The following is a 288,358-nucleotide window of genomic DNA, read 5'->3' as shown; positions in this document are numbered from 1 at the left end:
ACATTACACCAAGTTAAACATTAGGTCTTAAATTAAAGTAAATAAAGGTGATGGTTTTAGTTGTTGTTAATGACTGCTCTTCATGTGGATGAAGATGTCTACGTATCTAGTATGTGTATTAGAGATAGTAGTGAGGTGTGAATCAGTAACCCGGGTTGGGAATCAATAATCAGATTGGAATCAAGCCACACGTAGTTCTTAAGGGTGGTTTTTATAGGCATTGAGAGTGTGCATCGGACGCAACACATGTACTGATGAGTACGGGGGGGTACATGGCTAGTAGATGTAGGCCGGTATTGTTTAAGTTGACATAGAGCGTAATGATAGTGAGCTCTCTGTAATGATGGTGAGTGGCTATAATGGTTTGTGTATTACGGCGGGAATGAGACATAAAAATAATATTGGTAATGATGATAGTAACAATTGATAATGCCACGAGATAGGGCCGAGTGGCGAGTCGCTGGTGCTGTTGTCGCTGGTGCTGTTGTATATGCGAGTCTTTAGATATGGCGAGTACCTGAGTCGTCTTCGAGATAAGTCTGGGGTAAAGTTATGCTGAAGGAATCGTTGCTTGTGGGTCTTGTGTATATCATATGCCTGGTAGGATGTCAATTACGGATTCATAATATAGTCCATTTTGATTTTTAATATGTGGACTAACAGCATCACCAACGGAACTTGATTACTGATTTATATAACAAACAAATGGCTAATGTCTTTTTTCTCTGCTAAACAATCTAATGGAGTAATGGGTAATGGACTAATGGGCTATTGCCTATTGGCTAAGATCACTTTGTAATGTTGGATTTGGCCTTGATATAATATTACGGTCAAATGTCCGTCTAGGTTTATGAGTACACGATCCATTCTTTGTTATTACGGTCAAATGTATATATGGTTAAGTACAAGAACCACTAACATCAGGAAGTAGTATAATTCGGAAAAAGTTTGGTGGAAATCAAACCTAAATTGAGATCTAAAATGCCAAAACTTAGGTAATAATATGTACTAACTTCAATCAGGCTGACATTCCTATATTGTCCACCAATCCAGTTTGGATGCCACATTTGAACCAAAATCAATGAAATCATGCAATGGTTGGTTGCCCAACGAACGTATTCAAGTGAAATATGTCCAAGTTTTTGATTTTTTGTTTGCGTAGAGCTATGGGTAATCGGTACTTTCACTCACAGATTATTGCAATAATTTTATAATCAGATTATTGCAATAATTTTATAATCATAATCTTATAAGACTCATGAAAAAAAAAATTGGAAGGGAGAATATGAAGATTAGTTTTGATGAAACATGAATAGCAATATAGGCTAAGTCCAATAGTTTGGTGCGCCATCCCACCAAACTACAATAGTATAGTGTATAGAGTTATCGGGTTATTGTTTCCAAAGTCAATGGTTTATTTTACAGCCGTCGGTACCAATGGTGTATATGATTTTTTTTTTGGACTCACTGCCATTCTCAAAGGCGTGTGGGAAAAAAAAAAAAAAAAAAAAAAAAAAAAATCTAGCCACCACACAGTGTGGCGTGTGGCTTAGATTTTTCCTACTTGCCACTCATACGTACTGGTGTATAGACTTGACGCTATCTTGTTAAAATTGACACTATAGATAAATAAACTTATACCAATAGCGTTGGCGGATAGCATTTTGACGCACTATTAGATCAGAATCTCAGTGACGCTATCTAATGGTTTTGTCGCACCATTAGACTTAGCCTAAATGTCTAAATTTATCATTTTAGATTATTAAGACATTACACCAAGTTAAACATTAGCTCTTAAATTAAAGTGAATAAAGCTAATGGTTTTGGCTGTTGTTAATGACTGTTCTTCATGTGGATGAAGATGCATACGTATCTAGTCTGTGTATTGCAGATAGTAGTGAGGTGTGAATCAGTAACCCGGTTTGGGAATCAATAATCAGATTGGAATCAAGCCACACGTAGTTCTTGAAGGTGGTTTTTATAGGAATTGAGAATATATATTGGACGCGACATGTGTACTGATGAGTACATATTTGCGGTCGAAATGTGTGGTACATTTCCACAAGAGAGGGGGGTAGATGTAGGCCGGTATTGTTTGTTTGGCATAGCATAATGATAGTGAATGATAAATTGTAATAATGGTGAGTGGTTGTAATGGTTTGTGTATTACGGCGGGAAAGAGACATAAAGATAATGTTGGTAATGATGAGAATAACAGGTGATGATACCATGAGGTAGGACCGAGTGGCGAGTCACTGGTGCTGGTGCTGTTGTATATGCGAGTCTTTAGATTTTGATATGGCGAGTGCTTGAATTGTCTTCGAGTGTGATGGGTATCTATAAGTATGGGGTCAAGTTATGCTCAAGGAGTCGTTGCTTGTGACCTTGTGTACATCATGTGCCTGGTAGGATGTCCCTTACATATTCATAATATAGTCTATTTTGATTTTTAATATGTGGAGTAACAACATCACCAACGGAACTTGATTACTGATTTATATAACAAACAAATGGCTAATGGCTAAACAATCTAATGGAGTAATGGGTAATGGACTAATGGGCTATTGGCTAAGGTCACATGAGTACACGATCCCTTCTTTGTTATTTTAGTTTTTATTTTTCAAATGGAACTTTATTTTCTATATAGGAATAATAGGATATTTGTATATGGTTAAGTACAAAAACCACTAACATCAGGATTCAGGAAGTAGTATAATTTGGAAAAAGTTTGGTGGAAATCAAACCTAAATTGAGATCTAAAGTGCCAAAACTTAGGTAATAATATGTACTAACTTTAATCAGGCTGACATTCCTATATTGTCCACCAATCCAGTTTGGATGCCACATTTGAAGCAAATCAATGAAATCATGCAAGGGTTGGTTGCCCAACGAATGTATTTATACAAGTGAAATATGTCCAAGTTTTTGACTTTTTGCTTGCGCAGAGCTCTGGGTAATCGGTACTTTCACTCCCAAAGTATTGCAATAATCTTATAATCATAATCTTATGATTCTTATCATAGCCAACATTGAATAGCAGATGTTCAAGGATATTTTCTTAGGGTGCAAATCCCTTCAACAGGCTCAAATATAATATTCATCTTTGAACAATCCTTGTAACAGGAGGTTGAATGCGCCATTGGGAGGGATTATAGTCCATACAATCAAACAAGAAAATTATAAAACAATAAATAATAAATATCATCATCAAACAAAAGGGTAATAATTTAATGTTCACAAGTAACAGCGAAGAAAACGATAAATCCTTTAGCATGACTTGGAACAGCAATCAATAGAGGTGGGCGAGGATAATGTGCTCGAAGCCTCGAACCCCTACTTCGGTTGGTTTTATATTACAAAAAGAAGCATGGCATCATATCAGGCACGATTGCATATTGAGTGTTCATTGTTGATGTGAAAGAGGAAGCTACCTTGACCTTGCAGGTAATGGTATACTTTGTCCATCGAACTCTTTGCACCGCCTTTGGGGTGGGAAGGTCAGGCCCATACAGCCTCGTAAGCTACAGGCGTTCCACGACTTCACGAGTTGCTTGCCCCTGACCTTCACAGTGTTCATGGCTTCATGCTTTTCTTGGTCTGGAATCCACACAATTGAAAGCTGCCTAGATTAACTTTAAAATGCATGTCTGCTTGAAGTTTCGAACCTAGACTAATTTATTGGTTGTGCATATTTAGTTTGCAAATTTGTAGGATTTTGCTGTTGGAGTTTTAACTAAACATGAGGACATGGATCATCCAAGGACTTGGACACTTGGTAGGAGTTTTCATCTGTCCACTAGTCCCTGCTATGCAAATTAGCATAAAGTTTAGCATTTATGCAAATTAATTTGGGAGATATTATTGGATTGAGGTGGTTATTGGAGTATGATAAAAACTTAAATTAGTTATGGAGCACAGGAGTGTTTTTATGGGTGTGTCCAAGATCATCCCTTATAGAATTCAGTAAACTTTTGAATGGATTTCACCATGCCCCCTTTGGCAGGAATTTTGGTGGCAGAATCACCTAATCATCCCTTTAATCACTACTGCTCGTCTGCTCCAGCTCAAATTTCGCCCCTTGGAAACTTTTGTAAATTTGTAGAGTAAATAAAAACAACTTTCGAAGTAAGTCTGCCGTTCACTGCAAGCGTAAATTTTCACCAACGCTTATATGGCTTCTGTTACACCTTCATAAACCTGTTTTGGTTACAAAAGCGAAGGAAACAAACTAATAAAGAACATATGGTCGTGTCTTAATGTCAGTTTTCATTAACAAGCAGCTTAGTTCTTCAGCCACATCATATCTATCAACATCTTGGTAAGGAATCGTTTTCTGGACCCTGTACTCTTAAGATATATGTAGGTTTGGTAAACTGGTGTTGACCTTGCTTATAGTAACATTATTCCTTGCGCAAGCAAACACCTAACATGGTTGTCCTCTTGCATGGTGGTTATACAAGCAAATTAAAGAAAACACAATTCGTAGCATCGTCACTTGGATACTCACTTTATTAAAGGACTTAAGGACTAATGACCACACTTACATGAAGAATAACAGAGATGGGAGGAGCATGGGTCGTCTTCGGTATATTTTGTTTCAGTTACTTCCACATCCTTGTTGATGCTTGGAGAGCCACTTGCCATAACCCTTATTATGGAAACTGTTATGGGATCTCTCACAACTGTCCTCCTGGTTGTCCCAGACTATGTGAAGTAGACTGCAGACTTTGCAAACCTTATTGTGGTAAGCTCTTCATTTGTTTTTCTCTTATCCAAAATCTTTTGGCTGTATGAGGATATAAAATTCCCTTCTGATTTTGAATACTCCAAAATTTGATTCTAGAGCATTATACTGACAAGTAACCGATAATCCTTTTTGTTGTAGAACAGCTTGTGATAGACCAGGAGCTGTGTGTCAAGACCCTCGTTTCATTGGAGGCGATGGTATCATGTTCTACTTCCATGGCAAGAAGGACAAAGACTTCTGCTTGGTCACAGATTCAAACATCCACATAAATGCTCACTTCATCGGCAAGAGAAGCAAAAAAGGGAGAGACTTCACATGGGTTCAGGCTATCGGCCTCTTGTTCGGATCTCATCAGCTGCACTTGGGTGCACTACAAGTTGCGAAGTGGCAGGAAGTCACCGAAAATATGTTAATTAAATTGGATGGAGAGAACATACTGGTACCAGCTGGCGAGGGCAAAACATGGAGGTCACCAGGTGCAGGGTTGAGGATCCAACGGCATGCTGAAGCAAATCTTGTGACAGTGGAAGTGGCAGGATTGTTCAAGATATTGGCACGAGTTGTTCCTATTACTCCACATGAATCCAAGGTCCACGGGTATGATGTGACACAAGAAGATTGTTTCGCACATTTAGAGCTGAACTTCAAGTTTTACTCGCTAAGCTCAAAGGTAAATGGGGTGCTAGGACAGACTTACAGACCGACTTATCGCAGTCGAGTCAAGATGGCAGCACCAATGCCAATCATGGGGGCTGCAGAGTTGTTCACCTGTCCACATCTATTTGCTATAGACTGTGCAGTCTCCAATTTTAATAAAAAAATTGACGAAGAGAAGGGTGGCGAGCCTCTTAACGTGGCATGTGGAGGTGGCAGTGGTGCGAAAGGAATGGTGTGCAGAAGATAGGCAGAAAGATGATCAGAAACAAAAAGGTCTTACATGTATTTACCAATATTACCCCCACTAGATGAGCCAATTAGGATTTCTATCCTACAATTTGATTTTTTTTTGTGTACTTAGGAAGGAGACCCTAATTTCCTATCTGGGAGAAATCCTAATTGGCTCATCTAGTAGTAGGAGGGTAACACTAGTTCACCCTTACCTTTTTCAATAATCTGTGGTCTTATGAATTATGATTTACTTGTTGGAACTTTGAACCAAGTATATCTGTGTCCACTTTGATTTGGAAATAGTAACAGGACAACCGCCTTCTATCACACAATTGGATACTTTGCCAGGTTAAACGATTCCTTAATTTCTTTCTACCGTGCACTGCACTGTTACAAAACTTGCCTGTGTCCATTAAAGAGGCTTTTCTGTTTCATTAAAGCTTTAACCTTTAGATACTCCTTCCATTGACCAGCCGCAGACTATATATCAGATAGAACATAGTTTCAAGGGTCCAATATAACTAGTACAACCAACCTTTATGCAACACCCTTCCCAATCTTATGCTGGACCATAAACACAATTTAATGCTCCCCACACTTGCATTAGGCTCAACCCATATGTTTTTAATAAGTTCATGACCACCTCCAAAAAGGCAGATATCAACCACTCAAATACATAGGCACAGCGTCCAAATATTTCATACCCTGTTCGATGTACCGTAAAGGCTGCAAGCACTTCATCATCGGGCTGCTGCTAGCCTTAACCATGAGATTGAAGCAGATAAGATACCATGTATAGACAGCAAGCATAGCAGTCCAGGGTCTCTATGGTTTTTAAATCATCAAAGACAGCGTTTTCACCGTCTCCAGTAGGAAGAAGGAGCACAACACTGATACAGCTCGTGTACTTGGGGTATGATTAGTCATCAACCCGAAAACATGGAACCTTGCCTCATTGTTCATAGAGCTGCAACCAAGGTCCTTCTGAAGGCTTCTTTCTTTCATTAAAGCTCTCACCTAGTTCCAAGGGTCACCAGTAAGGCTACAAGCACTTCAAAACCTGGGTGAAACCGTGAAAGTAACACAATCGGGCTGCTGCTAGCCTTCACCATGAGATTGAAGCAGATAAGATACCATGTATAGACAGCAAGCATAGCAGTCCAGGGTCTCTATGGTTTGTAAATCATCAAAGACAGCGTTTTCACCGTCTCCAGTAGGAAGACGGAGCACAACACAGTGATACAGCTCGTGTACTTGGGGTATGATTAGTCATCAACCTGAAAACATGGAACCTTGCCTCATTGTTCATAGAGCTGCAACCAAGGTCCTTCTGAAGGCTTCTTTCTTTCATTAAAGCTCTCGCCTTTGAATCGACCTCTCATTGACCAGGCACACACCATATATCAGATAGGACGTAGTTCCAAGGGTCACCAGTAATCTTGACAAGAGCAGAATCCATTAGCAAAGTGGTGAAACCGTTTTGAATCTCGAATAGTAATTGTACGGTTTTCAACTAGTGATATAAACTTTGCGGCGCTATGACAATCACCACATATTCTAAGGTTATTGGTTATCATTATAGGCATGCCCGCACCACTAACTAGAAGTCCAAATGCAATTGCAAGCTTCTCACTGTGCTTATAAATCATATCCTCTTTCACCACCTCATCAACATCATGTAGAACATATTCTGTGTTACACACATAACCTGCATTTTGCATCTTCGTAATGACTTCCCCTAGCTTCAAGTATATTTCCTTTGAATCCGGGTGTGATTGATCAGCCACCACAAACCTATAAACCTTGCCTCCATGTTCAATACAACTGGAACTCCGGTCCTTTTTAAGGCCTCTTTCCCTCATTAAAGCTCTTACCACTGAAGCCTCCTTCCATTGACCAGCTGAAGAGTAAATGTTAGATAGGATGATGTAATTCCTAGAATCTAGTGGGTCTAGTACTAATAACCTTTCTGCAGCTTCCTTCCCAAAGTTGATGTTACTATGGACTCTACAAGCACCAACTAAAGCTCCCCATACTCCTGCATTAGGCTCGATAGGCATGCTTTCAATAAACTTCCAAGCTTCCTCCAAAAGTCCAGACCGACCCAGGAGATCAACCATGCAAGAATAATGATCCACCTTTGGCTCAACTCCATAAACTTTGCTCATGACCTCAAAGTATTTCTTACCCTCTTCGATAAGCCCAGAATGACTGCAAGCATTCAAGAGATGTGTGAAGGTAACCTGATCAGGACTTATACCTTTACTAACCATGAGATCAAAGCAATCAATTGCTTTTCTACCATGACCATGCATGGCATGGGCAGCAAGCATGGAAGTCCAAGCTATTTTATCTGGGTTGTTTAACTCAACAAAAACTTCATACGCAGCATCTAAACTCCCAGATTTCGAATACACTCCAACAAGTGCAGTTGTGATGGGCACGTCTGAACTGAATCCAGAACACACAATATGGCCATGAATGGCCCTCCCTGGTCTCACTACAGCTAAATCTCCCAAAGCCTGAAGCATGGTCACAAAAGTTGCTCGATCAGGCTTGATGCCCGTTCTTCTCATTTCATTGAAATGACTAACACCCACCTCAGAAAACCCATTTTGAACACAAACAGCAATCATCGAATTCCATGACACTATATTCCTCAACTCCATTGCCTCAAAAAGCCGACACGACGCATCAACAACACCACATTTCCCATACATACTAATGAGAGAATTGATCACTTTAGTTTCAGACAAAAAACCCATTTTCACTGCGTAAACATGGACACATTTTCCTTCATTTAATGCTTGAATATCAGCACAAACTGGAAGTACAGAGATGAGTGTCACCTCATTAGGCTTCATACCAATCTCTTTTCTCATCCTGCAAAACAAACTAAAACTCTCTTTCAAATCCCCATTCCTCGAAAAAACCGAAATCATTGAATTCCACGAGATCAAATCTTTGTCCGGTAATTCATCAAACAATTTCAGTGCACCATTTAAATTGCTAAACTCTGCATATAGACCAACCAACTGACTGCCTATGAACCCATCATTGTAATTTCCACGTTTAATCAATGTACTATGAATTGTCTCGCATTCTGCAATTGAAGAAGAATCATTTAAAGAAAAATGATTTTGAGGGGCGAGTGTTGAGGAAAGGTTTCTTGTGGTAATTGAACTGCATAGAAAAAAAATTTGAGGAATGACGCGGCTGCGACATTTGGACAAGTGGCAGGGGAAGTGATAGAGTAGCATTAAAGTAAATGGCATGGCAACCTTTATATGTCAGCGCGCGCTAATTTTTTGTAAACTTAAGTTCAGCTAGCTAGACAGCCTTCTGCCCCTCTGCACCTTCACTGAATCAGTATATGTGCACAACTCTAATACAAGTCTCATGAGCTTTCCTGCTTCGAGGTCAACTGATTAACTAGATGACGAACCGAAAATAAACTTGAAAAGAAGGAACTAGATGGTGAAATAAATTGCTACGAGCAGTTAAAAACTTAAGATTACAAGTTACAACAGGAAGTGAATGGCCCGGGAAAATAATCAACTAACATATTGCTCCATCACTGTAGCTTTCTTCCACTCTTGGAACTTGTTTTCTCTGACCAAAGGAAAACTGGAGAGAACTTGTGACGACGTATTAACACGACGAGAACCCATGTGTTCGCAGCCAAGAACAATAAACCTGCAAACCACAACTGGACAAAGACATTTTTGCCTTTGAACTCCAGCAGATAACCCCACATCAGCCAGTGGATCTGAGCACCCATCCATATGAGAATGCAAGAGATGCCTTCCCATCTGAGAGTTATAGTACTCCATGGAAGTACAAGGGGCAACAGGCAAAAGTACCACACAAAATACTGCGCTGTTATAACCTGAAAATGAGCATAACTTGTCATTCCTTATGAACATTATGATGCACAAATATCCTATCTATACTTGCCAAACATAACTTTTACAGGGAAAAAAATCCCTAATTTTTAGGAACGACGTATGTCATCAATGTATAGGGATTCATGTTCATGACGGTTTTTTAAGATATAATTATATGATAAAAAGTAAAATCACATTCAATGAGCAAGCCCCCACCCCCCACAGAAGAACAGGATCAATGACTGAATTGACAAACCTTGTTGAATGCTACAAACGCTACCGTTTGAACCAAATAACAGAAAGGGAGGTCCTGTGCGAAGCGGAATATGAGAACCAGTTGCACCATCAACTGGGGCAAAAAAGTAACAAGCTTCTCCAATATTGAAAATTCATGTTGATGATGAAGATAAATGTGATAAAAATATATCGAGAAGTTGTGTCTCGGATCTGTCCTGGTAAGATGGTACAACAGTGCCTCATTCAAAAACTCCCACTGGTAGAGATAGAAGAAAAGACCAGTCCAAAAGAAGAAGACAGAACCAGATAATAGCCCAAATAATATCTTCTCTCCTGTTAGCATACTTCTTAAAAGAAGCCATGAATCAGAAATACGAACTAATCCTTCACCACTAGAACTTTGTTGAGATTTTTGTTGACTTGGGGTCCAATTTTGGAGGTAAGGCTTTGAACCAGATTGAATGTTATGGGGCTTTAGAACCAGAAGTATTGGAAGTGCATAGATGATTGGATATATTCTGAAGTGGACGACGAGCCCATACCAAAATGCCGCTTGCAACACCTTACCTATAAATAAAAACAGGATGATATAGTAGAATATAAACTTAACAAGTAACCAACCAAATTACAGTTCAATGGAAATCTTAGTTAGTTGTACCTCATAGTCTACACATTTCACGTATATATAATACAACACTTGAGATTCTAAGAGTTATGCTTGGGGGAGTAGAGCTTACACGATTCATGATACAGATAATAATCCACAGAACTATTGCACAAACAATAGGCTCACAATTCCCACGGGTTCCAATTGTGAAGGTAAACGGATTGAAAAGCCACACTCCCATAGAAATTAGACAAAGATTCTCAGGAACACCACGGAGCTTCAAAATAATCCGGATAAACAATCCCACAAGAAGATCTGTACTATAATAAGAGCATTATTAGTAAGTCCAAGGTTTAAGTAAAAGTATAAAAATTAAAAAAGAGGAGGAATAGTTTAAATACCTGAAGCAGAGAATAAAAGTTTACCCCAGGAAGCATGAATAAATGAATTAGGCAAGAGCATAAATGCAAGCAAAGGTGAGTATCGATATGTAGATCTCTTATAAGGAGACATTCCAGTTGCCATTAAAGAAGATGCATCAGAAAAGACAAGGTAATCAAGATCAGTGTATCTAACCTCCATATGGCTATCTTGCCATTCTCCATATATTATAAGACAAACCCGAACAACTGCTGAGACTAGTAGAAGTGACCGGTAATCGTAATTCATTGCTACAAGAATAATAATATTATTAAGGTCTACTCAAATATTCCTTGGAAAAGAGATCTCACATTCAGAACGAGAGTGGAAACCCCGATTTCTTTTAATTTTCGATAATTGTGGGAAAACGCCGATATATATCTTCACTATCATATTATTCCGATTTCCAATTTCCCTCCATGTTAGCAATTCGCCAAATTATTCGCGAATCGAATTTTTGAATGACAAAACGTATAATATTTCTGAATGTTTGAAAGATTCGTAATAATTTGCGATTTTTTGCATTGAAACGAATAATACGGAAAAAAAATGAATTAAAATTCGGTGCGTTTTTGTTATTTTTTATGTATTTTATGTCCTCACTTTTACATTTTTAGTGATAAATTAATCCAAAAGTTTTGTTTTTATATTTTTTGGACAATATTTAAATTGTCATGTCATGATATGTGTATATTTTGAAATTTGAATGGTAATTTCAATCCAATAACAAATAAATGAAGTCCCCTATGTGGACCATTCAATTGGTTTCAATGTTTTTGTAGCTAAATTGTTTAAATATGTTTATTATGTTATAAAAAATGACAACGATTATTAATATTTACTAACATAATATCACAAATTTTTTACTTTCGAATTTTTACAACCAAACGTTTAAAATGCGTATTAATTAAACACCTCATAATTGCCGTATTGCGAATTTTTAACCATATCTTTTTTCAAAATAATTCTCGAATTATTCCCATACCGAATTTTGGTCGTATCCCAAATTGCTAACAAGATTTAATGCGTGTCAGTGGACCGTGTTGGCTTAATTTCCACGCAACATACAACCCATAGTCAGAAATATAAGCCCAAAATTTCATATTTCCACAAGTTAGAGCATCTCTAGGTGGTGGTAGCATACTCTTCATATTTGAAGAATCACGAATGAAGAAGTTGGTCGCAAATTTCACCAACTCTAGATAGTCGCAAATTCGATTACCAAAACAACCCACGCGACATTAGCACTATCCAAGTTGTAATGTCGTTGTATAATTTGAAAACAACCCACGCGACATTAGGAGTGGCGCGCAGTGAAAAAAAAAAAAAACGCGGCATTAGTGGACTAACCGGCGCGTGTGGTGCTAGTCAAAGTCAAAAAGTTGTCCATTTGCAATGGCGCCGCGAATTACATGACAAAATTGCCAAATTCAACAAGAAAACAAGCAGGTGATACCAGCGTCCACCTAGAGTTGGAATTCCGGGAAATTCCGACGCATTTCTTCAAATTTGAAGAATGCGACCACGAATGCGTCCAACTAGAGATGCTCTTAGCCTGTAGAGCGCGGTAAGAAATTTATGCCTTTTAGTTTCTTTGTTAGATAAAGGCGACTGTTGGGTATTTTCTATACCATGACTGTTTGCTTGATTGTTTGTTCATACTTGAATTGATTATCTTTCGTAGTTTAAAAAAGGTTGGTGTTTTCAATATTCTCTTCTCCATAAGAATGGTAATTGCAGTTTGTTCATTTTTCTGTTACGGGGAGGGACATGCACCCTGTTCTTCGGTGTGTTCACATTGAGTGATGTTAGGGACATGAAAAGAAAAACCTTAGAGATACTTGGAATAAGGAGGTCATAGTTGTTAACTAAGATGGTATGTTGTTTTATATTAAGTTTTGACAAATTTTCTTACTTCTTCAAAATGTGAACAGTTTCGCTTGTTTTTTAAGTGCACAAGGACAGAATGGAAGGTGCAATTTTGAGGTACAAAAGAAACAATGCACCGTTACTATATATGATCTAATGCTTTGTTCTGCTTTATGTTGGAATTGGCATTGAGTTGTACTTCACGGTTTGGGATGGATCACTCTTTACCTATAGGACCGCCCTCCTTTTCTTCCATTACTTCTCATGGGTATGCAAGCTATGACATTCAGGGAGCCTGGTGTTTTGGGTTATTTTTGCATTCTTCTTTACTTTCTTTGTCCCTTCTCGACGATATTGCTATTTCCTTAGTATAGAAAGTTACTGATTGTTTGGTTTTGAAAAATCTTCTCTAAACCAAAAAGCATCATAAGTAACAAGTGAATACAAATTCTTACGTTGGTTCAGATTTGAAAAATATGAAATTTGTTAATCCAGTATTCCAGTAGATGGTAGTACGTTTTTCATTAAAAAAGCGAACGCTGGGTTGTTATGTTTTGTCTTGCTCAAACTGGGAATCTGCATTGCCAATTTATTGTCATGCTAGTCAGTAGTCACAGTATAAACGCCACTTTTATTTTTTTATTTTGCACTTTCTGATCTATGGTTACTGCTACGCTTACACCTTTTGAAAGCTGAAGATCTCAATGGCAGCAGAAACACGCCTAGAAGTGGAATGTGGAAGTTTTATATTGGCTCATGACCAAGGAAAATTTAATAGCTACAGTGCATCAAAGGTAAATTCTGAAATTGAAAGCTTGGGAAGGACATTGCCATGACATAGTGATTAATTAAATCCAGGTTACGTGTTATTGACTGTCGCAGATATTACTTTCTCCATTAAACACAATAAAATACACGCCATCTTAAAGCAAGTGTTTTTTTTTTCCTTTTTAAGCAGCAGTTAGTAATGTTACATATAAAGTGACTATTAAGCTGTGGGAAATTAACTTAAGAGCTGTACATTCGTTTATTGATGTTCTGACAGGAATCTCCTTAGCTTGGTTGAAAATCTTCAAGGAGAAATCCTGACGCTTCTGCAAGCTCTGTGAAATCTTGTATGCCGTTTAGAACCTGCAAGACATACTCATTACTTTGTGAAATCCAGAATACTATATCCATACAAGCATCATCATACGTTCAATTGGTCGAGATAACCTCAGTAATTGTCTCAAACCAGAAAATCATACTACCTAAACAGTATAGTCCCCATCAATCTATCAGACAAGGCTGATACATCCATGCAGCATAAGTTTTGTAAGGAAAGAGGTTTGTAACAGAAGCACAAAAATTTGGAAGAGAAAAGAGAGGTAAATTTCTTACAAGTTTTAAGTAGACCTACCAAAAAAAGTTTTAAGTAGACCTTAAAGATGAAAGTTCACGACACAGCAATTGGCCAATCACCTCAGCTAATATTAGCTTCACAAAATCTTCTACCTATTTTTTGTTAATTCACCAATGAAGTGGCGATGTCTGTAGGACACTTTGGCTTACATTTTACTTTTCCCTTTATGTTTATACTACATAGTTACAGAAAACTTGAATATGGATATCTGTTTGTAGACTATGTACATCCACCAATGAAAGGGTTGAGAGCCAAACTATAGAATAGATCCCATCTAGAAGGCTAGAAAATCACATCGCTCAAAAGTAAATCTCACCAACCATGGACCTTTGCCTGTATCTTTTGGAATACTCATAAGTAGTATAAATTACTAAGTTTAAAAAACGACAAACCCTAAACAAAAGAACAAAAACAAGACAGTATATGCTAAGCTTAGCTGCAAGTGGTGCCTCCACAGGATATTCCATTTATCAATTACCTTGAATCTATTTGATTTAGATTATCACCTCTCAAAAGTCTTCCAGTAGAAAGACTTATAGGACTACTGTTGAGATTAGACATACGGACATTTTAGAGAAAAGGTTGGAGAAATAGAGTTTCTAACCTTTCCATTTATCACCCACGTCGGAAAACCTTCAAGTCCAGCATCTGAGCATGCCTTTGCCATTTTAGTTCCTTTTCTAATGCCATCAGGGAAACACTCAACATAGTCCAACATCTTTGCAGCTTCTTCTCCAAACATCTGTTTTGGAACATAAAAAAAAAATTAAAATCTGTAAAGGAATGGATTTCAAATACTAGACAGACAACATAGAAACTGAGATTTGTACGATAAAAATGAGAAAGGAAGCCTTCTTGGTGGCAACAAGACTCGCATGATGCTCTTTCAGCACTTTCAAAGACGAGAGCTGACAATAGAAGCTTTAAGGTGATTGTTCTTTTGCCATTTCAAGAAAGTCATCAAACTACTCTGTACGAAGAGATGAAAACAAATACTTCACTCTGTTTTCTTCACGTTTTTTTTAACGGGTCATTTTTTTTATAACTACTTTTGATGCCAGCATCTCCACATCGAACATTAGAGTCCTTCTAGTAGCTGAAACTAAAACATATTTTGATTTACAAAGATCTGACAACTCATCTTCAATAAACAATAAATGACTTAAATGTTGTGGTTCATGTGTTACGAGATTGAAATTGTACTCCTGCTCAGGCAAGTTACTGAAGTTAGTCCACTAATTATGATGGTTAACTTCAAGAATCAAACTGCTTTACCGTTGTTACATTGACCCAATACATTTTATTACAAAATGAAGAGAAAATAAATCACCTGTTTTTGTTCTTGGCAATGTGTACACCAGAACGCTCCATACATTTTTGCACCTACAGAGTGAAGATGTTTTGCAAGAGAAAGAGCAAGAGGGCTCGATTCTGTTGCTATCTGGGATTCATAGAATGGCTGGTACGCAAAATCCAATCTGCAAAATTGAAAGAGAAGCAAAAACCAGTCACGAGATATCTTTTTAGCACATCTCTCAAGAAACCGTCTCTGATTATTGACTGCATGCACGCACGAATTAGGTATTGTGGGAAGGTTAACATAAAAGTTGCTTCCTGCTTGTTTCTCGTTTCATCGCATAACCAGAAATCTACTTTTGGTATCAAATGCATTGATTTGCTTGTTGATATGCTAAGCAATTTCACCACATCAAGTGTGGCAACTAAATGATATAAAACGCTGAGCATTTTGTCAAAGCCGATGTTTTTGGCACACCTGATAAATTAGTTCTCCAGTTTGATGGTTGATGTCATGTTAACATCACTGTCCTAAAGCCCAATCAGTACGCAAGGGACCAAGTGGCTAACAAGGGTCAAAATGTAAATGATCAATGACATCAGTCGTATATATCAGCTGAGTGTTGATGGCTGGGTGATTAGACGACTGACCTGGTCAATACATGCTCAGATGTACTATACGAAGTATTTAAAGCAGCAACTACTAGGCCCGCTGTAAATAACTGTAGGCCCACCACATTCTGTATTTGTTGCCACCCAAGATCCTGTAGATGGACACCAAAATATTCTAATGATTTATGACACAATGTGAAATGAACATGCAGTTTCGACAAAAACATAAAAAAACACTGTACCTTTAGAGTGGTGAAAAGTAAAGTGAACGACAAAGCAGCTGATGCGTAACAATAGGAACATGATACTCCGGAAAATTTCGTGCTTAAAAGGTATAGGAAGTAAGCACTAGCTGCTGCCATTGAGGTAGTTGTCCCAAGTAAAATCAAGCGCCCACTATCTTCACCAAGTCCAGATGGAACACTCTTTTTGGCCAAAAGCAGACCAAGTGAGGTTACAATTCCATAGGCAACCATACCAATTAATGGAAGAGGAACACCTGGGAAATACCAAAGGAGTCCATTTAAATACTCTGTCAAAAAATTTGGTTTTGCTTAGCTGGTTTTAGCGCATAAATTTTTTAAAAATGAGACAGCTAAAAAAAACATTCTTTGTCTCGGTCAAGTTAAAGCTGCAGAATAATTCAATATTGAAAAGCAACCAAAATTTGTATACACTGTAAGAGAAGTCGCCTCTAATCAAACAAATAAACAAAAAAGAAGGGAAAAAAAAATAACATTTTCTATCCTTCATATAACCTTAGGGAGGTATAGCTATGTTATAAACACAAGCTACTTAAAACTTGAACAAACATCAATAAGAGGGGTAAAAAGACAGGGTCTGGAACATGACTCTGCAATAAGAATCAGTAAATGCCGCATTTTGAGGGAATCAAATTGAAGCATTGATTATAACATAGCTACCCAAAAACTTTCATCTGTCTCCTCTTTTAATCAGTATAGAAACAAATAAAATCTTCTTGACTTACTCTATAGACCCTTAGCGGCTTATTAGCTACCCTACACAAATGAAGACTTTTCATGTCCATTGAAACTTAAACATTATCTGAAATAGCTAGTAACATCTCATAGCAATGAACTTAAAACACGATAATCACATAACAAATACTTAAAACGTTTAATTAAAACTTTCAAGAATTACAAACCAAATTTCATGCACAAAGTTTCTCTTAAACAATCAACATAATAGAAAGTAGCTAAAACTGATTACCGAATACAACAGCATAGTCACTGTTGAGGACATCAGTGCAACTACCACCACTAACAGGACAAAAGGCCTCAGTACCAGTGAGCTTGAGGTAAGTCAAATATCCAGTTTCCAATAACCCCAAGGCCCCAAGGCCAGTAGACCAATTGTATATCGAAATGCCCGAGTCAGAAAGAGGAGGAACCGATTCCACCTTCTCTGGTTCCTTTGTGTGCTGTGGTGGACCTTGACCTTGTAAACATTTTACTGGAACGACAACCATTCTCTGTATTGATACCTTGAAGTGGTTTGTGGAAGTAGGTGGAGCTGAGAAATGGCGATTTCTAGAGTGGGATTGAGAAGCGGAGATGCAAATGAAGCTTGCCAACGCCGCGACCATCTTTGCTCCACTCTATCACTGTTGACGAACCAGAAATCTAGTTGAAGTTTAATTTTTTGAAGACGGAGGCCCGGTCCAATAAATTGAAAGCAGCCCAACTTTGTGTATCTCGGGCTTTCTCGGCTATGCTAAGAGCCCTATTTGGCAGTACCATTTGGACGCAGTGCATTATGGGCATGCATTCATCAGCATACTATTCTAATGACTTAAAATTTTCGTGCAACGGCATATGTGTTGTGTGACAATCAAGTTATTAATAGTTCAGGAAATATGTTTATTGAGATAGTTGGCATGAATGTTGAGACTTGAGAGTACTTTGGCAGTTGGCACCATATCTATCAAAAACTTGAGATGTTGGAGGATAACCACGGTTTTAGTGACCAAGAGTGTAACATCATTCAAGACAAGTTCGAGAAACTAATCTGAATGTGAACTAAAAATGTCTACAGTAGATATTCAAATCCTAAAGTATAAACTAAACAAATTTGGATCTAAGCATTCCATTGGTCAAAACTGCGAGTAAAGTGATGAGTCCAGACCTAATTTATAAAGTGACTCGTGTAATTCTGCTCATATAAGGTTACAAGTTTCATACTTAATTTATCAGGCAGGTAAAATCGAATTATGGTTTTATTCAATTTATTTTATTTTTATTTATACTTATGAGTTATGAAGGGACCTCCCAGCTTTCAATCTTCAAGCATATTAATCAAGTTTATATTATTTAAATTAAAAAATAAAATTGGCCGTGGGCTAATTGTGAGTGGTTCATAGACTCGTATTTGCTATATTTGTGACCTATCTGACTTAGTAAGTAAACCCCTTAGAGTATCTTTAGTTGAGATACTATTCTAGCATCAAACACCAAATTTTCAAAAATTGCATGGGTTTTCATATTCATTGAAGACACACGTTGATTTTAAAACATAAAACATGCGACCAAACACCAAAATAAAATTTAAAAAGTTGATGTTTTACACATCAATCTCTATCATCTGGAAAATCGAAAAACCGCAACACCGTATGGGCATGACAGTGGGTTTTTATGGCGCGGTTTTGCGAAAACCATACGAGAGATTTGAAAAGAGAATAAAGAATAAAGTTGATGTGCGACACGCGCGGTTTCTTAAAAATTGCATGGGCTTGGGTTTCTGTGTGGCACGGTTTTGAAAAAAATCACGTGGGCTCTCCATTTGATGTTGAATATTTGATATTTCTCTTCAAATTGGTTGGTGTTTTTTTTGGGTTTGGTTAAAAAATTTGATGTTTTATTGGTTTCTCTCCTAAACAATTGCAAGAAAACAGAAGCGAAAGGGACAAAGAAACGGATAAGGAAGGCATCTCTATCTGGCATTAGCTCCATTCTGTATATCCGAATTCTGGAACCTCTTGGCCCTGAGCTTGGATCAAAAGCCATTGTCCACGTCTCAAAATTTTGTCCATAAGTTGGGTGATATTCCAACCATACATTTCCAAATCAGATTACATCAAAAACAGGACGGAACAGTGATTAACTGTCATAATTGATCATAGAAGTTAAATTATTTGGTATGGTTACTCCAAATTGAACTTGCTATGGTTTTATCTTCCGTTTCAAAACAGAGGCAGAGAGAAGAAACGTAGAGAAACTCAAAACTGAGAGTTTCCACAATCTTTCTTTCTGTGACTAATAAAAGAGTAAAAAAATGATGCCGTTTGCAATCTCAACACTAAACCCTCCACTCATCAACATCTCAAATTTTCATTTCCTCCACCAAAAGCACCGCTTCCGCTGCTCTTCCTCACTTTCCACCCCAATGCAATCCCAATTCGACCTCAAAACTTATTGGACAACTCTTATCACTGAAATCAACCATAAATTAGACCAATCTATCCCTATCAAATACCCTCAACAGATCTATGAATCCATGCGTTACTCTGTTCTCGCTCACGGCGCCAAACGTGCCTCTCCCATCATGTGCATTGCTGTCTGTGAGCTCTTTGGCGTTTCTCGCCTCGCCGCTTTCCCTACCGCCTGCGCCCTCGAAATGGTCAGTAATAATTTTCATCAAACATTTTTTTTTTAATGGTGTAATTAACGAAATTTATTATAGGTACATGAAGCTTCATTAATTCATGACGATTTGCCAGACATGGACGATGATCTGTTTCGTCGAGGCCGTCTTTCGAACCATGCAATTTATGGTGTCGATATGGCAATTCTAGCTGGAGATGCTTTATTCCCACTTGGTTTTCAACACATTGTTTCTGATACACCTTCCAGTTTGGTCCCTGAAAGTAGCATTCTTCGCGTAATTGGGGAGATAGCTCGAGCTGTGGGGTCGACTGGAATGGTAGCAGGTCAGTTTCTTGATCTGACAAATGCGGAAGATTCACAAACTGAGTATGTACAGGAGAAGAAATTTGGTGAATTAGCTGAGTGTTCTGCAGTGTGTGGAGGATTGTTAGGTGGAGCTACAGATGAAGAGTTGGAAAGGTTGAGAAAGTATGGTAGAGCTGTTGGAGTGTTGTATCAGGTAGTTGAAGAGATATTGGAAATTAAGAGAGAGAAAACTGAGGAAGAAGGAGGGGAGAACAAGAAGAAGAAGGGAAAGAAGAGTTATGCTAAGGTGGTGGGGATAGAGAAAGCATTGGAACAAGCTGAAGAGCTCAGAAGTAGAGCTAAGAAAGAGTTGGATGGATTTGAGAAGAAGTATGGTGAGAGAGTGAATCCATTGTATAGTTTTGTTGATTATGCTGTTGAGAGGAATTTTTTGATTGGTAGTGATCAAGTTGAGAATGGAGGTGTTGGGGTTAATCAGGTTGGTGGTATGGCCTCTTTGTAATCTGTTCTTTAGAATATTAATTTGATAGACTTCAGTAAGGTTTTAGATTAATGGTTGCTTATCAGGTCTGTGAAGAAGAATGTTTTTATGGCATTGGATTGTTTATTAAGAAATTTTAAACTAATGAGAGTAAGAGTTTATATCATTACAAGAGATAAACTGTTGTTTAGTCACTATCAACTTGGTGTAGAATATTGGCATTGATTAACTTATGTATGGCAAAGACCGAACCCAGAAGTGATTTATTTTGTAATAATTGGTTAAAATGTGAACAAGGTGGTACTAACTTTGAAAAACATAGAATGGTCAAGATGGATACGTTGGAGGTTCTTTATTTGCAGAGTTGATCTTCCCACAAAACATCTGCTCATCGACATTTGATCTTCCAACTTTATTAAAAGATGTAAGAGGAAAATTACTTTCTCTCCCTCTCTCAATTCTGGCCGAGTTTCTCACACTCCATAACAACGTACTTCTCTTTGCAAGCAAGGTTAGCCCTTCCTCTTTCACTATCCAACTTGTTTGACTGTGTTTTAGACATCATTTTCTTTTGTCTCGAATTCTTGTCAGTCGATATAAGTTATGAAATTTGTTCAACTATTGGTTAAGATGTGGAATTTCAGATTTTATGTACCTAAAAAGTGAATATGGGCTAAGAAATGATTCATTTTTTGGAAGTTGTATATTGCATGTTAAACTATATCTGTTCTTAATTCATGGTAACCAAATTTTTTTCTTGGTTAAGAGGTTAAGTTTTTTTTTTGTTTAGTTAGCTCTAGTGAAGTAATCTCTTCAAGTGAATGAATTCAAAGGATTTCTGATGAAGTACTAATTTGTTTACCACCTTATATTGGTTAAAATTATTTTAAACCAAACTTTGTTTACAACAGGTCAACAATTGAAGCAGTTCCTCTCAAAGTCAAAATCCAGTTCAATCTACATAAATACGAAAAAACACTAGTTTGAACTTCTTGAAATAGGGCGAAAAATGATTCGAGAGAGAGAACTCACCGTTGGCACTTGAGAATTATTAATAGAAAAAGTGTTGTGTCCAACGCTCCAACGATTGGTCGACAAAGACATCGATCTAAATCTTGATTTTTGGGGAGATGGATCTCAACGTCGTGAATGTCATCATCCAAATTTCTAACTTAAGATGTAAATCGACAGCCTAGAAAACTTGAAAGCACCGAAAAATCCCACAAGCCGGGCAAGGCAAACATACTTGTCAGCATAGATGGATTTAGGAGGGTGTGTGTGGGGGCGGTCGCACCCCCCAAGATTTGTAAAGTCTTATAATTTGAGTTGCACAGCTGGTATTATTTGCTTGCTCTTTTCCTGCCACCACTAGTGTTTCAATCCTTTTCGCTAGCATCTTTTCCATGCTTTATTCCTGATTTATAGAATCTGTAGGCTACTTAAAGGGGAGCTTCTAAAATGTTAGCTTCTCTGTCAGGGTCAGTTTAAGATTTATCACTTCATTAAGTTTTAGGAATTTCCTTCACCTTCGAGCTTTTAGGTGAAATACTAATATTGTTTTGTCTCTTAGCTGTGATTGGTAATTTTGAGCTAGCTTCAGAGATCACAGGATTATGTGGTACTTAAAGTCAAAACATCTTGTTGGAAACCTGTGAGTAGATCCTCCTTTTCAAATATTCCATGTTGTTTATTGATTGCTTGAACTTCTAGTGTGTATAGTCAATGGTATTCATTGTCATACCGAAATAATGATTTTTGACTTATAAGAGAGCTATTTTTATAACTATGATTAATTTTCCGGATTTTAATACATTCACAAGGATGCATGAAATTTATGCAAAGTTGTTGTTTAACAAAATGTGTGAATGTGGCTTATATTTTAATGGATTATTAATTAATTATTAGTAAGGATTAGGGTCAGAATGAAGTGTTTGTTGTAAGAGTAATTATCATTCTTTATACACAATGTTGTTTAGTGTATATATAAAATGGTTGAAAGTGTTAGTTTGATTATTTGTTAAATACGTAGTTTGATTAGTTCACCTTTAAGTTTCTTTTCTCGTAGTTATGGCGAGTAGGCAGCAAACCCATTGGTCTCCCATGATGGATGAGATCCTAGTTAAGTTGTTGTTGGATCATACTCTAAATGGTACGAGCCGAACGTCAAAGAATGGGTGGGAGATTGAGACCTTTAAAGAGGCGGCTGGGAAGTTACTTGATATTTTGTGAATTTTGTCTATGTGTTTTAGATATTTTAGAAGACTGTTGGGATGTGTGTGGTGTATCGTGTAGGTGTGTGTGGTGTTGGTGGTGCAAATGTGTGCTGCAGGTGTGTGGTGTTGGTGGTGCAAATGTGTGCTGCAGGTGTGTGGAGATGGTTGGGCTGCTGATGTGTGATGTTGTTGTGTGTGCTACTGGTGTGTGATGTGTTGTGTGTGTTGCTAGTATGTTGGCTGCTGCTGTGTAACTGTGAGGGCTGAGGTGTGCTTATGTGTGTGCTGCTGTGTGAAGTGTAGGCTGCACTGTGCTGTTGGTGTGTGATGCTGCTGTGTGTGAAGTGTGGTCTGCAGATCCGCAGATGTGTGGTGTGTAGTGTTGGTGGTGCAGATGTGTGTTGCAGGTGGTGGTGCTGGTGTGTGACTGTTGGCTGTAGTGTGCTACAAGAAAAAAAAGAAAGATGGTGTGTAAAGGAGGGAATCAGTAGAGTGTTTCTTTGACATGCCTTCATGCAACAATTCAAGATAGCTTGGTTTAGCTTTATATTGAAGTCAAACACCGATCTAGCTGTTTTCTATAAGAGTGAAGCTTGCTTCAGGTAAGTAGAACTCTTATATAAACCTTAAACTCAGTTTTCATTAGAATTAAATGTAAGCTAGTTATTGCTCAGCGCAAGCTTGTACCAGTGTTCCTCACAGCTCGTGGAGCTCTGTCCACAAGGGATTCAGCGCCAGAAGAAGTGCACAAGGTGTTTATCCAAGGATAAATTGAAGTACTTCAGCTGCATGTTATTGCTGTTAATGTAAATATGGTACTTCATCCTGTTGTGTGTCCGTGTGGGCTTACAGATGCTCTATTGTATATATACAGCTCGGAACACATGCAAGCTATTGTGTATGATAAGCTATTTGTTTCAAGTGTTTGTACTATCAACTGGTAAATTGCATTAGGCACCTCTAAGTGTATGCCAACCTATTGTGATTATCTTGTGCATCTAATTTTAGAAAGTACAGCTTTAGACTTGAGAAGCATGTTTCTCACGATAATAGTAGTCAGGTTCTCTTCTGAATGAATCCCGCTTTTCATCAACAAGAATAATATTGGTTAATTTCCTTCACAGACCAGACTCTGTAGGCGGATAATTTTCAACCCTCGCACTTACAATCCGTTGTGCCGACTGTGGTAGCAAATTAATAGTTCAGGTTTTCTGTTTTTTTTTGTGATTTCAAACGCACTAGAAATCACAACAATTCTCTTTTCTTATTGTGAGAATCACAACAACGCTAGCAACTTCACTAGGATGTAAACAGAATGAGAAATTTTATAATGCGCGACGGAACCAAATTCAGTAATTTTTTCAGCCACTCAACAAACCTTCAAAATTGCACTTAATAATATTAAATTTACAACAGCAATAACGAGCTTTTCTTTGCATTTTTAATTAAACTTTCAACTGCAGACCTTTTTCTGTTACACATGCAAGTTCTCCACAAACTAACGCTACTGCAATAGCACTAACGATGAAGATTACAGGGTGAGCACCAGATTAGTTGCAAGATCCATCAAATTCACAGATCCTACTGGCCCAAATGCCACTGTGTCCCTTTGATTTTGTTTGCAGTTCAGGACTTAGAAATGAACTTGAAGTTGCAATTTTTCCCAATTCAATAAAATTCCTGTCAGGCGATCCTTTTCGATTCTCAACATCACTGTCTACAACTTCCATCTCATTGTTTACTTCAACTGACTAATTTGTAGATGCATCAGTTGCATGAATCCTGTCGTTAGTAGGACCTGATAGATCTTCCGAGGAGGAGTCTGTATCCATATTTGGGCAATCAAGTTTATCGCCTGGACAAACCAAATCAAAACTTGGTACATACATAATTTTAATAAATAAAATGAACCCATTCTATTATCACTTAAGTAACGAAACGTTTTCTCGTGTTCTGAACAATCATTTGTAGACACCATTATTATGGACAGTTATGTCAGGTACACGAGGACACACAAGAACCTATATCAAACATCAAAAGTCCATCACGCAGTGGTTCTGTAAATAGACACAAGTAGAACAAAGAGACCAAAAATTGTAGGACAAAAAAACAAAACGAAATCAGAATAGCACAACCCCTAAAAGTGCCCTCAGAAGGTATCGACCTTTCTCTTCTTTGAACTGAAACATACAACATTAAAACACAACTAACTTAACTTAAATGTCATCATATAATTCCACAATCATAAGTGATTGATTACGTGGGGCGAAGAGCCGAAGACACGTACAAAAAGGCTAGTAATAATAAGGGGGTGAAATCGTTTGAAAAAAGAGTAGGAAGAACGAAGTCAAGGTAGGGAAACTCATTGCTATTAGATAATGTTAGGGCTCACTTTAATTTTTCATATTCTTCTTTAAATCCCAGAATAGTAGTAGTTTTCGTTAATGGCACTATTGTAGATGATGCCTATTATTTTTACAGTAGTAATTTTCGTTGATGACACTGCGATTTATTTTTATACTCACTCTAAGTGTTTCTTATAATTAAGGTCTTGTTTCTTTATTCAAAACGTGTTTTATTAAAATTTTAAGGTAGTTCGATTGTGAATGGTTTTTATTTTGAAACGTTAAATTTTGTTTGAATGAATTGTCGTTTTTTTTTAAGCATTATTATTAACCCATATGGGGCCGTATATGGTGATAATTGTCCTTTCGGTATTGGTGAATAAGGACTTGCGGGAGTGTTATGCACATGGTAAGGGGATGACTAAGAATACGTATCCAAGAGGAGATAGATGCCGGAGAGAGGGTAAACTCGAATGAGGAAGAAGGAACCAACGAATCATCCTGTGTTTGTTGCGGCACTTTCTCTTATCTGACTTGGGAATGTCAGCTAGAGAAGTAAAGTTACTTTCTACTTTGGCGTAAGTCGTTTGAAGTTTGGTATAATTTATTTTGGTTTTCATAAGGTTTCATACTTTCATCTAAATAATCTGTCTGGATTTAAAGTGTCTTTTTTAAGTGTGATTTTAGTGTTCTCCTTTTTAAATTTTACTATCTGAAAAGTTTCTTAACATTTAAATTTCTTACTTGTCTTAATTGTCTCCCTTTCCCAATAGTTTTCTTCTTTGTCTATAAATAATGCTTATTTCTTATGCCTATAAATGTCATGTCATTTCCAGCACTGTGGATAAGGACTTGAGGGAGGCACCCACATATGGCGGGTACGATTAAGCAATGAACTTGAGGAAGAGAAAGTTATTGAAGATTGGGGAAGATTTCGAAAGAGAGAAACTGTATCAATGAATGAAATGTCCTTGTGAAAAAAGACATTGTATTTGGGGCCACGTTATCAGAGATTGTGATCAATTCTTCAGATCTTGCAGCTTATGGCCGAAGAAAGGGACATCTGTCAGGGATTGTGTGAGATTTTGAAAGGGGAGAAATTCAATTAATGGATATGTAATGTTGGATTAATGATGTTATTATCAATTAATGACCCCTCTATTTCATAGGGGACAAGTGTAAGTAACTACCACAGTTTCAGTGTTTCACGTATTTAGTTCCTGACTTCCTGGCAGAGCAGATAGTTTGTTAAATCAACCTCCATTGTCTTTCTTCTGCCAAATAATAACGACATCCTCTTGATCGAAATCTTCAATTCCATCTAGTAGTAGTACGATATCAAAGCATGCCAAACAGGAGGCGGAGTTATTTATGGATGTTCAAGACCGTAATGCATAGCATTATATTGGAGATGGTTAGGTGTCAAAAAGAAATCTCTGATGAAAAAGCCAATGTGGAGACAAAAGATTGTGTATCAGATCTAGCCATGATGCTATCCATGTCAATATTCTAACACAACCTTCTTGTTTCTTGTATTTATTCAGCCTATGACCTAACTTTTTAGGTTGCAACTAGTGGTGTTACAGATGATGGTGGAGAAGGCAGATAAGCAATTAGCGCTGAAGCTTCTGATGGTGAAGGGAGGTAGCAGCTGGTAGGGAGAAGGGAGATAACTCTTATATGCGTGGAGAAAGAACATGAAAATAGAGTTGGCGGCATTGTAGTTTAAACTTTAAAGGGGCCAACAAAGTACAAACAGTTCTCAGTGCGTGGCTTCCAGCCAGGTGTGTGTACCAAAACCTCTAATATTAAGATAAAATTATTGATAATAAAATGCTTGAGAAGCATTCTTTTTCAACACGAAAGCAATTCTGTTTTTGAAAAAATAGCTTTTGGTTTTTCGATTTCTTCAACTTATTACTTATATAATTTATATTGCATCTCTCCCTTCTTAGACAGAAACAAATTTATTTTTTTGATTTTCTACTAATTCTTTAATCATTGTATTCGTGCTTTTGGCTTTGGAATTTTTTTAACATGTGTTTCCTTAGAATTTCTACTTTGTGATACAACTATCACAAATCATGGTGTTGGTGGAGACAAATCCACGCCAAATTAAGTTAGTTTTACATGTTATTGGATGCAAATTAGAGAAATTACACTATAGCATCTTAGTTAATTAATACTTCACTATTAAGACTAGGTTGGGAAGAAAAAAGAAATGTCATCAATTTAAAATTTTAAATACAGGATATTTCTTGCGATCTTCAGAGACAACCTTAATTAAGTACGTAATGGACTGAGTTACCATCCCTCATGGCTCAGCCATAGTGCAATATGCCCTCAATAATTCCTTGAGACCAATTCATGTTGATAAGTACGCCTTAGCTTCACTGCAGTCAACCGAAATCATCTTCTGCATCTTAACATCGGTTTGGGGCTTCATGTCATCCATTCGATTCTTCAATGACTTTTTATGTTTATGAATCTTTGAAGGTACTTTTACATTGGTTGCTAATCCAAAATGCTCAAGCAGTTTAATTACATACCACGTCGTATCTAGTTGCCACCATTCCAATCCATGTCGAGCAGAGAACTCGAAGGCGTGATGGTTATTATGCCACCCCTCTCCAAAGGTAAATAAGGCCACGAACCTGAACAAAAATTAGCTTGGACGATTAAAGAAATAGATAAATTAAAAACTTGAAGATTCTGCCTGATGGAAAGGTGTTATATGTGCTCACCAATTGTTTTTGACAAGTCCCCTGTGTTCCATGCTTGGTGTCCCCAAATATGACATACTGAATTCACCGAAAAAAGTGACGTGGTAACCCCATACGGTTGATACTCCCTGCATTCGCATGCCATTTCCATCAGTCCATCAGTTTTAGACTTTCAGTTCATACAAGTTTTAAGGTTTACGAAAAGAGGGATGCTAACTCCAAGTCTCCAAGTCCCCAACTCGCTTGTGACATGCGCGTACAAGCCTCCCAATAAAAAAAAACATAATTTTGCAGATTAGCCACTCACTCACACCAGCTAGCATGACAACCTCAAGGGAGTTAAACATGTAAATGTTAAAAAACAAAAAATTTTTTTGTATGGATGTTATACGGTGCACCATTGGACTTAACCATTAGACTCACAAGACATAACTCTTCGATAAACTACAACTATTTGGTTTAACCATCAAAAATAAATAAATAAATAAATAAAACTACAAATATTCAGTGAAAACGAACTTACCTTTCCCCACACACAACGAAAGGAAACCCTCCAAGCATATACAACAGAGCTGCATGTAAGTATACGTGAATCACGACAGTAGTCTCCAGAAACCTATAGTAGCGTTGTCTCACTAAATCTCCAACATTTACATAATTTTCGCCCTACAAAACATCGTACGCATCATTTAAATAGTCAAAAATTTGATTGGATTTGGTACCCCACCAGAAGAGAGATATACCTTCTGAACAAGATAGTTGTCGTCAAAGATCCAACCCATGTGACTGAACCAAAACCCTTCAACTGGACTATGTGGATCCGCCTCTGTATCAGTGAACTTGTGGTGGTACCTGTGGGTGCTCACCCAAAATATTGGATCTCCCTAAAATTGTCATCAAAACCAAAGAGCCCAACTTCTTGTAAGATTCACCCAAGTAAAAACCTACTTATTTGAATATGGCAATATGGGGAATTGGGGAGTATATAAAAGTGTAAACGTCCTATAAAAAACAAAAGGTAAAAATGTAAACGCAACTTCTAATCCCAAATCAGTGAGTTGTATTTAAAGTTGTTTATTGCAATACGTTGAAGATTTGACCCTCCCCCTGAAGGAAAAATACAAAACAAAACAAACACGAACAGAGCGTGTGTACATTCATGTAGAAATACAAGATAACATTCAAAAGAGCACATATTTGCATATAATTTAGCAAGAGAAACCAGGAAATTAGACTTTAAACGTTACACGCCTAGATGTTCATATTTCGTATATCCGTTTCAATTATCATCTCGGTAGAGAGGGAAATTATATATAAGCGAACATACTTGTAGCGCGAGCATCCCGAAATAAGCGAACAAGTACTCGAGGTACTTTGGAAGCTTGAAACTCCCATGTGAAAGGCCCCTATGGTAACAGAGTGTAACCCAAAAGAGGCCACACAAAATGTAATGCACCACTCCCAACCAAAATGCATTCCAATTGAAGGTAAAAGGTGCAAACAAGCATAACACATGCATTAGCAGCACAGCTGATACATAGAGCAAATCCTTCATTTCCCATTTCCTAAACCAGGTAGCCCTCTTTTTTATTATGCTTTATTACCCTCGCTTCTTTGAGAGCAAAGGTGGTGGCAGTGGCGTTGTTGGAAGCGCCATGAGGTGAAATTGCTTGGGTTTAGGTATAAAAGAAATGTCCCATATGCATGTTCAATATATAGAACTGCAACAGCGCAGTAAGATGGCAAAGGGAGGGAACTAGCTCGGTTGTAGTGCATTTTAGCACGCCTGTCCCTGCCGTGACTGCGATTATACAGTGCTAGTAGCTAGATTATACAGTGCCAGTAGTCCACATTCTTTTTATCATGGGACACAACCAAGTAGGTGCAAAAATCCGCCCGATCCGACCCGAACCGGAGTCATGCGGGTCGGTTATCTATTAAGAATCAGTTTGGATAGGATGAATTAATTTGCATAACCGACTATGTTGGTTTGGACGTCGGTTAATATTTGCAAAACCCAAAATAACCGAACCGACCGCTCTAATAATATAGCATACACACTTGTATGTAATTTCATCGGGGATGGTTATATGAACTCCACTAAAAACGAACTCGAATGAACTCCACCACTTAACTCAATGAACTAGAAGCTGATTTTTGGTAGAGATGTTTCCCGCACAATAGAGAGAGATCATCCTCAAAAAAATCAGCTCATTTGAAGATGTACAACCTCATCAAAAATCATTTAGAAAGTTATGAAATTATCAACCGGTCATTTTTTTAATTTCGATACAATTTTTGACAAAGTTAGACATATTCAATTGAGCTGATTTTTGGTAGGGGGTATTCTCCATCATGAATGTACACATCCACAAAAAATTAGTCCTCAGTTCATTTTGTAAGTTCATTTTATGAGTGGAGTAAACTTTTGGAGTCAAGGCTATAAAGGGTGGAGTTCATATAACCATCTCAAATTTAATCTGTTTCCTAATAAATCTATAAAATCCCACGTGTACCCCCACCTTTAATATGATAAATAAACTAATAAATAACATAAAGTAATGTCCAACCCTAATGTCTTTTATCGGGTTTTGAGTTTTGAGTTCTTAGTTAGGGCATAGCCCCACCTCCCCAGTCCTCCATTTCTCATTCAATTTGCACCAATAAATTTTTACCACCATGCCCGTCACCAATCTATACTTTCTTTTTATATCTTATTCTCTTCTCTACTTCTATTTCTTTTTATTTTATTTTTCTCATTTTATTTTAATTGTGTTTGCTTTTTGTATTTTCTATATCACGACTCTTTACTTTTTGAATTCATCCAAAAGTTATAATTGGTTTTGATTAAAATGATTAAAACAGTAAAATAATCAGTTCAAATCGGATATCGGTTAGGTTGGAAATTGGTCGGTTCGGTTTCAGATCGGTTAAATGTATAATATTGGTTTTGGATCGGTTGTTGCCTTATATAAACCCACAGGGTCGGGTTCAGTAGTCGGTTTTACTCATCCGAACCGACCCGTACACCCCTACAACCAGTATCCATGCATGCCGACCTAAATGTCTATTCCTCAAATTTCGGCAAATTTGGATATCGACATGAAGTTGCTTTTGGTCGAGCTAAAAAGGAATGTGTACATATTTTATGTATAGATACTTAATGGGGCCGTACTTAATGCATATAACGTTGCAGGGAAGTAGTCCACCTGCATATAACGCGGCTGTCACCGTCGAGGGTGACTTGTGAGTACACTGCACCTGAATTGGCAGTTTAATTCTTTTTCTTATCATGTATCAGTAAGACAAAAAATATAATAGGACCATATCAACTCTTTTGGACATTGCTTAAACTTAAGTGCGTAGTCCCAATGTCTGTCAAAGCACCTTAATTACATCACTTAGATAGTTACATGACATCTAATAAGGTAATAAAGACGATACAATACACTGCAAATATATGATCAATAAAAGACGTAATTCCAGTGAAAATGAACATTTTACCTGGAACTAGTTTAAATATAATTTCAGATTTTCAATAGGAATTATTCCTATTGTATAATTTCAGATTTGACAATGTGCAGCCGCAGGCATTAAAGTGAACTTTCTGAGCTCTCCAACAGTCAGATTAGCATCTGTACGACAGTACGTAGTTCAGGAGTCAGGACCATAGTTTTCCTATTCTAACCGAGTTTCACAAAAAAATACAATTAGGAACTCCAACGTTACTATTTTTTGGTAGGAATTTGGAAATGTTGGCTGATTTCTAGACAGCAATTAACTCATATACAAGACAGGTGACACAAAAGTGAGAAGGATTATATGAGATCATCAACTTTATAGTTCATCTGGAGTGCATAACTACATATCACTTAAGGCTGTATGCCACCCATTAGATTTAGATGGCTCATATCGTTAAGGGTGGAATTTAGGCTGCGGCTTAAAGTTAAAAACATTAATTATATGAGCCAAGCTCGTGTAACAATGAACTTGATGAAGCTCTGTTCGTTTAACTCAAATAGCATATTTATAGTGTAAAATAACCGAACCATTCGGGCTTGGCTCGAGTTCAGCTCAATTTCAAGCTCATGTAATTAGCGAGGCGAACTTAAGCATGATAAAGCTCGGCTCGTTTAGCTCCAATTCCACCCTTGCGATAAGTAGAAAGTCGCCATAATTCCATCGAAATATGCCTCAGCCTTTGTCAATAGCCATAGAAAAAAATGTTCATTTCAAGCCTGTCCTTTGCAAATACTTACATATTTTTTGGAGACGCATTTACTTCCTAATTCACACACTAGCAATGAAAAGGTTACGCCCACAATAGTTCTGCAATTCTATTTAGTTCTGAAGAGTGAAGACTACTTGAAGATCTTGAGATCTATTTAACTATTTACCATGAAGAAGAATGAGCAGTCATGAACAATGAATACCTGATATTCCAAATAATTCTAAAGATCATATGGCATCGAGGGTATTTGCCAAGTCCGCATAAGGGATCCTCTATACTTCAAAAGCAAAGCTACTTGTTTCCATTTGACCATTTGGTATAATGATTCATTATCATCCTGCAATACTGCTATGTGTTGCAAAGACACAGCAGAACAAAATGGCAAAGTTTCATTAAACTAGCTACTGTGCACGTGGTACCCACGTGGGATCTACAGACTTTTTTTTAAAGCTTATAAATGTTAAATTACTATTTTACCCCTCAAAAATTAAAAAAATAATAAAAAAAATGTGAAATGACCAAAATGCTCCCTACGTCCACACACATTCACTATTCACTTTACCCTCGTTTTTCTATATATTAAAGATAATGCGATCAAAAGAGACAATGTGATGTAGAACATGAGTTCGTTTCTTTTCAAGGTTCTATTGGTCAAGCCCATGGATGCGTGACCCACTAGTTTAGTTCTTTGTTTTATTATTATTAGTATAAACAAGAAATTGGGCGTTTGGGGAAAGGAAGTCTAGAGAATACCAATTCAAATTTGTAAAGTAACTCACAACACTAAATTCTAGCAATTAGTAACTCCACGAACCCGATTTCAAATTTAGTAACCCCAAGGGGCAAAAATAAGTTGGCTCGGCCCTTTTACTTTTTTTAAATGTCAGTTATACCCTTCCATGAAATTTTCCATTTTTTTTAAATACCAGTTTAACCCCTCCGTGTTATACTTAAAGCAAATAAATTTTCAGACTCAGAAACTACTTTACACTGTGCGCTGCGTTTTTAGTGGAGAGAAAAGATCGAGTTGAACATTGAATGTTCATACCCAATCAATGTTCATACCCAAGGACTATGAACATTCAATGTTCATACCTACCAATTGAAATTTTTTTAAGGAGAAACAATACCATAAACATTATCGTGCAGCCATTGATTGTCAGGTTCTTCTTTTTCCCGGATCAATGTTTATAAGCTGGATCATTGTTCATAAAAGGAATAGGTATGAACACTCATTGTTCATAGCTAATGTATGAATAATGAGTGTTCATACACAATCTTAAAAGGTATGAACAATGATTGTTCATACTAAATACACTGGGTCATTTCGTCTGGGCCGGACCATTAATTATTTCGCGTCAGGGGTATACTTGACATTTTATCTACCCGATCCGTTTTTTATTTGGCGTCAAGGTATACTTGACCTTCCATCTATCCGGGTCCTTGTGAGTTCACGAAAAAAAGGTGTCTTTGAGAGTTACTTTTTCGCGCTTTGTCCTTAAGAGTCACTCCCCCGTGAGTATAAATAAGGGCTTATGGTTAGCGTTTGGGGTGATATTTAGTAGTGATTTTTTTTCCTCGAGAGTCAATAAAGGGAGACTTCTTTATTTTAGGGTTCTTAATTGTTTTTCATATAAGTTGTAGATTTCTTCTTCTTAATCGCTTCGCTCATAAATCTACATCAAATCACGGTAACGAGCAATAATCGTTCCTAAGTAAAATCCAATTTTCTTTATTTCTTCTTCTTCTTCATTTTTTTGAGAAAATTTTCATATTCTTTCCTTTTTTTTTGGAGTACGCCTCACGAAAATATCGTTTATCGGAACACTATTCACGTTCTTCGTTCATAGTGTTACTGTTCACCCTAAATTAAATTTCAATCTTTTGCTTCTTTTCTTATAGGAGATTCAATTTTTCTTCTTTCAAGGTCAAACACCGATTATCTTTACTTCTAAACATTAAAGTTTCAATCTTTACAGAGCTATGTGATAGATTTGACTAACATGACAGAATCATAATTAAATCAGTTTTATGAAGATGGATAGGATATAGGATGGGGTACTAGCGCTTCAATTGAGTAAGATTCGCCTAATCCTAATCGTGGTGAGCCTTTGTGGGATGCACCACAGGCTGATAACACAACACCAACTACACCTATGCAAGAACAATCATTTGTTAGGAGTCCCAAATAGAAACACGCACAATCCCCAGTAATGTCAGCAACACACTTCTCCTTAGTTGCAACACCAACAATGATCATTGGGGTGGGTGATAAGGAGACATGGAAGCATCATTCTATTTTCAAAACCAGATGTCTCAGTAAAGGTAAGTTGTGTATTGTTGTTATTGATGGTGGTTCCACTGATAACCTAGTTTCCCAAGAGATGCTCGATAAACTAGGATTACAGACCACTAAACATCCTAAACCATTTTCTATCCAATGGTTTAAAAAAGGAGATCTAGTGGCTTATGTTTCGACCAAATATGATAAAAACACTAAGTGATGACGAAAAAGATGAATTATGTAGAAAAGTAATGAGAAAAGTGATGGTGATTGAGAGAATGATGAGACTGTACCTTTCGGTTGCCTACATACCCAAATTATCGATGGGATCAAGTCTCAAGAACATAGTTCTGTATGAAAAATAGTTTGATATTTATATAGGTAGAGTAGAGACTCCTTTGTAGCTTAAGTAGTCTTGTAGCTTAAGTAATTGTAATTGAATATAACTTCTCAATTGATAATTATCTCTTTGATAAGAAATGAATCTGGACATAAATTAATGCGTTAGTGGCAAGCCATGTGGCTAAGGTTTAGCCTTTGACACGTGAGTTAATCGGATGTACATTGATCCATGATATTGCAAATTGGGCTTTAGCCCAGTCAATTAAACGAATAAAATGGAAACCCTTACCAATGGACATTTGCCACATAGGTGGGGGTCGAAACACCGCCCCCTCTTTGGCATGTGAACGAAATTCATATGTCAAAGAGAAAAGAAAATCAACAAGGAAAAGTAATGAGAAAATAATAATCGGAATGAATAAGGTGTGAATTTAAGCGAATAGTTATATGTGAAAATCGACGGGCCGATTAGATGGGACTTGAGCGGGCCGGATTAGTTAGGCACATGTATTGGAATTTGTTATAAAAGCCCATCACATCTCGAGAAGATGGAATGTCTGAATAAGAGAATGGTATAACCCGTCTTTATCAAACAAGATAGCTTCTTTAAAAGCGTAGACCATTATTAGATCGGATTGCTTTCGGAAATCTCATTCTGACTTACGGAAATGAGTGACAAAACTTCTGAGAGTTTCATCACGTTGTTGTTTGATGTTGAAAAAAACCCAGACACCATTTGGACGTTTGAGATTATGATGAAAATTAATGCTTCGAATTTTTTTCGGTTAAGTCTTTGAACCGACGAATAGATCGCGGGGGTAATTTGCTAAACCATACCAACGCTTCCCCTTTTAATGTAGAAGGGAAAAGTTTGCATTTCAAAGCATCATCACCTCCCCGAGTTTGTTCGTGAAATTAATCACATGAAGCAAAAGGCAGCCCGACATCATCATATTGATCAAACTACGGTTGTTTGAAATCTTTGTTATGGGTAGCGGATTTAGGCGAGAAAAATTTGTCCAAAATGCCATCTTCAATTTGCAAGATTCTCTAGTGTCGATTCAAAAAGGATCACTATCAAGAAGGGTGTTTTAATCATTTCTCGACACGTTGAGGAGTCATCGATCCATATCGGTTGGTTCATAATCATAGTCGCGATGGCCTTTATGGGAACGAACTAACGAGAAGAAAATGACGAAGATTCATCGTGTCGAGATGAATGTGGTTCGATGCGTTGGGCGCCCCAATTACAATATTGTTCATAATGATAAGAATCGCGTCGGTGAAGTGTATCTCCATATTGATGGTTCCGATCATGAGTCGCGACCATTATTATTCTCCCACCCGAATTCCTCGGGACTTGCCCGATAATATCATGACCTTGGGGTGCGGTTAGATGGTTATTAGTAGTACCTTGCCTATCGAGAACGTGGCCGAGTGGTTGGTTGTTTCTCGGTGGAGTTCGAGAACTCTGCACCCATTACTTGAAACTTCGTTAATGGCTATTGTGACTATTGTGAATCTCATCCTCACCACTTAAACTATCCCACATTGTTGTGTGGTTGGCGTGTGTTCACGTTATGTTGTGGCGAGATACAACATTATCGACGGAGTGGAATGGGTCGCTTCGTTTTCGGGCGGCGCTTGTAGTAGTTGTTATGTTTTGAACACTCTTGAACTTTTTAAGAAATGCTTGAGACATTTAAGCGACATTATCCGCATCGGGATGATGGAGAATCGTCGAGGCAATAACCTTGTGTTGAATAATTTGGCGCGTTGGTGGAACGACAATAGTAGGAGGGATTAGTCCGTTATCGCCAAGTTGACCTTGACCAACATGTTCGTTATGATCGTCAGTAATTGCATCGAGACCTTGAGCTCTTTGAGTACGCGACATAACTTTTGCAGAACGTGATCGAGGGTTTTGAATAAGAACCCATGAGACGGCGCCAATTATGTTTAACCAAATATGATCAAAACACTAATTGATGGCGAAAGAGATGAATTATGTAGAAAAGTAATGGTGATTAAAGAGAATGACGAGTGTCACACCCCAAATTCGGCGAATTGAGGAAAAACATTATTTGTTCCCGACTCTTCGATCTTCGAGGTGTGACGACTCTCAACTCCCAAAACCAGCCATAAACAGTTTAAAAAAAAGGATAATTTAAAACCAATAAAATTTCGATTTAACAAAAGTCGTTTTCATTACAAAATTAACAAATGAAAATGCAAATAACTTTATCTCAACTGAAAATATATATCACCTCAAAGGAAAACAAAGCCTATCTTGAAATCTGGCCTTGCTAAACCAACCGAAAGCAAAGAACCAATCTTCTTGAACACTAAACTGTCAAGACTTATCAACTATGTTCATTTAATGAACACACCAGATAAACAAACATGCAAATCGGGTCAACATTATAAAAATCTTTGGTGTGAGTAATCTAAAATACAACATATACTTATACCAATATATACACAAACCATACGGGCGTTAGTTCCTCCATCGAGGCCTTTTAACTTTCAACAACTAATGACATTCTTAATCGCAATAGGTAAAGCGGGGTGGTTCCTCCGATCGGCTACCTTAACTTCCAACAACTAATCTGAACATACCATACTCATAATAAAAGGCATTTAGTTCCTCCACGGAAGCCTTAGGTTCTAACTAAACTATAACCCGACCAAGTATATACAATCATCTATCTAAAGATATATCATTAACCAACATATTACCATAATTATATTAATTAAGGCTTTCTTTGTGTGTCCCTAAAATTCACGTCGTATCTATGTCTTTACCTAGTTTCCCCAGCTACCACCCTGATCGACTTTCCCAACCGAACATGTATAAATCCACATGCCTCCCCTTACATAATGAACCACTCCGTGCGTAACTACCCTGAGCGGGATGCCGCACACCAGATAACCCTCACACGGAAGCCATTATGTAAGTATTGCCACTATTCGGCATAAAATATCGCGTGTCTCGTTCTATTTTGCGAACGGAATAATCAAGCCACTATTAAATTCGCCCGAAGGGCCATTCAGATTCAATTGAAACGCCGGAAGGACCAATCACATTACTTACGCCCGAAGGCCATTCATTCATTTGAAGCGCCGGAAGGGCCAATCACATTACTTTCCGAAGGCCATTCAGATTCAATCAAACGCCCGAAGAAGGGCCAATCATATCACATCGCCACACAGGGCAAATCACATGAGTTGTGGTAGTCGGGTTCTGCGATTTTCGTTCGTAATTTATTCGGTGTCATACATTTATGACTCATAATTATTTCACTATATCATATGCATATCAAATACATTATTGCCTTAAGCCACAATATTTAAAATATCTCAATTATATCTCATAACCACTTTCGTTCTTTCACGTGCAATATATTATTGCCTTTGCCCCGTAATCCCGTGGGAAAATATCCACACATACTTATACTATCTCATAAGTAGCATCTCACATAAAATAATGAAGTGTTTATACATTTATTTCTCCAAAACTATTGCGTTTAATATATATATCCCAACATATTATATAATGTCACAATATCAACGTCAAATCTTAATTAGATAATGGCCACCAAATTTATACAAACCTCCACAAGATTTTAAGCGTTTGATTTGTCCATACAATTTACAACATAAAATGTAGCACAATTAAAATAAATCCACGATCTACAATCAAAGTCCATGAATCTAAGTCCGATATAACTTAATACTCATAAAACATATATATCAAAGTCTTATTAAAAATTCCCGCTTGTTACTTGCGATATTTATATGTTTTTACATACTACTTACGTCAAATCTTAATTAGATAACGACAAACAAGGTTATACAAAGTTTAATAATATTTTATTACTATATTTGTTCATATTTTTTAATATGTGAAAAACTGGAAAAAGTCAACATTCCATCATACCAATCGGTCAACGGTCAAAAGTCAATCCATTAAATCAAAATAATCAATCCACAAAGTCAAACCTGTCGTTTCCATGTTCAACCGGGTTAATTATAAAATAAGCTACTGGTTAAGTAGGCAAGGTCGATATCACGTGGCTCGTAGACTCACGTATCCAGGTAATGGTTCGGACCAATAACCAGCCCCTTTCAAACCTTAAAACCCGGCCCCAAAAGTCTACACTGGCCTAGTGAATCAACCTGACCCACTTTAAAACATATGGACCAAGCCCAAAACAAAAACAGAAAAACCGGTCCAAAGAAAGCTAATTGGGTTCGACCCGGAGAATTTAACTGAAACCGGCCCAACACTTAAACTATAACTGGTCCACAACTTACTCAAAACTGGTCCGAAACAAAACTAAAATAGCCGGCCCAAAGAAATAAAGGAAAATTGGCCCATGACTAAAATTAGAACTGGCCCCCATCCAAAAACAAACTAAGGTCCGGCCCTAAAGCCCAAACCCAGAGAAACCGACCTAGGCCCAAGCCCAACTGGTCAACAATCATCTTCTTCATCCTCCAGCAGCCTCCACCAGCCACCAAATCGACCACCATCAAGTTCTAATCGCCTACCCATTCCAACCAAGCGGTTGGACTCCTAAAGAAAAACCCCACATCTTTAATACATGAAAAACTCGATTTCATCTCCCCCTCACCAGCGCACCGACGCGAATTCCGACCAAATCGCACCGCCATTGACGCTTATACAACCTCCGGCAGCCCTCACACACCCCCACTATCACCCAACATCATCTAACCCAACACAACAACAGTTCACTTACTCAAATCCACTCGGCGATTCTCTGGCCGCCATTAACACAGTTACGGAGCTTCGACAGCTCCCATTCTCCAGCACCGAATCATCCCCCAATCAACTAATAACCAACCCTTACTCCAACCACAATTCAATTAACCTCCAACAAACAAAACAATCAACCAAAAATAAAAACGATTTCGGAGCTCGCACCGCCATTAACGACTGGTCCAAGCTCCCAACAGCCCCGACATCAACAACCAACATCAAAACCCACGCTATTCCCACACCACCCAACAGTTTACCCACCGATATCAAACAACCCATTCAAAACCACAACAAAAGATGTGGTCAAACAAAACAGCAGGTGGTTTTCTTTATCTTAGGCTGGGACGCCATTAACGGCCTAAGGAGTTCAAGCAGTTCAATAATTAAGCAAAAGATATAATCACATTACCTAGTTTAACGATTCGACAATATCGCCGAATAACTACAGAAGAAAAAAAACAGAAAATGAACGAAACAAGGTTCTACAGTAAAGTAAAGTGGTCTGTGTCTAGATACGAGAAAAAAATAAAGAATAAACCACTCACATTAATCCCAAGCACCACGAATCTTCGCGCTCCACCCTCCAGCAAACGAGCCACCTCCATTTTTATTATTTTTTATTATTCAAAAACCCTATTCTGTGAAACGATGTGATTATATCTTTGGGTTTGAAACCCAAGTCCATCTGATTCGGGCCGAAATCGGGGCCCACATCCCAAATCCAATCCAAATTGATTTTTAAATAAATAATTTAATTAATAAATTAATAACTAAATCGTATTTTAAATCTCACGCGTTACAACGACCGGCAGACATTTCGGTTGACTACATACCCAAATTATCGATGGGATCAAGTCTCACCGAACGTAGTTACGTATTTAAAATAGTTTGATATTTATATAGGCCCGTAGACTCCCTTGTAATTTAAGTAGTGGGTGAAGATAAGTAATTGTAATTGAATATAACTCTCAAACCGATAATTATCTCTTTGATAAGAAATGAATCCTGGACATAAATTAATGTGACGTTAGTGGCAAGCCATGTGGCTAAGGTTGACCTTGACACACATGAGTTAATGGGCATGTACATTGATCCATGATATTGCAAATTGGGCTTGAGCTCTGTCGATTAAACGAATAAAATGGAAACTTTTACCAATGGACATTTGCCACGTGGGGGTCGAAACAGCAGTCAATCATCAATGTTTAGTTCCACAGACTATAAGACCTTACGAAGATACAGTAATGTGCATTGTTGTTCCAAAGGACGTTTGTCATCTCCTACTAGGGCGTCTTTGGCGGTTTGATCACAGGAGTATTCATGATAAGCGCCAAGAACATTCACTCATTCTTGCATATAACGGGGAAATTAATCTTGAAATCGCTCAAACCACCGGATATAGAAACCACTATGTAATGCGACATTCTTAAGTCAAGCACGGGAATGCGGTATGTTTTCTCTCTTACATCACATGAGAAAAATATGTATGATAAACAACCAAAAATCGAGACGATAAGCCTGTTCAAAGCAACACCAAGCCATCACAGGTGGACAACCATGATGCATCCACTTTTATGCCCGTTATGGATTATTCTACTTCTTCTTTCTTGAAGATTTATTTGTTTGCAAAGGTCGCAATATGGAGTTAAACTATGTTGATTGGGATTCCCATCCTATTTTTGATGTTTGTCCAGAGGAGGAACATGATAGTTTTTTAGATACTCCACTAATATTTGATGAATACGGAGTAGATGAATCTGAATTTTGTGTCACTACTCCCTCTTTGTCTGATAATCTTTTTGTTGAGTATGCCGATCCGGTTTGGGAGGATTTTGATATTAATTATACAAGGCTCTTTAGTTCTGTGCATCTAAAGTTACAATTGGAGGTATGCGTATTTTCTGTTTTGGAATGTGGTAGTATTTTCATAAAACAGAGAAATCATGTTGGTAGCTTTACATCTTTCTTCTTGCATCGCTTTGCATATGGTGGTTTTGCAAACTTGCAGATATTATGGTGCATTCTTCTTCTTGTGAGTAATTATCTGGGCAAAATTCGAGGCGGAATTCATTTGAACAAATGAGAGTGATGGGCATCAAATTCACAGTGAATTTCATCACCAATCAATTCGCGATACAAATTTGAGACGAGTTCTTTTCAAACTAGGAAAATGATGTAGAACATGAGTTAAGTTTCTTTCAAGATTCTAAGGGTCAAGCCCATGAGCGTGACCCACTAGTTTAGTTCTTTGCTTTATTGTTATTAGTATAAATAAAGGCTTATGGTTAGGGTTTCGGGAGTTGATATTTAGTAGTGATTTTCTTTTCCGAGTCAATAAAAAGACTTCTTTATTTTAGGGTTCTTAATTGTTTTTCATATAAGTTGTAGATTTCTTCCTCTTAATCGCTTACGCTCATAAATCTACATCACAATGCCCTAAGGTTAGTGCCTTTATTAGAACAAAGGAAACATACCTCCTTTGCATGGGCAACTCGAAGCTTCCCTCCTCCAGTGCGAGCATGGCAATAAAGCGCATTTTATCATCCTTTTGCGGTATAGACCATTCAAAGAGTTGCTTGGCGCAAATTGAAGCGGCGACCAAGAAGGCAAAAATTTATACATATTGCACAAGGCCTTAAAATGTAAAAGTTGGTAAAAACATATCAAACATAAAAGGCAAAGAAGATTTGCAGTCAAAATTTTCGATCATAAAAACACAATTTTTGTAGACAAATTCAACAGCAGCAATTCCTGCATCAGCATCGGAGTAAGTTTAGGTGGCTTGGGTCCAGAAGTTTCATGAAGTTGAATCTGCTTCAGAGTTTGCAAACCACTCCCCTCTGCAAAAGTTGAGAAGAGCAAAAAGTAGATTTTTCTGTAACTGGTGCCTGAATAATGTTCGAAGCTGAATTTGTGCTACCCCGAGAAGCAACAAGATCTTTACTTCAAACAAAAAATTCGGCAGACACGCCAAATTTTTCATTACAACCAAAAACTATTGAGTTAAGAAATTAAAGAAAATTTATACTGAATTTTGTTACCTTAAGATTCAGTGCTATGTAACTCTTTTTTTTTTTTTTTTTTTTTTTTTTTGTATCAATAAAAGATAATATACTGACATAGAATTGCATTAACACCCACAACTAGCCATGGCTTATTTTCCGTGACTAAGAGACCCTCCCTCCACTTTCGCGGCTACTAAGTCCAATAACAAATAGTAAACAAATTTATGAAAAAATGCAAAAAAAACAAACAGGCATAACCCGAAAAAGTGCCACCAAGCCTCCACTATGCGTATAGCCACCTGACCATTATACTCTCCTCCTTTCTCACCCCCAACCATGTCTCCTCTATTTAATGCAAACTTCCACAAGCTTCGATAGTGGCTCATCCAAACTACATCACTAGCTCACCTGATCATGAAATATATAAATTATATTTCAGATGGAAAGACATATACTACTTGTTAAATTCTATGATAGTGGTGATGCTAGGAGAGTTGTGACATTGATATATTGAGAGAAACCAAGAAGAAACAAAATTGATGAGAGAGGAGGCTAGAATAATAGGGTTAGAGTTTCTTATCTTGTTCTCTACCCAGAGTTACATATTTATACTAACCTCAAATATGATAATATAAACTACTAGATATGGATGTCCACACTTATAGAAACGTGGGACTTTACATATATGTGACATATTCTAATACTGACATATTCTAATACTCCCACTCAAAGTTTGAAATGCCGCAAACTTGCAAATTCAAGGCTTGAATGGCGAAAAGAAAAGATAAGAATACACTCCCCTTTCACATAGAACTATCTTTATTTGAAGAACTCGAACAACCGTTGAGATGAGGCGCTCGAAAGTAAAACCGTCGATGTAGGCAATGACCTAACTTGAATCTTCAAGGTGTACCCTGGTCAAAACCGAAATCATAACACCCGGTTTAGTGGCGCGATGATTGGCTAATACTCACTCCATTATTTATTATGGTTTTGCCATAATATAAATTGAAAACAATAACACCGATTTGATGTGCACTTTTTGGTTGCTACTATCAATATCATTGTTAATGTCAACAAAATACTATTATGGGTACTCGTGAATCTTGAATCTTTGGTGCGCTTATAACTCTGATTTTGCACCTGAATCTTGATGAGTGTAGTTTAGGCATGATCGCTATCCGAATATAATGAAGGCGGTTTAGGCTTGATTGCTACACCCCGAAACATAACGTCACCCAATTTAGGCATGACTGCTACTGAATATTGAAGACTGCCATTTAGGCTTGGATCACACACGAATCTTGATAAGTGCAATTTAGGCATGACCGCTGCTACACGGAACATCATAATGCGCAGGTTAGGCGTGGCGCTACTTGAAACATAATGCGGTTTAGGCTTGATCTACACCTGAATACTAAAGATTGCAGTTTAGGCTTGATCAATTACTTGAATCTTGAATCTTGAATAGTGGGGATGTCATATTCTTTGAGATGCAAAGGAGGCACACGCCCTTGGATATCCCTTTGTCATGAAGTGAGTTTGCCAAGGTATGTTGGAATATGGAGACATAAGTACTCTTCCTCATCGTCTCCATATTCTCCTTGCCTTATATACTACTCAATGTTCTCATATCTCTATATCCCCTCAAGGTGGAATATACAAGGCTAAGTTAAAACATACAAAGGCTTGTCTATTTCAATTTGAACTTGAAACGTAGGGACCAAATACCAACTTATACAACCAACCAATGCCCACTTCAAAAACAATACTTCATACTTTAATACACAAAAAAAATTCTAAATGAACATGTATCAAACAATACTCACTATAGAGGGTGGAGGGCGGGTAGCACCTTTAGTAAGGCAATTAAGAGGAAGATAGAATTTCTGGAACAATACCAAACATAGAGGAAGATATATAGAAAGAATAATTCCTTGCAAGATAAAGGTCGTGTGCCTCTATACTACTTCAAACAAACAACTTGATCATGTTCTAGAAACTGAGACAGAAGACGACATCAATACCAACTGCGTGGAAGCTTTCTTCAGAAAGGCGTGGGTGCGCTCAGAACTAGAGTAAACAAGGGCGTGGGCGTGCTCCGAGTACTGTGTCAAAAAAATTTCTAGTCGACTTCTAGGAGCAAAAATCACTAGGGACTGCAAGATACAGAGAGGTTGTGTCTCTCTTACCAATACTAAGATAGAGAGATTTCGGAAGACGTAGACTCTGAGCCGAAACAATACTAAGAAACCAATCTTGAAAACTTCTCGATCTCTCTCTAGCATTCTTCAAACAAATTTTAAACACCTGCGGAATCTTGAAAAGTGCCTTGAACATGACGATGAACAGTACCGCAAACAATATCGGTGAATAGTACCGTGAATAGGCATGTGAACAGTATCGGTGAATAGTGCCGGTAAACAGTAAATCCATCCAGAGAAATATTGAAACTTGAATCGAGATAGAAAAACTTCTTCTTGTGAGAAAGATTGAAACTTGACGAACTGAATACTATACTGAAAAACTGAAAAAAGAATTGATTGATTTTTTTCTTGGTGAGAGATTCCTTTCCTAGCATACCACTAAACTTTGATTTGAACTTAACGCTCTGATACCATATTAAATTCTATGATAGTGGTGATACTAGGAGAGTTGTGACATTAATATATTGAGAAAAATAAAAAAGAAACAAAATTGATGAGAGAGGAGGCTAGAATAATAGGGTTAGAGTTTCTTATCTTGTTCTCTACCCAGAGTTACATATTTATACTAGGGAGGGGTTTTAGAGACATATCTTACCTTAACACGTAAACAAACTCAAAATCGTTAGACATTTATAGGTTTTGGATTAGGTTAATTTTTTGTAGATATGATCTCCTAACTATTCTAAATATTGTCACAAATAATAAAAAAAATCAAAAAATTCTAAACTTGCCAAATATAGTATCCAAAATGGTGAAAATGAATGGTCTACAATTAGCCAAATTTTGTAAATTGTTAACTATATTTGGCAAGTTTGGATTTTTTTGATTTTTTTGATTATTTGTAACAATGTTTAGAATAGTTAGGAGATCATATCTACAAAAAGTTAGCCTAATCCAAAACTTATAAATGCCCTAACGATTTTGAGTTTGTTTACGTGTTAAGATAAAATATGTCCCTAAAACCCCTCCCTTTATACTAGCTTCAAACATATAATATAAACTACTAGATATGGATATTCACACTTATAGAAACGTAGGACTTCTAATATTGACATATTATAATACTATTTAATACTCACTAGTTTTCGAACCCGTTCTATGAACGGGTGCCGTTATATTAAATTATTATGAAAATTATAATACCTATGTGGAGCTTTGAGGTATAAATATTATATTGCTTTTTACTTTATTTTTTTATGTGTGTTGTTCTTTGTCTTTTCCAGTTCGGTTGTGTAACTGTTATCCACATATTCTATGTAGAGCTATGAGATATGCATATTATATTTTCTTTTACTTAATTTTTTATGTGGACGGTTCTTTATCTTCTCAAGTTCGGTTGTGTAACTATTATCCACATATTATATGTAGAGCTATGAGATATCAATATTATATTGGCTTTCACAATATTTTTGATGTGATTCCTATGAATATCATTAATTAGTATATCTACATGTCACGTAATATTGCTTTAATATTATGATGTTATTTTTCCGTTTTTTAATGTAAATGGTGTAAATTTATAAAATTTTGTAATGGCTGAAAGTAAGAGTAACAGCGACGGCTGCCGCATCGAAAGAAATGTTATCAATGCATCTCATTGCTATTTCGATTATGTATGATCCGACTCTATGGTAGAGTCCTCCGTGTCTAAGAAATTAAATTGGACCACGCCCTCTTTTTTTTGCGAGCACGTTGAGCCAATTGTTGTTGAGTAGGTACTAACCCTCGTGAGATAGTATGTTGAGAAAGAGTTGAAGAAGTATAAAATATTAATAATTGTATTTGAAAAATTGTCAAAACTGCTTTAAACATTATTAATGGTTTAACCAACAACTTACAAATGAGATAACTACAAAAACAAACATATTATATCAAATCTTTTTCTTCATTATATATAGAATAAGAATTCGCAATGTATCTTAAGTAATATTAAAAATTGATAGCATGACATGTCCATTAGCAATTACCTCTCAATTATTAATACATGATGGTTAATATTCCATGAATTAGATGAAAAATTATTCATACTACGGTAGAAAAAAGGTATTTTATAGCTTAGTTTACCAAGATATCATTTTTTTACTTTTTCAATTGTAGAGGCTAACAAAAGTCTGAAGAAGAGGAAGTGGTATGATTAAAAAAAGATACCTCAATATTCTCAGCATTTTGAATCTTGAATTGCTCTGAAGTCTTGCTCAATGAATTTCTACTTCCGTTTGATGTACTAATCCTTATGAGATGGAATGTTGAGAAAGAGTGAAGAAGTTGAATTATGAGAAAAGATTGTAATCGTTTTGTTGTTATTTCTTTTCTTTCCTGAATGCTAATAATAATACATTCGTCCAAAAAGCGACAAAAATTGATTTAAACAAACAATATAAGGAATAAGATAAATAATATAAAAAATAACAACTCATAATAAGTTTGTTACTTTTTAGACTGTAGATGCTAACAAAAGTACAGAAGAACTGGAGAAGCTGTGCTATGAGTAAAAAAATATACCTCAATATTCTCAGCATTTTGAGGGCGCAATTGCTCCCGAAGTCTTGCTCTATGAACTTCTTCTTCTGTTTGTTGTTCCATGATGATTATACCTTTAACTTAAAAAATAATCGGTAATCGTACCTCAATTTATTAAAGAGATGTAGCGAAGAGAAGTTAGAAAACTATTGCTATTCACCCATTGCTTCAAAATTACTTGCTCTGCTCAGTCACAATGTGGTTGAGTTATTGTCTAATTATCTATGATTAAAGAACCACTATAATCAATCGAGAACAAAGAGGGTAGGTTACAGATTCAGATAAAATTTTATCAAAATTGCTCTCGTTATGCCTTGCATTCTACTTTGGCTAGGTACCCTATCTTTTCTTCTATCGTCGTCTTTATTTTTTTTATCTTTGTTGTCAAAGACAACGTAAATAGTGTTGAATTTTGAGGCCAAGGTCGTCTTAGAAATCTGCTTCTTAGTTGACTTGTTCATTTAGTATAGTACTTATTATTTTGTGAATGCATATTAGAAATAGAGAAATGTTGTTAGGAAGCTCAAGGTGTCTTTAGTAATGGGTTGTTGAACTGTCATTTGCAGTTCTGAAGGTAAACCCGTTTTTAGAAGATAAGCTTTTAAGTCGCTACTCATCCATTGCTCGATAATGATAATGGAAAGCTCAACATTGCGGTTGAAGAAGGTCACACCGGTTTGCAGAAATGGGTTAAGAGCTTTGGCAAATCAATGAAGCGCAAGGTTGGTTTTTAGTAGATGAACTACCACATGCTTTTTCTCCTTACCACCCTTTCGGAACATGGGTTTGTTTTTGAGCAAAATACTTCAACCTAGGAATATTACTTGTGCAAGAATTGTCTTGAATTTTATTGATGGATCTTTTACTGCTTACAGAGGCTTTGTGGGAGGATACCAAATGTGTGTCAAAGTGGGCTATAGTGAATAAGTGCGGTATATATACCACTAAACTTGGTTATATAGTGAGCATATCTATCTCAGTTTTTTGTGTGTATGTTTGCTATTAGTAATTCTTTTACAAATTGAATGTATTTAAAGTTTTGTGAATAATATTTCACATGTAAGTTTCTTGAACATTATTTATACACATCAAGTTAGTTAAGGCAAGATTGTTTTTTCAAAAGAAATAAAATATATTAAATCCAAATATCTTGCGAGAACATTGTATGTGACCAAAACAATGTCAATATATATCTTCATTCATGTCTTGATTAGATACTTTATCTACTTTATCTCCTGATTGATGCGTTTTTTCTTTTCTATGCCTTGTTAAGATAGTTGAAAAAAATAATCACTTAACGATCTTCTCTGTTTCTTTTCGAGTCCATTCCTAATACATAAATAAAATTTAAAATTAAAACTAAAAGTTAAACTATATAAAAAAAAATTGTTTAAAAAACATGCGACATACCTTTGTTTTCTTGTTCCAAATATAATGATTTAATGTTGTAGTGGTGTATTGACCTGCATTATTTCTTGCCAATTTTAATCATAATTTATAGACTAACTTAATTCTTTATTTGAAATTCTTATACCACACGTCAGCTTACCTCATCTGTCAATCCCTTGTAGTCTTCATAAGAAATAATATATCAGTTAATGTTTCACTAATCATTATTCCAACATTTATCGATCCGCAATTAGTTGCGTCCACATCTATGGTATCCATTTGGTTTACCTGTAGTATCTGAAATAATCTCAGTAGCTACTGATAGAACAATATAATTCAAACTAAAATTAATACTTATCTAAATGAGATAGATATCAAAATTAGAGATTTCACTTTGATTAGAAGTTTTATTAATTAATACTTATCTAAATTAGATAGATATTAAAATTAGAGGTTATCAATTGGTAAAAGATAGATTTATCAATATTCGAGGCTAAGCAATATCAACACATGAAAGTTTGCTTTCTATTTGAGAATGTTTTTTGTGCTTCCGTGTAGTAATTAAGTTCAGGCAAATATTGTTTGAGCATTGTTTGGTTTATTTTTTGGATTATTTGATATTGAATATTTATATCATGTTTATATCATAATTTTCCAAGGTTTATGTGTGATAGATAACACATCTTTATTGTCAAAGATGTATGCTACTTCTCATAATGGAGTCTGAGTCTGAGCTGCATTATCTTCATCCTATATAATTGCTTGTTTGTTTATATCACAACTCAGGAGCAAATTCCGGAGGGATTTGAACAGTGGGTATTTTTTAAAATCCACATGGGATGGTGGTTCCTGTAGACATAATATCCTTGTATTTTCTTGGGTTGGGCTGTTGGAATGGCATTAGGGCGAACCATGTTGAGAATGCTACATGTTTTACCATTTGGCCTTCCAAAAGTTTGTTAAATAAAAAATTGATGTGGCTTATGGTTGTTTGAACGAAATTGGTTGCTAGTGACTTTAGTGAAGTTTGTATGTCTAGCAAAAAACGTACTACTTTGATGAAGGTTTGATACTTCTTGAGTGACCAAACTTAGGCTGGAAGCTCAGTGGGACAACATGTCCATAGGTAAGTCAACACTACATCTTATACTTCTTATAATCTTATCTCTACAGTGTAACATTTACAGTGAAAGAAAACAGAGATACTGAAACTGGAATCAGCTGTTTAATGGCTGTGACTTGTTATTGATTCGGTTCTTAATCTGAACTGATTAATTCAATTCCAGTTGTGAGTTTCTTATCGCTTCAAGTGTGTCTAGAGTAATATGGCATTCGAAGCAAGATTTTCGTGAGTTGTTATTGAGACTTGTGAAGTTGGCATACATGACTGAATATGTTTAAGAAAAATGGTGTAGACGTAAAAGAACACTTTAGGTATATATTTAACCATGTTTCTACTTGTTGGTCTTAAAGCGAAGTTGAGAATAGAAGACACAAAACACGAAGATTCATGGTCGCTTCCACATCGCCTCTAGGAACTTTATTTCCAACCCATGCTTCACTAAAATTAAACTCAAGAATTCCAAATCGTCGTTATATTCAAAGAGAGCACGACGTGTTCACAAATCAAGCACCACGAAAGTTTACTATATTTGTTTGTGGATCAAGGTTAGTTCAAAGTCTAGAAAGTCGGAAGAGAAAACTCCCTCCCCGGCTCAATCAAGTTTACTATATTTGATGAAGGTTTGATACTTCTTGAGTGATCAAACCTATCTTTGGCGGCTTCGATTGGGACAACATGTCCATAGGTAAGTCAACACTACTTCTTATAATCAACACAAACCAAAGAAATCAGCACAGATAATCAAGACAGACCACAGTAGATCAAAGTTCAAACAAAAAATGGTGGGAAAAAAGTTGTAGTCAGCACAATACTGGTGTGGGTAAAATGCCCTGTGGGACACTTATATAGCAGAAGGAGATGAGTATGGTTGTTTTGTAAACATGATTGACTTTGCTCAAATTTTTTGAGACAGTTTTTACTGAGGAACCATGCAGATTTTGTAGATTAAGGTTGATACTATCAACTGTATGAGTACTCGATGCTACGGAGTGTGAATTGGGTCATATTGGAGTGCTGAAATTCTATTGCAACAGGTACTACTCGTAGTTGTCATTGCTACACTACTATTCGATTACATTCTCCTTGTTTATATTGATTTATATGATTCATTGTCATGAAGCTAGATGTGGGCTGAATTTTTGCTATGTTGTTAACTACAGAGACTTCATTTTCAAGACATGGTGCTTTCACTAAACTTTTCAGTGACTTTGCTCAAATTTTTGGAGCCAGTTTTTACTGAGGAACCATGCAGATTTTCTAGATTAAGGTTGATACTATCAACTGCATGAGTACGTGTTGTGTCCATACAGATATTTCTGGAGCGTGAACCGAGTCATATTGTAGCGCTGAAATTCTATTGCAACAGTTACTACTTGTAGTTGTCATTGCTGCACTATTATTCAGTTACGATGTGGCCTAAATTTTTGCTATGTTGTTAACTCCAAAGACTTGATTTTCAAGACATAGTGCTTTCATTACACTTTTCAGTAGTCAGAGCTCGAGATTCTGCTTTCAAGGTGTGGTAGTAATTCTAAGTGGTCAGATAAACCCCAGAGCCTTGATTCAAGGTGTGGTAGTAATTCTTAGTGTTTAACACAAACCACAGTAATCAACACAGACCACAGTAGTATATATCAACACAGACCATTAAGAGCTCCTGATCTTTCTTGCTTTAAAGGTGTGGTAGTCCGAGAGAGAAATCAATAATACCAACACTAATACTAATGGTTCAGACTACAAATAGTTGAGAGTTTGAATATTGAAGCATTAGGAACATACCTTACAGAGTTACAGGAGTCTGATTCTTTGTCCGGTCGCTATTTATGTGGGTTTCCCAATTTCCAAAAATAGTTTATTTCCTAAAGGATACGTATTTATTTCTCCGTTTCCAAAAAGAGTTTAATTCCTAAAAGATAGGTTCTTATTTAGTTATCCCGATTTTTTGAACTTCTTATTTAGTTGTGGGGGGAAAGCATATAGATATATAGATGTGTGTCCAAAAAGAGTTTATTTCCTAAAAGATAGGTAACTTAGAAGGCATAAAATTTGGTCCTGAATTTTCGAAATTTAGTCCTGATTTTGCGAATCTAAAATAATCTTGTAAGCATATAGATATATAGATGTGTGTCCAAAATGAACTAATAGAAGCTGTCAAGTAAAAATCATAAATAACGATACATGAGAAAGACCATCTATGTTTAGTGACACTTAAAAGAAAAAATATTCAGCGAGTTCTATTCTAAGTACTACTCAATATCTAATGCACCCGTGCATCAAGTATCCTAATATGCACTAACAACATTGTAATCATTAGAAGAAAAATCTTGGAATCTCTGATACTGAGTTACAACCAAGTAACATTTCAATGCTCGCCTATAATATACATTCCAATAAGGTTTCCCTATTTTTTTTCGGTAGTCAACATACTATAAATATTAGATATTAGAAAGTAGAGGATGTACTCAATATCTAATGCACCCGTGCATCAAGTATCCTAATATGCACTAACAACATTGTAATCATTAGAAGAAAAATCTTGGAATCTCTGATACTGAGTTACAACCAAGTAACATTTCAATGCTCGCCTATAATATACATTCCAATAAGGTTTCCCTATTTTTTTCGGTAGTCAACATACTATAAATATTAGATATTAGAAAGTAGAGGATGTAAAGATGGTTTATCCCAGGCGTTCAGCAACCAACTTGGTGGTAGGGTCATCCACTCAGAACGTTGGGGTGTTTGCAAATCTGTGGATCCACTTAATAGTTAATACAAAAGTAATCAAAAGCTTGAATATAATCTAAGGCATCCACCAGTCTTCTTGAAAACCATGAGATGCTAGCTTCCTTCCCTTCCAAAAAACTGTTTATTTGTTGAGCATCAATTTCGACTTCTACTGAGCAGAATTTCCGGCACCATTGTATTCCTTTGAGTACTCCTTGGCATTTTGCTTCTTCTGTTGTCCGTCTTTTGCCTTTGTCGTTCTCTGCTGCAATAAAAGTACCATTTGCATCTCTTAGTACATATCCTATTAGTACACAATTATCATGCTTCATAAAGTCGGTGGTTCACATGCATATCAATAAGGATTGTAATCTAAAGTGGGAGCAGGAGAAACGTTTGTGACCTATTCAGAGACTAACATAAGTTGGAGATAAATCGTCTCACAAATATTATAAAAATCATAGCTTCTTCGAATCTGCAATATCTTAAGCTTAGACTAAGTTAAATAATGATTAGTATAGTCTTGAATCAATGCCGACACATATCCGATAAAGTTAGGTTATCAAAATCAATATCTAATCAAACTCAATATAAGTATAATAATATTTTCCTAATCCAAGTTCATGTCTATGTTTTTATTGTAATTATCTTTGAAAAACTCAAAAGGATACATATATGGGTTTCAAAGAAAACCATACCTAATTTATTGTAAAAATAGAGGTTTCCACATCGCCAGTGAATTAATCATATAATGAAAAGCTTTAACCTCGCTAACTATCCAAGAAAAGATCACCTTCAAAGGAAGGACATCTTGAGTTTCTCCTATGAGAAAAAAAAAACTTCATAAGACAAATGCCTCTTCTATTCTTTCCTAATGAAATTGGAGTAATTTCTTGTTTCCTTTACAATCTAGCACCACCACTGTGATCTCCAAAGGTCCGCCCGATACTCACCACCCTTAGATTTGATCTCACAACATTTCTTACTATTGGACTTCCTTCAATCTTTCTCATAAAAGAAACCTTGGAAGTCAACCGGGCTTCACATCCATCGGCGTTCTTCTCAAGACAAAGTGATCCTAACTTCAACAATAATCTACTAACCTCTTTCTCAATCTCTTCCATCTGTTTTGTTTTACAATCTAATCATGGAGACGAAGTGTTTTATTGAGAGAAGAAGTCAGAGTTTCCTTATCTATCGCAAAAGAAATAAGGACAAAGTGGGTTTTTTGGCTTAACTTTGTGTTATTGGTCAGAAATTCAGCTTTTAGTCCCTCGTCATTAAGTTTGCTTAGTAAGGGAAAACACATTGTGTTATACAGACTCTAACACAAACCAATAAGCAACCCAGAGGCTTTGTGTAATCTACACTTAGTGAGTGAAACTAAAGATAAATTACTGTGTATATACCCTTTACATTTTGTGCTTCTCATGCATCATGGGTTTACCGTTCACGAATCAAAATTTTCAACATCGTACATTCCACTTCATTATGTTTAAGCAATACCTTGTGCTAATGGTTAATCTTCTACACAATCAAGAAATAAAAGATGTTTACCTTCGAAGAAGAAGAACTCGATTAGTTTGCCTATGCCAAAAGAAACCTAAATCAAAGAAGTGACGGTGAGTTCCTCAAGAAATTGCTTCATTCTTCTTGAACGTACTTGAACGGCTTGACTTTAACTTTAAGTGGACAGAGCAAGCAACACAAAACCAACGCCAAAAAATAAGATATCATTTTCTTCCAAAACTATTTGTAAAAGAGAATATAAATAAGACATTCCACTACGATAAGCAAATCTAAAAGAGATGCAAAAAAAATTGTATTATAAGGCAAACCCACAGTTTATTCAAAACATCTTAATCTAGTATCCCATTCTTAAAAGAAAAACATTGAGATGGTAACTCAATACTACTTACCCAGGTTATTTTTAGTGGGAAAAGCTATTTTTAGTTGCCTTTTAAAGCACTGTGTTACTTGAAGTGCCTACAACACAAATAAACACAAATACAGATTTGTTGTTACCAACATGGCAACATGTGACTATTACAGTAATGAAGCCTTGTGTTGCAGTGATGCTCTCTCCTTGGTATTTAAATCCTACCAGCCTAAAGTGTTAAGCACATTAAAGAAAAATCATCTGAATCAGACAAAGAAACATGACATTCAATGTGGACGAAGGTATTAATTAAAACTACAATAAGATTAAAATGAAAGGAACAAAAAACAATATTTAACAAAAAAAACATAAATAAAACGAATATACAATGAAAATGAGAATGCAAAACATCAATGTAATGGTGTTGCAGGGGCTCTATCACACAATGTAATGAGCCTTCTCACCCATGCAAGTGGGGCCAAATCAGGATTCCCAATAATCTGAGCAACCTAATTCAAATTCTAAAAATGTAGATCCAAAATCATTATTTGGAGAAGACATAGAAATCACAATAGTTTTAAAATAGGCTTTCTTTTTCTTTTCTGTTTCTTTTCCTCGGAATTTTATTCCTTGACCCCTTAAAACACAGTTTCCCTGTGAAGGTGGGAATCGAACCGAAGACACTGGGCCCAACTGAGTCTTGGGGAAGAGCACATACTACTGAACCCATTAGAGATACATCAGCACTAAGAGACACCATGTAAGGTTTAAAATAACAATAAAAATTGTTGAATACCTTGAGAAAGAAGCCACCAAGTTCAGAGCACATTGAGTAGATCTTTTCAGCAGCAATTTCATGTTGTCTTTCCCACATAAGCTCTTGCTTCTTTGCGTCTTTCACAAAATTCACACGAAACTGAAAAACCGGCGGCACCCCAACAATATAAGTTTTTTATTTTAAAACACTTAAACAAATATTAACATTACTGAAATCAGAGAGAGACCTTGTAACCAGTATAGATATCAGCAACACGAACCCAGAATTGGAACGACCTTTGCACAGGTCTAAAGTGTGTGGTGAGCTTTTCCCTTAAATCATCAAGCCTGTTTGCATGCATTTTTGGTTTCTTCAATCTTCAAAATGTTATAAACATAAATTAGTGAAAATTTAAGCGAGAGAAAAATCAGTTAGAATTAGTGGGACATACACGAACTTCCTCCAAGAACATAGATAAGTACACCACACATACCATAATAGTATAGCAAATTTGACATTACCTGCAGAGAGAGAATCAAAACTTATTAATAATAACAAAAGTGTTAAAGAAAAGGTCAAAAAAAGAAAGAGTGGGTACCTCAGAAACACCAGTGACGGCAAAGTGGAGAACATTGGAGAAAAGAAGAAAAGTTTTGGTTTTAAATCGTGGGGTTTTTTTGTGTTTAGCTTTCTATTTTGAGTGGGAGACTTGAAAAGCTTTAAGTTGGAGACAAAGATTGGGCGTGGGAGAGGTGAATTTGACAAAGAAACTTTCCAATTTGTGGGTGAAGAAAGGATTGTTATGGGTTTCGCAATAAGGACGAAGTGGGTTTTTAGGGTTAATTTTGTGGGTTTTCGAAAAATTGAACTTTTCACTCCGATTTTGTCGAAACAACCCTGGGTACTTAATCCCCCTAGGGTACTTAAGATTTGCTTACGTGGACAGCCTCAGAAAGCTTGAAAAGGGACTGCTATTATATATATATAAAGATAAAAACAATACAACCCTCAAACAGCCAACAATATCGAAAGAAAAAATTTAAGGTACAGCAGCACCTATATGAAGTAAGAATTTGTAAGAAGGGACTCGCCCAATAAGCCAGCAAACTGCAGGCAGGCTTCGTTTGGCCCCAATTCTAGCGATTGTGGGCAATTGAACAAGCGTGAACAAGCGAGGAGTCCAACAAAAAGTCGCCAACACACAATATCTGACACGAGCAGAATAAGATATGGTGTGCCGTGTGCGAAGTACTGTAACACTGAAGCAGCTCATTATATTGCGCAGTCATTTTACACAGAGAAAACCATCAAACACTAAGACTTCTCTAAGAAGTAGAAATCAGAATTAGCAAAATAATCATAAACTATCTACAGATAAAATAAACAATGGAAAAGATAATGAGTCACCTTAATTTCCAGATGCAAGTGCAAATTGATGGGTTTAGCAACTTCATGTTTGCTCCCTAGCTTTTCTAAAATCAGTGTCAATCTCCGGTATCATATGAACTTAATTTATAAAAATCAAGGTACAACAAGGACAGGGGCAAACACTGTTTATGAAAGGATTTCCTTCAGACAATTTTCTAAAATATATCATATATAGCATCAAAGACTAAAGCGTGTTTATATCTATTCCAATAACCTTGTTTCTCGACTTCTCGTGAATGAGCCACTTGCCTTGCTCTGGGCTCAAATCAGAATAACTATGAGAGCATTAGCCCCGTCGTCACCCCACCCAACGAAAACAAAGATGAAAATAGGTTTTCGATCGACGGACTGTTATAATCCACTACAATTATATATGAACCATGAAATACGTTGGTAAGAAAATATATATATATATATATATATATATATATATCGGGCCGGCTAGGTCGACATACTATTCTAACTAACTATCTTGATATACCTAGCCAACCATCAGATCAAACAGAATCTGACCTCCAAATCTACCTCTAAAAAAACCAAACAAATGAATTGAAAGGGGGCGAAAATGTCATTTTGTTTTGCTAAAGAAAAAACCCAATTTTCTTCTTCGTAGCTTTTTCACCCAAAAAAAAACTCGTTCTTCTTCTTCTCGAGGAAATCTCGTTTTATTTTTTTGACTCCCATCGTAAAGGTTGTTAGGCAGACTCCCATTGTAAGTATTTCTTGTTAGGCAGACCAGTCAAAGAAGCCATGATGTTTATGTCCAGAATTGAGTGCCAATTCAAAGCCCTCACCGTTTCTTCTTCAAATTCTGGTCATTTTGAGGCTGCTGATTTGAATAAGAAATTCGAGGAAAATGTTGATGTAAGTGATCACTACATTGATCTATTTTAGCGTAAGATAGGAACTGAAGCTTAAACTTTTTAGAATACGATGGGGTATTTGGGAGGTCTTAAGCAGGAATTTATGAAGAAGAAAAAGAAAGGGAAACTCTCCAAGAAAGCTAGGCAAAAGTTTTACGACCGGTGGAGTAGGCACCACAAATGGCCTTACCCATCAGAAATCGCTAAGCTAGCTCAAGGATTGGTAGCATGCCTTATTAGTGGCTGGAAGGATTCTACATTTCTAGGCATTTCGACCATTGATGTCGTTTTTTAGAATCACGAAAATCTTGTATAGTTAAGCGTTATCACTTTTGGTTGAAAACTTCCACAAACACTTGGTTTATGTAAGTAATGTTACATGTGTTCAAGTTCAATGCTCGGTAAATGGCCTTATAGATGCAATCAAGTACATTCTAATGCTCTGCCTCCCTAAAATTTTCCTTTAAGTACCTATGTCACACTGCATTTGTTTGTGTAAGTTGTCACCAATGCATAATTTTTTTATGAAGAAGAGTTAATTTATACGGGAACTATAAAAAGTCTTGTAACAATTATATGTTGTATTATAAGAAAAAGATCAAAACTAGATTTCCATGAGAACTATAATGGGAGAATGGTTAATCTATTTTAATCTTTATATGATGCCCCAATTGTGAAGAAAAATAATTGTATAGAAATAGTCAATAAATTCAATACAAAGCAATTGAAGAGTTTTAGTTACTTTTTAGTGAACTTTTTGGTGGTTGCCACCCCTGCTGCGATGATGTGGTGCAAGTGTTTTTTCTTTGAATCCGTAGATGGGTATAGTGAGTTGAATACTAGGTGCAATGAGGCATTTCTGCAGGGGCATTTTTGCAACTGTAGACATGTTCTGGTATATTTTACAAAAAGTAGCATGAGATGGGGATATTGTCGTGGCTTCACAAAATTAAGTCTTAAGACCTGACATGTTACACACCTGCGTAAATACAATCCCATGTTACGTATGCGATGAACCAAATGATGCTTGTGACAACAATTAAAAGAATACTTTAGAACAATAAACATGAGCCCTTCAAATTAATAAATCAGTTCATAATGCTCTGGAATATCTCCACTGCAGTAACGCAATGTCCATAGTCTGAAGTCTGAACACACTTTGTCTACCACATTGTTTCACATAACCAAAAATAATTGAATGATTCAAAGACTAAAAAAACCAATAACAACACTTATTATTGCTCGGCACCCCTCCATGCAAAAAAATCAGCACACCCCTATCAAAGTTCAACACCGCAACTATCAAAATTCAGTATCTCATCCCATTGCTAATTAGTCATTTGCTCGCTAAAAGTAGCATGCAAGTAAAATACATGTTAAAAGTTGATAACAAATATCCAATATTAAATTTATAAAAAAATAGAACACGTTATTACGTTTGAATCTTGTCCCACAATTTCTTGAGTCATGTTTTGTAATCTTTTGGCACGTTTTTTACAATAACCTTCCATTCTTTTCTTCTTGGGCTATCTCCCTACAGGACTTTATTCTCTTATTTCTCCCCTTTGTTTAAGAAATGTTGGGGTTCAAAATTAAAACCCTGTGAAACAAAGGTTAAGGGGTTAAGCTTAAAATTAAATTTAATTTGCAAAAACAAGTGATAAGAAAATACCTCTACTGCTACATCAACTTTAAGCTTCTGTTAGTTGAAGCCACCTCTTTAGTAACTCCTTTAGTAGCTCCTTCAATGAGAGTTTCCTTGCACTTATAACTCAATTGATGTTCACTCATTTTCTCTATGAAAAATGTGTAACTCTCCTACATTAGTTCTTTGCATCATATGCCAATTGAGTAGTAACCTTAATGCAATGGGAAACTCTTAAAGCCTCTTGGTTTCCATGACCATTTACTAATCCACCATCAAACACGACCACTGTAAGTGTTTGCCTTTTGTGTCCACCTCTTCAAAATAAAGTGAGCTGGAATCCTTCGGACGCCATACCGCAAAAAAAATCTTCAAAAGATGGCGTAAGGGTATACCCATAAACTTGAAATACTTACATTCACACTCGGCCTCGGGGTTGTTCTATCAAAACTTACTTTCCAAACATTGGTATCCACGAGGCTTTCTTGATTTCAAGAAATAAGTTCCATTTCCGTTCCTGTCAACCACCTCTTCAACAATTTTGTAGTAGTTTCTTGCATTTTACACCTGAAACTTAAATTTATTAAAAACATTTATTGTGTACACTTTGCCAGCATGCTTCAAAAGGAACTCGTTTCTACCCACATTGCGACATTTATGTTCAGTGTTGTAATCAAAGTCTCTTTCATGCTTGACAATCAATCCCAAACTTCTTTCGTTACCATGAACAAATTGCATGAGAGTAGTCGTCGAACTAACAAAGTTATCATAATAAGAGTTCATTGATTCACTCCGTCGGTTGTGTTCATTCCAAAGAAGAAGGTGTCTAATCGATAAACCCGAACCCAATTTCTTCTTAACTCATACATTTCAGTCAACCAACTATGCTCCACCAAATCGTATTTTACCATCGGTCGCAGGGCCACTTGCTTTCAAAATCATCTATCCTATAGGATTTAAGAACGAAATTTAGCTCATGCGCCAAATGTGTTGTTTTTATGGTAGACATGCCCCAACTTCTCTGAAAATTTATTTGAAACATGCCAAAAACAATGGCGATGTCGTGTGAAGGGAATACCTTAGCAATCGCTCCACCATTGCCTGTCTTGATCAGTGAGAATCGAAGTTGGAGGGCGACCACCCATAGTTGCAAGCCATGTCTGAAATAACCACACAAATGTTTCCTCAGTCTCATCAAGAAATAATGCACACCCAAATTGAATGGATTGCAAATGGTGGTTGACACCAGTAAAAGGAGCAAAAGGCATTTCATAAATATTAGTCTGGTAAGTTGTATTGAAAGATACAACATCTCCAAAGTATTCGTACTGCACCCGAGACCGTCCTTCAATCCAAAAAAAATTAATTGCGGTACCACTTGGATCTAGTTGAACAGCGTAGTAGAATTGAGAATTTTCTGCGCTCTTTTGCTTAAAGTAATCAAGTACAGCCGACCCGTCGTCATTTTCTTTTGGTTTCTTTCTTGTGGCATAATAGTTTTGACACATCTTTGAAGTAAGCCCAATTGCATCCCCGGAAAAAACGATGCAACTTTTGCCTTTGGTAAACCCTCATTATCAAAAATCTGTCGAGGTTCTTTTGTTGCTTCGCATAGATTTATTCGACCTCATTGAACCCCTCTTGTACGGAGAAACCAAGCCATGACTATGGTTGTTTTCAACCAATGTGAATGTGTATATATTGTCGAGTTTTTTCTTTGCCAATCTCATTCTTGCTTTACAATCACACCTGACAATCGAAGTGTTTCTTGATGTTCTTGACACTCTAATAGACACATCTTCTTTTTTGTTATGGATCCCCTCACGTGAACAGACCAAGAGACCACTAGAAGGTACGTCCACATGTAATTGTCTCTTAACTGCACTCCTAACACGCGTTTCAAATCCCCATTTGTCGACCATACTCTTTGTAGTATTTCTTTTCTTCCTCGAACCGTTAAAACGACATCCCTACATATATGGTGCTTCTAACAATTGTATGTCTTCGTTTGTGGCTTCAATTGGAGAAGAATCCACTAGTACTGAATCGGGAACATCGGAAGCTCCATTCAAAGTCATTTCTAGTACCCAAAAAAAAACAAATAATTAAATAGATAAATGGAGGCGAGTACAACTTAGAAAAAACATACAATCAGTTCATCAAGGACACGATTTTTAGAGCCTGAAAACCTCATTGAATTGAATGGCTAACTACCCTACTGGACTCGATGAGTTCCATAGAAGGCAGAATGATGTAAAATGCTTAACATATATATCATGTGCAATTTCTTGCTACACAAATTCGGCAGAATGATGTAAAATGCTTAACATATATGCCATGTGCAATTTCTTGCTACACAAATTCTCATCAGTACGTAATGTTTAGCTAGACAACTATTGGTCAAAATTTGTTAGAATAATTTAGTGTATTTGCTTAGATCCAAGATACAGCAGGGTCTTTCTTTGGTTTCCTTCATAATGGTCATTTGGATAGTTACAATGCATCGTCTTTTACAGCAGGGGACGACTATACATATATATATTATGGTTGGATAACTAACGAAACAAGAAATACTTACAATGGGAGTCTGCCTAACAACCTTTACGATGGGAGTCAAAAAAATAAAACGAGATTTCTTCGAGAAGAAGAACGAGTTTTTTTTTGGGTGAAAAAGCTACAAAGAAGAAAAATGAGTTTTTTCTTTAGCAAAACAAAATGACATTTTCGCCCCTTTCAATTCATTTGTTTCGTTTTTTTAGAGGTAAATCACTGGGGTCGATTCCGCTTGATCTGATGGTTGGCTAGGTATGTCAAGATAATATGTTAGAATAGTATGTCGACGTGGCCGGCCCGTATATATATATATATAATTTAAGGACCTAATATATATAAAATTTAAGGACCTTAAATAAGTATCAAATCTAAAACACCCACAACTTCACCTACAAAATGATTTAAACCCTAATCTTTTGTGCATATGATCTACTAACCATAAAGAACATTTCTATAAAAATTCAACTCGTTTGATATCCTCTAACTTAGATAAAATTGTTTTCCACTTTTGAATATATATATATAAAGGTCCAGAAATGTCTAGTTTTTGCATTCATCTTTTGTCAGTGTTAAAAATTGTCAAACGAGTTGAATTTTTGTAGAGATGTTCTTTATAGTTAGCAAATCATATGCACAAAAGATTAGGGTTTAAATCATTTTGTAGGTGAAGTTGTGGGTGTCTTACTCACTCTTCTCAATTTAAGGGGGTAGGGGACCTCGTTAAAAACCCCGCTTGCCAACCAAAAAAAAAAAAAAAAAAAAGTTGTGGGTGTTTTAGATTTGGTACTTATTTAAGGTCCTTTTAGGAGTCGAGCTATATATTTATATATATATCTTACTATATTAGAAAAATCTGGCGGTTGATGAACAGTATTTTTCACGTACGTCACAGGGGTACAATGGTCTTTTCACTATCTAATTCGGGGGTATTTTGGTATGTTAATAATCTAACAGCCCCTTCCTTCGCTTACATGTGTTCTCTTCATCAAACTGAATTAATTAGCCAGAAACCTTCGTTCCCCATTATTTCTCTCATTCTCAATTTTCGTTCTCACTCCTCCAATTTCTCGGCGGAAAAGAAAAAAAACCATGCAAAAATCAAAACCCACTCAACGAGGGTATCTCTAGAGCTAGTGTTTTTTTTATTCCTTCGTTTTTTAAGACTGGGAAAGATGTTAAAGCCCTAAGAATTGTTGGAAGCAATTTTTTATCAAATTGATGCTTCTCACGAAGACCAAGAACGAATTGATAAGGTAAATTTGTTAATAAGTTGTTTTGTTTTGTGTTTTCCAGTTTCAATGATGTAGAAGAGATTTGGCTTTGGGTATTAATAAGGATTTGTGTTTGTTGATATGAATATATAGATGGCAACATTGAGTCCAGATGAAATAGAAACTCAAGTCTTATTTATACCACCTCTCGACATCATATCGATTTTGCAGACTTCGGGTGTGTTGTTTGTGTTATAAATCTATCAATATAAGAAATCGAATCATATAAAAAAAGTTTGACATCGAAGATGAGTAGTTAACTGGTTTATCCTTTTCCCCAAGTTATAAACAATATAAATGTAATTTTAAAAATCGTTATTATTTTCTTAAATGTGACTCAACTTCTTTCTTTTGCAGTTCATAGAAAAGATTATTGAGGAGGCTACAAAAGTCCCCTACAATTAATCTCTTGCGGGGTTGTGGCTCATGTATCCCGGAACAATTAGATATTACGTTAAAGAGTCAAGCTTTAAACTTCCGCGGTTACGGTACTTGGAGGCTTTTCCGGAGAATTATTTCCTTAATTTGATTCTTCTTGCTCTACTCTCTCATTAGTCTTGGATATTTAGCATCGGTTCGTTATTTTGACAAATTGCCCAAAGCAATGCCAAGTTCTTTGACATTGTGTTTTCCACTTTCTTATGCCAAAGTTCTCCTTAAAATAGTGGCTTTCGATGAGGATTTGCCGAATTAGCCGAAAGTCATGATGCAAGAAACGAAGTATCATTGTTTGGCTAAAAGGCTTCTGGACGTTGAGCTAACTGGGTAGGTTATTTGATTTATTGGTTACATTTTGGTATGCGTTATTCATTCAACCATGCATATTAGTCCTTTTGCATGCTACCTTCTATTCTTTGCACCCTTAATAGAATTTTCATTACAATTATGTGATGTTATGTGTGTACTCTTTTACAGTAAAAAACCTATCAAAGAATTGCATTATTTTGTAAAATGTCAATTTAGACCATTAACAAATAACCACAACAAACAAAATGAAAAATAAAAAATTTAAAACGTAAAACGCGAAGCGAACATTTTGAGCATTCATTGACGCTATATATTCCTTTTTGGTTTGCTTCAGAGAAAAGATTCTAACGCTTTGTCCTTCCCGGTTAGGCATTTATGAACACCGAATTGTATGCGGCGTGTTTCTGTCACAGATACTCTTTCATGAGCTAGCCAATCTCGGTGATAGGACTGGGATCTCAGAAAGGAAAATAAAGATCGCCATGTTGCACTCCATGCCGGAAAAAATCTTTTTACATTAGAGCTTCTCGATTCAACGGAATAGATAGGTGTTTCCCCTGGGCTATACCTTCTTTGTCCCATAATAATGCTAAGCCATCTCTTTCCAATAATACAGGTATTCTATCACCTCGATTATCTGGTCATAAAAAAAAAAGAACGTTTATGCACTGTACACAAGGTGGTTGACTTTGATATTTATGAGCATGTGATTAAGTTAACAACCTACGTTAGTGAATGAAAATATAAAATATTAGAAAGTAACTATGTGCTATGAGCATATGCAGGTTATTTTACCTCTATAAGAAATCTGATTTCTTGAGATTAGTGAATGAAAATGGCATTTGATTATGAACTACCCTGAATTTTGGACGCATACATGAACCAAACCAATTTTAACATGGTCTGCCTTCCCCTGAATGTGAAAATATGAGAGTTACCAAATCTATAATTTAAAATATTTGTCAATGTAATCAAAGAACTCTATCAAATAATACTTTAGAAGTGTAAAGATCGACCAATTTCATTAATTTCTCTTTATCACATGTTACAGAGGCTCTTGCGTTTCAGTGTATATTGATTATGTTGTTTTGTTGGTACGGTGCGTGGCCTGTTCCTTGATCTTGAAGTTTTGTGTTTGACGAATGCAGTTCCAAGTTTCATTAATTACATTGGTTAGTCTATGTTTCATTCCTACCCTATGAAAAAATATTTGAGCAAATGATATACTCAGGTCAATCTTAATTTTTCACGATCACGGTAATTGCATTTAGATATTAGAACAAATCTGAGATAAACCACGCCCGATGCATGACTAAGTTATACCCTCCCGAGCTAAAATATGTCAAAATAGTTCTTACTATATAATTACATTTCTTATAGGTGTGTTAACCGAGATAGTTAGAAGTCCTAAAACAGAATTATATAGTTGGAAGTCCTTACTATATTGATTTGAAGTCCTCAAAACAAATTTTGGTCCCGAGGTTGTTGTATGGAGTCTTTGGACTAATCTTGTACATCCTACTTTCGGGATTTAAGTTTTCATGTATCCCAAGTCAATTTCAATTAAGCGTGAAAAGTCGTCTCCTACTCTCTTCTTAGATTCGGGTAGGAAATAGAGATTGATCGTTTTCTTATGTTTGACTTTTGTGGAAATGCCGAGTTGACGTAGCAACTTTCTATGTTAAAAAACTAGCTATAAACTGAGTTAAGTTGAAATCGAAACCTTTTAAAGATCCTATTCTTCTGCATTTCTTTTCGTTTACGTTATTTTAATAGAATATCTTTTGCTATTCCCATTTTTGCTATTGTTGTTGATCTTTTGTGTAGTGTTTTGTATAGTGGCTCTATACAATCTATAGTTGAGCATGCTTCCCTTCTTGAGTGTGACCGTAATCAATTATTTGTTTATCCTTGAGTAGGAGTTGTTGTTCACCTTCCTACTGAAGTAAATACTTGAAGATCTGCGAGGGAGAAAGTGCATCAAACTAAAAGACCTCATCGGGTAAGAAAAGGACACTTCATACGGTATGTGCGTATGCGTTAATTAATTGGACCTATATTATTTTAACCTCGCTTCGGTGTGTGTCCGATGCCTTTTGATTTTTTACATATCGACTTTTTGTTTCCATAGGTGGAGCAAGGCATCTGCTTGGGAATCCAGTCCCTTATTTATTTGCTGACACCGATTGGAAACGAATTGTGGTGCCTGATGAGATTGTATATGGAGACAACTGATGGATCTTTCATATAATCCAAGGAGAGTGCATTAGTCCGGAACCATCGGGGATGCAGATTTGGATTAAGGTCTGTAAGGCCATGGAGCTATTGGACCATTTGGAAAGTGTACTTACAAATGAACCTTATTCTTTGTTAAGAAGGGGGGTCATATTGTCGGTTGTGAAGAGGCGGCTTCAAGGACTTGCATCCGCTTCTTGTCGGGCCAATCAAGATATAGTTATAATACTCAAGTCTCTTTTGAAAGTGTTGCATGAAATACACCTGAATCATAAACTTTTGTTCTTGAGTTGCATACAAGTCGCGATGATGTTAATATGGTATGGATAGATCGTGCATGCCCGATAGTATACCTTGATTGTGTACTTACACGCCCTTGGGGAACGGTGTTGTCTTGGCAACGAGGGAATATGCCTGCTGTTGATAGTACCTTAATTGAATACTTTATGAGGTGTTGTTGATACAATTTTACTACATGGGTCATTCGGAACTACGTTGTTTGAGTTTAACAAAGATCGGCCCGATTTTCATAATGCAATGTCATTTGAAAAGTATTTTGAAGTCCGATCATTTTGGCCGCCTTCAATTTTTTAGGCTATTTTTTTTCTTTTTGACCAGTCTTTTTTTCGGACTATTTTTTTTTCTTCAATTTAGTTGGAATGAGAATGAAAACTAGATCAATTATGAACCAAGTTACTATAGATGGTACTTAGTGTGGGTCAGCAAGTGGATGTTGTAGGCACTAAGCAGCAGTTTAATTTAGATTTTACAGCAAAAAACAATTTTGCAATCTTGAACTGATATGTTCAAAAAGTTCGTGGAGTTGACGCAATAGTATAAGCAAATAACTACTGAATGCAATAGTATAAGCAAATAACTACTGAATGCAACACCACTTTGCATACCACGCTCATTTGAGCGTGCATGTTTGCTAGTATATATATATATATATCTCAAAAACTCAAAAGAAACCTTAAGAATAAAGTTATTAGCCCCACCGTCAGCCCACCAAAAGAAAGAGAAGATGAAAATCTGTTTTCAATCGAAAAACTGTTATAATCTACTACAATTATGTATGAACCACAAAATTCATTGCTAAGAGAAAAAATAAAAAAAGAATCAAAACTTAAGGCTAAAGTATTATTAACAAAATTTCAAACAAATAGAAATATCAGGTAAAGTTTATAGCAAGCTAAAGTGCGTTGAAATGAGTACTTATAAAAATTTTGTGCGGTCCAATGAATGAGGGAATTTTAACAAGCAAGTGTCACTGATAAAAAAGACCACATTTTATGAACTAGGGAAGCACCCGCTCCCAATATGAATTCATCTATAAAGAATTCATGAGCATAGATAGTCTATTAGCATCCTGTCACATGAACTTTGCCTTCTACCTAATCTGTACACGCGAATATCCTCCAATACAACCAAAGACACCGTTAAGTAAAATAAAATAGGAAGAAGCGTTTTGTAATGAAATGTTATAAAAACGCCCCAAAATCTGATACATAACATGAAGTAAAAACAATAATAATGATAATAAAATAAACTAAAAATCAAAATCAAAATAAATAAATAAATAAATAAAGGATAACCTGACCAGCAAAGTCTTCAGTGGATTTCTTAAAGAAATAACCATAATGGCAAGCTAAAGTACACAAGAATCGTGTAGCGTAGACAATTCTGGTGTGTTCGAACCAATGAGAAATTCAAACTTGATAGTAGAGACACCTTTCATGAATTAGGAAAGTCTGTTTTGACTTTTCACTTGCCAAGTAATATTTCTCCACACTCCTCCCGCTATGAATTATATATTCTCTAGAAAAACTCTTGCACAAGGAAAACATACTCGCAAACGCCCCTCCTATTTCATGAAATTTGTCAACATCACAATTAGACACTGTCACACCCCAAATTTCCAGAAAATTAAAAATAGAGAATTATCCACACCTTATTCTATCTTCTGAAAATCCAGGATGAAACAAAACCCTAATAACCCATTATCAACCACGATATTAAAATATGAGATCAAATTACAACCATACGAACAACTCTTAATGTACAAATTCAAGAATTTACTAAACCACTCTATTACATCTGTTTCAAATCAAGACTTTATACTTCATAAAACTTATACCAATAAGACTCCAAGAATGCGAATCCCAATCAAAGCGTCTTCATCCACAGATTCCACCATCTATGTTCCTAAGAACACACCCATGTTGCAAAACAAAACAAACATAGGTTACAAATTGAATTTCTTTGGTATGAGTAGACTAACAACAAAATATATATAATAATTTTTCAAATTAATAAATATAACATTACCAACCATTTCAACTTAGAAGACAATATAGTTTCGTTTTCCAAAACGGCGTGTAGTTTCTTCCTAAGTAAGATTTCAATCCCAATATACATTTTCAAGATAACTTACAACAGAAATACCACTTATTACATACACATATGATAACTTAATTAAATATTGGTTTGATACACATTATTTTTAAGCCAGCACGACGTCTCAGGGTAGGATATTTACGTCCACATAAAAGATTAACAGATCCTACCCTCCCCAAGCAAAAAGCGAGTTAGACAAACTATAAAGAGGATTTATCTCAAATTCAAATTTTCATTCATAATCAAACCTCATTTAAGACATTGAAGTCTAATTAATACAACATAGTTAGGTCCCGTATTATTAGGAAAACTACTTATCATACCACCTATATCAAGGGTAGTCATTCACATGACATCATTACGTCATAAAGTTTCCAAGTGCATAACTATATATCTCGGACTATTACAAGTCATTAATGCTTTCATAATAACATATCATTTTAGAGTCATTCCACAATCCGCGAGAAAAGATCATAAGCATTCAATAATATTATTCCGAGTCACACTTCACATCCATAACCTCACACAAACCACCTCTATATTTCTTTGTAAGAAAGCATATACATCATAATACATAAATATTCATAGACACTAACTCACTCATTCGTAAAATAAATATTTTACTTTGCTTATTAATTATCTTGTTGACTTATTTATAAATAGACTCAACCCAACCTTTAGTTCTTACTCCACGATTTGCACTCCACACATTTGCCAAATCACACATACTGCGTGTGCCTCTCTCCCACCGGTATCATTATATCACAGCCATCTCCTCGGGCTTTCCATACACATAATCACGGCCTCTTTGGCCATAAAATCTTAGGTCATTCATGGCACATTCAATGAATACCTTGGGTCATTCCATACATCAAGGAATATCTATCATAACACTAATCGGGCCATTCATGAATGAATGCCCCGAGTCATTCCCCCGCATTCAAAGGAATACCCAAACCTACATTCCCCGTACATTCAAGGAATACAACAAACCCAAAAGGAATACCTTAGTTCCTCTCTAGAGGCGGTCAAACTATTGGGTCATTCATGGCACATTCAATGAATACCCATTTATCACATGACATCACAAGTCATAATATCTCATTACTAAATCTTTTGAACGTGGAGAGTTCTAAAGATGTGGCGACACATTAAAACATTATTATCACTTATAATTATACTAGCATTACTCATGTCAAAACAGACCACCCATGCAGAGAGTCATTTTCGCGCATCAAGGCAAATCAAGCACTTAAATATCATTGAATGTAAACAGACTTATAATCAAACAAATACAATTTATATAACCACACTCATATACACAATCTCGTAAGCAAATAGTTCATTAGCCCAAATTCAAATCCACACACACTAATGTCCAAAACAAATCTACATATATTAAAGTCTATATTCATATACAATTTCTATCTCACACATATATATTTATGTAGTCTCAAAACAACAGTAATTTCTAATACAATCACATAGTTATCACACAAACTAATATATATATTATAGATATAGTGTAGTGTAGTGGCTTGCACTTTTGCTCAAAAATTTAACGATCCAAATCTTTCGAGATTGGAATCAAACGCCGTAGTTCTTTTTAGCCACATAGTCTATGCTATAGTTTTTCCTATATTCATCCAAATGACATGTAACTTAAATATTTAGAAACTAGGGTATGTAGACATACTTTTTCATGTAGAACTCGAAGTCTCAACCTCAGCCCATCTAGAAGAAAACTTAAGTTGAAAAGCGGTAAAAATCCTAATTTTCAACAAACTAGATTTACGACGGACTATCTTCGAATGACACAACTCTTTCCACAAAGTGTCTAAATGCATCGAGGCTTTTTCGTTGAAAATCTCACACACTTAACTTACTTTTTTTTATGTTTTAAAAAAAAAACCCCAATCTCATTCTAAATGTTTGATAACAAAGCTCGAACGCGTCTGATCTGGGCGATTTACGGCCGACCAAGTCTGCCAATCAAACTTCCAAACACCATAATTAATTCACGGGTCTCCGAATGCGATAAGGCCAATTGGAATAAAGCGGACTTCAAATCTTACTTTTATGTCTTACAAAACTAGTTCAAACTCTAACTAAACCAAAAATTGAGCTCGAAATTAGACTGGCTAAACTTAAAACTTCTGACATCGAAAACACGCCAAATCATTCAAAGACCAATGAGATACTAGCTACTACCACACAAAATAGCCATGGAAACATACATGCATATAAAACAAGAGTCTTGGCTCCCAATTACACATTATACAACTTTACTATTACCATCTTATATGTGATCAAGTCATAGAATACCACATTGAATTAAGCCATGGAATAACATGTACTACTCGACAATTTCACAAACAACATAAATTAAGTATCATAAATAGGTGCACCCATTAGCCATTGTCAAATATTCCTTATCAAAATCCAACCTTTACTTATTATGTATAAGACATTTAAATGCAATAAAGTCATGCAAAAGAAACTACAGCCATATAAAGCCGAATAGCTCACATATCACAAAAGGTCGAAGCCTACAAAGACATGCAGAGAATACCATTATACCTTCTCATATCTAAAAGTCACATTAGAATCAAATAATTATTTATTTGTTATGCCCTCCAAATACTCATGGTAATATATCTACGCCACTAAAACAAAACAAGGTATGGCAATCATCAATGGATATAACCGACCCCCTTTTATGAGAAACCAATCTCTAACATATAACAATTGCTCACTTCAATCAGGTTGACCAACAATTTAATGAATTCCATATACAATTACCAATCAATACATAGATAACCAAAAGAACGTATGTGTCAATATCACGATTTAAGCTTTGAGCACTTTAATAGATTTAAATCCCATAATTCCAAGTAAAACAATTCAATGGCTTAATTAGTAGAAATTAGTTAACAATCCATTAAAATTGATTTAGAACAAATTAAAATTTAGACTACTAAGTTGTGACAATAGTGTGAAGTTGTTCTATATGTTGGAGAATTTGTTGTTGAAGCTCTCCTTGGTGCTCGAAAATTTGTCTTTGACTCTCCAAAATTTGTGAGTGGTTTTCTAAGAATTGCGAGTAGTTTTCCAGAAATTGTTCCTGTTCTTCATCAAAGACTATAATACGTTGCTGTAAATTTGTTAACTGTTCATGCATAAATCCTTGCCATTCATACATTGCCTTGATACACCCGTGAAGAATATGGATCCCTTCCATGGGATCAATCAGGTGAGGGGCAGGCATTTCAGCGAAGAAATATATTTGGATTGGAGGTGAGGGAGGGATTCTCTGACGGTTTGGAGTCATTGAGAAGTTAGGTTTATGATGAGGAGGACTAATGAGATTGAGATTGGATGAGGAATATAATTATTGTATGAATCAAAATATAAGCGTGCGTGCTTTATAGTGGCAAAAAAATAATTAAATATTAAGACATAATTAAAAATGTGGGGACTCTGTAATAATTTTAAGTTGATATGTAGAAGCGTAGGTGGGCTCTAAAGGAAAAGTTGAAGTGTCAAGTAGGTAGAGCAGGTTACTTTCATAATCTAGTTTTAAGCCACGTCATATGTGCAGAACAGAAACTAATTTATGCAGTAACTGTCAGTTATCTCAATCAAGCAATGTGTACATTTTTTTTTAATTTAATTCTAATGCACGTATTTGCATGTTCCAGATTGAGGAAATAACATGTAGATGTCTGACCATAAATAAAAAAAAATAACATTATAGAAAGCTTTAAAAACTTAATAGAACCATACGTATTTTTCTTAAATTACAAAACAAAATTCTGAGATGGATAAAAAAGTTTGGCCACTATCGATTTGAGCAATTGGTCGTCAAAGCCGCTAGACCGAATCGTTAACAAAACTTACTCTGCAAACTTGACAATAAGGCAAAGGTTTTGCAGCCTTTGGAAGCCATCAACGTTAAGTAGAGGCGTACAGACAGTTAGAAAATCTTGCTAAGTGTCTCTCATTGACAATGTTGGAACTATATATTGTGTAGCAGTTCCTGGCAGTAAATTAATTAAAAAAAAACAAAATGCAATTTAAAAAAAAATAGAACTAACTGTAATTGCATTTTTCGTTTTATGTAAATATAATGCATGTGAGATGTATCAAGCAATTTGAGAGCACAATGAGTTACATGTTTGAAGACTCAAGAAAACAAAGGCAAGGGTCTATTGACTGACCTTCTTTTTAAAGCACGGTATTGTTATAGAAGAAGCGCTTGCAATAGGCTCATTGAGGTTGATTTGTTTGTTTTCATTTCTGCATCAAAACAAACACAACGTATTATACGTTATTGATACGTTATACAAAAAATAGCTTATTTTGAAGTAGTAAACAATCCATTATGAGAGTAAACTAACTTTAGCTAAAGTGTACGACACGATATCAAATTTTAAAAAATGTTAAATTTAAAAAAAAAAAAACACCAACCGAAGTTTAAAACTGTTATTGAATAAGGAGAAAAAGGGTGTTTATTAAAAAAAAACAATAAAACATAGAAGAAGGAGTTAAATCATGATAATTTTGACAATACTAAAAGAAAATTTAAGTATAAAGTGTTTACATCAAGCTAAGTACAATTAAGCGGTTGTTAACATCTAATAATATATGATTTTCGAACGATTTCGATAGTAAATGTTTTCTTAATCGGTAAACTATTAAAAAAAAAGGAAACTTATGGAGTTAATGGTTAGGGTAGGATTTTTTGTTGGAAAAAATTACATATCATATAACTTTTGATCGATTTGCAATATTTAGTATTGAGAAGTCTTTAAAAAATATATAAAACAAATAGACAAAATCAAAAAGTTTTCGTTTATTTTTTTGAGTAGTAGAGATCAACATAGTAGGTTAAATATTAATGTTGCAACCGCAATAAGAGGTGGAGGGTAGGTGTTAGTGTTGCTTCACCTTTTGCTTTTGTTATTATATAGCCACACTTTGAAAACATTTATCTCAATGCCAATTTTCAAACAGAACTGGCTAATGGCAACAACATCACGTTTGTTTGTTTTCCAACCTAATCTGTTAGCAAACACGGCCATCTGTTTTAATGAACTTGTGTAAATTTTGTTCTAAATCTCTTATTCTTAACACTCCTAGAACCACCATCGATGCAAACTTCTTTGCTCATATGATTACCGTGTTCATCTAACAATCATTTTTTTATCAACCTTACCCGGATCAAGAACCTCTCACGATGAAAATTCTATGACACCCACAAAGCGGCACATTTAAGTGATAAATCTCCATTGACAACAAGTGGTACTAAGTGAAGGTATATGCATATATTGGCAACAACCATCATTAGCATATCCACCAATTGAAGCAAAGCATGGTTTTTCATACACTCTTTATAACTCACGCCAGTATGCTTTGGATTTATGGAATTGTTTTTTGCCGGACTCGGTTTTTGTTTGCATAAATGAAAGAACCTTAAACTTATCAAATCCTTCTGTGATCTTTTATAAAGGAAAAAAAAACTTGTTATAGTACAGAGAAGCCTCGTGATGATAATGAAATGATATATGGCAAATTTTATAGTTTAGTTTTTATAGTATTTTTAAAAGTTATCACATGTCCATACTTGTATGTATCTATACATGTTTGATATTTTTAAAAGTACACATCTGATAATGCATGTTAGAATGAATTGTTATTGAGGGGCACATGTGTAATGTTTTCACTTATAATTAAAGTAGATTTTATTTACTATTTCGTAAACAATGATCCCTTTACCAATGATGTAATTCTTGAGCCCATCGCCATGACTTTTGTATGGGTTTTTTTTTTGTTCTTTTTTTTAAATGTGGCAGACAACATTGGAATGCGGGGTTGAAAATGTGTTAGATGATAATTTAGCTAACAGAGGTGGGTCTTATATCATTAAATGTTTTGGTAGTTAGGCCTTATTCAACATTCAAAGTCACTGTTGTTCGTTTATTGTACTCATTGGATTTAGTCACTTGGTTTGTAAAGGCGAACTACTTAATTCAATCATAGGTGTTTTAGTATATAAAGTTGATTTGTAGATTTTTATTTAATTTATTTAAAACATTATGGTTTGCTTTGTCTTTTTGTTAGTTTAAAAAACATATATTCTTTAAGAAACGTCCAATTTCCTTAGACATACATAAATCCGCTTCTTGTTCTTTAATAGTTTGTCATAATTTTAATTTTTTTTTAAATTTTTTTTCTCTAATATATATAATTTTTTTTTTTAATGCAACAGTCCATAAAATTTTATATGATCAAATACTATTTCAAGAATGATGAGTAAGGAGGAGCCAAAAAAAGAAGGGTCAAAGGATAAATTATTATGGGCCCGATTTTAACTTCAAGGTAATGGAAGGATATATAAGAAAAAATAAGTTGTTAAAGAGTTCTGTTTGTGATCATAATATCACAAAGAGAGAAAGGGGTTGAGTTGAAGGAGGTGTAAAAGGCTAGGAGCAGGAGGTATGGCAAAACTATAGTTTAAAGTGTTTTTTTATTTTATTTTATTATGACTTTTTTATTAACTATGCTATATTGGGCTATTTTAAGTTAGTCATGGTAATTGTCTCGTGTAAGAGTTATGCAAGGCTTTGTATACATATGATTTTTAAAAGACGTTTGAAATAACCCTGAGTAGAAAAAACGTTTAAAAAAAAGTAGTAAGAGACAGAGAGAGAGAGAGATGTAAAACAACTATATAATGGTTTGATGCTTTTTTTTTCCCTGTTATGAAAAAAGGCAAGGGTGAAGCTGCCGAGGAGCACATGAAGTGCAAGGCTATGGAAGAGTCTTCAACACGCCGCTGAGCGGTACATGTACATCGGGCCGGGATTGTCTAAGCATTTCAAGTGTCTTGGAACTAAACAGAAGTTAGGAACGTCGGTCACTTAGTTTTATAGATGGGGTTGTTTGGGATGGGAACAATGATGATGTTAGTTGGTGAATTACTAATGCTCAAAATGGATTGACCTCTGTAAGTTTTTTTTTTTTTTTTTTTTTGACTTTCTTGTTAGATTTATAAAGTAAAATGTTTTGTATAGGTTCAATTGCTGCTTGATGATGTCGCACGTCAGTATCAAGAATATTTAGAAAAACAGAACGATCAGACTGTTAGTTTAGTGGCTGACGATGAATGGCTGGATTTTGGAACCCATGTTGTGAGGAGTGTTACTTATCTAAATGGTTTTCATAGTTGATGAATTAAATTTGGGTAGTTCAAATCGACGTCAAACTGTATTGAAATGGTGGTAAAAAGCAAACCAAAACTGCAAAAATGAATTGAAATCTTTGAGTATGGTTTGCAGTAAGAATTTGGAACAAAAAAAAAGTTCAGATGGCGGCATAATGTAGATAACCTATATGTTTAATAATATTTAAATTAGTATATTTTATTGATAGGAAGCTCATGTACAAAGGTTGCTAGAGTTGATCACAGTAAAAAATAAGCATATGTACATAAATATTATTATTACACGCCGAGCTACATGACTTGAACGAGTAGTAAAATCAGTAGCATTTATTAGATGGACCTAGCGGCGGATGGAGGTACGCGTAGTAGTATTTCGTTCTCCATTTGACAGGCGAGTTGTGAGGAATTAAAGATAAAGACATAACACAGGTGACTTTTGATACATGGCTGTAGGCTGCAAAGGATACCAAAAAAAGTAGATGTAGTTAAAGCTTCTTGGTAACAAATAGACGAAATGAATATTCAAATAATGTCATACAAATGTGTTTGTTGTTTATTTACCGAGTATTATGTGCTTTTCAATTTTTTTTTTGCTACTTGGATTTCAGGGTTGTCCTTGTCGGCTGAAGCATCTTTTCGAACCATTTCAGAAGTTGCGAGCTTATAACCCTATGTTTGTTAAAAATGTAGCATGGTTAAAGTGTTTACAACAATTACTGTTTAAGAAAAGAAATAATAAATAAATAAAAGCATAACCTCACCGTCTCAATTACGTGACTATCTAAGTCGGTTTCTTGTGGTAAACTTTGTCGATGGTAAATGATTCAAAAGTGTCCTTAGCAATCAAAACCATTGATTTTAACTTGGAATATGAAAGATTTTCCTTCAATTTTTGGAGTTCTTTGGAAGCCGATCGGGACCATTTTGCTGTATTTTGTATAAGACATGTTTCAACTTATAGTCAAAAGATGTATTGATAAATTGTGAATTAACTTGCCTTTTGTATTATGTCCAACTCTTCAACCGACTTCATTAGCAAGGTTTCAAAGATGCTTGTTGAAAGCTTAAAAAGTGGTGATATCGGAGAAATCATTCACACACATTCAAGTTTATACCTACTTTGAAATAAGAATGTGTTGAAGGATGTTGTTGGATACTTAAAGGAAAAACAGTTCAAAGGCGTTAGTTTAATTTAACCGACCTTTTTTCTCTGTCTCCATCTTACATTTGGAACGGGGTTTATCGTGAGTCACTTTGTGAGATAGTTATCTTACAACGTTTGCAGCAATTGTAGAACCAACTAACATCAGATACCTTGTCTACTATGGCAGAACAAGTATAGCTTGATCCGCTTTTGTGATTCATCTCTTCCAAGCTCCTTTAATTTAGCTATGGTAACTCTTCTATTTCTAAGTAGTTCTTCTTTGGATAGATTTTCGTGGGGACTCTCAACTTCAACGGAAATATATGTATCTTGGAAGCTAGTTTGTACCCAACAAAGAAAAGCACATCATAATGGGAATGAAAAAAATGTAAATGAATTGCATTTGCATAAATATGCATAGTAATTGAAGTTAAAAAATTGCACCCAATTATATATATAATTAATTCAATGTGCTTGTATTCGTAGAATAACGCATCAATTTCCGTGTTGATATAGATTTTGTGTCGCTTAAGAGATGAAAGTGTAATTTTGCCTACAAAAAATGTAGTAAAACACCTTTTATTGGATGGAATTCAGTTGTAAAATAAATTTGATATTAACTGATATTTGATACCAGAATAAATTGTCAACAATATAAATGTATATTTACCTTGATAATCTTTTGCATTCAGCGAAGTGGCTATAATGATTACATTATGTTTTGTAATAATGTCTTCTGGAATTGATTTGCCGATATCACCCCACAAAGCAATTGTTGTTCGGGTGGCACTAAAAATTGGAAGAATTCATTAAGTTACAACAATACATTTGATTTGTTAACTAAAGATATCAATGTTTAACTCACTTTTTATCCATGATCACGATCTCTTGTAAATTTGTTCCTGATTTGTCTTTTTGCTTGCCAACTTTTTTTAATACACCAATAACATCGTGTTGACGTCAAAGGAACATTAGAAACCGGCATTTAATTTCTCTTGTGAAAAGAATGTTTAATTTAATGTGAAAATATAAATTAGAAGAAATATTTAAGTTTAAAGGTGTAATATATAACCCGATAAAAGAGTTTTTCGCTTAGACCTTTCTTGAAGGTTTTGAAGTTAGTGAAATTGAACTTGTGCCTTGCAATTTTCATTGACTTCTTCATCAACGCTTCTATTAATGTTTCGGGCTTAAAATGAATCACAAATGGATGAACTACGGACGATAGGTTGTTGCTAACATCACATCAAAGCGTTGAATGAGGTAGATTTTGCCTTCTTCTATCACTTTTCCTTTTGCAAATTTATCAAAGGCTTTAAAGTTTTCCGATGCCAATTTTGCATGTACGTGAGTTCCCTATGGATAAAGAAAAAAAAATTTATTTCTTTAAAAAATTATCTGAAATCTAATGTGATCGATTACCTGTGCATCTAATAGTAAAAAGTCTCGGCTTAAAACGTCGTTGTTATTCCAGTGAATTGACTCCCACATTCTTGTTACGCGAACTTTAACTTCCCACTTGTATGTACCTGTACGGAGATTAGCAAGAAATTGGCATGCTTGGGATGCCATTTGTTAATGGTTGGTTGGGGAATAAGTTTTCTGAAGTGGTTTCGACGGTTTTTTCCTCTAAGAGAAGGAATAACTTTAATGAACTGATAAGAACTTTAAAGATAGGGTTGACAGATTGTATAAGTTTGCTGAAGCAACAAAGTAAGGTAATATTGTTTATATGTCAAGGTAATACAACTTAGAGGATTATTAATTCTTAAAAAGACAAAGGACATGTTTTTTGTAGAATGAACCTGTTGGGGTTCTTACGTGAAGCTTTAAATAAGTGTTGTAGATATGCAAATTTAAGGGCTAGTGGTGATAAGAATGTGTGCTACAGATATGTTTGGTCCCACCCTAACTATGCAACCAACCAACTTTTTTTTCCCAGTTTTTTGTTTCTCATCTATACTATTATTGTTGGCTGTTACCATGAATGAGTGGGGGGTTGTTGTGTAAGTTGTGCATGATAGATTTGTTTGATACTAATTTTGTTTGATACAGGCAAGCATTATGTAATGTGTGATTGACAGGGATGATGTCCCACAATGTGGCAACTTTTTAACAATTCTTTTGATGGTGACTGGAAAATTAAGACATTAACTTCATCTACGTTAAATTTACTCCCGCCCGTGATAAGAATCTGTGGCTCGAGTCGCCCGCCCGGTGCTTACGATATGAAATCAACCTAGTTTTTATTTTAAATTTTTCCGTGATCCTCCTAGTCAATGACTCTAATCATAGCTTCGTGGGGGTGGTTAGCTATCAACTGATGATGTTTTTTTTAATAATAAATTTTTTCTCAGGTGACATCAACATCCACATATGGGCCGATGTACATTTAGGTGTCGTCCGTAATAACAGTGCGCGGCTAAGAGTTGAATGATCCCACTGTCATTATACAACCTACCAATTTGGTTTATGCAAAGTTTTTTTTCTCCCATACAATCTTTCCGTTGTCTTTTGGCATGATTCAGCGGGGTTGGTTTGTATCAACTGTGGATGATATATATGGTCCATAATAATTGCATTTGATATAAAAAAACATTATTTAATGTATTATGCCCACTGATGTCTGTTAACGTTGTAGCTATTTTTTATAGTAAGTTGTTTGTAGTTGTCATCAAAATTCATCTTTTTTTACATTACTGTAGTAATTGAATTTAAGTCTAATTTAATCAATCTGTAAAGGTCAGACGAATTATCGAACTAATAATTTTAAGTGACAGTAAAAAAAATTTAATAACTAACGGATCTTTGTATCTCTTCAGGGCGTTTTTACAATTAGTCAATTCTAATTTGGTGTTGTTAAATTGTGAACATGTAATGAAAAGAAACCTACATTTGAATCACATTGACAATAATAACATCGACTTAAGAGCTATATTAGACTCGACTGGTATTTCAACAACGCCAAACCCGTACTATTTTAAAGACAAATATATAGTAAAAATACATTATTGATTTTTTCTTACTTTTAGGCTAATTTAGTATACCCGTCTAGCGGAGCTCAAATGTCTTAATAAAAAATTAATCTTAAATAAAGAAAACAATTAAATGTATAACGGATCTAAGTATTTTTCTACCTCGTGTCAACTATTAGTTAATGCTCATTTGGCGATGACAAAAGTTGAACAATAACGAAAGGAATCTAAATGTGCGCCCCATCAGCAAGCTACTAACGTTAAGATTTAAGTAAGTGTGGCAGATATGCAAGTTTAAGGCGAGGCTGTTCTAATAAGGTGCTATCCTGAGCTGTTCGATCCAACGATTACTATGCAACAAACCAATTTGTTTTTTCCAGTGTTTTTTTGCTCATTTATACTATTATTGTTGGTTGTTACCATGAATGACGGGGGAGCTGTGGTAACTTGTGCATGATAGATTTGATTGACACTAATTTTGTTTGATACAGGCAAGCATTATGTAATGTGTTATTGACAGGGATAATGCCTTACAATGTGGCAACTTATTAACAATTTGTTTGTTGGGGAGTGGAAAAGTAAGAGATTTACTTCATGTATGTAAAATTGACTCGAGCTGCCCGACCTGTTGTTACAAAAGAATATATAAGGGTGGAATTCGAGCTAAACAAGAGCTTTACCATGCTCAAAGCTCGAAGCTCGCTAATTGCTTTAAATTGAGCTCGATGCAATCAACTAATTTGTTATTTTTTAATTTTTTTGAACTATCCCAAGCTAGTCAATGACGCTAAACGAATGAGCTAATAAAATAGCTGATTGAGGGTGGTTAGCTATCAATGACGCTTAATGATAATGTTTTTTAATAATAAATTTATTCTTATGTGATGTCGACATCTACATATGGAGTGATGTAAATTTAGGTGTCATCCGTAGTAACACTCTGTATGGCAAAGTTGAGTGAACCCACTGTAACTATACAACCAACCAATTTGGTTTATTCAATTTTTTTTTCTCCCCTACAATCTTTTTGTTGTCTCTTGGCATGATTTAGCGAGGTTGGTTTGTATCAATTGTGTATGATATATATGGTCGACAATAATTTCATTTAATATAAAATAGAATTATTTAATGTGTTACGCACACAGATGTCTGTTTACGTTGTAGCGACTTTTTAGAGTAAGTTTTTTGTAGTTGGTGTCAAAATTCAACTATTGCACATTATTGTAGTTATTTAATTTAAGTCTATTTTAGTCAAACTATAAACGTGAGATGAATTATTTAGCTACTATTTTTAAGTGATACTAAAAAAAAAAAATTTAATAACTAACGGAGCTTTGTATCTTTTAGAGGCGTTTTAACTATTAGTAAATTGTAATGTGGTGATGTTAAGTTGTGAACTTGTACGAAATAAATCTACATTTGAATCACATTAACAATAGTGACATCCATGCAAGAGCTATACTATACTCAACTGGTATTTTAAGAACGCCAAAACCCGACTATTTTTTAAACAAATATATAGACAATATACATTATTATTATTTTTTATAAAATTTAAGTCTAATTTGGTATACCTGTCAAGCGGAGCTTAAATGTCTTAATAGAAAAGTAACCTTGAATAAAAAAAAAACAATCCAATGTATAACGGATCTATGTATTTTTCTAACTCATGTAAACTGTTAGTCAATGTTCATTTGGCGATGTTAAAATTTGAACACGTACAAAAGAAACCCAAATGTGCGCCCCATAAGCAATAGTTAGTTGCGCGTAAGAGAGTTTAATTCAACAGTGTCTATGTGACCACACGATTAAATATTTTAACAAAAAAATTACCTATCGCACAATTACTTTGTGTCCTAATAGAATGGTGGAGTTGGTTTGGGCTAAGATGAGCATATATCAGAATTGTTGACATTTTACATACTGACATTGATTTGTTTATGAGGCTTCAGGTTTGGGTAATCATTTTGACAACCTCATCCCTGAATCAGTTTAATTTAATTTCTTAAGGACTGTGATGTTTATGAATGATGTGTCTCCGATAGTTAAGCTTCAAAAGTTGAGAAATTGTCCAACTTAAAAAATAGCAAGATATCTTATGAAATAAATTTTTTACAATCTCATTTTAGAATGTAGCTGGTTAATTAGTCTAAGTTGGTCAGTCATGAAGAACATCATATGAATCAAACAAAAACAAACCAACTTGTTTTTTTCAGTGTTTTTTGCTCATCTATACTATTATTGTTGGTTGTTACCATGAATGAGTGGGGAGCTGCTGTGTAACTTGTGCATGATAGATTTGATTGACACTAATTTTGTTTGATACAGGCAAGGATTATGTAAGGTGTTATTGACAGCGATGATGCCTTACAATGTGGAAAATTAAGAAATTTACTTCATGTATGTAAAATTGACTCCTGCCCGTCAGAAGAATATGTGGCTTAGAGCTGCTTGGGCGTGTTCTTACGATGCAATCAACTAATTTTTTATTTTTAATTTTTTCGTTATCCTGCTAGTCAATGACTTTAATCATAGCTGACTGGGGTGGTTAGCTATCAACTGATGATGTTTTTTTTAATAATAATTTTATTCTCATGTGATGGCGACGTCTAAATATGGGCTGATGTAAATTTAGGTCTCATCTATACTAAAACTGTGTAGGGAAAAGTTGAGTGACCTCATTGTAGCTATTCCCTACCAATTTGGTTTACTCTACTTTTTTTTTCCTCCCCTACAATCTTTTCATTGTCCTTTCCCATGATTTAGCGGGGTTGGTTTGTCTCAATTGTGTATGATATATATGGTCGACAATAATTTCATTTAATATAAAATAACATTATTTAATGTGTTACGCACACCATGTCGGTTTTATGCGTTGTAGTTGACTTTTTATAGTAAGTTTTTGTAGTTGGTGTAAAAATTCAACTATTGTACATTATTGTAGTTATTTAATTTAAATCTAATTTAGTCAATCAGAAGATCGCATCTAATTATCGAGGTAATAATTTTAAGTGGTACTAAAGAAAATTTAATAACTAACGGAGCTTTGTATCTTTTCAGGGCGTTTTAACTATTAGTAAATTCTAATTTGGTGATGTTAAGCTGTGAACATGTACGAAATAAATCTACATTTGAATCACATTAACAATAATAACATCCACGTAAGAGCTATACTATACTCGACTGGTATTTTAACTACGCCAAAGCCGTTCTTTTTTAAAAACAAATATATAGTCAATATACATTATTATTTTTAACTTTTAATTTAAGTCTAATTTAGTATACCTGTCAAGCAGAGCTTAAATGTCTTAATAAAAAAGTAACCCTGAATTAAAAAAACAATTAAATGTATAACGGATCTATGTATTTTTCTAACTCGTGTAAACTATTAGTCAATGTTGATTTGGCGATGCCAAAATTTGTACACATATGAAAGAAACCCAAATGTGCGCCCTATAAGAAATAGTAAAATGCGCAGTACAAAATATAATTCCACAGTGTCTACGTGACCGACCTGTTTAATATTGTAAAAAAAATTTAACTATCGAACAATTACTGTGCGGCATAATAGGCTGGTGGAGTTGGTTTGGGCTAAGATGAGCACATATCAGAATTGTTGACATTTTACATACTGACATTGATTTCCTTGCGTAGGCTTCAGTTTGGGTAATCATTTTGACAACCTGGTTCCTCAATCAGTTTAATTTAATTTATTAAGGACTGTGCTGTTTATGAATGATGTATCTCCGATAGTTAAACTTGAAAAGTTAAGAAATTGTCCAAGTAAAAAAATATCAAGATATCTTATGAAATAAAGTTTTTACAAACTCCTTTTAGAATGTACCTGGTTAATTAGTTTAACTTGCTCACTCATGAAGAACATTATATGAATCATACAAAGTATCCTTCTAGGCCATTTCCAATTGTGGATAAGTTCTGAAAAGTAACTTATTTTTTTCGGAATCACTTTCAAAATATACTGCAAGGATAAAAGCGTTGTGGTAAATATAAAAGTTTCAAATCATATGTAGAGCAGGGAAAATAATGTTTAATCAGACAGAAAAAAGAGTAAAATCGTTAAACTTGGTTGTTGGAATTTTGACCGCTTCTACGCATTACAAGCAAAATAAAGTGATGTTTGGTAAAGGATGGTTCTTCTTGGGTTTATATTGTATAATAATGAGACTTGTTGTTATATAAATTAAACATTATACAGAAATTAATATATGTGTATAAAAAGTAATATTTAAGTTGAAAATAGTAAAACAACTTGTTACTAAACACTGCAAGAAACTAGGATGTCGTTGTAGACGACATTTCGAGTGTAAGTTCCAGGAAGACCCTTGATTGTCCCTTTTTTAACTAAAACTTTCGTTGTCGCCTGCGGATACTCCTCTTGATAAAGCAACATAGAGCTGACCATGCGAGAAAACATGATCGGACAAATAGACCCCAACATTTGGAATGGTTTGACCCTGTGATTTGTTTATTGTCAGAGCAAAACTTAGCTTAATAGGAAATTGTTTCCTAGTCATTTGAATGGCAACTTTGCATCCCCGAGGAGGGGCACGTGGGAATGCGAGGTAGGAAAATTCGATCACCAACGGAATTTCGGTGACAATTTCTGCATCAATTACATGTGTGTCAAATCCTCTGCATATTAGTCTTGTTCCATTACATAGGCCATTTTTAGGATTCAAATTTCTTGTCAGTATAATGGGAGCCCCCAACTTTAGCTTCAATTTGTGAGGAGGTATACCTTTCGGATTGCATTGAATTCAAGTATTCTTGCTGGTATAGACCACGAGAGTCATTCTGAACTGAATCAAAAGAGTAATATGTGACTTCATCACCGGGAAATAGGTCAATTATTTCATCATTCAACAGTTGTACCGTATCATTCTTAGGCGTTACTATCGCCCTACTGGTCATGTAGTCTTTGTTACCAGCATTTCTATCTAATCCTGGAAAGATTTCATTTATAAGCTTAAGACGTGAATGCTCATTCTCCCACGGAATGACAATATCTTTGGGCAGTTCAATGATGTCAATATCACAAATAATTGGCTGAATCCCATCGCCGATGGCCATGAGTAACTCTGCAAAGGCTGGGTCATTTTTAGCAAGCATATTTTCCTATAGACGTAACACACGAACTTGCTCCCAAAGTGGAGAACTTGTTATGCATGCATCAATAGTCTGTTCCCTTGTACCACGAGGAACAACTGGCAACACCTGACGAAAATCTCCACCCATTACAAAAACTTTCCCTCCAAATGGTAAATCATCGTCGTAATATCTCTTAAAGTTTTTCTAACGCTTCAAACGCATAACGATGTGCCATCGTAGCCTCATCCCATATCGGTATGCTTTGCCGTAACAAGCGCCTAAATTGCCAAATTTGCTGATTTTGCAAGTGGAAGTGGATGTAATTGGAATTGGGATTTTGAACCTTGAGTGGAACAGATGCGACCTCCGTGCATCATGATAGCAGCAATTCCCGAGGTAGCTGTTGCAATAGCAATCTGTCCGTTGCTACGGAGTCTTGCTAAAATTGACTTGTATAAGTATGTTTTACTTGTTCCGCCAGGGCCATCAACAAAGTATAGCCCACCATTCTTCTGCTGAACAGAACTAAGAATCTAGTCAAAAGCAATATTCTGTTGTAGGTTAAGCTGACTTATAGAAGAAAGATCTTCTGAAGTAACGGGAATAGAAAGTTCCTCTGTGACCAAACTTGATATATCCTCTTGGTCAACCTGATTAGAACGCATTTGGGGCAAATCGTAATCTGAAATTGACTGTCCATATTGTTCCAACAACAACTTAAGCTCGCTTAGCAAACGATTTGTCACATAGGTTGTGTCAAAACTCCCTAACGCGTAATCTTCGGCCATACAGCTATTAAATTCATTCCACAAAATCACGTGACTCGATAGGATTACAATAAACCGTAATTGTAACAAATAATTGCCGTAGAGAACATGGCATCCGCAGTCCGGATGCTTCAAGTAAACATTGATTTAACGCCATCGTCTCTTTCTAGCAGCCCCAATTCCCGAAAGCGACTTCTTTGAATGTAGGGTATAAATTAGATCCAACAAAGGCGCAAATGTTCATATGATGTTGGGCCTTTGACATGGTTCAGCAGCATCCTCAAGTAAAATCTTTCACCTTCCATAGGGGAAATTGCAAATAGCCTTCCAATGACACGATTTTGGCCAACTCTTGGTTTCCAATGCTTAGTTGACTTATCCCACACATAATGCTCAGGAATTTCATGGTAAAGATATTGTCTAGCAGCAACGCGTCCACGCTTATTCGCGACGGAAAAATCGGTTAACATCGTGCGAGAGTTCCTATCATCAGCCAAAAGATCCTCAATCAGCTGGTTACCTTGATAGGTTATTTCATGCATATTTGCCATGTGGACTTGCAAAGAATATACTGACGGGTATATTTGACTTAGTGGAAATTCGAAGATTCTCCAAAGGGCTTCTTGCGGGCAAATCCAACGGCCATCTACAAACTGCTTTATTTCATCTTGTTCATCTCTATTTGTCGACATAACTTCCATCGCTACTCGGTCTGACCCCTTGTAAATATACTTGTACAAATACTTGACGCTTTTAATACTCGAGCATATTTCGACATTGATATGGCAGTTGAACTTTTTCAATAACCATGGATTATAAGGAACAACCCAACGATTATCTACACGATAATGCCAACCATGATTCTTAACAATAGCAAAAGCGTTGTTGTCCCGCCTCATATATGTAGCATAAGAATCACTGCCTTGATTAGTTGCTGGAATGAATTGTTTTGGAAATTTTTTTGAACACTTTCGATCTCTCATGCAGACACAATTAGGATTAACATTACCGCATGGACCATGTATCATGTGTTTAACAACAATCTCATATAGTTCGCTCAATAGCCGGATATGAATTTCTGCTCTAACAACTCGATCGTAAGCATCTGCAGTAGTTAACTTGTCAGCCTCATCAAGGATTAGAAGGATGTGCGCATGCGGCAACCCTCTTTTTTGGAATTCGACTACATGAACATGTGCTGCCACTTTTCCAAGGATTCCTTTAACGAACAGATCATTTTTCAACTCTTCTAGCTTGGCACGGAAAATCCTGACTATCAAATCTGGTCTATCATTTGGAACCTGGCCTTCTAACAACTCAGCTTCGATCTCTGACCACGATGGATTGCATGTCATTGTGATAAACAAATCTGGTCTCCCGTACTTTTGAACCAATGCCATAGCATCATGATATCGACGATGCATGTCACGGGGACAGCCCAAAAAAGTGGCAGGCAAAATTGTTTTGCGATCGACATTGCCTTCAATTTAAAATAAAAAATAAATTAAAGGTTTTCCATTTGACTAAATTTAATAAGTTTTTAAATTCAAAGTGTACCTGAATGAAGTTCCCCCGAACTTAAAGAGTCTTGCAATCCTTGATAAAGTTCAGCCCTTATTTCTTGCTGGTGATCACGTATCCACCTCAATCTTAAAGTTGATATTTTAACATAGTTGTCGACTATGTATTGTTGTAGAAGACGACCACTACGGAGCAAAAGAGAAGGATCATGTGGGCGAATCTAATAAGGGAATTACAAATTAGTGGCATCCAATTGGGTAAAAAAGCATGTATATATAACATAATATTATAAAATGTTAGCAAGAGGCTTACTTGTAGCAAGTAACAATAAAATTGTTGACATGTAAGTCGGGCCCTATTGGAACGAAACATATGTAAATTCCATCCTGGACTGCCATGAGGGAGTAGAAGAGGGTACTGAAGTGGATCATAATAGCCCTGCATTAATCGGCACATTTTCAAATTCACCAGAAATCCTTTGGGCTATGATGTCGCGTTCATTAAGGTTACTTGGATCTTCACTACCAACTAAAATCGCAGCTACTTGAGAAGACATAGGAATACTATATTGATGATTTCCGGTTGGGTTATCTTTAATAATCAGCCGAACATTTGGTGATGCTAATCGTTGCGATTAATTGGCCGGAAAATTTGGACGTATGGATTCTCTTTTAAAACGTTATGGATGATAGCCAATACCCGTCGGTCTAGTACTCCATTTTCAGCCATCCGATAATCAAGTTCATGATCTGTGTCATATATATACATTTGTAGAAATCTGGGTCTGTGTCCTGGACTTGGTAGTAGGCCACCAATACGGTGATAAATAGCACCACGAGCTTTATATGTGTAAATTCCTTCCCTACCATCAGCGAGCGCATCGTCAATGTCAACGCCCATAGAAGTGAAGGAAAAAACATGGTTGTACGCACGTATGTTTTTCCTAAATTCAACGCCGATTGTTGCTTGAGATGCATATAAATTAATCAAATCAGTTGGCGCTACCATAGGAGGTAAAGTAATTGTCCCATTGGAGCAACATAAACTTGGTGGTTCACGATTGAATAATTTTGCTCGACATTTAGAACAATTCCGAGGTGGTGGTAAACGATGTGTGGCTACAGTAGAAGAGTCATCATAGCCTCGAGCGCAGTTATGATTACGCCTTCTTCTAGTCACAAAGCATGCTTGTCGACTATTCTTAACGCCACCTGAGGCAAAATGCTTTCGATAGTTAATATATGTATTACATAAACCAAGTAACTTAATGCAAGTAAATGGCTTATATAGATATTCTTAATTTAAGCAGTGAAGCCAACCTTGCACAGCGACAGAAGGTTCTCTTAAACACGCGTTGTCGCCTCCAATTCCATCAACATCTATTACAGCATAAGCATTTATTAATGAATCAGTTGTAACCATGTCTCCATATTCGTCGTCAACATCTGTTTATACAAAAAAAATTAAAGTTATACGCGATACGTGAATGAAAAAATATTGAGTAGTTATCAACGCAACCATAAGTTTGGATGTATAACCTACGAAAGGCTTGCCGTCACTGTCACTAATGTTATTAATGCCATTCCGATCTGGATTGATGATATTGATATCATATTCGTCAAGAATTTCATCAGCATGAATTCCTAAAACTTAACAAAGTTACATTTTATTTTGTAAGTACCACGGTATAAATGGAATAAATCTTTTATCAAGACACAATGGAATTGAAATTGCAGCGGAGTAGTTGGTAGAAGGGGGTTTAGCATTACCGTCATTGCTTGCACTTGCGGCTGCAGTTGACATTGCATCGATAACGCTGGAACCATCGCTTCCCAAGTTCTGAGCATATTGTCGCATATGAGTCAACCTTCTTTTGCTGTAGTACGATCCACCACAGTAATTGATCGGAAATATTTCTAGGTTGAGGTCGCAGCGAAGTTAGCTTCCTCGAGTAATGCACTGTTGGAGCCGTAATGATACATTATAATTACTGCTTGCACAACCAGATCTGTTTGGTGCTGCTTCAATAAATTCTGAAACTTCGTTTACCAAGTTACGAGCATAACGCCTTATATGAGTTAAACGACTTCGTTGCGTAGGTCGACCATCACAAACCAACTGGTTTGCCATATTTCTTGTTTGGTGTTGTACCTGAGTAACCACCTGAGGCATTAAATTGTTGGAGTGCAATGATTCCTCAGTGGGAATCAAGCGAGGAACTGCCCACGTTATACGTATGCGGTCTCTTTGAGCAGTTATTGCTTCATTTCTTTGTCGTCGCATTCGTTGGTAATAATTTCTTCGTAAACGATTTCTTCTCTCGGCTACCTGTGTTGAATCCATATTAGCTCGCCTCTCTCGTTCCCTAATCCGCCGATTTCGTTGTTGTTGTTGTTGAGTACTATCATAGCTTTGGAGTTCTAAATTTGAATTACTTCCATTCAAATCCATATGCTAATGCTAAACAAACGGCAATACAAAGTAGAATGATTCAAATTTCACCGTGTATCTAATTTGCTAATGTTTAAAAGTGGAATACGATTAGAAATACTTGTGTACCTGAAATTGCGCTAGAAACAAACTTGAAAGATTTGGTGACCCAAGCATATGAGTTCAGTTGTTTCTCGTTGAAAACAATCTCACTCGATTATCCACCCAAGACTAGACTAGGCCCCATGAGGTAAACCTGTATGACACTACTTATTTGTCAATAAAAATCCTGAGGAGAGAGGTAAATGGCAACAAAAATTTCATTACGGCCGATCCAACCATCTTAAAGCAAATTTCCCAATTGTTAGCGTAAAATAGTTATATGAAAATAATATAGCATATCAAACTAATAAATAAGTATATAAATAATTAATGTCTCATAATGCATTTGATTTTAAAAAATAAAGTCAGACTGTAACCAGTATGTAGCGTGGTTAAGGTGAACATGTTAGCTTTAGCTATTCATTATTTTTTTGCATGCAATCTGTATGTGATGTAGTGATACAATTTAATAACATGCCAATTTTAAAGTGCTACAAAGTCAATAAAGCAAAATGGCTAAACAATATTGTTGCCAAAACTATCATTGAAAAATCCTTTTAAGCTATTGGCTGAAATATTGTTAGCGGCAAGTCAAAAAAAAAAATTCAATCTTCAAACAAAGCCCAATATGCAAAGTAGCTAAGTTTGATATGATAGTTCATCAATCTGAATCCACAAAATACAATTGATCAACCCCGACACTCTATTTTTTTTTTAGGAACAAAAGAAGCTATGGTCCTATAACACATTACATAATTAATTGTAACATAATAAACATTTGATTGTTCCTGATTAATGCACTATGATCATATACAGTTTTTCTACCACAATGTACTATAACGTTTTTTGTACCACCTTTGTATTGCTAGGTACCAAAATTATGTTAAGTAAATTTGAGCAAACGAACAGAAAATTACCTGAAGACTACTGAGGTCAAGATGGTTAGTTCAAAAAAGTAAAAAAATGTCAAAACAACAAATGTCGAGATTGAGTCAAGTAATTTTCCGCTTTAGGTTTACTTATCTAAATGGTTTTCATAGTTGATGAATTAAATTTGGGTAGTTCAAATCGACGTCAAAGCGTATTGAAATGGTGGTAAAAAGCTTAACCAAACCGCAAAAAATGAATTCATTACAATTTAAATAACAAAAGAGCTAGCGAAAAAAAAAAAAAAAAAAAAAAAAACATAAATTAGTAGATACCTGGAGTGTTTGACGATTACAAATAAACATTGTATAGCATCAAAATTTGTTTTTTTTTTGTTCTGCATAAAGCAGTTTAACGACTTTCTTATCAAACACTTAGTACGAATGCTGCGCTGAAGTGAGGCAGGGGCAAGTATTTAAAGAGGAAAGAAAATAATGGTGGGGATATTAGAAAAACTTTAAATGTAAAGTAGGTTTGTTGTTTAGTGACGGTGGGGCTGAAAATAGTATACTGAATGAGGTGCTTCAAATTTGGAGAGGTTAGATTAAACATTGTTTCCACAAGAGAAGTTATAGCCACAGAGTTATACATCCGAGCGGGGCCCCCCCCAGGAAGACTTTTAGAAAATTAAACAGATAATTTATCGGAACAAACAAATAGAATAAATAGGAAAAGCATGTAGGACTGGTACTCATGTCTAATTTGCACTGCTCAGATGCGTTAAACCCTGTGGAGTGGAGCGAAGCATAAAAGAGGCGTACATTTGATGATAACTTCAGAAATACATCAAAGCCCTCTGTATATGCACTTAAATTTGACTAAAGCACAGGCTAGAAATGAAAAGCAAAAAGTAAATTACAATGTTCTCCCTTTGTTAGCCAATGTTTTTTTTTTTTTGCTCAACATTTAGTAAGGGCAGCACGCGGGTATAAAAAGGCTGATTACTTTTAAGGTGCCAGGTTATTTATAGTAGTAGTGATATTCAATTCAAGTCTACTGCCATAGTTCACATGACCTCAACGTTTGGCGTCCGAGTCTATGTTGGAGCAAAAATGACATCTGCATACCATTCAATTTTACTAGCATTTAGATAGACAACTCCAGTGGACAAAAGCAAGTAACCCTCGCGTACGTGGTGTTTGTCTCATGTTGTCATTCAAATATTACACCGTGAAAATCTTTGGCACCATTCAAAATACTCTCAAGCACTCGATCGATCTTAACTCTCGAGTCCTCACATTTATTTATTTTATTTTATTTTTCTCTAGGTTTTGATAATCATTTATCACATTTATAACATCTCTACATTAAGTAGTAGCAAATACATTTAAAAATCTTCCCCTGATACTTTCTAGTTCCGATAATTCCAAACCCCCTATTTCTACTTCTTTAGACCACCATATTTTCTTCGGTAAACCCTCTAAATTCGTCAACAGTCCACTTTTTTGAGTACCCATTTAGCTAGCTTTCCCCATCCACAGGTCAAAACATAATAAGCCTACACAAGGAAAACATATAGTTTTAGCAAAGGTGTTCACTGCAAGTGCACAAACTGTTCGTGTTAGAAATAACAATATGAGGATGGAAAACTTTTCAATTATTTATTATGAACGAACTTTTTATTTTATATATGTATATATAACAGATCCTATACTATAAAATATATTTAGTAAACTTCTATATCTATATATATTGTAAAGTGTAAACTACCCTGGGACCATCAATGTCAGAAGGATTTTGTTGGTTTCCATGACAGAGTCCTGTCTACGTGCTAATAAGATGTTAATTTGTGGACTATAACGAGGTACATACCATTGAATTGTCTTTATATACTTGGTCTCTTTTACGATTCTATTTTATCATCATCACATCACAGCCGAACGTTCCCATTTGTTGCACTGGTTTCCAAAATCATCTTAAAATCACAACTCATTCTCACAACACTCTCAACTCAAAACTCCTACTCACTCAGTCACTCTCTCTCTCTTCTATCTGTGGATACCAACATAAAAGTCACAATAAAGCCCATTCCAGTCTACAAAAGAAACAAGGACCATCCTATTGGGCCTATATTCCCAGTCTGTATACAACTTTACAAAATCGGGTCCAAAAAACCCAACAACAAATCCTACCTGTATCGGGCTAGGGCATCGAATCACAAAATAAAAATAAAAAATCATCTTCTTCTTCGTATTCATTCATTCACTCATTATTATTATTCTAAATATTAATCAAAGCTTCAATTCTCAACAATTTCTTTAAACAGCACCACTACCTTTTAAAAATTTTGGTGAGTTTTTTTTTTTTTTTTTTTTTTTTTTGCACCTCTACCCCGGCATGCGGTTGAATTGCTTAAGATGTTTTAGTCTTCGATCCGTTTTTTATTTCATTTTTATTTGTTTAATTTCAATTTTCGATTGATTTTTTCGATTGAATTTTGGGATTTTTTGAAATTTTCAGGGAAACCCTAGATTTTGAAATTGGGGAATTTGGGATTCAATTCGAATTGAATTGTGGTCTAGAAGTGGTGGATTTTTTTTATTGGGAATTATAATTGCAATGTTGGAATAAAACATGGATGCCCTAACCCTAACCCTAGGTTTTTGGGCGCGAGAAATTGGGGATTTTTAGGGAGATGATTTGGTGGCAATGTGTGAAGTCAAGTAAGGTTATTTACGTCTAATGCATCATATCAGGGCACTTTGTTTGATCATTGAAGTGACGTAGTGTTTGAATTGACCTCCATTTTGCAAATTCAGTAGGGCATGCATTTTTTGTTCATTATACAGCATTGCATTAGGTACTAGTGTCCTTACTTGACATGCACTTACTTCTAATGCCGAAGTTAGAGTTGCCCAAGCTTAATTTGAATTTGGGGTTATGTTTCATTTTCCCTCTTATATTCAAATTAAAGCTCCTGTGCCTTAAGTTGAGCGAATAGGAGAGCATGTGATCATTATCTGTGTCGTACTATATGTAAGGTGTGGAGAATTGAATCCAAGCGTTGGAATTTGTTGTTAGTTGATCATGCATTACTTAAGTATTTACTGTATGTGTATACTATTTGATTGTGAGGTTTCATTGGTTTGTACTTGTAGCTCTGTTCGTTTGGCGTTGTTGCTTGGTTTTGTTTTCTGAAATATATTTAGCTTCTTTGGCTTTGACTGATTCATCTCCGTGTTTTAGAAATTTGATGGATTGGGGGAGGCTTTTGTAGCAGTTGAACCATAAAAGTAATGCATGGGAACAGTCCAGAATTTGTTGTCTTAGTAAATGCAGAGGTTGATTCCATGGGAGGAGTCATTGATGGCGGAGTTGGAATTGACAGCAAAATCTCTCCACGCCGAGCAGCCATTGACATGGCTCAGGCACAGTTGAGGTAATTGATTACATTCATATGGTGCACATCTACTGAGAAGAAGCAATTTACTTAGTGTGTGTCTGTGCTTTTTCGTCACAGGGTAGAATATGATGTTCGTGAAGAACGAAGAAGGGAGTTAGAATTTCTTGAGAAGGTTAGATTTCTTATGCTGTTGGTTTGTGTGTCATATGTAGCAACTATATGTACTTAGTTATATTCAGGTGGTTTAATTCGTTTATGCCTTGCAGGGGGGCAACCCGTTGGATTTCAAACTGGGGCCTGCGACTTCAATTAGTGTTCAATCTACGTCAGTGGCTGATCAATTTGTTACTAGGTATGATATTGTTGTTTATAGCTATATAGTCTGAGCAGTTAAATAGTAAATTATGAATATGTATTTTTATTTGTATTTTTTGCTTGTACAGTGAAGCAAAGGACAGCTTTCCGTTGACTGCCTCACCTCGTGGAGATTCTGTTGAGAGTAGTGGTAGACCTGGAGCAGCCTTGGTTCGTGACACAAATACTGCTGATAACCTCTTGCTTTTTGATGGTGAAAATGATACTGTCGAGGGGGAGAGAAACTCCAAACCTCGTAGTAGAAGTAACATTGCTCAATCTGAACAAGTATCCCAGATGGATGGCTATCGTAATGTACAGGAGCCAGAAGACACGGGGATGTTGCGGTTTGTGGTGAAAAATCAAGCGTATGCTCGGAGAAATAGGTCAAGATCTAGCCGTGATAGTGTTCGTGGATGCTCCACTGATTTTACTTCAGTTTCTGACCGTAATGGCTCTTCAGTTTTGCGTTCTCGCCCTGCATCTAGGGATACGAAAGGCATTGTTGGCGAAGCAAGTGTGGAGAAGGACCAAACTGTAAAATCCGTTTGTAATTTAAAATCAACAAATCCTAATGGCCACGTGGTTGGCAAGAATATGGGTTGTGATAATCAGTTGGGTAGGGAATCAGATGTCCGACAGTCTCATGGTACCGCTTCTGACTCGGCAATAGTTGGTGAAGGTGAGTCAGATGTTGCTGCTTCCAAAAGATTGTGGGGTAGGGATCATCAGCAACGCCTTTCAGTGGATGCTGACAAACGTCCTAAACCCACAGCTTCCATGACAACTGATAATGTGGGGGAAAAGGAAGGAGTTTCATTTGCTCGTATTCCCTTGACAGCTTCAGCTATGGTGGAGAATGTAAGTACTGCCAGTCAGTGCAATGGGTTTGGTTCTAATGTAAATGAAGTTGATATGCTAAAAGAAGGTGGAAATCACAGCTTGGCCTTTGATGTAGAGGGTATTGTTGACCCAGAGTCCTCTATCCAGAATGGCCTTGGAGTAAATGGGAATACATCGATTGATCAAATTCCGACTTCAAGTAGAGTTGATTCTCCTCGAAACTCCAATAAGGAGATACCATTAGTTGAAACAAGTACTCACAAAGCTGGCAATAGTTTAGTTAAAGAAAAGAGTGATATCAAAGGTGTTGAAGTTCATGCTGAAATCAATGATCGTCATAAATCTGTTTCTTTAAATTCTAAGAACAGTGGCTCATCTGTCAAAGTTGAGGAGGAAACAGGTGAGAGTAGACCTGGGATGAAAAATGAGTTGAAATTTATCAGTAACCTTGATAAGTTGGACCATAATGACCATGTTGTTTCAAATACTGATGGGAAGACATGTGATTTAGTGGTCGATGGTGCAAATGTCAAAAGTACAGGCTCATGTCCTCAAGTTAGACGGCCAAGCACCACTGGTTTTACCAATAGTGATCAGCCAGAGGTGAAATTGTCTGGGAGGGGTTTGGATGCGTCAGAGCTTCAAATCTATGAGGAGAGCCAGCTTAAGTTGGCCAAAAAGATGCATGAAGATTCTATCATGGAAGAAGCAAGGAGTATAGAGGTTATTTGTGATGCTTTTTGTTCCGGTCTATGTTCCAATTTATCAAAAACATATATCTTGAGTATTTGTTTTTGCCTCTGGACTTCAAAAGTCTCACATATTTTTGAAAACAGGCTAAACGTAAGAGGATTGCTGAGCTGTCTGTGCGTAATTACCCTTCTGAATATCGACGAAAATCACATTGGGACTTTGTTCTTGAAGAAATGGCTTGGTTAGCTAATGATTTCATGCAGGTCAGTTGGTTATTACATATGAATGTAGTTTCTAATCCTACTCTTTTCTTGCACTTTTAAATTGTTTATTATTATTGTTATTGTTATTGTTTTGTTATTGTAATTCCAATTGTAGTTATTCTTAGAATCTTAGTCTCATAACTTTTTAAAATTAATATTTTGGACAGGAGCGTCTCTGGAAGACAAGTGCTGCATCTCAAATATCCCATATGGCTGCTTCTAATGGACGGTTGAGGATTAGTAAACGAAATGAATGTTGTGGGCCGAAACAGATTGCTCACACTTTGACAAAAGCTATTATGCAATTTTGGCGCTCTGCGGAGGAAATCTTCAGTACTAATCCTAGTATTGGCTTGGAGGAGTGCACGTTAGCTTTGGTAGGATTACAGAAGGTTGACAGGGACAAAGTTATGGAGGACAAGATCAGAGATAATGATGTGGTGTGTAATAATTTCTTTTTAACCAATTCACCAATAACTGCTGCTGATCTGCTGTTTCCGTGTATCAGTTTTTGTTTATTGAGTTGGTTATTCTGGTTGATGCTTGTCTCTATTGCATGCCATTAAATAATTGTTTGAAGTATAATTGGCATTTGTTAGGAGAGTTTGTCACGTCTCAAGGTTTTTGGGGGTGGATGGTGTTTATCTTTTTGGGGGAATTTTCACCTACTTTACTTTTCTTGTACTTGTAGGTCATCGCAACCTACTTTTTTCTTATATAATACTCCACTCCACCGATCAAAGAAAAAAAAAACTTAGGGTTTTTGGCATTCTATGGTTGCCCTAATGGTGTTGTTTCCAAAATACTGTACTTTCGTTGAAAATCCAAAAAGAAAGAACAAAATATCATGCTTCCATGTATCCTAACAGTAAGTGTACTCTTTTTGTTGTTGTTGAGATAAGAATAGTAGGAATGGCCGAATAGATTGTGATACCTTGCGAGATTGCTTACTAAGATATTTAAACTAAGACCCATACTTCAATATTAAGTATTCATATTTGGATCGAACAAGAACGTAAACTTAGTCAGTTCTTTTACCAACAATGCCTTAAGAGTGATGATTGCTATGTTACTCTCTGTAATGTAATTTCCTAAATTAATAAAGAAATTCTGAATTTATTGGAATATATTGCATGTTGTGATTACCAGTTGAGAAGCCGAATATGGCAATTATTTGGTAAAGAAGAATCTTTTTATGCTAGGTGTTACTTTAAAGCTGCTGAGGACTTGGATGGTTTCTACTATCATTTTTTCCTTTCTTTTATTTTTTAGTTTTTTGTGTAAGTTATTGATAGATTAATTTTCTTGAGAAAGTAGAGTGCGATACTTTACCCTCTTTAGTGATGCAGGGATAATTTGCAAATAATTTTGATTTGATATTAAATTTTCCAACAGTTGCTAATTTTGAATTCTTCCCAATTTCGCACATTTTCTTTTAAGCTCAAATTTCTGCTTGATGTGTAAATCAATTCGTGAAACTTACTAACCAAGATGAGTAGCTTTATAGATAAATTGAAAGCCTGGAATTAAACACTGGGTGGGATACATTTACTTATTACTCATTTTTGCATGTTTATGTTCTATGTTGTAGTTAATTTCTAAAAATCATGGTGTGAGTAATTAGTAACACATGTCTATGTTTAATTGTTTAATTAAATATTGCATCAAAACGTCTTGTCTTCCTTAACTATGTGGTGGTCTCAGCAGGAGGCGAGCAGACACATGGAGGAACAAAATACTGTAAAATGTCACCGACTAGCAGTTCAGGAATATGCAGTGAGATTTTTGAAATACAGTAGCTCTTTTAAGTGTGCAGTTCAAGCGGAAGCACCAAAGACTCCTGATAGATTATCTGATTTGGGCATTGTGGACATCTTCATGGAAGATCGGTTCTCAGAGGTGTGTGACCAATTCTTTCTTTCAAGAACTACAATATCCGTTTTATGCACGTACTTGACTGTATAGTATATTGGATAGAGATCTTCTCTCTCGCTCTTCTTCCTTGTTTTAAAAAATTACATTAGAGGTGTTATTTTGGATGACCTTTTTGTCTTATTCAGTACTATTTTATTGTAGCGTTGCAGTATTAGGGCATGAAGTTTTACTCATTACTTTTTCCATGCTGTTACATAATTGCTTCATTCTCTTAATCAATTGACTTTTTCTTTTGGGCAGGAAATTCTCTTCTATACTGCACCCCCTGGTGCAATGGAAGCATACAGAAAATCTGTGGAGAACTATTGGTCCCAATACGAGGTAATAATCCTGTGAGCATGAATATGTTTCTTACATTGTGATTGTTATTTGCCTATAAAATATCTCTGTTGCACACTTTCTCCCACATTTTGTCCTCATCTACTATGGATCGAGAAATTTAAACAAAAGAAGTGTATCAGGAAGTGACTTTTAGCTTGGGATTTCATCTGTATCATACCGATTATTTGTGCATATTTACGACGTCATGACTCATGAGTGGATGACTGTTTAGTGCCTACGAAAAGAATTGGTTAGAATTGGCAACTGTCCATTAATTCTTGCGCTTCATAGGTTTATCAGGTGTGTGTGTGTGTGGTGGTGTAGGGGGAGGTGGGATCTTTGCCTCATAAAGTATATCTACTTATGTAATTGAATCAGAAGTTATTCAATTGAATTATTTTGGTCTTGCATTCTGTAATATAACAGAAATATATTTTGGTATTCGTATCAATTAGATAAATGAGTAGTCATTAAAATTCTATGACCATATTTATGTGAATAATCATTCCAGCATAGAGGTGTCTTTATTAACTTGTTCTTGCTTCTCTTTCTGCTCTACCTTACTCATCCTAATGGCATGACTCTCAGAAAACTGGCGGGAGCACACATACTGAGGAAGTTGAGACATCTATATATGGTGCTTCAGAAGGTAATACTCCATCTGTAATCCCCCCCCTCCCAACTGTTTGAGTCGCTCATGTTTAATATCATGGTTATGGTTTTCAGAGCTTGGAACTCGAGACAATCTGTATGAAGAGGATGAAGGAGAAGCTGGTGCTTATTATTTTCCTGGAGGTTTTGAAGCTAGTAAGTTGTCAAAATCTGCTCAGAAGAAAAGGAAAAACTTACAGAAGTCCTACACAAGGTCGTATGATGTTGGAGCTGATTTGCCATATGGGCAGTTTGTAGAAAACAAAGTAGGGACCCAAAATTCTTTGATTTTGGGCAAAAGGCCTCCCAACAACCTAAATGTTGGTTCGATTCCAATCAAGCGTGTGCGTACTGCTTCACGGCAGCGTGTTGTAAGTGCTGGAGTTGCTGGTGGTGTACAAATTCCATGTAAAGCTGATGCTTCCAGTGGAGATACCAGTTCTTATCAGGATGACCAGAGTATTGTTCATGGGGGATCTCACATCCGGAAAACTCTGGAGGTTGAATCGACTGGAGACTATGGAGAGCAATTACCATTTGATTGTACAGAGGTATCAATGAAACCTAGAAAGAAGAAAAAGGCTAAGCATTTACTTCACAAGAACTCGTTGAACTCAACAGAGAATGGGGGATATGTTATTGGAAAAGTATGGTCATTTCCTCTGTTCATTTTCCATAATGTCACTCTTCAAGTTACCTGAATCCTCTTTTGTTGCAGGGTCCTCCATATGAGCACAGATGGCAGCTTGATTCCATGGTTGAAAATGAACAGGTGAACTTGATTCTTTTTATTGAAATAAGGTTTTTTGATCTCCGATGCATATTTTTTCTCCAACAGTCCATCAATCAGCTGACTTTTTTTTTTTTTTTTATTGATAATAAGTTTCTGTTTTTTTTTTTTTTTTTGGTTTAATTTTTTTTAGTAACTGTGTTTTAGAAGGTTCATATCTTTCATTTGTGTAATTTATGCTGTTTATCATCTTCTTAAGATTGTTTTCTTTTATGGTTTCCCTTGTCCTTTTTTTCATTTTGAGCATTTGCACAATGTGTAGTCTTGCTATTGGCTCATGTCTTGGTTAGCTCCAAACTACGTGATATGTATTTGGAAATTCCCCTAAAGTACCTTTTTGGTTCTGCCTTTATTGAAGTCAGAATGCTAGAAAGATAATTGGTGTAACCTCTACTTTCTAGTTTAAAAGAGGGACTGGTAAATAATAGGCTTATTTAACATAAAAAGAGTTGTAATGGCCCATAAAGCTCAGTATTAGAAAAATCCAGCATATTTATTTTTACTTGGGGAATTACAGTGCCTAAAAGCAATCACTTTAGCGGATGGTTATTTTTTTTTTATAGTTTGTCATAATTTATTCGAAACATTTATTGCCGTTTAAATATAAAACGTGTTAGGATGATTTTCCATGCAATATTCGTGTCTCTGGTCAGTGTGTCTCTAGTACATTTTTTTTAAACCAACAAAGTTTAATGAAATGGATATGTACCTTTCTTCCTATTATACCAGATAATTATCATGTTATTATAAAAGAGGAACTCTTCATAGGGTGTATAATCTTTCTACACCGCTTTTGGTTCAACTTTCTATTTTCTAAATGCTCATTTTTAAAGCTTACATAATCTTTATGTCAATATTTGCCATTAATAAAGGGAACCCTTAGTATAGTGGTATTCTTTTTGGTTCCGGTGGCAGCTTTTATGTATTTGCGTGATTTGAACAATATCCACCTGAGATGAGTAAAGAATGTTTTTGGAAAGAATATACATATCCACGTCTTTAGGTGGATATTGTTAAATTGTTTTCCTCAAATTTCCTGGATTGTGTCTGCTGGTTATTTTTGGAGTTATTTCAGACAAATAGGATTGTGGAGTTCATTACTATTACTTTACCCGAGACTCATAATATTTACATAATGATGCTATTGGAAACCTTTAAAGACACCTACTGAATTGGTTGATCTCTTATTGAAGGTTGTCCTTGACCTTAACTTAACTACTACAAATAATGTTTCATGCCGCACTAAACATGGTTTGGGTTAGGAGAGGGCTTGTAAAATTTAATACATGTGTTAACAGAAAGCATGAGAAATGCAACCATTGCAAGGATGACCAACTGGCCAGGCCTTTGTTATTGATTTCAACATTTTGGGAACAGTGTGTTATGATGACTTTAATTCTATTTCCTTATAAATAGATTCTTCCTTTTATTTTAAAATACGAGGAAATGTGTGTGCAGCTCTGCTTAATGAATGGAATTTATTGCATTTCCATTTGTTAGTAGAATAATTCTAATGGAAGGTATATTGCTATTTTGGAATGGGAACGTGTTTCGAAGGTAAGAAAGTAATGAGTAAATGCTCAGCCTACTATCTCTGCCTACTGATCTAAAAAAGAAAGAAAGTGTCAAGTGTGTTTGTGTATGAGTCTATGTCTGCATATTATGTTGGATTGGTATGGCGAGAAAGTATACGGTATGGCTGCCAGGTACACTTTCAAGCCATGAAGTTCTTATTGGATAGGCTTGCGATTCACTGTTCTGATCAATGAAATGAAGCGTGAATAGAAAGTATGTAAATTGACAAATAGGCGCATGACTGGAGGGTATATATGGTGGACATGTTTCCAAGATTGTGGCTGTGGTTCTTTTTGGTTTTCCAAATGATCAAATACCATAACTTTGATAAAAGTGAAGGGATTTGGATGAGATTTTTTAAAGTAAGATTGGTGTCAAATTTGCTAAGACTTGTTAGGCACATGCCATCCCAAAGGTAAACAACCTGAGTCACGACAACATTTGTTGGAAGTAGGTAAACACATGCCTGAGGCACGTTGAGATACTAAAAGCATCTAGGCTTGTGACAGAAGTTACAAGTTGTGCAGTAGGCACATCAAAATGTCTTAGGAAGAACGCCATTTGAGGTGAGTGTAATGTGATTAGCTTATTCACCGTCAACCACTTGTTTATGTGATTCAGATATATTGCTAAATTATCTTGAATGCTGACGTTTATGTTCTACTGTTATAGATTGAGTTGCGAAGATATTGTGAAGTGACTATGAATGTTGAGATTTATTTGTATAGACTAGTAGATTGACTTGCAGTAGTTTGTAACATCGAAGATAGTAAAATTGTCGGTTAGTATAATAAATCACTTGGCATTTATGTCACTTGACAATTTGAGTCATCTCTATGAAGACCTGTTTAAACTTCCAAAATCTTACACTGTTAAATCAAAAATATTGAAAGGTACACAACTGGAGGTTAAACTAGGCACCAAAGCACTAGGGGGTATGGGATACTTGAAAGGAGGATTAATAGTTCCATTGTATTAGGCGGGTGCTTGTGTGATACTACTCAAGAGTCAGATAATATCTAAATAGTGTATTTCTAAAGCATTATGTTGTTAACCTCACATTTGACGGCATTTATAGAAACTTATTTATAGCAAATCTTTATTAGGATTTTAAGCAGCGCGTTCCATTGTTACTACTTTTATCTAAAAAATATTAAAAAAAAAACTCTGTAGGCTCTGCCATTTATTCAGTCACGTATAATACAAGTTTGAACCTCTTATTTTTTCCCTAATTGCTGTAGATTGCTTGAAATTTCTTAGTAGATTATCTTTTGGAATATCTGTATAGCCAACCTTTTAACAATATTTTCATACAAGAGGTTGTAAAGATATCATAAAGATTTTGTGTTATTGAAGGATCTTTGTCTAGCAATAAACTTTTGCTTTAATATTCTAGGGCTTCTTTTATATTACATTTGTCATTGTTTATTCAATTATTTGTGGGGTGTGGGGAAAGAGTTGAAAGTATTTAATAGCGGTTTAATCCTTGTTAAGTATGGCTGACTGTTCTCATTAAATTAGATGATTTTTAGTAAAACATTGGGTTTTGAACTTCCAGGCAGTTAATAATTGTATGGAAAGAAGGTGCTTGTGTTTTAAATGAAACTGTACTTTAAATTCTCTTCGAAGATTTCGTTCAGCTTGTTTGAACCTTGAAATAATCAAACAGTATGAAAATTATTAATAGGATTGACGCCGCATATCTGTTAAGTGTTAGTCATTTAACGATGCAATCACATTGTTTTGATCCTAAATCCACAATCTTTGAGGACATTAACTTCATCCTAGATTCTGAGAGATTTAACTGAATGGTGTTTGATGTAATTGAGAGCTTTTGATGTTTTTAGTTAGAGGTAAAAAGCTTTAGTATTTACCAGAAATGGATCATCATGGGAGTTAGTTGTATTTAAGTGCACCGGTCATGCGAATGCTGTAAAATTTTGCAGACAATATGGACAATGTAGGACATTTTTAGATAATATAACCAGTTTCTGATTTTTTTTTAAAAATTGTGTCATACTTATTGGATGCGATGATCATTGTTGTGAAATCTTTACTAACTTCCTGTGTGTGAAGGTTGTGCTTTTTTTCCATGATCCACCACATTTTGATGGTCTGTCTTTGAAATGCAGAGGGATTATTCAAAAAAGAGATTGGGCAGTCATGTTTTCGAATCCAACGGAAACAGTGGTACTTTTTTTTGTTTTTCTCTTTCTGTAAATGATTTAAGCAGTTTAATCAACGTAAGCATTGCATAGTTATTCACTACTGAAATGATTAATGATGTCTCTAAAGGTGTCTTTGGTCAACATGCTACAAAGAGGCCTAAGATCTTGAAGCAATTACAAGATACTTCTGAAAGCATTACTCCAGTAGCTGGGACAGTTCCTTCTCCAGTGGCTTCCCAAATGAGCAATATGTCCAATCCAAATAAGTTTATGAAAATGATCACTGGCCGGGATCGTGGCAGGAAGATTAAAGCACTGAAGGTAAGACCTTGTTACTGGATAGACTGGTTTTGTACTATTGTTATTTTTTTGTTCTCACCTTTTCTGTTCAGTAAGGGGATTATATTACGAGCAAAGTAGAAAGAGAAACCTAGAGACTCGTGGAGGTACTTACTGTAAAAATTGGACGACTATATATTGAAAAGATGGTGGAAATGGTATTGGGAACTGTTAGGATATGATCCAGTGTTACATAAAAATCATTGTAGTATATTTCCGCCGTGAATATACCTTGGTGATGCTGTATACCTGTTTGTATATATAGATAATTATTTTTGGGAGCGAAGTAGTCATCTTTAGTTTACTCAATAAATTGGAAAAAAAGGAAAAGCCTATAGGGCAACACCTTCAGCGGAGGATTCTACAGGGTTTTGGTCTTGGAATCCCAATTAAGTGGGCATTGTTCTGTTATGTTTGATATGCACTGCGTTCTTGTAATCTTGTGTATTTCCTCTTTGGGATCAACTTAATTACCACTAAATGTATAGCGAGTTATATGTGGGCATCTGGCCCATGAAGCCCTTAAATTACATTTGGATGGTGTGGAATGGCAAGTTGGTCATAGATGAATATGACAATTGTATAATATAGTTAACACATAGTCAGGGTGCCTAATCAAGTAGAGCAATCTTAATGTGGTTCCACATTGTCTTGATTAAGATCTTGGATTCTCACTAAACAAGTACTGTAGAGATGTGAGTAACCAACAAATGGATTTATTGTTACTATTTTTTTGGGAGCTGCTGTGGAAACATGTTCAAGCTGTCTTTGCATCTTATTGGAGTCATGTTTCTTAATTTTGCTTTGCTGTTACGGATTGGAAATGATGTTGCAATGTTGGATATGCAGAAAATGTATAATGAAAAGTGGTAATCATCCCTCAGTCTAGAAACTTAATTAAAATTTATCATCTCTTCCAAACTTTTTACCTTGGTTTGTTAACATGTTCATGTGGAAAATTGAATGAAAAGTCATTCCATACCACAATCATTCTTGACATGATATATCTGACATGGGTCTTTTATTCTCATTGGAACAATCATGTACCACCTAACTTTTCCAGGCCTTCTAATAGTTTAATAGGCTATTTCCCTAAGAAGTTTTAATGGCATTGGGCTGGTGTATTATTTTATTATGCATTGTGGAATTGAGCTTTAGGCTACTTGGTTTTGAATTCAGAGCCCCCATCAAAAAAAAAAAAAAAAAACAATCCTCTGATCTGTAAAAATGTGCAACCAGCTAGATTTTGCTGCCATTTTTATTTGACTGAGATAGTAATGGACTTCCATCCGATTCATTAGTTTTAGCATTTTTTTGTTAATTATATATTATAACTTGGGTGCGTAAATTTGTAGCAGACACCTGCTGGGCAGTCGGGGTCTGGAAGTCCCTGGTCTCTGTTTGAAGATCAGGTGATTGTTTCTTTCACTTTAATTACCTTTTTGGCTTGTTGTGCTGTGTGAAAGGAAGTCCTAAATTTATTTTCTCAGGCACTTGTTGTCCTTGTACATGATATGGGTCCAAACTGGGAGCTTGTCAGTGATGCCATCAGTAGTACTCTGCAATTCAAGGTATACTGAGTTTGGATTTCATATTTCTTATTCCAAATCCTTATTATCTACCTCACTTTTCTTATATCTGTTCGAAGACATTGTTATTAAACTTTCCAAAATTCTTCTAATTTCTTCTCTTCGTGAAGAATGACAAAAACTAATTTGATTTTCCTGTCTGACTCTTACAGTGTATATATAGAAACCCTAAAGAATGCAAAGAACGCCACAAAATTTTAATGGATAGGAACGCTGGTGATGGGGCTGATAGTGCGGAAGATTCAGGGTCTTCCCAACCTTATACGTCCACTTTACCGGGCATTCCAAAGGTATGAATGTTTGAAACTGTTGCGAAATTTGAATTGTGTTTTGGATTTGGAGCAATAGATTCCATATTTTTTATTGGCACTTGGCACTTGGCACTTGGCACTTGGCACTAATCTTATTTTTTGGATACCATGCCACTCATCAGGGCAGTGCCAGACAATTGTTTCAACGTTTGCAAGGACCAATGGAAGAGGATACTCTGAAGTCTCATTTTGAAAAGATCATTATGAGTGTGCAGAAACAACATCCTCGCCGGACTCAGGTTTGTTTATAAATATTGGTTCTAACCCTGTACTATCATATGTTTATCAAAGTGTGTATACCTAGCATGCCTCTATTTTCAGGTTACACTATTTACTTAACTTAAATATGTTGTTTGGAGAGTTGACCACAGAGATTGATTGGTTAGCTTAGAGCTTCTCCAATGCAGGCTGCTAAAATCTTTAGCTAGTTCAGCTGGATTAGTGTCAAAATTGCCCTCCAATGTGGCAATGTAACTTGATAAATGTATTAGTTTTGTATTTTAGTGCTAGAAACTTCTGTTGGAAATGGTGCTAGTTTTGTACTTTAGTCCAAGAAACCTCTGGCAAATTCTTTTCATACCACCACATGATTATCTTTGGTGTCGGTGTCGTTTCCACTCCTTTTTAGAATTGGCATGAGAGTTACTTCTTGGTAGAACACAATTATGGATTCTCTTGTAAATGCCTTCAGGTGCTACCACTTGTTTGCATGTTGATATCTTCCATTTTTCCTCAATGCATGGTGTTCGTGTCATGCTGATCTAGGCTGTACAAATTGTTTTGCAAGTCAACATGGTTTAGACATCCTAATGTGTTGTTGGATGTTTATTCTTCATCTTAACATGCTAGCCATGGTTTCATTAAATTATTGATTTATCTATTTACTTATTTTTTGTTTTGTTTTGTTCCCTTTCGTTTCTTCTGAAGAGTGATAAACAGGGGACAAAACTTGTACCAGTTCACAATTCTCATATTGCTGCTCTTTCCCAAGTCTCCCCAAATAACTTGAGCGGAGGAATTTTAACGTAAGTCCTTGTGTTTGTGTACTCCTAGAATTTGGAATCAAGACGCTAGAATTTGTGTATTCATTTATCTTTTATCAATATTTACTAAATCTCCTGGGGGTATTGTTTTGTATGTTGATTGAAGTCTCTTTGGACTATCTTATATGTATCCATATTGAGTATTTTATTTGATTTAATGAAGGCCTCTTGATCTATGTGACACAACTACATCAAGTTCAGACCTTGCTCCTCTTGCATATCAAGGTTCTCATTCTAGTGGATTGCCCATCTCAAACCAGGGTCCTACTCCACCAGTACATCCTACTTCTGGTGCAAACTCCATGCTACAAGGATCTGCTGCCATTGTCCATGACAATAGTTTGCCATCACCATCTTCTGCATTCAACACCTCGGCCAGGTATGTTAGATAGCTATTGAATTTCTTTGCCACCCTTAATTTTGTTCATTCATGCTTACCTCTAGTTGTTTATCATATCTAAGGGATGGTCAAAGATATGGTGTGCCGCGACCAGCGTCGGTATCGAATAATGAAAACCAAAAGATGCAACCATACAATCAAATGCTTCCTAGTAAAAACATTCAACTTTCCGGCGTGGCTACTCCTGGGTCTTTACCCTCTGATCGTGGCGTTCGCATGCTGCCTGGTGCGAATAGTATGGGTATGATGACTGGGATAAGAGGAATGACGATGCCTCGGCCTGGATTTCAGGGGATTGGCTCACCAGCTATGTTGAATATGGTCTCATCTGGAACTATGCTTTCCTCCAGTGGTGTAGGGATACCAAACCCTGTAAATATGCACAACGGAGCTGTTTCTGGACAGGGAAACTCGATGATGAGAACCCGTGAGGCTTTGCATATGAATATGATGCGAGTGAGTTATTTTATTTTATTTCCCTTCAAAAATCTGTTTAGAAATGCGGGTGAGGTCTTTATGTCCAGTACTCCAATCGTAAGTTCTAATGTTATTATCTGAAAGGGGCGAGATATTTGAAGGTTTGTTGAATCTGTTGGTATTTCTAAATCATGTTAGAGGCAAAAGCTGTGTCAGTTAATTAGTTCTGGTTTTATTTATTTACTTTAACCTAATTAAATTTTTTTGAAAAAGCCAAAATCACTAGAGGCATGGACACACAAAAAATTTTCAACCCACTTTGACTTTTTTTTTGTGTGTATTTAGGGGGACCCTAATTTCCCATCCTGGGGAAATTAATTGGCTCATCTAGTGGGGGGGGTAATACTAGTTAACCCATTTTTAAAATAAAATCAGGCATGGACATTTGAATTTTCCAGTGCAGTCTGGTATCCTTGGATTCCTTGCTGTGTAAACTCGTTTTATATATTCATATTATTTTCTCTATCCCCACCCGTAATTGTCAGATTTTTCACGACTTTACCTACTCATGCATAGGACATTGCGTTTGCCCCTTATCTGCCTGAAGGTGCTCATTAACTGTCACTTTCTGACCTAAGAATATTATCCTATTGTATGCTTTCACTTATTGAGGAGTGTTTTGGATGAGCAATTTTTTTCCTTCTGCAGTCTTTGTCGGCTTTACCTACTCGTTTGGCTAGTATGTCAAGATGAATTATTACAAGCAAATCCAATAAATAGGAGGGGCAACCTGTCTCAAGCAAGTGTAATAAATAAGATTAGAAACTTTATAAGGACGTGCTCATAGGAGTACACATTCAGTAGTGCGTTGCTCCGTGGACCTAGATTTTTTTATCAAGAGTTTGATATTTGATTATCTGACAAACTAAGAATATGCTTAGTTATCATCTATTTCATAGCTGGCCTTCCAATTCACCTTCCTGTTTTTTGTGTATATTGAGTAGAGTTTATTCTTTGACGGCACCATCGATTCACCTTCCTGATTTTTGTGACTTTATGTCTGTTTAGGCACCAGACGAGCAGCGGCAACTGATGATGCAGGAGCTTCAGATGCAAGTCACTCAAGGGAACAGCCAAGGCATTCCCCCATTTAATGGACTAAGCTCAGGTTACACTAGTCAGACTGTATCTCCGCCCTCTCAAACATTTCCAGTACAACATCCGCAGCAACATCAGATTGCTACCCAACAGCCTCATGTGCTCAGCAACAATCACCATTCTCATCTCCAAGGAAGCAATCATACTGCGACCCCTCAACAGCAGGCTTACTTGCTTCGTATTGCTAAGGAGAGGCAGCTTCATCAGAGGGCCGTGCATCAACATAATCAGCAGCAGCAGCACCAGTTTGCTTCTTCCAATACTACAATGACACATGTGCAACCACAGTCGCAGCATCCTGTATCCTCTTCGTTGCAAAATAGTTCCCAAATTCAGCAGGCATCATCTCAGCCAGTATCGGTGCCCCCTCCAAATGTTCACCACCCGTTAACATCTTCTTCTCCAATGAATCCAGTATCTTCGCAATCCCAACAGAAACAACTTCAGATGGCAGCTCATGGGCTGGTTCGAAACCCCCAAGCCGTCAGTGGTAACTTGCCAAATCAAATCTTGAAGCAGCGGCAGCAGCAACAACAACAACAGCATCCTGGGAGGCACCATCCACAACAGCGGCAACAGTCACAGCCTCAACAGCAGACTAAGCTAGTGAAGGGAATGGGCAGGGGAACATGGTGATGCATCAAAACATCTCGTTGGATGCCTCCCATGTGAATGGTCTCACTATGGCTGCTGGAAATCAAGTTGCTGAGAAAGGTGAGCAAGTCATGCATCTGTTGCAAGGTCAGAGTTTGTTTTCTGGTTCAGGCTCAACTGCTGTTCAGACGAGTAAACCATTGGTTCCTCAACCCTCAAGCTCATCACAACAAAAGCTGTTTTTGCGTTCACCTCCGTCATCTTCAAAGCAAGTCCTGCAAATGCCGTCTTCCACGGATAATAGCAATCAAGGCCAGGTACATCCAGTTTCTTCTGGCAATGCCCAACAACCAGTTCTTCCATTAGCTATGCCTCCCCACCAGCAGCAATCACTGCATAGACAGGCCAGTCAATCACAACAGACTATTCATAGACTGCTTCCGCAGAATCGTCAAGCGAGCTCTGATTCCTCCATTGATCAGGTTAACCAGCTGCCTGTTAATGACACTTTTCACATGTCGACGAGCACTGATTCTACTAGTGTTGTGCCCGTCACTTCTTCAAGCACTCCTCCACAGTGGAAAGCACAGGAGCCATTTTATGATGCAAGTACACCAAATGCAGCTAGTCAATTGGCTTCTATTGGAAACCCATCTTTGCCAAGTTCATCGGGGGATGAGCCAATCACTTTGCATAACCAGGGAATAAGCCAAAGGCAGTTCTCAGGTGGCATTCCGATTCATAATCAGAATGTACAAACACAATGGCAGCCACAAAAGCAACCACTACTGCAATCATCCCAACAATCATCTCCTCCACTAGCACATCCACCACCACCTTCCCAGCAACCGCAATTGCAATCGCAGGCACAGCCACAACAACCACCTCAGCAGCATTCACCACAAAATTCTCAAGTCGAGCAAGGTGGTCTATGTGTGAGGCCCACCAACTCTGGACCAGGTTAAACACCAGTGTTTGGTCAGTTCACTGAGTATTGAGTCCATTCAGGTTTGCGTCGCCACACCGGTGTGACGCTGTGTACAGGTAATCTGGAGTTCTGATTTATCTGCTTATTTTTCATGGTCAGGTGATATTGTCCTTGGGAATTTACTTATCTTTGGGATATGTATGTTTTGTTTGGTAGGATTTTGTTATTTCTTTGATTTGTACAAACATATGAAACGTGACACGTAATCTTTGGTTTTCATGCAGATTGAAGCTTGACACTCCTAAACGGCTTAACAATAGATGGGGAGAGGTGTAAGGTGCGATGTGCAGGTTTTGGTAGAGTTGAGGGAGTTATTGAATAGAACTCTCTTTCGGTGCCTTTTGGTTCTTCCTTGTATATTAAAAGTATCATCTTGGCTGTGGGAGATATAGAGATAGAGGGATAGAAGTAAGTGTACAGGGATGTTGTCCCTACTCTGTTCGCCCCCTTGAAATGTTTTTTGTCTAGGGCGTTGATGGGGATGATTTTTCCATTTTTTCTTGCCCCTAGGTGGTGCATGTATCATTTAGGTTTTGGATTAAGCTTGTAATGTACAAAGGCTTCTATTTTAATTAGCACGCCTTTGGGCATTTTTGTGAAATGTAATTTATTTTAGCCATGTACAGGGATGACCAGCTAGGTGCAGGTTAGCTTACTGTCCAGGATCTGGAAATGATAACCAAAACAATCTTGTAGATAGATTCTCCTGGAGCTGGATATTTTTTGTTTCTGTAGTGAATTGTGTTGTCACCATGTTTGGTGTCTAGGCACATTGGAACTTGAAGTCTGTAAATTTGTTTCATGTGCATCTTTACTGGTTGTCTGAATACCTGATAACCCAAGGCCGCATATTCCAATTTGCAGTTCTATTTTACTCCAAGATTTGATGCTCTGGGTTTTTGGTTTGGCATCCCAAAATGTAGGTTGATAGCTACAAAATATCAGTCTCAACCATGGTGCAAACTGCAGAATGACATTTTGGTGTAAAACTTTGAACACCAAAAACAAGTACTTATAATAGATGAGGTCGCTCAACTTGTAATAATACGTCCGACCAAACGTTGTCCGAACTGTGTCAGGAATTCGATTGGGTCCGTACTATGTTGAGAATATTTGAATTTCGTTAAAATTTAACATTGGAGCTGGGGGAATTTTAACAATTATGAAATCTCAAAGTATGGGTGTTACGAACCAGTTTTTAATATCTTCAGAAATTTGGTTACTCGCTAGTTATAACCCATTTATAATTGCAATGGTTTAGGGCAACAAGCAGTTTGTAGATGGTAACGAAGAGGCAAAAAACGTGTAGAAACCGAGCAGATGGATGAATCCTGGAAAAAGGACACCATTTCCACCTTGAGATATACCCATCCGCATGAACCAATAAAATTTTCGGTGAGAGATTTGAAAAAGTATGAAGCAAAAAACACAAAAAATGGGTGGGGCCCTATAGGAGGTGGGGTTGGAGGGAGGGGTGGGGGTGGGTGGGAAGTAGGGCAGGGAATCGGGTCGGGTTTGACCCGAATCCGACTTGACCTCGAATAGTTCGGGTTCGGATCGATTTTTATATCCGTTTATTTATTCGGGTTGGGTATATTTTTTGGGCTTTTTTTGAATTTTTAGTGTTATCCGATCGGGTTAGTCGGATTCGGTTGGGTTTAGATATTATGAAACTATTCGGATTCGGATTCGGATATGGCGATATAGCTATATCCAATCCGATCCCTGCCCTAGTGGGAAAAGGGGGGGGGGGGGGTTCAACCTCAGTGAGGGGTCGTGTTTCCCCTGGTCATGTCCTCAGCTGGGAAGTGAGGCGGCGGGTGGGGTTACCTCATCGGGGAGTGGGTTCAACCTCAAGTGAGGGGCCGTGTTTCCACTTAGGTTCGAGTTCTTAGTATTGGGGAAAACGATACCAATCGATCCCCACTAAGATAGTTTGTATTTGGACAATCTACTACTCTAAACAAAAATCTAATCTTTCACTACAACCAACAATTACAATCCTAATATATGGATATAACTATCACAAACAAGTAATAGAAATATAAAGCAAGTAAAACATACCACAATACAAAGATGTACCGTGGTTCGGCTAATGATGCCTGGGGAGTGGGGTTTAACCAAGTGAGGGGCCATGTTTCCACTAGGGTCCGAGTCCTTAGTGTTGGGGAAAACGATACCCCAATCGATCCCAATTAAGATAGCTTGCATTTGGACAATCTACTACTCTAAACAAAAATCTAATCTTTCACTATAACCAACAACTACAATCCTAATCTATGGATATAACTATCACAAACAAGCAATAGAAATATAAAGCAAGTAAAAAATACCACAATACAAAGATGTACCATGGTTCGGCCAATGATGTCTATTTCTACAAGAGCTAATCCTTTTATAAGTATGTGAAGGAAAATTACAATCACTTTTCTCAAGTCTCTCAACTTTACTAGATTACTCCTCTCTCCTTATAAGTTTTTCTCTTTGCAAGGGTTTTCTCTCAATTTTGATTGCTCTCAGAATTGGGTTTCTATTCAAGACTTGATTTTCCAAAATCTAACTTCTATTTTTATAGTAAACTGCAATTTTGTGGTTACTGTAGAAAAATAGAAACTGACAAGTTTAGGCATGAGCACGTCCGCGCTCTCGGCAAAGCCAATTCGAGTGCGTGTGCCCTCTTATTTTTCCATCCAAACTTCCAGTAGACATGTTTCATGAGAGGCTAAAAAAACTATCTTCTTTTTCACAGCAAGGACGCGGCGCCCTTGGGCAACGCTAAATCCAGAACGCGCGAGCTCCGACTTATTCACACGAACAATACCAGTTTCTTTCCTTTTCCTCATCCTCATGTGAATGATAACTCCAACAATCTCCCTTTCCTGAACAGTGAGGGGGGGGATACCTCCATGTATTCACAAATCAACAGGAGGAGTGTGCTACCATTCTGGCGGTGACACAACAAATATCAAACTTATCTTTCGATAAGACTTTGGTCATTATATTCGACCCGTTCTTGTCGGTATGGATCTTCTCAATACACAAATGCTTGTCTTTGAGAACTTCTCTAATCCAATGATAACACACATGTATGTGCTTGGATCTAGAATGAAAATTTGGATTCTTGTTCAAATGGATGTTGCTCTGAATGTCACATAGAACTACAAACTGTTTCTGCTTTAGCCCTAGTTCATTGAAGAATCTTTTCATCCATAACATCTCTTTGCAACACTCAGTGGCTGCAATATACTCGGCTTCTGTAGTGGAGAGGGCAACACAGTTTTGCAACTTAGAATGCCAAGAAACTGCTCCCCCTGCAAAAGTAAACGGATAACCGGAGGTGGACTTCATCGAGTCAACATCACCTGCCATGTTTGCATCAGTGTAGCCTTCAAGCAAGGTCTTACTTCCACCAAAATACAAACACGCTTTGGAAGTGCCATTGAGATATCTCAATATCCACTTAACACCTTCCCAATGCTCCTTACCCGGATTTGACAGAAAACGGCTTATAACACCCACGGTGAAAGCAATATTCGGTCTTGTACACATCATTGCATACATCAAACTGCCCACTGCGGATGCATAAAGAATCTTTTCCATTTGACTCTGCTCATGCTCACCCTTTGGACACATATCTTTGGTCATGTAAAATTGGTCACCATGCGGACAACTGACTGGCTTCGCTTGATCCATGTTGAATCTCTTCAACACCTTCTCAATGTAGCTTTCTTGAAAAAGCCACAACTTCCTACTCTTTCTGTCACGAGTGATCTTCATACTAAGTATCTACTTTGCTTGACCCAAATCCTTAATCTCAAAGGACTTACTCAAGTCTTTCTTTAGCTTGGATATCTTATTGATGTTCTGGCCAACTATCAACATATCATCCACATACAACAAAAGCACTATGAAATCCTCATCTGGAAATTTCTGAACAAATACATAATGATCGGAAGCGGACTTTATGTAGCCATGCTTCACCATAAAGGAATCAAACATTGTGTACCACTGTCTCAGTGCCTGCTTCAACCCATACAAACTCTTTATCAGCTTGCATACTAGGTGCTCATTGCCTTTGACTCTCAAACCCCTCTGGCCGGTCCATGTAGACATCTTCTTCAAGATTTCCATGAAGAAAAACTGTCTTGACATGTAGTTGCTCAACCTCTAGGTTCATACTTGCAATCAGACCCAATACCAACTTGATAGAAGTCATCTTAACTACATGAGAGAAAATTTCATCAAAGTCAATACTTTTCCTTTGACCGAATCTCTTCACAACAAGGCGAGCTTTGTGCCTTGGTTGTGGATTATTCTCCTCATGATTGATTTTGAAGATCCACTTGTTCTTGATAACTTTTCTTCATTTTGGTTGCTCAACTAAGTCATAAGTGTGATTCTTATGCAAAAATCCATCTCATCATGCATGACATTTAACCACTTCTCTTTATCTGTACCTTCAAGAGCCTCTTGATAGTATATAGGTTCTCCACCATCAGATAGTAAAATATACGTATGTGGTGGATACTTGGTTGAAGCTTGTCTCTCTATCTCAGACCTCCTTGCCCCATCTTCTTGTGCCTCAGGAGGATGCACTTCTGGTTGCTCAGGTGGTGGTTCATGCATTTCATCTGCATCTTCTATATTAATAAGTTATATCCCATCATGAGCAATAGGATCATCATCATGAGCTTCAAACCTATGGTTCTCTGTATTCTCAATGCCTTCTGCATGTTCCACAGTAGGAACTTCTGGTTCTGAATCAACAAGATCATTAGTGAAAGCTTCTAGCTTCTCACTATCCTCAAAGTCTACTATGGTTTGGTCTTCTAAGAACACAACATTGGATCTCTCATCCTTTGGAATATGAACAAATGCCCTGCACCCAAATAACCTCAAGTATCCATAATCAACATCTCTACCTAACCATACTCTCTCTGGATAATCACTATTCAGAGGCTTTGAAGGCGATATGTTTATCACATGCACGGCTGTGCGCATTCCTTCTACCCAATAACTTCTAAGTAACTTAGAATGAGACAACATGCATCTCATCCTCTCTACAATGGTACGATTCATCCTCTCGGCTATACCATTGTGTTGCGGTGTCTTAGGAACGGTCTGCACATGACGAATCCCATGACTCTTGCAATACTCTTCAAACGGCCCAATATACTCACCCCCATTATTTGAGCGAATACACTTCAAAAGCTTCCCTATCTCTCTTTCCACCATGCTATGGAAAATCTTGAATACGTCAAACACTTCATCCTTGGTCTTCAGACTATATGCCCACTAGTAAACGGGTACGTGCGTTGCACGTTACAGGAAATGAAATTGGGGTGGAGAAAATCAAAGGAATGAACGCATGTAAATTAGAATGTTTAAATGGATATATTATGTAATATGTTTTAGATTAATATAGGTCGAGGTCTGACAAAAAACTTCAATAAGAAAAGAACACTTCAATACGCTAGTTGTGTTCTTTGTCCGATTCGATTTTTGCTGCTCTACCATGGTGCGAATAAATATATTCGAAGAGGTATTTAACTGCCTGTAATTTAGTCAATATTAGTGCATATGCCACAAACTAATTTACCAAAAAAATAAGTATTATGTTGATGAAATTAACATTTGTGCTGTTGGTTGTGTAATTATTTTGTCGAGCATTTATATGTGATTGAGGAATATTGTTGGATTCATATGAATATACTATCTGTAAGATATAAGAATATTATATCATGGTATGCAATATAATTGTTATTCTACACTGAAAAATAAAATATTTCTAAAACAAAAAAAAAATGGAAGAAGATTAACCTTTTTTGTTATCATTATCTTCATAATGATCTAGCGAATCCATCAGTTAGTTTTTTTTTTTTTTTTTTTTTTTTTTTTTTAAATATCTTTTGTCGGTTTAAATAAGTAGGTAGCTTGGACAGAAAAAACAAATTGTAGTTAGCTAACAAAAGCAATTTATTTATTTAGAAACGATCACATTGAAAAACAATTAGGAAAAATACATTGGACACTATAAATATTTGTTATATATATAGATCTATTAAGGCGGATATAATATGTGGAGTGAATTGAATGTGTAAATAAGTAGGTAGCTTGGACGGAGAAAGAAGTTGTAGCTAGCTAACAAATGCCATTTTTTTTTAATTAATTTATTCATTATTATTATTTTTTTGTATATTTAGAAATGATCACATTGAGAAACAATTAAAAAAAAATACATTGGACACTATTGATAGTTGTTCTATACAGCTATTAAGTCGGATAAAATATGTAGAGTGAATTGAATGTGTAAGTAAAAACTTTCTGGAAGATTTCTATGGGGCAAGATTACCATTTAATAATTTCAATATATTGTGGATCTCATTTCATGTTTATGGAGATTGAATGATTCAAATGACGGAGTGGTGATTTTTTCAAATCATATGTATGGAGGCGAAAAAAAGAAGAAATTATGGATGCTAGTCGCATTGCTAAATTATATATGTTTCACCATGTCGTTAGCTAGTCGCACAATCCTTTGATCAATTCTTGCATTGGTTATTGGTCCCCATTCTGAAAATGCTATTATCACCCAACTCCATATGTGGTAGTGTGGTACTTTATAATGAAAGAGTTAAGAGGCGTTAAAAGCGTGATCCATTGTGCATCTTACGTGTTGACTCACAAAATAATAATAAAAACATCAAAGACGACATAGAAAAGCCGTGAGATACAATGAAGAATCTGCACTTGACCAAGAAAAGGGAGAAAACAAAAAAAAACCAAAAAAATAAACAATTAAAGGAAGAGTTATTATGACAATAATAGGGTCACCAGAATTGTATCAAACCTTGGAAAAAGATGTTCATATAACGGTAACCACTATTCAAAATTGATTGGTACCAAAACTGTTGATAAATGAATGTCTCCGATAATGACAACATGATTTAGGAAGAAATCATTGAACGCCTTCTGTTAAAAAAAATCGATATCCAGACAACACCCAAACTCTGGAAAACAATAAAAGTGCAGTATACGCTCAGTCGTAATTCCACGTAACGGAAAATTAGGAAGAGAGTGCAATTATACCATCAAAATGCACTGAAAAATGAGTAAACCATCAACACCCAAATCATTGAACACCTTCTGTAAAAAAAATCGATATCCGGACAACACCCAAACTCTGGAAAACAATAAAAGTGCAGTATACGCTCATTTTTCCCCTTTTTAATTTGGAAAATAGGCCAAAACAATGTGTCTGTTTGGCGAGGCAATTTTCATTTTAGAAAATAAAACCCAATAGAATAGCTGTTTAGACATATGATTCTATCCGCCACGTTGCGCTTTACAACCAAATGTGTCTTCAACCTCTACTGTGCAAGTGCACTATTTGATTACTCCAATGGATAGATGAGGAGAGTTGGGATGATAATGAATAAGCGTTGAACATAATTCGTGTGCAGTTATTTGTTTCCGTTGTGATTTAAGGAGTGAAAAAAAGGATATCTCTGTTTGGAGTTTTTCTCAATTGTAATTTAAGTGAAGTAAAGGGTGAAGCATGCTTACCAATTTACCCTTTTATGTAAAGAGCAAAAACAAAGAAGGCCAATCCAGTAGACATTCACATTCCCAAGGAGTTAAGGATAGGGACCTAGAATGCTTAAATAGAAAAACACGGCTTAGTAGCAAACTATTGACCTCGTGTTCCATTAATATTTTTCTCCTTTTGAATAACATTGCTTGGAGCACCAGTAGGCAGTAGGTGTTTGTATTTCACTTCTTTATTACCTTAATAAACAATAAAACAGTAAAGCATACCATACCAGGTTCATGTACATAAAAACCAAGTAAGGAAGTGACAGAATAATCAATGATGCACTTTGATATTAAAAGGAAAATATAACAACCTAGCACTTGCAGTATTATTTTAGTGCACAATTTTCACATTTGCATTGACGGTGAAAAGAGAAGCTAAATTCAATTAGCACAGACAAATCAGTGAGAATTTCGCGATGCTAAGTTTATTTGCAACCAAACTACACGTGCTAAGGTTATTTGGCATAAACATATACTGAAGGTCTCTGCAGTCTGAACCACTGGGATAAATTGATAATGAGTTATTCCAACCATATGTGTATCACAACCAAATCAAAATGTTTGAGTTCATGTTTTTGCAAAAGGCAAAGTGTCCTGAAAATACATCGTTCCAGTTCTTCCAAACAGGCAGTGGACCAACACAATGAGTATGGCAAGACTTTCAACGGTTCTGCACCTAACCAAACATGTTTCATGCAAGCTTTACAAACTTGTAGTGTCGTCAAGAGAAACATACGAGTAGTTTAAGAAATTCTTACGATATTTTTAATAGCTTCAACTTCACCACCAACTTACGATCACTTCCATCGACTGGAGAAGAGCAAATAGAATCAACATCCCTTCCATCACTACTCAAGGAAGCTCTTTTTCTATTCTCAGATTTCTCCCCCTTGTCGTGGGAATCTTGAACTCCTACTTCCAAATTAGCCTTGGCTGAGATTATCTCTGAAGTTTCGCACGCCAACATCTTCACTCTGGTTTCCAACAGTTTGTACCTTTCGTTTTGTGCTTCTAGCTCATCCTCGGCTTTTCTTTTCTCACATTTCATAACTGCATTCTCTTCATTTAGTTTAGTGAGTTTCTCTTCTCAAGTTCACCTGACAAAATTTTGATTCTCCCCATCGCAGTCCTCTCTCGTTCATAAACAATCTTACAACTTTCTTCTACGCGGGTTAGTTTCTCTTTGAGCACGTCACAGATCACCTTGTACTCCCTGAGCTCATTTTGAGTAACAATCTTATTATTTTCATACATACCAAGCTTATCCTTCAATGTAATACACTCTTTCTCTTTCTCTTCAAGCGTAATCGACAACTCATATTGTTTTGCTTTATGCACTTCCCAACATTTCCCCAACAAATTGACTAAGTCTGTATCCATCCTCTCTCGTTCATAAACAACTTTAAGTTCTTCTTCTTTCTGGGCAACCTTTCTTTTGAGCTCATAGCAGATATTCATATACTGCCTGAGATGACTTTCAACATTTTGCTTAAGAATTTCCACCTTCTGTAACATATCCTGCAATATAATCGTCTCTTTCTTCTTGTCTTCTAGTACAATAAGCAATTCACGAAATCTATAGTTGTAAATTTGCAAATCTTTCACCATAAAATTGATTCTCTCTGTCATCATCTTTGAATCTTCTTCCATATGGGCTACTTTTTCTTTAAGTTTTTCACAAACTATCTTATACTCCTTGAGCTCATTTTCATTTGCAACTTTATCACCCTCCAACTTACAAAGCTTATCCTCGAATTCAATACTCACTTCCTTCTTGTCTTCAAGAGCAATCATCAATTCAGAATTTTTACCCCTACACATTCCCAAATCATCTTCTAAAGGGTCTACCTTTTCAATCAGCTCGTCACAGATGGTCTTATATTTCTCCACCAGAATTTCAGTAGCAATCTTATCACACTCCAACTGACCAAGCTTATCCTCCACCTCAGCATCATTTTTCTTCTTCTCTTCAAGCGTCATTGACAAATCAGAAAGTTTAGTCTTACACAATTCCAACTTTTTTTCAGAATCGTCTACCTTTTTTAACATATCTTATTCTCTTGAAATCAATATCTACTCCACCTTCTTAAAATTGGCACACTGATACGCCATTTTCAAATAAGAAATGAGCTCCGAATTGAAGTGTTGAGGCGCTCGAGATATTCCATTTTAAATGTCCTAATTCCACTCCTTCAACAAAAACATTTTTAGTTAGAAGTTGAAAAAAAGAAGGCATTATTAGTAAAAGCAACACAAATTGGAAAATACACCGTGACGATCTAAGGACAAACAAAATAAGGTAAACTTAGAATCCTTAGCTATACATTCAACCAACAATGTAATTTTAAAGTCATAGGTTTTGAAGACAATAGTTTGATAAGAAAAGCTAAAAGGTTCATTTTCATGTTGATATGCATCACTATATGTAAATTTGTGTTAGATAGATTATATATATTTGTGTGTGGAACGATTTTCAAAGCATGGATAAGCTAAAACAGCATGCACATAGAAACCTCGTCTTCCAAAAGCCCATCCACCTCTTTCCTACTTGCTCTGCTGACGAACTAAATAATCTGATCAAATTCATATTTAACTAATGCTTTATCCTCGTGATGAATCCGCAATAAGGAACCATGTTTCTCCTCGAGTTTAAGCCAATAATCCATATTTAACGCGGGCCTAGTACTGTTTAATCCTCCCATCCGTTGCTGCTTTGAACTCTTCATGGCTGTGAAAGTAGTCACGAATAAAAAAAATTGAGAACGAAGAAAAAAGTTGGGTTAACTTGTAGAAGAAATACAAAAAAAAATTCCTATATTCTTCGAATTTAGAAAGAGGGAGACAATTACCGAAACCAATCACACTTTTCAAATCAATGACATCTAAGGAATTAAAACCCAACTTACCGTAAGAAAACACTAAAACAACATTACCTTAAAGAGATAGAGAAGATCAGTACATAATCGCACAAAAGATTCGATAGCTTTCGTTGAGTTTGAACTTTGTTCCAAAACTTTTAAAACCGAGACAATGTCTCGTTCCGCAGAGCAAAATCGTAAACTTCTATTAAAAAAAACAAAACTTTAATCCGAAATAAAACAAAAAACTGAAATCAAACAAAAAAATTGAAAAAGTGCAGACTTATATTACATAATTAAAGAATATTAGAAAACGAAAATGAAAGAAAGTATTACCTTTGATTATGAAAATGGAAAACAGGGTTGGTTGCAAAGTGTTTGATTTGAACTTTCGAACTTAACGGGTTTTAATTGGGAATCAGGAACCGAGAAGAAGAAAGAACGGTTTACTTTTTTTTAATTGGGAACCGCGAAACGGTGTCTCTGTTTTTGTTTTGTTTGCTGAAGACGTTGAGTTTTATAGTCCTAGAAATGCTTTAAATGACTGATTTACCCTTTCAATGAAGAACAAAAAATAAATGGCTGTCTAATTTTCTGGTACCCTTCCTATTAAAAACTTTGACATAAAACCGGGAATACGGGAACTAATTGGGAAATCTGGTATCCGCTTTATATATAAGATATATTTCTTGACGCATCATCAATGAAAGTCAAGAAGTACAAAGCTCCCCCATGGGACTTCATTTTCATAGGACCACATAAATCTGTGTATACAAGTTCGAGGACATTGTCCTTTCTGTGAGAGGGGAATCTTTGGAAAGACACCTTGTGTTGCTTTCCAACCAAATAATGAGTACATCTATTTAAATGCGTACCTTTGATGTTTGGCAAAGCCTTTTTCTTGGCAAGAACTTTCATGCCTTTTTCTTCCATATGATCACACAGTCTTTTATGCCATAGTTAGGAGGAAACTTCTTCTTGTGTCGCATTTAACTTTGCTTTACACAAACTAGCTTGTGTCTTGTAAAATGAGCAAGTTTTCTTCCCTTTGGCTACTACAATGGAACCTCTGCTCAGTTTTCATACCCCGTTACCAAACGAGTTTTGAAAGCCATCATCATTTAACTTCCCAGTGGAAATTAGGCTTAGCTGAATGTCAGGGACATGTCTTACATCCTTGAGTGTTAAGGTATAGCCGACATTGGTTTCTACATGAACATTACCAATGCCTACAATTTTTGAGACGCCACTGTTACCTATATTTACCTTACCAAATTCACCACAGCTGTAGGTAGTGAAGAATCCCTTGTGCAGTGTGACGTGATAGGATGCTCCTGTATCTATCACCCACTCTATATCCTGGCATGAGGTACTAACACAACACTCACCACAATCTGACACAATTCTCACTAGATCATCGTCTACTAGTGCACGGTAGTATCTCGGCCTGTGTTTCTGTTCCTTTTCACCATGTCTTCATGTACACAATTATTCTTCTCATCCCTCTTCAGTGTTCTACACTCATACCTGAAGTGACCCTTGGTGGCACAATAGTAATATTGTCTCTCTGCCTTAGGAGTTCTAGTTTCACCACTAGATTTGCTTATGTCATTACCTCTACAATGAGATGGTTTTCTACTCTTACCTCTCCCCCGCTTCTCTATGACAAGGATCTTTGAGTGAGAGGAGCTGCTTTGTGAACCGCTTCTTGTCTCCTCATTCAACAATGCTCCGGTAGCCATCTCCATGGAAATGATTCCATCCTTAGCGGCTCCGTTAAGAGAAACTGCTAATGTCTCCCAATTGTCGGGTAGAGAGTTTAATAGGAACAAAGCCTCAACTTTGTCACCCATATCAATCTTCATCAAGTGCAACTGATTGATGATATTTTGTACTTCATTAAGATGCTCAGACATTGAGAAACCTTCTTTGTATCTCGTGTTAGCAAACTTCTTAATGAGCAATACCTTGTTTCTGGCCGACTTCCTCTCATAGAGGTCTTCGAGTTTCTTTCACAAGCCAAAAGCGGTAGTCTCTTGGGATACATGGTGGAAGACACTATCGTCAATCCATTGTCGAATGTATCCAATTGCTTTTCTATCTAGTTTGGTCCACTCAGCCGCCACTTAGCAATAATTTGGTTGCACTCCTCGTTTGACTTGGCCAACCAAGGTGATACCAAACTGGTCTACAGAGACTCGAGATACAAATCTTGCATAAGCGAACTCTATGTTAGACCATTTAAGATTTTTTGGTGAATCTCTTTGTTTTTTTTGATTGTTAAGCCTGTTTTTAAATGAGATAAGTAATTCTTTGATGCTAGCGGGGTTCACTTTGCTAGTCGGCACTTACGAAAAAATGTGTGGGCAAGTTTGCTTTTAAAGAGATCAGTAACTCAATAGTGTGTAGTGGGGGGTGGGGTTCAAACCCCAGACCTCTGGTAACATCACCCAAAGATTTTACCAACTAATCTAAAACGCACTTCCGAATCTCTTTGTACTACCAGAACCGATCCATTTTTGGATGATGCAACCAACCATCACAAAACTCGGTTAAGCAGAATCCAGGATGAACAGGTACGTGGGGAACGGTCAGATTCCTCAAACCATACTTGTTAACTTATTGACTTGAGTAAAGAAATTAATATGATTTCAATAAGTCAAATTTCCTCACCCGAGGGCCAGAGCATGGAGACAAGGCCTTTCTAACATTGAAACTAACTTTGTAAGGTTAACTCGATGGCTGGACGAGATTCTAGGTTGTAGCAACGACAAGGCCATGCTCTTCGTTCCTCCATACACTTCATCTCCTAGCAGAGGAATTCCCAAGTACTTAGCATGTGCACGTATCTACCGCAAAATAGCAGCACAAACACTGTCAGTAGAAAATATATAAAGAAAAGTTGGAGAATAGACAAATAATACTTTTGATAAGAACTTAGGAGTTAGAATAGAGACCTTGAAGAGTAAATAATCTTCTGTTTAGGCAACAAGACAATAAAGTTGGTTATTATGGCCTATTTTTGTGTTTGTGTGTGAGTGTTTTCGCTAGTAACAAAATTACTTTTTAACACCTGAGATCCAAAAATTAATAATTCAATGTCATATACACTTAAAAGTACCTGATGAGTGCGCCCAGTTTCTAATCTCCACTCAACCAATGCAGAACCACCACCTGCAAGTACTTCAATCACCTTGTACCTAGTTCAATTTCAAAACCACTTCAACATAAAAAGAGAAAATGCACTATATGTGAAATACTGAAAAGGAGAAGACTTGACTGATGTTTAGGAAAACCAGAGAGTTAAAGCAGGAAAGGAAAATGACCTACTAGCAGCATGGCGAACCTGTCTAGAGACACTAGGGCAAGGTATAGCAGCCATACGAATCCGATTGTTGATATCACGACCTATTGGGACCTCAACACGACCAGAAAGGGTGGTGGGAACTCCCGAAGTAAGACTTATGTACACTCTATGAATGGAATGCTGCTTAACTGTCCGGATAGATGGGCATGAGAATACTCGTTCTGCAATAGATGAGATGATTCATAGAATCATATTCTTACCAAAGTTCATATACATCTATATAAACCAAAGCACTACTGAAACTCTTCTGTATTCTTTTGCCAAGTAAAAAAACATCCGGATTATCTTAAGGAATTATATTTAAAAATGTGGGGGAGATAGAGAACAGAGATAACATAAACAAAAGGAAGTCAGTATTGTGGAAGAGGTTGAGATAGGAAACTGATCAAGGAAGAGGATTGCCAGAAGCGAAGAGTCAATGATGACTTCACAAGTCGGATTACTTTGGTACCATGTTATGAAGCTACAAAAATGCCTTTAGGGTGAATACATAACGGACACTGCCCCGCAGATATATGTGAATATAACCTTCCAATCTTACATTAATTAGCAAAGTACCAATGCTCACCTTTGCGCAACAAGTATATATGAGACGGTAAGTTTGCTATTGCTAACCATTATTGAGACATATATATATATTTATGGACTTGTTCTGCCACAGTACACCATTGGCAAACAAAAACTCTGAGCATTTGCAAGCACATATGATCACCAGTAAACGAAAAATAAAACCAACTCACTAATTCCTCTACAAAATGATAAGCAAGTACAAAGTATCGTTCTTAATTCGCTTAAAATCATTTATAAAACTCAACTGATATAATGTCAACACACTAATTAGAGGCAGACTCATCTGTACTTGTTTCCTCCCTGATTCCTTTAAGATTAGGATTATTTTTATCCATATCAATACTGATACTGTTGTTTTCAAAACACCTTAAGCTTGTACTTTGAAACGACATGCTATCCATTTCTACATGAAACCTTTGAAGTCCAACACCATCAATGCTCACGAAACTTTGAGAAGTATCACGATCTACTGATCTTCGAGAACTTCCCCATGATCGCCGAGAGCTTCTTGATGGTTGTTTGTTGATGTGATTATCTGTCGAATAGAGAGTTTCCTCTAATTCTTTCCACACTTGTGTCATGGTTGGGCGTTCTTTGGGTACCTTCACCACGCATCGTAAACCCAATTGTCCCATTTTAAGCATCATTTCCATGTTGCACGGTTCAGTTAGTAGGTTCACATCTATTATGTCTTCCACACTACCGAGTTCCAAACTAGGCCTTGCCTGTATTGTTTTCAAAAGATTAGTTGCCAAATGCTAAGCAATATTTTAATAATGTGTTATTTTAGGCCGAAGATGAAAACAAAAATGGCAAATGAGGATGATCACTTACCCACTCAATGATATGATATCTAGAATTGGTTCGAGTTGTATCAACTGCGGGTCTGGCAGCAACAAGTTGCAGTAAGATAACTCCGAAGCTATATACATCACTAAACGGACTTAAATGGAAGCTTGAACAATAAGCCGGATCGAGGTACCCTGGTGTCCCTTTGATTTGGCTACTAACATGAGAGTGATCACCTACAGGACCCATCTTAACTAGCCCAAAATCCGAAACTTTCGCCTCAAATCCGTCTCCAACTAATATGTTACTTGGTTTGATGTCCCTGTGGATAATGCTCGGCTTAACGCCTTCGTGGAGGAAAGCTATGCCTGTAGAACAGCGCATTGTCATCTTTCATTACATCTTACTGGACAAAAAATTAATTGTATTAATTTAAATAAAATTCAGAAACATACCTTTAGCAGCTCCAATGGCAATGTTTACTCTTTGTCTCCAAGTTAAGGTCCTCCCATTTCTTCCTAAGAGATTTAAATGTTATTTCGTGCGATGAATTAATGGAATTATAGGGAATTTGCAAAGAGAGCAAGGAAAGGAGTCTCACCTACTATATATTCAAGAAGAGAACCGTGTGGCACATATTCATAGATCAAAACTCTTGCGCCTTTTGGTCCTGTTTTCACGTACATGAATTTAACGTATGAATTAGGATTCAATGATTGATGCATGAGGTTGAAGAGTGTGTTGATGGAAGTAATCCGATATCTATGAGTGCAACAGCAATACTTTATTAGACTATATTAACGTAAAGTCCAAGCCCATCTGTGGGTAATGATCCCAAATCTAATTGATGATTCATCTAATACATACTGAGTAGTTGTCATCTTGTTACACTTACCAGCTTCTTCACAGTAGCCCACCAAGCCTACAAGATTCCTATGCTTTACTCTGGATATTTGTTCAACTTCTGTGTCCTCAAAATGTAAATAGAACCAAAAGAATCAACCATCAGTATATGTTCAAAAGCAAAAGAAAGCAAACATGATAGTTGACTCTAGTACTCTACAGTCTCCGCCCTTCGTATGACTATGTGAGTTCGAGTTGACGTCCTTCGTTGCTCTATAAGCCCAACTTGGCCCATAAGTCAACACACCAAAAATTAGCTCGAGGCATTGTATACTCAACCAGACCAACCGAATCTAGCGGCCAAATTTCTCAAAATATGAGAAAACAAGGGTTAAATATTGGTGTGAGCAACTTACCATTGCGAAACTCCTGAACACTCTGAAATGAATCTGCATGAGCCTTTTTAATTGCAAGAGGCCCTTCTTCATCAAATGTCCCTTTGTACACATTTCCAAACGCCCCTGATCCGATCAAGCAATCTTGACTGAAATTTTTTGTTGCCTTCACCAATTCTTCTAATTGGAATCTTCTCAAATCCAACACTTCAGCTTTCAAATCACCTATAACTTCATGACACAGGCGATCATTATTTTTTCAGTGTTAAAAAGGTTTACGCTATTTTTTTTTAAAAAAAGGTATAAATAGAATTAACAAATCGCAGAAGCAACTAACATAAGCTGTGTACATAGATGGAACAAGCCCCCCCTCCCCAAAATTTTTTTTTGGAAAAACTCCATTACTACATTAGTAATTAATTAAGAAAATATCCAAACTATAACACCCCTAATTTTTTTAAAAACAAAAGCTCAACTCCTGGTTCTGTCCTTGACTGTGTAATCACAGTGTAAATTAAGTACTCTTCTCACCTTTTCGCATCCAACGTTGTTTAAGAGCAAGACAATACCGCTTCTTGATGCAAAAATATAACATGGCACCAACTAAAACAGTTGCAATGCCTATTAAGACACCTCCAAAAATGTTGTTCTGCAATAAACTAGACTTTGCCGCGTGTATTGGTGGAGCGGATGGCATTGGTGGAATAGTCGATGAAGTCATGTATGCCACTGCACCTAAATCCCTGGCTAGTACTAATAGGAAAAAAAACCCTGAAATAAAGTTTATGAACAATTAGACTTTCTTACTAGATCATCTCTCCTTCCATTGATCTTTAAGTCTTTCAAAAGGTAACCTGTTTTTCTGCATGAAAATTTTCCCTTCAGTAAGTCGAGAGGGAAAATAAGGTGTGGCTAAGAGTTGTAAATTGGTCTATAGTGTTTGTGCACGAAAGAATTATATACTGCCGGCAGCTCACTCAATACTTCAATAGTCAGTACTTCATAAAGTGACTTAGTCTCCTCTTATGGACGGCATATAAGTTCAAATTATATCTATACTACTTGGAGAGTTGGAGTGATGCCAGAAACCTTAGTATACTTATTGTGCTAAAGATCCCACCTTTTGATTAAGCTGTAATTGATAATTAACTTCTTGTCTACTTGTGCTAATTCGAATCTAACATCCCCAACCAATAAATCTTTAGATGAATACTATATTTGCGAGAAAGCGATCGATCAGATAAGTACCCTTGGTTTTAATGAATTTTAGTGGCCCAAATTATGTCATTACTTGTCCTTAGTTGTTATTTCTATTTGTTGAGCTGAGTTGAGTTGTCGTGTATTTCATTTTCATAAATCCCGCCCTAATTTGGGGGCCCTTTGTTCATCATGATTCATGAGCAAATATGCCAATATATGCCCAACAGATCATCCAATACTAGGTTTTGTAAGAGGTGGTTGACGTAAATAATAATACATTCTCAGCGGGACTTTTAATTTGCAACTTGTAGCCATTGACTTGTTCCCACACTGCTGAATACTGATTCCCCTGATTGTTTTCCAGGTTCTGTCATTCCAAACCATCAGATTATCATCGATCAATACTCTTTTTTGATGTTCCATCTTGGCAATCAATGGTGTAGAGTTTAAGAAGAGGTCTTCGGTTGATCCATTTAGAAAATGAAATTATACGTGCACACTGAACATTTTATATGACGACTGCTATATACAATCATGATGCAAGCATCATTTGCAGCAGTTGGAAAATGTCAACTATCACCTACTATTAGAGGAATTATAGCATTATATATTGACACCGCCAATTTTGACAGACTACCATTACGATTTTTTTTAACAAAAGCCTAAGGGTAAACCAACTATCACTCCTGTGTCATTCCAAAACCAGACAATACGAGTGACACGATCTACCTCTTCCAGATCAAATATGTGAACATATTGTTATAGTAATAATTTGTTACTATGTTTAGTATTAGCAAATATCTTGTAGGATATAGATATATTAGCAAGTATCTTGTAATCTTAATAAGTGTATTATATTTTTCTAGATATGTGGATCTAGGAGATTTCTGTATTTTTGTATATATATACTATTAGAAACATCAATAAATATTATTATAAATATTCATTAAAACATCTTTGACATGGTATCAAGAGCCAACTCCGATTACTTTTCTATTACCCCATTACTTACTATAGAAACCGGAGTTTTTTTTGGTGTTTTATTTTTCTTCTTTTTTGGTCATTGTTTGTCTATTGATCTACCAAAAATGACAGACTTACCTACCAATAATGATTCCGTTATTGTGCATTCCAATAACGATTTCGCTGTCATGTCTTCTAACTCGAAGAGTCACTTAGTCACTGCTGCCGGATTTGTTGCCCACTTAGGTATATCTAACTCTACTCTTATTGCTGTTACTAGAAATAGTGATTGGATAATTGACACGGGTGCTACTGATTATATGACTTGCGATCGCTATAAATTTAACCATTTCTCCTCTAGTTGTTCCAAATCAGTCATTACTAATGCTAATGATGTATCATCTCCAGTTGTTAGTATTGACACTGTACCTCTGTCCCCTTCTTTATCTATCCATGATGTTTTATTTTGTTCCATCAATAAATTGTAACCTTCTCTCTATTAGCCAAGTAACCAAATCTCATAATTTGTTGCCTTGTTCTTTCCTACTCACTGTATTTTTCAGAACACCCTTACCAAGAAGATGATTGACAATGGTAAACAAAGTGGAGGATTGTACTATCTGAAGGATGGTTTTCAACGGTCCAATCAAGGAGTCCAAGCTCATGTTATGAGTGACGATAATGTTAATAAAAATAAATGCGAGATTTGGCTTTGGCATAAACGACCAGGACATCCCTCATTTGGTTATCTTAGGAGATTATTTCCATCTTTATTTAATGGTTGTAGTCTTTCTGATTTTGCTTATGAAATATGTGTAATGGCGAAAAGCCATCGTACTGTTTTCTTTTCGAGTAATAATAGAGCTGATGCTCCTTTGTCTTTAGTTAATTAAGATGTTTTGTGGTCCTGCCCCACGTCCTACACATAACGGGATGAAATGGTTTATTACTTTTGTCAATGACTGCACTCGGATGACCTGGGTATATTTTTTGAAACATAAAAGTGATGTCTATACAGTTTTTCCCCTTTTCCATCAGATGGTGCTCACACAGTTTGACATCTCTATAAAGGTTGTTCGCTTTGATAATGGGGGTGAGTATTTCAAAAAGGAATTGACTGGCTTTATGCATTCGGCTGGTATTCTACATCAAACCTCTTGCTCTTATTCCCCTCAACAAAATAGGGTTGCAGAACAAAAAAACAAGCATCTTTTGGAGATCACTCGGTCTTTATTAATTGGTGGTCATGTCACATCTCACTTATGGGACGAGGCTTTGACCTTTGCTGTTTACTTAATGAATCGTACACCTTCTAGTGTTGTCCAATTTCGGAGACCATTAGATGTGCTTTCTAATCACTGTACGCTTCCGCCCATTGTTCATTTAACACCCTATATCTTCGGGTGTGTGGTGTATGTTCACTTACATACACAACAACGCACCAAACTTGATCCACGTGGGTTGAAGTGTGTCTTTATTGGGTATGGCTAAACTCAGAAGGGTTATAAGTGTTATCATCCATCGTCTAAATTTTTTTTTGTCTCAATGGATGTCATTTTCTATGAACACGACCTTTTTTATACAGAGATCACTGATTCTTCACTTCAGGGGGAGAATAGAAATGAAATGCATAATCATAATGATATAATGGTCTTTGATTTATTAGGACCACAATCACCTAGTGATAAAAACTCAATAGAAGAAGTCGATGCAACCCTCACTGAGTGCTCAAATGAAGAATGTGAAGATCAAATCCATGATAGTACATTACCTCCTAACGGATCCACTAATCCAATCTTCTTCCGATTAACAATCTTTCTATTATTGTTGATTCTAATATTCATGATGTTAACCTACCTAGTCTTAATATTCATGATTAACCTACCTAGTCTTAATATTCATGATGTTAACCTACCTAGTCTTATTGTTAATTCTGATGTTAACCTACCTAGTCTTAATTCTGAACGAGTTCAATATCATCTTCCACCTCGATCTAACCATACGTGGCCAACCACCAATTAAATATGAACCTGATCCTAAAGCTAAAGTGAAATATCCCATAAGCAATCATTTGTCATCCCACAAGTTGTTCAAGTCATATGCATCTTATGTACTCCAGTTATCATCTGTCTCTATTCCTAGTAAAATGCAGGAAGCTTTAGTAGATTCTAGATGGACCAAAGCTATGACAGAAGAAATGGTAGCACTGAAAAAGAATGGCACTTGGGAACTTGTAATCTTACCAAAGGAAAAGAAGACAGTGGGGGTGCAGATGGGTATTTACAGTCAAGCTCAAAGCAGATGGAGCTATTGAGAGATACAAAGCTCGACTGGTTGCGAAAGGGTATACACAATCTTATGGTGTAGATTATCAAGAAACTTTTGCACTAGTTGCTAAACTCAATACTGTGAGAGTACTTTTGTCATTAGTAGCTAACAAAGATTGGCCTCTTCTTCAGTTTGATATAAAAAATGCTTTCCTGCATGGAGATCTTACTGAAAAAGTATATATGGATTCTCCCCGGGTATACCGAATGCTTTCGAGATACAACAATGGTCTGTAAACTAAAGAAGACATTGTATGGGTTAAATCAGTCTCCAAGAGCTTGGTTCGGCAGGTTCATCAAGTCTATAAAGAAGTTCGGCTACAAACAGAGCAACTCGGATCACACTTTGTTTTTAAAACACAAAAGAGGTAAAATCACTGCTTTGATTATCTATGTTGATGATATGGTGGTGACATGTGATGATTATGAGGAGATTTCTAGCTTACAACAGTATCTGGCTTCTGAATTTGAAATAAAATAGCTCGGAGACCTTAAATATTTCCTTGGGATTGAGGTAGCCCGATCAAAGAATGGTATTTTCTTATCCCAGTGGAAATACATTCTTGATTTATTATCTAAGACGGGAATGCTCGGATGTAAGCCAGTTGATACTCCCATTGAGCAGAACCACAAACTGTTTCTGTGTTTGAATGCAACTCCAACCGATAAGGGGAGATATCAAAAGCTTGTAGGAAAATTGATATATTTATCACATACCAGGCCAGATATTGCGTATGCGTTAGTGTTGAGAGTCAATTCATGCATGACCCACGTAAACCTTATATGGATGTTGTAGAGCGCATATTGAGATATTTGAAATCTGCTCCGGATAAAGACTTATTGTTCTCGAAACATGATCACATAAAAGTAGAAGGCTACATTGATGCAGATTGGGCATGTTCAGCCGACAACAGAAGATCTACCTCAGGATACTTCACTTTTGTAGGTGGAAACCTTGTGACTTGGAGGAGTAAAAAACAGCCAGTAGTATCAAGATCAAGTGCTGAAACTGAATATAGAGGTATAACATATGGAGTATGTGAATTATTGTGGTTGAGAAATTTGTTGAAGGACTTGGGTTTTAAACCAAGAGTGGAAATGAATCTATATTGTGACAATACGTCAGCTATAGAGATAGCTCATAATTCTATTCAACATGATCGGACGAAGCATGTGGAGATTGATAGACATTTTATCAAAGAGAAACTTGAAGCTGAAATTATTACTTTTCAATTTGTGAAGTCTGAAGACCAATTAGCAGATATCCATACTAAAGCAATGGCTAGCAAGGTGTTTAATGATTCTCTTGTCAAGTTGGGTATGTGCGATATCCATGCACCAACTTGAGGGGGTGCTGAAATAAGGTAGGGCGCGGAGCGCGTCTTTGTCCAAGCATATCCAAAGCGGGGCCTTCAACCACTGGAGGTTTGTCAAGACAAAGAGAAGCGCCTTTGTCCAGCATATCCAAAGCTGGGCGGGCGCGCTCAACTCTTTTCAAGTTGGGCATTGCGATATCCATGCACCAACTTGAGGGGGTGTTAGAGTAACAATCTGTTACTATGTTTAGTATTAGTAAATATCTTGTAGAATATAGATATATTAGCAAGTATCTTGTAATCTTTAAGTATTATATTTTCCTAGATATGTGGTATTATTCATGTATATTTTACTAGAAATATCAATAAAGATTGTGGATCGTAGGGGACGAGGAGATCTGGATGTGTGATCCAATGGTTTGAAATACAAAATCATCTTATTTTTCTCTCATCCTTTTTTGTTTTTATTTTACCGTTAAAACATCACCCTCATCCCTAAGGATATCGGGTATGGCTAAAGATTATCAGAAATATCCATTAAAACATCTTTAACACATCTATTACAAACAAATAAACTAGACGAAGCAAAATGAGTTACACACTTGATTTAACTTTAAAACCTAGAATCCGATTTACATATTTTCCTGAACAATTGGGTTCGAGAGTTTGATCTCACTTTCAATATACATATTGACCACTTAGTGTTTCGGTGTGGCAGTAACATATGGGGGATGTATTCGTAGCGCCTCACGGCCTCAGTAATCATGACAAAGGCCACTTGATTATTTATCTTCTTTGGAAATATTAAGGTAAAATTGTATGTCTCACACTCTCACTGAACTCTAGCATCTATCGTTTCAGGTTAAAGTTTATTGTCATTTTTTTTTTTTTTTTTTTTTTTTCGATCGACTGGCTTTGTTATATTATTCATAAGGTTAAAGCCAAAGAAAATTTAGCAAATACATTGCATACATAACCAAACTGGCAATTTCTGCTTCAATCCAAGAATCTTGAATGCCTCACTGTTTCCACCAAACTTCATGCTGCGTTAACTCAAGAAAGTAACCACAACCCTCTTCCTTTCCGAGAGAGCACGCACTGAAGGTCGAACAATGACCGAAGGTCCATAACAAGAACCCGAAGGTCCAAATAATCGATTAGTATTTCCCAAAAAGAAACACCCCACCATATGCGTTGTTTCCGATCAAGAAATCCACTAAGGCATCAATACACCATAGCATTGGATGGGGAAGTAGGAAGGATTGGATCCTGCATAAACAAAATATAGAGTAAAAGCGAGACAAACCCAAGCGAATCAAACCGAGATCTAAGATCACAAAAGGGAAATCATACAACAAGGAGTAGGCTTGAAGCCACCACCAAAAAACACCAACACTAAAAGACCAAGATCTATTATATCTACTACAAAAGTGATGGAGTTGCAAAAAGAAGAAGAGGATTCGGAGAATTCCCTCCTCCATAACTCCAATCATGCCAAAAACGATAGATCTTGGATCGTGAGAACAGAAACTAAGAAGAGAAAGGAGAAAATAGAGGTTTTTCTTCTTTTTCTTCTTCATGGGAGGGGTTGGGATCTACCGAGATTGGACGGATTTGGGCAATGGGGAGAGAAACAGTGAGGTTTGGGTTGTATAAACCAGTGGGTAGATCTGGAAATGGAGGGGGGGGGAGGGGATTGATGGAGAGGGTGGAAAGAAGCTGCTTTTCCCCGCAGGAGAGGGTTTCTCTACTCCCTCACTGTTTATTGTCTTATTGATTCTAGCATCTATCGTTTCAGGTTAAAGCTTAGCAATTTGGCATCTATCATATGTCACTGCGGAACAAGATTTTGCATGTTATAAACTCATTGCCTCATGCCCTTATCCGTCTCATCTTTAGTTGAGATACTATCCTAGCATCAAATACCAAATTTCTAATAATTTGGTGTTTTTTAATTTTTAGGAGAGACACATGTTGATTAAAACACCAAACCAAACACCAAATCGGTCAAAATTTGGTTATAGTTTTGGTGCTGTATCAAATCTCTCTCGCGGTTTTCCAAAACCGCGCGGTTTTTCTAACACTGCATGGGCTTGGGCTAAACAGTGGGCTTCAATCACGTGGTTTTACGGCGCGAGAGATTGGAAAAGAAAATAAAGAAGAAAGTTTGCGCGGTTTTTGGAAAACCGCGTGGACTTGGGCTTTTAAAATGAGTTTCAGTGGCACGGATTTGAGAAAGCCGCGTGGGCTATATAGTGCGGTTTTTTCAAAACCGTATCATTTGATGTCGAATATTCGATGTTTCTCCTGAAATTGATTGGTGTTTTTTTGGTTTGGTGTTTGGTTTGGTTAAAAAATTTGGTGTTTTCTTGATTTATCTCTTAAAGATGTTCTTACCTTACTAATTTGTGTGGCTCATAATAAAACTATCTATTTTACTAGTTATTGTATTTTATATGGGTGTAAAATAGGTGGGCGGTCAATACGTCTACCCTGACATTATTTCAACCCTCAAGTCGTTACCCTTGCCAAACTGTCGAGTATTTTTAAATTAAACTTATAATATATATAGTAATACACACCTATACTACAATAAATGAAGAAAATCATTTACTATAACTCAAAAAATAAACACAAACAAAGATACTTATTACAAAAATGCCCTTCATATAAAACATATGTAGTGACATATAATTTACATTGAACTTTAGTCTTTTAAACTCATTCAAATCTAAATGGGTCTTTAATTTTCAACATTTAATCAATTCAAAAAAAAAAAAAAAAAAAAAAAAATGGGCCAAAATCTATTTTCGGTAGGCTTCGGTTTGTGATTTTTAGACCCTTGCCAAATAGTTGGAAAATTGGGCTTTCGGCCCGTTCACTGAAATCGCAAATGGGCCAAAATCTATCGGTAGGCTTCGGTTTGTGATAGACATAGTTTGTGGCTTTGTGCTGGGTGTTGGATTGGACTTGGGTTTACGAACCCCTTCGGTTCATCGGCAAATTGCAGAGTTGTGTTTCTTTGCCCAATCAAATTACAGAGGAGTTATGTGGGAAAGCTTTTATCGTTGAAACTCATGAGAGCTTGTTTGCAAAATCGGATGGGTTGTGGTACTGTTCAGCTTTTCACCCGATGTGGCACACAGAGAATAGCTTGGGTTATAGAAGTCACAATGTCGGTAAGTGGGAGCCATAATCACTGGTGATTGTGATTGCGCTTGGGGCTCCAAATCTCGGCAAGTAACAACAATCTAACTGCCAACATCCCCCAGATGGCCAGATAGTAAACAAACATTTGGAATTTGTGAGATAGATTTTAATTTTATTTGTATTTGTATTCCAGCCAGTTGTAAAAACAGTTTTGCGGAAAATGAGTGACCAAAAATTACATATATTTGTGTCGCTAACGTACTTATCTTTACGGTGGTATCAAAATTTACACCTTCCAGGGCTGTTTGGTTTTGATAAAATTATTAGCTGTTTTTTTCTCCCCGATAATCTAAGCGTTTTGCTTCGGAGTGTTTAGTTACAGTCTTACACTCTTACAGATGGAGCCGAAGGAGGGAGAGAGCAAGCCCACCAAGTCACCAACGCCCCTTAAGACTCTGCGTAATCACGTCTACAATCGCTGCAATTTTAAGGACTAACTCAACTCACTGACAAACATATGATCGTAGTCTTGAAACAATTGAAAGTAATTAATTTACCCACTAAAACGTAATAGTGTTCTCATAGCTTATTCGGACTGGATTGTTGCAAAAAAAAAAAACCCTTATTCGGGGCGTGCTCAATTGGAGAGATTTGCATAATCCATGGGTCCATAAGGCTCGAATAATTCAGCAATGAGTCCTTTCTTTCGTTTGGGGTTACATCCCATGTCTTTGCATAGCTGATCACTGTACCATATTTGAAGAGCACCCACACAAGATCTCCGGTAGTACTTCTTTGTGTACTGCTTCATGTATTTTTCCCACCTCAATGTATCAGCATCCATTTCTTTTATACTGGGCAATTTAAATGTGCCCTCGAGAAGCTGTACTAACCATTGACATCTCATCTCTGTCGTGAATAGATTTGAAAGGCTCTCCGAATACCCAATTACTGCCAATTGTGGAATTCTGGGATTTATGCATCCTCTGCATTGATACACAACGTCCTCAATTAGAAAAATGACGTATTAGATATTTCATAATGAGACAAAGTTCTGTCTCCCAGATCATTATTATCTGTGTGCTAGAATGGACGTAGAATATTTACTTGAGACGAGTTAAATAAATAAATAAATTCTTAGTGACATGAAAAATTAAATGAGTAACGTTTAATTACAGTACCTGTAAAGTGGAACTGTCGTTGTTGATGAGCCCATTATGTAATTTTGGAAGGTTGGTGATGAAAAAATGTTCTTGAGCTTTATATCACCCTTGTATCCTGTGGCAAGGATCACTATATCTGTCTCTTTAGGTGCAGTCTCTCCATCAATCATCAGACCATCTTTGTAGAAGCTAAAATTATTCGATTGCTTTAAAATGATGCTTCCCTCTTCCACTTTGTTGTAGAAGTTTTGCGGATACGTCGAGATCAAACAAGAAGAAATTTCTTGAGAGAAGCTATGTCTAGGTATCATTTTGTACTTTTTCATTGGAAGCTTCGATTTGAGGTAGCTTTCAACAAATTTTGAAAACGCCCATCTCTGTGTATTTAAATCCACAATAGTCACTAATAACTTAAACCTAGAACATTAGCTTTGGAAACCATGTATGAATAATATTTGGTGAATAGAAAGTAGCTATAATATCAGGTTGGAGAGTACCAAAGGTGAAAGCAGAGTGGCCACTAGACTTAAGAAGAATCCTTCACCGGGCTTATGGACCATAAGTTCTGCAAATCGATTGCAGTATAGATAACCAAGAGGCACTCCCCATGGGAGATAATCCGTGACATTCCAGCGTTCAGTCCTGTATATCAGTGTACAAGGGTGGTTTACTCCTACAATGTATAAACAAACGAAATATCAGCTCACACTACTGGATAATCTGCTTGACAAAATGGTACTACGCTACCAAGTGAGAGATCGTTGATTTGTGCCTAGAATTTGAGTCTCACCGTTAACTATGGCACATTCAGCAGCAATATCTAATGCTGATTTCTGGAATCCAACAACAGTTACTCTCTTCCCTTTGACAAATTCAGCAGCACTAGCATCATCCATGGCAGCATAGTCCATAGAGTGTATAACCTTACCGGTAAAGATTTCTGGGCCTTTGTTTGGTGGGAAATCAGGAATGTTTGGTATGCCACTGAACTGCCCGATGCATAGAACCACAAACTCCACCTGGTAAATCTGGTTTCGTGGATATACTATATGAGATTTCTTGTAACTAGTTAACACAAAATACCAAATTAAATGAAAACAACAAAATATACCTCAGTTGATTGAGTTTGTGTGTTTTCTACGGTAATGTTCCATTTTCCTCTAGGACCAAAGGGTTCACCGGTGCCACCCCAAAGACCCCATGCATCCACCTCTGCATTACTAGGCCCCTCGTAGTCGATACTTACGACTTGTGAATTAAATTTAAGGTATTGAAGTAAATCGAAATGAAGAGAAAAAGATTTTAGATACTCTATGACTAGATTATGATCTGGGAATTCTTCTTCCACTGTAGAAGGCCAAGGGAAGTCTGAAAACTGATAAGCACCTTTTGGAGTTTGGAGCTTAGTCGTCTCTACAGTTTGAGTCCACAGCCCACCTATACCGCTTTTGGCTTCAAAGACCAAAGGATGGAACCCCTTCGCCGACATGTATTTACATGCTGTTAGGCCACTGATTCCGGCACCAACGATCGCCACACGCTTCTCCATTATCTAAGGAAGTTGTGTAGGGAGTAGATCAATGTAATAGGGCCATTTGAGTGAACTCTTGAGAGCAGATACCAATTCACATCTTGTGTTTTTTATATTACAAGATAAGGTTATTGAATTCAACACAACGTGTTGTTGTCAATTGATTCGGCGTAGACATCATGAAAGTCTGAGCATTAAAGCAAATGGAGTAGACCCATTGGTCTGTTGGTAGCGTGGTTGACTATGGGCTAGTTTGGTCATGAGATCAAGTCGTGGTAAAACATAAAAAAATTAATTTAGTGGATACTGCTGCCGCGTGAACATTTTCAATGTTTTTGGCTATAGTGAGGATAGATATATAATTTTGTAACATAGATGTCATTCAAAATTTTGTTGTTTTTGGATTGTCGGAGATACGGTTGGATAAAATAAACCTGACTTCCACCTGGCTGTATTTGTCTTCTATTTTTGGTTGAAATTTTTGTCTTCATTTATGCAATTTTGTGTTTGTGACATTTTTATCTAAAATACTTTAAAGATTGCGCCTCTCATCTACAGTGGAGTAAGTGTGTTTTATTATTTTTTATGTATTTTTTGGTTATTTGGTCATTTGTTATTTGCTCTTTTATTTTTTAGTTATTTATCTAATTTAATTCTATTTAAAAAAGAGAGAAAAATTATTGAGTTTTTAATAGACACGTGTAAGAGAGAGAAATAGTAAGATGAAGGGAGATAGAAAAACGTGCATAGCACGTGCACCATTCTAGTGAACATAAAATATAGGCGTATATTGATGTGAAAGCACAACTGATCTGAAGCCAATCAAGCTATGTGCACTAATATGAACAGTCTTTTTGGAAATGTATTGATGTATAAACAGTATAAACAAGAGTTGTATTCCTTGTATAGCTTGACAGCTTAGAGTTTTTCCATGTTTCTCATCCTTTTACTGTTGACAATCAACATCATCTCTATTCTCTACTATTTATACCGGGCTTGAGTGAGCTAGCCATTTGATCTATCACTTGGTTCTAACAGTTTGTTATTTTCTGACACATGTCATATGAGCCGTTTTAGTCTTTTGAAATTCTTGTTTTTTTTCTATTTTTTTTTTTCTCTAAGTAAGGGTGGAATTCGAACTAAACAAGCTGCTTTTTACCACCACGCTTCAAGCTCTCGCTCATTAATTATCTGAGCTTTAAATTGAGCTCGAGCTCGACTCATATAAGTAACGAAAGCTCGAGCTCGAGTAGCTTAAACGAGCCAACCCCAAGCCGAGCTCCGAGCCCTCGGTTATTTTATACTATAAATATGTTATTTGAACTAAATGAGCCGAGCTTCATCAAGCTCATTTGTTACACGAGTTTTTATTTGAGCTCGAGCTCGGCTCATATAGTAAACGAGCGAGCTCGAGCCGAACTTAAACGAGCCGAGCCCAAGCCGAGCTCCGAGCCCTCGACTCAAATTCCACCCTTATCTCTAAGAGCATCTTTAGGTGAGATACTATTCTAGCATCAAATACCAAATTTATAGTAATTTGGTATTTTTTTCATCTTCAGGAAAAGACACATGTTGATGAAAATACCAAAAAAACACCAAAGCAAATACCAAATCAGCCAAAATTTGGTGTTTGTTTTGGTGTTGTATCAAATCTCTCTTGCGGTTTTGGAAAAATCGCACGGTTTTTTGAACACTGCATGGGTTTGGGCTAGAGTGTGGGTTTCAATCACGCGATTTTGCGAAAATCGCACGAGAGATTTGGAAAGAGAAGAAAAAAGAAAGTTGATGTACGACACATTGCGCGGTTTCTGAAAAACCGGGTGGACTTGGGCTTCAGTGGTGCGGTTTTGAGAAAGCCGTGTGAACTATATGGCGCGGTTTATCCAAAACCGCGTCATTTGATGTTGAATATTTGATATTTTTCCTGAAATTAGTTGATATTTTTTTGGTTTGGTGTTTGGTTTGGTTTGGTATTTTTTTGGTTTCTCTCTTAAAGACGTTCTAAAAAATAGTCCCCCTCCCAAAAAGGGAAAAATCAAAACACGTGCCCTACTACTAAATTTTTTTTGGAGTTGTCCATCGATTCTAGGTCTTTTTTTCAGTAGCCCACTATAAAATTTATTATTATTTTAGGTTTTTTTAATAAATAAACAAATTAGGACCTACCACATATATATTAAAGGAAAATTGATATTCACGTGCAAGCGCAATTGCTAAGTCAATATTAAGACGTCTTAAAAAGTTCGTTGTGGCATTCCCCAATCCCCACTCCTTTGTTGAACTTCTATTTTATTTATCATATAAAAAATTACTAATGTAATTAGTAAATCACTAAAATGGTTGTAAGGCAGGTGGTAACTAAAATAGTTGGTAAAACCTTTAGGTGGCAATATTCGAATTGCCGGAATTACTAAACTCATTTAAAATATATTTGCCAATCAATAAATAGATAAATAATTGTAGGTAATTTGTTTCTCGTCGTAGATTAAATTTGAAGTTGTTACAAAATATTAAGTCAGATGTAATAGCTAAATAAGGTGAAGAATATGTTGAAGCAGTCCATTGGTTGATGGCCGATTAAGGGGAGATATTTACGTAGTCCGTATATAGTTCAGTGTGGCTTGCGTAATTCTACGGAACTGCTGCGAGAAAGATTTTTTTTATTGTGAGTACATTTTACTTTCTGAACAAGATAGTTTCACAGCGTGTAAGTAGAAGCTAATAAATTAATATTGATATATGAACGATCAATGGATGATTGGAGCATGGAGATGCACACTCCAGTGGGGATGTGGCAGAGCTCCTAGATCTAAAAACTACAAGCTAAAACAATAGGAATAAAGTGACGAGAGATCTTGGTAGTTGGTATATTGAATTAGTATTGAAGTTGGATCGATTCTATTAATTGCTTTTACACGTCCTGTAGTTGTCTCTACTCTCTAGGGGACGACTATAACACATGGCCAGCACCAAAAATAGTTCCGAAGTCAATGCTCATTAGTGGGTTTCGAATGATGTGGCACAAAATAAAAAACAGTAAGAAAAAAAATCATAATAGGCTGGAAATATAGCGAAAATAGGAAAATAAAACAAATGCCAGGTTATATGGGCACTAAATGCAGCATACTTTTCTTTTCTCCTCGATAGTGATCGAAGTTCATATTTTCGACTAAATCTCTCTCTCTATAGCCTTCTTTGATTGACACACTGATCGTCATTTAAGGTTTTCGACCAACTCTTCCCATCTTTGTCTAACGATAGTTTTATTGAGGTAACTTTAGTATCAATTTAACTACTTAGATAATTTGTCTCTTTCTTCCTAAATTATAAAACATGCTTTTGTGCTTTGAATTTATTATTTAGCTACAAGTTTTGATTTTGATTTTTTACAATTAATTCTTGTAGTTTTATCATCTGCAAGTGAAGACAATATGACTGAAAATGAACAAGCTGAATGGGGTGATGTATGTGAAGATGATGAACCTCATGGTGGTGTTATTGGTGATGAAGTCTATGAAATTGAAAAAGACATGAATATATATTGTCTATGTTGTTTCGACCAAATATGATCAAAACACTAAGTGGTGACGAAAGAGACGAAAAACGTAGAAAAGTAGTTAGAAAAGTGATGGTGATCGGGAGAATGATGAGTCTGTACCTTGCGGTGGCCTACGTACCCAAATTATCAATGAGATCAAGTCTCAAGAACGTAGTTCTGAATGAAAAATAGTTTGGTATTTATATAGGTAGAGTAGAGAGTCCTTATAGCTCAAGTAATCTTGTAGCTTGAGTAATTGTGATAGACTATAACTTTCAACTGATAATTACCTCTTTGATAAGAAACGAATCTGGACATAAATCAACGTACATTAGTGGCAAGCCATGTGGCTAAGGTTCAGCCTTAAACACATGAGTTAATGGCCCACATCACATTGATCCGTGGTACAAGAATTGGGCTTTAGCCCTGTCGATTAAATGAATAAAATAGAGACCCCTAGTAATAGACGTTTGCCACGTAGGTAGGGGTCGAAACATATGTGAAGGAATGAAGTTTGATTCCCTCGAAGAAGCATATGTGTTTTACAATAATTACGCTGGTCACATTGGTTTTAGTGTTCGAAAGAACACCGTGAATAGATCAAGAGTAACCAGAGAAATTAATGGTCGGACATTTTATTGTTCTTTTGAGGGGATGCGAGATTCTCAAGCCAAACGATTTGAAGAGAGAACGCGGAACAAAGCTGATACGAGGACAGGTTATAAGGCAATGATGGCTGTTCGCAAAAAAAAAGATGAAGAAAAATGGATCGTGTCTAAAGTTGTTGAAAATCATAACCATAATGTCGTCACTCCAAGTAAAAAACACTTGCTTCGATCGCAGAGACAGATTGACCCGAGCCAACAAATTATTGTGGATACCATGGATTCAGTAGGAATTAGAGGAAGTTTGATGGCTAGCTTTATGGCTAGCGAAGCCAGTGGGATTTAGAATATGGGATTTACTAAGAAAGACTTGAGTAATTATTTGAGTACAAAACGCCAAAGGGACCTTGCCAATAGCAATGCACAAGTTGTGCTTGATCATCTTCAACAACAACAAATGGATAATCCTGCTTTTTGTTATTCGATACAAATTGACTTAGAAGGGCGTATGGCAAATTTATTTTGGACAGATGCTAAGTCGATGATGGATTACTATTATTTTGGAGATGTTATTTGTTTTGATCCTACGTATGGAATAAATAAGTTTGATATGCCATTTGCTCCTATTGTTGGAATAAATCATCATTTCCAAACAATATTACTTGGTGGTGCCTTGCTTTATTCTGAGACAGAAGAGTCTTTTATGTGGGTGAAAAAATTGATGGCATCAATGGATGGAAAACAGCCAAAAGTTATCATCACTGATCAAGATTCAGCCATTGGAGGGGCTATTGAGAAAGTTTTACCTGGTACTCATCATAGATATTGTTTGTAGCATATAAGTAGAAACGCAAGGAAACATTTGGCTCATGAGTTTGTCTCAAAAGAAAATCTGTTTAGGGATTTCTGCAAGTGTTTATATGGTTACGAGACTGTTTCGACCCCCACCTACGTGGCAAACGTCCATTAGTAGATGTCTCCACTTTATTCATTTAATCAATAGGGCTAAAGCCCAATTCGCAATATCATGGATCAATGTACATGCCCATTAACTCATGTGTCTAAGGCTGAACTTTAGCCACATGGCTTGCCATTAATGTACATTGATTTATGTCAAGATTCATTTCTTATCAAAGAGATAACTATTAGTTGAGAGTTATATTCAATCACAATTACTTAAGCTACAAGAATACTTGAGCTACAAGGAGTCTCTACTCTACCTCTATAAATACCAAACTATTTTTCATAAGAAACTACGTGGAAACTTGATCCCTAGAGAATAGATCTTAGGTACGTAGGCAGCCATTATTTGGTTCAGTTTTATCTCCCCCAACATCAAATTCCTCTGTTTTTTAGTGCGTTCATCACCATTGCTCTCGTTGTGTTGAAGCAGGTTACTGCCGAAACATAATTGGCGCCGTCTGTGGGGAATTTAGAATTCATTATCACGTGAAACAATCAAGATGGTAAGCACAAGAAGCAGACCAAATAGTCGACAAATTCCTCCTGCTAATAGGACTTGCAACCCTCGAAATTCAAATCGGCCAATGCAAGAACCGTTGAACAATCAAGTTGCTCCTAGTGGTAGGATTAATTCTCAACATCCAACTGTAGCAGTGCAACCGCCACCGCCTCCGCCTCCGCCACCGCCACCGCAAAAGGCAGTACAACCGCCGGCACCAACCCTAACAGTCTTGCAACAAGAAAACCGACAAGTCAGTAATCCTCCATGCGGTCCGCTGTCTATCCATGTCGATCCTTTAGTTGACATGGATATGGACGTGGACATTACTCTCACACCAACTAATGGAAAATGTGATAGTAGCAGCCAATTCACCCCTAATACGGTTGAGCGTGAGTTACGACAAGTCAAAAATTTAAATAGAAACTTGAGAAGGAAGCTGGCAAAGAGGCAAAGGCGATTGGGACGATCTTTGCAAATTCAACAACATCGAGCACCAATGGCGGACGCAGCCATTCTAGTGTATGGGACCGTCTTGAAGATCCACTTCATTGTCCTCAACAACGTGTTATTTCTCAAACACAATCAACCAGTGCACACTCTAAGAGTAATGACCCTATTACCCGTACTTATGGGGAGAATCGGATTGGTAGGGATGACTACTACCCTAGACATGTCCGATCTCAAATGGAAGATTTACCTCTGAGAAGCAATTTCAGGGAAGACCGCCATCCGAGATATGCTGACATGACTGGGAAGGCGGGCATCCCAGACAAGAGCAACAAAACATGGAGAAGTGGTATAATTATACCGACCACCCGGCCAAGACAGGCTGGTTACAAGGATAGACAAAGACAATCACCGGTCGGAGCTGATCGTGCGTACCGCCAAAGATCTCTAACTCCAATAAGAGATAATGGAAGATATCCTTCTCCACATGGGCACGACCGGGGGCGTCCAGTTGTTCGAGCCAATACTTTAACTCTAACAGAACAACAGTTGAAAGAGTTGATTGCAAAAGAACTTAACGATAGAAAGTCAAGGGATGTAAGAATGAAAAACTTGACAGTCAATGATGGCGTACTTGATAAGTTTTCGCTCAACATTCAAGAAGCTTACCACCATCCCGACTTCAAACAAACCGATTTTGAACTTTATGATGAGTTGGAAGGAGATCCTGGCTTGCATGTTCTATCGTTCAAAAATAAGTTGGTGTTATGGGGTGGAGATGATCCGCTCATGTGTAAGCTCTTTCCATCAACTCTAAAGGGAGAAGCATTACGCTGGTTTAGTTAGTTGCCTTCAAGATCAATTCACCAATTCAATGAACTAGAAAATCAGTTTGTTAATCGTTTTCGGCCCCAATTCCAAGAGCCCAAGGATGTCGACTCACTTCTGAACATCAAGCAAATACGTGACGAAAAGTTACGTACTTTTGTTACTAGGTTAGGAAGGCAAGATATAAGGAAAACCTTCATCGATGGACCCGACGGCGGGGAAGACCGACCTCGCAGATTTGAGGAAAATCGTCATCCTAGACAGGTCTGACCAGGCAGGGAAAGAAGGCGTCACGGAAGATAGTATAAGGAAAACCTTCATCCCAGACTGGACCGACCTGACAGGGAAGGCCGACCTCGCAGATTTGAGGAAAATCGTCATCCTAGACAGGTCCGACCAGATAGGGAAAGAAGGTGTCACGGAAGAAAGTATAAGAGAAACCTTCATCCTAGACTGGACCGACCTGACAGGGAAGGCCGACCTCGCAGATTTGAGAAAAACTGCCATCCCAGACAGGTCCGACCAGGCAGGGAGAGAAGGTGTCACAGAAACAACTAGAGGGAAGACCACAATCCCAGACAAACTACCGACCTAGATAGGCTGGTTACACGCAAAGAAAAAGACAATCTCCAGTCGGACTTGAACGAATAATCTATGGAAGACATTCTGCTGCCAATAACGTACTGGGGGCGACGAAGACCAACATGAAAACTCAATTCCTAATCCCATTGACCTATGGATTGTTTACTCAGATGGCTCCCATAGTAAATCTGGGTCTGGAATTGGATGCATTTTTTGTTAAACCCGGCGGAGAAAAGATTGGGAAATCTGTGCGACTTGGCTTCGCCGCTTCAAATAACGAAGCCGAGTATGAGGCTGCCATTTGTGCCTTGAGAACAGCTTTGACACTGGGGGCGCGAAAGGTCTAGTTATACACGGATTCTTGCCTTGTTGCCAATCAGTTTGATACATAGTCTTGCTCGACAATTTGATTGCATCTCTATCACTCAAAGACCCCGAAATGACTTACGTCATGCCGATTCATTGGCTTATCTTTCCGCTGCCGTTAAAGCGAATGGTCAAGACACATTACTTTTGCAGTCATCTTTTCGTCAGTCTAAGTTTGAACGTTTTTACGCTCGCTTAATTCGTTATTCTCATTACGAAAAAATTTGACGAAGTTACGACATTTAGCTTTGTCAGTTTAAGTTTGAATACTTTTACGCTTGCTTAGTTCATTACTATCATTACGAAAAAATCTGACGAAGTTACCACATTTAACTTTGTCAGTCTAAGTTTGAACGCTTTTACGCTCGCTTAGTTAATTACTATCATTACGAAAAAATCTGACGAAGTTACCATATTTAGCTTTGTCAGTCTAAGTGTGAACGCTTTTTACGCTCGCTTAGTCATTACTATCGCTACGACAAAATCTGACGAAGTTACTACGTTTAACTTCGCCAGTCTAAGTTTGAACGCTTTTACCCTCGCTTAGTCCATTACTATTGTTCCGACAAAATCTGACGAGGTTACCACGTTTAGCTTCGTCAGCCTAAGTTTGAACGCTTTTATGCTTACTTAGCCTAATTTTGCAAAGTTAAGTACGCATTGGGGGCGTCTCGTTCTATTTCATTTCAACTGCATAAATCTACAACATTGTCAGTTTTCCGCAGGTATGTTATCTGACACAACAACAATATTCAATAACAAACCCATCTTTATTTTTATTTTTCATCAAACGAAGTTTTAGCTCTATGGTATTACATTCACATTAATTACCTAATCAATTGTCTCTCACAATTGTCTTACGGTTGTTCGATTAAATCTTCATTTTCTTCTTCGAATCTGAATTAAACCCGCTTTAGCGTTTCAGTTAACTATTTTCATGAGTCATTATTTTTTCCAAGGCATTGTGCGCTCTTTTCTCAACGAGTTAAAGCCGAAACTTCTTTAATTCATCTATTTACATTAATTGGCGCCTTTACGTGCTAAACTTTTCTCCGTCAATTCTTTATGAATATAATTTGCTCGTAATACCGCCGTTTCTCCGTGCGGCGAGAATTCGCATTACGTCACCTTTCTTCGCGAAAACTTTCACCAGCTTCATTATTTTTTATATAAGGCATTAAGTCGAACTTTCTGAACGAAAAATTTTCCGAGTTAAACTTTTCGTCAACTTCATTATTTTTTCTAAGGCTTTGTGCCGATCTTTTTCTGAAAAATTTTCGGCGAAAATTTTCACAAAGCTTTCATCATTATTTTTCTAAGGCATTGTGCCGATCTTTCTACGAAAAATTTTCTGAGCGAAAATTTTCGTCAACTTTATTATTTTTTCTAAGGCATTGTGCCGACCTTTCTACGAAAAAATTTCCGAGCGAAAATTTTCGTCAACTTCATTATTTTTTCTAAGGCATTGTGCCGATCTTTTTATGAAAAATTTTCCGAGCGAAAATTTTCGTCAACTTCATTATTTTTTTTAAGGTGTTGTGCCGACCTTTCTACGAAAAATTTTCCGAGCGAAAATTTTCGTCAACTTCATTATTTTTTCTAAGGCATTGTGCCGATCTTTCGAAAAATTTTCCGGCGAAAATTTTTCGTCGCCTTCATTATTTTTCTAAGGCATTGTGCCGATCTTTTCTGAAAAATTTTCCGGCGAAAATTTTTCGCCCGTCGTTATTTTTTCTAAGGCATTTTGCAGATCTTTCTCACGATAAATTTTTCGAGCGAAAATTTTTCGGGTCATTATTTTTTTATTTTTTTTATTTTTTCTAAGGCATTAAGCCGAACTTTCGGCGAAACTTTTCGAGGCTCAGACAACCGTCGTTTCTCCGATGCAAAAAAATTCGCGATTACGTTAACTTTCTGTCTAAAACTTTATTCAACTTCTTTATTATTATTATTATTTTTATTTTCTTCTACGGCATTGCGGCGCGGTCACCCTGAGCAAAACCTTTCTTCAGCTTCTTTATTTTTTTCTAAGGCATTGAAATCTTTCCGCTCGATATTTTTCGTCAATATCTTTTGCTCGTAATTCTGCCGTTTCTACCTGCGACGACAAAATTAAACTTTTCGTCAGTCTTTTAGACTTAACCAAAATTTTAAGATAACTGATAAAAAAATACTAACATACCTGTTTTATGCTGTCACAACACTTTGCCACCGCTTTTTTCATATTCTCCGGACTTTTCTCTGTCTTCTTCGACATTCTCCGTCTTCTTCGGCAGCCCAAATTCAATTTTGATCGAAACCCAACAATTTGAACTTAATATCCTAACAAATCCAATTTGAAACTGATCAATCTTGACCTAGATTATGTAGGTCAATCTTTAGTTGCATATCCAATTTGAAATTACCAACATCTCGTAATAAAGAGAAATTCCAAGAGACTTCATTGTAAAACCACGCTCTGCTTCATCTGACAAGGAAAAGAGAACATGATAATGCCATGAATCGGTTTAACAGCAAACACGATAATGCTTCATCTACCCGCTTCGTTGAAACCAACGAAGGCACGTTACGGACTTTTGTTTTCGTGTTTATCGGTACTAGATCGTGACTTCTTTTTTCTCGTTTCTTCTCTAAGATTTGTGCTAGGCCTGGACTTCTCTCTGACTGTTTTTCGATTGAGTTTATTTTGTTATTAGTTCCCATCACACGTTTCCAACTCTTAATATATTATCTCCGTCTCTTTTTCAAATCTTTGGTGTTCAATTCCGTCACGTATCACGAGCACAGTGTGCACAGTTTTGTTTGACAAGGAATTTGTCTTTATGTGGATCCAATCGGTCCTCATGCCATGTGAATATAATCTCTTTTTGTCATATTATGAATCTAATGCGAACCCAACCATCATTATCTCTTTTTGTCATCATGTGACCCCAACTATTTTTGTCACTCGTGTGAATCTAATGTGACCCCGGTTTCCCCATACTGGCCCGACCTAGTTACCCAATTTTGACAATCTTTGAAAACTAGAGACTCGACCCTCTTTTACTCCGCTCACCAACTAATGGGTTTGCCAGTATAGCCCCATCACTATTTTGAATAGATTTTATCTTTTTGCATATTTCTATTAATGCTAAAGTTGATATATCCTGATTAAAAATTGGTTTTCTTTATCAATTTTTTGTCACCTATTTTAATTCTCGCTTCACTATCTATCAATTACTTACATTGCATCCTCTTATAAATTAATTTAAAATTATTTAATACACAATATTTACGTTTTTTTTTCGACATTCCATTTTCATATCGTTTGCATTCATACGACACTTTGATTATACATTCCGCTCACTTTTTTCTTATTGTATTATTCTCTTCTTTGCCATAAGAACTCCGTTCACTTGTCAAAGAGGGGGCGGTGTTTCGACCCCCACCTACGTGGCAAACGTCCATTAGTAGAGGTCTCCACTTTATTCATTTAATCAATAGGGCTAAAGCCCAATTCGCAATATCATGGATCAATGTACAGACCCATTAACTCATGTGTCTAAGGTTGAACCTTAGCCATATGGCTTGCCACTAATGTACATTGATTTATGTCCAGATTCATTTCTTATCAAAGAGATAACTATCAGTTGAGAGTTATATTCAATCACAATTACTTAAGCTACAAGAATACTTGAGCTACAAGGAGTCTCTACTCTACCTCTATAAATACCAAACTATTTTTCATAAGGAACTACGTGGAAACTTGATCCCTAGAGAATAGATCTTGGGTACGTAGGCAGCCATTATTTGGTTCAGTTTTATCTCTCCCAACATCAAATTCCTCTGTTTTTTAGTGTGTTCGTCACCATTGCTCTCGTTGTGTTGAAGCAGGTTACTGCCGAAACAGAGACTATTGCAGAGTTTGAACATAATTGGGAGGTAATGCTTGAAAAGTACAACCTAAAACAGAATAAGTGGCTAGAAAATTTATTTGGACAGCGAGAAAAGTGGGCATCAGCTTACAGACGTGACCTATTTTTAGTAGGTATATCATTTCTTGTATCTGTCTTTTGTTTTGTTTTTTTTTTCTTGTGCTGGTTATCTCAATGGTTTAGTTACACTTTGCTTTGAATAATTTCTTTATGGGCTAATTATAAATTTGTAGGTATGTACACGACCCAACAGAGTGAAAGCATCAACTCTTACTTTGATAAATACCTGACAAAAGGTATGACACTTTCTAAGTTTGTTAAGCAATATGAATTAGCTGTCTTGGATAGGTGGGAGGAAGAAAACAAGGAAGATTATGTCACCATTTATGCAAGGCCAGTTTTAAGACTTAATGTTAAAATTGAGAAGGAGGCAGCTGAAGTTTATACAAGAAGTATCTTTTGTAAGTTTCAAGAGCAATTATATCAAGGTCTTTCTTACCGCCATAGGAAAGTTGAGGAGCATGGAACAGAATGTGTCTACAAAGTGTGGATGGAAGGACACGATCAGGTAGCGCGCACCGTCCTGTTTGAGCCTTCTATAATGGGTGCAAAGTGTAGCTGCCAATTGTATGAATTTGCAGGTTATTTGTGTAGACGACATATCTTGAAGATTTTTTTGGTTGAAGATGTTCAAACACTCCCAAAACAACATATACTCAAAAGATGGACAAGAGAAGCAAAATCTGGTTCGGTGGTGTTTGGAAATGAAGAAATTCAAGTGAGTCATCAAGAAAGTAAAACAAGTAAATATTGCAAACTTTGCAAATTGGGAGTCAATATTGCGTGTAAGGCTTCACCGTATGATGAAGTATACGAAGTGGCAATGAAAGGTTTACACAATACCTTACGAGATGTTAAAGCTGCACTTAGGAATATATCATTACGTTCGGAATAGCAGAATGAAGAAACTGAAAAGGAGCAAAATAATCAAACAAGAATCCCAGTTGCCTATATTCAAAAGCCATTACTTGATCCACCTTTTGTGAAGCCCAAAGGTCGACCCAAGGATTTTACATCGTTTCTTGATAAGGGAAAAAATGGGATGAAGAAAGGCAGTAAGAAAAACACTAAACAAAGCCAAAAAAAAAAAAAAAAAAACTCGAGGAAAGGAAATCTCAGATTGGGGCTGGGGCTACCGAAAGAGATTCAAATTTCCACACCTTCAATCAGGTAACTAAAATTGTGTTCAACTTTATTTAGTAGCATTAGCTATTGTTTTGATTCAACAATATTCTTCTGGATTTCGTAGGAGCTTAGGATGGATATTGAGCAACAATCTCGATACAGTCATGACTTCATGCTCCCCTCTTTTAATCAGGTTAGTGTTATAATTGTTTTTTTTTTTGTCGGTGGTTGTTGTTGCATTTGTACATGTTATTATATTGAAATTTGTTTGTTGTTGTCAGGAGTATTTTGGGACTGGTACTCGTAGTTTTCTGCTTAGTCATCAACCTTTCCATTTGAGTCAAGTACCATACAACCTTCTCACTTAAATAGATAAAACAGTTAAGTATTGACATAATAGCTAGATACATAAATGGTTCCATGGTGACTATATAGGAGTCCTTCCTGGTCGGAAATAATTTTGAGATACAGCATGATGCGACATCCACTAGAGGAATTCACCAACTTGAACAGGTATTTGAAGTTCTAAATTCGTTTGTTATCAATAAACCTTTGCATGTGGCAAAGTTTTTAATACAAACATATATGTAACTATTTTTTATTTATTTTTTGTTATTATACAGGGGACTTTTGAACATTTTTTCTTGAGGTCTTAACAACCTCATGGAATTGCAAGCATTGATCTCAATAATATGTTGCAGGTGATTATATTAGTATTCTACAATAAAACTTGTTCAAAGTATAAGTCTACTTACACCATTTTTTTTTCGTCTTTCAGGATTAATTGTTGTGACTTTGTAATTAGCATTCACTTGACTTAAAACCAGAAGAATCAAATTTTTTTGTTTGGTATGTGTTTTTTTTTTTCTATTACCGCAATTAAGGGTGGAATTCGAGCCGAGCGGCTCGAGCTCGCTCGTTTAACTATATGACCCGAGCTCGAGCTCAAATTAAAGCTCGTGCAACAAATGAGCTTGATGAAGCTCGGCTCGTTTAGCTCAAATAGCATATTTGTAGTGTAAAATAACCGAGCCACTCGGACTTAGCTTGAGCTCGCTCGTTTAACTATATGAGCCGAGCTCGAGCTCAATTTAAAGCTTGTGTAATTAACGAGCCGAGTTTGAGCATGGTAGAGCTTGAGCATGGTAAAGCTCGGCTCGTTTAGCTCGAATTCCACCCTTAACCGCAATAGCTAGTGTAATCTGGTGTATCTATGACATTAATTCTATTATTTTCATGTGTAGGTGCGCTTTGTAAACGGCGGAAATGGCTTGGAATTTTGGCGAAAAAGACAGCCGACTTCGTCTTGGATCAAAATATAACATTTTGTTCATAGGGTTTTTTTTGTAAATAGCTGGAAAGGGCTAACTACACTCATGACAATTTTTGTTTCATAGTTGATGTTGTTTGAGTATAATTTTTGTGAATAATGTGTGCTAAAAATGAGTCAGTTCCCCACACCAACTCCAATTCCAACAGCGTCAGTTCTAGTTGCAGAGAGGGAATTCTCTGGACTTGCAATATCAAACTTTCCACTGACTACGTTAGATATATCATTTCAATCCTGCCTCACCGATAAAAAAAAATCCTGCCTCAACTGAAAAAAGAGAGCCAATATAACTTCAAAGAATCCGAAGGAAGGAGCTGAATACATTGGAATTGTCTACATCATTGCATCAGTAATGAGTAATGAATGAATTCCAGTGCAGTAAATGAGTGTCCCATGTAACATAACCATTAAAGCACATGGCTATGGACGATGGCATATATATGCAAGATATCTTCAACAATTATTTTTCTAGTCTAACTAACCATGCAAAGGCAGAGAGTTTGTGAAAAAGAAACCCTCCAGAAGAAGAAATGAAGATCGTCCTACAAGACTGCTCATTTTTCCTTCATTATACTACAATGTTAATGTTTCCAACATTTCTCTAAGAAGTCAGAACTTAAGCCCAACAGAAAGCCACCATATTACATGTACCGTCCATTTCAACCACACTGCACGTACTATCCATTTCACACCCCCCCTAAACTCCTATACTCCTTGTGCTGAAATTGAATGTTTTAAGTATATATCCGAAGATAATGGATGAAAGTGGAAATCAGACTCTATAAGGACAAGGAACTAAAAACAGCGTATTCACATTAGAATTCAGAAACCATTAAGTGAAAATATAATCCCAAAGATCATTAAGTGAAACCATTAGTTGTGAACTGTTACAAAGATCAGAAATAGATAACAGACAGAAATAGCTCAACTTCTTTCTACTAGTCATATACAAAGATGAGACAGAACTCAGCTTGCATAAGTATCCTTAACTTTGACAAAACTTGTAGTCAAAACTCTGACATAATTTCTTTCCCACACCGGAAGCATGTTGCAAAAGGCCCTTCTTTCCCACACCGGAACTTCATCTGAACAGGACGCCATTGAACCTTCAAACAAGTAAAAGATAGAGAGCAAGCTGAAAATAGCAGCAACACCACTCCATTGATCTGAAAATGCTCCTAACTCATTGTGCTAGAAAGCTTCACCATTTTAAAGGGTCGAGAAATCCCATGAATCACAAACTCCTCCGACGACAGAATATCCAGTGCAGTAATCTGAACTCCATTGATACCAAGTACCCCCTTAGCATTATACTCCATTGATAGACAGGCATAGAAACAAGTTCTCTGTACACATATCTTTCAGGCAATATATGCAACCTCACTAGTCTCTCCAACATCCGCGAATGCGACTGAGGACATACTAAACCCTCCAGAGTTCTCTCTTACATCGGAGCCCATACTCTCCAACAAGCTTCAGTTCTGCATCCAAACACTCCTTCTCATATGGACGGCGGGGCTTCTTAAAGGTCTTCCCATCTGAAACCGAAGAAAAGCCAGTGGCCTTTGCAGTATGCACAAGTATTCTAGTAGTTTTTTGTCCTTTCTTCTTCCTATATAAGAAGAAACACATACATTGTCACTACATATTAAAATTTAATTCTGCTTGGGTAAAAAAAAATAACAAGGACTACTTACATGCAATAACTACAATTACAGATGTATTTACATTTAGGACATTTCCATTCATTCAACAACACCACTTCTTCTACTTCCTCTCCATATCTTTAAGGCAGAATGTAAATAAATCGAAACAAATCTCGCAACAAGGAAATGAAAAAAAAAATGCAGTTGGAATCAAACCTATTCAAGAGGCATTGTTGGCAATATTTGATACAACAAGACTTCTTATTATTTCTCTGGTTCTTATAGTTAGCCAACAAACGGGATGTTCTTTGTCGACACTACATCGACCAATCAACCAATTAGATCAAATTAACAAACGAAACCTCAACAAATCAATTTACCTGGTGACACGTCTTTGAGAGTCCAAAGACTTGATCTTTATCGCATTTGACTCGTTTTGAAGACGGGGAACAACGAATGGGAGATGGGTTTCGCTTGGTGTCAACTTAGCTGGGTTTGATTTTGGGGTGGAAATTTTGGGTTTCATTTTTGGGTTATTTCAATTTTCTATTTCTTACATGTTATTTTTGGGTTTGAAATTTGAGAGAGAAACGAGAAGAGAAAATTGTTTATTTATTTATTTTTTTTTTATTTTTTTTATTTATTTTTTTTAAGTGGAAATTTTATCGATTCGATCTTGATTAATTTTATTAAATAATTGTGACAAGGCACAACAAACAATTTGTATGAAGTCCTTTCTACGAATAAGAAATCCTATTATTCTAAAAACAAACTCGTTAGAACCAAATTTGTCATAACATTATCGTCCATAACTTTCTCAAGTCTCTTCGTAGAAGCTCAACACACCGTTGTTCCAAGAAACCAAAAGTGTTTAAACTAAACGGAATGAAACAATCTTTGGTTAGCCGTGCAAGCTTCCTCATGCTTCTCCATCTTCCCCTGTCCGCTCTCTTAGTTGCTCCCCACCTCAAAGACTCCATTCCCAAGCCCTACCAACGGAGAGGCTCCAGTTACATCAACGATGCATGTGTCCCCTCGGACCAACCAGATATCAATATATCCCAGTCGTCGTGTGGATCTTCCCTCATTCGGATCGGTGAGAAAATTCACACGGGGAGCCTCCTTCTTCACTTGTACCCCAGCCTCCAAAATGCATCACATAAAAATATCTCGACATGATCATGTCGGTATTTGAAACCCGGAAAATATCTACAAAGCAGGCCGCATGGTCTCCAAAGGCATCTAGTCTACTTTTTGCAAAGCGGGGCATAGACCACCATCGAGTACAAAGGAATCATGAGGCGGTATCGAAGAATAGAACGATACTCCATCGACGACATATCTTTGGGCCCAAGTCCCTCCATCTAATAGCAAGTAGGAAGTCCTTTTGCGTGTTTCGTCGCGCAAGCATCCAATGATCGCTTTTCATGAAAGCGAGATAACACAAACTCCCTCTCAAGACCAACAACAATCTTACTATAGAACGCTTCCGCCAAAACTTTTTGTGGTTTTGAGGGGACGGTAGCATTCCGACCATAGAACCGGAGGTCAAAATCGGGTAGACAAAGACTCGCCAGACCGCTAGCAACATCAAGAATCTCATCCAAAGGCACTCGCCCACAACTCCTAAGAATGTGGTTCTGAAGCTCAGACGTCTGACAACGGGAGGCCACAAAAGCAAAAGTAGAGACATCAGTGGCACAATAAATACCTAACCCACCTAGACGTAATGGGAGTGTCGATAAACGCCACTGCAAATCACCGAAGTTTGGACCATCACAAACCACAATACCCTGGAGAACACTGCGGAGATGCCGATCAAACGTCTTAGTCGCCTCTAAAAGGGATGGTGGACAAGTAATAATCGCAAATACCAACTTAGAGAGCCCAAAGACAAGCACGCGTAAAAAGCTAACTCACTGTAGATTGTCTAATGTAGCTAAACGGTCCATCAAAGTCACAACCTTTTCAACACGCTTGCAAGCAAGGCCCCTGACAAAAGATGGATCAGTGCTGACTGCACCTCCAAGCAACCTGACTCCTGTTGAGGGCCGGGACAAATCGAAGGAAAGAGACCGAGGGGTGGAGCGGCGTGGATCCAATGATGGCCAAAATAGCTCAGTTTTAGCCACATTAAGAACCAGCCCATAAGAAGGTCCTTCTTCCTGAATCATACTCAAAGCTGTCGCCACCTGTTTTGTATCTCCAATCAAAGTCCCATCATCTAGATACCAAGCATGTAGCAACAACTCGATTAACCGGATTGGATCCGCGGAGAATCGGGGGATGCAACACCCGTCAAAAATAGAAGGGGACCCAAAGGGTCGCCTTGCTGGACCCTAGTAGCAGACCAAATGTAGCTATCCCCCATATATAACCTCGCAGGTTGACAATACAAGTACTCAACCCAAGGGGAAATAGCTGACTTCGATAAAATTCGAATCGCAGTTTCTTGTTATTTCATTTATTTTTATTTTGTGCCACGTCATTCGAATCCCACCAATGAGCATTGACTTCGTAACTATTTTTGGTGCTGGGCCATCTGTTATAGTCGTCGTCCCCCCTACATATTAAGCATTCTTGTAAACCAAGTAACTGCCGACCCCATATAGTATAGAGTCTAGACTTTGCTAGAATGAACAATCTAGAATTAATCACTAAAGACTTTCGAAATTGCAAATTAGCTATTTCAATAGATAGTTGTCGTCAAAGATCCAGTAAATGTGGCTAAATCAAAAGCCTTCTTTTTGGACTATGCGGATCTTGGTCAGTATGTATGAGTGAATTTGTGGTGGCACCTGTAAATGTCTAAATTTATCCTAAATGATTATTAGGGCAATACACGAAGTTAAGACTTAGCTCTTAAGTTAGGACGAGGAAAAAGGGATGGTTTTGGTTGTTGTTAATAACTGCTCTTCATGAGGAAGAAAGTGTCTATGTATCCAGTCTACGTATTGGAAGTGGCAGTGAAGGTTGAGTTAATAACTTAAATTAGGAGCAATAATCAGACTGGAATTAAGCCACACGTAGTTCTTGAGGGGTGGCTTTTATAGGTATTGAAAGTGTACATCGGATGTGACACGTGCATTGATGAGTACAGATGTGCGGTTGAGATGAGGGGCATGTGGGTAGCAGCCATAAGTGTTTAGGCTTGTCTGAGCTGGCATAGGGTATAATGATAGTGAATACTCTGTAATGATGGTAAATGACTGTAATAGTTCATGTATTACGGTAGGAAAGAGGCTTAAGGATAATTGTAGTAATGATGACAGTGGTAGGCAGGGGCGACTCTAAGGGTAGCCGAGAGAGGCGGGTAGTTGGGGCCAAATGTTTTGCTCATAATTAGGGCCCCGAATTCAATGACAATTATTACTACATATTTTATGTTTTCTCACTGCCGACTAAGAAAACCACTAATTTGCTCACAAGACAGAAAGCGTACTGCACAAAGGCACTTTCTTCTTCTCCAACATATCAATTCAGTTCATTTTAATCAACTCTCTATATAGGTTTTTTGTTAGATCTCAAAAGTAGGGGGCCTCACATTAAGTGCTTGGCTAGGGCCCTTATGAACTCAGGGCTGCCCCTAGTAGCAGGTGATGATGTCACGAGGTGGAGCCTAGTGATGAGTCGCTGGTGTTGATATTTATGCGAGTCTTTGAGTATGGTGAGTGCTCGGCGTCGGCTTCGAATGTGACGAGTATCCATATGTCTAGGGTCGAGTTATACTGAAGGAGTTGTTGTATGTAGGTCTTGTGTACATCACGTGTCTGGTGGGATGTCTATTAGAGCACTTGTGGTGCCCAACCTCCTCCTGAAATAGTCATGTAACGAAGGACGTGCCAATACACTATGTTCCCTCCGGGACTCCCCCTTTATGAGAGTTTGGGTGCAGGTTGTTGTCTTTTACTCTTTTTCTTCTTTCAGTCCTTTTTTAACTTTTGGTTGACTACTAAATCTTATGTTTCATATATGAAAACAACAAACCACTAGATGTTGACAAAAGGGTCACACGCACTCTAATGTCACCGTCGTTAAATCTTTCAATAGGAGAGCATTTTGGAATTTTTGGTGTGCAAAATAACCCCTATTATTCGTTCAGCAACATTTGAGGGCACTTTTTTGCACTAAATTAAGTTAGTTATAGTTTTAGTGAAGACGATCGAGATGGAGAAATTACACTTCAACACGTTATAGTTAATTAGCTAGCACTATTAACAAGACTAGGTTGGGAAGAAAAAAACAGTAGATTCAATACTAATTACAATACAGATCTTCGAATACATACAACCTTTAAGTACATAAGCGGATTGTGGTACCAGCCCTCATATATATATAGGTCCCATCTCTACTAGGGGTGGGAATTTGGCCCTAACGACTCTAACCCGGCCCTGACCGACCCGACCCTAAGCCCTATAAAGCCCTCACAACTAAAGCCCTCACAGAGTTTAGGGGAGGGCTGCCTAATGCCTAATGCGCCTTAGAAGGGCTAGGGCTAAGATTCTAAAACATAGGCCCGACCCTAACCAAGCCTAACCAAGTCCTAACCGCCCTACTGTTTTCTTATATTTTCACTATAAATACACATACCATAATTGTCCAACTCTTTGTTAAATATTTTCAATTAAAATAACATTGTCCTTCATGATTTATCACTTACACCCAAGTAGCTTCCAATAACTTGTTTTATATAACAAAACTTGTCAACTTAGCGTACCCATGAAGAACAATGAGCACTAGCCTAATAAAAATAAGACTTTATTCCTTCGATCATCAAGTCAAAGTCCATAACTTATTATTCTCAATTTCTTTTTCTCACTTATTTCTTATAAATTATATTTTTATTCACATCCAAGCCAAGTCTAAAACTAAAGGTTTCCTTCCACACCATTAAAGCAAAATACAGAGGAGACATTTGTAACATAGAAACCAAAAAACAACATTTGTCAGAAAAATGACATTTGTAATCTCAAACCTTTCTCCATCACTTGTTTAAAAGCCAATATTTTTATTTCCATATACAAAGCTTGAATCACTTTTAAATTAGAAGAAAGGTAATATTATATTTGTTTGAATCTATTATAGAAATAATTTATGATATTACAAATAGTTTAACAACTTCCATGACCCTTAACCAAAACTACTATGTTTCTTCTTTATATCTATTACTTCTTCCTTTAAAATGACAATATAATTATTTGTCTATGTATTTCAATGTTAAATGTAATTTTAATGAGGTTTGAGTACAAGGAAGAATCGAATTCGAACTCTCGATGTACTTGATTCATTAGATTGTGGATGTGCATTTTAAATTTTGGACTTATACAAGGGATTATTACTTAGATTGGTTGGACTTTGAGTTTTAGAGATATCAGACATTTTTTTGTAATATAAATGAGTTTTAAAACCGATGTAGTAAAAAAAAAAATATATAGGCGGCCTAAAAAGCCCCTAAAAAGCCTTAAAAAGAGGGCTGTGGTCGTGGTCGGGCTTGAGGTTTAGACTTGTGACCGACTAACCCTAATAATATTTGAAGGGCTTTAAATGTTTAGGGCGGCTTTTGAACCCGCCCATTGCCCACCCCTAATCTCTACTATATGATAGCCGATCTGTAGGAGGAAAATTTCTCAACCGAACTGTGTATTTGTAATCTCTCTATTTTATGATTTTAGAACCATCTCCTTTAATTATTCTAATCAATTCCCTCCTTTTTAAACAATTTACCAAAAACTCTATCACTTTATTGAAATTAGAATTAGTTTCATATTATTTAAAATAATTTAGAAAACCTCATTCACGTCACTCAAATTATATTCAACCCCTCATAATGTTTTTATATTATTTTTTAGATTATAACTAGAATTTAAAAAATCATACTATCAAAGAGATGTTAGAGCAACAGATTTAAAGATTTGAAAAAACACCGATGCGTAGCACGGTTCGTAGGGTGAACTAGTGTTACCCCCCACCAGATGAGCCAATTAGGATTTCCTCCCCACTAGATGGGAAATTAAGGTCTCCCTCCTAAACACACGGTCAACTTGGTTTGACCGTTAACTTTTAAGTCAAACAATTGAAAATGACATAAATGCCCCCACCTAATTAAAATTAAACATTTTCTTTTTGAAAACAATGAGGACATTTGTGTAATTTTCAATTGTTTGACTTGCAAGTTGACCGTGTATTTAGGAGGGAGACCCTAATTTCCCATCTAGTTGGGGGAAATCCTAATTGGCTCATCTAGTGGAAGGGGATAATACTAGTTAACCCATATATATATATGCCATAATGTAGTGCCCTTGATAATTTATTGATGTTGATAACTCGGCATTTAGCACCAAATACTGCAGTCAACAAAACCTTCCATCTTAGTATCGGCTTGGAGCTTGGCATCATCTGTTCAATTCTTGAAAGACCTCTTTTGTTTATGAATCTTTGTAGGTACCTTGACATTGGTTGCTAATCCCAAATGCTCAAGCAGCATGATTGCATACCATGTCGTGTCTAGTTGCCACCATTCTAGGCCATGCAGAGAACTCGAAGGCGTGATGGTTATTATGCCACCCCTCTTCAAATGTAAATAAGGCCACGAACTTGAACAATTATTAGCCTAGACAATCAAAGAATGTAGATCTTTTTTTTGCACGCAAATAAGGAGTTGTATTACGAATTAAAGAATGTGTTACATAGAGATAATAAGATTACATTTCATCTGACTTAACAGAATCTAAAATAGAATCGAAAGTAAAGAACGTAGATCGAGGAATGAAAAAAAGAAAGAAAAGGAACATGAAGATTCTGTCTAATGGAAGAAGTGATATATACACACCAATTGTTTTTTGACAAGTCTCCTGTGTTCCATTCTTGAATTGGTGTCCCCAAATATGACATAATGAGTTCACCGAAAAAGTGACATGATACCCCCACACATTTGCCACTCCCTTCATTAACATTCATATCAATCTATTTCATACAAGTTTTTAAGGGTTTACAAAATACAAAAAGACGTACTAAGAAATGCACTTTCTGAGATGCATAGACATCGTCACATAGAAAAAACATACTTTTTAGTTTTAACTCTTGAGGTTCCAAAATTGGACTTGATTTTATAGTGAATGATGTGGCATGTATGCAACTTACTCAAACCAGCTAGCCTTAGCTATACTAAGTTTTCAGAATATGAAGTTCAGTGAAAACAAATTTACCATTCCCCACACAACGAAAGGAAACCCTCCAAGCATATACAACAGAACTGCGTGTAAGTATATGTGGATCACGACGGTAGTCTCCAGAAACCTATAATAGCATTGTCTCACTAGATAGCCGACATTTACATAATTTTCACCCTACAACACATCATACGCATCATTTTACCTAACCAAATGCTGACATTGCATTTGCATTGGCACATGATAGTTGTCGTAAAAAATCCAGCCCATGTGACTGAACCAAAACCCTTCAATGGGACTATGTGGATCCCGATCTGTATCGGTGAACTTGTGGTGGTAGCTGTGAGGCTGTGAGGGCTCACCCAAAATATTGGATCTCCCTGAAATTGTCATCAAACAAATTAAAAGAGTCCAACTCCCCTATAAAATTCTCCAGGTAAAAATCTAATTATTTTGGATACGTGGTGTAAAACTTAAAACACGTCTTCTCATTCCAAATCAGTGGTTAGTATTAAAAGTAGGTGATTGCAATAATTTGGAAATAACTGTGTGTTATTCCAGGCACATATACAGAAGTACTAAACACATTCAAAAGTGCACATTCATACTAGCATTTTAGCAATAGAAACCAGGAAATTATACTTGAAATGTTATACGCAGAGATATTCATACATGATATATCCATTTCAATTCTTATCTAGATAAGCAAACGTACTTGTAGCGTGAGCATCCCAAAATATGCAAACAAGTACTCGAGGTACTTTGGAAGCTTGAACCTCCCATGTGAAAGGCCCCTATGGTAACAGAGTGTAACACCAAAGAGGCCGCACAAAATTAACACACCACTCCCATCCAAAATGCATTCCAATTGAAGGTAAAAGGTGCAAACAAGCATAACACATGCATTACGAAAACAGCTGATACATAAAGCAAATCCTTCATTTCCCATTTCCTAAACCAGGTAGCCCTCTTTTTATTATGCTTTATTACCCTCGCTTCTTTGAGAGTAAAAGGTGGTGGCAGTGGCGTTGTTGGAAGCGTCATGAGGTGAAATTGCTTGGGTTTAGGTATAAAAACAAATGTCCTATATGCATGTTCAATATATAGAACTGCAACAGCGCAGTAAGATGGCAAAGGGAGGGAACTAGCTCAGTTGTAGTGCATTTAGCACGCCTGTCCCTGCCGTGACTGATTATACAGTGCTAGTAGCTAGATTATACAGTGCTAGTAGTCCATATTCTTTCTTATCATGGGACACAACCAAGTATCCATGCATGCAGACCTAAATGTCTATTTCTCAAATTTCGGCAAATTTGGATATCGACATGAAGTTGCTTTTGGTCGAGCTAAAAAGGAATGTGTACATATTCTATGTATAGATACTTAATGCATATAACGTGGAAGGGAAGTAGCCCACCTGCATATAACGCGGCTGTCACCGTCGTGGGTGACTTGTGAGTACACTGCACCTGAATTGGCAGTTTAATTCTTTCTTATCATGTATCAGTAAGACAAAAATATAATAGGACCATATCAACTCTTTTGGACATTGCTTAAACTTAAGTGCGTAGTCCCAATGTCTGTCAAGCACCTTTAGTTACATCACTTACATAGTTACATGACATCTAATAAGGTAATAAAGACGATACCATACACTGTAAATATATGATCAATAAAAAAGACGTAATTCCAGTGAAAATGAACATTTTACCTGGAACTAGTTTGTATAATTTCAGATTTTACAATGTGCAGCCGCAGGCATTAAAGTGAACTTTCTGAGCTCTCCAACACTCAGATTAGCATCTGTACGACAGTACGTAGTTCAGGAGTCAGGACCATAGTTTTCCTATTCTAACCGAGTTTCTGACAAATACAATTAGGAACTCCAACGTTACTATTTTGGTATGAATTTGGAAATGTTGGCTGATTTCTAGACAGCAATTAACTCATATACAAGACAGGTGACACAAAGTGAGAAGGATTGTATGAGATCATCAAATTTATAGTTCAGCTAGAGTGCATAACATATCACTTAAGGCTGTATGCCACCCATTAGATTTAGATAGCTCATACCGTTAAGGGTGGAATTTGAGCCAAGCGGCTCGGGCTCGAGCTCAAATTAAAGCTCATGTAACAAATGAGTTTGGTGAAGCTCGGCTCGTTTAGCTCAAATAGCATATTTGTAGTGTAAAATAACCGAGCCACTCGGGCTCGGTTTGTTTAAGCTCAGCTCTAGCTTGCTCGTTTAACTATATGAGGCGAGCTCGAGCTCAATTTAAAGCTCATGTAATTAATGACCCGAGCTTGAGCATGGTAAAGCTCGGCTCGTTTAGCTCGAATTCCACCCTTACATATCGTGAGTTGAAAGCCGCCATGATTCCATCGAAATATGCCTTGGCGTCTTTGTCAATATCCATAGAAAAAAAGTGGTCATTTGAAGCCTGTCCTTTGCAAATACTTGCATTTTTTTGAGATCTATTTAACTATTTACCATGAAGAAGAATGAGAAGTCATGAACAATGAATACCTGATATTCCAAATAATTCTGAAGATCATCCGACATCAAGGGTATTTGCCAAATCCGCATAAGGGATCCTCTATGCTTCAAAAGCAAAGCTACTTGTTTCCATTTGACCATTTGGTAAGAAGGTATAATGATTCATTATCATCCTGCAATACTGCTATCTGCAAAGACAAAGTAGAACAAAATGGTAAAGTTTCATTAAAAAATGCAGTCAAAAGAGACAATGCCCTAAGGTTAGTGCCTTAATCAGAACAAGGGAAACATACCTCCTTGCCTGGGCAGCTCAAGCTTCCCTCCAGTGGTGCAGGCATGGTAATAGGCGGCATTTTATCATCCTTTTGCAGTATAGACCATTCAAAGAGTTGCTTCTGCTGCAAATTGAGCAGCAGCCAAGGAGGCAAAAAAATTCTGCATATTGCACACGGCCTTAAAATGTAAAAGTTGGCGAAAATGTACCAAACATAAAAGGCAAAGAAGATTTGCAGTCAAAATTTTCGATCACAAAAACACAGTTTTTGTAGAACAATTCAACAGCAGCAATTCCTGCATCGGCATCGGAGTAAGTTTAGGTAGGCTTGGGTCCAGAAGTTTCGTGAAGCTGAACCTGCCTGCTTCAGAGTTTGCAAACCTCTCCCCTCAGCAAAAGTTGAGAAGAGCAAAAAGAAGTAGATTTTTCTGTAACTGATGCCTGAATAACGTTCGAAGCTGAATTTGTGCTGCCCCCAGAAGCAACAAGATCTTTATTTCAAACAAAAAATTCGTAGACACGCCAAATTTTGCATTACGACCAAAAACTATTGAGTTAAGAAAAGAAAATTTATACTGAATTTTGTTACCTTAAGATTTAGTGCTATGTAACTCCCTCCCTCTCTCCATTTTTTATTTGTATCAATAAAAGATAATATAGTGACATAGTTTAGAGAATTGCATTAACACCCACAACTAGCCATGGCTTATTTTCCAGGACTAAGAGACCCGCCCTCCCCTGCCTAGCAGCTACTAAGTCCAATAACAAATACTAAACAAATTAATGAAAAAATGCAAAAAAAACAAACAGGCAGAACCCGAAAAAGTGCCACCAAGCCTCCACTATGCGTACAGCCACCTGATCATTATACTCTCCTCCTTTCTCACCCCAACCCTGTCTCCTCTATTTAATGTAAACTTCCACAAGTTTCGATGGTGGCTCATCCAAACTATCATCACTAGCTCACCTGATCATGAAATATAGCAATTATATTTCAGATGGAAAGAAATATACTACTTAATACTCATAAAAACAATACAATCCTCAAACAGCAACAAGATCAAAAGAAAAAAATTTAAGGTACAGCAGCACCTATATGAAGTAAGAATTTGTAAGAAGGGACTCGCCCATCCAATAAACCAGCAAACTGCAGGTAGGCTTCGTTTGCCCCAATTCTAGCGATTGTGGGCAATTGAACAAGCGAGGAGTCCAACAAAAACTCGCCAACACGCAATATCTGACACAAGAGAAGAATAAGATATGGTGTGCGAAGGTCTGCAGCACGGAAGCAGCTAATTATATTGTGCAGTCATTTTACACAGGAAACCATCAAACACTAAGACTTTTCTAAGAAGTAGAAATCAGAATTAGCAAAATAATCATAAACTATCTACAGATAAAATAAACAATGGAAAAGATAATGAGTCATCTTAATTTCCAGATGCAAGTGCAAATTGATGGGTTTAGCAACTTCATGTTTGCTCCCTAGCTTTTCTAAAATCAGTGTCAATCTCCAGGATCATATGAACTTTACAAAAATCAAGGTACAACAGGGGAAAACACTGTTTATGAAAGGATTTCCTTCAGCCCATTTTCTAAAATATATCATATATAGCATCAAAGACTAAAGCGTGTTTATATCTATTCTAATAACCTTGTTTCTCGACTTCTCGTGAATGAGCTACTTGCCTTGCTCTGGGCTCAAATCAGAATAACTATGAGATCATTACCCCCGTCGTCACCCCACCCAACGAAAACAAAGATGAAAATAGGTTTTCGATCGACGGACTGCTATAATCCACTACAATTATATATGAACCATGAAATACGTTGGTAAGAAAATATATATATCTCAAACACTCAAAGAAACCTTAAGAATAGACTCATTAGCCCCACCGTCAACCCACCAAAAGAAAAAGAAGATGAAAATCTGTTTTCAATCGAAAAACTGTTATAATCTACTACAATTATGTATGAACCACAAAGTTCATTGCTAAGAGAACAAATAAAAAAATAATCAAAACTTAAGGCTAAATAAAAGTATTATTAACAAAATTTCAAACAAATAGAAATATCAGGTAGAGTTTATAGCAAGCTAAAGTGCGTAGAAATGAGTACTTATAAAAATTTTGTGCGGTCCAATGAATGAGGGAATTTTAACAAGCAAGTCTCACTTGATAGAAAAGACCACATTTTATGAACTAGGGAAGTCTATTTTGAATTCTCAGTGGCCAAGTAAAATTTCTCCACACCCGCTCATCTATAAAGAATTCATGAGCATAGAGAGTCTATTAACATCCTGTCACATGAACTTTGCCTACTACCTAATGTGTACGCGTGAATATCCTCCAACCAAAGACACCGTTAAGTAAAATAAAATAGGAAGAAGCGTTTTGTTATGAAATGTTATAAAAACGCCCCAAAATCTCACACATAACATGAAGTAAAAACAATAATAATGATAATAAAATAAACGAAAAATCAAAATCAAAATAAATAAATAAATAAAGGATAACCTGGCCAGCAAAGTCTTCAGTGGATTTCTTAAAGAAATAACCATAATGGCAAGCTAAAGTACACAAGAATCGTGTAGCGTAGACAATTCTGGTGTGTTCGAACAACTTGATAGTAGAGAGTAGAGACACCTTTCATGAATTAGGAAAGTCTGTTTTGATTTTTCACTTGCCAAGTAATATTTCTCCACCCTCCTCCCGCTATGAATTATATATTCTCCAGAAAAACTCTTGCACGAGAAAAACATACTCGCAAACGCCCCTCCTATTTCATGAAATTTGTCAACTTCACAATTAGACACACCGTGAAGAATCTCCATCCAACTAAAAGCACTGTTTAGAATAAAAGGATGGGTTTACTTTGAAAAATAGGAAAAGCGGTTAAAACAACATTGAGTTTAATAGGAAGATTTGAGGACTACTACAAAAAATTGTTGAAGACCAAATGAAATATATATAAAGTCTGTTTACAATTCTAAGAATAGATCTGAATCAGTAATTGCGAAAAATTGAGTAGAAAATGTAGAATTACCAGAAAGGGATTTCTAAAATTATTTAGACGGCACTAGGTAGACCGTGTACTATTTTTGTTTTGTTAATTGAACCGAAGAAGGTAAAAAATTAATATAACTTTCAAAAAAGATAAAGATAGCCAAGACAATTTAAACAAAAGTTTATTTCCAACAAAAGTGATAAGTACAGTCGTACAGATCAATCTTGCAAAAGGGTATAATAACAATAAAAAATCAACTTAAGAATAAGATAGTCTTTTCCTTTGTGAGATGTGTTGAAGATAAAAGATAATATCTCTGAACAAAATATAAAAAAGTGAATTCATTGTTTCGTAATCCGAAATGAGAGCAAGAAAAGCATCAAGGCAATATCTAATGATGAGCAGTTTTTTAAGATGAACGACAAACCGATATTGTAATTAAAAACATAATATAAATATACTAAAAAGAAGGAGAACTAGATTTGAAAATAGAAGATAAAAGCTTACATCGACTGAGTACCGTATAACATCGGTAAGTGGTTGATCGTTGGTCTTGTTCTTTACTGAATTCTATATTATTTTTAGGGTTTATAATAATAAGTTAAGGAGTCATAAAACTATAAAAAGAGAGACGGAATCACAATTTTTCGGACTGGCCATTTGGCCCGGTCTATGGCTGGACTTGCTCAAAATCAAGTCTATTTGAATAAATAATATATGTATCTCTACTATTAGTATAGCCTATAATAATCGTGGCCTCTTAAATTCATCCGGGTATTTTTCTGACGCATAATGACCCTTGTTGAATATTAAAATCAGATACTTAGATATTTATTAATAAGGACTACTTTGTCTTTTTATACTTTTATAAATTTTCAGTTCCGATATCGTCCTTAAATAAAAATATTGTTTAATACTTTTAATAGGAGCAATCAGTCTTTTTATGTAGTAGTGTATTAGAAAACCAAATCCACGCCATTTTCAATTGTACGCATTACTATAAATACCATTTAATTAGCAACAATTAATTAAATTATTTAATAAGAGGTTAAGAAAAAGAAAAGTCTAATTAGAGAATACGAACCAATTCTTTTCTCTTCTCTCCTATCTCTTCTATTTCTCATAATTTTTTTTTCTCACAATGAAAACTATTACTCTCATTCTTTTAATTTTGAGTTTTTTCCTGTAAGACAAAAGGAAATAAAAAATAACCAAAAAGTTGAGTGTAAAACCATTAGAAAAAAGCTCGGAGAAGAAAGTGCCATGGAGGAAGACCCCTCTCTTTATATTTCCGGTTATATAGAAAATGTCAAAATTCCTCCTTCCTGACTTCGGATTTCAATCGGTTGAATTGATCTTATTCCTCTCTTCTCGCCTGCTAGAGAACCAAAAGAACACCTTAAGTCCACAAAATATTGATGAGAAAATTGGGGTTTTTTTTATTTGATAGTGCAGTTGGAGAGTTTACCATCGATGGTTGCGGGAGTGTAGATGGATGATAATGCTTTGAAGCTTGAATCGACTCACGCAGGTTTCGGAAGTTGCTTTCCATTGGTCGGTGTTTTGTTATTAGTTTTATTTATTTTGGTGCGGTTTGTGATTGTGTTGTGTTGTGAATTGTTTATGTATAGAGCGAAGCCCGCCAATTGAGGAAGTGATTCAATCGGGGTGGTTTTCGCTTTGTGGAGTTCCTTAGGAGGGAGGACTTTACACAACTTCAGGGTTTGTTAAATGCTGTTTTACAAAGTGTTTGAGTAGTGAGTAGTATTTGTGTTGATTATAATGTTGTTTTGGTTTATTTTGGTTTGAGCAGTTTGAGGCACTTGGGCACTTACCAATATTGCTTCGAACGCCTAAGAACACCGGGTTGTAATTGATCATGGGGCTTTTCCTATCTTTGTGCAACTTCTTGGTTCTCGAAAGTGATGATGTGAGAGAGCGGTATATATAACATGGACACTTTGCATTTGTGTTTCCTATTCAGGTTGTGTGTTTGATAACCGAAAACAAAGGTTGTGCATTTTTGTAGAAACTTAGCATCTTGACATTGACTATTTTGTTTTGGCAAATGTAGGCTGTTTGGGCACTTGGTAATGTTGCTAGTGATTCTCCCAAATGTTGGGACCTTGTCCTTGGACATGGGGCATTAATTCCTCTGGCGGGGCAACGGATGAATGAGCATGCCAAATTCTCTATGTTGAGAAATGCAACATGGACTCTATCCAATTTCTGCAGAGGCAAACCACAACCTCCATTTGAACAAGGTTAGTGATGAGTTGCATTTTATTTATTTGTGGGGTTATTAAGAGGTTGGGATTACTAACGATGTTATGTTCCTTTCGAAAACAATATGGCAGACAAAACCCGCACTTCCAGTAGCTTGAGCGCCCGATTCATTCAAATGATGAAGAAGTCTTAAGCGATGCGTCTTTGTGCATTATCTTACCTTTTGATGGTACAAACGATAAAATCCAAGCCGTTATTGAAGTGGGAGTTTGCCCTAGACTTGTGGAGTCATTCTTCGTGAGTAATCGAATTTGATTCAATTAAGTAATTTTCAATTAAGTTCGGTTTCCTACCATGCTTTATACTCGAGACCTAATTTGCAACTTATATTGTTTTAGGCATCCGTCTCCCTCAGTGCTCATTCCTGCCCTTCGCACGGTTGGAAATATTGTTACTGGAGATGATCTTCAAACTCAGGTAGCATTAAATATCTTAATTTATGCTTTGTTCTCTTTTGCTCCAGTTGATGACATATTCCTTTTGCTGAATTGGATTATGACACACTCCTATAGTCCTAGACACTAGTCTTAATATAAGGGAATTCCATAACCTGTGAGGTGATTAATGTTAACCACAGTTGGTCTGTGTTCTTAAAAACACCATTATTTAGACCTTACTTGAAATGCAGTCTTATTCGACTAACGACAATTTTACCTCATAACAATGTTGTTATTATTCACGCTGCTACAGGAATGCCTACCTCTCCAGAGCTGTGGTATCATTGATACTGGTGGTGCAAGAAGTTTGGATATTTGAAGTGGATTATCTATGGAATTATCCCAGTACCAAGGAATGTTTAGGAAGTTTGCAAAAAATGGATTTGTTTACAACTTATATATCAATGCTTTGCTATTTGACGACTGAAGACAGTAGTTAAGCGTTGTTAATTTGTTTGATATCTGACTCCACTTCTCTGTGTTTGTATTAGTGGAAGGCATGTATGATGTATCGAATCATGGTGTAAATCTGTTTGATCTTTGCCCTTTATTATAATTTGCTTTATGTTCTGTTCAAAGGCGTTTTTTCTTTCATTGTTTTTTTGTTTATTCTAAGACTTAAGGCGGTGAATGAGTTTTATGAGTCCTTTATGCTGCCTCAAGTATCAAAGTTCTTAGACCCTTTGAATCCTCCATGGAAGCAATGGGTTGAAACATTGGATGGAAACACGAGCATTCCAGATGAAGAGCTTGAAGAAGTCATCAGGACGGCTTGGAAAACATGGAAATTATATGGGGGCTTTCAAACTTTCTCTCCAAGTAAGTCTTTGTAAGGATTGTTTCATGTATAGGGTAGTATGCTCAGGAAATTGAATGCTTGTGAAATCATACGGAGTTTTTTGTTTGTAGCACCAAAAGAGGAGATACAACATACTTGTGAAGCAGCTTGGTGAAGAGGATTCAAGGACGCGGGATTCTCAGAACTGGATCAAGACTTTTAAGATGCGTGATCTTTAATTAGGTAAAATGACATCTTAAAGTTACAAGTGTTACCTTTTAAGTGCTATATTAGAGTTTGTCAATTAACAGAAAGTTGTTTGTTTCCCCCCTCCCTTGGTTGATTTACCTTATACAGGCAACTACACAAAAGCAAAAAGGCACGCAACCAATGTTGCTTGCTCAGAAGGCTTTTGATATATTGAAGGTACTTGTTGATTATTATTATCTTGATAAGATAGCTTCATATGAAAATTTTGAAAATATATGCGAGGTATTGAAGAAATGTATTTTGGATGGTAGGCCAATCCGGAGTTGATTCAAGATTTCCAAGCTGCTGCAGCTAGAGGGTCTCGAAATGCTGGATTAACAGCCAACAAACTCTTTGGTACATCAATAATGGGGTGTCAATGAATGGGCTGCCCGTGCTACATCAGAGGTTAGGAAGAAAGCGGCAGCAAAGGGCCTTCCTGTACACCCACATGGTGTTCCAGTTTAAGTTGTGCCTCCACTCACACAAATTCTCAATATCATCAATTCTGGGGTAACCCCAGAATCTCCGAGCAATGCAGAGTCATAGGAACCTAAGAACAAGACAGCTGGTCCTTCATATAAGCAGGGTGATGTTAAAGAATATGGAGTTGTCACAGGTCGAGAAGATAAGGCTCCTGCTGGATTGGGCACTGGTTTAGCTTCATTGGATTCAAAGAAGCAGAAAACAAAATCGAAGTCAACCCTCTCATTGGTAGCAGACAAAGCACTATCTATGAAGAATTAATAGGGTCATGCCATCAACGAGTTTTAGTTTTTGCAGCTTAAAAGTTTAAAGTATATTAATGGATTTTTTTTTTTTTTTTTTTTTTTTTTTCTAATTACCTCCATGCTGATTTATAATACAATTCTAATGTGAACTTTCTTAGATTTTCTGCTATTAAATGAGTTAATAGGTCTGCTGATTTGCTTTTTATATTATGTTTAGTAGGCGTCATTTTTCATGAACACGTCCCAGAGTTGAAGAAAAAAGTGTTTCACAAGTATGGGACTAAAGCGCAAGCAATCCATACCCCCCTTGGACAAGGTTAGTTCTAGGAACTGAATGTTAGTTCTTCATAAAGATCAAGCACTATCAAGGTGTAGTCTCTTGGAACTCAAGGTTAGTTCTTCATACATATCTTCCTACTTTATGCAGCACAACTACTGTTTAATCTTTTGTACCAATGGATAATTGCTTTGGATGCGCATGTGGTTTGAAGTGTGTTGGAATCTGAGTATGATAACTATGGTTTTTTTTTGCCCGTAAGTGGATTTTATCATATTGATTGTTTACATTGGAAATTTAAGCTTATGTGTTGCATACAAAAAATAATAACGAGCAAGGTTGTTATGCTGTTTTTCAATTTATATGACAATATATACGGAGGATTAAGGTTGCAACATCACTACTTTAGCATGATTATAATAGTTATAAAGATTATGGTCTTCACTTCAAAGCTGTGCTCTCAAAAAATTTCCTAGCAAAACCTTTAGATTGTTGGGTATGCTCTTAATTCATGCTTATTGAATATGGGGTGTTCTTGATTTAGCTCGTGGTTTCATCGATTCCATTTATTGGTTATGATTGTAGCTTGGTCAGAACTAATTTTATTAATTATATTAGGATTTTTATACCTACTTGCTTTAGTTAAATCACCGAACAAATTCAATTAAAGATCTCTTCTTTGCTCCTAGGTGTCAAATCTTGCTCTTTTGAGCTTCTACATCTGAACATTATGGGCTGTAACTTAGTATTTTCATTTTCACTTATTGTGAGTTCATTTCATGGTTTGTCTTTGTCAGATAGTTAGCATGAACTTTGTTTGAAGTAAATTTATTCTCTGGATCAACAATTGGACAGTCTGTCTTCATAAGCAAGTGCAGTAAATGTGATGTTGGCAAGTGACCAAACGTTTGTTATGTAGGCAGGCCTTGTGTATTGATTTATGAACATAACTTGTATTGATTTAGGAACTTAACTTCATTATAGGTCAACATATGAACGTCTTTGTTCTGGTATAGTTCAAGTGACCAGAAGTTTGTCCGGGGGAGGCGGCCTTGTGTATTGATTTAGGAACTTAACTTCATTATAGTTTAAAATATGCATGTATTGGTTCTGGTATGAGGTATTGCGCTCCCTTTGAGATATACTGATGTGTGTATGTCCATCAGCTTAGGCTTTGTGGTACTCAACATTGTTCAATATAGCTTTATATGTCCAAGTTACTCAGCTATCACCTACCTCCGTTGGTGTCACATGAATAAACACAGCTTGAATTCAGATGTTATCGTGTTGATTGAAACTAATTGACACATTTATTTCGTTTACTTCATGTAGCTTTAAAGTTCCAACATTCTGTATATTCATAGAATGCATCTAGGGTAAAACAAGCACAATTGTTCTTTCAAAATGTTATAATGTTAATGTGCTGAGCATAAATTCACAAACATGGCTCCAGTAGTTTTTCCAACTTAATTGGTAACTGCCATTGATGCGGGCTTGCCACTACAAATGACATTTTGGTGCTGATGTTACTCACTCCATTCCTGGACTCCTGGGGCATATTCTAGCCCTTCTATTGCAGCTGTAAGTAGCTCTTTTCTACCTGTACTTGCTAATGTGTTACCCACATCCTTCCATATTTAAAATGTATCTATTACTGGTGGTTGCTTCCATGGACTGGCTAGAGATACCCAAAAACAAAAGTCTGGTCTCGGCGCAACACCATCGCCAAGGATTTATCCAAGAACTTTACTCATAGGTTGAAGTTGGGAACCAATTGAGCCCAAATTATTGATATTACAGGTTCTTGCTTTCAAATGATGCTCCAGCTTCATGATGTTTATGACCCAAACAAGGTTAGGGGTTTAGTAACTTTGAATGCGTATATGTGCAGATGTGCTTACTTAGCTACTAATTCTTTTCCGAATAGTACTGTTTATCAGATAAATATCAAGATCAAGATTGTTTCTGGAACACCATGTGGAGCATTTACTGTGGAACCTAAGCGTGCTCAAGCTAACCGGGTTGTGTTGGACAAGTAAGACCAATATATCCAAAAACATATTTTAAACTTAAATACATGCAATTTTGGTTATGAGAATTCAAAACTTGGTAGTTCTTATTGAAGATTTACTTTTACGTTGTATACTTCCCCTAATCCCTTTTGCTTTATACTCAACTTGAAGATCCTCATCAAAGATACCTCTCATACAGGGATGATTCCGTTAATAAATATATCCTAATAATGTACAATAAAAAAAATTTATGGTATATTACTATATTTGGTGGTGCTTATTGGAGAAAGTTGGCGATAAATCCAACGCCTAAAATATCCATGTTAGAATAGGAAATATCTAATTTAATGAATTATAAAAAGGCCATCCAATTATAATTCTAGATAACTATAACAATCTGAAATTTAATCTCTTTAAATGAGTAAAGAAATATTTTCTATCTGAATTAAGTTCATCCCAAAGATACTCGGTTAATATTGGAGTATCAATGGATTCAATGGGTTGTATTCTTGATGATTTCTTGCATATATATGAGTATGATGCATTCTATTTCATAATGCAGTTATTATACGAGAATCATTCTCTTTGACGATTGCTAAGTTTATGGTCGTATTTGGGGCCTTATTATTCTTTTTTTAATTATTGGTGCCCTTACACAAGTATTGATTAATGGTTGTACACTGTTAAAAGGTTTCTTCCATCTACTTTTTCTTCCTTTTGAAATTTTTTTTGAATTTAAAATTTTGAAATCTGTCGTCTTTTAACCTTAAAATTTATCGTTCGAGGCCACACACTATTTTATTGATCCTTAAGTTACAGCACAAAATAGTGTATCCTATTATTTAAGGTTTGCGCTATATCATGGACACCATTGCTTATAATTGAGATATATATATAGCATTCAATTCACATGCTATTGTTTAGTTGGGGTAGATATATATGTAGTGTCGGATTTGTGATTTCTAAGAAACATTGAGGTTGTTCTTGCTGGGTTGGGTACGTTTTCACTCCACAATATATATTCAATATTTCGATGATTCAGTCGAAAGACATCCATCTAGCGCCACTGGATCTAATTGCTTTACTTTTGTTTGCCATTTTTCAATTCCATCAAAAAAATTCGATAGATTAATAAAAGTCGAGGACACACATAGTTTGTTGATTGGCTATTACAATTTAGCCAACAACTTTGCACTAAACTTTCAAACCCAATTATTTTTTTTCTCTCTATTTAATAAATCCACGCGCCGTTGCATTAGGTTACTTTTGTTTCCGGCTTCAACGAATTATTTTAATTTTTTTGGTTGATATGGAACACAAGTCAAGGTTTTGGGTATGCCATTACACAAACTAAGTAAATGAGTTAACTTAAGCATTGTAACCTTAATCTGTTTGATACGTTCTTTCGTTTGCAACCTACTTGAGAATAACTAATGAAGTGGTTAAATTTTTTGCAAAACAGGTTTGTTTTCCCATGTCATTGTACATATATATACTGGGCTCTGCAACTTCATAGTGGCATGGTTTCATTTTGATTTGCACAGGTGCAAATATAAGGAATTCAAACTAGGTCATGCAACTCCAGTTATTTTTAATACTATTTTAGTGGCTGACTAGGTATGACAGTGTATATAATCTCTGCTCCTTCATTTTGTTATTTAATATTTTGAATGATTACCCCTCTATGGGTAGTGTAACTTTAGTAAAAATCTATTTTCCTTCTCATTGTAGTTGCAAGATCATAGCAAGAATTTTTCAATAGATTAATCAGTTGCGAAATGTAAGCTTGACATTGTCACGCTAGAGTCTATGTTAATGTTTATGGCTTATGGCTTACTTTGGTGATTAGTTCACAACATCTGCTGAAAGAGTTGTTATTATCAATGTGAATGAAGGTATTATTTGCTTATTAGTAAGACATTTATTTGCTTTATCACGATACTGTTACGTTTGTTTCACTTATTTCACATGAATATTAATATTGATGAAGTCAATTTGACTTAGTAGTGGTTATTGGTTTCAATCTATTTTTTTTCTTCATTCTATGCTTTTTAATTGCAAATTTAATTATCTTGAAGTAATCTACTTTGATGAAAGGTGCAAAGTGTTTGTCTATCTTTGTTTAATCTATTGCATTTTGAAATAGGGTACTCAATGAAATATATTTAGAAAAGGCGATACATCCATTTTGCTTGATTTATGTTTTTACGTGGCATGGTGGTTGTCAATAATACCATTCTCACCCATTGATTGTGTCCTTGGCAGGTCAAGATCGAGCATATTACACATGATTTACATCTAACTCTTATGTCTGCCACTTGGAGAATAGATAAGCTATTTTCTCTACAAGCTAATCTTACTCATGACATTGTTGTTATTATGGATAATATTTCTTCATCATTTACATTTTAATACAACGTAATGTTTTTTAGAAAATTAATAATAATGATAATAAAAAAGTAAATAAATAGTAATAATATAATAAATAAGTTATGGCATGTGCATAATATAATGTTCACAGACATTAGAGAATCAGGGACCACTTTGAGCTTGCTCCTTCCATACCAGTAGCTACCGCCATTAGTTCGTGATATAAGACTAAGTCCTTACTTGAGCTGCCATTCATCCCTAAAGGGATGTGTAATTAACACGCAACTATGTTCACTACACTAAGTAGGTGACATCTATATATATGAGGCATATGGTGGTTCACAGGAACTATATATATTCACTACAGTAACTGCTTTGCGTATATCCCTTAGTACTCCTTCAGACCTTGCATTTCACTCCTTCATTGATCCATCAGTATTGAGTATCAGGTTCTGGTCTCATCAGTTGCACCACTTAGAGATACTTTGCTTAGAATTGACCTCAAAACTTATATTCTACAACATGCATCTTAACAGAATCTTGGACTTCCAGTTAGATTTTTACCAAAGTATAGATTCGTAGAGTTAAAAATGTTTGAGCTGAAATGTGGGGCATTCATACACCTGTTCCTGGTTCTTTTACCTCTCTCAACCCATACGCCATGGACTACTTCACACTGTATTTCTAATGATCTCGGATTTAGTGGAGCTACTTATGCACACTCTGAATTTTAAGTACCACTCCTCAATAGAGTTTTTTACTTGCTTAGAGAGACCAACCAAGTGGTAGTGTTAATTATTTATCGAGTAGAAAAGATAAGCCTTTGTTATTAAAAGGCCAGTTATCTTAAGTTAGTTATATAACTGATAATTTTTGTGCTACAAGGTTAAGGTGAGTGAGGACCCCTTATCTCAGATTCTTATGGAGAAGAAGATCACACAGGGTGGGTGTTGAAGTTATGTTGATGGGCCGCTTAAGGCGAGCGTTTGATATGTTGGTTGTTTAAACATTTCAATAGTTGTCTAAATTTGTAACAGATTTAAGATGTGTTTGGTATTGTCACCACAAGAGAAGGGACCTTTTGCGACTATATTTTTAGCGACACTTTTAAACCGTTGCCAATATATAGCAACAACAACGCTTTTAAGGGTAGCAAATTATTCTTGGTAGTGTGTGTTGTGGGACACTAATTGCTACACTTTTAAGGGTTGGTAAAAATATTTCATGTTTTATTTTCAATATAAATTCTTTTATATTATGTTTAAGTTCAGTAGCTACGCTTTTAATCGTCGAAATTGATAAAATTTATCAGCAATGCTATAAAGAGTAGCAACAACTATAACATCGTCTACGCTTTCGTTTACGTCACTGGTGTTCTTTAAAATCAGCAACGCCCAATGCATGAACACTCATAAGAAGAAGAACGTACTTCCATAGATTCCCCACCCGTCTCACTCTACCTGCGAGTAGCTGCTTGTGAGTAGATGGTTGCAACATACCAGCAATTATAGTGGAAGACAAGTCAGAGCAACCTACTTTTTTTTGTTATTGATGTACTTTAATTCTTATATTGATGTAATATCCTATGTAGACTGAGTATACCGCTGTGCCGCATATGCCATTGTAACTCCATTTTGGATGATTGATTAACAAACCAAATGACTCAGCTCTGGAGTGTATGTCCCATTCTTCTAATTCAATACCTACGGTTGCATATTACCTATTTGCCTAAGGGTTGGATACTGATTTCAGTGAATAGCGTTACATAGATGCTTTTGATGCACTAACCTTTATCTTTGTCCTTTTATCTTTGTCATTTACAACGTGTACTTGCTAGGATGAGAGGCTCAAAGTATTTGTTATTTGGAGCTATACTTAAAAGTTATTGTTTAGGTATGTCTGGAAATCAAATAGGAATGGAATTCCATTCAATTCAAAATTTAAATGGCTGCCAGTGTATTGTAAGTGTGCTCACCCAAATTATGTTTACACTTTTCGGCAAGTTTTGTTTAACATCGCGTGCATAGCACGTGCATCTTGCTAGTATTGATAGCTAATGATTCATTGCATATTTTGTTTGAAGAGTTTATATTTTTCTAATTTTTTTTGAACGGTTTTGGCGAAGAGTTTTGTTTCTAGGTTTACAAATTCAGTAGGGAGTAGTCTATATACAATAGAGTACGTATTAAGTACTGATAGTTTTAGACTTCTAGTCTGAAGACGCAAGAGGAAAATTTATAGGACATCGCTTATACATGGCAAAAACATGATCCTTGAGTACTGACTTGGTCTCACCCAGTTTCCTAGCACATAGCATAAACAATGTGTAAAAAATAAAATTTTCAAGAACAGTATTGATAGTTCAAAATTTTGTAGGAGTACGTTTAATGTTATGTAGTAGAAAAAGAGACAGTATAGTGATATTATAGTCGATACCAAAGAAAGTGAAGAATACTTAAGTAAATTCTGATTCCAAATTAGATGTAAATTGGAGATTAGGATTTTGTTGGCCGGGCCTGCTACATTGATAGCTAACAATTCAATAGTCGAAAGTCTACTTGAATATCTAATATATGTACATTCTTAGCTACTGAGTCAAAAGCCAATATTCAAAAGAAATTGAACATTTATATCCCTAAATGCATTTCTCTAAGATCAATAAGAACTTAAATGTTGTATCCAACAATCAAGTACGGTTATATTCAATTTATACAGGCGCCTTGCTAAGCACCAACTCTAGGACTCCTCACTGAACCTCACCACCACCCCCTCTGGAGGAGGGAGACACTTCCAACTTCTTCAGTTGGTAACCCAATCGTTTGTCAGATTAGTGTGTCCAAAATGCATCCTTGAGAGAAATTAAATACTATTGTCTACAATCCAAAATACTTTCGACTAATTTTAAAACTCAATAAAAGCATAGAAGTTCATATTGTTAAGAATTAAGAAGAAGATTAAGGTTTTTGATTATTGATAGATCCCAAGTAGCTCATATATAATAATACAATCTAAACCTGTGTTAAGGTATTGGTTATAAAAAAAAACATTCCATGGTACTGTTGACGCTCCATGATCAACTACAATACATGCCATATAAGCTCTTGTAAGGATAATGCCTACAAACTATACTTATAAAACGTATTAACGGGTTTAAACTTTAGACACATACATCAATATACACTTTATACTTATAAAATGTATGAACAGGTTTAAACTTTAGACACATACATCAATATAAGCGAGACTATTAAATAATCCAACCAAGTAAAAGACACAATGTCCATTTTGGGATTCACTTCTCCAATATCTACTCCCTAGTCACAAATTCTGGAAAAGTGTGACATTCAAAACGATCAACCCACAGAACAAACTACATAATGAGGGCCACTAAATCTGTATATTGTTCTCCATCCATTGAATTCTTACATTATCAGTGTATTCAAGATCAAGCTTAGTAGGTTGCAACTTGCAAGCACAAAGTGGTGTGTATTCTGATTCAATAATCCACGAATACTAAGCCAGACCTAACATTATACTTATTTTATGATCTCTTCGTTCACACTTCCTGTTTAACATAACTCTTAAAGTAATCTTACAAAAATACTACAACTGTACTTTCCCTATTTGCAGATGACTGGAACATACATTAGCACCTTGAGTATTATTATTTTTTCACCCATATGCCGGACCGAAAAGACTAACAGAAATGCAATCTCAGGATAATCATATTATAACGGTATAACAGACACAAAAGTAGATCAATTTGTGTATCATTCCATTCATTGACTGCTGGGGTGCTTGTCTCAATATGACATGCAAAATAATAGTAAAAAGAGAAAAATCATTTGAGGCACCCATCTCAAAAGCACTGCAAAATTCTAAAAACTGCAAGGTAGGTCCAATATCCTCAACAGGTAACTGAATCTCATCTATAGTTGCTAAATTGATGCCCTGAGGCAAGGGGATATCAACATCTGGTTCAGTTGTATGTTTGCAATCAGTTGTGGCCTTTGGCATGTCTTCAAGATTATCTTTTTCATTCTCGGTGGATTTCAAAGAGGTCACACTGGAATTGGGAGGCTCCTCTATATTCTTCTATGACTTGGCACCACGGCCTTTGGTCTGTGCCGACTTCTTCAACCTGTTTTGTCGTTTCTTATGTGTATTCTCATCAACCCTTTCATCTATCTCTTCTTCTTCGTGCGGTATGGTGTTCAAATCGATTCCACTGCTAAAATGAGCTTTCTTACTCCTTTTCTTTATTTTTTTTGCCATCACCTTTGCTTCCATCAACCACGATATCTGGTACAATTATAAAATGAGTGTAATATAGAATTAGAAAATAAAATAATAATAATTAATAAAAAAGTACTTTAGTCACTTCCAATATAATTTTGTTAACACCACGTAGTCACCACTTTGGCGAAATTATTGTTTACAATACCATACTCTAAGCGCAAATTATAACTTTCAACTTTTACACTTGTACAACTTTAAGAAAATTGACCTTATGTTTAAATTATTGTTTCACTTGTGTATAGTTAGATAAACAAATCAGTCTTGCGAGTCTGGTATAGAAACAATACCATTCATCAAAGCCATTAGCCCAAATTATACTGACACACATATTTAGTATACACACCTCGTGTTTTATTTCTTTTATTTTTCTAATAATAATAATAATAGATAATAGATAAAATAAAATAGGATAAATGTTAGTGGAAATAGGAGACGTGGGTTTATGGGATAAACTTTCTTCCCTATTTCGGGGGTTTTGTTTTTAACAGAAAGGAAACAGAATAGAGTTTTCTCACGAGAGTTTCTGGGGGGGAAAACACAGCGAGGGTTTATAAAAAAAAAAAATGAGAGTTTTACTGAAAAGGTTTTGAACGAGGAAGATTATCTTTTCGCGTGACAGTAGACGTCGGGCTTTCGGGGTTTCGCTTTCGGGAAGCAGTTCAGTTTTAAAACGGTGAGTAGTCGGACGATCTTTTTAAATATTTGTTTTCTGCTACCGTAATACTGGTTTCTTTTTTTTGATTATCTTGTAAACTCTGTTAAAGGGTGCCGACTCTGTTAATGGTGCCGACTTTGTTAGATACCATTTTGAAACACTGCAGTAAATAAACTAGAAAGAATTTTGGCATTTAAACTGTCGAAGTCTGGACACCGGTGGTTAATGGCGTCGCCATCAGCACCAAACCGTCTTTTTTTGTTTTTGTGTTTGAAGTATGTTTTTCTTTGATTTGTGGTGATGTTGGATTGGTTAGTGTTACAATTGGTGATAGATGGGTTGTTGGTGTTGCGAGGTGGGGCTGATGAAGCTCCGGAGGAGCTTCAATGGCGACCAAACCAACCCAAATCGATCTGCGTTTTATTGGTTGGATTAGTGTTTGGTTTGGATATTGTTGGGGTTTTAGTTGGGGATGGAAACCGAGTGGTTTCGGTGTGGTTGGCTGTTGTTTGAATGATGGTGAAGCTGTCACTGGAGCGTTAATGGCGTGGGATGCGATTTTTGCAGTATGATGAAATCATGAATTGTTAAGATAGGTGTGTAGGGGTTTTTGTGGGGATGAAAACCGCTGGGTTTGTTTTAGTCATCGATGGCCGGTGGTGGCTGCATCGGTGGTGGAGGCGTTGGTGGAAATTTGAGAGGAAGGAGATGAACAGTAACAAAATCGATTTGGGCTTGGGCCAAATCGTGATGGGCTCATATGTTTTAACCTTTGGATTTTATTTTTGGGCTTAAGTTTAGACTATGGGCCTTAGACTTTGGGCCTTTGGGTTAGAAGAGTTTGGGGATGGCTGACTTTGACTGTTGACCAGAGTGGACTTTGACTTTGACCAGGGTTGACTTTGACCAGTTGACCCAAATTTGATTTTTTCCTAAATTATGATTCGGTCTATTAGGATAAGTCTAGGACTATTAGCATGTTTGACTTAGGCTAGGACCTTTCTAAATATACTTGTGTAATGCAGTATTCTTCGCTTTGTGATTTTTCGGTCTTTTTACGATACACAACGTTATGACACTTATACATCCATGAAATTAATAACGCGTAAACCAAAATTACTTGAATCAAGATATTCCTTCGTTCTCTGAAATAATATATACAATAAATTTCAATAATGCGTAAACAAAATTTACCGCACTCTTTTAGAACTCTCCATGCCTCAAGTTTTGGAATTGAGTTTTATGACTGTTGATGTCATATGTTAGGTGGGCATTTATTGAATGTGTCATAAATGGCCCGTTAGCGTTAAAATATGGGTATTCATTGAATGTGCCATGAATGACCCGGGTATTCATTGAATGTGCCATGAATGACCAGATTCTTTGGACTGCCCTAGAGAGGAACTAAGGTATTCGCCTTGCGGGTTAGTTGTATTCCTTGAGTGTACGGGAATGTAGAGTTAGATATTCCTTAAATGTGGCGGGAATGACCTAAGGCACATAGGTTATGAAATATGTGTATAAGAAAAGTAATTGATTAGTTGATAAGAGATATTGATTTGATTATACGAGTGTTTGGGTTACTTTTGAATACCTAATATAATATCTACATATGTTATATAGAAGTTCTAACTTTCTTTTGCAGGAGGGTAGGACTTAATAACATTTTGTGCAGGGACGCAGTCCTACCCTTATACAGCAGTGGATATCGGTAAGTTTTAATTCAATGATTTAGATATTAAAAACGAGTTATTAGAATGAGTTAATATAATGGAAGTTTTGCTTGGGAAGAAACTATGCCGGTTGAAATGACGGAACTACCTGTCTTCCAAGCTGAGAATGATTAAGTTATGGGAAAATTTAAAGTGATAGTTTGATAATTAAAGTATGATAATGGTTATATGTGGTTAGTCTACTCATACCAGCAAATTCCATTTTGCTGACCCATGTTTCCTTTGTTTTGGCAACGTGGGTGTGTTCTTGGGAACATAGGTGGAAGGCAGTGGAACCGCGGCGTTTGATTTGGGATTCTTGCCTAGAGCAGTCCGTTAGTTTTCTTTTATTAGGTCTGATCTTTTTGGAAGTATGTAATAATGTAGTTTCATATTCATTATGGAATTAGAATACGATGTTGAAGACTTATTATTCTTAGAATGTTATATTGATGATTTTTGGATGGAAGATAGACTTTCATAAAGTAATAAAGAGAATTTTGGAGATTATTTTTGTTGTTAAGATTCTTTATGATGTGGGTTTTAGGTTTTGACATGTGTTGTATCCACCCCGTCATAGCCTGGGTTTTTAGACAATTGAACATAGTGATGTTTGAGATATTTATATTTCAAATATTCATTATTTTTTTAATTGTTTAGAAAATCGGACTGTGACATTTAGTGTACACAATCCTTTCAATTCTATTTTATATCTTCATTATAAAAACTAAAATAAGGTTTTTCATATCTAAATGAAAACCACTCCATATTTATAGGTGGAGTAAACACAGGGTGTCTAAGGATATCCGAGCCAATATTTCGCATACCACTTGGAATTTCAAACTTAGAAAAGCATAGCTATCAAACAAAGCAAAAGATGTACCTTTCGAAGTACAAATGAATCACCTACCAAGATATTCGCAAGATTACCAATGCCGCTCAAAGGATGATTAGGATTAGTCCCACCCATCGATCCAACCAAAACAACTGTTTTACTCCCGGCCGCTTTTAGCTGCATAAGAGTATCATATTATTCAACAAAACATTGCCCTCTGCTTCTAAAACAAAAAGAGAGAGAAAAATAAAGACAATAATTAAGGAAAGAGAAGTACTCACTTTGAATCTATTTGATTCTTCCGTCAATCCGGTCATCATCCTACAAAGCCAAAATTTCAATTCATTATGAGTTGATGAAAAATAAAATAAAAGTTTGCTGTATAGATAAGTATAGCTGCACAATAGTTACCTGCAAATCTCTTTAGAAGGTGAATAACAATCCACAGCAGATAGAAATGAATTCCCGTCATACCATCCTAATAAGAATATGAGTTCTTCACTGCGATCCATTGAAATCCTGAGCGTGTAATTTGAAATCAAGGGGTTCTTGAGTCAGGAGGAGAGAAGATAAATAGTTTTTTTTGGTAAAGATGGGGGGTGTGGTTTTGAGTTTTGACCGAAAGGTTTTTTTTTATTTTTTCCTTTTTTCTTATTGTTACGCAAACAGTTCCTAAAACTAGGCGTGAGCTATAGTTTAATTTTGACATTACTCTATCATATTGTGGAATCAAGGTGGTATAGCAACACTGGAATTTTCTACGAATGCCCTTTGGTTTAATTATTGTGTATATTTTGATGGCAAATTGTACCCATAGGCCATAACACAGTGACAACATGTTCCTTTATGTACACAGAGATGCTTTGTTTGTTCTTCCAAACTTCATGTGTGCGCCTTTCTTAAAGTTTCTTTCTATAAGTTATTCTTCTAGTAATCTTGTTGAAAAAATAAGATACATATAAAAGGTCGGTTGAAATTACTGTGGGGGCATTTCTTCATCGGTGAAGTGTTCCTTCTTCGTCTATTATATATTGTATTAACTATTTGGACTTGGGATTCTTGGTAGATTTTCACTTTGTAGGATTTTTGGTGTGTTGGTCATACTCATGCAAATGTTTGTGGATGACTTGGTGAAAAAGTGGGAAAACCAAGCAAACCAAGAAACTCTCTTAATATTCCTAACTCACTTTTTAGCTTACATGCTAAACCAAACCATATGAAAGTTTTCCAATAGAGAAGGTTTGTCATTTCCATTTGCTAGACCACTTCGAGACGTTTTCTAAAAGTGGAACCTGATTTCGCCCAATCTATACAACTAAAACGACAACCTGAAGTTAACACATCATAAATGCAAAGTGAGACTAAAACGATTCCCCAATTCACCCAAAACAAGAATACAAACCCTAGTTACGACATCGGGTTAAATTAATATAACTAAAAAAAAGAGAGAAATTTTGTAAATCCGAAAGAGAGAGGAAAAAATTGTTACCTTTAAATCACTTGTTGGTTTTTTGGTGTTGGTGTCGTCCTTCTCTGTAGCGTAATCAGGTGGAGAGTAAATAAGTGCAGCTGCCATAGCCGCTAGAAGAAAAACGAACCTTGATAATATTGAAAGCGTTGTTACTAATAATTCTCCTCTCATAAATTTTACTTCCAAACTATATTGTACATAAGAATATGCGGATAAATATAGGTCATTTGGATCTGCAACTTTTAGGAAATGAACAGATAACACCATCTCCCCCAGGATGGATGGACTGCCATTCTATACGGTATACGAATAAAGAAACAGAGCTAAAAAACATCCCACAATCATAATTCAATTATTAATCACATTACACACACATTGGATTCAAAACACCAAGCAATTTGAACAAAAGATTCATCCAATTTTGCAAGTTAAAACGGTAAAACCACATGTGAGGCGCAAATTCATCATAAATAACTTACCGGATTTGGGGAGAGAGAATTGGAATCGAATTGATCTAGCAAAAGTTTAATTTGGAATTCCACTTCGACCTTCTCCACCACCCCCACAGAAAACTAACCACGAACTACTCAACTCCGAATCTTGTTCATCGTTCTCCATCGATTTCTGCTTGTCGAAGATGTTGTTTGTTGGAGCCCAAGCAGCGCCGTAACTTGGAACCCCATATTTCTGGCTACAGGCTGAATCTTCCCCATTCTTTTTCTTTGTCATACTCTCTGTATTGGTCGCTTCCTTCAGTTGAGAGAAGAACAGAGAGTTTAATCTGCGACATATTCAGGGGAGCCTAATAAGATACATAGCCCGCTGATATTATATGACTCAAATTAAGATGGCAGTGAGAGGTCTAAGAGATCAACATAATAAGTCACAAATGAAAAGAGCAAGGAGATGCATAAGGAATGGGCTACAGGAAGTACTTGCCTCAGTAACAGGGAATTCCAAAGTTTGTTTGGCTGCTAACTTTATAGCAACTTCAGAACTGCATCAACCATGCTAAATTCTTTATTTCGAGAAGGTCCAATCATCCTATTGTAGGCAAGGTAGAATAGAAGACTAAATCACGATGCCACTTTCTGATCTAAAATACATGCTATTGTTAATATATTCGAAAAACATTTATGCTTTTATTAGCAAAATAGATATATACCGGACCACCAAGATACTGAAATCCTGCAAGTTCAAGCTCTTTCAATATGCCATCCTCACCAATTACGTAGACCTATATGTCCGCCAAAGAAAAGGAAAAAAATATATATTATAGAACAAATTCAGTGACAGTGGCTAGGTGTGGCTTTGATTTATAGGTTTCAGAGGATCTGATCTGTTCAAGGTCTTAGGTTCTTGGTTACAGTTTTTCCGTATTGTTTCCTAGATTTGGTGGAGTTGTTTGTAACAAATACTAATCTCTTGCCCTGAAGAAAGAAAAGGAGAAAAAAAAAATTCTTCCAGAGTATTATTGGGGGAGAGAGAGAGAATTCCATTGTGCCTTGGAACGAAGCATATCAAGAGTTTGGGGCACTCCATCGATCAGACTATCGCCTTTCCATATAACCCTTGCATGCCAAACATGATGATCATCACCAGACTAAATTCCAAATTACCTTAGATAAAATTAGTAACTATATAGAATATAGAAAAACGACCATCGCAATCAAATATGAATGTCTCCACGGACTCGATAAGCTCATCGGCATTCTGAAGAGGCTGAGCCACTGAAGACACTCGTTTAATTTTGGAAGAAGAGAAGAATAAGAGAGAGGGTTTGAAGAGAATTTTTTTTTAGAGAGTTGGGAGTGTTTTGTAGAATTGAAAAAAGAGTATAGAAAGAGCTTTTTAACTATTTTGGGCTACGAACAATTGAAATTGGAAGAAGAGAAGAATAAGAGAGGGTTTGAAGAGAATTTTTTTTTAGAGAGTTGGGAGTGTTTTGTAGAATTGAAAAAAGAGTATATAAAGAGCTTTTTAACTATTTTGGGCTACGAACAATTGAAATCGGTAAAAAAGGGCGTAGAATTCCTTTTTTTATAAAAAATCTGATGTGTCAGTCTCAGAGAAAAAAGGGGGGCTGACGTGGGTGCCTGGGAGCATTCTCAACTACTTAGTATTAATGGTCTTTGATGTCTTGTATTGTGCACTCATCAAATTGGATTGGGCAACCCTAAAAAAAAATATATATATATATATTATAAATTTGCCATATTACAAGTTTTTCATCAAAGCCCAGGCCCAACAACCAATCCAACCGGCCTTACCATAACGAATCCCTCAGCTCGTTTGAGTGTACACTCAAACAGTGTTGCCATGTCATTTGAGTGTACACTCAAATGACCTCACCATGTAGTTTTAACGTACACTCAAATGACCTCACCATGTAGTTTGAGTGTACACTCAAGTGGTCTGTGCGTGTCGTTTGAGACAAAACTCTTGGTTTTTTGCTAGACGATATGGCGGGGTCGTTTGGGCAGTCTCCAGGATGACATGGTGGGGTTGTTTGGGCAATCTCCAGGATGACATAGCGGGGCCGTTTAGAGACTCTCTTGGGCGACATGGCTAGATCGTTTAGACTTAAAAAATTTGGTTTGTTTGTCACGATGTTCATTTTAAAAATCAACTTCCACTTAATCAACCCAAACTCGAAAACGACTTCATCAAGGTTTGGCAAACTCGAACTCAAGTTTAATCAACCCAATCTTCTACCTAAACTAAAAAAAAACATCAAGTTTGAAATCATCAAGTTTAATCAACCCAATCTTCCACCCAATCAAATTTAATCAACCTAATCAAGTTTAATCAACCCAACCAAGTTTGAGTATATACTCAAATAGGACACGACTCAAATTGGGTGAAGTCGCCAACTTCAATTCTCATTGTTGATTCACAACTCAACACTCGAAGTATGAACACGACATAACTCAAAGTATTTTTTTTTTTTTTTTTTTGTTTGGGGTTCAGTCTCGCGAGAGAGATGATACTGGCTACAAAAGGTTTGAAAAGAAGGGTAGCTAGTATCCGTTGAGGTGGGGGGTGTATTGGGCTATTATTGTTGGACTTAGTTGTGGGGCTTAGGCCGGAGGTTGCCCAATGCAATTTGATGAGTGCCTGATTAAATCACTTTTTTCAAAAGAATTATAAAAAAGGACCAAACATCGTTGACTGGCTTTGCAAACATCAGCACCATTGATTTTTTATCGAAGAAAGGCCCCTTCATCTCGAGGCCATCGAAATGTGTGTGTGTATGTGTCTAGAGAGTAGGCAATTCGGCTTGGAACGGTCACACCCCAAATTTCGACAGAATTCGGAAATACAATATTTGTTCCCGACTCTTCGATTTTCGAGGTGTGACGCACTTTCAACTCCCAAAAGCCCATAATCAATTTAAATATGCGGATAATTAAAAACCAATAAAAATTTCGAATCAACAAAAGTTCTCTTCATTACAAAAATTCGCAAATTTGATTAAGTTACAAATCTCCTTTCAACAACTCTTTATTTAAAATTACAAATAAAAATACAAATAACATTGTCTCAACTGAAAATCTATATCACCTCAAGAGAAAACAAAACCTACCTTGAAATGCATCGCTAACACAAACCACAAGCAGCAACCAACCTTCTTCAACATTAAACCTGTCAAGACTTATCAACTATGTTCATTTAATGAACACACCCGATAAGCAAACATGCAAATCGGGTCAGCATTATAAACAATGCTGGTGTGAGTAGCCATAAAATATAAATTATACTTATACATATATATACCCAATAAATAAGGCAGTTAGTTCATCCACTGAGGCGCCGTAACTTCCCACCAACCACACAACAAACCATACACATAATAAATAAGGCATGTAGTTCCTCCCTTGAGGCGCCTTAGCTTCCCAACAATAATACTAAGGCAATTAGTTCCTCTACCGAGGCGCCTTAGGTTCTAACTAAACTAATAACCAGCCAAGCATATTCTATACTTACCGCATTTCATGCTCAATTACAGAGGGGGGGGGGGTCGTCTTTGCACAAGTAATTAGTTTGACCCACCCTTCTGCAAAACTATATACAATCATATCTTTAAAGATATATCATTAACCAACACATTACCATAATTATATTATTTAAGACTTTCTTTGTGTGTCCCTGAAATCACGTCGTATCTATGTCTTACCTAGTTTCCCTAGCTACCACAATCGCTTCCCAATGCCGAACATGTACATCCACATGCCTCCCCTCACATAATGAACCACCAGATGTAACTACCCCCCCGGCGGGATGCCGCACACCAGGTAACCCTCACACGAAAGCCATTATGTAAGTACTGCCACTATTGGGCTACGCCAGAAGGGCCATTCAGATTCACTGAAACGCTAGAAGGGCCAATCAAATTACTTATGCCCGAGGGGCCATTCAGATTCACTGAAACGCCAGAAGGGTCAATCATATCACATACGCCCATCACTAAGGCCAAATCACATGAGTTGTGGTAGCTTGGTTCTAGGATTTTCGTTACGTAATTTATTCAGGTGTCATACCTTAGTATCTCATAACCATTTCACTCTATCACGTGCCAAATAAATTATTGCACTAAGCCACCATATTTGGAAATATCTCAATAATAATTCTTGTTCTATCTCATGCCAGTATTCTTAATTGTACTAAAGTTCAACGTTTCTCGTTATAATACAATCCACATTATCACGTGCCAATACTATTCATTGCACGCTATTCAAGTATCTCTATATTAAATCTCGAAACTTATTATTTTACGTGCCAATCATATATTGCACTACACCATATGGAATATCTCAAGCCTTCATAAATACTACCATTAATTTAAGTAGCAACTTATAATAGTAATCAATCATGTAATGTATTCGTTCAATTTATTTATGTGAACTCAAGTCACCATCAAATGCACGCATTATTTCCATTTGTGCACAATATAAATAGTATATAAATAATCAAAATATAAGTCCATTCCACCAAATATCAAAATGAAACAACTTTAAAAAGAAAGAACAACTCAAGTTCAAATATCACGCATAATTATTCGAGTCCAAATCACAAGTCAAGTCAAACTGATCAACCATCAAAAAGCCCAAAACTAAAGTACATGAATCTAAGTCCGTATGTAGTTTAATTATCATAAAAACGTGTATATCTAAGTATTATAAGAATTCCCCTCTTGTTACATGCTAATATTTATATGATTTACACACTACTCACATCAATCTTAATTAGATAATGACAAATAAGGTTATACAAATTTTGACAATATTTTATTACTACCTTTGTCCATATTCTTACATATGTGAAAATCTGGAAAAAATCAACATTCCACATTCACCGGTCAACGGTCAATGTCAAAGTCAACCTGTCATTGTCAAACTGTCGTTTCCATGTTCAACAGGTCCAGGGTCATAGCCATGGTTCATGGCTAAGGTCAAGGTGCATGGCTCATGGGCTCATGACTAAGGAAATGGTTCGGACCCAACTAGCCAAGCCCAAACCCAAACCTCAAAACCCGACCCCAAAAGTCTAAACTGGCCTAGTGAATCAACCTGACCCACTTTAAAACATATGGACCAAGCCCAAAACAAAAAATAGAAAAAACTTGTCCAAAGAAAGCTAATGTGAGCAGGCCCAACAACAAATATAAAAACCGGCCCAAAACTAAAATAGATTTTTGGCCCCAACAAAACCAATAGAATTGGTCCAAACTTAACAAAACTGGTCCGGCCCAACAACTAAAACTAAAGCCCAAAAATTTAAACTGGCCCAAGGCCCAACCACAGCAACAGTCGTCTTCCTCATCTCACCAGCTTCTTCCACCACCAGCCACCACCGTATTCTCCTCCTCCTCCAATTTCCATTCTAGTGGTTTGACTCGTGATGAAAAACCCAACACTTTGGTACCATAAAACTCCAAACCCTTGGCTGCCCCAAAACTCCATCGCACCGCCATTAACGCTTGCTTCAAGCTTCCACCAGCACCCATCTCCAGCACTCACACACCCTACACTAGCTACCCCATCACCAACAACCCATCCCAATCACAATTTAATCAATCCACTTCATCCATACCCCCGACAGCACCCATACTGACCACTCACCCTCCACCAAATCGCGAAGACGCCATTAATGAACAGTGCAAGCTTCACAGCCACACCCAATATCAATAACCAACCTCAAATCCACAAAGTAAAATTCATAAAGACAATGGTTCAAATAAAAAAGGTCCGACAGGCGATGCCATTACAGCCCCTTTTTAAAGCTTCGACAGCTTAAGTTCAGAGTTTCGAAACCACAAACAAAAAGAGTTTAAACGAAACACAGGCCAAAATCTTGCTGTGGGGCTTGCGTCGCCATTAACAGCTTCTCGAAGCTTCGACAGTTTAATATGACATAGTTTCATATTTAACAATTTATCAATACAACATGAGGAAAAGATTATCGACAGTAAGCATAACCAAAAATATACCGAGCCCGAAGCAAAACTCTGACAGTACCGTAGATTCGGTGAAAATTTAAAAATATAACCACTCACCTTAATTAACAGCTCAACGAATCCCTCCTAGTCCGAATCGTCGCGCTCCAACGCTCTAGCCAACGAGCTTTTATCTCCGCCTCCATTTTTTTATTTTATTTTTATCTTCCAAACCCTATTATCTAGAAAAATATGAATATATACTTGGGTTTGAAACCTAAGCCCAATACAGACTCGGGCCCAGAAATTAGGCCCACATATCCCAAATCCAATCCAGCGAATTTTAAATAAATAATTAAATTAATTAATTAATAAATAAATATGTATTTTTTAAATATGCATAAATTCTACTATACATTATCTCAAAAAGAATCTCGTCTCGAGATTCGAAAGTAAAGTAATCTATACGAACAAATAACGTTGGTTATTAACTTAGAACCTACACAAGAATGTACTGAGATTAAACTTAAATATGATAACGTTGGTATTAATTATTTTTAAATAATTCCATAATATATGTCCTCATGCCACTACAAAATCTATCATAGTTTAATTGTCTATATTAAAACAAATTATTACTGTCACTTAAACACAAGGCAAATATATTGTTTCTCATTAGCATGTAGTTTCTTGACACGTAGCAATCTCTATGAAAAAAAATTATATTCTACTTAAACTAATCAATAATATGGGGTAAGTTCATCCCTACATAAAACATTATGGAGTCTTTCATTATCATGCACCAAAGAAAAAATTAGTGCCCTAATACACTTAAAATAAAAATCACTCATGTCATTGATACTAGAATAAAACTTTATATTTACTTTAGTCATGCTATCAGAAACCATTTTATTTTATTATTTTATTGTATCTACAAATATTATTTACTTGCATTGTTAAACAAATTATTAAGGAACTCTAACTCAACTTCATGCAACTATGATTCATCAACACGAGAGGAAGATAAACAATCAAATCTATAATACTCTCATTTCAGCAAAACAAAAATGAATCATATATAGCTATAGAAATCGGAAATATTAAATTTAGAACGACTATCAAATCCTAATTCAGGAATGCGACTGGATAAAATATAACACGTATTCAAAAAGATAATAATTTTTTTCATATCCATCCCTCAAAATTATATAGATTGAAACAAAACAATTGAGAAGAAATTCTCGACGTTCATTGCTATTATTATTATTACTAATTATTTTAAACGGTGAAAAGATTCAAAAATTAATCTCCATATACAATGACAATTAAAATAAGACTTGCTACCATATAACACGAATTTTAAAAAATTTAAGATAATACAAACCCACTTCTAATATATCACCCACAACAAGTTATATTCTCAATATCATATTTATGAACAATAAATCAAGGCATATGTTTTAAGAATACTCAAATATGCAAAAATCAATGTGAAACGAATGTAACAATAATAATCCATCATGTCATAATTTATAGGCACGAAACACACTTATAAAACAAAAATAAAAATCCGTTTGTTGTTGAAATAAAATCCACATTATATTAAAACATCCTTCACAGAACTTCCAATATGGTTTATGACCACCGATTACCACAACTATTTTAATTAATCATTAATAACGTGACCTTAGAAAAACAATTGTACACATATCATGTTGGCAGAACAATATTATTATCATATACACACGGTAATAGTTCATCTATATACAATAATATAAGAAAGCGTGTATATGCAAGTATACACATCTCAAAAGAAATACACGTATATTTTATTTATTTTTCTTTCCATTTCTAACTAATCTAACAAATTAATTGCTTATACTTTAAAATATTATTCATCCATTAAAGTGTACGAGCGAGGCGAGATAGTTCCTCCAACACCGAGGCAATTAGTTCATTACTTAGTACGTTACAAAGTCATCAGTTAATACAGAACATTCAATATAGATTAAAATATCTCATTGTTTCTTGAAAAATAATATAACCCTCAAATACAAAGTTCACAAATAGGGTGTCATACTTAATCCATACTCCATGTGAAAATGAACACCAACAATAAAACAATATTATAGCAACACACATCATTTTTATCAAATCCGTTAATAATTAACATATTACACATATAACCACTCCTCATATGATAAGGAAAAATAAAAGCATTTCATATGCACTCCACAAGAGTAACTAATATAAATATACACATTACACTTATAAACAAATCACGAAAAAATATTGACTCTCTTTATTACTGTATCTCTTTTCTTTTCTTTATAAAAATAAAATAATTAGCGAAAATAGTTTTGAAAATAATACTTTCTAAACACTACCCATAAACCACGATCCGAGAATCACTTAGACTCACCTAAGTCTAAGCTAACCAAATGCTCCTATACCAAACTGTCACACCCCGAATTTCGACAGAATTCGGAAAAACAATATTTATTCCCGACTCTTCGATCTTCGAGGTGTGACATACTCTCAACTCCCAAAAACCCATAATCAATATAAATACGCGGATAATTAAAAACCAATAAAAATTTCGAATCAACAAAGAAGCAAGCCTACGCGCACTATCGTCTCGTCGTTCCGCCTTGCCGATCAACAACATGAGGGGCAATCGAAGCCATGCGATCGATCGAGCTACCCACATCCACTTTGACTCATATCAATTGGGAACCAATTCCTACAATCCATGGGACGGAGGTCCGACCGGCCAGAAACTAGCCACTCTTTCTATCCTCTGGTTCGACCATGATGCCGGAATATCCCCGGGAGTCTAAGCCACTAAAGGCCTAGTTTTAAGGTTTCCCAAAGTGCCTTCACCCGCAGAAGGCTGTCCTTCCCTCTTACTTGCGGCTAGAGGAAAGGCTCAACATAGTCAGTTGGCACTTCACTCCCGACCAAAATGAACCTAACGCACTGTTGCATGGGGGTCACTGGGGGTTAAGCTGCAGGACGGGGGTTACTTATAGCTAATGGGAGGTAAGCAAGACAAAGCTAGTCAACGTGGGGTATTCATGGTAGCGGTAAGCCGTGATAGGTGTAAGCAAAATCGAGCATTAAGGTAAGCGAAGAGGTGAGGATTGCATAAGACGGCACGTTCTAGCATAGCCTTTCCTGCAGGGATTTGATAACGAGTGAGGGCAAGATTGTTAATCGCACTGGATCTATTGACTCCAGATCAAGAGTGAATTCAAAAAGGAGAAGTTCCCGTGATTTAAGGTTTATGGATATCCTACCCTAAGACGAGAGGATTGGGCTTAGAACAAGACCCATCGGTGGATAAGATCACATCTTCATGACAAGAGGTGTACACGTTAGGCCTCACTCAAGGTAATGGGCCAAACCTAACGAGTCCAAACAAATTGGATCCTATTGTATTGTATGACAAAACCACAGATTGGGCTTAATTCAAGGCCCAGAAAAGATGGGATGGGTTGAATCCATAAACCGCTCCGTGGGGTCCAATGACTCTCGAAATGGCTTAGAATTGCACAATTGCTATAACTCACTGTTTCTAAAAAATAGCGGCCTTAAAGCGGGGAAGGTCTCTAGGGTCTCGGGCCAGCCCTCGTTTAAAATGGGATGAATTGGATTATGGGTCTAGGGCGGACCGATTAAGAATCCGGTGTACATTGGCAAAGGGTCTAGCGGCCTCTAGGCGGTCCGATCCTTTTTTTTTTTAAATGATTAAATGTCGAAAAAATAAACATGTGGGCTTAAGATTTAAATGAGTTTAAAATACTTAAGTCTAATGTAAATTATGTCACAGAATAAAAGAGTATGTTTTTATATGAAGTCAATATTCTTCAACTATTACACATTTTGTAATAAATATTTTTGTTTGTGTTTATTTTTGAATTATGGTAAATGATTTTCTTTATTTTTCTTGGAATATATGCCAGTATATTACTATATATATTACAATGCCTCCCCCCAAACACCCAAGAGTTCACCATTGTTTCTAAAAGCTTCTCCTTGCCACTAGAGCACCATTTGGTGATTAACTTTTATCATGCTTTTTAGAACACTGCTATAACTTGGGTCTAGTCATAATCCTTATGGGCTGAAGTCGTATTGGATCCTAAGTCTCACACATCGGGCTTAATTCAAAGCCCACAACCAATGGAAGAGCCTACAACTTGACCATGCACTTACACACCAACACTAGGCTCTATTCGAAGGTCTCGACCAATTGGGCTAAAGCCCTTCCCTATTTATTCTAAAGGTCCATCATAGGGCCCAGAAACACAGCCTATACTATAAGTAAATTTTCCTAAGGTGAAAAAGAGTGGGCCCAACATAGAACCCCAAGCAATCTAACAAGCACACGCAGTCACACAAGACAGGGTTGGACCTATGGAAAATGAAAAAGCTCTCTAGTGTGGTTAAGCGTCTCCTTATAACTCCGGTAAGGCTTGGGTTACCCACTGGCAGGAAGCTCCCATTGTGCCTCTCAAGATGGGCTATTTAAGGTGGCCTCACCTTGGTCATCAGCGGTTGCCCCGGGTCCCCTCTGATTGGCTTCAGGATCCGTGGGGTGCGCTGGTGATTGTGGTGCAGGCGTTTGGGACCGAGAGTTCAGTTGGAATGTAACTTGTGAAGTTTATATGAGGGTTGGGATAGACTGTTCCCATGTGCGTAAGGAAATTGGTAAGGACTGAACGGTGTACATTGGTAAAGAGGGGCGTCTCGTGACTTGGGTCGGATGCCGCCAGTACCAGGCATGCCGGGCGAACCCTTGTCGTTTGTTGCCCCATGTGACGGATATGCTTTCCCCTCCTTTTTGCCCCCAGTGTTTTTTTTTTTTGAAATCCCGTTGCTTCGACTTGGTAAATTGCATCTGGAAAATAAAGATGATAAGAAGTAAGATAGTAAGCCTCATATGTGCTTTTCTATCTTTTACAAGAATTACAAAAAAGGATTTTATTTAGAAATCTATAATAGGTTGTGTGTTGGTTCTCAAGTCTGTGCATGAAGCCTGGTCTTGTGTTCCACCACATCCTGGTTCCCTTTGCCATGTTTGCACCATGCTTTGAGGCGCTGTCCGCACCCAAGTTTGTTTCCCTCCATGTGGAGGTAACATTTATCCATTCAGCCTTTGCTTTGGCTTGATTCCATGCATTTCTTACTTTCCAGTGCATCTTGTTCTCTTGGAATGCCTTGACCACTGAAGTAGAGTCTGACTCCACCCAAATGATCTTCCAGCCTAGCTCAATGCCTTTAGTGACCCCTTCCACAATTGCATAATTCTCAGCTATGTAATTAGTGCACACTCCCAGTCCACCTGCAAGTACACCCAAGAGTTCACCATTACTGTTTCTAAAAACTGTTCCCCATCCAGCTCTTCCTGGGTTGCCTCTAGAGCACCCATCTGCATTAACTTTTATCATGCCTGGAGATGGAGTAGCCCAATAGCATTCAAACATTTGTGGAGCTCTTCTCAGTTTTGGCTGTAGCTTCAGTGAGTGCAGCAGAGAAAGGTCCTGAACAGAGTTGTTCGTGTGTCCTCTTGATCTGTTATGTGCTCTGATAGTTGCTCTTCTGATTTGGTAGCATATCTCTCCATAATTGGTCTTCTTGTTGTCATACATGACTTGATTTCTGTTCTTCCATAAACTGACCAGACAAGTGATGGAGGCAGCCTTCCACATATCCAATATTAATGAGCTTGAGTGCTTGCACTGTTGCAGTACATCATTAATATGATTGATCTGCAGGTTATTCTGGAAGATTTTAGAGACAAACAGCCAGGCTCTTTTAGCTAGTGGACACTGGAAAAGAATGTGGTCTTTGGTCTCTTCACTGCATAGACAAATACTGCATCTTGACACCATGTGAAAGTGCATATCTCTGAGTTTTTCATCTGTTCTCATGGCCCCATTCATAATCTTCCAGCCAATGCCCTTTGTTCTTGGTAGTATTTTAGCACTCCAATTCTCCAAAGAAACTTGCACCAAGCTGGTTTTTGACCTGATGTTTTAGTGAGCACTTGCAACTGAGAAGACTCCATTTGGTGATTCTACTTTTTAAACTGAACTACTAAAGAAGAGAAGAATCGAATTCGTTTTTTTGAGTCTCGTTTATACAGTACAATACTACTAAGAAACGGAAACGAGACTTAAGGGGTAAGGAGCGCGTGCAAGTCAGCTAAAATCATATCATAAGAGAAGAAATTCAAGAAAGGAGTAGGTTCACCAGGTTCTACCACTGCAAAGCCCAAGAAAACTCTTCTTTTGAGTTCAACTTGCTACTTGCTTAACACATGCAAGTAAAACGTTGCTTTTTTCTTCTTGTTCTAGATGGGATCTCACAAGATTTTTTATTTTCTTCTTCATGAATAAATATTTTCTTATTTTAAACTTCTTTTTTGCTTTCTTTTTGTCCTTGTTGCCCTTTATTTGTATATCTAATTCTTTTTCTATTTACGTATGCTCCACAAGGTTTATACTGTGAATCTGTCTTCAGGATCCTCGGGATTCGGAATAAGGTTTCAGTATAGCTGGGGCGGCATCGTAATAGAACCCATTGTTTTTGAAAAAAAAAGGGAACCCGGGCAGCCTACGCACCATCGACCGACTAAATCTATTTTCTTGCATTCCGGGCGTAAGCGAAGGTCATATTCACAAAAATGTTCAAAACCGAAACATAGAACTTGTAATAATACAACGCCGCAGTCTCCGAAGATTGAGGAACAAGAAGAAAAAAGTACTTTTTTCTCATTTCGTTAATGTTAGAGGAAGCTAAATTCATAGGTGCCGGAGCTGCTACAATTGCTTCAGCGGGAGCTGCTGTAGGTATTGGAAACGTCTTTAGTTCTTTGATCCATTCTGTGGCTAGGAATCCATCATTGGCGAAACAATCATTTGGTTATGTTCTTCCTTTTCTTCTTTTTATGGAGAGGATTCATGTTGGGGCATCGTCTTCCAAGAACAACGCTCCTCCCGACCCTGCAGAGGATGGAAAGGGTAGGGGCATAATACGCCTTATTGGGCTCTCTATGTGAGAGCCCTCGATCACTTGAGATCGGAAATGAAAAAACAAAAAGGGCGTCCCGTCTCCCACGGAAAAGCCCGAAAAATTCTAGCCCTTTTAGGCGGGGATTGCATTGATGGCCTTACGAATCTCACAGCAGATCTGGTTGCACAAGAGGATTCCCCTTCCTTAAAGAAGGCTTGTAGAATCCTAGATGATATTAAGAACAAGAACATTTTGGACAGCGAGTTAGATAAGTATCACTTTAAAGAATAGAAAGAAGAAGCCTAAAATGAGGCCCCGTGCCATTGCGGCTACGGGGGGGTAGGGAAGTGGGCAGTGGGTCCCTATCAAAAAACAGCTTATTGAAGCTAGAGTTTCTATACGAGAAAAGTCGAGAGAATATGCCTAACACTAGTGAGGATATAAGAAAAAATGAATAGTAATAAAATTGAAGGGCTTCTTGATGGGCCAGGAATGTTGGATAATTTTGAGTGGTGCGGAAGGTGAACCGGAGGATGTGGCGAGTAAGAAGCTATTTTCTTGTTGTTCTGGTCTGATTGTGGTAGGGCTATGCATGCATAGTGTCTGTAGCTGATGAGATGCGCCCCGGAGGCTTTACAGACCCAAGAAAGGCATGGCTTACTTTGAGGGAAGTTAATGAACATGCGACCGCAAGTAAGCGTCAGTGCCTGGAGACTGAACAACATGGCCTGAAGCGGGGTAGTTGCTTTCTTGTTACTGTATTAAGGTGAAGAACCTTTGTGATCCGCTGGAGGCCGCGGCGATGGAATCTGGGACGGAAGACTCGTAGTATCTCTCTAGATCTGGCAAAAGCGAAAGACCCCCTAACGTAATTCGAATGGGGGCTGACCGCTGAGCCCACTCTGGCCTCGCAGGGCGACCCCGTGGGGATTTGAACCGATGACTTACGCCTTACCATGGCGTGACTCTACCTCGGAGTTAATAAAAGGGTTCGGTTCGGATAAGTAAAGTCCCCTCGGTCGGTTCGCTCAGATGGTCTTCCCTTATCTTCCCTAACGTTCAGAGTTGTTCTGGTTTGAGAAAGGAGCACCGGCCGACCGCCCTGATCCAGCAGGAGAAGTTTGTACATTTAGAGGATGATGGGTTGTATAACAGCTCATTGTCTATAGATTATTGATGGAACTAGGTCATAGATAACAGCTCATTGTCTACGGGATGATGAGTTGTTATCTTTCCTATCCCATTAAATGAAAACTGTCACGCCCTCGAACACACCCGCTTTGGCCAATACACGATCATCGCATTGGGAACCCTCCCTACAATCGGATGCATGACGAAACCCTTTTTTTCGGGTCAACGCGAGGGATGCGGTTGACGAGGGTAGGATTGATTGGCTCTCTATGGGGTTAAGCCGTAACAAGATATCCCGTAGGGGACGGAAGGAAAGACAGATTAATGGTTTAAACGGTTATTTCTAGTTTGACGTTTCATACTTGGATCTAAAATTCGTCGGTGTAGCCATAGTTTAGCTACGGCGTGCCCCTACGGCTTTCATTGACATACTATACTTCTATAGCTACTATAGCGCACTACGGAGCAAGTGACTACACTACTTTAGTAGGCCCGGGAACGTGAGGCCGAAAGCAAGAGGGTCAAACGCTTAGCAACCCGTTATGTTAGCTGATGTTGATTGTTTTTCTCTTATCTAATTAATATCGCTTTTATAGCGTATAGCGAATCTCTTGGATTCAGATTCAATCGCGTCATTTCATAGTCGCTCTTGTGCGTAAAGAGTCAAAAGAGAAGAAAGCATCGCCCAAGAGTGCCTTACTAGGTGTAACCGGTGGCTATCTCTAGACGCTTTCGAACAAGACTTACTTCTTATTTTTTCTAATCACTTGAATCTAATCGCTTTAACTTCTCTTGACTCGTGACATAGTGCAAAGGGAGGATGTGCAACAGATGCCATAATCGAGAGTCTCATTTATCGAATCGGGCTACTCACGCCCTCGAGAAGAATCTATATGTTGCCTTGAAATGCCTCCAATTCATTTATCATATAATGAATGATGCCCGAAAAGCACGGATGTTAATAATCATCGGTCGGAAAGTCATTTAGACCCTTTTTCCTCTATTATCTTATGTTGAGGTCCCGTATCCAATCTCATAGGGTATGTGTTCTCGGTTAAGCCCGAAATCGCTTAATCCCACGGGAGAGAGTATGTGCATGAGTTTAAGGTACTTCATCCTCACGGGACACACTCTTCATTATCCCTCTTATTGAGTGAGGGGAACCCGACCAATGATGAGAGCTTAACGAAGGACTCATTTCCATGGCGGAGCGCACGCTGAGGAGCTAATCACAAGAGGCGGCGGGTGGTATCGATATCATCATTTTCGTATGGATATGGTTCATTTGGCAAAGTCACTAAATCTTCAACTACACGAACAAGAAGAGTCTATCGGTCGGGGTTTTTAGGGTATATCCTTGCCCCGTCCCTTTTCAACCCATGATAGCTATCACGAAATATTCAAAGGCTCGCAAAGAGGTTCCACTCCGCATCCTAACGGAAGCCCTTCCTTATTTCGATTAAACCAATAGATTCGCGAGACGACGGAAACTAAAGGCGAACCCCACCTATGTAGCCACACTAAGAGAGAGCCCCAATGATGCTGATCGGGGCCCTATCCCGAGTCTATACTTCAAGTTTTTGATAAGTTCCAAGATGTTATGTCCAAGGAGCTCCCCAAGTCTTTGCCGCCATCGTCGAGATGTCGATCATGAGATCGAGTGGTGCTCGAGCCAAACCGCCAGCTAGAGCACCCTATCGCATGGCACCATCCGAGCTTGCAAAATGGAGGAAGCAATTGGACGAGCTGTTCGGGGTTTATTATGAGACTAAGAGCGAGCTCGGTGGAACTTTAATTTAATGGCATTTCGGTCTTCTAAGACTCATCATAGGAATAGCCGTAGTGTCGCATGATCGAATGCAACTCTCGCGACGATCGAACTCAGTCTCGGACAAGACAACGTTAATTTGAAATCTATTATAAAATGGAAGTCAAATTCGCCTTCACTTCTAGAAAGGCTCTTTCGAGAATCAATCTCAAGCCGGGTGACAAGAAACCACTTTCTTCTTTGAGATCGAATGAAAAGAGATGAATGAAGAGAAAGACCGACTTTGTGTTTATCATCATCACGCTACCTTTGACTCTACTTTCTTTGGACCCGGTCGAGATTCAATTCGATCTACGTGCCTCAAGAGAAAGATTTCTTTCGGATGTTGAGAGGTGAGGACCGGTTGATAGATAGAATCATGTAGCCGGTCAACCTAATAGAATCTCTTGTGCGAGGAGACTCTCTTTCGGGGGAGGTCTAAAGCCAAAAGTCCCCGTGGGAGTTCCATAGCCTATAGATCAAAGCCATCACCCCGCCTAGATCGGGGGTTCATACCCTCAAGTAGCGAGGCAATAGAAGCCGGGGTGGTAGATCCATCATATCGGATGAAGAACCAAAGACAGTAGCGATTGTATCTTATCGAAGTTTCCCTTTTTCGCTATATATCGCCAAAGATATCTGCGGGAATAGGAGCATATCAGTCCCATATGAAGTTGATTCAGATCTAGCAAGCTCACTACCGGGCGAAGGAAGGGCTGAAAGTCATTCACTTATTGGCTGAATTTTCGTGCTATGGGGCCACCTCATATGGTTGGTGAGTGCAATAGCTTCCCCGCGATGATTGACTAGATATCGAGCTTACCGGGGAAAGAACCCATATCTAGGAACTTTAGTTGCTTTCGACCTCTGGTGGGAAAACGGCCGGGTAACAACCCTTAGAATCAAGATCGAAGGAGGCGGATGGAATTCATTATGTAGTTCCAGGGCAACGGCAACAACCCACCGCTACGAAGGTTAGGGATCTGCTTGAACAACTAAGCCATTGACTAATTGAAGACCAATGCAACAAACACCTATCGATTTCATACACATGCGTCGAGGCGAGGGGTAGCCCGCTCGGCGGAGATTGATAAAACAAGGCGAGAACGCGGGATAACAAATTGTTCAACTTGTCGGGAAAGGGTGGTCGTAGATCGGTAAAGGCGTTTGAGATCAAGGATCCGGGAACTATTTTTACTTCCTAGGAATAGAAGTTGCCTACTCAAAAGGGGATCTATCTTTCCCGAGTTAGTATGTTGTTGATCTTTTGAAGGAGACTTGTTTTTGGGAGCAAAGCCCGGCGATACCCGAAGGAACAAAATCATCGTCTTTGTTCCGATCGGGGAGAGCTCCTACAGGATCCCGTATGTATAGAAGACTTCGTGGGTAGACTTATCTACTTGACTATCACCGGACGGATCTTGCATATGCGGTTGGTGTCCTTAGTCAATTTATGCACTCTCCACGTATCCCTCATCTTGAAGGCGTACGAGAATTCTGCGCGGTATCTTAAGTCGTCTCATGGCAAAGGTATTTGATATGCCTCTAATAGACATCTTCTTGTTTCTGCCTATGAAGATGCGGATTGGGCCGCTCACCGACGGATAGGAGGTCTACGACTGGATCTTGCTAATTTTTAGGTGGAAATCTTGTGACGTGGAAGAGTAAAGAAGCAAACGGTTGTCGCGACGGTCGAGTGCGTAAGAGTATAGAGCAATGGCTCACACTGCTTGTGAGCTTATTTGGCTGAAAACCTTACTAAGTGAGCTTGGAGTTGAGGCATCCTATGAGAATGTTCTGTGATAATCAAGCAGCAACTCACATTGCCTCTAATCCGGGTTTCCATGAGCGAACAAAGTCGCCTTACCTTATTATTAGAGACATACGTTCGTGAAAAGATAGCCATGAAAAATATAGAATTTATACTCCATATGTGAAGTCTGAAGACCAGTTGGCTGACATCTTTACTAAAGCTCTTGGGAGAGATCATATGAGCCACATTGCATCCAAGCTGGGCATGATATATATCTATGCGGAAGCTTGAGGGGGAGTTGAGAGAGCGTTATGTTGTACTTTTAGTCGAGGGTAGATTAGACAATGCACTCTTTAGGGTATAAGAAAATGTAATGAGTAATATTACTATGGCATCCCCGTGTACGAGGGCCAGTCCCTGCTGCCCAGTCCGGAGACTCTCGCTCAGGTTCCGTTTTTTCATCGACGCTGTCCTTGTAGTAGTTCTATTCGAGTTTAGTTCAGAAGTGAATTAGGGAAATCAATCAGTATGGAAGTCAAGGGTCGAAGCAGAAGTAGGGTCGGGCAAAGCCAAAAGGAGAGGTAAGCGTAGGTATAATCTTTCTCCGTCGAAGGAGAAACGGAATCTAGGACGGGATTAAGGGCTTTCAAGCATGGGTAGAAACGTCCTCTTAGGTGTTAATCCGCACGGGACGATTGATTAGGCAAAGATGATGCTAACGGACCAGGAGAGGAGATTTCCGCTGTGAACGCTATCTCAGAAGCTCAGGCTGTTGCACGCCTTACATCTCAGATTGCATCTTCGCCTCCACGAAAGAATCATCCTATAAGTTCCATGGGAAGCTTCACGATTACGCCCTTGATGACCTCCCGTCTTTTTTCATTCAAATAGCTTTTTTCCCTCACTTCTGCGGAATTGAAAGCCGGCAAGCCTCCTCTTGATGATCTTTGTTTGGACTCAGCAATCATTTGTCGATCCACTAACGTCCATTCCTGAAAAAGAGGCTCTCAGGCCCTACTATGAATAGATAGGCGCCAAGGAGGGAAATGGTCAATCCTAAAGAAAGGAGCATATCTACCAGAAATCCACACTGTGATTCAAGAAAAGACATGCTTTTTAAAACCAAAAGTCTTTCTTGGTCGGAACTGCCTTCCGTACTAAAAGGACGGAACTCCCTTCCTGAGGGGCTTTCAGGGCGAGGCACAAAATACACAATTCACTTCAGTCTCTGGGCGAGGGATTCATGGGAGTGGTCTATCTTTTAGGGCTCACTGACAGCTGCTGCTGGTTCTTCTTAGAGCTCAACTCTCTTCTCAACCAAAGAGTCAAGTTCTAGGTTTAAAATAGTTTTCATTCAAATCTTCTTCTACATTTTTCTCTTGCTCTGATTATCAATGAAAGTAGAGCTCAGAGCCTTAGAGCCAAGGCTTGCGGTATATATAGTATAGAACCGACTAAGATCCCGCGTTGCAGTCGGATCTTATCTGATTTTGAAGTGATATCTGGCGTGAGACGGATTGACGAAAAGTCTGTAGGAATTTTTGTGCATTATTAAACACATTGCATATGGAGGAGGTGCCTCCCTCTCTTCCGCCGGTTTCTTCGTTTGGAAATTCCCTTCAAGCCCTTTCTCAGACGACCTCAATAGCAGCAGTTTTGCCTTTAAGGGGCCAATTTCATTGACACGCAATCTCCAAGAAAGAAGAAAGACAAGTACACAAAAGACTCTTATCTGTAATATGCTTCGAGACGTCTTGCAGATCTACTTTGCGAGTTCTAGACGCAATGACTTGTCCGGTGCTCATGACTTCTACAATCTCTGGGCCTTTGATGAGTTCAACGAGCCCTCTAATGATAATCATTCTATGTATGGAGCCAGGGCCGAAGGCACGACCTTTAGTTAGACTTTGCTTCGTATGCTATACGGCCAGGAGTTCAAATTGGATACAAAATAGGGTAAACTTCTTATTCTCAAAATCATTCTACCGCCCTTTACCCAAAGAGTGCAGAGTAGTCTACTATCGCTGCTTCCCGGTACCGGGGAGGAGGTACTGGTAGATTCGGATTGTATAGCTGCTGGGGGGTCACGACTTGGTAAGCCTCGACTTCTCAGATGATAGTGCTAAAGTGAAAGTTCAGTCAGAAAGGCTTTGTCCCCCGCGTGAAGTCGTTTAGGAATATGAGTTCTTTCTTTCTTCGCCATAAGAGAGTAGATCGACAAAGTCTGTTTATTCACTTCAGGAATCGTTCCATTTTCCTTCTTCTTCATCAATCGGATAGCTGGTTTTACGCGAAATCTATCTCCTGTCAATGGCAACCCAGCTTGCATTCTTGCCCGAATAATAGAGTGTTAGTTTGCACTATTCTTACCCTTTTTGTTGACATTGGGACTTGCCCCTTTGTGGACAACCCTTCTAGCGAGGGAAGCGGGTCGGGGACGACCTTTCAAAGCTGTCAAGCAAAGATTGGAGTTGATGAAGAAAGAATCAAAGTGAAATAATATGAGATGCTTAGTGTAAGTTTAAATTGAATTGGTAGTCGGACAATAGATCCTATAAATGATAGGCCAGAGTCCTCAATAGTCTATTTCATTTACCCATATATCGTCTTTCTGCATGCATAAAATCGAAAGAGTGACTTGTCATTCTAACTGCAGCCTCCCAAAGGCCCATCCTTAGGCCATCATATACTATAGTTGCAAGTCTTTTGTCGAAATAGTTGATATGCTTCTCTATTTGAGGGAATTTCCACAACAACAAGACTTGCGGGCTTGCTCCTTCAAAAGAAGGTGGCTAAGATGGGTGGCCTATTCCAATAGCTGGCAGATCTTAGGTAAGCAATCAATCACTTAGTGGAAAGTTTCGTTCTTCGTTCCGTCGTCGCGTCTCCAGCTTGTGAGGTAGGGCAGATTCTGTCTTGGTCGACCGAGTGAAAGATTGCTTGAAGAGGACTTCCGTAGAGGAGAGGGGCTAGGGGAGAGGGGGCGAGAGCCCAGTTTTGATTGAATCACAATTTGCTAATTGGTGTGCTTGACTCATTTTTTCTATTGAAGTTCAGTTTGGCACCCTTATCTAATCATATTAAACCAGATTGCTCATCCATATGGATAGGTTTGTATGCTTTACATTCCTTAGATAAACCCTTTTTAAAGTGCCCTTTTGCACTCAGTTTACTGAAAAAAAGTGTTTTCTTCTTTGCTTGCTTTTTTTCCTACCGGAGTACTTACAACTCGCATTCTTCACTCCCTTTCTCATAACCACTCTAGTATTGATTGATTACCGGCTAAGGACTCCCTTCTTTTAGCTGGCTTTGTCTTTATATAAATACTTAAAGTAATAGTGTATAAAGACAACTGCTCGTCCTTGCTAGCTTGCAGCGGGCAGTGTATATACATGCATACAATACAAGAGGAACTCCCTCTGCCCTTCACCCATCAAAGTCCGATACAGGAACCTCTTTCTCTTACTCAATGGAAGCTTCTGACTCCGACCCAGGCAATCTACTTCCCTCGCTTCGTGTGTTCCAGCATTGGATCGATCATCAGCCTTCACTGCTACGGGGTATGGATATTCATTGTTATGCAAACCATCGTCAGAGAAAGGGGTTCGGACCTCGGAAACTTATCCAACATTCACCAGTAGAGCATAATAGACCTCCTTCACCGGCTAACTAACTCTACTGTCTCTCGTCTATCCCCAGCGTTCCTTAACGTTATTCCGATTTAGGCTTCTTTATCAGGCGATTCAGGTCTTATTTCAAATTAGCACATAAAAAGTTTTTAGAGAACGGCTCTTTCTTTATAGTATCTAATTTTTTGTGGCAGTACTTATTTCGATAGCAGCGCACCTGACCCATCAAATATAGGTTGTCCTGATCCATATGATGTTCTCTTCATTACAAAAATTCACAAATCTGATTAAGTTACAAATCTCCTTTCAACAACTCTTTATTTAAAATTACAAATGAAAATACAAATAACATTGTCTCAACTGAAAATCTATATCACCTCAAGGGAAAACAAAACCTATCTTGAAATGCGACGCTAACGCAAAACCACAAGCAAAGAACCAACCTTCTTCAACAAGAAACCTATCAAGACTTATCAACTATGTTCATTTAATGAACACACCCGATAAGCAAACATGCAAATCGGTTGAGATTATAAACAATCTTTGGTGTGAGTAGCCCTAAAATATAAATTATATTTATACATATATATACCCTAATAAATAAAGGCGTTAGTTCCTCCATCATTTTGGTAGTAACTTCCCCACCAACCACACAACAAACCATACACATAATAAATAAGGCATGTAGTTCCTTCCTTGAGGCGCTTTAGCTTCCCAACAATAATACTAATGCAATTAGTTCCTCTACCGAGGCGCCTTAGGTTCTAACTAAACTAATAACCAGCCAAGCATATTCTATACTTACCGCATTTCATGCTCAATTACAGAGGGGGGGGGGGTCGTCTTTGCACAAGTAATTAGTTTGACCCACCCTTCTGCAAAACTATATACAATCATATCTTTAAAGATATATCATTAACCAACACATTACCATAATTATATTATTTAAGGCTTTCTTTGTGTGTCCCTAAAATCACGTCGTATCTATGTCTTACCCAGTTTCCCTGGCTACCACAATTGCTTCCCAACGCCGAACATGTACATCCACATGCCTCCCCTCACATAATGAACCACTCCGTACGTAACTACCCTGAGCGGGATGCCACACACCAGGTAACCCTCACACGAAAGCCATTATGTAAGTACTGCCACTATTCGGCATAAAATATCGTGCATCTCGTTCTAATTTTGCGAACGGAATAATCAAGCCACTATTCGGCTACGCCAGAAGGGCCATTCAGATTCACTGAAACGCCAGAAGGGCCAATCACATTAGTTACGCCCGAAGGGCCATTCAGATTCACTAAAACGCCAGAAGGGCCAATCATATCACATACGCCCATCACTAAGGCCAAATCACATGAGTTGTGGTAGCTAGGTTCTAGGATTTTCGTTACGTAATTTATTCAGGTGTCATACCTTAATATCTTATAACCATTTTATTCTATCACGTGCCAAATAAATTATTGCACTAAGCCACCATATTTGGAAATATCTCAATAATAATTCTTGTTCTATCTCATGCCAGTATTCTTAATTGTACTAAAGCTCAACGTTTCTCGTTATAATACAATCTACATTATCACGTGCCAATACTATTCATTGCACGCTATCCAAGTATCTCTATATCAAATCTCGAAACTTATTATTTCACGTGCCAATCATATATTGCACTACACCATATGGAATATCTCAAGCCTCCATAAATACTACCATTCATTTAAGTAGTAACTCATAATAATAATCAATCATGTAATGTATTCGTTCAATATATTTATGTGAACTCAAGTCACCATCAAAGGCATGCATTATTTCCATTTGTGCACAATATAAATAGTATATAATTAATCAAAATATAAGTCTATTCCACCAAATATCAAAATGAAACGACTTTAAAAAGAAAGAACAACTCATGTCCAAATATCTCGCATAATTATTCGAGTCCAAATCACAAGTCAAGTCAAACTGATCAACTATCAAAAAGCCCAAAACTAAAGTCCATGAATCTAAGTTCGTATGTAGTTTAATTATCATAAAAACGTATATATCTAAGTCTTATAAGAATTCCCCTCTTGTTACGTGCCAATATTTATATGCTTTACACACTACTCATGTCAATCTTAATTAGATAATGACAAACATGGTTATACAAATTTTGACAATATTTTATTACTACCTTTGTCCATATTCTTACATATGTGAAAATCTGGAAAAAGTCAACATTCCACAGTCAACGGTCAACGGTCAATGTCAAAGTCAATGTCAAAGTCAACCTGTCATTGTCAAAATCAAACTGTCGTTTCCATGTTCAACAGGTTCAGGATCATAGCCGTGGTTCATGGCTAAGGTCAAGGTGCATGGCTCATGGGCTCATGACTAAGGAAATGGTTCGGACCCAACTAGCCAAGCCCAAACCCAAACCTCAAAACCCAACCCCAAAAGTCTAAAATGGCCTAGTGAATCAACCTGACCCACTTTAAAACATATGGACCAAGCCCAAAACAAAAAATAGAAAAAACCGGTTCAAAGAAAGCTAATGTGAGCCGGCCCAACAACAAATATAAAAACCGCCCAAAAACAAAAATAGATTTTTGACCCCAACAAAACCAATAGAACTAGTCCAAACTTAACAAAACTGGTCTGGCACGGCCAACAACTAAAACTAAAGCCCAAAAATTTAAACCGGCCCAAGTAACTAATTGGTTCGGCCCAAGGCCCAACCACAGCAACAGTCGTCTTCCTCATCTCCCTCAGCTCACCAGCTTCTTCCACCACGAGCCACCACCATATTCTCCTCCTCCTCCAATTTCCATTCTAGCGGTTTGACTCGTGATGAAAAACCCAACACTTTGGTACCATAAAAACTCCAAACCCTGGCTGCCCCAAAACTCCATCGCGCCGCCATTAACGCCTTGCTTCAAGCTTCCACCAGCACCTATCTCCAGCACTCACACACCCTACACTAGCTACCCCATCCCCAACAACCCATCCCAATCACAGTTTAATCAATCCACTTCACCCATACCCCCGACAGCACCCATACCGACCACTCACCCTGCACCAAATCGCGAAGACGCCATTAATGAACAGTGCAAGCTTCACAGCCACACCCAATATCAATAACCAACCTCAAATCCACAAAGTAAAATTCATAAAGACAAGGGTTCAAATAAAAAAGGTCCGGACAGGCGACGCCATTACAACCCCTTTTTAAAGCTTCGACAGCTTAAGTTCAGAGTTTCAAAACCACAAACAAAAAGAGTTTAAACGAAACACAGGCCGAAATCTTGTTGTGGGGCTTGCGCCGCCATTAACAGCTTCTCGAAGCTTCGACAGTTTAATACGACATAGTTTCAGATTTAACAGTTTATCAATACGACATGAGGAAAAGATTATCGACAATAAGCATAATCAAAAATATACTGAGCCCGAAGCAAAACTCTGACAGTACCGTAGATTTGGTGAAAATTTAAAAATATAACCACTCACCTTAATTAACAGCTCGACGAATCCCTCCTAGTCCGAATCGTCGCGCTCCAACGCTCTAGCCATCGAGCTTTTATCTCCGCCTCTTCATTTTTTTTTTTTTTTTTTATCTTCCAAACCCTATTATCTAGAAAAATATGAATATATACTTCGGTTTGAAACCTAAGCCCAACACAGACTTGGGCCCAAAAATTAGGCCCACATATCCCAAATCCAATCCAGCGAATTTTAAATAAATAAATAAATAAATAAATTAATAAATAAATACGTATTTTAAATACGGGCGTTACAGGAACCTTTCTTATAGACCCACTGGGCTTGGACTTTACTCTACATACTATAGATCTCACGTGGCGGGTTAGTCTGCTTTATTCTTAAGCCAATGGCCTGGAACCGAAACTGAATGTTCCGGTTCTGGGTCTTAAAAAGTTAGACCCATTTAAAATGGGTCATTAGGAACTGAACCAATAGAACTGAATAGTAAAAAACCAGTGGGTACTCGAACCGAAACAATAAACTATTATTATGATTTCGATATATAAAATTTAGTATTATATTATATTTAAGATAATCAAACTTATACATTATAATATAAAATATGTTTTTTACGTGTAAAAGTCTATTAAATATATATAGCATAATAGTGAGTATGTGTTGTTAAATGTATATTTTATAACAATACGTTAAACAAGTGTATCATAGATGTTAATAATAATGTCAACGTGTATATTATGAATTAACTAAAACATTTTATATTTATTAACTTTTGTACGTGTATATTTAAATATACACATGCTTGATATATTGTGGTACACACACTTATTATAAACCAATATATAGTTCTAGACACCACATTTTTGCACCCCAGGCATAATTCATTCACGATTTTGGCTTGAATTAAATTTGATCATATAAGATGATTTGTTTTCTAGAGTTTTCATTTTTACATCAAACTTCTTTCTTTTCATCTTCTTTTAGCATCTTTAGACTCTCCTCATCATGTTCTAGCTATGGATGAAGTTTCGTTGCTTTCTGAGTTTTGAGCTGAAAATGACCAAAATACCCATGTAACCCTTTGGAGCCCAAATCTCGTTTTTTACACTCTTTCTTTGGATGAGGTTATTTCATATTTGAATTACCCTTGAAAAATCCTTTGAAATGAGTACAAACTTGCCTATGTTCATTTTGGATTTCAGAAACCCTAATCTTGCCCTATCTCGTTTCATCCCCGTTGTGCGTGCTGTTCAGTGCAATACTTTTTTGGAGTAAGATTTCGACCCGAGGGTATTTTTTAGAGTTCATGGGCCTTCTTAATGGATTCATGAACGATTTTATGAAGAAGAGTTTGCCTAATTTTGACCCGATCAAAGGGAATTTGCAGTGGTAAGAAAATGGTCAAAACGGGCTTTCTTTGTGGATTTTGGACTTGTGCTCGCGGGCTGTGGATCCAGATCGAGTTGGACCTTTTCATTAGGTTTTCTAGCCCATTTTCAAGGCTACAAAAATCTAGAGAACCTTCCTTAATTGTTTGATTTGATTTGATCCCAAAAATCAAAAATATTCTAGAGAATATGCCATTTTAGAGCCATGTTTGGAAACCATGGATTATGGATTGAGGACGTGTAAGGTTTGTGTTTTTTTCCATAATTCATCTAAAAGATCTAAAAACCAGGGGCCAAGATCACACTCCTTATCCTACCTCTTGAATCAAGGGCCAGATTTAGAAGGTGCAACCAAAAAGATATCAAGCCATTAGATTTTTCTTAATCAATACTCAGCCATTGGATCAAACTCATTACCATATTGAAATTCATCCCAAAAAGCTATAAATATGGGTCTCATTCACCCACAAAAGATCATCTGGAGCTAGTATTTCGGAGTTAATAATCTGGAACTAGCTATTCAGAGCTAATAGCTTAGTAGTCTTCTTTTCTTGAGTTTTTTTTTTTTTTTTTTTTTTCTTTTCTAGTTCATCATTTTAGGGTATAATTTCTTTAGTTTAATTTTGAGTTGAAGGTAAAATTTTGACTTTGAGGTTTTTTTAATGAAGTTTTTTGTGTTCTTCATCTTGAGTCTCTTTTTCTCCTAGTTCAATCCTGAGTTAGAATCTCTATTTCACCAAAAGTTGTTTATTCTCCCAAATCGCCTGTTTCAATCCAAAAATCAAAGTTGTCAATTCAAACACTACACCATAACATCTTTTTTGTGACAGGGGCTTTCGTTTTGTGACGCCAAATAGGCGTCAGAAAATTCGTGACGCCATTATGGCGTCATTGTGTGGGTTTTGCTGTCACAATTAATCAAATAATTCATTTAATTTCTTTAAGAAATTTTTAGAAAATATACTAACAGCAAGGTGGTGTCAAAGAATTTAATTTACCAACACACGTGTTGGGCATTGATAAAACCAGCTTAACGCACATTTATTGATTTCAGTTACTTATTTTCTTAAGTCCGAGGTCCACAGTCCAAAGTCCAAAGTCCAAAGACCCAAGTCCAAAGTCCAAAGCGATAGTATAGTCGACGCTTTTTAGTCAAGTTACCTTACTCACGTGGGTTTGGTAGGATAGGTCGAGTAAGGGATCGTCCAAACCTTAGGGCTCGGAAAAGGTTCACAACTGGAATTACAACTTTTGGTGAGTAGGATTTTAGGTTTTTTAGTTGGATTTTAATTAAATTAATGGTAGTACAATTAATGTAAATTACTACGGTGATTTTGATGTAGGTAAACAAAGATGGAGAAACAGGGAGAGAGTTAATCATGCTCATGCAAGAATCGTTTTTCAACAGTTTACTATTACATCACTACATCTCTAATTCGCTCCGTGTTCGAGACGGCGCCGAAAGTATTGATCCCTAGCGCATGCCCACATCTTTAGGTCGCATTGCACTAGCATAAGGAGTTTAACTAATATCTCATCTCTCGTATATTATTTCAGCTCCTGGCTCGATTTCACATCAGCTGGACAAATTGGAGAGTCGTCGACACTGCAGAGTCGCCGAGACATTTTGGGGGGCGACGAGGCTGATACGAGCATCAAGACTCAAATTTATGCGGTCTCGATCATTTTGGGACCGGATGTCTAATCTATGCCTAAATCCTAAGTAATGATTCTAGAATATTAACGAGTCAATCCGGATTTTCACACGAGCAGCATAACCTTCCCCCTGAAGGGGGGGATTAGCTCATGGTCATAGAAAGAATAATACAACTTGCTGTATACATTAAGTAAATAAATGCAGGATAGGAATTACACTAGAAAGGAAATGACTGTTATTAAGGGTAAAATAACTTACAGTATTTAAGCTGCTGAAATGGAAATGACAGAATGTAAGTACTGAAAGAAAATGAACTAAAGCTAAGTGGATGCTAAAGCATGAAAATGCTGAAGGCCGAATAATGAAGAGCCCCCTCACATATATATAGGCTGGGGACCCTTCACGTGAAGTCCCAACATTTAAAGGTTTTGTTTCTTTCAAATTGTTAAGATCAAAACTTCGTATTTATAAAGTTTTGTCTTATTATAATTTGTTTTGTCCTTTTATGTTTTGGTTTTGTCTTTTAGCCCAATTCAATTCAAACATTGAATTGGTACGTGTCTTTCCCATTGTGAGGTGGCACAAATTTGTGACCATCACTTGCCACCTGCCTATGCTGACTCGTCATGCCTTTGGGCCCGCAGAGTGGGTCCACTTAGTATGTCCAGTGGCAGCGCCGATTTTGGCGTTTTTACAACTTTCTGTCTTTGCGTAGAGTTTGTCGCCCTGGTCGCTCCGGCAGTTCACTAGCCAACGTCGGCACCCCAATTTATCCGATTTGAGCGGAAGGAAGTTTGCTTCTTTATATGTGGACGGATTACTTTGGTTTTGTTCTTTTGGAAACGCGTCGGCTCTAGTCGCTCTGTTTGGGCTTCTTTGGGGTTGAGTGGGAAACTTCAAATATTCTAGTATTCCGTACTTCATGCATGTTTTATCATTATATTCATTTTAAATGCGGAAACCGTAAAAGTCACGAAAATATAATTATTACATGATTATTAAACACATAATCGATCAAAATGCTATGTCTCTCGGGGTTTAATATTACGGTTTTGGGTGCTTATCACACCACCCCAAAACAACATTTTGCTTGTCCTCAAGCAAAGAAGAGACATCAAAATGATAAGTGGTCAAAAATGTGTTGTCCTAAGCTAAATCTCATTTCAAGCAGAAGCGGTTGCATTGACCGTATGCAACAAGACCTTGAACCACTAGGAATTTCCTAGTGGACGAAGTTATAGCCTCGTGAGAGTTTTCCGAGAAGATACTCACAAACTTCATTTATACTACAACGACTTCAAGAACAAAGCTTGTTTCCTTAATTAATCTCGGATATCTAGACATCTCACTAGTGGGAAACAAGGATTTTATTCTTCGAAATTCAAGTTAATATACATACAATAATCGAAACATCTACGTATGAGCATGCATGCAAATTGATCTAATAATGAAATGTACGAGCAGGGCCGTTTCTGGATCCTTTGGATAGCGTCCTTAAGTAGGTTCTCACAGGTATGTGTCGAAACAAAATTTCTCTCTTATTTTTCCACTCAAGCTTTGCTATCTCCAGTGTGCAGTGGGCACACGTTTCCTCACATACTCAATGACGGTCGAGGAGCGAGAGGTCGAGAAGTCACAACTACTACTTATTATCATACTATCCTATTCCTAATTGAGCTAGAGGTCTTTATTAGGTGTTATGGGGCTTAGGTGGTAGTGTAAAAGAAACTGGAATGGAAAATTAAAAAATGATAAGTATGAGAGAATAATTAAGGTCTTCGAGATATTTATACTAGAGAATCCTTATTTTCTTTCCTGCTTCTAACATGGGTTTTCATACTTGGATTTTTCAAGCTTTTGTATTCCCTTTTGATTTGATTTTTGGGGGAAATTCTAACCTTGATATTTCTTTTGATTTTTGGAAACATATTTCTATTTTCTTTTTCTTTTCTTCTGAAATAGGTAACTGATTTTGATTCGTTGACAAGGTTTTTCTCTTCATTTTTGTGCACTTCATCCTATTTCTCATACTCGTCATCTAGGTAAGCTTATTTATTTGTGGTTACTAGATGGGTAATGATTTTTTTGGTGAAGTAGAAAGGATTAATGAAAGGTTCAGTGGGGCGACTAGCGGTAATTTTTTTTTTACTGGTGTGAATTTTTAGCTATATCGATCCAAAGAAGGCCTAAATTCTCGCCTAGGATTTGGGTAGTGATCAAGTAAGTAGACGTGTGAACTTCTCTATTCGGAAGAACTACTCCTCTGTGTCATTACTCATATATCACACATTTTGAGGCTTTTGGTTAGATTCTTACAGGATATGGAAACTAAGTTGTCTAACCGTGGGTCCTAGAAACTTACTGCTGTGTACATTAAATGATAGTCAGTGCATGAATGCTCATGAAAAGATGTAAAAACTATTGCATACGTATTAAATTAAGTTTCTAAGAACAAGTCCTAATTCTGATGCTAGGGTGAGATTTCTAAATATTTTTCATCATAGAAGGGAAACGAGAATTTGTCACTAATTAAGTAAAATATATACAACTATGCATGCCTAATTTTTGTAAAAGGTTCTCACCACCCCCAAACAGTCGGACACTGTGTCCTCAAAGTGTTAAGAGGAAGAAAGAGTATACCTGAGAGGCTTTGAGCAAAAATATAGCTGACATCTTCCACAGAAATTTATTGTAACACACTATATATATCATAAAAGTAGAAGCAATAATCGTTAGAGTAGCATAGCTTGTTAGGTTATTTATTTATTTCACATCAAAACGTAAAACAAATATGTACATGCATCAACTCACATTGCCCCAACCTTGAACCGAGACTAAAGCGAGAGGGGGCAAGATCCGGTTTTTTGGGAAGAAGAAGGATGTAAGGGTGACGCGTTTTTTCGGGTTTGTCATGTTTAAATGGACCGAGAATTCGATATTTTGGTTGGGCCAAAAATTTTTCCCAAGCCCAAATCAAGCCAAAAGCCCGATTTAAGCCTAAAAAATCTAAACGCTTACCCACGACTAGTTTGGACTCCGAATTGGATGAATGAGATATCAAAATGATCGGCACGAAAAATGCTATCCAATTGTATGAGTCATCTTTAAAGGTCACAAGAGTTTTTGAAAAGAAGGAGGGTGTTTTATTTATAAACAAAGATTTTATTTATATACAAGGGAGATATACGTGAAGAACACTGGATGTCCAGAAGAGTCACCATCTTAAATCATAGACAACTGTCATGTCGGCTCTGGAGCGAACCCAATCCAGCCAGAGTGTGGCTTTACCTCTATGTATTATGGGGTTAGGGTCAGGACGGTACTATCCTAGACCGTGCGCGCTACGGTCTAATAAAATTGCCCTTATTACATACGACTATCCTCAAACCGCCCTAAGGGAACTCAAAGTAACCAATTCTAGGGTTGGTTTGGTGGAATCCATTGCCCGTTTATGTTCCAAGTATGCGACATCCGAGGTTGGACACGAATCTCATGTGCAAAACTTAATGCAAAGGGAAAAGGCAACAATATAAACATATCTACAAGATGAGTCTTTTAACGCCGGATCCTCAAGACTTAATCGAAGTGCGTTAACGTCAAATTCTCAAGACGAATCCCACTGTGGGAGAAACGGCGGCGGCGATTTAAGATTATCTGCTGCGGTGGTGTCGACAAAAGTATACCTTAAACCGGCTAGTATCGGATAGGAAGTCGAGCCTAGGCGAAGGGTGTTTGGCAATGCATACACCAGCCCATCCTTGCGCGACGCGTCGTTTACGAGCAAAAGAACTACGACCATTCCCTATTCGTGATGAGTGAGACTTACACCAAATGATTAGCTGAAGTTCGTGAGGCAGAGAGTAGAAAAGGAAAGATAAGGAAGGAGGTGAAATTTTAGGTACCCATCGTTTACCGAAAAGCACGTTTTCTCGTGTTGCAGAAGACATTTATACTCAGTTTTGAAAAAGTGTTTTCGTGGACTAAGGTTTCGGCGCTTGCAACCACACACTTCAAAGAACTTTGGAGATCATAAGATAGAAGATGGCCTGGCTACCAAAATGGCGTACCCTCTATAGAAACAAGATTGAGTACGCCAAACAAAACATCTAGTCTGTGTATACTGGATCCTGCAGAAGAGTTTGTTCAACATCTGGTGAGCGTAATTCGTGGTAATATTTTAGGCGTTGTCCATTGAGTTGAAATTCGCTATTATCTTTTGGATTAAGCAAAGAGATTGCCTCATAATGTTTCACAGCTGACACAATGAAAGGACCAGACCATCGTGTTTTCAATTTACCAAGAAAGATGTGTAACACGGAGTTACATAAAACTTTTTGGCCAATTTTGAAATCCTTACTAAAAATGTGCTTGTCGTGCATTCTTTTCATATTAGCTTTGTAGGATTTCGAGAGATCATAAGCATCACTCGAATCTCCTCCGGCTTATTTTTTTTCGGCTTCGCACCGCCTCGATGATATTGTAATTGAGGCTTTGGATGGCCCAAAGCGGCACGATGCTCAAGTTCAATTGGCGGATGACAAGGTTTTCAAAAACAATGCGGTAAGGAGACATCCCTATAGCGTCTTAAATCTCGTTCGGTATGCCCACAAGGCATCCGAAAAGCGGAGAGACAAGTCCTTTCTTGATGGGTTGTGAGTTTTCTCCGAATAGACTTTATCTCTTTGTTGGAGACTTCCACTTGGCCACTTTCGTTTGTGGGTGGTATGGAGTAGCAACCTTGTGAGTAACTCCATATTTTTCATTAAAAACCCAAAATTTTGTTACAAAAATGTGTACCCCATCATAATGATAGCTTTGGGAACACCAAAACGAGAAAATATTTTCTTTTACAAATCTCACGATAGTCTTATGGTCATTTGAGCGACATGCGCGAGTGCCTCAATCCATTTGGACACATAGTCAAACAACGACTAAAATGTATAGAAAACCTTGAGAAATAGGGAAGGGTCCCATAAAATCAATGCCCCAAACATAAAAAATTTCCACAATCAAGATAGGATTTAGGGGCATCATATTTCGTTTTGGTAATTCGACCTAGGTGTCGACAACGAATGCAAGCTATGCAATGTTCGGTGTGCATCGCGAAAAAGGGTAGGCCAGTAAAACCACATTGTAACACCTTGGCCGCAGTTTTTTTTTCGAAATGACCTCCGCAAGATTGTTCATGGCAAAGGATAATACGTCGATGTGTTCCCGGTCGGAATGCAAATAATTTAATGAGTTGGTCGGAGCAATACTTAAAGAGGTAGGGTTCATCCCGAAATAATGTTTTCTGATGGATAAAAACTTTTATGATCGGGGCGTGACCAAAAGGAGGGACTTCCTCAAGAACTAGGTAGTTAACGATATCCGTGTACCATGGAGATGAGAAAATAGAGTACAAGTATTAGATGCGGGAAGGAATCACCGATAGCCGGAATCACTATCGATGTCACCAACCAGCCTTGATAAATGGTCGGCTACGACATTTTCGATTCCTTTCTTGTCTTTGATTTCCAGGGTGAATTCTTGTAAGAGAAGGATCCAGCGGAACAATCGTTGTTTTGCATCCTTTTTCGCGAGTAAGTACCGAATTGCGGCATGGTCAGTATATACGATGGTCGATGTTCCAACTAGGTAGGGGCTAAACTTATCCAAAGCATAGACAACAACTAGGAACTCTTTCTCAGTTGTGGTATAATTACGTTGAGCGTCTTTAAGAGTTTTCCTAGCGTAGTAAATGACAATGGGTTTGTCGTCACGTCGTTGGCCTAGTACGGCGCCAATAGCAAAGTCGCTAGCATCACACATCAGTTCGAATGGTTGAGACCACTCAGGGGGTTGAATGATAGGAGCGGTAGTCAGAGCGGTTTTTAGAGTATCAAAAGCTTGTTTGCAATTGAAATTGAAGTCGAATACTGCATCCTTAAGCAGGAGATCGGTTAAGGGTTGAGCAACTTTAGAAAAATCCTGAATGAATCTCCTGTAAAACCCAGCGTGGCCTAAAAAGGCTCGGATATCACGAACTGTACGTGGGAAAGGTAGCGAAGCAATTTTAATAATTTTAGCTTTATCGACCTCTATCCCGTCTTTCGAAACAATATGACCTAGAACAAGTCCCTTGGTAACCATGAAATGACACTTCTCCCAATTGAGTACCAGATTTTTCTCTTCGCAACGCGTTAATACTTTAGAAAGGTTGGATAAGCAGTCGTCAAAGGAATTTCCGTAAATGGAAAAGTCGTTCATGAAGACTTCCATATAACGTTCCACCATATCACTAAAAATGTGAAGCATGCAGCGTTGGAAAGTGCCTGGGGCATTACAAAGACCAAAAGGCATTCGTTTGTATGCAAAGGTTCCAAAGGGACATGTAAAAGTTGTCTTTTCTTGATCGGCTGGATCGATGACAATTTGGAAGTATCCGGAATAGCCATCAAGAAAACAGTAGTAAGCATGACCGGCTAAACGTTCTAGCATCTGGTCAATGAATGGGAGAGGGAAGTGATCTTTATGGGTTCTGGCATTAAGTTTGTGATAGTCAATACAAATTCTCCATTTCAAAGGAATGCGAGTGGAGATGCACTCACCATTTTCATTTTGTACAACTTGAATGCCGGACTTTTTGGGAACAACGTGGACAGGACTAACCCAGTCACTATCAGAGATAGGGTTTATGATACCCGCATCAAGTAAACGTAAAACTTCCTCTCTCACTACTTCCTTCATGGCGGGATTAAGGCGGCGTTGTGGTTCTCGCGATGTCTTTGTGCCGTCATCAAGATGTATGTGATGCGTGCATATGCTAGGTATATTCCCTTGATATCATCTAAGGACCATCCGATAGCGGAGCGGTGTTCACGAATGCCATGAATCAAACGTGCCTCTTTGTCGGTAGTCAAGTGAGCAGAAATTATGATAGGGTGACTACCATCGAGATCAAGATGTACGTACTTCAAATCAGAGGGTAGAGGTTTTAAATCCGGAGTTGGAGGATTGGGGATCAAGGATTCGTGAGGGATCATCTCTTCAATGGAAAAGAGCGAATCCGGTTCTTCTGAATCAGTTTGCAATGCAGCATTAGGGTCAAATAGTGGTACTGACTCTAATAATGCATGGACATCCTTTATGTACGAGTCATCGTCAAACTCCGGATTATCAAAAGAAAGAAATTGGTGTATCTCGTCTGGGGGAAAAGAGTTTGTGAAATAATCATGTTCCAGATTATCAACCAAGCTAATCTCGCCCTCCATTATAGGATCGGGAAACCGTTTCATTAATTTGAACACGTTGAGTTCGGATGTAAAGGTTCGAAAAGACAATGTCATTGAACCGTCCGACAATTTATGAGGCGTTAGCAGTTGCAAGAAAAGGACGCCCCCAAGATGATAGGAATGGAGTCGCTGTGCCACTTCATTATCTAAAATGACAAAATCAACTGGGTAGTAAAAATCTTGGACCTTGACTATGACGTTCTCTACTATGCCCTTTGGGTACTTGATGGAGCGATCCGCGAGTTGCAGAGTCATATTGGTGGGTTTTAATTCATGAAGACCTAACTGCTTAAATAAGTAGTAGGGAAGTAGGTTAACACTGGCACCTAGGTCTAAAAGTGCGGTAGCGGTAAACTTGTCGCCCAACGTGCATGGTACAGTTGGTCGACCTGGGTCTTTGTACTTTACCACACCATTGGTAGTGGTAATCGAGGGAAACTGCTCAGTGAGGAACGCTTGTTGATAAGAGCCCAAAACTGTAGTTTTAACCCCTTAACAATCGTACTTTTAGACCAATTATGTGAATAATAAGTAAGAGTTAATACTGATTACGTGTTTTTATGCACTTCAGGCTTCAAAGTCCATTATGTACAGAAATGTGCCACTTTAGCGAGATAAAGGAGAAAAGGTCTGTTACTAAGGAGTTCCGTGATTAAAGGCCAAGTTTCGAGAAGACAAAGCCTTTCTAAAAGCCCGGTCAAAAGCTGAAAAGTCGACGCCGGTGAAACAAAGACACAAAGTCGTGAGAACTTCCGAAGGACATATCTTTGGACTCAGACCTCGGAATGGGGCCTACCTTATGTCAAAACGACCGGCTCGGAAAGAGCTTTCCAATGGTCTAAGCCTTGACCAATCAGAGGAGCAGAAGTGGACGGAAAGTCTGTTGAAACCAACTGCAGCTGAAGAGGCCTTTTTGGACTGAAAGAATTGGGTTTTGGGCCTGATTCTCTGGCCCAAAACATAGCTCCAAGCCCATGCACGATTTTTGGATCTGAATGTATAAAAACAAAAGCTTAGCTCTTTGTTAATGGTAGATAGTTAGGTTAGAAAATAAATTAGGTTAGGATAAGAAAAGTAGTCATTAAACCTTAGTTCTAGATCTAGTTTTACATTAATTAATTAGTTTTTATTCTTGCCTTAAATTCAGTATTAAATTATTGTTATTGCTATTCATTAGATAAATAAAGTTAATTAGTTCTCCATAATCTAGTTTCATTTTCATTTATTTATTAGCTTAAATCCTTAAATTTACTTATTTGTCATTATTAGTTTAATTCAATTATTGCATGAGTAGTTTCGAATTGAGTTTAAACAAGTAAAGTTCAAATCTTTATATTATGTCTTGTTTAGATTCCATGAGAAATGATAGTTTAATGACTCTAGGCTAACCCTCCATTAGAGGGGTTGAGGAAACCTTGAAGAAAACTTGATTTTGTTAGCTTAGAATTCGTCCTGATAATCTATTCAATTCTAGAAGTAATTAGTTCACCATGAGAATGGGTTTAATGCTTTACATGCTAGTTATTACTTGGTAGATATTACCATGAATAGTTAGGGATTAGATTTACCAATTGTTATGCGATAGCATTTCAATTTGGAGTGCGACAGTTCTTGGTTAGTAGATTAAGTAGAGTTAAGGCGGAATCAATCCCCCTAATTCCTTATCATAGAGTCCAGTTAGTATTTTTGTAGTTGAATTATCGTATCTTGTTAGTATAAATTGAATCCGTAGTATAATCATAGAATAGATATTTCATATAACACATTACTCTCACCATTGTTCCTTGTGTCGAGTAGTTGAATTCTATTTAAGTCTTGAAGGTTTAAGAGTGGAACGAATCCTGACTCTCTGATATTACTTCATTATTGAGAGTAGGAATATTGATATAAACACGTATTTACGTAAATTGATTATTTGTGTTTACGTATAGATAGTTAGAATACGTAAAATTACTGTTATCACTTGTTGAGGTACATTCGTCGTTTGGTGGTGCACATGTCCTTCAAAAACTTGGCATGCTTGGGCAAATGCTTTAGCGCATCTAGGAAAGGTAAGTTTATGGTCAAATTTTTGAAGGTTTCACGGATCTCATCAAAATGTTAAGTCATGTTTGTTCTTTACCAAGCAGACGCGAACGGAGCTTTTGGGCGGAATCGCGTATAAGGATCACTGGTATCTTTTCCTAGGGACGTGGGTGTAGATTTGGAAGGTACAACTTCGTTCGTTATAGGTTGCGAGGTAGGAGTTGGAAGGGCGTCGACCGTGGCTTCCGTCAATTCCTCGTCGGCATAACGATATATTATTGTCGATGGTTTGGCGTGAGCGAAGAGTGGTAATGGCATTTACCTCACCACGGCTTGGATTACTAGATCTTGGTGCATTGTTGAGTTCAAAGGCGGTGTTTGTAGGCTTAGGGTTTTGAACCGCTTGGCGGGGAACACGCTTTTGACTTTTATCCCGAGCTAACGGTGAAGAATTTCATTGGATAGAAGCTAGGATTTGATTCTCGTTGATTCATGTATGTCGGGAAAGTTTCGGCCGTTTTATCTACCGTGGATTGTACGGAGAGGAGGCGAGGAACTAGTTCACGGTTATTATTCACGGTTTGATTTTGGTAGCCATATCCTTGATTAAGCGGGGAACAAGGTTGCGGTTGTTTTGGTACCCTATATTTGCATTGTTGGGAAAATTACTTTGCCCCTTCTTTGGAATTGCGGAGGATTTCCTTGACGATAGGAATTGTAGTTCGCGGGTGGTCGTCTGGGAATGTTGTTGACACTGGAGGAGCTTGTTGTTGGACGGGGGTGCCCAAGCTAAATTCGGATGTTGTCGCCAAAGGTGCATTAGGGATGTTGAAAGCACAAGCCTCTTCGGAAGATTGGGGGAGGACACTTTCAAATACCAAAGGACAATAAGAATCGGGCGTGCTTTCGGGACTTAAGCAAAAGAGGGCATGGGGAAGCGTTGGCGGCCATGACTGTTTGGGTTTTGTTCATTTACTTGTACCGAAAGAGCATCGAACTTTTGTTTAGGGACTCGATTAGAGTTTTAATTCGGATCGGGTTTGACCTCGAACATAGGCGTAACTTTGGCGGGGAGTGTCTTTAGAAGATCTAGAAGAATCGGTGTTTCCCAATGGGTGCTTGAAGGAAGCCTCGCTTTCAAGAAAAGTGTATGCTCGATGGCGCCCCTTGTCCATAAAACAACCGCCGTTCATGATATCTAATGTTTCCTTTTGATGGTCGAGAGACCATTAAAGAATGAACGGACTAATACAAACGTGTCGAGTTGATGATGGGGACATTCGAGAAGCGATCGATAAATCTGCTCCATGCTTCGAAAAGGATTCACGGGGTCTTTGGCGAAAAGAATTGAATCTTTTGAAGCATTTCTGTAGTTTTCTTCTCAAGATTATAGAACTTTATCATGAATGCTTTGCGAAGTTTGGCCCATGTGTCAATGGATTGCGGCGCTTTGTCCGGCGAGCCAAACTGAAGCTTTATCGGCTAAGGTGAAGGGAAACAACCTAAGCAAGACTTGTTCGTTGGTAACGGTCGGATGGTGGAAAGTGGTGACTACTTGTTGCATTCGACGAAGATGATTATCACGGTTTTTCATGGTCTAAACCATGGTAAGCAGGGTAACAAACCGAAAATGTTTGGCGGAATCGCGAAAATCACCTACAATCGCGATCGAGTTTAATGCATGAAGCGAGTCCTTCCCGTAAGGCAATATAGAAATCGAAAGGGTTTTCGATTTGTGAGATTTTCCTCGACCATAATTAAAGGAGATGGCGGCGAACCGAGATGTTTGACGAGGTTGATTTTCTGGAGGAGGAACTATGTCTAGGAGATAACATAAGCAGTTGTTTCTTGTATTTTCGACGATGATATGTAAGTTCTAATTCCTTATGTTTACCAGATCGTAGTCTCATACAAAAATAAATTTTAATTTAAGGCTCATAAGGAATGAATAATGACTGGAGGTTTTAGAATTTAGGAAAGAGGGAGGTGAAGCACGTCTTCCTGAGCTATTGCTAACTCGAGCAGGTAAGCTAGGATAACATGTGAATATTCCAGCAGCCAGGTCACCTGAGAGGATTGAGGGAGGTTGTCTGTGCTAGCACGTTCCTTAATTAGGCAACCTTAATTTTTTTCAAGTTTTCTAGGCACTGATGGAATAGGATGATGATTTATGATGGTGTATTATGCGGGGTGTTATTAAGATGATTTAGATGAAATTTTTAATTACTATGATAATTTTTTTAATTTTAATTTTTTAATTTTTAATTTTTTTTTTAATTTACGTAATTAGTGTATTATGGAGATGTGATTATGAAATATGCAATTAAAACGATAGATGCCAAAATAGAAACTAACTAACATATACTAGTTTACGCATAAAGTCTACACAATGCAAATCTATATTACTTATACGTGCAACTATATGTAAGTTATATGTGAGCTAGGGGAATGTCGAGAACGAACTCATGCAATTGAATAGCGTCGCATTGAATTGATGTAACATACACATACAAAAATATTCTAAGCAGGTGGTTTGAAGCTACGCATATATCCAAATATATTCGAATCATATTAATTGTGTTAACGTGAATATGTAATGACGAACCACCTTTACATGCAAGGAGTTCTCATACCAACATACAAATATACGAGGTAAAATAGGTTATAGCAAATAATATCCTCGACAAAGTTTAAGGAGTTTAAGAGTTTGAAACCTGGCGTCCCGCGATTCCTCGTATAGCGATCGACTAACTCCCGAGCTTATGCTTACTAGAAAAACAGGACCGGAGAGTCCAAAAGAGTCTTGAAAAGGAAAGTGGCTGTGCTGAAAACCGGAGTGTTGATACTCGAGGTTAGTCTCAAGCGTGCTTACTAATTAATTCAGTCTCGTCCGAGACTCTTTTGTCTGTTCAAGATACTTCAAATTCCTACGAAAGTACTTAGGATGCTAATGAAAATAAACAAAACTTGGTTCACGCCTATTTGTTAAGTAGAAAAAGTTAGGGTAAAGAGTTACGTAACTCGTTAGTATTGTAACAAAAATGAAAATTAAAAAGATGAGGAGGTAGGGGAGGGGGTTTTTATGGATGTATTCCAGTTATTACGTTAAGTCCAGAGTCCTTCGGTGTGCAGCGGCACCATTTGATAAAACCAGCTTAACGCACGTTTATTGATTTCAGTTACTTATTTTCTTAAGTCCGAGGTCCACAGTCCAAAGTTCGAAGTCCAAAGACCCAAGTCCAAAGTCCAAAGTCCAATGTCCGTATAGTCGTACATTTTAGTCAAGTTACCTTACTCACGTGGGTTTGGTAGGATAGGTCAAGTAAGGGATCGTCCAAACCTTAGGGCTCGGAAAAGGTTCACAATTGGAATTACAACTTTTGGTGAGTAGGATTTTAGGTTTTTTAGTTGGATTTTAATTAAATTAACGGTAGTGCAATTAATGTAAATTACTACGGTGATTTTGATGTAGGTAAACAAAGATGGAGAAACAGGGAGAGAGTTAATCATGCTCATGCAAGAATTGTTTTTCAACAGTTTACTATTACATCACTACATCTCTAATTAGCCTCGCGGTTTGAGACGGCGCCGAAAGTATTGATCCCAGCGATGCCCACATCTTTAGGTCGCATTGCACTAGCATAAGGAGTTTAACTAATATCTCATCTACGGTATATTATTTCAGCTCCGGCTCGATTTCACATCATTTGGACAAATTGGAGAGTCATCGACACTGCAGAGTCGCGAGATATTTTGGGTCGCCAAGACGAGGCTGTTTCCGAGCATCAAAGACTCTAAATTGGTATAGTCTCGGTCATTTTGGGACCGGATGTCTAATCTATGCCTAAATCCTAAGTAGTGATTCTAGAATATTAACGAGTCAATCCGGATTTTCACACGAGCAGCATAACCCTCCCCCTGAAGGGGGGGGATTAGCTCATGGTCATAGAAAGAATAATAAAACTTGTTGTATACATTAAGTAAATAAATGCGGGGGCCGGGGAATTACACTAGAAAGGAAATGACTGTTATTAAGGGTAAAATAACTTACAGTATTTAAGCCGCTGAAATGGAAATGACAGAATGTAAGTACTGAAAGAAAATGAACTAAAGCTAACCGGATGCTAAATAATGAAAATGCTGAAGGCCGAATAATGAAGACCCCCCTCACATATATATAGGCTGGGGACCATTCACGTGAAGTCCCAACATTTAAAGGTTTTGTTTCTTTCAAATTGTTAAGATCAAACTTCGTATTTATAAAGTTTTGTCTTATTATAATTTGTTTTGTCATTTTATGTTTTGGTTTTGTCTTTTAGCCCAATTCAATTCAAACATTGAATTGGTACGTGTCTTTCCCATTGCAAGGTGGCACAAATTTGTGACCATCACTTGCCACCTGCCTATGCTGACTCGTCATGCCTTTGGGCCCGCAGAGTGGGTCCACTTAGTATGTCCAGTGGCGGCGCCGATTTTGGCGTTTTTACAACTTTCTGTCTTTACGTAGAGTTTGTCGCCCTGGTCGCTCTGGCAGTTCACTAGCCAACGTCGGCACCCCGATTTATCCGATTTGAGCTTCGGAAGTTTGCTGCTTCTTTATATGTGGACCCGTTTTGCACTAGTTTTGTTCTTTTGGAAACTTCGGCTCTAGTCAGGCTCTGTTGGGCTTCACTGGGGTTGACTGGGAAACTTCAAATATTTTAGTATTCCCGTACTTCATGCATGTTTTATCATTATATTCATTTTAAATGTGGAAACCTGCAAAAGTACGAAAATATAATTATTACATAATTATTAAACACATAATCGATCAAAATGTTATGTCTCTCGGGGTTTAATATTACAATTTTGGGTGCTTATCAGGCATGTGCGACAGGACGAGGCGTCAACACGAAACAGTGTCCAAAGACTTCGATTTCTTCTCGACCTCAACCCTCAACCCTCAATGCAAGAACTAAGAACACCAAATGAGAAACCCTTCTTTTCCACCTTTCTGGATCTATTCGAATTCCACCTGTTATTCGATATTTCGATCTATTCGAAAAAACGTTTCAATTCGACCAGCTCCAGAAACCCTTGTCTTCACCAAAATATTCAATCTTGCTCCATATCTCTTCCTCACTTGGATCAGTGTTCTTCATCTCCTTCCTAAGGCTTCAAGGTACGATTTTTCTTTACTCTTTTTTCCTTTTCTGAATTTGTTATTAATTTAATTTTGTTTTTTGTGAGAATTAGGACTGGAGATTCACGTGGATTTGCGTTTGTTCGGTACAAGTATGGCAAAGAGGCTCAGAAAGTTGTTGAAAGGCTTGATGGTAATCTTCTTATTATCATTAAATAGCTTTTGTTGCTTAAAGTTTAGATTTTTTTACAAGTATTATATTGTGCACTGTGCCTTAGTTAGGACAAAGTAGGTTTAAATTACATGTTAGGATCACTTCTTATTTAACCACAATGGTGAGGAACAACTAAGGTCTCATTTATTGTTTATAGGGAGACGGATAAAAACACTTGCCTTGCTCACTTTGTAAAGTAGCGAGGGATTGCAGGAGTTTAATTTGTTTCACGTTGTTTTAGTGAGCATTTATGTACAAATATATTTATATATATATATATATATATATATATATATATATATATATATATATATATTTATTATATATATTTTTTTTTTTTTTTTTTTTTTTTTTTTTATTTTTTTATTTTTTTTGGTGTTATTGTTTTGAGGGAAGGAATGTTGATGGTAGAGATATCATGGTTCAATTTGCTAAAACGGTCCAAATCTTTGAACCAATGTAAGTTCTTGATTTGTGCTTGATTATTTTCGTAATTGAATTTAAATTCATGATAACCAATCCAAAGCTAAACTATTAAATTGAGTCATCCCATGAATAGTGTACTTGTGTATGGCGTGTCTGCACACCAGGGCATGCCTAGGCTCACGCCATGCTCCTAAGGCTTAACCCTGGTGCCAAGTGTCGCTGTGACTGCATAGATATATATAATCTTTACTTTTATGTCATAAGTATAGTAGCACTCTAAATTTTACTTTTTGTGTTTTTTCTTTCAATAGTAAGAAAGGAAGAGTGATAGAAACCTCTCCAAACCCAAGAGGCAGGTCAAGAAGTCGCAGCCCTCGACCAAGGTAGTCATTCTTTCATTAAAACTTGATTTTGTTCCTGTATTTAAATATGGGATATGGATGGATGTTCGTTCTATGTACTAGTTTATAGCACTTAATTTGATTTTTTTTTTTTTTTTTTGGGTTAGAGTTCAAAAACATGGTTGAGCGGTGTTGAGAAATTGATTTTCGTGTTAGGGTTGCACAACGTTGAATTATTCTTGGCTCCATCTTTGGTTCGCTAAACCCCTCATTATGCGATCTGTGCTGGATTTTTCGAGGTATGTTTTTTAATAATTACTAAATCTTTTTTAATATTTGCTTGGATAATTCAACGTTGAATTATTCCAAGCAATATCGCATAATTGGCTTAGCACAAATTAACAAAGTCGTGTTGTGCATACATTTTCTTTTGCCTTATAGTAGTGATGAAGATTTATGAACTTTCATTTAATTAAGTACTAGAAAAAAAAAGGGGGGGGGGATATGTGTAGGGTGTTTGGCTCTGCAAAAAAGCCACTAGTATCAGTCTCTTCCTATGTGTTACCATTTTTGAGTATTCCGTCGGGTACAATCAAGCATAGTGATATGCATTGGTCATCATGCATCAGTGTTTCTAAATTATATGTGCAAGGCCACAAAACGTAGATAGGTTACATGGACTGATCACCAACCCCACTACAGCAGTAAATAAACATTCTCTAACAAGTGGCTGCTCAGATAGTCACTTTTGAACAAAAAGGACAAAGCCCACCACAACTACTTTATAATCGTTAATGTGAAACCCAAAAAACAACAACCATGAAGCTTAGGCATTTTGAACCACACGAATTTAGTATAAGGTGATAGTGAGGGAGGGAAACATATCAGTCCACCACGGACCACCTATTTCTAGTACCTATACCTTTTTCTTGATATAGTCATTGACTTGCTTGCAAACTATCACTGTTCTTGTGCAACCAAGTGATCAGAAGACCATGAAGCTAAATTGCACAAGCTCAACATAGGCAGGTCAGTAATTTTCAGTTAATTTTACTTAATTAAGTGTTGTATGTATTTCAATTCTAGATAGCACATTGATCTTGGTTTGTGAATTGTGATACCTCAACTTATCCTTTTCTTGATTGCAGACTAAAGTCCCCTTGCTTTTGCGTCGTGTGTCTGCGATGAAACGAGCAGTGACTAGAGGATTCTGGTGAACTGGGATCCATTCTAAGGAATTGCAGTTTGAGGTATTTGGTGAGGCCTTTTTTTTCATTGCATTTATAGAAGTCTATTTTAGTTGCAGTAAGGAAAAAAAAAAAGAATAGAAAACAGGAAAAGAAAACAGATAGTTCATCCATGAATTGCCTCAGGATGTGGTTGATGTTTGATTAATCAGTAGATATTGGCGGATCTGATGATTTATCTTGAATTGGTGGGGATTGGATATATGGGATACTACAAGTAGTTGCTTTCTGTAGAAGTTGATATTCACTAAAAGTTGGATATTTTTACATTTGTACTTTGGCTTATGTTTTGCATTATGAAGCTGCTACTTTGGGATACTCACGAGTAAGGCTTAATTTTGTACAGATATTGCTTTGGATCTCTTGCAAAGATACCCAAAATTAGCCATTGCTCTAGATGACTTGGGGAGGAATTCTGTAAGCATGTTGGCTACAAGACCTTTAACATTTCCAAGTGGGTTTCGTCATGGACTTTTGCAACAGATCTTGTGCATACATGTCGTATTATTATCACATTTATACTATTTTTGAAATGCTTAAAATGATAATCAGTTACCATGAGAAATAAGCGTGTGTGGTTGATCATATATATATGGTGAAGCAAATTATCAATATTACCTTATGGGATTTTGGAGGAAAGTTGGTGCAAGGGTGAGTTTAAGTTTATAATCTTTGAAGTTTTAAATAATGAGTAGCTGAACTGGTCTCGAGTTTCACCTTTTGGGGGGAGGGGGGATTTTGGAGAGAAAAAACCAAGAAAAAGATTAGAAATTGTGTGTCATGTCTTTCTGACTCGAGCAAATATACCAATACAAAACATTATGACTTTTCGAAGTCAGTATTTTGGACTTTTAACCCTTCATATATATATTTCCTAATATGTACTATGCAATGACTGGGAAACTACATTAATACCTGATTGCTGCTCCTGGGTGTTGCTGCTGCCACTGATGCCTACTGCTGCCATGGACTCCTTGGTGCCCTTCTTGGCTGGTTATTCTTCGCTACCGGTGTCATTTTTGGTGCTTCTTCTGCTGCCCTTGGTGTTTAGTTCTTCTGTGAAAGGCTAAGTATCAAAATCCTTTGGTACTTAAGTCATGATGGCCTTACTGTTTCTGGCAACCGTTTCCGCAGAGTACGCGATGTGGATCTGAAGCACAATGTAGGGGCGAAACTATAACTTTAGTAAATTTAAGGGAGATCTCATAGCAGGCCTCACAATTGCAAGTCTCTACATTCCTCAGGTAGATAATATAATTCAGAATAGAAAATAGTCAATTGAGATCCATTCCTCCCCATGTCCGAAACTAAAATCTACATATTCTCTCTTGTAGATTAGGACATTGTACATAAAAGCTTGCAAATTTGCCTGCACAATACGGTCTATGTGAGTTACTATTCTTTATCAACATCTTACATCATCGTATTATATACCATAGTCTGATAGAAACTTTGCTTCTGTTGTCTGAGGATTACATATTCTAGCTTTGCTCCACCGCTCATATATGCTTTCATGGGAAGTTCGAGAGATATCGCCATTTTGATGCAGTTTCACTCATCAACCGTAAAAGAGAGAAGCTTCGATCTGTAAAGCTTCTTCTGCAATTAATTCAAGTTTGTTACAAGGAGCAATTCAAGTTTGTTACAAGGCAGTATGTATAGAGTCAATTCTTCAATGTTAGATTCTGCAGTGAGTCTGCATTAAGCTTGGCTGAGAGAAGTTCAAAAGAAGGTTATGAAGACAAACTATGGGTGAAATTTGGTCTTTCTTGTCGTTTTATAAGTCGTTGTCCATTGGTTCCTTGTAAGTGTTAGAACTGGTTCTTTGTAAGTGTAGGCGTGTTAATACAATTGTTGAGTGAAATTTACTATGTGGGACTACGCATGTAGCAGGGTTACAATTATATTGTTTGTTGAGAATACAATGTTATATATATTAAATATTTTTAATACAAGATTTCTTATTTTATTTGTGTGGTAATCAGATGTGGATGGATGAATGGAAACAATTGTATAGTAGTGATTAGAGCACTTGGGGTAGTTTCTAAATATATGGCAGCAGGTGCATTATTATGTTTTTTTAAAAAGCAAAACAAAAATATGATTAGTGACGCCATAATACCGTCACAAATTCAAAATACCGTCACATCATTACTGACGCCATAATGCCGTCACAAATTCAAAATACCGTCACAACATTACTGACGCCAAAATGCCGTTACAAATTCAAAATACCGTCACAAAATTACTGACGCCACAATGCCGTCACAAATTCAAAATACCGTCACAAAATTACTGACGCCATAATGCCGTCACAAATTACTGACGCCAATATGCCGTCAGAAATTTTTGTGATGCAAATTGTGACGCCTATTTGGCATCACAAATAATATTTGTGATGCCAAATAGGCGTCACAAAAAATCTGTTTTGGTGTAGTGAAAATCAAATTCATCATCATCATTTATCAACAATCAATCAAGATCAATAATCAGTCAATCAATCTACAATCAAGTATGAGGCAACATTCCAAACAAGGTGACATCTTTCTTTTCTCTTTGGTTTCATTTAGCATTGCATGTTAGGTTTTTTTTTTTTTTAGTTTTATATAGCATATAGTTATTAGTCTTTAAATAATTTAGTAAAGATCATCCAACTTGGTAGGTTAATTTTCAAGCTTTTTTCGTTTGCCTATCTCAAAATATTACACCTCAATAGAAGTAAGGCTGGTTTTTACTAGGCGAGTGGGTGCCTAACACCTTCCACATTGTACCTTGACTCCCGAACCCAATAATCATCTAGTTTCGAGGGCTAGTCCTTTACATAGGTTTTACTCAATTTTTCCTTAATAAAGTTAGTGTCGACTCTAAAATCAATTGCATAGACCTAGGTACACATTTCTGTGCGTATAATAGTGTTCATGTTAAAAATTAGTGATGAGATATAATTGTAAGACGCATGTACTCGCATGTTCGATTTAAAATGCGAGTTAATATATGTGTACAAATATATATGAATGCAAGTAAAATATATCAAAGTAACAAATATATGTGATTATATAACAAATGTATGTGATTGTATAACAAATATATGTGATTATATAACAAATGTATGTGATTGTATAACAAATATATGTGATTACACGTGTACACGAGTTAATACAAGGAAACAAATATATGTGTATGCACGTAAAAAAAAATCAAATTTTTGGGGTTAGATATTTGATTATTTTAATTTATATATCAAAGTTTGAAATTATCACATGAATGGTAAATATTTTAACGTGTATGATTGATATATGTTCATAGATTGATGTAAATATGATTGTTGATACATCACTAATTATACATAAAATATTATCATGTAGGAAAAAAATAAAAATAAAAATAAAAATAAGTTTTAGTGTTTAAATGATTGAAATTATTTAATAATCATAATAAATAATAAATACCCGAATTAGAACCAAAACCGATAAAAAAAAACCGTAGGTTTTGATGGTTTTGGGTTGGATTATATAATTCTCATACTAAAACCGTTGAGAACCGAAACCGATAGAACCGCAAACAGTAAAACCAAAACCGCTAAAACCTGACCCAAAACCGACCCGTTGGCACCCTTAGGTCCAAATATCTTTTCTAATTACTAAAATAGAAAAAGACACAAGTATTTTTTTTTTACGCAACTATTGTTTTATAAAACAAGTGCTCTAGTAGTCCAGTTAACATCTTACTTCTTTAAAGAAAGCGGGGGACTCTACAGTAAAATTCATCACGTCATTAATTTTTCTTTCCTATTTTGCCTCTTGCCAAATGCCAATATTATAATTCATGCCATTTTTGTTTTATTTTTATTTTGTCAAAAAAAAATTGGGAATTGTTGGGATTGATTATGTGGCGAAGACACGTACAAAGAGACTAGTAATAATAAGGGGGTGAAATCGTTGGAAAAAAGAGTAGCAGGAACGAAAACAAGGTAGGGAAACTCATTGCTATTAGATAATGTTAGGGCTCACTTTAATTTTTCATATTCTTCTTTAAATCCCAGAATAGTAGTAGTTTTCGTTAATGACACTATTGTAGATGATGCCTATTATTTTTACAGTAGTAATTTTCGTTGATGACACAATGCGATTTATTTTTATACTCACTCTAAGTGTTTCTTATAATTAAGGTCTTGTTTCTTTATTCAAAACATATTTTATTAAAATTTTAAGGTAGTTCGATTGTGAATGGGTTTTTTCTTTTGAAACCTTAAATTTTGTTTGAATGAATTGTCATTTTTTTAAGCATTATTATTAAGCCAAACCCATATGGGGACGTATATGGTGATAATTGTCCTTTCGGTATTGGTGAATAAGGACTTGTGGGAGTGTTATGCACATTGGAAGGGGATGACTAAGAATACGTATCCAGGAGGAGATAGATGCCGGAAAGAGGATAAACGTAAACCCGAATGAGGAAGAAGGAACCAACGAATCATCCTGTGTTTGTTGCAGCACTTTATCTTATCTGACTTGGGAATGTCAACTAGAGAAGTAAAGTTACTTTCTATTTCGGCGTAAGTCGTTTGAAGTTTGGTATAATTTATTTTGGTTTTCATAAGGTTTCATACTTTCATCTAAATAATCTGTCTAGATTTAAAGTGTCTTTTTTAAGTCTGATTTTTAGTGTTCTCTTTTTTAATTTTTACTATCTGAAAAGTTTCTTAACATTTAAATTTCTTACTTGTCTTAATTGTCTCCTTTTCCCAATAGTTTTCTTCTTTGTCTATTGTCTATAAAGTATATATATTCGTGAATTATCATTTTATGATAATGCTTATTTCTTAGGCTTATAAATGGTGGCGCGATATTGGCACCCCGATAAATGGGACTAGCACCCCTTTGACAAAAAGTAAAACAATAATGGTTATTCATTATATGTCCTTTTACACCCCACATGCCCATAGTTCTCGCACGGCAGATTTGCGATATCTCATATATATCACGGCAAGCAATCGTCATGAGATCGCACAATCCACGACATCGGTTCTTGCGAGATCGCGATATCCCATCTGGCGATTCTTTCATGGCATATTTTTGTGTGTGTGTGTGTGTGTGTGTTTTTTTTTTTTTTTCACTTCAAATTTTGCGTATTGAACACACACACATATGTATACCTCATTTTCTTCTTTAAAGTTTATTTATACACTCTAGGAACAACACCAAAACCATGACAAGAAAAATATACAATCGAGCCATAATTTTGCTATCTCGCGGTAAATATTTTCATATGCTATAAAAAAAATTTGTAATCAAATTAATGAAGAAGAGTTTTGATAATTAACACAAGCAAATACTTCATTTTAGTCAACAAAATTATCTCGCGGCAACTAACTTTTTTTTATTGTGGCTATTAAATTTTTTAAAAAAAAAAAAAACCCATGGCAGCCACCTTCCATGGGATATAGGATCTCACGACAATCCAATGCCGTGGATTGTGCGATCCCGCAGCAGGTGCTTGCCGTTAGTATTTTTTGTGTATTTAATAGAAAGGTGCTAGTACCGTTGAATTAGTTAAAATGTGCTGGTCCTATTTATGGGGGCGTCCTATAAATGTCATGTCATTTCTGGCACTGTGGATAAGGACTTGAGGGAGACACCCACGTATGGTGGGTACAATTAAGTAATGAAATGTCCTTGTGAAAAGACATTGTATTTGGGCCACGTTATCAGTCATCAGACATTGTGTTTGGGTTGATCAATTCTTCGGATCTTCCAGCTTATGGCCGAAGAAAGGGACAGCTGTCAGGAATTGGGTGAGATTTTGAAAGAGGGAGAAATTCAACTAATGGATATGAAATATGTAATTACTAATATATAATGTTGGATTAATGATGTTCTTATCAATTAATGACCCCTCTATTTCATAGGGGACAATTGTAAGTAACTACCACAGTTTCAGTGTTTCACGTCTTTAGTTCCTGACTTCCTGGGCAGAGCAGATAGTTTGCTAAATCAACCTCCATTGTCTTTCTGCCAAATAATACCACAGACATCCTCTTGATCGAAATCTTCAATTCCATCTAGTAGTAGTACGATATCAAAGCATGCCAAACAAGAGGCGTAGTTATTTATGGATGTTCAAGACCGTAATGCATAGCATTATATTGGAGATGGTTAGGTGTCAAAAGAAATCTCTGATGAAAAAGCCAATGTGGAGACAAAAGATTGTGTATCAGATCTAGCCATGATGCTATCGATGTCAATATTCTAACGCAACCTTCTTGTTTCTTGTATTTATTCAGCCTATGACCTAACTTTAGGTTGCAACTGGTGGTGTTACAGATGATGGTGGAGAAGGCAGAGAAGCAATTAGCGCAGAAGCTTCTGATGGTGAAGGGAGGTAGCAGCTGGTAGGGAGAAGGAGATAACTCTCGTATGCGTGGAGAAAGAACATGAAAATAGAGTTGGCGGCATTGTAGTTTAAACTTTAAAGGGGCCAACAAAGTACAAACAGTTCTCAGTGCGTGGCTTCCAGCCAGGTGTGTGTACCAAAACCTCTAATATTACGATAAAATTATTGATAATAAAATGCTTACTATTTTTGATAATAAAATGCTTAAGAAGCATTCTTTTTCAACGCGAAAGCAATTCCGTTTTTGAAAAAATAGCTTTTGGTTTTTCGATTTTTTCAACTTATTACTTATATTGCATCTCTCCCTTCTTAGACAGAAACGTATTTATTTTTTTGATTTTCTACTAATTCTTTAATCATTGTATTCGTGCTTTTTGGCTTTGGAAATTTTTTAACATGTGTTTCCTTAGAATTTCTACTTTGTGATACAACTCATGGTGTTAGTGGAGACAAATCCAAGCCAAATTAAGTTAGTTTTACATGTTATTGGAGACAAATTAGAGAAATTACACTCTAGCATCTTAGTTAATTAATACTTCACTATTAAGACTAGGTTGGGAAGAAAAAGGAGATGTCATCAATTTAAAATTTTAAATACAGGATAGTTCTTGCGATCTTCAGAGACAACCATAATTAAGTACGTAATGGACTGAGTTACCATCCCTCATATACGCCATAGTGCAATATGCCCTCAATAATTCTTTGAGACCAATTCATGTTGATAAGTACGCCTTAGCTTCACTGCAGTCAACCGAAATCATCTTCTGCATCTTAATATCGGTTTGGGGCTTCATGTCATCCATTCGATTCTTCAATGACTTTTTATGTTTATGAATCTTTGAAGGTACTTTTACATTGGTTGCTAATCCAAAATGCTCAAGCAGTTTAATTACATACCACGTCGTATCTAGTTGCCACCATTCCAATCCATGTCGAGCAGAGAACTCGAAGGCGTGATGGTTGTTATGCCACCCCTCTCCAAAGGTAAATAAGGCCATGAACCTGAACAAAAATTAGCCTAGACGATTAAAGAAATAGAGAAATTAAAAACTTCAAGATTCCGTCTGATGGAAAGGTGTTATATGTGCTCACCAATTGTTTTTTGACAAGTCCCCTGTGTTCCATGCTTGGTGTCCCCAAATATGACATACTGAATTCACTGAAAAAGTGACGTGGTAACCCCATACGGTTGCTACTCCCTGCATTCGCATGCCATTTCCATCAGTCCATCAGTTTCAAACTTTCAGTTCATACAAGTTTTTAAGGTTTACGAAAAGAGGGATGCTAGGAGGCAACTACAAGTCTCCAAGTCCCCAACTCCCTTGTGACATGCGCGTACAAGCCTCCCAGTAAAAACATAATTTTGCAGATTTGCCACTAACTCACACCAGCTAGCATGACAACCTCAAGGGAGTTAAACATGTAAATGTTAAAAAACAAAAAATTGGTTGGATGTTATACGGTGCACCATTGGACTTAACCATTAGACTCACAAGACATGTAACTCTTCGATAAACTACAAGTATTTGGTTTAACCATCAAAAATAAATAAATAAATAAATAAAAACTACAAATATTCAGTGAAAACGAACTTACCTTTCCCCACACAAGGAAAGGAAACCCTCCAAGCATATACAACAGAGCTGCATGTAAGTATACGTGAATCACGACAGTAGTCTCCAGAAACCTATAGTAGCGTTGTCTCACTAAATCTCCAACATTTACATAATTTTCGCCCTACAAAACATCGTACGCATCATTTAAGTAGTCAAAAAATTTGATTGCATTTGGTACCCCACCAGAAGAGAGATATACCTTCTGAACAAGATAGTTGTCGTCAAAGATCCAACCCATGTGACTGAACCAAAACCCTTCAACTGGACTATGTGGATCCGCCTCTGTATCAGTGAACTTGTGGTGGTACCTGTGGGTGCTCACCCAAAATATTGGATCTCCCTGAAATTGTCATCAAAACCAAAGAGCCCAACTTCTTGTAAGATTCACCCAAGTAAAAAACCTACTTATTTGAATATGCCAATATGGGGAATTGGGGAGTATATAAAAGTGTAAACGTCCCATAAAAAAAAAAGGTAAAAATGTAAACACAACTTCTCATCCCAAATCAGTGAGTTGTATATAAAGTTGTTTATTGCAATACGTTGAAGATTAGACCCTTCCCCTGAAGGAAAAATACAAAAAACAAAACAAATACGAACAGAGCGTGTGTACATTCATGTAGAAATACAAGATAACATTCAAAAGAGCACATATTTGCATATAATTAGCAAGAGAAACCAGGAAATTAGACTTTAAACGTTACACGCCCAGATGTTCATATTTCGTATATCCGTTTCGATTATCATCTCGGTAGAGAGTGGAAATAATATATAAGCGAACATACTTGTAGCGCGAGCATCCCGAAATAAGCGAACAAGTACTCGAGGTACTTTGGAAGCTTGAAACTCCCATGTGAAAGGCCCCTATGGTAACAGAGTGTAACCCCAAAGAGGCCACACAAAATGTAATGCACCACTCCCAACCAAAATGCATTCCAATTGAAGGTAAAAGGTGCAAACAAGCATAACACATGCATTAGCAGCACAGCTGATACATAGAGCAAATCCTTCATTTCCCATTTCCTAAACCAGGTAGCCCTCTTTTTATTATGCTTTATTACCCTCGCTTCTTTGAGAGCAAAAGGTGGTGGCAGTGGCGTTGTTGGAAGCGCCATGAGGTGAAATTGCTTGGGTTTAGGTATAAAAAGAAATGTCCCATATGCATGTTCAATATATAGAACTGCAACAGCGCAGTAAGATGGCAAAGGGAGGGAACTAGCTCAGTTGTAGTGCATTTAGCACGCCTGTCCCTGCCGTGACTGCGATTATACAGTGCTAGTAGCTAGATTATACAGTGCCAGTAGTCCACATTCTTTTTTATCATGGGACACAACCAAGTAGGGGTGTGCAAAAATCCGCCCGATCCGACCCGAACCGAGTCATGCGGGTCGGTTATCTATTTAGAATCAGTTTGGATAGGATAATTAATTTGCATAACCGACTATGTTGGTTTGGACGTCGGTTAATATTTGCAAAACCCAAAAATAACCGAACCGACCCGCTCTAATAATATAGCATACACTTGTGTATGTAATTTCATCGGGGATGGTTATATGAACTCCACTAAAACGAACTCCAAATGAACTCTACCACTTAACTCAATGAACTAGAAGCTGATTTTTGGTAGAGATGTTTTCCACACAATAGAGATCATCCTCACAAAAAATCAGCTCATTTGAAGATGTACAACCTCATCAAAAATCATTTAGAAAGTTATGAAATTATCCAACGGTCCAGATTTTTTTAATTTCGATACAATTTTTGACAAAGTTAGACATATTCAATTGAGCTGATTTTTGGTGGGGGTGTTCTCCATCATGAGATGTACACATCCACAAAAAATTAGTCCTCAGTTCATTTTGTAAGTTCATTTTTATGAGTGGAGTAACTTTGGAGTCGCTATAAGGTGGAGTTCATATAACCATCTCCAATTTCATCTGTTTCTAATAAATCTATAAAATCCCACGTGTAACCCCACCTTTAATATGATAAATAAACTAATAAATAACATAAAGTAATGTCCAACCCTAATGTCTTTATCGGGTTTTGAGTTTTGAGTTCTTAGTTAGGGCATAGCCGCCACCTCCCACCAGTCCTCCATTTCTCATTCAATTTGCACCACCAGTACACCACCATGCCGTCACCAATCTATACTTTCTTTTATATCTTATTCTCTTCTCTACTCTATTTCTTTTATTTTATTTTTCTCATTTTATTTTAATTGTGTTTGCTTTTTGTATTTTCTATACAGCTCTTACTTTTTTTTTTGAATTCATCCAAAAGTTGAGGGAATTGGTTTGATTAAAAATGATTAAAACAGTAAAATAATCAGTTCAAATCGGATATCGGTTAGGTTGGAAATTGGTCGGTTCGGTTTCAGATCGGTTAAATGTATAATATTGGTTTGGATCGGTTGTTGTAGCATATAAACCGACAGGGTCGGTTCGGTAGTCGGTTTTACTCATCCGAACCGACCCGTGCACACCCCTACAACCAGTATCCATGCATGCCGACCTAAATGTCTATTCCTCAAATTTCGGCAAATTTGGATATCGACATGAAGTTGCTTTTGGTCGAGCTAAAAAGGAATGTGTACATATTTTATGTATAGATACTTAATGGGGCCGTACTTAATGCATATAACGTTGAAGGGAAGTAGTCCACCTGCATATAACGCGGCTGTCACCGTCGAGGGTGACTTGTGAGTACACTGCACCTGAATTGGCAGTTTAATTCTTTCTTATCATGTATCAGTAAGACAAAAATATAATAGGACCATATCAACTCTTTTGGACATTGCTTAAACTTAAGTGCGTAGTCCCAATGTCTGTCAAGCACCTTAATTACATCACTTAGATAGTTACATGACATCTAATAAGGTAATAAAGACGATACAATACACTGCAAATATATGATCAATAAAAAAGACGTAATTCCAGTGAAAATGAACATTTTACCTGGAACTAGTTTGTATAATTTCAGATTTTCAATAGGAATTATTCCTATTGTATAATTTCAGATTTGACAATGTGCAGCCGCAGGCATTAAAGTGAACTTTCTGAGCTCTCCAACAGTCAGATTAGCATCTGTACGACAGTACGTAGTTCAGGAGTCAGGACCATAGTTTTCCTATTCTAACCGAGTTTCTGAAAAATACAATTAGGAACTCCAACGTTACTATTTTGGTAGGAATTTGGAAATGTTGGCTGATTTCTAGACAGCAATTAACTCATATACAAGACAGGTGACACAAAGTGAGAAGGATTATATGAGATCATCAACTTTATAGTTCATCTGGAGTGCATAACTACATATCACTTAAGGCTGTATGCCACCCATTAGATTTAGATGGCTCATATCGTTAAGGGTGGAATTCGAGCTAAGCGGCTTAAGTTCGCTCGATTAATTATATGAGCCAAGCTCGTGTAACAATGAACTTGATGAAGCTCTGTTCGTTTAACTCAAATAGCATATTTATAGTGTAAAATAACCGAACCATTCGGGCTTGGTTCGAGTTCAGCTCAATTTCAAGCTCATGTAATTAACGAGCCGAACTTAAGCATGATAAAGCTCGGCTCGTTTAGCTCGAATTCCACCCTTACATATCGTGAGTAGAAAGTCGCCATAATTCCATCGAAATATGCCTCGGCGTCTTTGTCAATAGCCATAGAAAAAAATGTTCATTTCAAGCCTGTCCTTTGCAAATACTTACATTTTTTTTGGAGACGCATTTAAATCACACTAGCAATGAAAAGGTTACGCCCACAATAGTTCTGCAATTCTATTTAGTTCTGAAGAGTGAAGACTACTTGAAGATCTTGAGATCTATTTAACTATTTACCATGAAGAAGAATGAGCAGTCATGAACAATGAATACCTGATATTCCAAATAATTCTAAAGATCATATGGCATCGAGGGTATTTGCCAAGTCCGCATAAGGGATCCTCTATACTTCAAAAGCAAAGCTACTTGTTTCCATTTGACCATTTGGTATAATGATTCATTATCATCCTGCAATACTGCTATGTGTTGCAAAGACACAGCAGAACAAAATGGCAAAGTTTCATTAAACTAGCTACTGTGCACGTGGTACCCACGTGGGATCTACAGACTTTTTTTTAAAGCTTATAAATGTTAAATTACTATTTTACCCCTCAAAAATTAAAAAAATAATAAAAAAAATGTGAAATGACCAAAATGCTCCTACGTCCACACACATTCACTATTCACTCGACCCCTCGTTTTTCTATATATTAAAGATAATGCAGTCAAAAGAGACAATGTGATGTAGAACATGAGTTCGTTTCTTTCAAGGTTCGGTGGTCAAGCCCATGGATCGTGACCCACTAGTTTAGTTGCTGTTTTATTATTATTAGTATAAACAAGAAATTGGGCCGTTTGGGGGAAAGGAAGTCTAGAGAATACCAATTCAAATTTGTAAAGTAACTCACAACACTAAATTCTAGCAATTAGTAACTCACGAACCCACGATTTCAAATTTAGTAACCCTCAAGGGCAAAATAAGTTGGCTCGGCCCTTTTACTTTTTTTAAATGTCAGTTATACCCTTCCATGAAATTTTCCATTTTTTTAAAATACCAGTTTAACCCCTCCGTGTTATACTTAAAGCAGATAAATTTTGGACTTTAAACTACTTTTACACCGTGTATGCATTTTTAGTGGAGAGAAAAGATCGAGTTGAACATTGAATGTTCATACCCAAGGACTATGAACATTCAATGTTCATACCTACCAATTGAAATTTTTTTAAGGAGAAACAATACCATAAACATTATCGTGCAGCCATTGATTGTCAGTTTCTTCTTTTCCTGGATCAATGTTTATAACTGGATCATTGTTCATAGCTTCAATAGGTATGAACACTCATTGTTCATAGCTAATGTATGAATAATGAGTGTTCATACATGGTTAAAGGTATGAACAATGATTGTTCATACTAAATACACTGGGTCATTTCGTCTGGGCCGGACCATTAATTATTTCGCGTCAGGGGTATACTTGACATTTTATCTACCCGATCCGTTTTTTATTTCGCGTCAAAGGTATACTTGACCTTCCATCTATCCGGTCCTTGTGAGTTCGAAAAAAAAAGGTGTCTTTGAGAGTTACTTTTTCGGCAGTTTTGTCCTTAAGAGTCACTCCCTGTAGTATAAATAAGGGCTTATGGTTAGCGTTTCAGGGAGCTGATATTTAGTAGTGATTTTTTTTTTCTGAGAGTCAATAAAGAGACTTCTTTATTTTAGGGTTCTTAATTGTTTTTCATATAAGTTGTAGATTTCTTCTTCTTAATCGCTTTCGCTCATAAATCTACATCAAATCTGGTAACAGAGCACGAATCGTTCCTAAGTAAAATCCAATTTTCTTTATTTCTTCTTCTTCTTCATTTTTTTTGAGAAAATTTTCATGTTACTGTTTTTTGGGTACTGTTCACGAAAATACTATTTATCGGAACACTATTCACGTGTTACTGTTCATAGTGTTACTGTTCATCCTAAATTAAATTTCAATCTTTTGCTTCTTTTCTTATAGGAGATTCAATTTTTCTTCTTTCAAGGTCAAACACCGATTATCTTTACTTCTAAACATTAAAGTTTCAATCTTTACAGAGCTATGTGATAGATTTGACTAACATGACAGAATCATAATTAAATCAGTTTTATGAAGATGGATAGGATATAGGATGGGGTACTAGCGCTTCAATTGACTAAGATTCGCCTAATCCTAATCGTGGTGAGCCTTTGTGGGATGCACCACAGGCTGATAACACAACACCAACTACACCTATGCAAGAACAATCATTTGTTAGGAGTCCCAAATAGAAACACGCACAATCCCCACAATCCCCAGTAATGTCAGCAACACACTTCTCCTTAGTTGCAACACCAACAATGATCATTGGGGTGGGTGATAAGGAGACATGGAAGCATCATTCTATTTTCAAAACCAGATGTCTCAGTAAAGGTAAGTTGTGCATTGTTGTTATTGATGGTGGTTCCACTGATAACCTAATTTCCCAAGAGATGCTCGATAAACTAGGATTACAGACCACTAAACATCCTAAACCATTTTCTATCCAATGGTTTAAAAAATGAGATCTAGTGGCTTATGTTTCGACCAAATATGATAAAAACACTAAGTGATGACGAAAAAGATGAATTATGTAGAAAAGTAATGAGAAAAGTGATGGTGATTGAGAGAATGATGAGACTGTACATTTCGGTTGCCTACATACCCAAATTATCGATGGGATCAAGTCTCAAGAACATAGTTCTGTATGAAAAATAGTTTGATATTTATATAGGTAGAGTAGAGACTCCTTGTAGCTTAAGTAGTCTTGTAGCTTAAGTAATTGTAATTGAATATAACTCTCAATTGATAATTATCTCTTTGATAAGAAATGAATCTGGACATAAATTAATGTACGTTAGTGGCAAGCCATGTGGCTAAGGTTTAGCCTTTGACACATGAGTTAATGGGACTGTACATTGATCCATGATATTGCAAATTGGGCTTTAGCCCTGTCAATTAAACGAATAAAATGGAAACCCTTACCAATGGACATTTGCCACATAGGTGGGGGTCGAAACACCGCCCCCTCTTTGGCATGTGAACGAAATTCATATGGCAAAGAAGAGAAAAGAAAATCAACAAGGAAAAGTAATGAGAAAATAATAATCAGAATGAATAAGGTGTGAATTTAAACGAATAGTTATATGTGAAAATCGACGGGCTGATTAGATGGGACTTGAGCGGGGCTGGACGGATTAGTTAGGCCTGTGTATTGGAATTTGTTATAAAAGCCGATCACATCTCGAGAAGATGGAATGTCCTGAATAAGAGAATGGTATAACCCGTCTTTATCAAACAAGATAGCTTCTTTAAAAGCGTAGACCATTATTAGATCGGATTGCTCGGAAATCTCAGCTACAGCTTCGCGGAAATGAGTGACAAAACTACAGAGAGTTTCATCACGTTGTTGTTTGATGTTGAAAAAAACCCAGACACCATTTGGTGTTTGAGATTATGATGAAAATTAATGCTTCGAATTTTTTTCGGTTAAGTCTTTGAACCGACGAATAGATCGCGGGGGTAATTTGCTAAACCATACCAACGCTTCCCCTTTTAATGTAGAAGGGAAAAGTTTGCATTTCAAAGCATCATCACCTCCCGAGTTTGTTCGTGAAATTAATCACATGAAGCAAAAGGCAGCCCTCGACATCATCATATTGATCAAACTCTGGTTGTTTGAAATCTTTGTTATGGGTAGCCCGTTGGACGGCGAGAGAAAATTTGTCCAAAATACCATCTTCAACTGCAAGATTCTCTAGTGTCGATTCAAAAGGATCACTATCAAGAAGGGTGTTTTTAATCATTTCTCTGACACGTTGAGGAGTTATCAGATCTATATCAGCTGGTTCATAATCATAGTCGCGATGACGCCTATGGGAACGAACGGAACGAGAAGAAAATGACGAAGATTCATCGTGTCGAGATGAATGTGGTCGGTACGTTGGGCCTTCAGTACAATATTGTTCATAATGATAAAAATCGCGTCGCTGAAGTGTATCTCCATATTGATGGTTCCGATCATGAGTGCGACCATTATTCTGTTCGCCACCCGAATTCCTCGGGACTTGCCGATAATCTGTATGACCTTGGGGTGCAGTTAGATGGTTATTAGTAGTACCTTGCCTATCGAGAACGTGACCGAGTGGTTGGTTGTTTCTCGGTGGAGTTCGAGGAACTCTGCACCCATTACTTGAAACTCGTTAATGACTGTTGTGACTATTGTGAATCTCATCCTCACCACTTAAACTATCCCACACATTGTTGTGTCGTTGACGTGTGTTACGTTATGTTGTGACAGATACAACATTATCGACGAGTGGAATGGGTCGTTTAAGACGACGCTTGTAGTAGTTGTTATGTTTTCGAACACTCTTGAACTTTTTAAGAAATGCTTCGCGAGACATTTGACTGACATTATCTGCATCAGATGATGGAGAATCGTCAGAGGCAATAACCTTGTGTTGAATAATTTGGCGCATTGGTGGAACGACAATAGTAGGAGGGATTAGTCCGTTATCGCCAAGTTGACCTTGACCAACATGTTCGTTATGATCGTCAGTAATTGCATCGAGACCTTGAGCTCTTTGAGTACGCGACATAACTTTTGCAGAACGTGATCGAGGGTTTTGAATAAGAACCGCAGACGGCGCCAATTATGTTTCGACCAAATATGATCAAAACACTAATTGATGACGAAAGAGATGAATTATGTAGAAAAGTAATGGTGATTAAGAGAATGACGAGTGTCACACCCCGAATTTCGACAGAATTCAGAAAAACATTATTTGTTCCCGACTCTTCGATCTTCGAGGTGTGACGCACTCTCAACTCCCAAAAACCCATAAACAGTTTAAAAATGTGGATAATTTAAAAACCAATAAAAATTTCGATTTAACAAAAGTCGTTTTCATTACAAAAATTAACAAATGAAAATGCAAATAACCTTATCTCAACTGAAAATATATATCACCTCAAAGGAAAACAAAGCCTATCTTGAAATGCAACGCTAACGCAAACCACGAGCAGCAACCAATCTTCTTTAACACTAAACCTGTCAAGACTTATCAACTATGTTCATTTAATGAACACACCCGATAAGCAAACATGCAAATCGGGTCAACATTATAAAAATGCTGGTGTGAGTAGCTCTAAAATACAACATATACTTATACCAATATATACACAAACCATACGGCAGTTAGTTCCTCCATCGAGGCGCCTTAACTTTTAACAACTAATACGACATTCTTAACTACAATAGGTAAGGCAGGTAGTTCCTCCACTGAGGCGCCTTAACTTCCAACAACTAATACAACATACCATACTCATAATAAAAAGGCATTTAGTTCCTCCACGAGGCGCCTTAGGTTCTAACTAAACTATAACCAGCCAAGTATATACAATCATCTATCTAAAGATATATCATTAACCAACATATTACCATAATTATATTAATTAAGGCTTTCTTTGTGTGTCCCTAAAATTCACGTCGTATCTATGTCTTACCTAGTTTCCCTGGCTACCACAATCGCTTCCCAACGCCGAACATGTACATCCACATGCCTCCCCTTACATAATGAACCACTCCGTGCGTAACTACCCTGAGCGGGATGCCGCACACCAGATAACCCTCACACGGAAGCCATTATGTAAGTATTGCCACTATTCGGCATAAAATATCGCGTGTCTCGTTCTATTTTGCGAACGGAATAATCAAGCCACTATTATTACGCCGTAAGGGCCATTCAGATTCATCAAACGCAAGGAGGACCAATCACATTACTTACGCCCGAAGGCCATTCAGATTCAACTCAAACGCCGGAAGGGCCAATCACATTACTTACGCGGCCAAGGCCATTCAGATTCATCAAACGCCGTAAGGGCCAATCAATCATATCACATACCACGGGGCAAATCACATGAGTTGTGGTAGTCAGGTTCTAGGATTTTCGTTACGTAATTTATTCAGGTGTCATACATTTATGACTCATAATCATTTCACTATATCACGTGCATATCAAATACATTATTGCACTAAGCCACAATATTTAGAAATATCTCAATTATATCTCATAACCACTTTCATTCTTTCACGTGCCAATATATTATTGCACTAAGCCATAATCCCGTGGGAAAATATCCACACATACTATACTATCTCATAGTAGCATCTCACATATAAAATAATGAAGTGTTTATACATTTATTTCTCTAAAACTATTGCATTTAATATATATATCCCAACATATTATATAATGTCACAATATCAACGTCAAATCTTAATTAGATAATGACCACCAAATTTATTCAAACCTCCACAGCATTTTAGCATTTGATTTGTCCATACAATTTACAACATAAAATGTAGCACAATTAAACAGTCCACAGTCTACAATCAAAGTCCATGAATCTAAGTCCGTATATAACTTAATACTCATAAAAACATATATATCAAAGTCTTATTAAAAATTCCCCGCTTGTTACGTGCCAATATTTATATGTTTTACATACTACTTACGTCAAATCTTAATTAGATAATGACAAACAAGGTTATACAAAGTTTGACAATATTTTATTACTATATTTGTCCATATTCTTTAATATGTGAAAAACTGGAAAAAGTCAACATTCCACAATCAACGGTCAACGGTCAAAGTCAACGGTCAGTGGTCAACAGTCAACGGTCAAAGTCAAACTGTCATTTCTATGTTCAACAGGTTCATGGTCATAGCCATGGTTCATGGCTAAGGTCAATGTACATGGCTCATGGGCTCATGACCAAGGTAATGGTTCGGACCCAACTAGCCAAGCCCAAACCTTAAAACCCGGCCCCAAAAGTCTACACTGGCCTAGTGAATCAACCTGACCCACTTTAAAACATATGGACCAAGCCCAAAACAAAAACAGAAAAACCGGTCCAAAGAAAGCTAATTGGGTTCGACCCGGAGAATTTAACTGAAACCGGCCCAACACTTAAACTAAAACTGGTCCACAACTTACTCAAAACTGGTCCGAAACAAAACTAAAATAGCCGGCCCAAAGAAATAAAGGAAAATTGGCCCATGACTAAAATTAGAACTGGCCCCCATCCAAAAACAAACTAAGGTCCGGCCCCAAAGCCCAAACCCAGAGAAACCAACCTAGGCCCAAGCCCAACTGGTCAACAATCATCTTCTTCATCCTCCACCAGCCTCCACCAGCCACCAAATCGACCACCATCAAGTTCTAATCGCCTACCCATTCCAACCAAGCGGTTGGACTCCTAAAGAAAAACCCCACATCTTTAATACATGAAAAACTCGATTTCATCTCCCCCTCACCAGCGCACCGACGCGAATTCCGGCCAAATCGCACCGCCATTGACGCTTATACAACCTCCGGCAGCCCTCACACACCCCCCACTATCACCCAACATCATCTAACCCAACACAACAACAGTTCACTTACTCAAATCCACTCGGCGATTCTCTGGCCGCCATTAACACGATTACGGAGCTTCGACGGTTCCCATTCTCCAAAGCACCGAATCATCCCCAATCAACTAATAACCAACCCTTACTCCAACCACAATTCAATTAACCTCCAACAAACAAAACAATCAACCAAAAATAAAAACGATTTCGGAGCTCGCACCGCCATTAACGACTGGTCCAAGCTCCCAACAGCCCCGACATCAACAACCAACATCAAAACCCACGCTATTCCCACACCACCCAACAGTTTACCCACCGATATCAAACAACCCATTCAAAACCACAACAAAAGATGTGGTCAAACAAAACAGCAGGTGGTTTTCTTTATCTTAGGCTGGGACGCCATTAACGGCCTAAGGAGTTCAAGCAGTTCAATAATTAAGCAAAAGATATAATCACATTACCTAGTTTAACGATTCGACAATATCGCCGAATAACTACAGAAGAAAAAAAACAGAAAATGAACGAAACAAGGTTCTACAGTAAAGTAAAGTGGTCTGTGTCTAGATACGAGAAAAAAAATAAAGAATAAACCACTCACATTAATCCCAAGCACCACGAATCTTCGCGCTCCACCCTCCAGCAAACGAGCCACCTCCATTTTTATTATTTTTTTATTCTCTAAAACCCTATTCTCTAGAACAATGTGATTATATACTTGGGTTTGAAACCCAAGTCCAATACAGACTCGGGCCCAGAAATCAGGCCCGCGTATCCCAAATCCAATCCAGCCGATTTTTAAATAAATAATTTAATTAATAAATTAATAACTAAATACGTATTTTAAATACGGGCGTTACAACGAGACTGTACATTTCGGTTGACTACATACCCAAATTATCGATGGGATCAAGTCTCAAGAACGTAGTTCTGTATGAAAAATAGTTTGATATTTATATAGGCAGAGTAGAGACTCCTTGTAGCTTAAGTAGTCGTGTAGCATAAGTAATTGTAATTGAATATAACTCTCAACTGATAATTATCTCTTTGATAAGAAATGAATCTGGACATAAATTAATGTACGTTAGTGGCAAGCCATGTGGCTAAGGTTCAGCCTTAGACACATGAGTTAATGGGCATGTACATTGATCCATGATATTGCAAATTGGGCTTGAGCTCTGTCGATTAAACGAATAAAATGGAGACTTTTACCAATGGACATTTGCCACGTGGGGGTCGAAACAGCAGTCAATCATCAATGTTTAGTTCCACAGACTATAAGACCTTACGAAGATACAGTAATGTGCATTGTTGTTCCAAAGGACGTTTGTCATCTCCTACTAGGGCGTCTTTGGCAGTTTGATCACAGGAGTATTCATGATAGCGCCAAGAACATTCACTCATTCTTGCATAATAGCAGGAAATTAATCTTGAAATCGCTCAAACCACCAGATATAGAAACCACTATGTGTACGACATTCTTGGCTGAAGCACGGGAATCTGGTATGTTTTTCTCTCTTACATCACATGAGAAAAATATGTATGATAAACAACCAAAAATCGAGACAGTAAGCCCTGTTCAAGCAACACCAAGCCATACAGTGGACAACCATGATGCATCCACTTTTATGCCCGTTATGGATTATTCTACTTCTTCTTTTACTGAAGATTTATTTGTTTGCAAGGGCTGCAATATGGAGTTAAACTATGTTGATTGGGATTCCCATCCTATTTTTGATGTTTGTCCAGAGGAGGAACATGATAGTTTTTTAGATACTCCACTAATATTTGATGAATACGGAGTAGATGAATCTGAATTTTGTATCACTACTCCCTCTTTGTCTGATAATCTTTTTGTTGAGTATGCCGATCCGGTTTGGGAGGATTTTGATATTAATTATACAAGGCTCTTTAGTTCTGTGCATCTAAAGTTACAATTGGAGGTATGCGTATTTTCTGTTTTGGAATGTGGTAGTATTTTCATAAAACAGAGAAATCATGTTGGTAGCTTTACATCTTTCTTCTTGCATCGCTTTGCATATGGTGGTTTTGCAAACTTGTAGATATTATGGTGCATTCTTCTTCTTGTGAGTAATTATCTGGGCAAAATTCGAGGCAGAATTCATTTGAACAGCGGGAGAGTGATGGGCATCAGCTACAGTGAATTTCATCAGTCAATTGCGTATACAAATTTGAGACGAGTTCTTTTCAAACTGGGGAAAATGATGTAGAACATGAGTTCGTTTCTTTCAAGATTCAGTGGTCAAGCCCATAAGCCGTGACCCACTAGTTTAGTTGCTGCTTTATTGTTATTAGTATAAATAAGGGCTTATGGTTAGGGTTTCAGGGAGTTGATATTTAGTAGTGATTTTCTTTCTGAGAGTCAATAAAAGAGACTTCTTTATTTTAGGGTTCTTAATTGTTTTTCATATAAGTTGTAGATTTCTTCCTCTTAATCGCTTCTGCTCATAAATCTACATCACAATGCCCTAAGGTTAGTGCCTTTATTAGAACAAGGGAAACATACCTCCTTGCATGGGCAGCTCAAGCTTCCCTCGATTGAATGCGGAGCATGGCAATAGGGCATTTTTATCATCCTTTTGCAAAGTATAGACCATTCAAAGAGTTGCTTTCACAAATTGAAAGAGCGACCAAGAAGGCAAAAAATTTATACATATTGCACAAGGCCTTAAAATGTAAAAGTTGGTAAAAACATATCAAACATAAAAGGCAAAGAAGATTTGTAGTCAAAATTTTCGATCATAAAAACACAATTTTTGTAGACAAATTCAACAAAGAACAATTCTGCATCGATCAAAGATCGAGTAAGTTTAGGTGGCTTGGGTCCAGAAGTTTCATGAAGTTGAATCTGCTTCAGAGTTTGCAAACCACTCCCCTCTGCAAAAGTTGAGAAGAGCAAAAAGTAGATTTTTCTGTAACTGGTGCCTGAATAATGTTCGAAGCTGAATTTGTGCTACCCCGAGAAGCAACAAGATCTTTACTTCAAACAAAAAATTCGGCAGACACGCCAAATTTTTCATTACAACCAAAAACTATTGAGTTAAGAAATTAAAGAAAATTTATACTGAATTTTGTTACCTTAAGATTCAGTGCTATGTAACTCTCTCTCTCTCTCCATTTTTTTTTTTTTTTTTTTTTTGTATCAATAAAAGATAATATCTTCGACATAGAATTGCATTAACACCCACAACTAGCCATGGCTTATTTTCGGGACTAAGAGACCCTCCCTCCCTTTAGCGACTACTAAGTCCAATAACAAATAGTAAACAAATTTATGAAAAAATGCAAAAAAAACAAAGCAGCAGTAACCCGAAAAAGTGCCACCAAGCCTCCACTATGCGTATAGCCACCTGACCATTATACTCTCCTCCTTTCTCACCCCCAACCATGTCTCCTCTATTTAATGCAAACTTCCACAAGCTTCGATAGTGGCTCATCCAAACTACATCACTAGCTCGCTTTGATCATGAAATATATAAATTATATTTGGATGGAAAGACATATACTACTTGTTAAATTCTATGATAGTGGTGATGCTAGGAGAGTTGTGACATTGATATATTGAGAGAAACCAAGAAGAAACAAAATTGATGAGAGAGGAGGCTAGAATAATAGGGTTAGAGTTTCTTATCTTGTTCTCTACCCAGAGTTACATATTTATACTAACCTCAAATATGATAATATAAACTACTAGATATGGATGTCCACACTTATAGAAACGTGGGACTTTACATATATGTGACATATTCTAATACTGACATATTCTAATACTCCCACTCAAGCTGAAATGCTGCAAACTTGCAAATTGCAGCTTGAATGGCAGAAAGAAAAGATAAGAATACAGCTCCCCCTTTCACATAGAACTATCTTTATTTGAAGAACTCGAACAACTGTTGAGATGAGACGTTCTGGAAAGTAAAACTGTCAGTGTAGGCAATGACCTAACTTGAATACTGAAGGTGTACCACAGTCACAAACTGAAATCATAACACCGGTTTAGTGGCGCGATGATTGGCTAATACTCACTCCATTCGCTATTATGGCTGTCATAATATAAATTGAAAACAATAACACTGATTTGATGTGCACTTTTTGGTTGCTACTATCAATATCATTGTTAATGTCAACAAAATACTATTATGGGTATTTTCGTGAATATCTTGAATCTTTGGATGCGGTTATAACTTGATCGCTACGAATACTTGATGAGTGTAGTTTAGGCATGACTGCTATCTGGAATATCTGGCGGTTTAGGCTTGATGATTACACCAAACATACGCGGCAATTTAGGCATGACCGCTACTGAATATTGAAGATCGCAGGTTTAGGCTCGATCGCTACGAATACCGATAAGTGCGGTTTAGGCATGATCAAGCTACCGGAACATACGGCAAGAGTTAGGCGTGACTGCTACTTGAAACATACGTGCAGTTTAGGCTTGACTGCTACCTGAATACTAAAGATTGCAGTTTAGGCTTGACTGTTACTTGAATACTGAATACTGAATAGTGGGGATGTCATATTGCTGAGATGCAAAGGAGGCACACGCCCTTGGATATCCCTTGTCATGAAGTGAGTTTGCCAAGGTATGTTGGAATATGGAGACATAAGTACTCTTCCTCATACGTCTCCATATTCTCCTTGCCTTATATACTACTCAATGTTCTCATATCTCTATATCCCCCCCTCAAGGTGGAATATACAAGGCTAAGTTAAAACATACAAAGGCTTGTCTATTTCAATTTGAACTTGAAACAGAGGGGACCAAATACCAACTTATACAACCAACCAATGCCCACTTCAAAAAACAATACTTCATACTTTAATACACAAAAAAAAAATTCTAACAGAACATGTATCAAACAATACTCACTATAGAGGGTGGAGGGCGGGTAGCACCTTTAGTAAGGCAATTAAGAGGAAGATAGAATTTCTGGAACAATACCAAACATAGAGGAAGATATATAGAAAGAATAATTCCTTGCAAGATAAAGGTCGTGTGCCTCTATACTACTTCAAACAAACAACTTGATCATGTTCTAGAAACTGAGACAGAAGACGACATCAATACCAACTGCGTGGAAGCTTTTTCGAAAGGGTGGGTGCTTCGAACTAGAGTAAACAAAGCATGCATGGCCCGAATCTTGTGTCAAAAAAAATTTCTAGTCGACTTCTAGGAGCAAAAATCACTAGGGACTGCAAGATACAGAGAGGTTGTGTCTCTCTTACCAATACTAAGATAGAGAGATTTCGGAAGACGTAGACTACGGAAGCGAAACAATACTAAGAAACCAATACTGAGAAACTTCGGATCTCTCTCCTAGCATTCTTCAAACAAATTTTAAACACCTGCGGAATCTTGAAAAGTGCCTTGAACATGACGATGAACAGTACCGCAAACAATATCGGTGAATAGTACCGTGAATAGGCATGTGAACAGTATCGGTGAATAGTGCCGGTAAACAGTAAATCCATCCAGAGAAAGATTGAAACTTGAATCGAGATAGAAAAACTTCTTCTTGTGAGAAAGATTGAAACTTGACAAACTGAATACTATACTGAAAAACTGAAAAAAGAATTGATTGATTTTTTTCTTGGTGAGAGATTCCTTTCTTAGCATACCACTAAACTTTGATTTGAACTTAACGTTCTGATACCATATTAAATTCTATGATAGTGGTGATACTAGGAGAGTTGTGACATTAATATATTGAGAAAAATAAAAAAGAAACAAAATTGATGAGAGAGGAGGCTAGAATAATAGGGTTAGAGTTTCTTATCTTGTTCTCTACCCAGAGTTACATATTTATATTAGGGAGGGGTTTTAGAGACATATCTTACCTTAACACGTAAACAAACTCAAAATCGTTAGACATTTATAGGTTTTGGATTAGGTTAATTTTTTGTAGATATGATCTCCTAACTATTCTAAATATTGTCACAAATAATAAAAAAAATCAAAAAATTCTAAACTTGCCAAATATAGTATCCAAAATGGTGAAAATGAACGGTCTACAATTAGCCAAATTTTGTAAATTGTTAACTATATTTGGCAAGTTTGGATTTTTTTGATTATTTGTAACAATGTTTAGAATAGTTAGGAGATCATATCTACAAAAAGTTAGCCTAATCCAAAACTTATAAATGCCCTAACGATTTTGAGTTTGTTTACGTGTTAAGATAAAATATGTCCCTAAAACCCCTCCCTTTATACTAGCTTCTAACATATAATATAAACTACTAGATATGGATATTCATACTTATAGAAACGTAGGACTTCTAATATTGACATATTATAATACTATTTAATACTCATAAAAACAATACAACCCTCAAACAGCCAACAATATCGAAAGAAAAAATTTAAGGTACAGCAGCACCTATATGAAGTAAGAATTTGTAAGAAGGGACTCGCCCAATAAGCCAGCAAACTGCAGGCAGGCTTCGTTTGGCCCCAATTCTAGCGATTGTGGGCAATTGAACAAGCGTGAACAAGCGAGGAGTCCAACAAAAAGTCGCCAACACACAATATCTGACACGAGCAGAATAAGATATGGTGTGCCGTGTGCGAAGGACTGTAACACTGAAGCAGCTCATTATATTGCGCAGTCATTTTACACAGAGAAAACCATCAAACACTAAGACTTCTCTAAGAAGTAGAAATCAGAATTAGCAAAATAATCATAAACTATCTACAGATAAAATAAACAATGGAAAAGATAATGAGTCACCTTAATTTCCAGATGCAAGTGCAAATTGATGGGTTTAGCAACTTCATGTTTGCTCCCTAGCTTTTCTAAAATCAGTGTCAATCTCCGGTATCATATGAACTTAATTTATAAAAATCAAGGTACAACAAGGACAGGGGCAAACACTGTTTATGAAAGGATTTCCTTCAGACAATTTTTCTAAAATATATCATATATAGCATCAAAGACTAAAGCGTGTTTATATCTATTCCAATAACCTTGTTTCTCGACTTCTCGTGAATGAGCCACTTGCCTTGCTCTGGGCTCAAATCAGAATAACTATGAGAGCATTAGCCCCGTCGTCACCCCACCCAACGAAAACAAAGATGAAAATAGGTTTTCGATCGACGGACTGTTATAATCCACTACAATTATATATGAACCATGAAATACGTTGGTAAGAAAATATATATATATATATATATATATATATATATATATATATCGGGCCGGCTAGGTCGACATACTATTCTAACATACTATCTTGATATACCTAGCCAACCATCAGATCAAACAGAATCTGACCCCCAAATCTACCTCTAAAAAACCAAACAAATGAATTGAAAGGGGCTGAAAATGTCATTTTGTTTTGCTAAAGAAAAACCCAATTTTCTTCTTTCAGTAGCTTTTTCACCCAAAAAAAAACTCGTTCTTCTTCTTCTCGAGGAAATCTCGTTTTATTTTTTTGACTCCCATCGTAAAGGTTGTTAGGCAGACTCCCATTGTAAGTATTTCTTGTTAGGCAGACCAGTCAAAGAAGCCATGATGTTTCTGTCCAGAATTGAGTGCCAATTCAAAGCCCTCACCGTTTCTTCTTCAAATTCTGGTCATTTTGAGGCTGCTGATTTGAATAAGAAATTCGAGGAAAATGTTGATGTAAGTGATCACTACATTGATCTATTTTAGCAGAAGATAGGGAACTGAAGCTTAAACTTTTTCGGAAGTACAGTGGGTATTTGGGAGGTCTTAAGCAGGAATTTATGAAGAAGAAAAAGAAAGGGAAACTCTCCAAGAAAGCTAGGCAAAAATTTTTACGACTGGTGGAGTAGGCACCACAAATGGCCTTACCCATCAGAATCGCAGAAGCTAGCTCAAGGATTGGTAGCATGCCTTATTAGTGGCTGGAAGGATTCTACATTTCTAGACAGCTCGACCATTGATGTCGTTTCTGAATGCGAAAATCTTGTATAGTTAGCGTATCACTTTTGGTTGAAAACTTCCACAAACACTGGTTTATGTAAGTAATGTTACATGTGTTCAAGTTCAATGCTTGGTAAATGGCCTTATAGATGCAATCAAGTACATTCTAATGCTCTGCCTCCCTAAAATTTTCCTTTAAGTACCTATGTCACACTGCATTTGTTTGTGTAAGTTGTCACCAATGCATAATTTTTTTATGAAGAAGAGTTAATTTATACGGGAACTATAAAAAGTCTTGTAACAATTATATGTTGTGTTATAAGAAAAAGATCAAAACTAGATTTCCATGAGAACTATAATGGGAGAATGGTTAATCTATTTTAATCTTTATATGATGCCCCAATTGTGAAGAAAAATAATTGTATAGAAATAGTCAATAAATTCAATACAAAGCAATTGAAGAGTTTTAGTTACTTTTTAGTGAACTTTTGGTGGTTGCCACTGTTGCAAGCGATGATGTGGTGCAAGTGTTTTTTCTTTGAATCCGTAGATGGGTATAGTGAGTTGAATACTAGGTGCAATGAGGCATTTCTGCAGGGGCATTTTTGCAACTGTAGACATGTTCTGGTATATTTTACAAAAAGTAGCATGAGATGGGGATATTGTCGTGGCTTCACAAAATTAAGTCTTAAGACCTGACATGTTACACACCTGCGTAAATACAGTATCCCATGTTCTGTGTACAGTCGTAACCAAATGATGCTTGTGACAACAATTAAAAGAATACTTTAGAACAATAAACATGAGCCCTTCAAATTAATAAATCAGTTCATAATGCTCAGGAATATCTCCACTGCAGTAACGCAATGTCCATAGTCTGAAGTCTGAACACACTTTGTCTACCACATTGTTTCACATAACCAAAAATAATTAAATGATTCAGCACTAAAAAAAAAAACCAATAACAACACTTATTATTGCTCGGCACCCCCTCCATGCAAAAAAATCAGCACACCCCTATCAAAGTTCAACACCGCAACTATCAAAATTCAGTATCTCATCCCATTGCTAATTAGTCATTTGCTCGCTAAAAGTAGCATGCAAGTAAAATACATGTTAAAAGTTGATAACAAATATCCAATATTAAATTTATAAAAAAATAGAACACGTTATTACGTTTTGAATCTTGTCCGGACAATTTCTTGAGTCATGTTTTGTAATCTTTTGGCACGTTTTACACAACCTTCCATTCTTTTCTTCTTGGGCTATCTCCCTACCAGACTTTATTCTCTTATTTCTCCCCTTTGTTTAAGAAATGTTGGGGTTCAAAATTAAAACCTGTGAAACAAAGGTTAAGGGGTTAAGCTTAAAATTAAATTTAATTGCAGTAAAAACAAGTGATAAGAAAATACCTCTGCTACATCAACTTTGCACTTCTCGTTAGTTGAAGCCACCTCTTTAGTAACTCCTTTAGTAGCTCCTTCAATGAGAGTTTCCTTACACTTGGCAACTCCAATTGACAGTTCACTCATTTTCTCTATGAAAAATGTGTAACTCTCAACATTAGTTGCTGCATCATATGCCAATTGAGTAGTAACCTTAATGCAATGGGAAACTCTTAAAGCCTCTTGGTTTCCATGACCATTTACTAATCCACCATCAAACACGACCCTGTAAGTGTTTGCCTTTTGTGTCCACCTCTTCAAAATAAAGTGAGCTGGAATCTCTTCGACGCCATACCGCAAAAAAATCTTCAAAAGATGAGCGTAAGGGTATACCCATAAACTTGAAATACTTACATTCACACTCAGCCTCCAGGGTTGTTCTATCAAAACTTACTTTCCAAACATTGGTATCCTGAGGCTTTCTTGATTTCAAGAAATAAGTTCCATTTCCGTTCCTGTCAACCACCTCTTCAACAATTTTGTAGTAGTTTCTTGCATTTTCCACCTGAAACTTAAATTTATTAAAAACATTTATTGTGTACACTTTGCCAGCATGCTTCAAAAGGAACTCGTTTCTACCCACATTGCGACATTTATGTTCAGTGTTGTAATCAAAGTCTCTTTCATGCTTAACAATCAATCCCAAACTTCTTTCGTTACCATGAACAAATTGCATGAGAGTAGTCGTCGAACTAACAAAGTTATCATAATAAGAGTTCATTGATTCACTCCGTCCAGTTGTGTTCATTCCAGCAAAGAAGGTGTCTAACTGATAAACCCGAACCCAATTTCTTCTTAACTCATACATTTCAGTCAACCAACTATGCTCCACCAAATCGTATTTTACCATCAGTGCAGGCCACTTGCTTTCAAAATCATCTATCCTATAGGATTTAAGAACGAAATTTAGCTCTGTCGCAAATGTGTTGTTTTTATGGTAGACATGCCCCAACTTCTCTGAAAATTTATTTGAAACATGCCAAAAACAATGACGATGTCGTGTAGAAGGGAATACCTTAGCAATCGCTCCAGTCATTGCCCTGTCTTGATCAGTGAGAATCGAAGTTGGAGGGCGACCACCCATAGTTGCAAGCCATGTCTGAAATAACCACACAAATGTTTCCTCAGTCTCATCAAGAAATAATGCACACCCAAATTGAATGGATTGCAAATGGTGGTTGACACCAGTAAAAGGAGCAAAAGGCATTTCATAAATATTAGTCCGGTAAGTTGTATTGAAAGATACAACATCTCCAAAGTATTCGTACTGCACCCGAGACCGTCCTTCAATCCAAAAAAAATTAATTGCGGTACCACTTGGATCTAGTTGAACAACGTAGTAGAATTGAGAATTTTCTGCGCTCTTTTGCTTAAAGTAATCAAGTACAGCCGTCGCGTCATTTTCTTTTGGTTTCTTTCTTGTGGCATAATAGTTTTGACACATCTTTGAAGTAAGCCCAATTGCATCCCCAGAGAAAACTGATGCAACTTTTGCCACTGGTAAACCCTCATTATCAAAAATCTCTGTCAGGTTCTTTGCTGCTTCTGGCATAGATTTATTCGACCTCATTGAACCCCTCTTGTACGGAGAAACCAAGCCATGACTATGGTTGTTTTCAACCAATGTGAATGTGTATATATTGTCGAGTTTTTTCTTTGCCAATCTCATTCTTGCTTTACAATCACACCTGACAATCGAAGTGTTTCTTGATGTTCCTGACACTCTAATAGACACATCTTCTTTTTTGTTATGGATCCCCTCACGTGAACAGACCAAGAGACCACTAGAAGGTACGTCCACATGTAATTGTCTCTTAACTGCACTCCTAACACGCGTTTCAAATCCCTGTTGTCGACCATACTCTTTGTAGTATTTCTTCGCTTCCCTAAAGCTGTTAAACGACATCCCTACATACGGTGCTTCTAACAATTGTATGTCTTCGTTTGTGGCTTCAATTGGAGAAGAATCCACTAGTACTGAATCGGGAACATCGGAAGCTCCATTCAAAGTCATTTCTAGTACCCAAAAAAAAACAAATAATTAAATAGATAAATGGAGGCGAGTACAACTTAGAAAAAACATACAATCAGTTCATCAAGGACACGATTTTTAGAGCCTGAAAACCTCATTGAATTGAATGGCTAACTACCCTACTGGACTCGATGAGTTCCATAGAAGGCAGAATGATGTAAAATGCTTAACATATATATCATGTGCAATTTCTTGCTACACAAATTCGGCAGAATGATGTAAAATGCTTAACATATATACCATGTGCAATTTCTTGCTACACAAATTCTCATCAGTACGTAATGTTTAGCTAGACAACTATTGGTCAAAATTTGTTAGAATAATTTAGTGTATTTGCTTAGATCCAAGATACAAAGGGTCTTTCTTTGGTTTCCTTCATAATGGTCATTTGGATAGTTACAATGCATCGTTTTTTACAGCAGGGGACGACTATACATATATATATTATGGTTGGATAACTAACGAAACAAGAAATACTTACAATGGGAGTCTGCCTAACAACCTTTACGATGGGAGTCAAAAAAATAAAACGAGATTTCTTCGAGAAGAAGAACGAGTTTTTTTTTGGGTGAAAAAGCTACAAAGAAGAAAAATGAGTTTTTTCTTTAGCAAAACAAAATGACATTTTTGCCCCTTTCAATTCATTTGTTTCGTTTTTTTAGAGGTAAATCTGGGGGTCAGATTCTGTTTGATCTGATGGTTGGCTAGGTATGTCAAGATAATATGTTAGAATAGTATGTCGACGTGGCCGGCCCGTATATATATATATATATAATTTAAGGACCTAATATATATAAAATTTAAGGACCTTAAATAAGTATCAAATCTAAAACACCCACAACTTCACCTACAAAATGATTTAAACCCTAATCTTTTGTGCATATGATCTACTAACCATAAAGAACATTTCTATAAAAATTCAACTCGTTTGATATCCTCTAACTTAGATAAAATTGTTTTCCACTTTTGAATATATATATATAAAGGTCCAGAAATGTCTAGTTTTTGCATTCATCTTTTGTCAGTGTTAAAAATTGTCAAACGAGTTGAATTTTTGTAGAGATGTTCTTTATAGTTAGCAAATCATATGCACAAAAGATTAGGGTTTAAATCATTTTGTAGGTGAAGTTGTGGGTGTGCGACCACGCCCTTCTCAATTTAAGGGGTAGGGGACCTCGTTAAAAACCCCGCTTGCCAACCAAAAAAAAAAAAAAAAAAAGTTGTGGGTGTTTTAGATTTGGTACTTAAAAAAAAAAAAAGGAGTGTGGGAGTTATATATATATATATATATATATATATATATATATATATATATATATATATATATATATATATATATATATATATACATATATCTTACTATATTAGAAAAATCTGGCGGTTGATGAACAGTATTTTTCACATGACGTCCTGGGGGTACAATGGTCTTTTCACTATCTAATTCGGGGGTATTTTGGTATGTTAATAATCTAACAGCCCCTTCCTTCGCTTACATGTGTTCTCTTCATCAAACTGAATTAATTAGCCAGAAACCTTCGTTCCCCATTATTTCTCTCATTCTCAATTTTCGTTCTCACTCCTCCAATTTCTCGGCGGAAAAGAAAAAAAACCATGCAAAAATCAAAACCCACTCAACGAGGGTATCTCTAGAGCTAGTGTTTTTTTTATTCCTTCGTTTTTTAAGACTGGGAAAGATGTTAAAGCCTGAAGAATTGTTGGAAGCAATTTTTTTTACTGGTGCTGATGCTTCTCCTGAAGACCAAGAACGAATTGATAAGGTAAATTTGTTAATAAGTTGTTTTGTTTTGTGTTTTCCAGTTTCAATGATGTAGAAGAGATTTGGCTTTGGGTATTAATAAGGATTTGTGTTTGTTGATATGAATATATAGATGGCAACATTGAGTCCAGTGAAATAGAAACTCAAGTCTTATTTATACCACCTCGACATCATATCGATTTTGCAGACTCGGGTGTGTTGTTTGTGTTATAAATCTATCAATATAAGAAATCCCGAATCATATAAAAAAAAGTTTGACATCGAAGATGAGTAGTTAACTGGTTTATCCTTTTCCCCCAAGTTATAAACAATATAAATGTAATTTTAAAAATCGTTATTATTTTCTTAAATGTGACTCAACTTCTTTCTTGCAGTTCATAGAAAAGATTATTGAGGAGGCCACAAAAAGTCCCCGTACAATTCGTCTTGCAGGGTTGTGGCTCATGTATCCCAGAACAATTAGATATTACGTTAAAGAGCTGAAGCTGCTTTCGCTTCACGGTTCTGGTACTTGGAGGCTTTTCCAGAGAATTACTCTTCTGAATTTGATTCTTCTTGCTCTACTCTCTCATTAGTCTTGGATATTTAGCATCAGTTCGTTATTTTGACAAATTGCCCAGCAATGCCAAGTTCTTTGACATTGTGTTTTCCACTTTCTTATGCCAAAGTTCTCCTTAAAATAGTGGCTTTCGATGAGGATTTCGAAGCTGAATTAGCTGAAAGTCATGATGCAAGAACAGAAGTATCATTGCTGGCTAAAGGCTCGGACGTTGAGCTAACTGAAGTAGGTTATTTGATTTATTGGTTACATTTTGGTATGCCAGTATTCATTCAACCATGCATATTCGTCCTTTTTTGCATGCTACCTTCTATTGCTGCACCCTTAATAGAATTTTCATTACAATTATGTGATGTTATGTGTGTACTCTTTTACAGTAAAAAAACCTATCAAAGAATTGCATTATTTTGTAAAATGTCAATTTAGACCATTAACAAATAACCACAACAAACAAAATGAAAAATAAAAAAATTTAAAACGTAAAACGTAAACGAACATTTTGAGCATTCATTGACGCTTATATATTCCTTTTTGGTTTTTTCAGAGAAAAGATTCTAACGCTCGTTGTCCTTCTGTTAGGCATTTATGAACACCGAATTGTATGCGGCGTGTTTCGCCATTATTTAATACTCTTTCATGAGCTAGCCAATCGGGTGATATTTGGGATCTCAGTAAAGGAAAATAAAGATCGCCATGTTGCACTCCATGCCGGAAAATCTTTTTTCGTTAGAGCTTCTCGATTCAACGGAATAGATAGGTGTTTCCCGTGGCTATACCTTCTTTGTCCCATAATAATGCTAAGCCATCTCTTTCCAATAATACAGGTATTCTATCACCTCGATTATCTGGTCATAAAAAAAAAGAACGTTTATGCACTGTACACAAGGTGGTTGACTTTGATATTTATGAGCATGTGATTAAGTTAACAACCTACGTTAGTGAATGAAAATATAAAATATTAGAAAGTAACTATGTGCTATGAGCATATGCAGGTTATTTTACCTCTATAAGAAATCTGATTTCTTGAGATTAGTGAATGAAAATGGCATTTGATTATGAACTACCCTGAATTTTGGACGCATACATGAACCAAACCAATTTTAACATGGTCTGCCTTCCCCTGAATGTGAAAATATGAGAGTTACCAAATCTATAATTTAAAATATTTGTCAATGTAATCAAAGAACTCTATCAAATAATACTTTAGAAGTGTAAAGATTGACCAATTTCATTAATTTCTCTTTATCACATGTTACAGAGGCTCTTGCGTTTCAGTGTATATTGATTATGTTGTTTTGTTGGTACGGTGCGTGGCCTGTTCCTTGATCTTGAAGTTTTGTGTTTGACGAATGCAGTTCCAAGTTTCATTAATTACATTGGTTAGTCTATGTTTCATTCCTACCCTATGAAAAAATATTTGAGCAAATGATATACTCAGGTCAATCTTAATTTTTCACGATGCGGTAATTGCATTTAGATATTAGAACAAATACAGATAAACCCTGGCCCGATGCATGACTAAGTTATACCCTCCCGAGCTAAAATATGTCAAAATAGTTCTTACTATATAATTACATTTCTTATAGGTGTGTTAACCGAGATAGTTAGAAGTCCTAAAACAGAATTATATAGTTGGAAGTCCTTACTATATTGACTGCAGAAGTCCTGAAACAGAATTTTGGTCCTGAGGTTGTTGTATGGAGTGCTGGACTAATCTTGTACATCCTACTTTCTGGGATTTAAGTTTTCATGTATCCCAAGTCAATTTCAATTAAGCGTGAAAGTGCGTCTCCTACTCTCTTCTTAGATTCGGTAGGAAATAGAGATTGATCGTTTTCTTATGTTTGACTTTTGTGGAAATGCCCGAGTTGACGTAGCAACTTTCTATGTTAAAAAAAACTAGCTATAAACTGAGTTAAGTTGAAATCAGAACCTTTTAAAGATCCTATTCTTCTGCATTTCTTTCGTTTCGTTATTTTAATAGAATATCTTTTGCTATTCCCATTTTTGCTATTGTTGTTGATCTTTTGTGTAGTGTTTTGTATAGTGGCTCCTATACAATCTATAGTTGAGCATGCTTCCCTTACTGAGTGTGACCGTAATCAATTATTTGTTTATCCTTGAGTAGGAGTTGTTGTTCACCTTCCTACTGAAGTAAATACTTGAAGATGCGAGGGAGAAAGTGCATCCAAACTAAAAGACCTACTGGCAAGAAAAGGACGCTTCATACGGTATGTGCGTATGTACGTTAATTAATTGGACCTATATTATTTTAACCTGTTCTGGTGTGTCTGATGCCTTTTGATTTTTACATATCCTGACTTTTTGTTTCCATAGGTGGAGCAAGGCATCTGCTTGGGAATCCAGTCCCTTATTTGCTGACACTGATTGGAAGCGAATTGTGGTGCCTGTGATGAGATTGTATATGGAGACAACTGATGGATCTTTCATATAATCCAAGGAGAGTGCATTAGTCTGGAACCATCAGGATGCAGATTTGGATTCTGGGTCCTGTAAGGCCATGGAGCTATTGGACCATTTGGAAAGTGTACTTACAAATGAACCTGTTGCTGTTAAGAAGGGGCATCATATTGTCGAAGTTGTGAAGATGCTTCAAGGACTTGCATCTGCTTCTTGTCAGAAGCCAATCAAGATATAGTTATAATACTCAAGTCTCTTTTGAAAGTGTTGCATGAAATACACCTGAATCATAAACTTTTGTTCTTGAGTTGCATACAAGTGCGATGATGTTAATATGGTATGGATAGACTGCATGCCTGATAGTATACCTTGGATTGTGTACTTACACGTCCTTGGGGAACGGTGTTGTGCGAAAACGTAGGAATATGCCTGCTGTTGATAGTACCTTAATTGAATACTTTATGAGGTGTTGTTGATACAATTTTACTACATGGGTCATTCTGGAACTACGTTGTTTGAGTTTAACAAAGACTGGCCTGATTTTCATAATGCAATGTCATTTGAAAAGTATTTTGAAGCTGATCATTTTGGCCGCCTCAATTTTCGGCTATTTTTTTTTTTTTTTGACCAGTCTTTTTTTTTATCAGACTATTTTTTTTCTACAATTTAGTTGGAATGAGAATGAAAACTAGATCAATTATGAACCAAGTTACTATAGATGGTACTTAGTGTGGGTCAGCAAGTGGATGTTGTAGGCACTAAGCAGCAGTTTAATTTAGATTTTACAGCAAAAAACAATTTTGCAATCTTGAACTGATATGTTCAAAAAGTTCGTGGAGTTGACGCAATAGTATAAGCAAATAACTACTGAATGCAACACCACTTTGCATACCACGCTCATTTGAGCGTGCATGTTTACTAGTATATATATATATATATATCTCAAAAACTCAAAAGAAATCTTAAGAATAAAGTTATTAGCCCCACTGTCAGCCCACCAAAAGAAAGAGAAGATGAAAATCTGTTTTCAATCGAAAAACTGTTATAATCTACTACAATTATGTATGAACCACAAAATTCATTGCTAAGAGAAAAAATAAAAAAAGAATCAAAACTTAAGGCTAAAGTATTATTAACAAAATTTCAAACAAATAGAAATATCAGGTAAAGTTTATAGCAAGCTAAAGTGCGTTGAAATGAGTACTTATAAAAATTTTGTGCGGTCCAATGAATGAGGGAATTTTAACAAGCAAGTGTCACTGATAAAAAAGACCACATTTTATGAACTAGGGAAGCACCCGCTCCCAATATGAATTCATCTATAAAGAATTCATGAGCATAGATAGTCTATTAGCATCCTGTCACATGAACTTTGCCTTCTACCTAATCTGTACACGCGAATATCCTCCAATACAACCAAAGACACCGTTAAGTAAAATAAAATAGGAAGAAGCGTTTTGTAATGAAATGTTATAAAAACGCCCCAAAATCTGACACATAACATGAAGTAAAAACAATAATAATGATAATAAAATAAACTAAAAATCAAAATCAAAATAAATAAATAAATAAAGGATAACCTGACCAGCAAAGTCTTCAGTGGATTTCTTAAAGAAATAACCATAATGGCAAGCTAAAGTACACAAGAATCGTGTAGCGTAGACAATTCTGGTGTGTTCGAACCAATGAGAAATTCAAACTTGATAGTAGAGACACCTTTCATGAATTAGGAAAGTCTGTTTTGACTTTTCACTTGCCAAGTAATATTTCTCCACACTCCTCCCGCTATGAATTATATATTCTCTAGAAAAACTCTTGCACAAGGAAAACATACTCGCAAACGCCCCTCCTATTTCATGAAATTTGTCAACATCACAATTAGACACTGTCACACTCCAAATTTCCAGAAAATTAAAAATAGAGAATTATCCACACCCTATTCTATCTTCTGAAAATCCAGGATGAAACAAAACCCTAATAACCCATTATCAACCACGATATTAAAATATGAGATCAAATTACAACCATACGAACAACTCTTAATGTACAAATTCAAGAATTTACTAAACCACTCTATTACATCTGTTTCAAATCAAGACTTTATACTTCATAAAACTTATACCAATAAGACTTCAAGAGCGAATCCTAATCAAGCGTCTTCATCCGCTGCATTCCACCATCTATGTTCCCAAGAACACACCCATGTTGCAAAACAAAGCAAACATAGGTCAGCAAATTGAATTTGCTGGTATGAGTAGACTAACAACAAAATATATATAATAATTTTTCAAATTAATAAATATAACATTACCAACCATTTCAACTTAGAAGACAATATAGTTTCGTTTTCCAAAACGGCGTGTAGTTTCTTCCTAAGTAAGATTTCAATCCCAATATACATTTTCAAGATAACTCACAACAGAAATACCACTTATTACATACACATATGATAACTTAATTAAATATTGGTTTGATACACATTATTTTTAAGCCAGCACGACGTCTCAGGGTAGGATATTTACGTCCCTGCATAAAAGATTAACAGATCCTACCCTCCTGCAAAAACAGAGTTAGACAGCACTATAAAAGGATTTATCTCAGCCAGTCAAATTTTCATTCATAATCAAACCTCATTTAAGACATTGAAGTCTAATTAATACAACATAGTTTGTCCCGTATATTCGGGGAAAACTACTTATCATACCACCTATATCAAGGGTAGTCATTCACATGACATCATTACGTCATAAAGTTTCCAAATGCATAACTATATATCTCAGACTATTACAAGTCATTAATGCTTTCATAATAACATATCATTTTAGAATCATTCCACAATCACAGAAAAGATCATAAGCATTCAATAATATTATTCCCAGTCACACTTCACATCCATAACCTCACACAAACCACCTCTATATTTCTTTGTAAGAAAGCATATACATTATAATACATAAATATTCATAGACACTAACTCACTCATTCGTAAAATAAATATTTTACTTTGCTTATTAATTATCTTGTTGACTTATTTATAAATAGACTCAACCCAACCTTTAGTTCTTACTCCACGATTTGCACTCCACACATTTGCCAAATCACACATACACGTGTGCCTCTCTCCCACCGAGTATCATTATATCACAGCCATCTCTGGGCTTTCCATACACATAATCACAGCCTCTATGGCCATAAAATCTTAGGTCATTCATGGCACATTCAATGAATACATTGGGTCATTCCCGCCACATTCAAGGAATATCCATCATAACATTAACAGGCCATTCATGAATGAATGCCCTGAGTCATTCCCGCCACATTCAAGGAATACCCAAACCTACATTCCCGTACATTCAAGGAATACAACAAACCCGCAAGGCGAATACCTTAGTTCCTCTCTAGGGCAGTCCAAACTATTGGGTCATTCATGGCACATTCAATGAATACCCATTTATCACATGACATCACAAGTCATAATATCTCATTACTAAATCCTGAAGCGTGGAGAGTTCTAAAGATGTGGGCGACACATTAAAACATTATTATCACTTATAATTATACTAGCATTACTCATGTCAAAACAGACCACCCATGCAGAGAGTCATTTTCGCGCATCAAGGCAAATCAAGCACTTAAATATCATTGAATGTAAACAGACTTATAATCAAACAAATACAATTTATATAACCACACTCATATACACAATCTCGTAAGCAAATAGTTCATTAGCCCAAATTCAAATCCACACACACTAATGTCCAAAACAAATCTACATATATTAAAGTCTATATTCATATACAATTTCTATCTCACACATATATATTTATGTAGTCTCAAAACAACAGTAATTTCTAATACAATCACATAGTTATCACACAAACTAATATATATATTATAGATATAGTGTAGTGTAGTGGCTGCACTTTTGCTCAAAGCTGCCTACGTATCCAAATCTTTCAGGATTGGAATCAAGCCTTCGTAGTTCTTTTTAGCCACATAGTCTATGCTATAGTTTTTCCTATATTCATCCAAATGACATGTAACTTAAATATTTAGAAACTAGGGTATGTAGACATACTTTTTCATGTAGAACTCGAAGTCCCAACCTCAGCCCATCTAGAAGAAAACTTAAGTTGAAAACGGTAAAAATCCTAATTTTTCAACAAACTAGATTTATGACGGACTATCTTCCGAATGACACAACTCTTTCCACAGGTGTCTAAATGCATCGAGGCTTTTTACGTTGAAAATCTCACACACAGAACTTACTTTTTTATGTTTTAAAAAAAAACCCCAATCTCATTCTAAATGTTTGATAACAAAGCTCGAACACGGTCTTGTGAAACCGATTTCGGCCGACGTTTTTTTTGCCAATCAAACTTCCAAACACCATAATTAATTCCACGGGTCTCGGAATGCGATAAGGCCAATTGGAATAGAAAGCAGACTTCCAAATCTTACTTTTTTATGTCTTACAAAACTAGTTCAAACTCTAACTAAACCAAAATTGAGCTCGAAATTAGACTAGCGCTAAGCTTAAAACTTCTGACATCGAAAACACGCCAAATCATTCAAAGACCAACAGATACTAGCTACTACCACACAAATAGCCATGGAAACATACATGCATATAAAACAAGAGTCTTGGCTCCAATTACACATTATACAACTTTACTATTACCATCTTATATGTGATCAAGTCATAGAATACCACATTGAATTAAGCCATGGAATAACATGTGTACTACTCAAGCAATTTCACAAACAACATAAATTAAGTATCATAAATAGGTGCACCAGTAGCCATTGTCAAATATTCCTTATCAAAATCCAACCTTTACTTATTATGTATAAGACATTTAAATGCAATAAAGTCATGCAAAGAAACTACCGCCATATAAAGCCAGGAATAGCTCACATATCACAAAAGGTCAGAAGCCTACAAAGACATGCAGAGAATACCATTATACCTTCTCATATCTAAAAGTCACATTAGAATCAAATAATTACTTGTTATGCCCTCCAAATACTCATGGTAATATATCTGCGCCACTAAAAACAAACAAGGTATGGCAATCATCAATGGATATAACCGACCCCCTTTTTATGAGAAACCAATCTCTAACATATAACAATTGCTCACTTCAATCAGTTGACCAACAATTTAATGAATTCCATATACAATTACCAATCAATACATAGATAACCAAAAGAACGCGTATGTGTCAATATGCGATTTAAGCTTTGAGCACTTTAATAGATTTAAATCCCATAATTCCAAGTAAAACAATTCAATGGCTTAATTAGTAGAAATTAGTTAACAATCCATTAAAATTGATTTAGAACAAATTAAAATTTAGACTACTCACTTGCGAATTAATCAGAAAAGCGAAAACCAGCGAAAAGAAACGAAACCGAAAGCACACCGTTGCGCATATATGAAGGTTGTCTTCTCCCTCCGGCTTTTATCTCTCTCACAACCGTAAGCTCTCTCTCTCTCTCCCTTTTAGAGCACGTCTCTTCTCTTCTTGTTTTCTTTTTCTTTTAAAAAAACTCTCCCTCAAAAACAAGAACGAGTGTTTGGTAAAACCAAAACACCCGAAACCCCCATCCTTGATTTCCAGCAACTACTCATTCCACTTCCCACATTTTTATGATTCTATCTTTATCTTTATCCTTATCCTTTCTTTTTATTATTATTTAACTTTATATATATTTAATAAAAATGGGAATGAAAAATAGGGTTGTTATACACACCATGAAGAATTTCCATCCAACTAAAAGCACTGTTTAGAATAAAAGGATAGGTTTACTTTGAAAAATAGGAAAAGCGGTTAAAACAACATTGAGTTTAATAGGAAGATTTGAGGACTACTACAAAAAATTGTTGAAGACCAAATGAAATATATATAAAGTCTGTTTACAATTCTAAAAATAGATCTCAATCAGTAATTGCGAAAAATTGAGTAGAAAATATAGAATTACCAGAAAGGGATTTCTAAAATTATTTAGACGGTACTAGCTAGACCGTGTATTATTTTTGTTTTGTTAATTGAACCAAAGAAGGTAAAAAATTAATATAACTTTCAGAAAAGATAAAGATAGCCAAGACAATTTAAACAAATGTTTATTTCCAACAAAAGTGATAAGTACAGTCATACAGATCAGTCTTGCAAAAGGGTATAATAATAACAATAAAAATACTAATAAAAAATCAACTTAAGAATAAGATAGTCTTTTCCTTTGTGAGATGTGTTGAAGATAAAAGATAATATCTTTGAACAAAATATAAAAAAGTGAATTCATTGTTTCGTAATCCGAAATGAGAGCAAGAAAAGCATCAAGGCAATATCCAATGATGAGCAGTTTTTTAAGATGAACGACAAACCGATATTGTAATTAAAAACATAATATAAATATACTAAAAAGAAGGAGAACTAAATTTGAAAATAGAAGATAGAAGCTTACATCGACTGAGTACCTTATAACATCGTCGGTTCGTGGTTGATCATTTGTCTTGTTCTTTACTGAATTCTATATTATTTTTAGGGTTTATAATAATAAGTTAAGGAGTCATAAACTATAAAAAGAGGGAATCACAATTTTTCAAAAGAATCATAAAAAAGAGGACCAAACCTCGTTGACTGGCTTTGCAAACACAACACCATTGATTTTTTATCGAAGAAAGGCCCCTTCATCTCGAGGCCATGGAACTGTGTGTCTAAAGAGTGGGCAATTCGGCTTGGAACCTTTCTTATAGACCCACTGGGCTTGGACTTTACTCTACTATAGATCTCATGTGGTGGGTTAGTCTGCGTTATTCTTAAGCTAACGGCCCGGAACTGAAACCGAATGTTTCGATTCTGGGTCTTAAAAAGTTAGACCCATTTAAAATTGGTCATTAAGAACTGAACCGATAGAATATATAAAAATTAGTATTATATTATATTTAAGAACTTAATAGTAAAAAAAAACCCGTGGGTACATCCAAACCAGACATCCTATCAAAAAAACCATAACCGATTATTATGATTTCGATATATAAAATTTAGTATTATATTATATTTAAGATAATCAAACTTATACATTATAATATAAAATATGTTTTTTACGTGTAAAAGTCTATTATATATATATATATATATATATATAGCATAATAGTGAGTGTGTGTTGTTAAATCTATATATATATATATATAAAAGCTCACACCTTACCTCTCTCTTCACCATATCATTCTATTTTCCAAACCGTGCATTCTCATACACTCCTAAAAAAAATGCAACTTTATAAATTAGTTTGACCTCTCTAGATTTGCTACTTTCTCGTTCTTTTATTATTTATTTATTTGGTTCTCCTAATTTCTTTTAAAACGAATCCTAATAAAATAAAAGTCCTAAAAACTACTAAACCAAATTCTTAAAATACTATACGAAATTCTATACGAAGATGAAGATATCAAAGTTTGCCAAAAGAGATCACCATCCGTTGTCTGCTATGTAACACTCTCATTACCATGTACACAAACTGTTTGGATCTCTCTGCTGCATTCAATATCTTTGACGAGATGACTAGCAATCTGGATTCAGTTTCTTGGAATGCAATTCTAACAACATGTCTGCGTCACAACTCCATGTAGAGCAAAAAAAAAAACTTAGTACCCCATAAAGATGGATACAAAGAAGGGTAAAGACTGGTTTCAAAACTCAAAACAACAATAGCAAATACACACACCGCATCAAACTTCCCAACCATCTCAGAGTTTGCCTCAGCATCATCCTGAAACGGAACATCACCTTATGACCCCATACCTCAATAAGACTTAAAAGGTAATAATGGTGATAAGTTAAACTAACATTTCAAAACGCAGAGTAGCAAATTACAGGTATTTGGTTATAGTCAATTGTCACATCTATTTAACCAAAACGCAGAGTGGTTGCGCATAATATCTGTCACAAGGTATTGTAGAATCTAGAGACCAATTGGATCTTCACGCGACTAGATGAATAAAAACACGCAAGACCAACTACGACACTCCAGGGAAAGGTGGGTCAAAAGGAACAAATATCAACTGACAACCTATGCCGCTATTCATACTAACATGTTTTCAGTATCTTAATGTTAAGATAATTAGTATGAACATCACACAATAGTTTCTTTGGTAGGCGTATGTAACAAAGCAGATCTTTTCAAAGATAACAAGTCCAGTTATCTATGTTTTTTTATGCGAAAAAGTCCAAATATAGTTCATAGCAAATGTATAATGTGCATAAATTCAACACTTTTTTTCCGTTCTCAAATTCCACAATACATACATTAAGTTCAAGGATAACCTCCATTACCTTTGCATCATCAATATCTTGAAGCAAGGTTCGCTCACATGCCAAATTCACCCTTTGGGCTTCATCAAAATAGCTCCTTCTTTCCTATTTGATTAGAGCTAATTAGTTATGCATGTCCAAATAACATAATAGTATTCAATTGAATCAATCAGTAACGACTATATGACATTTCATGTTTATATCAATTATTACAGGTTCCAAAACACACGTACAAACTTAACTTCTTATTTTTTAAAACTCTACGAATCCTAATAAAACAAAATTCCTAAAACCTAATAAACCAAAAACTCCACTTCTTATCTCTTAAAACTGTCAAACCTAGCAACTGAGTTAGATTTTGAATTCCTAAAACCTACTAAACCAAAAACTCAACTTCTTATATCAAACTCAACTTTCTAAAAACTCTCAATTGTATAGCTTCAATGGTATCAAAAGGAACATCAAAGCGTGCTTCAACCAGTGGTAGAGCATCAAAAAAATAGAGCAAAACCTAGAGCAGCAAGAAGGACAAGAATAAAATCAAAGGAAAAAATAAGTATTGTTTCAATCTTAATACCTATATTCACTCTGTGGGGAAAGGTATGCAGTGGTAAGGTATTTCAACCACAAAATTAATAATAACAATAATAATCACATATATTCCTTATATTATGAAAGTAAATGTCAGAAAGACAGTGCTTGCTATTTTTTCAATATAAACTATTAGATTGTTTTATTTTATTTTTATTTAGTTTTCCGATATGAAAGTTTTAAGTTTAAATCAACTGAATTGGTAATGGAATGATTTTATAATAATTATTATGCTAAACAGTATACCACATCTTCATGTTTTTATGAGGTATATTCTGTTTCCAGCCCTAACCTTCTCTATGTTAACCTACTATTCTATTTGACTCTACACCTCCACTCTTTCAAGTGGACTTTTCTCTGTGGTTGTGAAGTTGTCATGGTACACAATACCTCATGATATCAGTTCATATACCTTCTCCTCTTTTTGTTGAGTTATGTTATACACTAGCACAAATATTGCGGCAGAAAAACACTAATTGATTGATTTTGCAGGCACTTATCCAGTTTTAAGCAAATCAGAATGTAAACTTAATCGATCTAATCGAATGCGTTATTTAGCGGACAAAAGGAAAAGGTCTCTTGGTATTGAGTGTATGCAAAATCAGGAAAGAAATGAATTAATTAAAATAATTTCCAAGCAAAAAAGAGCTGACCTGAAGAAGAAGAGGAAAAAATCCGTTGTTGCTGAGTTTAATGAGTATATATTAGTAGACGAAGATTATTATTCACAAATGAGGAGTAGTGAATCAGATGGTGATGAAGAAAACATATCAAATGAAACTGAACATAAAAGTAATATTTTCAATATATTTTAATTTTTTATTATGATAAAAATTCCTAAAGAAATTTTTATGTTTGTGTTTAACACAGGAAATTGTCATGAAGCCTGGAATTTTGGAGAGCCAAAGTTTATGTGTTCATTTTGTGGAGCAATACTTTGGTATGAAGAAAGGGTTGGTAGAACAAAGCAGACCAAGAAACCAAAGTTTGGAATATACTGCCTACATGGAAAAGTTCAATTTCCTCTTTTAGCTGATGCACCTCCATTCCTAAACCAGCTACTAGATTCTGAAGGTGGTTCAATGTCTACAAATTACAAAGAAAACATGAGGGCGTATAACACGATGTTTGCTTTCGCATCAACTAGGGGAGTGGTCGATAAAAAAATAAACAATGGTAGGGGACCATATGTTTTAAGATTAGCGGACAAAATCATCACAAAATTGGTTCCCTGCTACCAATTCCAAGTACACTTTCTAAATTTGGGCAGTTATACATATATGATACAGCTAATGAAGTACAATACCTTCTTCAAAATATTAGATTCTTAGATATTAGGATATTAGATTTTTTTTTTATTGGCTAGGATATTAGATTTTTTCCGTAAATATGATTTTCTTCAATGAAAAATTGAGCAAATAATTAGTCATTTGAATTTTCGTAATAATTCTGTTTTTACATGTTCTTTATGAGTTAATTTGGTTTTTTCCCTTTGTGCCAGGCCAGACTCCTAAATTTGGGCAGTTATACATATATGATACAGGCAACGAAGTGCAAAATAGATTGAACTCTTTTAGTAAGAAGATTGAAAAGAAGAAACCGTTGGATCCAAACATTATAGCAGGACTCATTAGTATGTTAAATGAAAACAACAGAATAACTGAGACTTACAGAATGGCGAGAGATCGTTTTGAAGAATCTGAAACTGCTGATGTTAGTATAAGACTCTTTAGCACAAGAGGAACTGATGGAAGGCTCTACAACTTACCCACTTCTAATGAGGTAGCTGCTCTCATTGTTGGTAATGGAGATGAATCTCAAGGTCACCGTGACATTATTGTTGACAAAAAAGGATATGGCTTAAAGAGAATTGATGAAACTTTTCCAAGTTTTATGTCAATGCAATATCCTCTCTTATTTCCTGACGGAGCTGATGGATATGTGCATGAAACCAAGTACAGAAATGGTAGTAAAGTGGGTAAAAGACAACATGTTACCATGAGAGAGTACTATGCATTTAGAATGCAAATGAGAGGAAATGAAGGGCTAACAATACTCAAAAGTAAACGATTGAAGCTACAGTTTTGGGTAGATGCATACACTGCTATTGAGGAGATGATGCTTTCATGGGTCAAAAATAACCAACATACTATTCGTGCAGAATTGTACCAAGGTTTGGTTGATGCTGTTGTTTCTGGGGACACTAAACCTACATCTGTTGGTAGGCGATTAGTTTTACCATCATCTTTTACAGGTAATTAAGTCTATTGAAATCCCCAAAATTCACTTACAAGTTTTAAAAATGAATTTATAATGACAAATGATTAGTTTTACTATTGTCTTTTACAGGTGGTCCAAGATATATGGTACAAAATTATCAGGATGCCATAGCCATTTTCAGATGGGCTGGAACTCATGACATTTTCACCACATTTACTTGCAACCCTAAGTGGTCTAAAATTCAAATGGCATTGGACAAGGTTTCTAAGGGACTAAAACCTGAAGATGCCCCTGATATTGTTGCTCGGGTATTTGAAATAAAAGCACGAAGTTAATGATCGATTTTAACGGGCGTAAACATTTTGGTAAAGTTTGGGGTGTCGGTCTTTATAGTTAAATGTTTTCACATAAGTTTTAAATGTCAATGACCCTACTTTTGAAAAGTTAAACAATAAATATGTCCTAACTCAAACACATTTAGTCAAGCTCCTGCACTATCCTGACTTAGCATAGAAAACAACATAAATAACCATGGACTTAGCATTCATGTAGCGCCACACACACATACACCAACCAAACACAAAACAGTATAATGTTTTCTTTATTTCTTTTTTACTTTTTACCTGTTGCACATGTTCTTTGCAATGTTTGTTGCCATAATTTAGTAGATGTTATAGTTGATTTAGTATGTTTTTACCTGGTCACGGAATGGGATTGCCTTCTTTTTACCAAAATCAAATTCCTTAGGACTATAGTGAACAGTGGAATCAAATAAGAGAAAAAGAAAAATCTTCAACCTGAACAAATGAACAACATTTGTTGAATTCTTTTATATTCTCTGCTATAATTACCCTAGCACACGCCTTTGCTAACCCATCAAACGTGACATATTTATCTCCAGAGATATTGAAGATTTGATTGCTTGCTTTCTTATTACCAAGAACCTGAATAAAGGCAGTGTCCAAATCCTGTAACAATTAAATAAAAATAAAATAAGAAGTAGTTATAGCTGTAAATTTGAATTGTACATTATACTTGAGATAAAGATTTTAATCTTTTAACTTTAACATGGCCAAGTTGCGTTATTTGAACCCCTGAATTCGGGACTGGAATTGGACGACCAGCTTTTAATCTTTCTGGAACAGTAAAATAATGTCCTGAAAGCATGTCTTCTACCATAGATTGCATTTGAGCAGGACAACTATGATTGTTAAGGGATATTTCCCTAACGTAAAGGCTCTTTAGTGTATCTATTGAAAGCTGAAATATGAGAGTTGTCCATTTTGCCTAGGACTTACTTTGCAGTATCATACTCAAAACAGATGCTATACTAAAATCCATACTTTCCTATAGTTTACAAAAAAAATGTTTTTTTTTGCATAATTTGGTAGTTAATGCCCTGTTTGATTTAATGATCTTTTCTTATACGAAAAGCTTACCTTATATTATTTTATTGTCTTTTCTTTGTTTTTGCAGCAATATACACAATAGAGTTTCAGAAAAGAGGATTACCTCATGCTCATATATTGCTTTTCTTGGATAATGGTTCCAAGCCCAAGACTCCTGCTCAGATAAATAAGTTAATATCAGCCGAGCTTCCTGACCCAGAAGATAAAGTTACGTATGCAGCAGTTACACAGTTTATGATACACGGACCCTTTGGAGATAAAAATCCAAGCTCACCATGTATGTTGGAAAATAAATGTTCTAAACACTATCCGAAGGCTTTCAGCAGTGATACTACAATTGATCAGAATGACTTCACCGTTTATATGAGAAGAAACAACGGTCGTAAAGTCACGGTTAAAGTGTTTGATAAGACTGAGGAACTGGACAATAGGTGGGTAATACCACATAATGTCGATTTGTGTGTTAAATTTCAAGCACACATAAATGTTGAGCATTGTAATAAGGAAAGGTCGATAAAGTATCTTTTCAAATATATTAACAAGGGCAAAGATAGAGGCACTGCTTTTATTGTTGAGAATGTCGCAACAGATGTAGACACGGGGAAGCAAATCATTCAAGATGTGGACGAAGTTGGACGTTTTCTTGATTGTCATTATCTTTCTGCTTCTGAAGCATGTTGGAGATTATTGAACTTTGAAATTCAATACAGAGACCCAAGCGTAGAGAGGTTGCCATTTCATCTTGAAGGAGAACAAATTGTCTACTACAGTGACAATGATTTACCAGAAGAAGTCATCAAACGCGAGAAAGCTTCAAAAACAAAATTTACAGAATGGTTTAAAGTCAATGCCATGTATCCATCTGCTAGAGAACTTACTTATATGGAATTTCCCACTAAATGGGTTTGGCAAGTCAATGACAGAGTGTGGACTCCTAGGCGGGAAAGGGTAAAAAGAAAGATCGGGCCGTGTTTACTATGCTCCCTACATCGGGGAGAGATTTTACTTTACGGATGTTGCTTAATATTGTCAAAGGTCCTAGAAGTTTTGAAGAAATCGAGAGCAGTCAATGGAACTATTTATCCTACTTTCAAAGCGTGTGAGGTAACTTATGAAATTTTGTTTTCGTATATCATTATAATTGTTGAATCTTGGGAAGTTAAACAACATAATCATGTCAACACATAGTTATTTCTAGATGAATATAATTTAAATGTCATTTTTACCATGCTATATTGTTGAATTATTGTTTACCAAAATATAATTTAACTGTTTACCACACACACACTGACAGACTCATTGTACTAATATAAGCTTTTACATCTTCTAAATACTCAAAAGGGAGACAACACAATTGCATCAGCTTTAAGTGGTTCGACTTGAAAGCCACATTACTAGAGATGAACCCCATAGCTGGGTATTAATTGAGGAGTCTAAGCCACTGCACATTATCAAATGAATATCCTAATACATAAACTTAGTATCTAGGCCTGAATTAATTAGAGTCTTCTGTCTTCACAATGAGAAATATATAAAAAGAATGTAAAGAAGAAAAAATAAAAGACTCACCGGAACATATGAAGGTTGCAACTTGGATGTAGTCAAATACCTCCTAAAGTAAGGAAAAGTGGAGGTGAAAGCCATTTCAATCGGTACTCTCCAGGTTGCCTCCATTCATGTCTCATGTAAACCATGGTCTTACAGGCTATTCAAAAGTACTAGAGAGAATGTTTTGCACATTACATACATAAAGTTCGTATTTCAATATAGAGAGAACAACATTCATATATAATGCAGAAATAATTGCATGTATAAGAAGTAGCAGGATTCTAAATCAATCACCGCCAGCATGCATCTTGGGATTCATGCACTCACAGTGAACATGATATACGTAGAAGAAACCAAAGCAAGTATGGCCTAACGCATATGTGGAAGTAAGTTAGTAGTGTTCATCCATACCCCGGTTTGGAGCTGTTGATTGGCCCTGCTGACAAGATGAAGGCCTACCCGGTCCCGTCTTTTGTAAGAAGATTTAGCAAGCTTTTTTGGATTATGTGTGCTTGCATTGGTGGGGGTGATGTCTGTGGGTTTCTAGAACTTACCCTACCTTTAACCCAAACCTCAGGCAGGTTAAGGTTGAACTGAGAAAGGCAGTCCATCCGCTCATTAGGTCATCACTCATCACTAAGTATCCTGTTGCTTCCTTTGGCGACAACACATTTCTTTTAGCGGTGGAGTCATGACAACAAAGTAAAATAAAGTAAAAGGAATAGATATGACAACAAAACATGGTAAATCATGTTTAGCTGAATTTAGTAACAGAAAACAGGAATTCTTGCAAGCAAAAAAAATTCAAGTAGAACGGGTCACAAATGTAAGTTTATTTATAGGCGGAAACTGACAAATGTGTGTATTAATGGGGAAAAAAGGAAATAGTTTTTCATTACTTATTGCTTGATTAGCAATAACCCGAGCACATGATGTCTTCCCTAAGGAAATAGTGTTTGGTTACTTACTGCTTGATTAGCGATAACCCGAGCACATGATGTCTTCCCTGTCCCTACAAGTCGCATTTCCAATCTTAAGCTACTTTAGACACTAGATAACTAGAAGGAAAATTTTAAATATATATAGATTACTGTTAAAACATGAAGTTTAAATTAAACTGGCAGCAGTTATTGGAGGGAGTAGGGTAACAATTACAAAACATTTGCTAAGAGACTTTTGTTCCAAGATTTCGTCTCAAGAGTGTGGATAGGTTGGCTAAGACGGTGGAAGCACTTTTGGAGGAGCATACTTAATCCAACAATAAAGAAAAGGGACTCTCCTAAAACTTTTACAAATAAACTTAGGAAACACATACACACTTAGATTTGTTTTTTCCTGTTGTCTATTTTGAAAAACTCCTGAAGTTAATATATGCTGAATTTTAATTTTAAACTATACATATTTAATTGTTCAATTAAATTTACCTGCCAGGCACTAGGTTTGCTCGATGATGACAAAGAGTGGGATGATGCACTAAAAGAAGCTAGCGGATGGTTATGTCCTAAAGCATTGCGAGCGCTATTTGTGATGTTAATGTTGATGTGCGAGATATCATTTCCTGAAAAACTATGGGAAAAACATCACCAGGCACTAGGAGATGACATGTTATTTCAGTATAGAAGAATCAATGGAAATCAGACATTGATTTTATCAGAGGAGAAAATAAAGAACTACACTCTATGCGAGATTGAAAAAATCATGCTCAGAAGAGGTAAAACTTTGGCAAAGGTCAATGACTTCCCATTTCCAAATATGAAAGACCAGATGCCAACTGGTAATAGACTGATCGCAGGAGAACTTGACTATGATTGTCGTTCACTACGTGATGAATACGTTAGAATGCATGAAGTTCTTAATACTGAGCAGCATGAAGTATTCCAGTTAGTCACCCAAGCAGTATATTCACAGAATGGAGGTGTATTTTTTGTTTACGGCAGTGGAGGAACCGGAAAGACGTACATATATGGACAAAACTATCATCTCAAAGCTAAGATCTGAAGGTAAAATTGTTCTTGCAGTTGCCTCTTCTGGAATAGCATCACTACTCCTACCAGGTGGGCGAACAACACATTCTAGGTTCAATATTGAAATTCCTACTAGTGAAGAGTCGACATGCAAAATCTCAAAACATGAAGAACTGGCGAAGCTAATACAAAAAGCAGATCTTATTTTATGGGATGAAGCTCCAATGACTCATAGGCACGGATTCGAAGCTGTCGACAGAACTTTAAAATACATAATGGATGAAAATAACAAATATTTTGGCAGCAAAACATTTTTAATGGGTGGAGACTTCAGACAGATTTTGCCAGTTATTCCAAGGGGTAAAAGAGGTGACATTGTTGACGCTTCAATAAACAGGTACCATTTTGAATATATCAAACAATCTTAATTTTATCAAATAATTCATTTAGTAACTTTGAACAATTTTTAATTTTGCCATTTTTAATTCTATTTGACAGGTCTAAAATCTGGGGAGAATGTAAAGTTTTTCATCTGACTCAAAACATGAGATTAAAAAGTGACAATGTTGATCCAAAAACAACTAGCTCTATATAAGATTTCAGCAAATGGGTTCTAGATCTAGGAGACGGAAAGTTGCCAGCAATTTCTATGGAGAACGATATCGAGCCAACATGGATATAGATTCCAGATGATCTTCTTATTCCTGAATCAGAAGACTCAATTAAAGATATTGTTTCAAATATTTATCCAGATTTTGCAAACAATCACGGTTCTGTAAAGTACCTCAAGGAAAGAAGCATCTTGGCCCCCAAGAATGAAACAGTTGATGAAATCAACTCATACATTATTTCATCACTTCCAGGAGATTTACAGAGTTACTTGAGTGCAGACACACTTTGTCCTATAGAAGGTTAGCACGTTAAAAAAAGTAGTTATATAAATAACTGTTTTTAACTTTTATTATCTTATTACTTCGTTGTTTTACAGGAAAGTCTGATGAACAGGACGTTCTCTTTCCTACAGAATTTTTGAATACTCTTCAGTTTTATGGATTACCAAACCATAACATTGAGCTGAAAGTTGGTGTTCCTATAATGTTAATGCGGAATTTGAATCAGAGTGCGGGGCTTTGCAATGGAACTAGGTTGATTGTGACAAGGATGGGATCCAAAGTTATTAAAGCAAAAATTATAACGGGTAAGAAAATACGTGATCCAATAAATATTTGGAACTTTACAATCATATAAGCAAATTCATAATTACAGGTACAAACATAGGTGAACCTGTCTATATTCCAAGAATTGTCCTATCTCCAACTGACACAAGGTGGCCATTTGTCTTCAAGAGGAAACAATTCCCCATCAAAGTGTGTTACGCACTGACAGTAAACAAGAGTCAAGGACAAACTTTCAACCATGTTGGTGTTTATTTACCACGTCCAATTTTCACACATGGGCAGTTATATGTTGCTGTTTTGAGAACGACATCTAGACAGGGGCTAAAATTTCTAATCAAAAGGGAAGATAACGAGCCAAAAGGATATACGCAAAACATTGTGTATAAAGAAGTTTTTCAAGCAATCTGAGGAAGGTACTGTATTTCAAACAAAAAATACTTTATGGTGTTTTTTAATTTTTTAATAACCTATCCTTACTATGCTTTTGGTCTTCTTTAATGCAGGAGAACCTTATAGGGGATATTAGGTAGTTTATTTAGTCCAAGAAAGTTCATTACAACTTCTATGTTGCTTTAAGTGGTGTAGCCTTTTTACTTGGTTTTCTATATGAATTTTGAATCTACCATTATTATGAAGTTAACTATTTTGGTGTTTATATTCTTTGTATTTCCATTTTTTTGTTTTCCCAGTGGTTTTTTTGGTCTGCTGGAGACGATGATATATTTAATTATCAATGTTTCTTATCTTAAACAAGAAACACAAAAGGATTGTCTTAGTTGCTTAATGACTAGGTCTTAGGTGATTCCACATTAGATATTGCAGTTGGAAGACTTGGAGGTGGTGGAGAAAAATTAGGATTTGGAAGCTTGGTTGATTGCTAACCTGTAGAAACAAGACAACTTAAAATAGAAAGAGATGCCAACATTTTAGGACTTGACATCCGAATAGAAACAAGACATCTTAAAATAGAAAGAGATGCCAACATTTTAGGACTTGACATTCGAATTCTGTTGTTGAAATGTTCAGTATCAAATTATTGACGACATGTGATTCATCCAAGAGTAGAAAATGCAATTTACCGACAGAGCAAAAGGAAGAAACTTCGTTTAAAGGACATCACAGAGCATGATCGCACCAAGGCCACATTTATGACAGTCCCAGGCAAAAGAGCAGCAGCAGCAGTTTTGCTGAACCAACTTGTTTTAATTAGTACATGGAGCAGCAGCCTTTAGGAAGAAAAAGCTAGAGGCTGAGAGGAAGCAAGAGAGGTTGTTATGCTATTGGCTCAAAGCTTACAACTGGCAGCAAGTATGAATACGGCACAAATCACACCTGAATGTCCAACTTTATCATACTCGGACACAAAATTATAACCAATAGAATCTCTAACTAAATCTTACAGTAAGACTCTATTATTGTTAATGTTTTTTTTTTAGGACTCTATTACTATTAATGTTTATCTGTTCAACAAAATCTCTAACTAAATCTTACAATTTTAATAGGACTCTATTACTGCTTACAACTGGCAGCAAGTATGAATATGACACAAATCACACCTGAATGTCCAACTTTATCAAACTCGGACACAAAATTATAACCAATAGAATCTCTAACTAAATCTTATCGCCACAAAGTGGAGATTATTTTGTTGATTGGCAACAAAATCTCTAACTAAATCTTACAATTTTAATAGGACTCTATTACTGTTAATGTTGTTTTTAGTATGTAGGACTCTATTACTATTAATGTTTCTCTGTTTTTCTACTCAATCGGTTCAATAAATCAACTTAATACTAAACCTATATAAATCCATCACGATTATATAACATAAAGCACTAAAAAAAAAGGAGCCTACCCTACAAATTCAAAGGTAAATTCTGAACTATTCAAAAGTACCCTACAAATATTTGCCATGACCCCAATTATTCTTGCGTCTTATCAGTCCTATTTGATGTAAATCCTGCTCGATTGAATGCTTGAATTTCAAATAGTAGCAGTACTTACAAGTTTATTTAGCAACACAGTTCGTATATCTTATAATGATTGTTTATATTTTTCCAAAATTTGATTGTCTAAGCAATTAGTTACATTCTAGAATCAGTAAAAGTGAATGACGGTGAATTGATACCAGTGAAAATGCAAAGTCATCATGAATTATTTTCATAATTATTGATTTTGGTTCCTTTATTTTGTTTAGATATCGAGTTGCGGAAGAGGCGAGCACGTTAGCAGAATATTGCAAAAGGTATGATGATGGGTTCTTTTGATCATATAACTGATTTATGATTTAGTAATCAAGAATTTATTTTCATGCAATTAATTGTATGAATATATATTACACGGTTTTATTGACTACAGTTACAATCACAACTCTGAATTAACTTTATATTATATATGAAACTCATGCTTCCGTTCAACATAAGATTAGAAAACTATTAATGGGAAGCAAGATAAGGCACATACACAAGGTCTTTTAGCTTCTAAGTTCTAACCCCAATAACCCATACCTCAAAACGTTTAATAATCCATTTTGGATTTTCTTTGATTTGATATATTTATTGATTTTGTTTCTAGACTTTGATTGCTCATTTTTTTTCCCCCTTTTATATTTGTTTCATTCAATTGAATGATGTATCAAAATTTTGTAGCATTGCTTACCATAATAATACACCATTTAATGTTTTACTTGGATTTGGTTTCAAATATGGAGAAGTCATCATTGTACTTGGATTTGGTTTCAAATATGGAGGGCTTTTTTTGTTTATTTATTTATTTCAAAGACACCATATATTGTCAAATAGTGTTGATTAACAATAGGTTCATGCCTTTATGGTTTATCAGATTGTTAGCTTTGAATATTAGGTTCATTTTTTCCACTTTGAAACGTCTGATTTGTTACACAAATATGTCTCAAGAGCCAATATTGATTATGCATGTACAACGGTCAGCGCTGTACAAGCAAGTTTATTCTTTCGACATGATCGTCTCAAGTCTGCATATATGATTGTTTGTCGATGTACATGTAAAGATGCTTGCACAATAGTTCTAATTATTTCTAAGTTAATCACTCCAGTATGCAAGGGTAATGGATGTACATGTTAGTATATTCTTCAAGCGTAATGCAAGCATCCATTACAGTTAATCACTCCACTTGTGAAAGAATTTTGTGTGTTTACTATGCTAGAAAATTTTGGTTGAAGTTAAACATTATTGAAGAATATTTATTGTTTTGTGTAGCACCTTCCAAGTAAGGTTCTACTGTCTATTTTCCACTGACATTTTTTATGTTGTTATTGTTTATTATATTAAAATATGTAGAATCGTTAAATATATCTGTCCACACAATGCACATATTGTTAATTGGTGTGTGTGTGTGTGTCATTGGTGGCTTTATATTTTTCACTAAGTTTGGTTTAAGTTTTTACACTTTATAAGATGACGGCCTAAGAATGGAAGCATCTGATGTATATTGGTTGTGGAGATTTAAGACTAAATGATAAACAAAAACAAGTATGATTAACTACCATTATGTAGCCAGTGTAGATCAGTTATGTAGTTTCTGAATTTTTGCATGATTAGCCACCATTTGGTACGAATAATACTTTACCGTTCTATCTATGTGGGAGCATTGACTATGTTAATTTTTTCCTGGCTGGTAACTTGGCACTTTAAAGTACTTTGAGTTAAATTGGTCGTGTTCACGGTATGTAGCTGATAATATTTTTTGTTATACTTTTAATATTTGTTTCGGCTATGTTATATTTGTTTAATATGCTCAATTTTGGGTTTCACTACTTTGTTATTTGGCCGGGGTATATAAGAATATGAATATATTATCTAATCGGATCTGTGATTATTTATTGGTATAACGTGACTAAATAATGATACATATATATATCCATGTATACTTCTCAATAACCTGAGCTATGTTTGAAAAAACACTAGATGAAAGGACTAATGTAGAAGCACTTTTTATGCTATAGAGATTAGACGATATGGCAAGGAAGTGCAAAACTTTGGACGAGGTTAACCTTTACTCACCATCTTGCAAAATAATAACACGAGTAAGCAGAATGTGGATAGCAAGGTATAAAGAAAAAGTTTTTGGAATTGAGATGATATTGATTGATGAAAAGGTAAAAGTTATTTGATCTAATTTTACTATTAGAGTCAAGTCATGATATGTTTTCAATATATTATTGTTTGCAATTTATTGTCATTCTTGAACATAAACAGTTTACTATCTCTCTTAAATTTTATCCATAAATATTCAATTAATAGCATGTTTTTTTCCACTGTATTATCTAACATATTTGTATTAAAACCGTGTCATTACAAGAAAATCAAATTCACGCTAAAATCGACAAGGAAATCCAAAACTCCTTTGAAAAAATAATCAAATAAGGAGAAATTTATTGTTTTGAAAATTTTGAGGTTAAGGCAAACAAAATTTCAATATGAGCGGTGAGGACCAACTTCACCATTTCCTTTAAAAAAGATACAGCTTGTAATTGTTTCAAAGGAAGATGGAAAAAAAATTCAGACAATACAAGTTTTCATTTGTTGATTTTGAAGAATTCATGCAAAAAAAGAAGACTACTGCCAATGCATTCAACACAGTTGGTATGTTCTTGATTGAATAATGTTATTTTCAAAAAAAAAAAAAAAAAAAAAAAAAATCTATACTAATATTAATTTGAAAAAACCAGATTTTATCGGACTTTTGACAAAAGTTTCAGCACAAAGCCCGTATGGTTTTAGGGAAGTCACACTAATGAATGAAAGGTAACACACAATGTTTTTTAATTTAAAAAATAATTTTTAAACATAATTACTTTATTTTTTTGCAGTGACTATGAATTCTAATTACTAATTATTTTTACAGGAACTATGAAATCAAGATTGTTTTATGGGGTGAAGACTCCAAAAGATTTGCAAACCTAAAGAATTCGGATGGAATTGTCATTGTTATTTTATCATCACTATATATGAAAAGAATCGAAAGTATGCAAATATTTTTATATCCAATTTGATCTATTTAAATGATTTATTACTAACTATTATCTAATCTTATTATTTCTTTATATATATGTTCGCAGGGATTTTTAAAGCAACAATCACATTTGTAACTCAAATATACTTGAATTTGGATATACCTCAATCAAATGAGATGAAAAAGCGGTAAAATACTATAAAAAGCTGGCTTAAGATTTGTGAATGCATATTATATTACCGTACTAATTTTTTCTCATCATCATGCATATATAGTTTAAGTTTGAAAAGAGAAATTAAGGTTTAGAAGCTAAAGTTATGAGTTATTGCTTATGAAGCTAAATGCTTTTAAAATGGCCTGTATATTCATATACCAATAGCTCGAATAGTGAATAAGCTGGTTTTTTTTTTACTTCTTTTAGTAATATTTATGCCAACCAACTGTTTTGATGCAGCTTTGATACCGGTAACTTTAAAGTATAGTTTGAGGTAGACAAAGAGGGTGAACCTACTACAATTTTTGAACTACTTAGTAAAGACAGGGTAACCATATCTGACCTAATTCAATTAGGCAGAAATAGATGCAACTAGGTTAGTCTGAAATAAAGATTCTGGAAGAGATTTAAAAAAAAATAGTATTTTATGTTTTTTATACTGATACATAAATCATTTTATTTGTAGCATAAGTCATTTACTTGCAAAGCAAAATTTATAAAGCTTTTTGGAAATCATTGGAATTACAAATTTTGCCAATTCTGTACTGTCAAACATGTGGAAAACGGGGATGAGCCATACTGCAAGGATTGTAAAACTACTTACAATAAACCATCTGAGAGGTAAACAAATTGAAATTTTAAAATCAAATTATGTTTATATGTTACTAATCTGATCAGTTATGTTCTCTTTATACACAGGTACTATCTTAAACTTTGTGTGCAAGATGAAACAAATCAAACAACATTTGTTGTTTTTGGAAATAAAG

At 36.6% G+C, this 288,358-nt stretch overlaps 20 protein-coding genes, 9 long non-coding RNA genes and 1 pseudogene across 64 annotated transcripts; 13 read left to right on the top strand and 17 right to left on the bottom strand.

The window, feature by feature from the left end:
• The first annotated feature begins 4,288 nt into the window (after positions 1 to 4,288).
• Positions 4,289 to 5,895, top strand: LOC147520162 (uncharacterized). Its single transcript, XM_086591645.1, has 2 exons — positions 4,289 to 4,744; positions 4,891 to 5,895. The coding sequence occupies exons 1-2, from the start codon at positions 4,561 to 4,563 to the stop codon at positions 5,649 to 5,651; spliced, it is 945 nt and encodes a 314-aa protein (XP_086447771.1). The 5' UTR covers positions 4,289 to 4,560; the 3' UTR covers positions 5,652 to 5,895.
• On the bottom strand, positions 5,361 to 8,991 carry LOC147520161 (pentatricopeptide repeat-containing protein At5g40410, mitochondrial-like). 3 transcript variants are annotated; one of them, XM_086591643.1, is made up of 2 exons: positions 8,917 to 8,991; positions 5,361 to 8,818 (listed from the first exon to the last, which is right to left on the bottom strand). In XM_086591643.1, exon 2 carries the CDS (start codon positions 8,575 to 8,577, stop codon positions 7,063 to 7,065), a length of 1,515 nt encoding a protein of 504 aa, XP_086447769.1. In that variant the 5' UTR covers positions 8,578 to 8,818; positions 8,917 to 8,991; the 3' UTR covers positions 5,361 to 7,062. The 3 variants fall into 3 exon arrangements, with proteins under 3 accessions (XP_086447769.1, XP_086447768.1, XP_086447767.1); XM_086591642.1 differs by having other exon boundaries at positions 5,361 to 6,998; positions 7,050 to 8,962; XM_086591641.1 differs by having other exon boundaries at positions 5,361 to 6,652; positions 7,050 to 8,962.
• A 100-nt stretch (positions 8,992 to 9,091) lies between these two features.
• LOC147520160 (GPI mannosyltransferase 1-like) lies at positions 9,092 to 11,099 on the bottom strand. Its single transcript, XM_086591644.1, has 4 exons — positions 10,768 to 11,099; positions 10,499 to 10,681; positions 9,779 to 10,326; positions 9,092 to 9,524 (listed from the first exon to the last, which is right to left on the bottom strand). The coding sequence occupies exons 1-4, from the start codon at positions 11,033 to 11,035 to the stop codon at positions 9,210 to 9,212; spliced, it is 1,314 nt and encodes a 437-aa protein (XP_086447770.1). The 5' UTR covers positions 11,036 to 11,099; the 3' UTR covers positions 9,092 to 9,209.
• Positions 11,100 to 13,578: 2,479 nt separating this feature from the next.
• Positions 13,579 to 17,648, bottom strand: LOC147520159 (thiol-disulfide oxidoreductase LTO1-like). The gene is made up of 6 exons (XM_086591640.1): positions 17,196 to 17,648; positions 16,208 to 16,464; positions 16,005 to 16,117; positions 15,388 to 15,535; positions 14,662 to 14,799; positions 13,579 to 13,786 (listed from the first exon to the last, which is right to left on the bottom strand). The coding sequence occupies exons 1-6, from the start codon at positions 17,569 to 17,571 to the stop codon at positions 13,709 to 13,711; spliced, it is 1,110 nt and encodes a 369-aa protein (XP_086447766.1). The 5' UTR covers positions 17,572 to 17,648; the 3' UTR covers positions 13,579 to 13,708.
• Positions 17,649 to 19,008: 1,360 nt separating this feature from the next.
• LOC147520158 (heterodimeric geranylgeranyl pyrophosphate synthase small subunit, chloroplastic-like) lies at positions 19,009 to 20,555 on the top strand. Its single transcript, XM_086591639.1, has 2 exons — positions 19,009 to 19,601; positions 19,665 to 20,555. Exons 1-2 carry the CDS (start codon positions 19,257 to 19,259, stop codon positions 20,394 to 20,396), a joined length of 1,077 nt encoding a protein of 358 aa, XP_086447765.1. The 5' UTR covers positions 19,009 to 19,256; the 3' UTR covers positions 20,397 to 20,555.
• A 189-nt stretch (positions 20,556 to 20,744) lies between these two features.
• LOC147520157 (uncharacterized) lies at positions 20,745 to 23,574 on the top strand. Its single transcript, XR_015212473.1, has 5 exons — positions 20,745 to 20,886; positions 21,946 to 22,026; positions 22,441 to 22,704; positions 22,740 to 23,190; positions 23,263 to 23,574. It is a non-coding gene; the product is annotated as an uncharacterized LOC147520157 (long non-coding RNA).
• A 3,918-nt stretch (positions 23,575 to 27,492) lies between these two features.
• Positions 27,493 to 29,238, bottom strand: LOC147520156 (acyl-CoA 5-desaturase AL21-like). Its single transcript, XM_086595028.1, has 5 exons — positions 28,984 to 29,238; positions 28,400 to 28,540; positions 28,180 to 28,322; positions 27,678 to 27,784; positions 27,493 to 27,587 (listed from the first exon to the last, which is right to left on the bottom strand). The coding sequence occupies exons 1-5, from the start codon at positions 29,209 to 29,211 to the stop codon at positions 27,493 to 27,495; spliced, it is 714 nt and encodes a 237-aa protein (XP_086451154.1). The 5' UTR covers positions 29,212 to 29,238.
• A 13,141-nt stretch (positions 29,239 to 42,379) lies between these two features.
• On the bottom strand, positions 42,380 to 56,748 carry LOC147520154 (uncharacterized). Of its 2 annotated transcripts, none has more exons than XR_015212478.1 (3): positions 56,311 to 56,748; positions 55,960 to 56,111; positions 42,380 to 42,709 (listed from the first exon to the last, which is right to left on the bottom strand). It is a non-coding gene; the product is annotated as an uncharacterized LOC147520154 (long non-coding RNA). The 2 variants fall into 2 exon arrangements; XR_015212479.1 differs by having other exon boundaries at positions 42,696 to 42,709; positions 55,960 to 56,154.
• LOC147520155 (uncharacterized) lies at positions 53,351 to 55,864 on the bottom strand. Of its 6 annotated transcripts, none has more exons than XM_086591652.1 (6): positions 55,502 to 55,858; positions 55,397 to 55,424; positions 55,151 to 55,280; positions 54,943 to 55,062; positions 54,187 to 54,253; positions 53,351 to 53,973 (listed from the first exon to the last, which is right to left on the bottom strand). In XM_086591652.1, exons 3-6 carry the CDS (start codon positions 55,262 to 55,264, stop codon positions 53,912 to 53,914), a joined length of 363 nt encoding a protein of 120 aa, XP_086447778.1. In that variant the 5' UTR covers positions 55,265 to 55,280; positions 55,397 to 55,424; positions 55,502 to 55,858; the 3' UTR covers positions 53,351 to 53,911. The 6 variants fall into 6 exon arrangements, 5 of the variants coding, with proteins under 5 accessions (XP_086447778.1, XP_086447777.1, XP_086447775.1 ...); XM_086591651.1 differs by having other exon boundaries at positions 55,355 to 55,424; positions 55,502 to 55,856; XM_086591649.1 differs by lacking the exon at positions 55,397 to 55,424 and having other exon boundaries at positions 55,502 to 55,864.
• A 28,729-nt stretch (positions 56,749 to 85,477) lies between the features above and the next one.
• LOC147520153 (uncharacterized) lies at positions 85,478 to 86,662 on the bottom strand. The gene has a single exon (XM_086594247.1). It carries the CDS (start codon positions 86,660 to 86,662, stop codon positions 85,478 to 85,480), a length of 1,185 nt encoding a protein of 394 aa, XP_086450373.1.
• On the bottom strand, positions 86,244 to 89,422 carry LOC147520152 (uncharacterized). Its single transcript, XM_086594933.1, has 5 exons — positions 89,343 to 89,422; positions 88,103 to 88,228; positions 87,096 to 87,994; positions 86,820 to 87,003; positions 86,244 to 86,742 (listed from the first exon to the last, which is right to left on the bottom strand). Exons 2-3 carry the CDS (start codon positions 88,203 to 88,205, stop codon positions 87,405 to 87,407), a joined length of 693 nt encoding a protein of 230 aa, XP_086451059.1. The 5' UTR covers positions 88,206 to 88,228; positions 89,343 to 89,422; the 3' UTR covers positions 86,244 to 86,742; positions 86,820 to 87,003; positions 87,096 to 87,404.
• A 2,891-nt stretch (positions 89,423 to 92,313) lies between these two features.
• LOC147520151 (chromatin modification-related protein EAF1 B-like) lies at positions 92,314 to 110,618 on the top strand. Its single transcript, XM_086591638.1, is given in 24 exon segments — positions 92,314 to 92,532; positions 93,429 to 93,621; positions 93,703 to 93,757; positions 93,852 to 93,937; positions 94,029 to 95,505; positions 95,619 to 95,738; positions 95,906 to 96,178; positions 97,446 to 97,637; positions 97,914 to 97,994; positions 98,583 to 98,643; positions 98,721 to 99,292; positions 99,364 to 99,417; positions 103,143 to 103,200; positions 103,306 to 103,499; positions 104,873 to 104,929; positions 105,008 to 105,088; positions 105,259 to 105,396; positions 105,540 to 105,656; positions 106,345 to 106,442; positions 106,624 to 106,839; positions 106,923 to 107,316; positions 108,346 to 109,063; positions 109,066 to 110,073; positions 110,242 to 110,618. Coding segments are annotated over 22 exon segments (6,114 nt in total). The 5' UTR covers positions 92,314 to 92,532; positions 93,429 to 93,478; the 3' UTR covers positions 109,995 to 110,073; positions 110,242 to 110,618.
• A 7,336-nt stretch (positions 110,619 to 117,954) lies between these two features.
• LOC147520150 (uncharacterized) lies at positions 117,955 to 120,949 on the bottom strand. Of its 3 annotated transcripts, none has more exons than XM_086594930.1 (4): positions 120,808 to 120,949; positions 120,547 to 120,673; positions 120,127 to 120,341; positions 117,955 to 119,803 (listed from the first exon to the last, which is right to left on the bottom strand). In XM_086594930.1, exon 4 carries the CDS (start codon positions 119,660 to 119,662, stop codon positions 118,679 to 118,681), a length of 984 nt encoding a protein of 327 aa, XP_086451056.1. In that variant the 5' UTR covers positions 119,663 to 119,803; positions 120,127 to 120,341; positions 120,547 to 120,673; positions 120,808 to 120,949; the 3' UTR covers positions 117,955 to 118,678. The 3 variants fall into 3 exon arrangements, with proteins under 3 accessions (XP_086451056.1, XP_086451055.1, XP_086451057.1); XM_086594929.1 differs by having other exon boundaries at positions 120,547 to 120,676; positions 120,808 to 120,948; XM_086594931.1 differs by lacking the exon at positions 120,547 to 120,673 and having other exon boundaries at positions 120,808 to 120,941.
• A 3,615-nt stretch (positions 120,950 to 124,564) lies between these two features.
• LOC147520149 (putative serine/threonine-protein kinase PBL11) lies at positions 124,565 to 127,461 on the bottom strand. Of its 2 annotated transcripts, none has more exons than XM_086591636.1 (7): positions 126,967 to 127,461; positions 126,457 to 126,666; positions 126,093 to 126,161; positions 125,799 to 125,867; positions 125,653 to 125,715; positions 125,243 to 125,565; positions 124,565 to 125,133 (listed from the first exon to the last, which is right to left on the bottom strand). In XM_086591636.1, exons 1-7 carry the CDS (start codon positions 127,154 to 127,156, stop codon positions 124,672 to 124,674), a joined length of 1,386 nt encoding a protein of 461 aa, XP_086447762.1. In that variant the 5' UTR covers positions 127,157 to 127,461; the 3' UTR covers positions 124,565 to 124,671. The 2 variants fall into 2 exon arrangements, with proteins under 2 accessions (XP_086447762.1, XP_086447763.1); XM_086591637.1 differs by having other exon boundaries at positions 126,457 to 126,660.
• Positions 127,462 to 135,915: 8,454 nt separating this feature from the next.
• Positions 135,916 to 138,229, bottom strand: LOC147520148 (putative flavin-containing monooxygenase 1). Its single transcript, XM_086591634.1, has 5 exons — positions 137,666 to 138,229; positions 137,345 to 137,582; positions 137,052 to 137,227; positions 136,573 to 136,931; positions 135,916 to 136,377 (listed from the first exon to the last, which is right to left on the bottom strand). The coding sequence occupies exons 1-5, from the start codon at positions 138,101 to 138,103 to the stop codon at positions 136,029 to 136,031; spliced, it is 1,560 nt and encodes a 519-aa protein (XP_086447760.1). The 5' UTR covers positions 138,104 to 138,229; the 3' UTR covers positions 135,916 to 136,028.
• A 3,901-nt stretch (positions 138,230 to 142,130) lies between these two features.
• On the top strand, positions 142,131 to 142,574 carry LOC147520147 (protein FAR1-RELATED SEQUENCE 5-like). Its single transcript, XM_086594246.1, has one exon. The coding sequence runs from the start codon at positions 142,131 to 142,133 to the stop codon at positions 142,572 to 142,574; it is 444 nt and encodes a 147-aa protein (XP_086450372.1).
• Positions 142,575 to 142,577: 3 nt separating this feature from the next.
• On the top strand, positions 142,578 to 150,785 carry LOC147520146 (protein FAR1-RELATED SEQUENCE 5-like). Its single transcript, XM_086594245.1, has 2 exons — positions 142,578 to 143,037; positions 150,064 to 150,785. Exons 1-2 carry the CDS (start codon positions 142,578 to 142,580, stop codon positions 150,783 to 150,785), a joined length of 1,182 nt encoding a protein of 393 aa, XP_086450371.1.
• Positions 150,786 to 151,373: 588 nt separating this feature from the next.
• On the top strand, positions 151,374 to 152,351 carry LOC147520145 (uncharacterized). The gene is made up of 3 exons (XR_015214382.1): positions 151,374 to 151,528; positions 151,639 to 151,716; positions 152,260 to 152,351. It is a non-coding gene; the product is annotated as an uncharacterized LOC147520145 (long non-coding RNA).
• Positions 152,352 to 153,138: 787 nt separating this feature from the next.
• On the bottom strand, positions 153,139 to 154,633 carry LOC147520144 (uncharacterized). Its single transcript, XR_015214381.1, has 2 exons — positions 154,372 to 154,633; positions 153,139 to 153,957 (listed from the first exon to the last, which is right to left on the bottom strand). It is a non-coding gene; the product is annotated as an uncharacterized LOC147520144 (long non-coding RNA).
• A 6,021-nt stretch (positions 154,634 to 160,654) lies between these two features.
• Positions 160,655 to 266,994, bottom strand: LOC147520135 (acyl-CoA 5-desaturase AL21-like). Of its 24 annotated transcripts, XM_086591631.1 has the most exons (10): positions 166,448 to 167,427; positions 165,024 to 165,168; positions 163,951 to 164,898; positions 163,688 to 163,845; positions 162,872 to 162,963; positions 162,578 to 162,629; positions 161,876 to 161,954; positions 161,366 to 161,540; positions 161,197 to 161,287; positions 160,655 to 160,932 (listed from the first exon to the last, which is right to left on the bottom strand). In XM_086591631.1, exons 6-10 carry the CDS (start codon positions 162,581 to 162,583, stop codon positions 160,693 to 160,695), a joined length of 591 nt encoding a protein of 196 aa, XP_086447757.1. In that variant the 5' UTR covers positions 162,584 to 162,629; positions 162,872 to 162,963; positions 163,688 to 163,845; positions 163,951 to 164,898; positions 165,024 to 165,168; positions 166,448 to 167,427; the 3' UTR covers positions 160,655 to 160,692. The 24 variants fall into 24 exon arrangements, 19 of the variants coding, with proteins under 19 accessions (XP_086447757.1, XP_086447753.1, XP_086447752.1 ...); XM_086591627.1 differs by lacking the exons at positions 161,876 to 161,954; positions 162,872 to 162,963; positions 165,024 to 165,168; positions 166,448 to 167,427 and adding exons at positions 255,413 to 255,615; positions 255,764 to 255,906; positions 256,000 to 256,202; XM_086591626.1 differs by lacking the exons at positions 161,876 to 161,954; positions 162,872 to 162,963; positions 165,024 to 165,168; positions 166,448 to 167,427 and adding exons at positions 255,413 to 255,607; positions 255,764 to 255,906; positions 256,000 to 256,202.
• LOC147520143 (importin subunit alpha-1a-like) lies at positions 168,201 to 170,470 on the top strand (annotated as a pseudogene).
• LOC147520142 (uncharacterized) lies at positions 185,046 to 186,397 on the bottom strand. Its single transcript, XR_015214380.1, has 3 exons — positions 185,989 to 186,397; positions 185,529 to 185,830; positions 185,046 to 185,176 (listed from the first exon to the last, which is right to left on the bottom strand). It is a non-coding gene; the product is annotated as an uncharacterized LOC147520142 (long non-coding RNA).
• Positions 198,276 to 198,781, top strand: LOC147520141 (ATP synthase subunit C family protein). The gene has a single exon (XM_086594928.1). It carries the CDS (start codon positions 198,276 to 198,278, stop codon positions 198,549 to 198,551), a length of 276 nt encoding a protein of 91 aa, XP_086451054.1. The 3' UTR covers positions 198,552 to 198,781.
• Positions 229,447 to 230,478, top strand: LOC147520140 (uncharacterized). Of its 2 annotated transcripts, none has more exons than XR_015214378.1 (3): positions 229,447 to 229,781; positions 229,901 to 230,009; positions 230,346 to 230,478. It is a non-coding gene; the product is annotated as an uncharacterized LOC147520140 (long non-coding RNA). The 2 variants fall into 2 exon arrangements; XR_015214379.1 differs by having other exon boundaries at positions 229,455 to 229,781; positions 229,901 to 230,002.
• Positions 236,023 to 236,593, top strand: LOC147520139 (uncharacterized). The gene is made up of 2 exons (XR_015212466.1): positions 236,023 to 236,238; positions 236,323 to 236,593. It is a non-coding gene; the product is annotated as an uncharacterized LOC147520139 (long non-coding RNA).
• On the bottom strand, positions 236,851 to 239,292 carry LOC147520138 (acyl-CoA 5-desaturase AL21-like). Its single transcript, XM_086591613.1, has 5 exons — positions 238,794 to 239,292; positions 238,208 to 238,348; positions 237,989 to 238,129; positions 237,485 to 237,591; positions 236,851 to 237,394 (listed from the first exon to the last, which is right to left on the bottom strand). Exons 1-5 carry the CDS (start codon positions 239,121 to 239,123, stop codon positions 237,106 to 237,108), a joined length of 1,008 nt encoding a protein of 335 aa, XP_086447739.1. The 5' UTR covers positions 239,124 to 239,292; the 3' UTR covers positions 236,851 to 237,105.
• LOC147520137 (protein FAR1-RELATED SEQUENCE 5-like) lies at positions 255,671 to 260,380 on the bottom strand. Its single transcript, XM_086594244.1, has 4 exons — positions 258,761 to 260,380; positions 258,334 to 258,672; positions 257,633 to 257,683; positions 255,671 to 255,724 (listed from the first exon to the last, which is right to left on the bottom strand). The coding sequence occupies exons 1-4, from the start codon at positions 260,378 to 260,380 to the stop codon at positions 255,671 to 255,673; spliced, it is 2,064 nt and encodes a 687-aa protein (XP_086450370.1).
• LOC147520136 (uncharacterized) lies at positions 261,867 to 262,960 on the top strand. The gene is made up of 4 exons (XR_015214377.1): positions 261,867 to 262,176; positions 262,288 to 262,368; positions 262,550 to 262,682; positions 262,859 to 262,960. It is a non-coding gene; the product is annotated as an uncharacterized LOC147520136 (long non-coding RNA).
• A 125-nt stretch (positions 266,995 to 267,119) lies between the features above and the next one.
• Positions 267,120 to 271,826, bottom strand: LOC147520134 (uncharacterized). Its single transcript, XR_015212472.1, has 2 exons — positions 270,525 to 271,826; positions 267,120 to 267,335 (listed from the first exon to the last, which is right to left on the bottom strand). It is a non-coding gene; the product is annotated as an uncharacterized LOC147520134 (long non-coding RNA).
• Positions 271,827 to 274,610: 2,784 nt separating this feature from the next.
• On the top strand, positions 274,611 to 282,792 carry LOC147520133 (uncharacterized). Its single transcript, XM_086594242.1, is given in 12 exon segments — positions 274,611 to 274,857; positions 274,936 to 275,139; positions 275,567 to 276,319; positions 276,415 to 276,615; positions 277,762 to 278,642; positions 278,730 to 278,798; positions 280,674 to 281,210; positions 281,212 to 281,603; positions 281,705 to 281,771; positions 281,889 to 282,117; positions 282,195 to 282,404; positions 282,473 to 282,792. Coding segments are annotated over 12 exon segments (4,110 nt in total).
• The last annotated feature ends 5,566 nt before the right edge of the window (positions 282,793 to 288,358 follow it).

This window comes from Coptis chinensis, chromosome 2, assembly GCF_015680905.1.
Source record: "Coptis chinensis isolate HL-2020 chromosome 2, ASM1568090v1, whole genome shotgun sequence".
Lineage (NCBI taxonomy): Eukaryota > Viridiplantae > Streptophyta > Magnoliopsida > Ranunculales > Ranunculaceae > Coptis > Coptis chinensis.
Note: the sequence above shows the minus strand (reverse complement) of the source record. Positions and strands in the feature narration are given on the sequence as shown.

What these genes read in the sequence shown, in the direction of transcription:
- LOC147520147 (XM_086594246.1), top strand. Translation starts at nt 142,131, where the DNA reads ATGAAGTTTGATTCCCTCGAAGAAGCATATGTGTTTTACAATAATTAC.
- LOC147520152 (XM_086594933.1), bottom strand. Translation starts at nt 88,205, where the DNA reads ATGGTTACAACTGATTCATTAATAAATGCTTATGCTGTAATAGATGTT. An exon ending in ACCTTCTGTCGCTGTGCAAG is followed by an intron (nt 87,995 to 88,102) that starts GTTGGCTTCACT and finishes ATTTTGCCTCAG; the next exon opens with GTGGCGTTAAGAATAGTCGA.
- LOC147520153 (XM_086594247.1), bottom strand. Translation starts at nt 86,662, where the DNA reads ATGGCATTGGTTCAAAAGTACGGGAGACCAGATTTGTTTATCACAATG.
- LOC147520155 (XM_086591649.1), bottom strand. Translation starts at nt 55,536, where the DNA reads ATGTTCTCCACTTTGCCGTCACTGGTGTTTCTGAG. An exon ending in ATATCTATACTGGTTACAAG is followed by an intron (nt 55,063 to 55,150) that starts GTCTCTCTCTGA and finishes CCGGTTTTTCAG; the next exon opens with TTTCGTGTGAATTTTGTGAA. An exon ending in TCCCACTAAAAATAACCTGG is followed by an intron (nt 53,974 to 54,186) that starts GTAAGTAGTATT and finishes CGTTGGTTTTGT; the next exon opens with GTTGCTTGCTCTGTCCACTT.
- LOC147520141 (XM_086594928.1), top strand. Translation starts at nt 198,276, where the DNA reads ATGTTAGAGGAAGCTAAATTCATAGGTGCCGGAGCTGCTACAATTGCT.
- LOC147520146 (XM_086594245.1), top strand. Translation starts at nt 142,578, where the DNA reads ATGGGATTTACTAAGAAAGACTTGAGTAATTATTTGAGTACAAAACGC. An exon ending in TATTGAGAAAGTTTTACCTG is followed by an intron (nt 143,038 to 150,063) that starts GTACTCATCATA and finishes ATAAATTTGTAG; the next exon opens with GTATGTACACGACCCAACAG.
- LOC147520156 (XM_086595028.1), bottom strand. Translation starts at nt 29,211, where the DNA reads ATGAAGGATTTGCTCTATGTATCAGCTGTGCTGCTAATGCATGTGTTA. An exon ending in TCGGGATGCTCGCGCTACAA is followed by an intron (nt 28,541 to 28,983) that starts GTATGTTCGCTT and finishes TGACAATTTTAG; the next exon opens with GGAGATCCAATATTTTGGGT. An exon ending in ACAACTATCTTGTTCAGAAG is followed by an intron (nt 28,323 to 28,399) that starts GTATATCTCTCT and finishes GATGTTTTGTAG; the next exon opens with GGCGAAAATTATGTAAATGT.
- LOC147520148 (XM_086591634.1), bottom strand. Translation starts at nt 138,103, where the DNA reads ATGGAGAAGCGTGTGGCGATCGTTGGTGCCGGAATCAGTGGCCTAACA. An exon ending in TGAATGTGCCATAGTTAACG is followed by an intron (nt 137,228 to 137,344) that starts GTGAGACTCAAA and finishes TATACATTGTAG; the next exon opens with GAGTAAACCACCCTTGTACA. An exon ending in CCACTCTGCTTTCACCTTTG is followed by an intron (nt 136,932 to 137,051) that starts GTACTCTCCAAC and finishes TTAAATACACAG; the next exon opens with AGATGGGCGTTTTCAAAATT.
- LOC147520160 (XM_086591644.1), bottom strand. Translation starts at nt 11,035, where the DNA reads ATGAATTACGATTACCGGTCACTTCTACTAGTCTCAGCAGTTGTTCGG. An exon ending in ACTTTTATTCTCTGCTTCAG is followed by an intron (nt 10,682 to 10,767) that starts GTATTTAAACTA and finishes ATTATAGTACAG; the next exon opens with ATCTTCTTGTGGGATTGTTT. An exon ending in TATTATCTGTATCATGAATC is followed by an intron (nt 10,327 to 10,498) that starts GTGTAAGCTCTA and finishes TTTTATTTATAG; the next exon opens with GTAAGGTGTTGCAAGCGGCA.
- LOC147520135 (XM_086591629.1), bottom strand. Translation starts at nt 163,798, where the DNA reads ATGGTCAAATGGAAACAAGTAGCTTTGCTTTTGAAGCATAGAGGATCC. An exon ending in GACAGCCGCGTTATATGCAG is followed by an intron (nt 161,541 to 162,577) that starts GTGGGCTACTTC and finishes TGACAATTTCAG; the next exon opens with GGAGATCCAATATTTTGGGT. An exon ending in CAATGTCAGCATTTGGTTAG is followed by an intron (nt 161,288 to 161,365) that starts GTAAAATGATGC and finishes ATGCTATTATAG; the next exon opens with GTTTCTGGAGACTACCGTCG.
- LOC147520137 (XM_086594244.1), bottom strand. Translation starts at nt 260,380, where the DNA reads ATGACTTTGAATGGAGCTTCCGATGTTCCCGATTCAGTACTAGTGGAT. An exon ending in AGGATACCAATGTTTGGAAA is followed by an intron (nt 258,673 to 258,760) that starts GTAAGTTTTGAT and finishes CATCTTTTGAAG; the next exon opens with ATTTTTTTGCGGTATGGCGT. An exon ending in GGGATACTGTATTTACGCAG is followed by an intron (nt 255,725 to 257,632) that starts GTGTGTAACATG and finishes TTTTATCTGTAG; the next exon opens with ATAGTTTATGATTATTTTGC.
- LOC147520138 (XM_086591613.1), bottom strand. Translation starts at nt 239,123, where the DNA reads ATGGCGCTTCCAACAACGCCACTGCCACCACCTTTTGCTCTCAAAGAA. An exon ending in CTTTCCTTGTGTGGGGAAAG is followed by an intron (nt 237,592 to 237,988) that starts GTAAGTTCGTTT and finishes ATGCGAATGCAG; the next exon opens with GGAGTAGCAACCGTATGGGG. An exon ending in GACTTGTCAAAAAACAATTG is followed by an intron (nt 237,395 to 237,484) that starts GTGAGCACATAT and finishes ATTTTTGTTCAG; the next exon opens with GTTCATGGCCTTATTTACCT.
- LOC147520149 (XM_086591636.1), bottom strand. Translation starts at nt 127,156, where the DNA reads ATGACTTCATCGACTATTCCACCAATGCCATCCGCTCCACCAATACAC. An exon ending in TGTTCAGGAGTTTCGCAATG is followed by an intron (nt 126,162 to 126,456) that starts GTAAGTTGCTCA and finishes TTGAGGACACAG; the next exon opens with AAGTTGAACAAATATCCAGA. An exon ending in GATATCATATCATTGAGTGG is followed by an intron (nt 125,134 to 125,242) that starts GTAAGTGATCAT and finishes AAAACAATACAG; the next exon opens with GCAAGGCCTAGTTTGGAACT.
- LOC147520161 (XM_086591642.1), bottom strand. Translation starts at nt 8,910, where the DNA reads ATGCCATTTACTTTAATGCTACTCTATCACTTCCCCTGCCACTTGTCC.
- LOC147520162 (XM_086591645.1), top strand. Translation starts at nt 4,561, where the DNA reads ATGGGAGGAGCATGGGTCGTCTTCGGTATATTTTGTTTCAGTTACTTC. An exon ending in ACTTTGCAAACCTTATTGTG is followed by an intron (nt 4,745 to 4,890) that starts GTAAGCTCTTCA and finishes GTTGTAGAACAG; the next exon opens with CTTGTGATAGACCAGGAGCT.
- LOC147520158 (XM_086591639.1), top strand. Translation starts at nt 19,257, where the DNA reads ATGATGCCGTTTGCAATCTCAACACTAAACCCTCCACTCATCAACATC. An exon ending in CCGCCTGCGCCCTCGAAATG is followed by an intron (nt 19,602 to 19,664) that starts GTCAGTAATAAT and finishes AATTTATTATAG; the next exon opens with GTACATGAAGCTTCATTAAT.
- LOC147520159 (XM_086591640.1), bottom strand. Translation starts at nt 17,571, where the DNA reads ATGGTCGCGGCGTTGGCAAGCTTCATTTGCATCTCCGCTTCTCAATCC. An exon ending in TGACTATGCTGTTGTATTCG is followed by an intron (nt 16,465 to 17,195) that starts GTAATCAGTTTT and finishes GGTATTTCCCAG; the next exon opens with GTGTTCCTCTTCCATTAATT. An exon ending in TACTTTTCACCACTCTAAAG is followed by an intron (nt 16,118 to 16,207) that starts GTACAGTGTTTT and finishes GTCCATCTACAG; the next exon opens with GATCTTGGGTGGCAACAAAT.
- LOC147520150 (XM_086594930.1), bottom strand. Translation starts at nt 119,662, where the DNA reads ATGTTAAAAAAGGTAGACGATTCTGAAAAAAAGTTGGAATTGTGTAAG.